General features: G+C 33.5%; 7 protein-coding genes across 8 annotated transcripts; 4 read left to right on the plus strand and 3 right to left on the minus strand.

The window, feature by feature from the left end:
* Nucleotides 1-6,348: 6,348 nt before the first annotated feature.
* LOC132699577 (dynein regulatory complex protein 1) lies at nucleotides 6,349-33,341 on the minus strand. 2 transcript variants are annotated; one of them, XM_060666372.1, is made up of 13 exons: nucleotides 33,129-33,341; nucleotides 32,972-33,072; nucleotides 32,440-32,597; nucleotides 32,171-32,374; nucleotides 31,895-32,107; nucleotides 27,306-27,608; nucleotides 25,030-25,267; nucleotides 21,843-22,066; nucleotides 18,635-18,794; nucleotides 14,233-14,422; nucleotides 14,015-14,176; nucleotides 6,579-6,754; nucleotides 6,349-6,519 (listed from the first exon to the last, which is right to left on the minus strand). In XM_060666372.1, exons 1-13 carry the CDS (start codon nucleotides 33,278-33,280, stop codon nucleotides 6,377-6,379), a joined length of 2,424 nt encoding a protein of 807 aa, XP_060522355.1. In that variant the 5' UTR covers nucleotides 33,281-33,341; the 3' UTR covers nucleotides 6,349-6,376. The 2 variants fall into 2 exon arrangements, with proteins under 2 accessions (XP_060522355.1, XP_060522354.1); XM_060666371.1 differs by having other exon boundaries at nucleotides 21,819-22,066.
* A 498-nt stretch (nucleotides 33,342-33,839) lies between these two features.
* Nucleotides 33,840-34,981, plus strand: LOC132699274 (large ribosomal subunit protein uL5). The gene is made up of 4 exons (XM_060665905.1): nucleotides 33,840-33,931; nucleotides 34,275-34,406; nucleotides 34,456-34,642; nucleotides 34,695-34,981. Exons 1-4 carry the CDS (start codon nucleotides 33,926-33,928, stop codon nucleotides 34,931-34,933), a joined length of 564 nt encoding a protein of 187 aa, XP_060521888.1. The 5' UTR covers nucleotides 33,840-33,925; the 3' UTR covers nucleotides 34,934-34,981.
* Nucleotides 34,982-35,058: 77 nt separating this feature from the next.
* LOC132699686 (androgen-induced gene 1 protein-like) lies at nucleotides 35,059-37,750 on the minus strand. Its single transcript, XM_060666535.1, has 3 exons — nucleotides 37,453-37,750; nucleotides 35,584-35,685; nucleotides 35,059-35,532 (listed from the first exon to the last, which is right to left on the minus strand). The coding sequence occupies exons 1-3, from the start codon at nucleotides 37,612-37,614 to the stop codon at nucleotides 35,104-35,106; spliced, it is 693 nt and encodes a 230-aa protein (XP_060522518.1). The 5' UTR covers nucleotides 37,615-37,750; the 3' UTR covers nucleotides 35,059-35,103.
* Nucleotides 37,751-39,547: 1,797 nt separating this feature from the next.
* On the plus strand, nucleotides 39,548-40,747 carry LOC132699501 (androgen-induced gene 1 protein-like). Its single transcript, XM_060666251.1, has 3 exons — nucleotides 39,548-39,985; nucleotides 40,039-40,146; nucleotides 40,197-40,747. Exons 1-3 carry the CDS (start codon nucleotides 39,827-39,829, stop codon nucleotides 40,629-40,631), a joined length of 702 nt encoding a protein of 233 aa, XP_060522234.1. The 5' UTR covers nucleotides 39,548-39,826; the 3' UTR covers nucleotides 40,632-40,747.
* A 962-nt stretch (nucleotides 40,748-41,709) lies between these two features.
* Nucleotides 41,710-65,235, plus strand: LOC132699389 (general vesicular transport factor p115). The gene is made up of 8 exons (XM_060666058.1): nucleotides 41,710-42,019; nucleotides 42,078-42,424; nucleotides 42,476-43,041; nucleotides 51,971-52,258; nucleotides 52,312-52,524; nucleotides 57,324-57,898; nucleotides 64,700-64,953; nucleotides 65,004-65,235. Exons 1-8 carry the CDS (start codon nucleotides 41,942-41,944, stop codon nucleotides 65,155-65,157), a joined length of 2,475 nt encoding a protein of 824 aa, XP_060522041.1. The 5' UTR covers nucleotides 41,710-41,941; the 3' UTR covers nucleotides 65,158-65,235.
* Nucleotides 43,856-44,985, minus strand: LOC132699673 (protein mono-ADP-ribosyltransferase PARP12-like). Its single transcript, XM_060666520.1, has one exon. It carries the CDS (start codon nucleotides 44,944-44,946, stop codon nucleotides 44,272-44,274), a length of 675 nt encoding a protein of 224 aa, XP_060522503.1. The 5' UTR covers nucleotides 44,947-44,985; the 3' UTR covers nucleotides 43,856-44,271.
* A 20,651-nt stretch (nucleotides 65,236-85,886) lies between the features above and the next one.
* LOC132699391 (protein bowel-like) lies at nucleotides 85,887-203,309 on the plus strand. Its single transcript, XM_060666059.1, has 6 exons — nucleotides 85,887-86,137; nucleotides 112,121-112,270; nucleotides 119,323-119,485; nucleotides 120,066-120,561; nucleotides 198,544-198,894; nucleotides 201,693-203,309. The coding sequence occupies exons 2-6, from the start codon at nucleotides 112,127-112,129 to the stop codon at nucleotides 202,432-202,434; spliced, it is 1,896 nt and encodes a 631-aa protein (XP_060522042.1). The 5' UTR covers nucleotides 85,887-86,137; nucleotides 112,121-112,126; the 3' UTR covers nucleotides 202,435-203,309.
* Nucleotides 203,310-288,358: the final 85,049 nt, after the last annotated feature.

A 288,358-nucleotide genomic window follows, 5' to 3' on the forward strand; every position in this document is an offset into this window, starting at 1 on the left:
CCTGCTTCCAATCTTTTATAGTTTATTTAATTCCACTTCATTGTAATTTGTATCGAAACATCAACTACTATTTTTTTCAAAAAGATCTTTAAAATATTATACTGGGGATAATCGTTTTTACGATATTCTTGTCTTTCTGGTGGATGCTCTGGTCGGTAGACTTTTTTTGCATGTTGACAGTGAATTTGCATGGCATTACATTCGCAAAACGCAACGCAATACTTTTGTATATTTGGAAACATGTATTGCTTTATTTTGATGTTACTGATAACTATTATGTACTTCACTTTTGTGAATTTATGACCTTTGTAGCTTGGTAATTTTTCCTGTAGTAGGTCAAATTGATGAACTATATACGATATTGGAACTGGAACTAGCATTGAGCAAAACAAAGTGCGTATGGTTTCTCCATTGTTTTTTATTGTTGCTTATACGAATGTTGTTATACCTACATGCCATTTCTATATTCTAAAGTGCATTATTGAAAATTATTTCATGTATATGGTGTAATAAAATAATATTTTTGTATTCCTCAAAAACTTTTAATTTCTGCGGAATTAATTTTATCTGTAACGACTAGAAATTTTGCGTGGTATATACAGAGTGTCCAGTATTCGTGTGTTGTCAGAGTGTTTATGTCAAACTTCACCTTTTACCTAAAAATTAAAAAAAAAATTCTGGAACTTACCGAACTTGAACAAAATGTTAAATTTTCAATTAAATGAATGCAGATAATTTAATATGCAGGTTTGGTGAATTTTCCCCATTTCATTGAAGCTTTTATTTACGACAAAAAAATAGAACACCAACGTAACTACCCACGTAATGCTCAACTTTGTCGGGTTGTAGTAGAATTATAAAGTTTCGGGAATACCATAAGGATTTTGTTCCCATTTTTATTAGAAAACCGCCTCCATCTTCTCCACATGCACTTGAAGACTGGACACTTGCTCTTAATTTTAAGTTTCCCAACTTTAATTCTCAGAAACATTTGTTACTATCGCGACTAGAAGCGACTCAAAAATGTTTGATATTCTTGGCTACTAAGTTTTTGAAATAAAAATTAAATTGAAACTACTCTTAGTATAGTAATAAATAACTGGTTGTTTTGAACTCTTGACTTAATAAGCAGGTTTTAAATTTTAACAGGCAATACATCAACTTTTCTAAGGAACTTCCACAGACTAGTGTAACACTAATTAACGGAATTATGTTCAAAGCAAATTATTACTCGTTTATTAAAAAAGAAAGTTTTTCCGTTCGCTAATAATAATAAGGTGACTATACGGCTGTCACTTCTAAGAGATTCCCTAACATTTTAAAAAGAAAAGGGATCTAGTGTCATATTATTTTTACCAGCCAATAGAATAAAGGGATTTTGTGTTATTAGGTAGTAGTAAGCAATTTTTATTTCTTCGACTAAACCAAAGAGAACATATTTTATGAGAAATGTATTATTTATTATTTTATTTATTATATATTATTTATTAAACCAATGCAACTACGTTACAAATAGGAAAACCAAACCTAAGAAAATATTAATATGACATGTGCCTGAAACTAAAAATAGGGCTTTCTACTATAAGGACAGAGTTAACAGAAAAACAAGGATTTTATTATCTGCGTCAATATAATTCGAATGGATTTGTTTTCAATTCCAATGCGGACAATATTTTTGTTTTAGTAAGAATAAGCAACAAATATTATCATTCACATGTTCATTTCAAAAAGATATTATAACGTTTTTCAATTTAACTCTATTTTTATTTCCAAATGAGCTTTAAACTATCGACACGAGAAGATTCACTAATAATGGTAAGATCATGGTTTATAAAAATTATTATCAAGTATTATTAAAATCAAAACAAGACAATTAAGTATTGTCCGCATATGCCAGAACCTTGCAGAAATTTAAGGATTTTAAAATATCGGAAGGGTAAATCAAAAACAATATCGGACAAAAAATCGAACTCTGCGGTAACCCAGAGAAAATTTGTATTACCATGAAATAACTAACGCTAAATAACGCTAACAGAAAATAATAATGTATTCTAATTTTCTCATTGATATCGTTTTCATAGCAAATTGTACATGTCGTATTGAAAATTAACAGATTTGGGTTCTACAGGTTTTTTAGGGAAATTCAAAATGCAGTGAATCAATTTATCGCTCATTAACAAAAATCCGGCGGATTGTCATAAGAGAAAAGATTAACATTAAAATCTCCAAGACAAAACTTTTCATCAACATTGAAAAATATGTATTCTAAATCACCTAGAGCAGTGTTGTAAACCACTATTTATGTTAAAATTATTACTAATAACTTCTATATTTAAATGGAGGAAAAAAGTCAAAACCAGGAATACAAAAATGTTCCGTCTATAAAGAGCCAGGTTTCAGACATTTAAGGAATTGCTTTAGTTAAAGTTAAGGTTGCGAAGGTGTCTTGTTGCTTTCGAAAAATCGATGAACATATAACGCTTAACTTCTTAACGAAACTATTGCATTTAGGGGGGCGGGGGGGATCGGGAAAGTCTGTTACTACTGTCAAACTCTTCACTGGAACCTTCGGCACTGCACTAACACACAATAACGCATTTTACCACAAACCGAAACTCAATTTTACGTACTGGACGCGCGTTTCGCCAATCAAGTTGGCATCTTCAGGAGAACTGATGCCAGAAATTCATAGACCTATTGTCTCAGCTATAGGTTCTCCAACATACAATATTTCAAAGTGGTTGGTTGCAGAACTTGGAAACTTAAAACCTCAAAAAGAAAGTTTTTCTGTAAAAAACTCGCAAGAGTTCATTGGTAGAATCAAAGACGTAAGGCTAAATGAACATAAACTTTTAGTATCTTTTGATGTTTCCTCATTATTTCCAAGCGTTCCTATACCAGAAACTTTGGAATACCTCAGGAAATTACTCGAATATAATAACTACAGTAAAGATATAATTGAAGAGCTAATCACTCTGACAAAACTTTGCATGAGTCAAAATATTTTTCTATATAATAACAACTATTATGAACAACAAAATGGCACGGCTATGGGAAATTGTTTACCTCCTTTCCTGGCTGAACTTTTCATGCATCTTTTGAACATAATGCTAAAGAAAATTTCGAGTACTTTCCTGGGATATGCTTGCATGGATTTAAATGACTTTATTTCAAACTTGAATAATTACTTCCCATTTATTAAATTCACATATGAAATAGAAAGTTGCCTTTTTTTGGAGGTTCTCGTTACCAAAAACAGTGAAAATCACATAGTTTTTGACATTTATAGTAAAGACACTAATACTTTAAGATACATAACCAATAAAATGGCAAGTTTTAATTTTCTAGTCCATAGACTTGTCATATTTCCTTTAAATCAAGAAAGGTTTAAGTTGAATGAAGCCTTATAAAAAAGGTGGCTAGAATCAATGGCTATGAAGATAGTTTTATCGATAAGTTAATTAGGAAATTTAGATTTGAAAACTAACTTCAAAAATCATCGACTTTTCAAGCTGGTAAGGAAAATTTAAAAGTAGTCTCAATTCCTTTCTCTCCCCAATATACAAGTGGACTTGATAGAGTCTTCAGGGTCGCAGGTCTTTGAAGTGTCTATCAGTCCGAATCAAAATTAAAAAAACTCTTGGGTAATCCCAAGGATAAACTAGATACCCTTGAAAAGTCGGGAATTTATGAAATATGTTGTAACGATGGCGACAAGTCATATGTAGGGCAAACCAAAAGATCAATTAATGTTAGAATTAAGGAACATTTAGCTTATTTAAAATTTGGTAGATTAGAAAAATCAAGTGTAGCCGAACATATGTTCAACAATAATCATAAGGTAGATATAAGTAATTTAAAATTAGTTAAACATGTAAATAATAGTAGAAAATTAGAGAGCTACGAAAGCTTAGAAATTGTTAAGAGAGGGAATAAGGCACTGAACAAGGACAGAGGTCCAATCCCATTTAGCCCATTATACGCGCTGATTGGTTGCATGAACAGTGCGTAATTCCCTCTCCCACTTCCTGATATATATAGAGAGCATCTGTTCTATTAAGTTTAGTTTTAATCTTCTCCTGAAGATGCCAACTTGGTTGGCGAAACGCGCGTGAAGTACGTAAAGTTGAGTTTCGGTTTGTGATAAAACGCGTTATTGTGTGTCTGTTACTACTGTGTTTAGAAGAGACTCAAGATATTATTGGCTACTTATGTTTTTGGGATAAACATTGAATTGGGACCACTGGTATAAACAAGTTTTACTGGAAAAACTAGATTTTTAAAGTTTAGAACACCAATCTTCGTAATATCGTAACATCTTCTTATCTTTCTGAGAGAAACCAAGCAGTTTTTTAGAGTAATGAGTAATGCACCGAGTCCCACTGGGCTCCATTGTGAGTTCATTATTGTTTTCCATTTGTATTAATGATCTCTTTGACCATATGGACCATGTGGCTGCGGTTAGTTTTGCAGTTATTGGGTGTGGTCTTAGATGTTAGGCTCTCTTGGAAAGTCCATATTGATTATTTACTAAGGCGCGAACATTTTTCTCCGACGACAAAAAAATTTAATTAGGAAAGATTATCTAGTCTCGAGTGAATACGCTCTTTTTCATTCAATTTTGGTATATGCAGTTATACTGTGGGGAAACTCAAAAGACTGCATAAAAAATTTTCTTATTCAGGATGTCCAAATAGTGCATCAAAGTCTCATTGATTATTGGTTTTAGAAAAAAATGTTAAATACAAAAGTTATAAATAAGACCAAAAAAGCAATTTAAAATTATTTTCGTAAACATGCTGGAAACCATATTTATATATATTTTTAATGAAAGACCCTGTATATTATTGCATTCCTCCCTTTATATTCATTATATTCCTCCCTTTTATACTCACGGCCATGGCCATTTTTCGTCAAAAATTTGACGCCATTACCGACGGCTGTAACGAGACAAAATGAAAAATATAAGTTGGCCATGCAAATGTAAGCAAATGCAAATGTAATTGTTTGAAGACTATATTAGAGCGTGTATGGAAGTCGAAGTCATTTGAAGTTATTTTTGTTTAAATCTCTAATTTCGTTTTAACATGTACCAAATACTGTTATCTGAAAGACTTATACTTAATTCGACTCTGTATACTTTTAGTGTTTAGGTAATATTTATTTTGTTCATTGGGAACGCTTCATAAAATTGAAAGATCATTAATACGAGTAAGTAATGAAAGTAATTTCACACACTATTTGGATATCCTTAGAGGACCATTGTCAACCTCTGTTTCAGAAACTAAGGGTTATGTCACCGCCATCGGTATAGATCTTTCGCGCAATTTTAGAAATTCACTACTCAAAAATCCACGCCACTTTAATAATAATCATGGGTATCCTAATAATAATAATAATAATCATGGATATCCCACCTCCTCCTCACATTGGTTTTAGTCTGTAGATAAATACAAACAAGTAAGTGAAACACTTTTGGCGGGAAATTTTAAATTTTCCTAAATGTTCGGGTTGGCGCAGGAAAATTTTGAATCGTCGGCAATGTGGCTATAGTGGAAAAAATAGCACTCTTCGTGTTACTTTGTTTGTTCCGTTCTGCAATTTTCGATTTTTTTCTCCCTCCTCTATCTATGTGAGAAAATCTATAATTATGTGGGTGTGTGTGTTAAATAGTTAATTTCTAGTTACAACAGAAGCAACAGTAATATGACGATGTCCTTCTTCCTGCAAAACATTAATGGCAACTTGTTTCTTAAAGAGTTTGTAAATTGTTAAAAAATGAAAGTTGGTGATAAAAAGAAAATACTGATTTTCAGTAAAAACATTACATTATATCTTGTTCCTTTAGGACCAGTAGGATGAACAACTAACATTCAATTTTTTGATGAATAACAACATGAAGTGCATATCTGAAAAAAATAAAATTATATTAAAACTATCTACTGAATCACCAGTTTTTGAATGTTAACAGGCAACACCTACAAAAATTAAATAGGTTTGAGACATCCATTGGAATTCCTTTTGGTAAAGTTAAGGTTGTGAAAATGCTTATTTGAAGCTTTGCTTATTGGAAAAACTATTAAATTCCGAGATCGTACCGAAAGCAGAATTAATTACTAAAATCAATTAATTTCAATAATTTTAAAATATATATTGATATATTTAGAAAATTTTTAAGGGTGGTAGTAATACGATAAATGGAAACACATGATTTCGTATATTATTGTATACTTTTACAGTAGTTTTCTTTTTATTAGATTCATAGATGTTATACAACATATCTTAAAACAGCGAAATGGAAAATTAAAAAAAAAAGAATTAAAAAAAAGATTATGGAGAATCCTTTATTATACAGCAACGTCAAAACATAATATAATTACTTCTTCGAACCGCTCCTTTTTTCATTTGCGCAAGGCGGTTCCATGTAGTCGCCGCGTCCCAAATAATTAGCCAACAACCTTTTCAATTCAGCGTTTTCTTTTCTAAGTTTAACGACATCGTCGCATACAGCTTTGCGATCTAAAAATTGGTAAACGGCATGGCGTAGTTTTGCGGCAATTTGATCGCATCATTGCTACCTTTCAGAATTTCGTGATACTTCTTCAGGCCTTCCAATAAGGCATCCCAAGTCCGAACTCTGTCATCGGTGAAGTTCATTTTAAATTTTTCCCAATAGCTTTTGATGTCCTGCTCCGACAGACATCTAGATATCGTAAGGCGCTTCTTTTGCAATTGCTCTCCGATAGTAGGCGCTCTGCAAAATTTCAAATACTTAATTAATTGATAATTAATACAAATTTATAACACAAAATTTGTTAATATAGATGTACTGTATGCCTTAAAATGGTTGCTGTTATGCACCCAATATTCTTCTTTCATATTCTTTTAGCATACATAATAGTTCAAGGCAAAATTCCGTTTGAGACACCAAGATTTGATAGCATTCCATGCATGTGCGGCAAAGAATATATTGGTCCGACAGGGCGAAAAATATCAACTTAGGCCTATGACAAATAAACTCATCAGCAGTTGCGAAACATAATAATGAAATCGGAAATCAATGACTAACGTAAAATTCTTGCCTGTAATCAATAATACTAAATGAACAAAAATAATCAAACAAGGAAAAAGCTGAAAATGCTTATAAATCTCTAAAGAACCAAACAATCCTGTTTGCTTACGTTGCGCCAATCATCCTGTTGGCTTCTTCAGAGCTTAACTGAACAGTGTCATTCAAGTTTGATTTATAAACAACCAACGCAGCAGGAATTCGGAAGATTTGTAAATAATATTACAGTAGCCTGTGGAATTTTCTTTGAAAAACCAAAAAAAGGTTTGTCTCAGGTCTCGCACCAATATTAGAATCAGTCATCCGAGACAACGTTCATGCCCTTCCCAAAGCTCCGCTCCCAGCAAAAATATATAAGCAGATACAGAGTAGCATGCGAGCCAGTTTCAGTTAAACACTGAAGAAGCCAAAAGGATAATTGGTAAAACGTCAGCAAGTTCGATTTATCAACAACTGAGGGCAGGAGGAATCCAGAAAATTATTAAATAGTATAAACTGTACATTACCGTAAGCTGTGATGCACAATCTAGTTCTACATCGATTGACTGTGCATTTCCCTGTACCTGTTTGCAACGGTTATCTTGATATCTTATATATTCAAGGATAGCCCAAATTTCTTTTTAGTCAGCATTGCTTTTGGCAAAGAATGACATGTTCTTAATTGTAGGTACTTAGAAAAAGTTAAAGAACCCTTTAACTGGCCATTCAGATCATACGATTTGTAGCTCCTGGGTTTTCCTCTGTGTGTTTATTAAGTTCGTACAAAAAAAACTGGCATATAGAAGTAATTAGTGCTATGATTTTGCTTACCTTCAATTTACATTTCTTGTTTCTTGTAGGATAAATATAGTCAATGAAGGCAGTATTATTCTACATCTTGGCATCATAAATAACACAAATTGTCTTATTTAAAAAAGAAAAAAATATGTTGTTTTGGTTAAATTGGTAGTTAGCATTATTTTGCTTCTATTTAGGATTTAAGCGTTTATCAAGATTCAAAAATGTTAAAATCCAAGGAGTCCCTTAACTCATTTGACGTAGATAAAACCAAAAACACATCTAATTTGATAAAAAAATAAGATAATCGTTGAATACGTTGGCTGGTATGTTTGCAAATTACATTGTTGGTCCCTTTTTCCTTGCTGGAAATGGAACCGGTCTTCTCAGTTGACCGTCAGTCTCAAAAACGAGCTGTTAACAAAATAAATAAGAACTAAAAGTTCAGATTTTCACGAAATTATATATTTTCACATGACAATTGTTTCGACAACACCGTGTCTTTATCAGATTTGATAAAGACATGGTGTTGTCGAAACAATTATCATGTGAAAATATACAACTTCGTTCGAACTTTTAGTTATTATTTATTTTGTTAAATGGATTTTCATCAAGTAAAAGCCACCTCAGTTCAATTTACGAGCTGTTAAACATACGTTTTACAATACTCCCATGAAAAAAAATTGAGTGGAGTGGGGTCCGGCCAAATATGGGGGCTTTTCGTGCCACCCAACTTTTTCTAATGATTGCAAGCGCTAAGTTTCCAAAGCCAAAGCAGAGTTACGAGGACCATTGCAAAAAAGGGGTCTATAAAATATGCAGCAAAAATCCCAACCTACATATTTTTTTCTGTCGATCTTTGTTTCCTCCACTTAGGTCACCATGGCGCCGCGCACTACTTGCTGGCGTCGCTGCCGGCAAGTACGTGAATCGCTTGTCAGTGAGCTTGTGTTTTTCGTAGCGACCGGAGTGCTTCAAGTGTTAGGTGAACAAAAGCGAAAGTAAGAGTGGTACCTGAAATGAACACATCTAACGAGGTAGGTTTTTTATCTTAGTAGGTAAAAAATAGAAGAATGGACAAATAAGAATAAGGTGCAGCGATCTTTTCAAATCCTGCTAGTCCATATTTCCTTTAAGTAGTAAGAATGGCATCGGAGTCAATTTCGTAAAAATTTGTCCAATCTAGAGCCGCAAATGTCTTTATTTCGGCAGTGTGGCATTTATTTAGAACCATATGCGGTCCCTTTCCCGTACGGCACTATTAGTCGGCCTTACGGCTCCATTTGCCAGCCTTGGGCCTCAGGTTTTCAGCATAATCGTTTTTAAAATGAGCCATATGGATTAAAGTTCCAGCCGTTATGTATAATAAAAACAGTTTCGCCTACAGCTAATGTTGAAATTTATGATTGTACCAGTGACTCGGGTTACCTCAATTGGGAGAACTTCATGACAGTAATATTGATGGAATTGATGATGATACAATTCTTCTTCGGCTAAAGCAGTTAGCTGTAGAGTTTCTTCCCAATGGCTGGAGGGATTGGTAGGAGTCTGTTTTGGAGAGAATTGACCAGCAAATCGATCCCCAGCTTCTGAATAAGGTTAGGTTTGCATTGCCAACTGTTGGCATTGCAAGGGCCTTCAACCCTCAAGCGCCCAAGTCTTATCGAAAAGCTCTATAGGAATATTAAAGTCAAGATGCTTCGCTGGAATTTTTATCGAGTTTTTAGTCCTCCCTCTCTCTTCATGCGAATTAGGGGATCGCATCGGCAACATCAACTAGTCTTGCAATCTATTAAAAATTTAAAGCTCCTATTACTCTCCCGAAAGGAATCATCGGTAAGTCTGGCTGGAGGAGAGTCAAATGCCGAATCAACGGTATTGTCGCCAAGGCTTCCGGTCCAGAAAAAATTCTTATCGTCCTGTATGGAAGATTTAGAGGCAAAGTTTCAGAATTCTCAAGCCTTGTTAGAAGCGAAACGTTTTTACAAACTCTGCTGTAAATACTTCAAGATGGAAAAAAGATGATAAACAATCCGATTCTTTTTCAGTTGAAAAAAAGAGGGATAATTTAGCGTTCGATTTTTCCCTTGCCACCAAAGAGCAGAAACCTGTTATTCCTGTACCAGATCCCAATTTAATGGTACAGAGCTCATGGGACAAAATTAGATATGCAAGATATGGAGGTTCACGAAAGACTCCATGCCGCTCCTGTGTTCTCTAGTTTACAAATCAACGCTGGTCTACCACCTAATAATAACTCTTATTGCGATTTATTGACTAAAATGGAACCCTATGTCATGCTTTACTTAAGCAGCATCAGTGTTTTCAACAAACCGTGTCTAATCTAATAAATAAATATCCAGAGGCAGCCGGAGATGTTAGGGCACCTCAGTCCGCGTTTCGCCTACTGTCTGATGACCTGTTGCAGTATGTGTGTGGTAGAAGGGCGGAAATTATTAAGTTGAGCAGGAAGAATCACATAGTAGCTGACCGTCCGTAGCTTCAATGCTGCAAAAGATTACCCCATCAGCAACTCATTTGTTTGAAGATGAAAGAGTTGAAGTTATGCGTCGAGAATTTGGTCTTGGAAAACTCCCGACAGAGACATTTCCCTTACCAGTCTTGTCGTTTTACTTCTAGAGAGTCTAAGCAACGAAAGGAGAATTCGAAACCGATCCCTAGAGCTGCATATAAGAGAAATCGTCAACATGACAAAAAAAAATTGCTTCGACTAGCAAAACTGTTAACTCTAGCGGCGCTAGTCGGCGTTTTTCACCTTTCGACATTTCCAGCAGGTCAGCCAGATTCGGCAATAAAAAGATGGGAAACAATGGGAGCTTCAAATACAATATTAAAGATGATTGTAGGTTATTCAATCCTATTTATTCGAAAACCTCCATTGATCCCATTTTCGCCCCTAGATTGCAAAGCATTTCAAACGAAATCATTCCGGAAGGTGGAAATAGAAATTCAAAGTTTATTGGAAATGGGCGCTTTGAGAAGAGTCGATTTCGGAACAGAAACCATGTTTCTGATTTTGAAGGAAAATGGGTCAATGCGTCCAATCTTCAATTTAAAACGCCTGAACGCTTACGTGTCTCCACCAAGGTTTCGGTTGATCAGTCAATTAGAGATTCCGTTCTTCCTACAAAGGAACGATTACTTGATAAAATTTGATATACCTCAGGCTTATTTTCACGCACCAATGAAAGAATCGCACAAAAGGTTTCTAACCCTGTCCTATAAAGGAAAAACTTATTCTATGGCGTGTCTTGCATTCGGTCTGTCGACGGGTCCGGTGGCTTTTTCAAAAATAACTAACGGGATAGCAGAAATTCTACGACTGTTTGATTGCCAATCAGCATTGCGACGTTTTACTAAGACAAGGAAAGTTAGCGGTAAACATTTTCACATTCCTTGCATAAATGAAAAAGTCAATTCAAAAGCCCTTAAGAGAAATGGAGTTTTTGGGAATAACCTGGAATACAAACAAAAACATAAAATACTTATCCCAGAAAAAACAATTTTCTGTGGTCATGGAGAAGTGCTAAATCAATTTTGGTCAGTCTAAATTTTGCAAGCTTCGTAGTCCCGTTAGGGCGTTTACGCTGCAGACGGATGCAAAGTTACAATCGCAAACTCCCATCCAGACCACCGGACAAATCATTGCCAATAAAATCCCAAATTTTGAAAGACTTTGCTGGTGGACGAAAGCACTAAATTCGAAGTTCAGCAATATTTTCCGTCAATGCAGATCCATATCTGGCAACAGACGCATCGGATCTGGGTTGGGGCACACAACTTGGAGACGAATTGATGGCCGACACTTGGACAGCTCAACAAAGTCAGTGGCATATAAACCGAAAAGAGCTTTTTGCGATTCTAATGAGCATAAAGAAAAATCTGTCAATTTTGAGAAACAAGTCGATTTTAATTCAATCGGACAACCGAAGGGTGGTATCATATCTGCCAAATCAGTAAGTAACGAAATCTGTGTCCTTACATCTATTGACGGAAAGGCTCCTAAGTTTAGCATTCCGCTTCAACATTTCTGCCGATTATCGATTCACTGTCTCGCCTATAGTCACTGGCGGATTGGCATCTGTCGAAAGAATTGACAAGAATAATTTTCAGGAAGTGGGGAGTTCCCCAAGTCGATCTTTTTGCGACAGCGGTAGTTCAATCTTACCTAAGCCACTCAATAGACAAGAAAACATTATTTGTCAACGCGTTCAGTCGGGAGTGGAGCTTCACTCTGGCCTGGATTGGACGAAAGTTTTTTGGAAACCGGACTTGGAAAACAGAGCAATAGACCATCCAATGAATCTTCCAGATCTTCATCGCAACTCCAATGTCTTGAGGACGGACAAGCCTCCACAAAACGTACATCTATTGAAATTATTGGCCTGGAAAGTTTTGGGTGGAAAATCATTTAGAAAATTAGAGTCAGGAGGAAGTCGACTTATTGTATTCTTCTTGGAGAAAGTCAACCCTGAAAATCTATAGTGCTTCCTGGAAAAAATTGATAGAATGGGCTCAGGATAACCATATTTCTGGGAAAAATCCAGCACCAGTGCAGGTGGCCCTGTATTTTAGTTATCTACATAGGGTAAAGAAGATCTCGTTTAGTAGTACTCTAGTTAGTGATTGCTACTTTTGCTAATCCTACTCGGGGTTCGATGTTGTCATCAATCCCTCCAGTTAAACAAATGCTTAAAGCGATTAGCGTAGCCAAGAAGATTAAAAATACTCCAAAATCGATTTGGGATGGGATCATATCCGCCAAGCTGTTGGCCTCGAGGCCAAGAATTCACGACTTAACTCTGTTGTCAATTGACTCTGAGCATTCTGAAGACGCTGCAGATTTCATAATTTTTTGGCCTCGGTTTCGCTCAAAGACAGACCGCTCTGACTTTCGTCAGTCTGGTTGGAAGATCTTAGATTCTCCCGATGCGGAATTTAGTATACCAATTTGGATACGAAAGTGAATACAAGTATCTAGCTTACGAAGAAAATATTTGGCTCAATACCCATTCTTCAATTTAGAGAGTATTAGCTCTTCGAAGCTCATTTACTTTTCGTTATGTTCATATTCACATAATTCGGAAGGATTCTATTTTGTTTGAATTTATTTACCACGCTGTATTGTTTGACTTTGAGTCTTGAGCTTGACCCATGATTTTAGGTCCTAGCCGGCTTATAAAACCACAGGTACTGACAAGCGATTCTCGTACTTGCCGGTAACGGCGCCACCAAGTAGCGCGCGGCGCCATGGGGACCGAAGTGGGGGAAACAATGCTCGACAAAAAGTAAGGGAAACACGCACTCAGGAAGCTAGAAAAACAGAAAGTAAACCCAATGTTGATGTCTAGATATTCGATGTACTCGAGGATAATAAATAATAAACATTTTACCAGGGTATGTTTTCATTTTTCTGACACTTCCTAGTATACAATTGGCAAAATGTTCTGAGCGCTTGGCAAATTCTAAATTTTTGTTGTCAAAAACATTATTGTAACAATTTCTCATACCAGAGTCCCTTTGTTGGTACATCATCGATGTATTTGTAGTAAAAATGCTATTTAATACACGGTGTCGTTTTTTTGACGGACCATATGAAAAAATAAAGCCAATGATGATATCGCCGATACGAAAAGTCTCTCAACCCCATCATGTAGACCTCAAAAGATACCAACGAGAAAGTGACCTTTATTTTTTTTATATGGTCTTTAAATAAGACCAGAAAAAAAACGAAATTTCGTTTTTTTTGGCGTCTCTGTAGACTTGGTTTCTAATGTTTTAGTTTTCTCAACAGCACGTTATTAATCTTAAAATTTTGCGACCTATTTTTCTGACCTAACCATCTTCTATTTATTACTACAATTCAATGCATTACATTGAACTGAATTGAATTTTGTGTTTAATTTCCTTAATCAGGACCTTCGAGCAGATAAAAACGTTAATAACATTAATACAGTCATGACCATTTATCGTGTATCGGACTATTAGTTTTACAGTTCAAAAGCGACTTAAAACTCTTTCGCATTAAGAAACAGATCATACTCATCATCAGAAAGTGTCCAGAACGCGCTTTATCAAATTCAAATTCTGTGATCGATATTTTTGCAAAAAATTGCAGAAAATTAGAAAACTAAGTTAGTCCCATACCCAGTTTTTGCGACGTAATACGATGTCACGAATTCCCTAAGAGCCCTCAAAACGTAAACGGAACTGATGATCAAAGGATGGTTGAACTGGCAGGATGCGTACTCTGATATTTTGGCCAAGGACACACGTTTGCGATCCCTGGTTTTTCTCCCGGACGACACGCTAAAATTTGTTATTTAGTTTTATTCGCAATTTTCGCTAGCTAAGAAGCGTTTTACTACTGATCGCCTATAGCCGCACCGCAAATATCCTCCGCGTCTTCGGATCTATCGAATAGATCGTCGTCGATGGTTTCGTCGGGGACAATCAGCTCGGAGAGTATATTTTCGATGACGTCATCTGTCGGACGTATCGCCTCCAACACGTCGTCCAGCTCAGGTATTTGGAGTGTTTCCGAATCTCCGAACTCTTAAATTACGAACACGAATGACATACTCACTGCGTGTCACAGAATTTGCAACATCCGGTAAAAACGACTTTGTCAAACAGTATACAAAAATATTTCGCTTAATTTTGAAAAAGGTTGTGTGGCATGCTAAAAGGATATTTATCGAAAGGGAAATTTTGTGTATTGATAATAAATCGAAAAAATCTGGGATGTAATTAATGGAGAATCCAAGAATACGAATCTTGAAAGGTCTAAATGGTTCCCAATGATTTCAATGTCAATAAATTCAGTAATTAATTTTTTAAACGTAGTTAATACAATAAATTTCGATAAAACTAATGCATTTTGATATAAAAGCAACAGTGCGAACGTTATATCTTTTCTTATGAATTGTAATAGCAAGAACGCGATAATCACCACTGATAAGGCTCTAAAATCTAAGAACTTTGCGAGATACGATGGAATTTCTTCTGAATTCCTAAAACCAACACTGGACGCTGTAGCTGAGGAATTTACTGCTTGGTTAAATAAATTTACTTTACTTTACTTTGTACTTCTAATAGAAAGTCTAAGGATAAGAAACTTGAAAGTTTAAAGGGCTTAACAACTGACCAATGAATTTAACATTAATGAAAACACAACATTCCCCAACAACAACATGGTACTAAAAATATTTTTAAATCAAACGGGTTTCAAAACCATACATTACCAAATCACACGAAATTATTGTTTGTTGATTCCGGTCCTACTGTAGATTGTTTTACGCATGAGAGAACAGATCGAAACGATTAAACTTTTGAATAAAAACACTGAATGTCCCCGGTATAAATATTTCGTTAAAATAAGTCATGTGATAATGAATCTTGTAAACGTTGCGGTTCTCTTTATATGAATCCCGTTGACGAGACAGAAGTATATAGTGCATTCCTCTCCCTTAATAAATCACCATCAACTGACATTTTGGTAGCCTGTTGATAACTCCTTTGACTTCATTGATTAATAAGAGCTTTCTCACTGGCGTGTTTCCTTCTAAATTTAAAATTGACAAAGTTCAAACGCTTTTAAAAAGGAGAGATCCCGACAATGCCGTCCTATTAGCATAGTTCGTTTATTTGGGAAGACGTAATTTGTTGAATCAGGGCCAGTTTGGTCTTAGAGTTGGATATTCTACGACAAAAGCCCTATTAAGAATCTTGGAGCGTCGAGGGGCTCGACTCCGGGCTTCACAGTGTCATAACACCATGCGAATTGTCCGAAGCCTTTGACCGCGATGATATTTTATGGAAAAAATTAGAACACTATGGAATAAGGGGCATGCCTTTGAAATTTCTCGAAAATTATCAGAAAAATTGATCTCAACTGGTTTTCTTTAACAACAAACTTTCAACCGCCCAGGAAATATGGAAGTACCGCAAGGCTCAATTTTGGGTCCGCCATTATTTATCGTATATGTGAATGACTTGAATAATTTTCTGATTTCTGTCAAAAGTGCAACGAAAGAATATCTGCTTGCTCATTACTTTTATTTAGTTCAGTTTATTTGAATATTTCTGTCACACATAACATATGTTCTATGTGTTTCTATTTAATTGTTTTACATTTATATTGTTTTAACTTGGTCTTGGCACAAACATATAGCCTGTGATAGTTAAGATTTATTAACATATATTAATATTTTATTGTGATGACGAAACCTTAAATTTGCCGATAAATAAAGTTTTTATTCTCATTCGTAAAGAATGTTTAACAATAATAGGCAGAGTCTATATCCAGCGTGGTTATACAATTCGTACTAAGCACAGAACCAAGTCATTTTCTTATTTATTAATCGCTGCCTGACTTTATTTTTCATTTTATGAAATGGTTTATCGCTAAATTCAACAGGTAAAATGTTCGATACGATATCGATTTGTTTTTTAACATTTTGTTAGTCTTGCATTTGAAATAAAACGGTTAGTATTTTGTGCGTGTCTCGTGATATTTTGTGTTATTCTATGCAATTATTTTTGATTTTCTTTTGGATCTCAGTTAAATAGTAGATATTTCATCCGATCAAGATCTCTAGTTCTTACATACATTAAAAAAGGTTCAAGAAGAAGAAGAAGATTAAGTTTATCGATGAGGGTGCATTCAACACCAGAGTTCTATCATTTCAAAATTGTAGATACTGCGCCAGAGAAAATCCCCACTTGGTTATAAATTCCAAAGATCAATATTGTCAATCTCTTGAAGAAACAGTACTTTTGAATTCTGGCATCCGAGATTTGCTCGATTTTTATTGTTAGAGAGTGATAAAAAATAAAGTTTTATAATAAACCAGGCCCCGGAAATCGAGACAATCTTTGTGCCAGAATAAGACAAGTCTGTCAAGAAATTAGGATCGCAGAACTTAGACGAGTATTCAGGCGGAATCTTAAAAGAATTGAAAAATGTATTCGATTAAATGAAGAACTAATCGAGCAGTAAGTTATCATTTGTGCTTTAATTATTTTCTTAAAGTGAACTTACTAAAAATTATTGTTTTCTTAAAGTTGTCGTTGTTGGTGTTATTATTTTAGTAAAGAGTTAAAATTACATGAATTACACTATTAAATTGACCATATTGTAGAGATTTTTCTTTCCATGGCGCAGTACTTTGTCAAACAAAAAAAATAAACTTTTAATAATTTTGAATATTGACCAAAATGACGAAAAAATTAAAAATGCTAATTTTGCAAAACTTCAAAAATATATTCATTTAAATAACCAAAACATAGGGATATCTTTATCTTAGTTGCGATACACTACAAAAAAGTTTTATAGTTTTTCTTAATTTCAACTTAAAATTATATTAAAAGAAAAAAAATCTTTTTTTTTCTATTTTTAGGAATCATGTGTTTGTCCAATTTATTTTCAAATATTTTAAAAATAAATAGACGGTATACTTAGTGTTTATTAAGTTTTTTTATTTGAAGAAAAAGAAAAAAGTTCGTACATAAAAGTTTTATAGTTTTTTCTTAACTTTAAGAAATTTTTATGAACAAAAAAAATAGTATAAAAAGAATCTCAGGCAAAGTTACATTTTTTAAAATGGTACAAACTGTCATGTGAATGCGGTAAGGTTATGTGACATTTTGAGGTTTCTCCGAGGTAAAAAAGCATGGCGTTGTTTATAAGTGCAAATTCATTGTGGTATAGTTGAAAATAGCTCGTTAAATTCTTATAATGAAAATCAAAAATTTGACATTAGACGTTTATTTAAAAAAAAAACAATACAAAACGATAATGGAATTATTTGTAATATGTTTTAAATGTTTCGTGGATACTTCCAGTCGATTAAAATGAAGAGTTACTTTTTTACTTTTATAGATATGAAAGATCTTGTTTCAAAAAAAATTCATGTTTTGTATTAATTTATAGAAAATTCTGGACTGTCCATTGAAACTGTTAGAAATTATTTTGAAAAGTCAAAAAACATCATTCAACTCTTAAGAAATATGGATACTGCCCCTAAAAAATTTTACGCTTTCAAGAATTGACTTTTTTGCGGTTTTTGCGAAGGATATATATATGATGGGATAATTTCAAGAAGATCCTAATATTATTGTGCACTGGTGAGACCACCTTTACCACTGCTGGAATATTTAATAGGCACCTTAACTCAATTTAATACCAACAAGACGGCAAGACCAATTTACCTAATTGCCGTTTTCAAACATGGATTGGACGATATGGATACATGGATACTTTTTAGAAATTTTAAGGAAAAAGTCTACGCAGAGAGAAATCGAAACATGGATGACTTACAATCAAGACACACTCGAGACCCTTAGTTTTTAATAATTGCCATTAATGAAATTCCTGCTGATAAAATTAAGTGTTTTGAGAATAATGGAGGACACATAGCATATTTATAAGATTATTTTTCTATGTATTTTAGTTTTTTTTTCTCTAAATTTGTTTTTTGAATATCTAAAAGTGCTTCTTAATGGCACTAGTTCGCCAAATTATTCCCTGTATTCTCTGTATGTACGTATTATTTTCATAAAAAAAATTATTATAATTATATAAAAATATAATAATTATAATAATATTATAATTAAACAGTTTTTTTCAATTATATAAGAACGAATTTGCACTTATAAACAATGCGATACTTTTTTATATAGTTATTTATATTTATCAGGTGTTGGAATTTCGGTGTTACACAAGTATCTTTGAAATTGGTGATCGCTATGTGGAAAGTATCTTACTCGAAAACATGGACGACAGCTGGGAACTGTGGGAATAGATTTTGCTCTCTGTTTTCGTTGTACCGCTTAGTGTAGAACTCTGGCAGACTGGACAAAACGTGTACGGCAAGAAATGGTTCACGAGAACGTTTATGTAGGATTGGTCTTCAATACCAAGCGCCTAAAAAATTTTGTCAGTCACAACGCTTGTAATCAAAGGAAAAAAAAGAGACAGTTACATTTATGTTTTGTGGATAATTTAATTTATTTATAAATAAGTAATTATAAGTAAATAAAATAAAATGAATAAGCTATTGCGCATTGCAAAGCAAATACTAATTAAACATTTTTGAAAAATTCGCATTATTCTGAGACGCAATAAAAAATCTTATAGAAGAAATAACAACGTTGTAGCCTGATACTTATTCTGAATTCTAGGCAAAATGGTATATAAGAAACATTTCATCATTTTTCTGATGCCTTGTCAAATAGAAAAAATGCAAAGGGTACCTTAAAATTCAAACTCCTCAAAATGATGCAGTACCTCAAAATTTTCCGTTTCACCAAAAAATTTTATTAGCAAATATCGCGATAACTACATATTTCTATCTTTGACGATAGGTGAGATACTTATGAAAAAAGTGCAATTTGGAAATGTTTGTCTCATGGTATAGGGTTGTTTCTCCTGGAATGGTGTTGGCTCACGTTACAAAATATCTGGTACCGTGGAACAATATATTAACACACTGGAAAATGACAACACTGCCTGGCTGCAGGATAATAATATTGATGCTTTATCGTAGCCCATACCTTAACCCAATCGAAAATCTCTGGATAATCATTCAAAAAAAAGTTAGGTTAAAGAAGTTTCTAAAATTTGGACGAACTATCCGAGGGTATGAGAGAAACCTGGACCAACATTTCACTAGAAACTAGCAAAGTTCTAATACAGTCCTTGTGTGGAAGGTGTTCTAAAGTAATTGAAGGGAACGGATAATCAAAAAAAATGCTAGAGTAAATATACGTTCCCAATCAGTTTCCCTTTTAAAAACGTAGTTTTTTTACTAAATTAGTGTCACTGTATACCAGGTTAGTAAAAAGCACCGCAACGCTTAACTATCTCCAAAACTGCCAAAACTGGAGCGATAAAATTCAATACATGCGGGTTTTTGGACATACAGAATACAAAACAAACCAAAATTAACCAGAACTAACCCAAACTAACCAAGACTAACCAAAACTAAGCAAAACAGCAGTGTTGTCAGATTTCGCGATATTTATAATTCTGGTAACCTTTTACTGATACACATTTAAAGTTTTCTATGTTTTTAGCATTTTTAGATTCCTCATGTTGTGGAGATATTTAAGCGTTCTGGTGCACTTTACTGAAAAAGCGGTGTTGCAGTAGCTCAATAATTAACAGAAACAAACTTTTGAAATTATGAGAGTAGTATAGTAGTGTCGGTTCTAAGCCACCTTTGTCGGGAAAATTTGAATTTTCGTGAATGTTCGGGTGTGTTCGGGTATGTTCGGGTGTGTTCGGGTATATTCCGGTGTGTTCGAGTGCAATCAGATATGTTCGGGTGTGTTCGGGTATGTTCGGGTGTATTCGCGTATATTCGGGTGTGTTCGGGTATGTTCGGGTATGTTCGGGTGTGTTCGGGTTAGCGTGGGAAAATTTGGAATCTTTGGGCATGGTCGGGTTGGCGCATGCATTCTCATTCGGGTTTTCGCGGAAAATCTTCGGCGTCCCCAGGCGCAGTATAAATCGTATTCGGCTATGTTCGGACTAACTCGCATATGCAGAAAAAAAGGGGAAATTTGTGGAGGGGTATGTTTAATAAATGCCGGTACGTTAACAGAAAGTTCTTAAGATTGAAGCGAAGTTGACCTGTTTAATAATAAATATGAACAACCAGGACTTTTGCATAATGGAAGACGGTAACGCGTTAAATATTTTTAATTGATTTACTTTAATACTAGCCTTATTTTAGATTTCGTTCCCTGTCTATTAATATCAGATCATCGGGTGCTTATGTCACGCTTACACCTTCATGTTCGAAAATGTCAACGTCCTTTTGCATTTCAACCTCTTCCTCTCAATTTATCCGCGTGGCTTCGACAAATCGATAACAGTTATTCGAAACCATCTGAAGATTTGATTCAGGAAGAAGAAAATGGAAAAATCGGTTAACACCACAACAATCATTCCAGTTTTCAAGGCGATTCTAAATCTACACTAATGGCGAACAATACTACTGAACGTCATCAGTTGATTCAAACAGAAAATTGATTATTCTCTACATATTCTGAATGACAAATTAAATAAATCGTTTTTAATATTTTGCCTGTTATTTAAATCCCACTGATAGAGAAAATTTTTGTCTGATATAACTAAATCTAGAAAGGTATAATGAAAATAAAAAAATATTAGGTGTCAAATTGATTTAGGAAGAGAATCATACAACCAAAGATATATAGATTGAGCGTTATTTAAGGATCACATACATTTTTCACTTAATCCTACGTTGTGATATGTACAAGATATTGGAACTGTCATACATAATTTAAACGAATCAACATTTACAATTCGAGGGCAATCAGTTTTTAAAAAGTTTCGCAGGAAAGTTTCTTTAATGTCTCCTTTAACATAAATAATATCCACTTCTTCATCAACAATATTCTTCTGTAGTATATGCTGGACTTCTTCTTGTTCACTTTTTCTATCACTATATCGCAGAGGATGATGATGCTTCTCCAAATATCGTATTTGTTTTCTGTAACACTCATCCAAATCGATGAAATGTTTAATTGTTGAATTTTTTCGCGTCAACCGAACACACCCGAACATATTCGAACACACCCGAATACACCCGGACATACCCGATTGCACCCGAACGCACCCGAATATACTCGAAGATTCAAAATTTTCACTCGCCAACCCGAACATTCACGAAAATTCAAATTTTCCCGACAAAAGTGGCTTAGAACCGACACTACTATACTACTTATGACACTTACGAGACAACAAAAGTAAATTGGGCATTCCGTTTAAAATAACATTATGACGTGCAACGTAAAAGTGAATTCTGCAAGTTCAAAAACTCCCAAAAATAGAATTTTATCGCCCCAGCTTTGGCAGTTTTGGAGATATTCAAGCGTTTCAGTACTTTTTACTAATCCTGCATATGTGAGTAAGACTCACCGAAAAAACATTGGCCAATTTTACCAAATGCTTTTGCTCCTCTTCGTAACCTTTCAGGAGATTGTTCAAACCTCTCTCAGTCAAAAACCCGGATTTGTCCGAAATACGCATTAAAATGTGTCTTATCACTCCCCGTTGAGCTTGTGCCTCTTCCTCTCTGCTACCGTCAACTTCCCGCGAGATATCTTGCGCTTTTGAGGAAACGCTCACAGTCTTTTTAATTTTTTCTGCACTGTCTTCGGCCAGTTCTAAAACATTAGAGGAAATATGAGAAAATCAAAAACTCGCTAATAACAGGTAAATACAATATTTGTTTACTCTGCGTTATTGAGCATTTGTTTATCTGAATTATATGAAATCCGTGCAAATCTGAAATCAATTCTAAGTTTTTATACGGTGGTGTCCCTTTTATTAAAGGCGCAGGAGAGAACTGCAGGTATGTATGCGTGTGAAAAACTATAGACATAAGCATATTTAGATAACGTAAAATAGGCGCGATTGCTTGTGTATACCAAGTTTTATTTTATTTGACCTTTGAATAATTTAATTTATTTAATTTATTTAATATTTAATAATTAACATTTCATATTATCGGTTCTGTCCAGTTTTGTTTTACTTTTTAAGGCATTAGGTGCAATCGAAAAATAGCGAATTATTGACTTTAGAATCTGAGGAAAAACACAAAGAGCTATAGACATTATTGGTAGATCTCAAAGTGTGGCAAAGTTTGGATTCCAAAACTATGGTAAAAAAAAACGTTCAAAGCCTCATCGTCGGTGCGCCTTCACAACAGCGCTGGTGTGTGGATATAATCTAAATTGTGATCCAAGTTTAGTCAAACAGTGGGCAGCTGAATAAAAACATTTGAAATATAAAAATTGTCTTAGTAAACACAAACATAAATTAAATCTACCTAAATTTGCAAAAATATGTAACAAAAGATGACCTTTAGCAAGATATTAAATCTTGATGCTCCCGAGAGATGTAAGTATTATTGGCATAATTTGACATTTGATTAAAAAAATAAGTGTCGAAGAATTGAAAGAGGTGGTTCAGTTATGTTGTAGGCCGGTATATGTGCCTCCTTAAAAGCCGAATCTTCTACCACTCATTACACTTAATGAAGACGAAAACATAATTTTTCAACAGGACAACGCACCCATCCATGTAGCCTGAACTTCAAAACAGCGGTTTCAAGATTTTGGTATCCGGTTATTAGAATGGCCAGCAGTTAGTCCACACCTAGATCCGATAGAGAACGTCTGAGGAGTTAATTGATATAATGCCTAAAAGACTAACAGAAGTTATAAAAAATAAATAAAAGCAGTGAGTATACAATTTTTCAGAGTTCAAATGTATAGATGGTAGGCTGTTAGAGATTTTCATCATTATTAAATATGCTATTTCTGTACCTGAACTATTTTCGAAAATATTCAATTAGTTTTAAACGAAATATTTAAATGTGCATAAGTCTATACTTTTTCATAACTTTTGAAATTTAAAATTGGAGAATACTATTTACTCATTTTGTGGATTACTTCTGCGATGAATCGAACTCCAACATATGCCACATATGCATGGAAAGCTGTAAACTACTGGTGTCTCAAACTAAATATATTTGGATAGAAGATGTTGAGAGATTTTTGGACAAGTGATGAATCTGTTTTCAACATTATATTTCTTCAGAACTGTTGATATGTGGTCGGTAATGTTTTGTAAGGAACAACTATAGTGGCAAGTGTGGGGTTGCTTTCGGACTCATTGTCTTTGAAAACTTGTGGTGAAGTGTATAGAACACTTAATATCATTAATGCTGAAATTATTAGAGAGAAGAGCAGATGTTAACTTTTAATTCTCCGTCCAGTTGATTCGGAATTGAGATGGTTTTTTAGCTTTGTAGACAAGAGGGCATTAATATATCGGTCTGTGTGCGTTAGTTTTATGTAAACTGAATGAATCATTTCAAATATCGAGTCTATCCTAAACCAAGTGCCATCTCAAACCGCAACAATCCTTAAGAAATCCAAACCTCCTAAATCTAATATTCCAAAGTAAATAATTTTAAAATCCGAGTCTCAACAAAATATTCAAAATATTCTTACAGACGGATGCTATAGTCAAGTTAAAAAAGATCCTGCGTCATCTATGGAACGCAACTTTAAATCTGGTATCGCTTATTTTCGAGCCTAAATTTGAATTGACAGACCGGTTATTGTAACAGAAGTTGGAAAACGTAACGTGTGGAGAAAAAACGCGTTTAAAAAAAAATTAAAGAGTGACAGAAGTGGCTCAAACATGAGACATGTGCACGCGTTAAGTTTATGTTTTATCAACATTTTAAACAATTGAATTAAAGAGGGTTAGATGAGTGTATCAATGCATTATAATATAATCAAACTAAAGTAAGACTGCATACAAAACTGTCTGAAATGTATTTATTGCCTATTCAATTAGGAGTGGCTTAAATGAAGGATACTTGCACAGTATCCCAAGAGGACAAACCTTTTTCAAACTCACATTTAGATCATTGTATTCCATTCATTAAATGGCGCCCATGCAAAACCACTTCAACAGAAACCAGTTTCTTGAATGTTTTTGCCTACATTTAAAGCAATAGATATGTAGTGTAGAACATAACAGGGTTTTAGGTAATTCAGGGGCCCTTTGAAGGGGTTTTCGATGCTGCGTGATATTGGAACTAAAAAATCATTACTGTCGGAAATATAATTTTGAGGAAATTGTTCATTAATTTTTATGTTGTGACTCTTATATACTCTTTGGTAAATACACATTAATATTAATTTAATTTTCATTTCTTATGTTGTATTATTAGACAATATGTACTTATGCATTTTTTATGTTTGTTTTGAACTTCAGAACTAGTTGTTATCTATTTTAGAACTTCTGATACAGTAGGGTGGCCTGAGCTGTGGTCCATACTTTAACGGTTCTATGTTGGCTCATTAATTTGAATTGATCCCTAAAATATTAAATTGTTTCCAAATGTAGATCCAGTAACGAGATTAAAAGCTTATTTTAGATAAACTCAGCTTTTAATTAAAAAAAAATTAAATGTGCAAACAATTTCGATCAGAAATTTATATCAAATACTCCACTGTGCATTCGTTGGATATTTCTCTTGTTTATGTCCGTTTTTTAAATATTTTTATATTTATACCATAAAATTTTGCGCTAAGTATGTCAGTCTTACCATAGACGAACTTTGAGTCCACCACATTAAGAGCAGTTTTGTAACTAGGCAGTGACTTCTTGTCCACAGTAAAGTCTTGAGGCGGATCCCACTCCATGCCCAATTGCTGTTCGTAGAGGATTTTGTCCGTGTCTAAAATCTGCCGCAAAATACTTTGAACGCTTTTCTTGTTCATCTCCCACACCATATGGAACTTTTCGTCGTTTACGCGTGCAAAATGATCGGCTTTGGTTTCCACCTAAAATAACAAATTGAAAAATGATTGTCAAGCAAATCTCAAGCCAGCAGCGTGACGATATTTTAACCTCTGATAAAGAAGCACTTGTTCAGAAACTCGTAGAATTAACATAAGATGATAACATGGAATACTAGGGTGCTTAAAAAATTTTAGTTTTTTTTTAGCTCTTACCATCTCAAATGTTTCTTTTTGATATAAAAAAATATCCTCACCAAAGATGAGCCCTGTAACTCAACTCTAAGGGGTCGCTTTTTTTATTTTAGTTTCCCTTTTACATGGGAAAAATTCTTTTTTCACTAAAATTTTTACAAAATACAAATTACAAAATACCAATTTATATTGTTAAACTTGAGTCTTTAAGCTTTCCAAAACCTTATAACAAAGTATGATTATCATTAAAAGAATAATAATTAGAGCTATTTAAAAATTACTAAATTGTGAAAAGGTCGTCAATGGTGTAGCATAACGAGGTGTAGCTCCGATTACTGTTTACAATCGTGTGCTTAACAAAAAATGAAGAGCAAAAACAATGTTTACTCCAATTAGTTCAAAATCACAGGCAAAAATTCGCGAATTGTACTAAAACAACACTCAGTAGTGAAAAATAAATGGTGTACCGAAAAGGCGTATTTCTCTTTCTCTAATAATATTATATTGAATTTATAATCAATAATAACCTAATCACTAAAATGGATATGTTTGATTTTTTTGTTCGATACTTTATATAAGCTAATATATAAAAAATTGTAATCGATAATTAGATGTAATAATATATATCATTCATTTTTTCAATTATCATCATGAGTTCTGCCACCCACACTACGTAGTGACAACCATTTTTGAAATTTGTAATCCATAAAAATAACACTGTCTATTCCCTGATTAAAAAAATGAATTGAAAAGTATTGAAAAAAACGACATATCAATGCTTCTAAATACTTTAAATTCCTCCTCTTATGCAGAATTGAATTTCTCAATTTTTTTTAATTTATTTTTCTAATCAGTGTTAGTTAGGATAAAAATTTTGAGAAATTATGTAGATAAAGAAGAAAAGTTCAAAATTTAGTAATTTTTAAATGGCTGTAATTGATCTTCTTATAATAATCATACTTTATTATACGATTTTGGAAAGCTTGAAAACTGAAATTTCACAATATAAATTAGTTTTTTGTAAAAAATCGCGAAAATTATACGTAAATTTAATTTTAGTGAAAAAAGATTTTTTCCCATGTTAATTAAATGGGAAACTAAAATAAAAATAACGACCCCTTAGATTTGAGCTCTAGAGCTCATCTTTGGTGAGGATTTTTTTATATAAAAAAGGAACATTTGGTAGGATAAAAAAAAAATTTTTAGAAGCACTCTAATTGAAGACGCAAACCAACACACCCAAGAAAGTATGCTACAAGCAGGAATAGAGAAATAGAAGAAAAACAAAGACCATTTGAATCCAATCTTACCTAAAAGATAACCAGAATAAATATAGAAAAAACAGAGACGTAAAAAAGATAGTAAGCAAAGAGGAGAAGGAAAATTGGAAAAATACCTGACACAACTTCGACAATAGGAAACAAAGAATAAACATAAGTGAAATAATTGTTACAAGGATTTACTCACAGGATAAAGACAAAAGTTTATAGAAGACAAGAAGTGGTCCACCACAATAACTAACATCGATATAAAAAAAGAAGATAGAAAACAGTGTAATAACTACTACGAAAAAAGGAAATAACAAACAAAGTTCAAGACCTATGTCACTGTACCCAGGAAAGAAGCACGGAAAGCGATGAAAAAACTGGTTATACCGCTAACACTTACAAATGCAATGAAGACCGTATATAAGAACAACAAAATACCCATAAAAATAAGAAACAAGATAGTGAAGAGCTTATCAATATCGAAGGGGCTATTCCAACATTATTGATGCAAACATACATTGATAACGTGGAAACGCAAATGAGAAGACATGGGGGAGTGAACATCTTTACACACTCTACATTGCAGATAACCACATGGTGATCATTGAAATTAAACTCACTTCCAATATATTTTTGTGCAACCTCTTGATGTTGTCGGAAATTTTTTTAATCGTATTCGCCGAAGCGACCTCGTACTCGTTGATCTCGTCCCGCAAACCTTTGATGATGTCCTGCAATTTGTTCATTCGCCTCTTCTGTTGCGATTTTATTATTATGTTTTCGTCCTCCCTTTTCTTCAAGATCTGGTAGTTGTACTCCAATTTTTCGCTATTTAGCAATGTCAAAGCTTTGATCCGTTCCAGCTCCCTTTGGAGAGCGTCGATGTCGTTTTCCAATTTAATTTTGATTTCTCTGAAACGTTCCTACAACAAAGAACGCGGTATAACCGCAACATTCACAAAGTAATATATCTCGTTTATTATTTGTTTTAGAGAAAACTGTTAAATACAAAAATTATGGACGACACTAAAAGTAACAATTTAAAATTATTTTCAAATTTACAGGACGATATATAAATATGTCGGAAATCAAACATATTATTTTAAATGGAACGCGCTGTCTATTATGGCATTAATAGATCTCCCTTTTATACTCATTGGCCTAATATGGGGTTCTTAGGGTCTACACTGAATGTTTTCGAAGTTATAACCATTTTTTCATATAAAATGCCCTGTGTTTACTACCTTACATTTTTTATTCATTTCCGACAGCTGTAATTTTATTATGCCAACAATTTTATAAAATGGTAAAGTCATTTTTCCAATCCTTGTCTTGAAGTTAGATCGAATCGTTTATACAGGCTAAATACCCTGCACATTATACTTGCATTAGTTACTCCTATTACTGATATTTCAATTTTATTAGGTACAGTTTGGTTTTCCCTATTTAGGAACCATCCTGTATATTTAAAAACAATTTCAAATTTTATCGTACTAAGATAATAAATGAGACAAACTATTTGTACACCTTGTATAAATAAACAATTCGGGACCATTTGCATACCTCCATAAGAGTATATTATATTGAAAAATTTTAAATGTAAAAGTATGGATGCGATGCATAGATGTGGTTTCCCCTATAGACTAAAAAACATTGTGTGCAACATGTTTGAACACTCGAATTAGTTTAAATTTGTCGATTTGCGAAATATTTTTAACCACTTCCATCGGTCATATGTTTCCTGAATCAGAATTATCAATAAAAAAACTAAAAGTAATATTAAAAAAGAAACCTGTAACGTTGGAACTAAAAAAGGAAGATTTTAAAAGCAACAGAGTGTGGTGCAAGCTAAGAATCGAGCAAAAATTACATTAATTATTGCTAACAAATGTATGTACATTGTACAGTCAGAAAAATATAAAATGACCATTAAATTAATTTAAATTCAAATTCAGTTCGTTATAAAAAAATACTTATTATTATTTCAACTTCCACTTCCACAGGCTACTGTAATACTATTTACAAAATTTCCTGCGTCGGTTGTTGTTGCTAACGTTTCGCCAATTATCCTGTTTGCTTCTTCAATGCTTAACTGAAACTCAGTTTCATTTAGGAACAGGATGATTGGCGAAAAATTAACAAGTCCGAATCAGCAACAACCGACGCAGGAATTGAAAATTCTCATCCTGTCCCTCCAATATGCATGGAAAGCTGTAAACTCCTGATATCTCAAACGGATTGTTGTCTTTGATCGAAGATGTTAAGAGTTTATGTGTTGTGTTCTTGTTATATTTTATTAAATGATAACCGATGATTTTTGGACTGGATGGTGATGCATTAAGGTATTGGAGTTAATTTAACCTTCTTCCCCAACACTTTTTAGGATTCAGAGGAATGCCACGACGTTATTCTGATTAGCCAGATTCTTTTACTGAATGACACAATGACCCAATGTTAAATCTGATTTTCTATTAGTGGGAATATCTAAGAATAGAGGATTATTATTGGTTTCTATTTCATTAGTAAAACGTATGTTAGTGTATATAGAATTTAAATGGCTAAGAAAATCTAGAAGGGATTCTTGACTATGAGGCCAAATAACAAAAGTATCATCAACGTAGCGTCTCCATAACTTTGGTTTTAGATTGAAAATGTCTAGGGCCTTCTTCTCAAAAACATCATTTACAATGACTGATGATAATGGAGAACCGATAGCTATTTCTGATATTTATTCATAAATTTGACCGTTACAAGAAAATTTGCCGATTTCTTGCAGGCGATGAGTTTAAGTACCACATTTTTAGTGCAATAAATATTTAACAAATTAAAACGAATTCAAACTGTAGGCAGACAACTAACTATAAATAGCGAAAATAAACGGAAAAAACAAAATCCAACTTTTTTTGACGCGGTTAAGTTCTCAAGGTTTTCACTGCATTGCTATTGACCATTTAATGACATAAAAAACTCATATCGTTGCATTTAATCTTTTCCCAGAAAATTATTTTATTTCCCGTAATGTCAGAAAACTCCACCTGCAAGCAAGGTAAGAAACGAACACGTATTAGCTAATTTAATAAAATCTGAACTTACAATTAAGAGTAAATTCGAGGATCTTTCAAATATGTTTATGATAAAATTAATTAAAAATAAGACTTCCCAAAATGAAACAGCATTTACAAGAGCAGATACAGGAAAGCCTGTCACAGCTAAATGAAAACTGTAATAACAGATTTATCACTTTTTAATGATAAAGGAAAATACCAACTAATAATTGTGAATCCTCAACCTCCAAAATTATATTCTTAAAAAAAATTACACTAACGGATATGCCAATTAGAGCCTGTAGTTTCTTTTGTACTAGCACCATCAGTTGAACTTTCAAGAAGATTAATGAAAATTTTAGAATATCATATTGCCTTTAAACTTAGATATGTTATCAAAAATTCGTTCGAAGTAACCAACAAGACAAAAAAGACATTAAAATTCGTCCTAAGGCGATTCTAGTTCCTTTGACGTCGAGCATTGACGTAATAAACTTAACAGACAGTACTCTCGCTCAGAGACAAATGAACCCTGTCATAAAACAAGACTTGTTAGATAGTTTAATAGTTTGTCTAGACCAAAATTATGGTGAATTTAATTATCAATTTTAATTTGCGAAATAAGGATTAATTAACTTAGTCCACTAATTGCAGAAATTTTCATCGACAATGCAGAAAATATCATAAAATATTTCTTTGGTGGGATGATGATGTTTTGCTTGTTCCCCTGAAACTACAGTCTTTTTTGAATCTTATTAACTCCATACATAACCGTATAAAATTTGCCATAGATACAGGACTAGATAACTCTTTAAACGTTTAATTTAGATTTTTACATTTACCATAAACACTCACACAAGGACAGAGTAATACATAATAACACAAATTTCCGTCACACACACTTTTATTCGCCTTTTATTCTTTTATTCACAAACTCTTTCATATAGCATTTTCCGCAGAAAAAATACCTTTTTACAATGGTTAAGACACCTCTTTGATAGATAAGATTATAACTAAAAAACAATTTCAAATAAATATCGGACAACCTAGTAAAACATTTAAGCAACGCCTTAACGAACATAAAAGAGCGTATAAACTTAAAAGTTTGGACTCTAACTATGCCATTCATTTAAATTCAGAAATGAACAAGTTTAACGATAATTTTGATATTTTACATAATGAACCAAAAAGCAAGAAATTAAATTTGTGGCATGCTATGGAGATTGACAAAATCAGACATTCGAAGAAACACCAATTGGATTTAAATAGGTCTCCGTTGTTAAATTGAAATTTATAACATCGCAACGGTAATTATTAAGATTGGATTTTGTATTAGAAACTGTCGTAGATTTTTAAATTTTAAGGTTAAACAATTACGGCCATGTCAGAAACTTGAAAATAATTTTCGGCATTTTGTCATGGCCGGTTTATCCCACTTTCTGGAATACCGGGTATATTAAACAAGCACAAAAACTATTTTTTCTACTCTCTTCTGTAAAATACCTAATTACCCATCGATCTAGCGTGCGGAAAGCGTCACTTTACACGTCAGTTGCTTTTCCCACGAATCCGAGCCACTTCGGACATTTCCGGGATTTGGGAGCAATCGGATGTTTTCGGAAATATTTCCCACGCTTTGAATTTTGACGTTTGTCAATTCTGACGGTCATGTCAGTCAATGTATTTGTGTTGTTTTGCGAAAATGTACCCAAAAACTAACGGTCGTAGAAAAAGTCACACAACACGTTCGGTACACTTTTCAACTCACTCGTTTATTAAAAACTCGCTCCGCTGCGCTCCGGTCATGTCAAATAAACTCCTGAGTCAAATGCCGTTTACCGCACTTGTTGCATCATATACTATTTTCAACGGAAATTGAGGTAATTGCACATTTGACCGTAGTTGTTAGATCTGACCAACTTTTTGGATATTGTCAAATTTAATGGTACTTTCCTCCCTGGTAAAATACATATTTTAATAAAATATATATTTTCGTATTTTATATTTTAGAACATACTTTTATGAGGAATAAGTATTATTTCTAAAATTAATAACAAAAAAGTTGCCCATATAGTTTCAACCTGCTGAGGCATATTGTCTATATAAGTCAAAGCATAAGCGTTATGCCGAAGTCAAGCGAAAACACGGAAACTTAATTATCATACTTGGAAGTCGATCCTCAATTTATCCATTCTCTGATAGTAGTCATCCAATTGTTCGAATTTTATTTCAGAATTCAAAATCTCTTGATCTTGCCTTTTTTTATACAACTCCTGCCATTTCTTGTCGGCTGCCTCGATTAAAATCTTTCTTTCTACGAGAATAACGGTTTCGATGGCTTCCAACTCCTGACGATATGCCTGGCGCATGAAGGTGATCTGCAATTGAAAAATATTTTCCTGGCGCATTCACCAGAACAACGTTTTAATCGCTTAATGTACCTGCTTTTCAACTCTCCGCGTAAGAATGTCAATATCCTCTATTTGTTTTTTCTGATCCTTGGTGAAATTATTATCCGCAGCTTTCAATTCTGCAATCAACATCGCGATGATACCGTCTTTTTGCCTGATCAACAAATCGCAGTTTTCTTTTTGTCTCATTATATCTTCATGGATGCGAAGTGGGTCGTTATATTTTTGAATTACCTTAAATCCGCAATAATTGTCTAAGATAGCTAGGAATAGTTAATATACAAAAGCGAAAAATGTACCCCCCATTTTTTCGAAATATCGTTGAACATTGTTTGCGCTTTAGCCGCCTCATCCGATAACTTTTTCAGTATTTTCTCCCGTTTCACGCTTTCGTTCTGATATCGGTTAACTTCACGGGAGTCGTTAGCTACTCTTACATTGGTAATATATTCTTCACCTATAAGAAGCGCGGAAAGATTTCACAACGATACAGGGAGGTAAACAAAAAAATAAAGTTCACTGGCAGCTACATTAAGAGCGACAATAACATTTAAAATTAACTAAAATAGTTTTGAACAACAACAAAAATGGAGTTGATTATCAGAGAGTAAATTAGAAAAGTGTAGATAAAAAATTAACAGAAAGTAACAAAGTAAATATATAACAAAGTGATGTATATATTTTACTACACAGAATATCCGGGAATTAATGACGTCAGTTGAATAGACACCATTAAGTAACAACTAAGCATTGCTATTCCCTGCTCAAAGATGTATTGCATGGTAAGTAAATGCGGAGTTCTTGACACTTAAAATTGAATTAACGTTATACCTTCAAGCATAAATTTCTCCAAAATTTCAGTGGTTTTTTGAAGTTGTGAGTAAATGGGATCGCCTTCATCGGTTGCATTTTTTTCTATTACGCTTTGTTTGCTAAAACATTACGTTTATAAATTGTCTTGGATAAATATGTTTTGAGCTATTGGAACCTCTTCTGCAAAACCTCCAACCTTCTTTCGATTCGAATCCTTCTAGCCAATTTTCTTTCGTTTGGGTCTGCTGAAGTGACTTGAGGTTCCAATTCGTCAAATTGACAAACTGTCGATGATTTGCCTAAAGCTTCTTTTTCAAGAAACTCCATATTTTAAATATACTAAGATGAATACATAAATTGTCTTCTATGTTATATTATTAAATCAATTTCTTTCTCTTAGCAACCGCACCTATCTATGGTGGTCTGTGCTGTGGTTCTTACTCAGGGCAAATGGTATTTTTTCCCTGTGTGTTCTGTGGTTGCGATATCAGTTTGAATTATACGTACAAAACATTATCATTTTATTAAAATTTAGACTGTAGCTGGAGAAAACAAGTTCTGGATATTTCTAGTTTGAATGAATGGATTAACGTGGAATGAACGCTAAAAGAAAATAGATATGTAAATGAATTTACTTGTACATTTTTTACGGATTCAAATGTTTGCTATATCTTTAATACCACGACGGATACTACTTACCATAGATAAATTCATCAATGCAAGAGATTCCGCGGCGTTGTCAAATTGGTATATTTTCGCGCAATATTTCCTAATGGTTATATTATTTTTTAATTAATTCAAATTACTCTGCAACGATTTGATAAGAAAAAAAATGTTTTATTGAAAGAGGCAGTTATAAATGTGTTTGTTGAAATAGTTTCTTCTGTTTATATAGAAAAAAGCAAAGAAAGATTTTTGTCACCAAGTCGTTAAAGCGGCAACGTTTAGTTACAATCCCTTTACGGTTCAACAATGGCTGTAAGTAGAGGAAATTTTCTCTATAAAATGATTATCCACGTACATCCAAGTAAAACTTGTCTTTTTAAGCGTACGTTATTTTTGTAGGGTGTATAAATATCACTGTCGATAAAACTTTATTAATATTTTTGCTTTTAAAAAACGATTTCTTCCCAGTTATCGGCTTTATTCAATATTTTGATTAATCTTTTGTTTATATAATATGGAAATAGCTAATTTAGAACAAGTAGGATATTTGAAGATGTAGTTCGCTTGCGTCTTGTTTTAAAAGAATATTTGTTTTCTCAAAACATCAGAAAATGTGTTTTAACCTCAATAACCTCAAATGTCCCTTTTATTTTAGCCCGTAGCGAAGAAAGAAAAGAAAGAAGTCAAGGATAAATCCAAAAATCCTATGAAAGAGCTGCACATCCGCAAGCTATGTTTGAACATTTGCGTGGGTGAAAGTGGTGATAGACTTACCCGGGCAGCAAAGGTTTGAATTTGAGTTTAATATAGACTGTGCTTCACACGCTTATATTTAGGTGTTGGAGCAATTAACTGGACAACAACCAGTGTTTTCAAAGGCCAGATATACTGTAAGATCCTTCGGCATTCGTCGTAATGAAAAAATCGCTGTTCACTGTACAGTCAGGGGAGCTAAAGCAGAAGAAATTCTAGAAAGAGGTCTTAAAGTAAGAGAATATGAGTTGAGGAGGGACAACTTTTCAGGTAAGTTTCATTGATTTTGCTGCCTCCTAGTTTGTCTGTGAATAACTTTTAGCATCGGGAAACTTTGGGTTTGGCATCCAAGAGCACATCGATTTGGGTATCAAATATGATCCCAGTATTGGTATTTATGGTTTGGACTTTTATGTTGTGTTGGGTAGGCCTGGTTTCAATGTAGCCCACAGACGTAGGAAACAAGGCAAAGTTGGTTTTCCTCATCGACTGACAAAAGAGGATGCTATGAAGTGGTTCCAACAGAAATATGATGGAATTATCCTAGCCAGCAAAAAGTAATAACATAAGTTTTATGTTTTGACATTTAATAAATTTCCTAATTTAAAAGGTGAGTTTTTGTTATTGCCTTCATCTTTGTGTGGAATAGGAAACGAAATTAGAAGAAATGTATTTGATATCAAATTTATTCAAAACAAAAATTTCATAAACAATTACCAGTTTTTTTTAGTTTAATTTTTCTTTGTAGTAGTTTGTGGCCTCCTAATATAATTTATTTTCTCTCCAATAATGTAAAGCAATGACATTGTCAGGACGTTTGTAAAAAAAAATGCAATCCTAAGAGGCCAATTTAAAACTTGCAAAATGGGATATACCCAATATCCAGTATAATATTGCAAAATACAGCTCCACAATATGTATGTCAGAGTGAAAATTTGACATATACGAATTCCTTTACTTCTCGGTGGATATTCTTGATAACTTGTTAGCAGTTCTGTCATTGAAAAAATTACTACATTTGTGTGCACCATGTGATTTAGCCAGACTGGGAAGTATGGATCTATAGCTGCTGGAAATACTAGTTCTCTATTAATGATATACAAGCCCCAAAAGGTAACTCCCACAAAGAGTGATACAGGCACAACCAAAGAAGATAGTACCTAAAAATCATCAGTAAAAATTTTGATTATGATGAGTAAATTTATGATTACCAATTCTCTAAGTTGTTTCGCCCTTGAACATTTTCCAGATGTACGAGGATCTGAACTCACATCACAGATCATGCACAGTATAAAGTATAGAGTCTGGAGTATCTGAAAAAAAGATATACTACACCATTTTTAAATTATAAAAAATTGAACTTTAAATTATTCAGTTTTTATATGTGTTGGACATATTTTTTCATTTTGGTTTGTAAAGTTGTATTGGCGTTTCCATAATACATAGTATTTTTATCACAGGTCATAATTTTTTAATTAATCTAAATCATTAATCACATTTAAATTGGTGAAAGTATACAAGTAAGTCTATGCAATAATACTTTACCTCACTGTTTAAGAAATATTTTACGGCATTGAAAGGCATTTTAATGAAGAACATTTTTGTTTTTGATTTGAAAGTGTTTAATGCTGTTTGTTTAATCTTATTTGATAACTGATCGAAGAATTTTGGAGAAAATAATTCTGCAATTTGAGAAAAACTAAACTCCCAGTTTTTGGAAATGTTTTTTGCTTCGGATTTATATTTTTAACCAACCTCTTATTTTGATTAAAGATTTTATTTGTATTAGAAAAATGCTGCTAAATTATTGTTATGTTGGTGTTTTTTTAATTTTTTTTAATAAGAAATAGTGTCTCGATATGAACTTCAAATGAATCTTTGGGATCAAAGTAAACTCCCCAAGAACCTTAGATGAGAGAGATGATTTTAAAGTAATAATAAATTTGTAATTCATTTGCAACATACCATATAACCTATAAGCCCTAGCTCATTGCTCTGTCCAAAACTTCAATGTATACAAAATATCCACTTCTATGATATCATTGACAAAGAGATTTTATTTAATTTTATTTGCCTTTTCAATATATTAGTGAAGATTAAGAACAGCAATTTGAAAGCCCCTGCGGTAGTCCATGATTGATAGCTCCACTATCAGACGGTGCATCCTCCTAAACAGTCTGCAAGACTATGCGATAAAAAAAAAGCTTTAACTGACTTAAATTAACTATTTTTATAAAGCTGCTTAAAGCTTCAAAGATTTTTGATAAAATTGAGTTTGTTGTAATCAGTCAACATTTAAGGGTAACTGATGACACTATTTCAAAAATTGTGAATATGAAGTTTAAAAATGTTGAACAATATAACAAGCAAATTCTTTGGCTCCTCATTTTTTGACGCTTAAGAACACTAATTTTGAAAAAGAGGACAGAACAGGACGAAGGCGGAAAAATTGCGCTTTAATCACTCAAATGAGGGCGTGAAAAGCTGTATTTCTCAAGCTCGTAGCAAAAACAAAAGCCGCAGCTTCCACAACACAATTAAAGCCAATTCTAAAAAAATACAATGCATCTTTTAGCAGGTTATAAAAAAAAACTTAACATAGTTGTGTTCATTTGCAACAAACCATTCACCCAAGTCTGATAAGTCCTTGCTCATTGCTTGCTTGCTCAATATCTTAGTATCTACTGTAAATATCGTCGGCAGACATTTTTTATTTTTATTTGCGTTGTCAATATCTTAATGTTTATTGAGAACAGCAATTTGAAATCCCCCTAAACAATGTGCAAGATTTTATTTCATTAAAAAAAAAACGTTATAAGCTTTAACTGACTTAGATCTCCTATTTTTATGGAGCTGATTTTTGATTAATGTTTCAAAAATTTTGGATAAAATTGCTTGTGTTGTAATGAGTCTAGTTGACACTATTTAAAAAATGGTGAATAGGAATTTTAAAAACGTTCGATATCAAAATGTTTCCTATGACAATTAAGACCACTAATTTTGAAAAGAGACCGGCGCCAAGGCGGAAAAGTGGAACTTTCCTCGTTCAAACGAGGGCATTTAAAGCTGCTGAAACTTACCACATCCCAGTTGGTCAAATACTTAAAGTTTTCGATTTTTCCCAGAATCTGTTTAGTTTTACTGAGTTCTAACGGCAGCTCTAAGTAACAGAATATGTAAAATAAGCTGAACAAATGATGCGCTAGGGCTACCACATGGAAAATGTTTTTTAGCAAACTCATTCCTGCTCTGTTTTACGAGAACTTAATACAAACTGTAAATATTTGTAACACTAAGTAATTAGATATCCGCGTTATCTGCGACTGGAGTGATAAATTGCCAGTACGTTTTTTTAGTAAATGTGAAATAATTACAAGGTTAACTGGACAATTAGACTGCAAAAACAATAATAATCGCTAACCTTTCTTTAGCTATTTCCTATTAGTTCGGATGTAATCTGGTTAAAACGATGTGTTTCCACCTCGCAAAATCATTTGCCGAGATAAAAAAAAAGCAATAATAGTCTATTATACAACAAGTTTAATAAATGCCATTTAATAATATAGCCACGAGTTTGGTTTTCAATAAAGTGTGTGGCGGTCTATTAACTTGAAGCATACCATACCGTTTCAACGGATCTTTGCAAAACCGTACGAATATTTACTAAGTGACCTGAGCATTAGAACTGACAAATGTCAAAATACCATTAGTGGTTTCGGCCCTTAAATCACGCGTTGAGCGCTATCCAAAGGTACGTTTCCATAGATATTTAAAACACTGATGACATTTTGACGTTTATCAGTTCTGATGGTCTCATTCATAAAGCTGTTAGATCATATAGTTGCCCCACTACGGTCAAAATTGGCGCGCCGGAGGCGGCATTAATAATTTCTTTGAGAGAGATAGCTATTTCCGCACACTTAAGCTCGTTTTCCCACACCTTATTCATTAAAATTACTGTGCTATGACGAATTGTCACTTCGATCATCGTAAAATAATAATATTAAATGCAGTTGACATAATTATTATATTTTTGAATTATTTTGTTTTTAAAACTAATTAAAATTTTCATTAAAATGCCACTTTCATTCATTCAAGTACCCACCTATATCTACATTATTTCACTTCCCAATAAACAAAAAATATTTTTTTCTACTCCTGTCTGTAAAATACCTAATTACGCACCGATATAGCGTGCGGGAAGCGTCGCTTTACCACGTCAGTTTCATTTCCCAAGAATTCGAGCCACTTCGAACATTTCCGGGATTTTACCGCACGGATTTGGGAGCAATCGGATGATTTCAGCGATATTTCCCACGCTTCGAATTTTGACGTTTGTCAATTCTGACGGTCATGTCAGTGAATGTATTCGTGTTTTGCGAAAATGTACGCAAAAACTAACGGTCGTAGAAAAAGTATAGTATGCAACACGTTCGGTAAACTTTTAACTCACTTGTTTATTAAACACTCGTTCCGCTCGTGTCAAATAAACTCGTGAGTCAAATGCCCTTTACCCCACTTGTTGCATAATATACTACTAAATATACAAACTTTTTCCAAGAAAATATTTTCGATTTTTTTTAATTAACCCCCTTTCAGGAATCGGTTTTCTTTCATTTTAATAAGGCTTGTATGAGGTTTTGTAAGGAAAATCCATATTCCCTACTAAACTAAGCAAAACTAAGAAAGCTGAGAGAAATATATGCTAATTTTTGTATTCTATAAAGAACTACTCATGCGTTTAGTGCTAACGTAGGTTTGCAATACAGTTTTTTTGAAATATATTTTCATTTTGCCTGCCAGATGTTTAGAGTGCTCATATTTAGAAACCCATAGTTTGCAAAAAGTGGAACCGAATAGTTTTCTTTATACACGTATTTATAATAAATATTTACGTTGGCCGCTATAACCAGTTTGTTGTAGTTTTTTCCGTAAAAAAATGCAGCAGAATTAAATTAAAAATACAAACCTGTTGAGGTTGGGTTGATGACGTCAAAGTCGCGTTAACATGAACAAATTTCGGGTGCTACTATCTAGATAGGTTGCTATTCAATTTTGTTTGAAATAGAACTCGATAAAATCGCCATTCAAATCCATTGGAGTCACATAGTAAATAATATGGCCATGAAATAAATACACATAGAAACACTGCATTGTGTCGACCGGGCTTTAGATCAGTAGGTCAGTCCTTGTATATCTCCCGGGATTCTAGTGACTGGCCCCTATAACATATTCCAACGAATAACATATTCCACACGTAACCAAACCAATATTCCAAACGTAACCAAAAAGATGTGAATTGTGATTGGTAAAGAAAATGTTTTCATTTTATTTTTTAAATTTTGTGCCTTGATGGGTACGGTTGCATAATTCGCGATCAAGGCAAAGTCCATTAATTAAGTTTCGGTTTATTAAACATAGCGGATTATATTGTAGTTGCCAATCGGCATAACCATGTCTGCTCAAAAAATAGTTCATTTAATTATAGCCCTACATTTTTGGTATAGCTGTTATTACGATTGGTATTATGTTAAAATACCGACGGAGATTCATAACATGGGTGACTCTTTCCTAAAAAGTGGTAAACTAAAGTTTTTAACTTACTGGGATGCTGTAAGTATATCCTTTTTCATGTTGCAAAAAATGTTTGAAGGTGTATTTTTTAGTTATTACAGTCAGTTTTCTTCACGCTCTGTTTCTTAGATGATATTGTATCAGGAACCAGTGAAAGTCTGCCGAAGAAAACCCCATTGGTGCGAAAAATTAAAGATATTGTATGTGAGTTGCTTATGTTATAATAATAATACAAATGTTTTTGTTTCAGATGCTACCATCTTTAGCATTTCCATTGTCAATGTTTGTCGGCCTGACCTTTTGGGGACTGTACGCTCTGGATAGGGAGCTTATTTTTCCTAAAGTGTTGGACGACTACTTTCCAAACTGGCTTAATCATGTTATGCATACCAACATTATGATATTTACTTTGTTGGAGCTGGTGACCTCTTACCGAACATATCCTTCAAGAAAAGTTGGTCTTACATTATTACTTTCATTTATGGCTAGTTATCTTGTGTGGATCCATGTTCTCAATGCATACACAAACCATTGGGTCTATCCAATATTGGATGTATTGAATTTTCCCGCCAGGATAGTATTTTTCATAAGCAACATAGTCATAGTGGTTGTTTTATATGTTATGGGTGAAAAAATAAATAGTTTGAGATGGGGAAGTCGAAAGTTGAAGATTAAAAACAAGTAATACATATTGTGTCCATGTTTTTTTACAAGACGTTAGATTAGATTGATGCTTTATGTAGTAATATAGGAAAATCGGTTTATTTTTGCAATAAGAGTTAAAAAAAGATTTCCTGTTCATACTGGCATTTTTATTTCTACAATTCCATTGATGAACTAGTTATCTACCTTTTATTTTAATTTATTTAAAAAATTTGAACTAAAAAGGTAGGTGAATTTAATAAAAGGAATATTTGGCATTTATCGCCGAAAATAAGTGATATGTAAGGGTCTGCCCCTGCAAATACGTTTTTAGGCAACCAGATAATCAGACGGTGTTCTATTTTGACGCCTACCGCGAGGTGGCACTTGAGGCAGTTTTAACGATTTGCGACAATGCTTTTCTCTGCTTCTGACATGATCTGTGTGATTCAATTTACAATGCGCTCAGTTACTTGAATTGTGTGACGCTTTCGGTTCTTGTTTTAAAACAGAAGTTTATATGTATCATTTTTGTATTTGATATAATTTCTCCTTATCAGACGTCATAAAATAGTTAAGGAATTAGTATATTATACAGCAAGTACGGTAAACGGCATTTGACTTACGCTCGTAAGTCACGAGCGGAGCGAGTTTTTAATAAACGAGTTAAAGTTTTTACCAGTTTACCGAACGTGTTGCATACTATACTTTTTCTACGGCCGTTAGTTTTTGGGTACATTTTCGCAAAACAACACTAATACATTCACTGACATTACCCTTAAAATTCAAAGCGTGAGAAAGATCTCAGAAAACATCCGATTGCTCCCAAATCCGTGCGGTAAAATCTCGGAAATGTCCGAAGTGGCTCAGAATCGTGGGAAATGAAAGTGACGCTTCTCGTACGCTAGTTCGGTGGGTAAATAGGTATTTTACAGACAGTCGTAGAAAAAGAATAGTATGCAACACGTTCGGTAAACTTTTTAACTCACTCGTTTATTCAAAAATCGTGAGTCAAATGCCGTTTACTGCACTTGTTGCATAATATACTATTATGTATGTTTTAAATACTTCTTGAACGTTGCAAATTGATATTAAATTTAACAATTTTGTATGTACCTTGTATGGATGAATATTAAGTCGTAATATATATGTCGATCAGTTACCAAAATAAAAAAAATTCTTGCCCGCTGTCCGGTGTAACTTGCTTACTTAAAACACTAATAATAAGAAGAAATGTATCTATGGAATCTTCTGATCTTTTGAATGGAATTTTGTTTTGACATGTGACGTGTCAAGGATGTCAATTTGTTTAGGAATCATATTTTAATCAATAGAAAGGCGAAATTATCGAGTATGGAGTTTTTTAAGAGCGGTTTAAAATCCGTGCTAGGGGCCCCACCTCCTGGCTCTCAGCCGACCGGAGCAGAGACTGTAAACACCATGAAATTTATAAAAACATGTTTTGTAATCGCCTAACCTTAAATTTCAGGTGGAAAGATTGGTTTCTCGAGTAAGTACTAGTACCCTTTTGGAAGATAGGCGGGATGCCTGCAGAGCTCTTAAAGCTTTATCGAAGAAGTATCGCTTGGAAGTTGGGGCACAGAGTATGGACGTTCTGCGGCAAGTTTTGGAGCTTGATCGCAGCGACCCAGAAATTATTGGCTATTGCTTAGACACTTTGTGTAACATTACGTCTGTTGACGTGTTTGAAGAGGAACAAGATTCAAGTATGGCCATGCCGAATATCAATGTGGGGGAACAGTTTGCTGAAATGTTCTTGAAGAATGCCGATAATGTAGGCATTGTTCTTGGTTTTTTAGAAGAATATGACTTTAGGTGACTACTTCTTAGAGAGATTAATATTTTAATAAGAATTAAAAATTGTAGGGTAAGATGGCCAGCAGTCAGATTGTTAACATCTTTGACAACATGCAAGCCAAAAGAAATTCAAGATATAATCCTAGTAAGCCCAATGGGGGTGTCAAAGTTAATGGATCTGTTAGCTGAAAATCGTGAAGTAATTCGGAACGATGCCCTTCTACTTCTTATAAACCTAACAAAATCCAATGCAAATATTCAAAAAATTGTTGCCTTTGAAAATGCCTTTGATAGGTTATTCACCATTATAAATGATGAAGGCCATTCTGATGGTGGTATAGTGGTGGAAGATTGTTTGCTTTTAATGTTAAATTTATTAAAAAATAACACCAGCAATATAAACTTTTTCAAAGAAGGATCTTACATCCAAAGATTGTGTCCAATGTTTGTACTGCCCGAGAATTTGGAAGAAGTGGGTTGGAGTCCACAGAAAATATCCAACTTCCATTGCGTGTTGCAGGTGGTACGAACTCTAGTTTCACCTAATAATCCCGCTCAAATTATAACAGCTTGCCAGAAAAATTTGAGGAATGCCAACTTGCTGGAATCAATTTGCAGCATATTGATGGCTAGTGGTAAGTAGACAAATGTTGCAACTTATTCTTGTTATATTTTTTTGACACCATTTGGTGATGAATTTAATTTCATTTTATTGGGTGCAGTGGCATATGACCTGCATGTTGAGGTAGATTTTTTGGTATCCTACTGATTTCGGTCATCATAGAAATCAATTATAAACTATCTTTCTGCCCAGCAAAAATTTAATTATAAATTGATTTGGTAGAAAGTAGTTATTTAAAAACAAAAAATAATTATCTCAGAGACATTTTTTCGCAAACTTTTGTATGGAAAGTAAATATACAGGGTGGGTCAAAAACGAGAACTCAAGAAGTTTCTAGTTATTTTATTGGGTGTTGAAAATCTCCACTATTAACTTACAAAATATTACTAAGCATATTTTTATTAATTTGCCTTAAATTTTGTTGGTTTTGCCTTATAACTTTTGATCTTAAATATCACCAGGGAAAAAATCCAACGAAGTGATATCTGGAGGTCTGGCAGGCCATTCTATTCACTCACTTTCCAGGAAAATGTGGAGCATTGTCCTGTTACCCCTGCCCAAACATTTTCATCGGTCAGGGATTATTTGTAGTTCATTACCTACAAATTTATTTATTCATTGTACTATTTAAATAAAACCTGGCTTCATGCAATCTTGTAGGGTCAATACTTCTTTTAATATACGCAAAGCTCTTCTTTGGCTAACATCATTATTGGAAGTACTCCAGTGGGGATTATCCTCAGATCTCATATATATGCCCTGTTTCTATAATTTTTCTCTCAATTTGACTTACTCATAAAAAGTAAGAGGTGCGCAGAATTCTAAAATGGATTTAAAAAGTGGTGTTCCAATTAAATAAAAGTAACTGGGTATGAACATTTATTCACCCACTGTTTTACCTGATTTTTAAATGAATTTGTTCCATATTCCAGCTGTTCACTGTTCATAGTGTTTATCTGTACAGGCGAATAACTCTTGTAAAAGGTAAAAAAATTAGAATTAAATTTCTGTTTTTTATGGTCCATCCTCAGAGAACTGATTTTTTTGCTTCTAAAAATGCTGAATTAAGTTTGACTCATTGGTTTAGTACGGAAATAAAATACCGCTAGTCATATATAGAAAGGTATAATCCTAATACAAAAATTATTAGATGTGTTGGCAAAGTAAATCAATCACATTGTAAAACCAGATAATACAATTAAAGGCAGTTCGAAAGTAAAATAATGATTCTAGTATAAGTGAGTTACTTATAAAAAATAACATATTTAGGGTAGCATTCAGCGTCTTCGTATTTAACAATTACGTCTCCATCAATCTTAATAGAAGTGTCGCATCCTTCGGATGGCACGATCATCCCTTGATGTCCCAAGCATTCTTTGGATACTGCAACCCGTGCCAGGAACATAATTCTCGGACAGTCCTTAGAGTTGCGTGGGTAATGTGATGCATACGTCGATCGTTTGGCAAAGGATATACCCTGCCCGAATTTGTGGCCTACCGATCGACCATTCAAACGCCAATTGAAATTGTTTTCGCAAATTGACAACAAGTTTTTGCATGCTGTTCCGTGAAATAGATCCTTGATCGAAACACGACCATAGTCTTCGACTTTCTGCGCCGTTTTCAATTTGTAATGTGCCAGCAGAAAGGCATTGAAAATTTTGTCGATTTTTATAATCACTCTCGGCACCCTCATTGACGATAAAAACTTGTCCCTGCAGGATGCGTATTCGTCCGATGTCTGCTCCAACTGGCAATGCCCAAAAACCATGCTATCTAATAAGAAGCGCTTTTTTCCAAACGACATCAAGAGCTCATCTACAAAGGTGGTCACCTTTAGCGGTTCTGGTCTTAGTCTGGTCTGTTCAGAATTTAAATGAAATTCAGCAAATAAATGTCGTAGATCTTCAACCGACATGGCGACTTTAAACCAAATATTGCACCGATCCAATATCAGAATAGTACGCCGCCGAAACTGCAAGCCTTGTATTTATTTCCTTTGGATTTAGAGTCGCGGTTGCCAGTTTTTGCAATTTTTACGCATTACTTAGACCCGATATTTTTAGATGGAAGGCAAATCACTTTTGATTTGGCAACACGAAAATTATTCATTAGTAAAAGTACAAGGCCGCGGGTTTATGAGGGATTTTAGAAAAAAAGATGTTTTCAGTGAAATCAGAGTGTACAGAATTAAAAAATACGTTGCCCCACTCTCTCTCGGATCTTTAAGGTGTTGAAATTTAAGAGGACCGAGGCCGCTTCCCCACCACGTGCAGTATTTCGTTTTTTCATAGGATTACGAGGATCTCTATATAAGCGCGGGGGTTTCCAAAAGTATGATATATTTATAAATAAATAATATGACACACTTAAGAAAGTTGGACAAAAATGTTGAATATTTAAGTTTATTTTCATATAACTTAATATATTCATGCTCCTTTAAGCTGAGGGAAAAATTGAACCATTAAAAAAGAACAATTCTTATCAGTAAATTCCATTAAATTCGTATTTTTTCCATGTTGTGCCTATAATTCCAAGTACATTTTTACAAGCGTGCTACTTGCAAACAAAGATGAGATTGAATATACTAAGAAATATAGGGGTAAGCAATGAAATCAATCGAAAAATTGGGCTACTGGACGTTACGTGGAAAGAAACAGAAAAAAGCTTTTGAAATAGTATTGCCTCGTCTAATGCACAACGAAAAAAAGATTCTCTGGTTTAATTTACTGCCACAACTTTCCACTATATAATACGTTTCTCTCTTATTTCGTCGAACTGTGGGAGGGGGACAACTTCCAACAGTCGATCGGCGGCAACTTATATTTTAATTCTGTAAACTTTGGTAAAATGTTCGTTACTTTTTATGTATTATTTCAATTTTTAATCAATTATATACAGGGTGGTCAAATAAAGTTACATTATTTTAAAATGAAACAGCCTATATTTTATTAAGTTTTTAAATACTTTAAAAGAAGAATGCAACGATTTGTATAAATATCTGTATATCCATCTATAATGCACCGTTATTAGTCAATATCTTCGGGATTCAGGTTATGTTGGAAAGATTTATGTTATGTTGACTATTAACTTTGAAAACATTTTTTTGCGTAACAGATTTTAGAAAATAATACTTTTTCTCAGACAATACGCCGTGTCGCGATGTTACTTCTCTCAATGTTTGTAAATCAAACACTCTGTATATGTTTTGAATTTTTGTACTTTCGAATAGCCTTTTCAAAGATGAATTCAACATTCCATTGGTCTGCCATGTACCGTTTCGAGTTTATTGACGAATTTTATCAATTCCGACGCAATATTAAAAAAGTTAATTAAATTTCTAGCGTTATTGAATAACATTTCAAATATCGTTAAATATTATAAAAATTTATTCGAAAATAAATAAATTATTTCCTTTAATAATTTTCATTTAATCATGAATCGATATATACAACGTAATTGAAAAAATGTGTACCACTAAAACTCTGTAAATAAACTAGGCGAATATTTTATGAAGAAAATTTGACGCCAGTGCGATTTTCGAATTTATTAACAAATAATGTTGAGCCTCTTATTCGGAATACTATCGAACTGCTGATATCAGTGCTTTTTGAAACGGAAAGTTTAGACAATGGATCGGGCAAAATGGCACCGTCTTGTAGTCACCAAGGAGGTTCGGATTAAACCCACTGGACTTATTTTTGTGGTTCACTTTAAAAGACATACTGTCCAAAAAAGGCCCATAGAAGTTTTTGTATTACAGCCACAAATTCCGGATGCAATTAACCAATTAAATGCGATTAATTATATATTAAATGCCATTAATCATTTGGATGTAACACTTGTATTATTGAAAATAGTGGACATTTGAACAATTTAATATAACACTGTTATTTTTATTTTTTAAACATTTTTTGAAATGTTTTATTTGAGCGTAATTTCCACGCCTTCACTTATAAAATTTTTTCGTCTCCTTTTAGCAAAAACGGTTTCATGATTTCTATAGATTTGATAAAGACGTACAAAAAATTCTTCAATTAATTAGCTGTAAAAAAATGTTTTAATAAGTTAATTGTTGGTATTGTTATATCAATTATTTTAATTAATTTTACTGTATCAGTTATTTAAAATGATTTTTACACAGGAAGAAAAGTTAGAAATGTTAAAATGCTATTTGCCATGCAGTAAATTGTCTCTAAGGGCAAGAGAGCGATACATAATCCTATATCCACATTGCGTTCTATCACATCCATCATCAAAATCTAAAATTCTTTTACTGGACCACAGGTGTATAAATTTTAATTTAATTTTGGAGTACGTCACCAGTATGACATTAACGAATTCAATATAACATTTGGTGCAACAAATTCAAACAAAATGCTTAACTTTGTAAATGTTTATCAATTGTATTGTATTAATTTATTAACCTTATTATTCTAGACAGACGGATTGTTTTTCTATCGCGTTCCTGCGGACCACTGTGGCACTTTCGCAAAATGATTGTCATTTTATTGATGCACCCTGTATAAAGTGTCTTTCACCGTCGCCCGACTTCAAAGTTATGGCAAATGTTGCTAAATTTAAAAAAATAACCAATAATAGCAATTTTCAATGATATTTTTCACCCTGTATGACGGACGAAAACTGGAAATACGAAAATTTTAGCCGTGGATACAGTTTTCGGTATAGGTTTAACAAAATTATTCCATCTTTCACAGTTTCTCATTTACGGCAAATATTTTACAAACAAGAACGGAATTTTTTAGGTTATTTTAGATTTATATATAATCAAAAAAAAAGCTCGAAGTGGTGGTTATAGCTTTGGATCTTGCATGTATCATGGCCCATGAATTTTCTCAACAGAGTAAATAGTAATAGTAAATGACGTCATTATTACATGATTTTTTTCACACACAATACTGAAACACCTTGTATATACTCCGTTTCCTGGATCAAGAATTTTGCCGATCGGGTAAATAAATAGCTTTCGAGAAAATATTTGATAGTGAAATATTTGAAGCATAGTCTTCTAATTATGGTCAATTATAATTATAAGGGAAGTTATCGTCGAAAAACTCCAAAAACACAGAACGGAGAACGGATAGAGAAAAAAATCTGATCATTTCTGTACAAGCGCCGGCCCCTTAGGGCTTACCGTTGCCGAGATATAAAATTATATAATTAGAATTATATTATATTATATTATAGAATTGTATAATAATGAAAATTTAAAAACTACAAATTGGTGCTTAAAGTTACGTATACTTGACGTTAAAAAATACGTCTCCATATGACCTCGTCAAAACTAAATTTCGATATCTTTATAACTTTTTTTACTTTTCCTATTAAAGTGTGGTTTAGAAATACAAATTGTAATTCGAGAATTACTTTAATTTTTTTATCTTTTTTAAAATTTTTAAACAAACCACACCTTTTAAAAAACAGGAAATTGAAAAATCAAGCGGACGGCTAAATGAAGTTTTAGATCATCTTCCGCCCTTTTTTCATTTTTCCCTGTTTATCACAAAGTTTTGACTTTTAACGGAATGAAATTGGTGGGGTATGTTGACAGATGACATACTCGTAGGCCCATAACAGGCCGGAAAAGTTTACAGATCTAAACAAAAATGTTGAGATCGCCCGCTAGATGGGTAATGCAAAGAGCCCGAGTCGTCATTCAATAAGTTAAGCCAATTTTACTTACGCTGTTTGTATCGTTCTCGTTCTCCGTGTGTTATGGTTATTAATCTCAATTTACGAGAACGAAATAATAACCAAGCGATAAAAGCAAAATAAGCGCTTTTTCAGGCTTCTCTATAGTCACGTCTGTGTGTCCCAGATAAGGATGCTAATCATGGGAATTTCGGTAAAAAGTTGTATCGTTTGAAGTTTATTTACATGCAGTTTAGAAATTTGACAATTTTTCAAGGCTTGCTCAGATCTTTGAGAAAAATGCTGATTTTATTTGAAGAGCTATAAAAAAACCTAATTACACTTTCTCTTTGGCACGTTTATGGTACGGTATTTTTAGAATTTATGATAAACTTAATTTTTTAGCTCGAGAAAAAGTACACCATTTTTTATTACAATTTCGACTATGTATCACTGAGTTTAAAATATTTCGTAAGTGCTACAAAAAAAAACGTTAAATTCATATTCTTATGAAATAAAAGAAACCCAAAATTTCATGATTTCTTAAAAAAATCAATGATTTTTGATTTTTTTAAATAAAAATCAAAGTTTGCCCAACACTGGTCATTAATAATGGCATCTTCAACTTCAACAAAATCCGCATTTTTATTTACCATTTTTTAAAATATTTTATTATTATTTTTATATTTATTCTTTTTAATATCCATTTTTATTATCCATATATTATTAGCATTATTTATCCGCAGTTTATTATGTGGTGTGGAATTTTTGGAACCAAGACACTTTACGATTTACTTTACTTTACTTACTTACTTACTTTACGATTCGTACGATACCTTCATTTCTTGCAAAATGATTTAGAAGACGGTTTAGATCATTTTCCTTCGGCACATGTCTTTCGCAGGTGGTTTCAACCAGTCGGTGTTCCTGTACGGAATTCTAGGCAAGTTCGATAGTGTTTTTCGCAGCTATTTTCTGGAAAGTGGATGGGAGCCTCTAGTGAAGTGCTTTAATCACTATGATCCCCGGACTTCACTTTTCTGGACTACTTCCACTTCATACGGAGTTTTGTTAAAAATCTGGTCTACCAATGTTCTTTTAAATCCGAGCAGCAGTTAGATGAAATCTTACGTGACATTTTAAGTTCTACCACCGTTAGAAGATGTTAATTATGTTTAGAAAATAATCGAAACCCGTTTGAACACCTGTTTTGGCTCTCATTCTACTCTACACCTGCTTATATATTGTTTGAGGGGGCGGAGCCAAAGGGGCATAGCATTGTCTTGCATGACTGATTCCCATATTGGTGAAAGGTAAAGATCTAAGTGGAGGTTAAGATTATTCGGTTGCTTTTAGATTTCTGTCGATTCTCGGATTTTTGTTTGGTAGGAAAATTGATTACATGCCAAAAGTTTAGTTTTGTCTGCTACAACCCGGAAGGAAAACACCTATCATCTGCTAATCTCTATATTTTCCACATTATAGATATTAAGCGAGAGGAAGAAAAATGTCAATTGAGCTCAAAGAGCATGAAAGAGCCTTAAGCTTTGAACATATGGAGAATGATAATTTTGTCATTTTTAGAAAGCCCAGTTTCACTATTCTGTTTTTCAACAACCAATTCAGAAACACTCAGTGACGGAAGGAAAAACTAACCAAAACTATAATTCTAATTTTAAAAACTAAGCCATAGATAGGTCAACTACTTGCTCGCAGTGGCGGGGCAAGACAGATTTCGCGAGGCCTTGTTTTATGGCGACCTGAAGATGGATTTTATAAAATAATAAAAAGAAACAAAAAAATTAACGCTGCCTAATTTTTATTCATAATGATACAAATAAGATTAATATTAATGAAAAATTACAAATCGTGAATATAAAGGTGGAAATAACAATACCACTAACTTAAATATTGGCTTTCAAAGGATGTTTCTAGTCCAAAAAACAAACAATTCAATTCCACTTTTTAAAAATTATGGCTCCATAGTACTGACGATGATTCTGCCAGTGATATTTGTGCAATCAGGATAGCAGTCAGTACATCATTTAACATTATAAATATTTTCTTCATGCTGTATAAGGTACCACCATAGGGGTCAATGATCTATGGTAAAATACCATGTTAAAATATTTTAAAATATTGACAGTTTCTGATTTCTTGATCCAGTGATTATTTTTAAAGCGATTGCGTAATTGTGCCAAAAATAATGTTCGTTTCTTAAAACCGTGTTGTTGCTTAATTTTCTGTCTGATGGCAGAATTTGTTTGTTTTGCTGATCCAGACTCCCATTTTCTTCCAATATCTCTATCTCGGCCGAACATGTCGATAACGTCGTATCTATAACCTGTAAAGAAAAGCAATAGCTAATTTTTTTTTGCAGTTTTATCTATAAAATATTGTAATTTACAATTTGTAAAACCTAAATTTGAATTAGTTTTGAAACAAAAATCTTTAAGATAACTCTTACTACCTACTAGTTTTAAAAACTTAAAAAGTCGATACGTTTTTTATTTTACCCTTACCCTTTTGGTTTCCTTCAAAAGATATTATAGAGCATATAATTTTATATACAAGTAATTACTGCGTTATTTACTTATTACCAATTAAATTTTTCTTACCTTATGTAAAATAGACGAGAATAGGTACCTTTATGTTGCACATCACAAAGAAAACAAAAACCATTTGATAAGTCACTGTTTCTAAATTTTGGGTCAGTTTACAGGAGCAATGAATATACTTACACACTATCTATTTATTCACTAAATATTATTAAAATATTGAACACACTATTCTTATCAAAATACGTACGTACATTAATAAAAATATACAGAATTGTATAACACAATTACGTTTCTATTGTTATGCGCCTAGCGACTGCGTTGTGTGCTTTGATTTGATTGGTTCGCTTCCTAGTAAAGAAAGTAAACAAATAAAACAAGGGATTACTCGCAATGGTCGGCGGCAATGTTGCCAGACTAAGAATTTATACATATTTCACAACAAAATTAATTTATATATTTTTCTATTTTATTCTCACTTTAAAGCAATGCTTAAAAAATTTTGAGGCGCGAGGCCCCTTGTACCGCGAGGACGTAGGCGGCGGCCCACGTCGCCTACACCTTACGCTGCCCCTGCTTGCCCGTCTATCTGCCATTCTGGGGACCCTTGACAATTATCATAGGTAAAATATTACGCCTATGGAATACGACTCAGAGCAATAAGTTTTATAGTCAACATTTTAATATTCATCAATCGCTGGAAAAGTAATTTACCAAATGCTGTTTGTTTAGGCGTTCCTGCTGACATCCTTACAGAAACCATAAACACAGTAGGGGAAGTGATTCGCGGCAATCTCACCAATCAGGAGTACTTTGCTAATGTGCTCGCGCCGTCCAATCCACCCCGGCCTGCGATCGTGGTCCTGATTATGTCGATGGTGAACGAGAAGCAGCCATTTGCCCTGAGGTGTGCCGTGCTCTACAGTTTCGAATGTTACTTGTACAAAAACGAAATCGGACAGGAACTGGTTGTGCAGACGCTGCTGCCCAGTTCGACGGGAACCAATGCCGTTACTACCGGTAATCCGATAGCGAATCGGCGAGTCTGTTCTTTAGTAAATGGTTCTTTTTAGGACAGCTGCTCTGCAGCGGTCTATTCAGTAACGACGCTCTAAGCAATTGGTTTTCCGCGGTCGCTCTTTCGCATTGTCTCATTGAAAATCCCGCCCAGAAGGAACAGTTGCTAAGAGTGTTATTGGCTACGAATTTGGGCGCTCAGCCGGTAAGCCTGCTAAACCAATGCGCCGTGTTTTTACAGCACACGAGTAAATTGCAGTCCAAATTAGGTAGGTGCGATTGGATACCTGTTATTTTAGGTCGTGAATGTCATTTTTGGCTTGAAGCTTAGTAAACGCCAGATCTCCAAGTTTGATTAGCGATGGTGTATCCATTTTTCTCTGTTATTGTGGGCCTAGTTTTTTGAATTACAAGGAAATTGGCGATAGAAACTAGAATAAAACGTATAGATACAATAAATAAACACACTCAGATGTGTGAATATGGTGATATTCACCATCTGATTTTTTTGGGCTAAGAATAAGCTGTCCAATCTACCGAATGACATTGACTGGTCTTTTGTGAGATCTAACTCTAGCGCTAATAAGAAACATGAGCGTTTTATGCAAATACTCGGTAATAATTCTATTTCGTGTTTTCCAATTAAAAAATATTTTGATAGAAATATCAAGGATGAGGTAACATTCGAGGCTACTAATCGATCTCCAAATTACCGCAAAAAATGAGAAACAAATATAGACAAAGCTATTTTATTTATTTTTTATTTTATTTTATAAACCCAAAGGCTAACCAACAGGCACTCAATTACACATGGTCGGGAATGCAAAAGAAAATGAACTAGATGTTTGATAAGCTAATAGAACAGTAATCAAAAAAATGTTAAAAAAAAAATTGTATATGTTTCTTCTAAACAGATGTAGACTTAAGTTAAATAAGTGCGGAGAGTTTAAGAAGTATTAGATCTGATTCTTTCTATAGAAAAAGTTAGCCTAGTGCGCACTCCATAATGACTACCATTAAAAGATAAGTACAAGAAGGCGATTCAATAAGATTGTTGACAATTTTATAAAGAAAAAATTAAGTTTGAGTAAATTCTGCGTGTCTCAAGCGACCTTCATTTATAACACTGTAGGTTATTTTCATACGAATCTGTCTATTATATATAAAATTAAGGTTTCTAAAAAGCTTTTTTGAACACTCTATCCGATCGGCATACTTGCAATAGATCGGATTCCATGTGGTGATGACTGATTTGTGGTTGCGAAACCCTTTGGTGTTACATAATAGGGAACCAAGATTTCTCAAGCCCTTCTTTACAATATTTTCTACATGTGCTTGAAATGTCCAGTATGATGCTTGAATATTAAGTTTTATATTGTCCAATTTTGAGTCAATATTAATAGGTTCTTTTTTCCTTGTAAACTGTATTATTTAGCACTTATCAAGATTTTAAAAAAGTCTATGATTTTTACAGTACATAGTAAACCTATCGAAATCATTCTGTTAAGTCATCTACGAATAAGGCAGTTACTGAATGTTGAAAACAGCTTTCAATATCAAATATAAAAATATTGAAAAGTAAGGGTCTCAGGTGTGCTATAGGCAAATTCAAAATATACAAGGAGTGCGGGTAATAAGGTAAAAGCTACATGGAAAAAATTAAGTTACCAAATAACATAAGTGCTGATGACTTGAATCCTTTTTTTGCTGAAGTTGCTAGGAAAAATCTAAGAAATTTGGGTTCCATCTTTAGGGAGGTAACGTTTGTGGAGGTCAGAGATGTAAAGTCAAAGACCGTTTTCAAAACAATCCTAGTTGACTTTGTTTTTAAGATACATGGTACAATTTGGCCATTTCAGTTACTTATGTATGTTAAACACCCTGTATATATTATATTTAAGAAATGAGCTATAGTAAAGTTTTTTTTTTTAACGAAACACACTGGATATTTTTTAATAACGCATAATTACCTTTTTTTTTTAAATAAACATATATTTTAATTTTTTTAAAAATACTCTAATATGCTAATAACAATTTTAACGATTCAATTAATCGATTATTTAATTTCTCGTGTTACAAATATTATTTTTATTATAAAAAAATACAATATAAAAAATAGCAAATGTTGGTCTGTATCTAATAACTTACTTTTACGCCACTGAATTCTCTGTGTAAATTCCTAAAGAAGGATTCGTAAATTATGCTAAAAATATCTGGTAGAAATCAATTTGTGCACTTTATTAAAGTTTGCAATTGTTGTTATTTTTTTTTACAAATAATACGACTTGAATACAAAATATTCAAAATATTAAATTCGTTTTTTTTTTTTGTAGAATATAATAATAACAATAATAACATTAACGTTATTATTATTAATATTAATAATAATATGGTAACAGGAATAGAATCGAGATAGGAAACAAGTCTACTGTAAAGTTTACAAATTATGTGGGAATTACAAAAATATATTTATACAGTTATACAAGGTGTTCGAAAAAAATGCTTACTATTTTTGTACTCTGCAGCTTGTATTTTTTCTCTGCTGAGAGAAAAAGGAGGCAGAGGAGTAATGCATGCATTTTGTCGAATATTTTGATATATTTATACATTTCCTACCTGTTACAATTACATGACTAAAATTTCATTCATGTTTCTGATACAATCAAATTTTGACTTTTATTTTTGGCTGGCCAAACGATATTTCCACTGTCCCCAACTTAAAGTCCTCTTTGTTTGACTAGATTCTTCATAGCCCCGACTGTTTGTTTAAAAAGTTTCTTGTCAATCCAAAATTAAAAAGCCCAGACCAGAAATCAATTTGGTAAAAAATTTCTTTTAGAGAAGGACACAACAATGACAATAAAAATATTTAAGCAAATGTGCAGAAGATTTCTACTTGGATCTCAATTATCAACCATAGATCAGAAGCGTTTTTCACAGTTTAATTCCGTTCATCCTCAACCTTTCCTTCTGTGACATATTACGTTGTATAGTTAATACTATTCTTAAACAGTATTTGGTTGATCCAGACGTCCGAAATTTTTGTTTATTGCAATTTGAACTGTATTTCTGGTACCATAATGAATGTATTATTATTGTTATTGTTATTAAGTTTTGTTAGTTACGTTAAGTATTTTCGCCTTGTAGGTTAGACAGAACTTGCCTTGCGCAAGAATCTGATACACAGGCGTTTATATCGTAATTTCGGAACTTGAAGCATACATATGTTTTTTGTATTTTGTTTTTGTGCGATAAATATAAAACGTTATTATTATTAAGAAGACCTTGGTAACCTCATTAGAAGCCTGAGAGGCAGATGTGGAACGGTGATTAACAATCTAGGTGAAAATACAAGTTAAGGTTTTCAAACGACGGGTCTCGTTTTTAAAAACACTTTTTATTGTTTTACAAACAGAGCTACGAGCTTTAGATTAAGCGGTTACAAGGAGAATTCTTTACAAAGTACATTGTTCACATATTTATAACGTTCTTATGCGAACGTCGCGTCGCAGATACTGGGAGTACTGAAGTTAGCATTTCCTGTTAAGTCATCAGCATATTCTGTCACATAATTTACGGGCTATAATTTTTTTTATATGTTTCATATATCTCAACAAAAATTTTGTAATTTAGTATTTTTCATATGTTTGGAGTTATAGGGACTAAACTAATAGAAAAACAATGTTTTTTTGTTTCTATAACGCAACATTTTTGAATTAATTTTTGAGATATCATTTATTGTTTTAAAAATATTAACATTACATTAGAAAAATTGTAAATATGTAGTCGAAACATTGCTGCAGGGCGTGTTGACATGTCTTGAAGAAAGCCTGTTTATCGTGTAATTGCGTTTGTTGTAGGCAGTCGTTTATTGCGGTTAGTGAGCATTGTGCAGTTAAATTTCTTTTTAAAATGCCAAGATTTTATAGAAATATCCCAAATACATTTTACTATGTGTGTGGTTCTATGGTCTAGACGTAAAATTACACCCCTGTTTATCCCTACCTTTTGGAATACCTATGATACAGAGAGAACCAATAAGTCACCATGATGACTTCTATTTCTGCATGTGCAATGTTGTAAATATAACACTAAAAAGTTTGAAAAACATTGGTGATCCGAAGCTCAATTAGGCCAGTGTCACATAGCCCAGATATCCCAATATCTGAGAATCCAGCCAATTTAGAAGAAAGTACCGCCAGTTTTTCTGAACCTGAAATAGATGAACATATTCTTCGTGATGTTGGTGATATGTGGAGTGTTTCTCAGCAACCACAGTTATTTTCAACATCAGAACTTAATGACTTGGGTTTATCTAAGGATTTTTCCGAAATTTTAGCACCTAAACTTTGAAATAAAAATGATGATGATGATGTTATAAAAGGTTTTCTAGGGAACAACAAATATACAAATTACAAAGACATTGTAGAAAACATGTTAGGGAAATGGGATGTATTATGAGTGTAAAACTACATTTTTTACACTCTCATCTGGACCACTTTTCCCAAAATCTTGATGACGTAAGTGAGGAGCAAGGTGAGAGGTTCCCCCAAGATATAAAAGAAATGGAACGTAGATACACGTGGTCATTAAAAAGGGACATTCCGGCCATGAAATATACAAGAAAATCCACTCAACGAAATTTTTTCTGCCAATTGGTAGACATCGTCTAAAAATAAATAGACTAGAGGTTTAGATTTTTTAATTCGATGTTTGTTCTTGTACTAATAATGTTTAAATTAACCCAGATTTTTATTTATTAATTCATCTAATATTGATAAAAAAAACCTTAAATGATAGGCCTAAATTATACTGAATTAAATTTCAGACTGAAATCAATTTTCAAAAATTTTAAAAATCTTGGCCTGTGCTATTTGAGCACAGTGAAATGGTAATAATTTAATATATTTAATGTGTGAACCTCCTAAATGTTAATCTGACATATTGTCCCCTATTCAGTTTTGATGTGTGCGATATTTACGTGTGGAATTAAAGAGCCCTACACTCTGGGCTTAGACTAAAGTGGAAGCTTTGACACACCAAGTCTAAAGAGTTTCACGGTTTTCAGGCATACTGATGCTGATTTCGATGTGGATGTCTCATTGTCCCGCAGCCGTGAAGGTATTTTTAAACGTGCCAGGCGCCATGGCGTTTCTGACCGCTCAAACGTCGGCCAGCGAATACGACAATAACGAAGAACTCCTCCAAGGGCTGTGCGCGTTCGTAATGGGCCTGTGCGTCGCCTTCAACGACAACTCGGTACCTAATTATTCCAAAGAAAACTTGTCCCAGTTGATCGAAAAACGGGTGGGCATCGAAACCTACTGCAACAAATTGTCGGAGGTGTTTCGTCACGAGGTCTATGCGAAGGCGGCAAAACAACCGCAAATCAGGGCGCGACAGTCCGGCGAGTTGCTGCTGGAGTTCGAGTTCTGTAAGTTGTTTAAGGCAATGGAGGGGCTGATCATACAGGCGCTGGGGGTGCAAAGGGACTTGTCGAATGGTATCTCGGAGTTGAGTTTGAGCGACCATGAGAACGCTTTGTTGCTGCAGTACAAGGACTTGATCAGGGAACAGGACAAAAAGTTGCAGGAGCTGCAGAAAAAGTTTGGACATTTGCAGAAAGATAATGACCTTTTGAAGGTAAAATTAAAACGTTGTTCATGACTCAAAGTAAGTTGTTGGTGCCTTGACAGACGTAAAACTAAAAGAGATATAGTCATTCATAAATTTGCCGTTGTTGGAAGTGTAAATATGAATGGTAGCTATGGTAACTGAGCAAAGTGTTAGTGGTTAAATAATAATATGAAAAGTTAAATGAAACAAATTTTACACACTTTCAGAGATAGAGTGTTCTTTGGAAATCTACAATAGATATAGTACTTAGCATAAATACAGAAGAAAAAGTATACCCTTGTTCGATTTGTTTACATACACCTCAAATCACAGACTGAAGTAAACTAGAAAAGTGATATCTCGTATTTGTCCCATTTATTATCTTAAAATGCCGGTAAATTAGTTAGACAGATTCCTTCTGTATCAAACGAGCGAGTTTAATGAATTTGTTTCAAAGTTAAATTAAAAAAAGAAATAGCTTTATATTGGGAAGGTTGCAATTTTACGTTGTACTTGTTTGTTATTATTACGTATCTGTAGAGAACAAAAATGTCTTTCATTTCATTATATTAAACAAAATATTTTTTTGAATTCTGCAATGAGCGTGTCCTATTTTCCTGCAAAAAACATGTACTTATTAAACCATTTATTATTTTCATAAAAAATTTACTAACAAGTATCGACCTTAAAAATAACATGACAAATATAAATTGCGCAAACGAAGAACTATGAAAGCAAAAGACTAAAAAGAAATTATTTCTTACTTTTTTACTTACTTACTGCTGACTTCTTCAGAGTTTGACTGAAACTGTTTCAGTCAAGCAGACGCAGGAGGAATTTAGAAGTTTAGTAAAAAGTATTACAGTAGCCTGTGGAAGTTTCTTTGAAAAATTATTTCTTCTTTTTCGATTTCCGTTTTTGGTACACTTTTAGAACGTGCAATTTTATTAGATTTAGCAAATCTGTATTTTTCTTTTTTGATACGAAAACGGCAAATTTACTGGTTTGTCCTTGCAATGTTTTGTTGATGCTTTTGAACCACCAATAAAGTGACAAACACCTTTTTATTATCTCACACAACTTATTTCCCAAATGATGCTGAGGACAAATAATTGTTGAAAACGAGAACTGCTTTACTAAAATATCATTTAATGTTTTGCTTATATTTGGGATTGTGCAATACCAGGTTGTGTGAGTTTACCTCTTTCATACATTTGCTGTAACTGATATTAAAAAATCACTCCCTGCAGTAATAGCATCAGCTGTATAGGAAAGAAAAAAATGAATATTAAATTTTTAAGAAAAAAAAATAAAACTAAATTAGATGCAAATGTTATTATAGCCAATCTAGACATAGCCTCGATTACTTTTATACACTTTGCAGAAGCTGGACCCAATTGCAAATCCGAATTAGTGCAAAATTCAGTCACTGGAAGTTGAAAACGTGAAAAATGTTTAGTAAATATTTATTAAAAGTGTTATGATGTCCAATATAACTGAAATAATTGAATCTTTTATCAATATAACTAACATAATGTAAGACTCACCGAGGATACGCAAACAGAGAACTGCTGTTGGTTTCATGCCTTTCCTTTCTTGCACTATGGGTTTAACTGTTTCTACCCATAAGTTGAATATGTTTCGAGGGTTTTTCGGAAAACGAGGCTTCCTGCTGGTCCGATTTCGGAATAACGCTACACGGCACGATTTATTTAGTTTTATCCGAAATATCATTACTAATATTCTCAGCCATGTCTACAACAAATAGGAATATATAACATTACTTTTTACAAATCGCAGACGAAACACTATTGGTTTTCAAGTATTTTGACTCATTTCCCAAATGGAACCACAAGCTCACAACATATAATGTTAAATCAAAAATCTCACAACTATTAAATCTCTCTATAAAAATCGCAAAAATTATAGCACAACGCAAAATGGACACCGCACAACTCAAAAACGGGTGAAAAAGTCAAGGGGACTTTTGATTCATAGTGGCTTCTCTATTGCAAAGCGATGTTCGCCAGCACCATCTCTTATTTGTCCCATTTTTAAATAGAAATGCTCGAGAAAGCTCCGGTTACCTTGCTATATTTATTAGTATACTGTGACATACACATGAAATGACACTTGGAAATTCAGACCGCCAAGTAAGTTATTTGCAAACTTTACAGTATTGCTCCTTTTTTGCTGTCAGTCTTTGTAATAACAATATTCAAAATGAATAAAATAATTACTTTTACTTTTAAGTATTTCTAGTGCATTGGCTTTATTCATTGTAATGTTGTCATATTAAAAAAAAGACATTTCTTACAAACCACATCATCATTGTGAAAAAGGGGGCTATTTGTTATTTTATAGGTTATGTTTATTTATATATTGACTAAAAGCTTTTGAATATATAAAAATATTATTCTGTTGGTAAACAACTCAGGGCAACAGTGTCAAAGCCTAAAAAACAATACCATCTCCCTTGATTATATATCTATGGGTGCTGTTTCATTAATGTGCTGTAGCATGTAGCATTTTTAGTTTTAATGTACACTAGCAGTAAATTTTTGTAAACTACAGTTAGGAGGAAGTAGTAGAACTATGTTAAAATAGTATTTTTATGTACCTCTTCTCATCGAAGGTTGGTGTTAACCACAACAAATTCTTCTTTTGTTTCTGATGTCCTGACGAGTGTTGCAACTTTCATTACAGTCCATTTTCTGATAATTTTCATCCGCTTCCCCGCTCCCCCCTCAATTGTACGTTCTGTTGGAATAGTTATTATTGATCGTGCATGCGAAATTGCCAAAGAATGCCATGCGGATTCATTCGATACATGCTCTGCCCACAATATTCTCAGTAAACGAAGAAATATCCACATTTCAAAGGATTCAATTTTCCTTATTGTTGTCACTTTCACGGTCGAGGTTTCCATTTCAGGTAAGAATATAGTATCGAGTATTTAGTGTTAAATCTCTATTAAAAAAGAATTACTTCATTTTCAGCAATGCAACATTCAAGATATCTAGAATTTAGCTACTTCATTATTTACTCTTATGTTCGTTGGCTGATGTTTCTTCTAGAAATACCCATTACTTTACTTTTACGTGCGCATTCGTTCCCGGCTTACATTGTTGAAGATATTTTTATTCTTTGTTCGCCGTGACTTAAAGCTTGGGAAAAGATCTATCGGCTCATTTTACCCCACCAAATCTTTGAGTTACTGTCACTTATAAGTTTTACGATTTCCGGATATATACGTTAGTTAATTTAACTGCGTGAGACTGCCGAATTTAAAATTTCTGCTTGCTTTCTTTCTATATAGTTCTGTAATTGTTTCTTCGAGGGTATTTAAGATTTTATTTTCGTTGTTTATCAGTCCACATAGAAGTTCGCTTTTAAACACCATAGATTTTCTTAAGACTTTGAGTATTCTAATCGTTATGCGTCTATAAATTTCCCAGCAGAGTTCTATACTCCGTTGCGCCTTTGCTTCTGTGACTTTACCTTAGATTTATCCTTATACTTGGTCTTACCTTTGTTTTTATATGTTGTCCTTTCATCCATTTCTCTTGTTATCCAGTGTTTATGCTGACTTTATTCACTCGACTTTTGACATTTCATTGCGTGAAAAAACTGGTTATTTTTCAAAGCAAGTCCACATTATTTACCCTGTTGATTTCTTCAGAGCATAACTGAAACTTGCTCTCATTTTACTCTATACCTGTTGTTTGAGGGTGGCGGATCTATGCTCCTCATTTACCTCCGCCCCCCCCTCAGACAGCACATAAGCTGGTACAGAGTAGAATGTTAGCACATTCCAATTAATCTCTGAAGAAGCGTGACGTGACAATTGTTTTGACAGTGGATGTGGATGGAAAACATCAGACCTTCGCAGCACTTGGCCATGAAGTGCCGGAAACACTCATCCTAACCAAAGGAAGCACTTATAACCTATAAAATGTAATGCTGGGTGCTTTTTTCAAAACATTGGAACCTAGAAACGCTATTTTGAAAAAGCAGATGTTTTGCAAAAGGCATACTGGTTAGTGCAAGTCACTGCGCAATATGATCTAATGCCGTTAACTACCCCACTGTAATATCATGAAATTTCTCCATGCGGTCTTTGAAGGAAGACACTGGAAAACTTCTATATTAAAAGTGTGGGTTGTCACATGCGCTCATTAAAATTTTCCTCAAAGCTTTAAAACAGGATTTGCCACATTTCAATTTAATCTTATTGTATTTTAATTCAATTTGTCGCTTCAGTGCCAAAAACGTCCATATTCTATTCTATCTATTCAGCCTCCATAATTGTCTCCATTCTTCTCGGTCCCTTGCTATGTTTATCCATCCCGGATCCGTAACTTCCTCTTTATCTTTTATTTGCCCAGTCTCCATTGTATGATCACCTCGTTCCGCATTTCATCTAATTTTGTATCCCGCAAATTTCTATTTTAGCTTATATATTTCGCTTGCGACATCTTTGATTTTAGTTTTCTCTCTAATCTATGCGTTTGTTCTTTTTATCCTTTAATAAGAGGCCTAGCATAAGTCTTTCCATCACTATTTGTGTTTTCTTTATTTTGCTTACCTTGGCTTTTGTAAATGTACATACTTGTGCCCTATGTGTGAGTAGTAGGAGTACATATAGGTTGAAAAACTCTGGTCGTCAGGCATTGTTAATATTTTTTGTTCTTTGAGACAAAACCAAGTTTTCTGCATCTCTTTTTGATTTTTTTTAGCCATTTTGATCTGTTGTTGCAGATATATGTATTTTATGACTTGTTCTATTGTATTGTATTCTATTCTATTATATGTTGCCCTATTCTGATTGTAGTGTTCTTTTGTCAAGGTTTTGGTTTTATTGTAATTCATTTTGAGTCCTTGCATATCTAGTTCTTCGATCATTTCAATCAACTGGTTGTTATAGTTTGTTATGGTCATCAGCATATCTTAAGTAGCTCAGTTTTCATCCTTTTTATCCTCAAAATTGAGATTTTTGCATATGTTTCCCAATGCCATATTGAAAAGTTTCAGCGATATTGCGTCTCTCTGCCTAACTTACCTATTTATTGGTATTTGTTTAGTTCTTTCGTATATTTTAATGGTAGTTTTTAATAGCCCAGTGTCTAAAGCTCTCTCGAAGTCAACAAATGCTGAGAAGAGTGGTATATGGCATTCGTTGGCTTTTCTGAAACCGCTATTTAGACTGGTATCCATCAAATTTCATGATTAGGCCATTTGTTAAAATTTTTGTCAGCAATTTATATATTACAGTTAGAAGGGTTATTGGTATGTAGTTTTTTATGTCTGTTTTATCTCCTTTTTTTATATAGAAGTATTGTGATAGTCATCCTAATCGTTTGGCATTCTTTGATATTTCTTCTCTATCTTTCCTGGAGATTTATTTCCCTTCATATCTTAAAGATTTCTTTATTTCTGATTTACTGATTTCAGGTTAAAACACTTAGTTCAGGTGTTTACCTTTTTTTTTTTCAAGTTGTATCTTATTTTTGTATTTATTCTTTGTGCGATATAGTTCCATGTGAATTGAATTATTTTTAAAATATCATCGTTGGACTCTCTATTCCGTCTTGGTCCTTAATTTCGCTTCTTCCTAGTTTTTTTAAATACCATTTTCTACCTTCTTTTCCCGGATTTTCCTGGTTTCTTTTATTGTCTTATTTTTTTATTTGTTTTCCAATAGTTTTATTAATCTCGGTCTATTCAATTGACTTTACACTTCCTTTTTCATTAAGATTGCTTCTTTTTTTCATCAGTCAATCAATTTGTTGTGTCTGACATGTCTGCATGTTTTTCGATGTCTTCTATACACTTGGGTTGCCACATTTTTTAATGTTAGAGTGTCGTTCATTTCGTGTTTCGGTTGTGGGGGGTCTATGTTTTGGTTTATTAGCTCATTTATTTTCTTTTGGTATATATTTTTATTTTCCCAAAGTTCTTGTATGTCCAGTTGATCTGTTTGTTGTTGTTCTTCTTTGTATTTCAACCTCATTATTTATACGTAAATGTATGCTTACTATCCTATGGTTATCTATTTAAACCTATTAAGTACAGCTGTTATTCTATTTTCTCTGGATAAAATGTAGTCCATCTCGTTTTTGATAAAAGGTATTCATTGCGTATAACTTCTTTTTTCTAGAAAATTCATCTTTCGTTTCTTACTCCATAACCGAAATTAAATGATTCCTTAATTAGTTTCGCGTTAAACCTATCACTGATGTTAAACGGGTTTTGTGTTCTTCCATAGCTTTGGATATGTTTTCGTAAAATTAACCATTATCATCGTATCGTGTTGTATGTACGACATATTTTCTTTCTTTTATTATTAAATATGCCAATTGCCAATTATTCATAGTTGAAAAATAGTATCGCCTTCATTACTGTTATGGTGTAGTAAGTTTCCCGACTGTAGGTGGATTCTATTTTCGTTTATTCTTCTTATTTCCGATAGTCCTACAAAATCCCATTTTATTCCTTTTAGTTTGCGTAATTTCTCGTTCATGGATCTGATGTTATATGTGCCTCCCCCAGATCCCGTGAGGCAGACCTTGAAGGTGTGGGATTTGGAAGATTTCCGCCTGGGGAAAGTATGCTTTTGTTTTAAAATTCGCCATATGACAAAAAATATTACTATTAATTAATTGATATATTATGATTCCTAAGATATCGCGATACAATACAATATAATAAGGAAGTTGGTTCAGTTTGTATAATCAAGTCAAAAATGGAAAAGAAAAAGTTTTGGGAACGCTTAATATAGATAGGGCTTTAGTTTCCTGTTTATACATTACAGATTGTTTGTTCCAGGTGCAAATTGAGGAACTGCAGCAAACAAATGCGCAAATTTTAGATCAAAATACATTACTAAAAGCACAGTTGTCGGCGGGTGCCTCGCACGTGATTGATCCGATAGAGCGCGAGAGAGAAAACGAGTTCAACGGAATTCCGGACTCTGGAAATCTCGACGTACTCAGCACAAAGTTAAAAAATCTGGAAGAAGAGAATGCTAGGATCCCGAAACTAGAGGAGGAACTGGCGAGAAAAACTGCACAGATGGAAGGGTACCGTAGTGTTTGGAGTAACACGCAATGAGATAATCGAATTTTTTTAGTTACCAAAAAGATCAGGACGATTTATTGGAGTTGTTGGTCGCGCAGGAAGCGAAGTTGAATAATTTGAAGGAAAGGCTTCGAGGATTGGGCGCGTTGAGAGAGGACGACGAAAGTTCGGCGGATTCGGATAATGACGCCGAAAAAAACCCATAGTATTAGATGTTAATTAAGTTATTGCATTGCTGTCTACACTGTTTGGTTAATACTTTTATTTATTACATTGTCCTTATATTTGCGGGTTTTATTTCATGGCCGAACGGAAAATTTTACAACGCTGCTTCCACCAAAATTTTTTTTATTTGATAGACATGTTTATTAGAAGACGTAGGATATATCCACCAAATATATTGCACTGAAAAGCAGTTTACATTTTGGAATCAATGGGACAAAATAGACTGTGACGTCACGATGCACAATTTTAAGTGAAATCCAAAACTCAATTTTTCAAAGAAACGTCCACAGGTTATTGTAATTCCGTTTACAGATCTTCCCTATGTTGTTCATAAATACCTATTCTGTATCTGCTTATATATTATTCGTGGTCGGAGCTAAAGGAGGGGCATTGACATTGTCTCGGATGACTGACTCAAAAATTTCTCGTCGGATTCCCTAACATTCACAAACAGGATTACCCCTTCGACATATTGGGAATTCAAATTAAGATTGCAGCGACTCAGTGGCTGAACTACTTTCTAGTGCATCAAATCTTACCCTTACTAGTATTTCGCGCATTGTTTTATGGTTTAAACTGTGTTTTTCAACCTTTTATGTTTTCGGCCTTCTTTTTGGTTAGTTAAAAACCTGTAAAGGTTTTTTTGTATATATAAATAAGGCAAAAGTAGAATTAACCCTAATAGAATGTATGAGGTACATCGGTGGAATTTTAAATTCAAGATGTGTTGTGGAAGGAGAAGAAGCATTAAATTCAGGACATATTCTGTTTGGCAAAACTGAATGTCAACTTCACTCCATGAAAGTATGAGCACTCTGTTTACAAGCAAGTGCTTTGTGATTTCAAAAATGCTCCGCATATGAAAAGTTGCTGCCGGAGGACATTGTAAATGTATTTCAGAATTGTTAATTCAACTAACGAGGTATGTAATGTCGAATTTATCAAAAGTGATCAACGTAAATATTATGCGATTTTATTATAAATTCAGTAATTTGCGTCAGTCACATTTTTTTCAGGGAAATCTTGACCGATATGGAAGAAGTCTCCCAAACGGATTTAGCTTGTGTATGGAGAATAATAAAGCGCTCAGTTAAAGGAGAATAGAAGGCTGTTCCCATAAGAGAGATGACTCGTATAAATGTGGAGGAAAACGGATGGTAGTTTTTGGGTACATTTTCGCAAAACAACACTTTAGTGTTTTTTACAGTTTTGATATTAATATCTTGCCAAGACCAATTGTAACATTTTCAAATATCCATGTCTCATCATTACAAACAAAAGAAAATTGAAGGTTAGGACCTGCTTTTTCTTGTTTATACGATCTTAAAAATTTAATCCCCTTTAATACTCTATCCTTGGATAATTTTTCTTCCAATTACAGTCATTTTCTTTAAATAAACTACTTAATGATCAATTATAAAAGTTAAGTAAACAACATAACAACATAACATAGTATATTATGCAACAAGTGCGGTAAGCGGCATTTGATTCACAAGTTGATTTGACACGAGCGGAGCGAGTGTTTAAGAAGCGAGTGACTTAAAAAGTTTACCGTACGTGTTGCATACTATACTTTTTCTACGACCGTTGATTTTGGGTACATTTTCACAAAACAACACGAATACATTCACTGACATGACCTTCAGAATTGACAATCGTCAAAATTCAAAGCGTGGGAAATATCTCCGAAAACATCCGATTGCTCCCAAACCCGTGCGGTAATATTCCGGAAATGTCCGAAGTGGCTCGGATCCGTGGGAAACGAAACTGACGCTAGATCGTTGTGTAATTGGGCATTTTACAGACGGGAGTAGAAAAAAACATATAAGCAATATATTGAAGCAACACAAGCATTTTTCGTCCGTTGTTGCCAAATATTTAATTATAATTTCATAGATTGTGTTCCTTTTTTCCATTCATTCTGCTCGCAACTTGTGCATATTTTTGGTATTTAATTTTCAAAAAATTTAAAATGGCGCGTGGATTGGTACCTATAATTAATATTGTCGATCCCAGGTCAGTTTGAATTTACATTTAAAATGCAATTTTTAATACTTCAGCTGAGGTTTTTTATTTTTAATTATGCTGTTAGGACAGCATAAAAGATTTTATGGATTTTACATAGAATTAATCAATATATTATTTATATTACATTAATAAATTATAAAAAAATTAAACTATATTTAATTGCAGTTGTTTTAAATGAAAAAAATTTTCTTGGAAAAGCAGGTTTGAATAATAAAACTGAAAGAAAAATCTGGAAAGGAAATATATGAAAGGCTCGACATACATATCGTAGCACAGTCCATGTATTAATATTGTTACGTCTGTGATTTCTATCGATCCCGCCAGTAAACGATTTTTAATATAATCAACAATTTTTCCTATATTGTCTTATTTATCTTTCTAGTTTTAATTACGTATTTTTCGTGATAGAAAAAGATACGTTTAAGATGTTTAGTAAAAAATTTTGAATATTACAAATTACAATTAAAACTTTAAATAATTCCAGACGTTTAAGCGAACGTTAACCTTTTGGCAATCTTTATATATATTAATGACAACTATAATTAATGATTGAAAAATACACTAAATTAATGATGAGAATTTCGAAAATATTTGGCTTATCTTTACTTCTTTCAAAAATATTCAGTTGAAACCCCACTGGTAACAAAATATCTCGAAACACAAAATGCATTTTGATGGTTAAATTCTATGGGACTTCACTGAAATTCTTCACAATTCCTTAGGACTCCTCAATATCCTCAACTCCTATCGCGTTGATGACACTGAGAGGCCGATCAGTAAGTTAAACGAGGTGTGTACTACCAGTTAAGTTTAACTCAACATTTCAATATACGCTCATTGTGTATGGACTTTGTGTCATTTAGGGATTTTTTACTGGATGAAATTGATGTGCTGCCACTATCTGAGACGTGGCTAAATACAAATACTACTGATTACAGTGTGATTGTTCCCGTATACGGTCTACATAGAAAGAACTGTAGTAACAAGGGAGGGGTTATTGCTTTTTGATGTTAGGGATTCATTCAAGTAATACAGCAAGGTAATAACGAACTGGAGCAGATTTGCAGAGGCGGTAAGTTGAACGGCAAAAGTATTTGTTTGTGATCCCTCTATCGCCCCCAAGCGCTAATTTGGTTGCCTGCTTGGACGATGTTAAGGATACTTTGGCCATTTTAATGCCGGAGTTTGTGTCTGTTTTGGGGTCGATTTTAATGTTGAATTTAATATAATTATATATTAAAATATTTAATAAGACGGCTAGTAATAGTTGCAAGTGTCTTAGCAGTTTTGTGGACAAATACAACCTCTGGTTAGGAGCAAACCTAAAACATTATATCGAACTTATCGCCACTAAACTAATTTTAATTATGAGCAGTTTCTCTCTTGTTTGTTGTTCCTTGAAGAATTGTTCATAGTTGTTGATAAGATCTTTTCTTACTTTCTCAAAAATGTAGATAATTTACCCAATATTCATGCAACTCCAGCACCATGGTTTACTGATAAGTTGAGGCTTATGAAATGATTGACAAATAAGGCCTATACTAAGTGCAAAAGATTAAAGACCGATTCACCAAAAAATGAATGTAAATTCTAGCTTATCTAAGTTCAAAATTTCGCAGAACTATTTGAAGATTAATACGAGGCATTGCTGCAATCCAGCCGATGTTTCTGATTCGTCCACATTTAATCAGTTTTTTAAAGAAAGTGTTCCGCCTCTTACTGGTGAACAGCATGCTAATAAAGATATGATTTAGGACCTGTATTCGGGTCGTGTTTATGGGTGTTTATGACGGAATTACTAGTTGGCTTAACGTTGCAACCGTAATAGAGGAGAGAGCAATATCCAGAATAAAATCAAACGCAAAATTTGCGAATGGTATCGATCTAAGAATACTTGCCTGCCTCCCAATCTGGGTTTAGGCTCGGGTATTAAATGTCACTGATTAACTTTTTAGGGCTCAGGATGTGTCAAGAAATACTTTTTTGATTTTGTTGGATTATAGCAATGATGATCTGCAAATATTCTTATCAATATCTGTTAAAGATCTTGGTGATATTAAATGATTCCAGGACGCAGGTTGTTCTATTTGGTAATTAAAGATAATAAAGTATCAAGCCTAATAATTTGAAATTTTCCTTGAATGGTACACCGCTTGATTTTGTCGTCATTTGTAAAAATTTATGCGTCTGTGGTAAATTGAGAGTACTTTGCATGTATAAAGACCATTACTGGGATTCGACTCAAATTGTGTGACTCTCTTATACTCTCTCTATTGGGATATACTGGCCGGCTCGAAGATGGAGAGATTAATGCAGCTTACAAAAATTGCAAAATGTCTGCCTGAGATACACCTATGGTTTGCGTAAATTTGATCATATGACGCCGGCACTCAAGGATTATTAATGGTTAAATCTATCTGACAGGTATTTTGCACATCTGTCAACGTTATTGTATAAAATTGCTATGTACGGAAAGCCCCGATATCTCTCTGACTGGTCAGAGGTACAGATATACATAACTTTTCAACTCGTTACCCTACCCAGTTCTACGTTCAAAGGCATAGTACGGCTGCATTTCAGAGCTATTTCACATACAATGCTTAAAATTTACAGCTAACTTCCACTAGATGAGTTGGCTAGATTAAGGAGAGCCTGAACCGTTGAATTTTTTTATTGTTTTTCTTTTAATCTTTTTTGAATATTACGGAGGCAAACAAAGATTTTGTGTTTTGGTATTTTTCATATTTTTGGAGTTATACTGGCTTAACTAATAGACACACAATGTTTCTTAATTTCTTTCACGCAACATTTTTTGAATTAATTTTTGGGAAGTAATATTGTCTTAAATATAGGAACGTAACATTCTAAAAATTGAAATTGCCACGCCACTGGCATACATTTTGCATAAATTAATAGAATATTAGTGGAGAATCCTGCAGAAACTCTATTTTTGCAGTAGGCAGTCGTTTTGTGAGGTTAGTGAGCATTCTGCAGTTACAAACTTTACGAAAATATGGAGAGAGGCAATGCATGTGCAATGTTCGTGGGTATAATACTAAAAATTTGAAAAAACGTTTATCCACGTCCAAGTCTGCAATTAGACCAATGGCACATGGCCCGGATGACCCAAGACCTGAGATCTAGCCTATTTGGAAGAAGATGCCACCAGTTTTTCTGAACCTGAAATAGATAAGATACTCTTAGTGATGTTGGTGTTTCTACGGAGTGTTTTTCAGCAACCACAGTTATTTTCATAATCAGAACTTAAACTTGGAGAATTATGTTTACCTACGGATATTTCCGAACTTTGAGCATGTAGACGAAATAAACATTTACTGGCACAAGATGTTAAAATCTTATGTTTCAGGAAGCGCGAGATAGAACATAGACTATTTTGAAAAAAACGTGGTGCACGCGTTTATTGCATCGATATTCCTAATCTAATGAAGGAACTTGGTACATACTACTGAAGATTGAAGTCTTTTTATTGACTCATACAAGAGAAGCTCTAAAGCTCTGCTTCTGTACCTGTTTGCTCGTTCTGCGTAAACGAAAGAATACTACTTGAATCTGAAACTACTGCTTGCGAAAAATCAAATAAAATCACTATAGTTCTATGATTTGTGGTGACTTGAAAATTGCCGGACTTCTACTAGGTCAGCAGCATGTACGCAGTACCCTTGTTTTTTTTTGATTAAGTGAGTGATTGAGAGAAAATTAATTGGAAAAAAAGCTTAATTTAACTCACCCACGAAAAATTCTCTTATCACCGTTGCATATTAAACTAGAACTGATTAAGCAGTACGTTAAAACTTTGAATAAAGATGGAGAGTGTTTTAAATACCTATGCAGCAAATTACCAGCTCTCTGAGATGCAAAATTAAAGAAAGTCTTTGTGCATACCAATGAATGAATCTGAAAAGGTTACTAATGTTATAAAAGTTTTTATTGGAAACAACATCCAAATTACACAGGCATTGTAGAACACGTGTTAGATAAATTCACACTTTTTAAACTCAGATGTGGACTATTTTCCCCAAAATCTTGGTGCCGTTAATAAGGAACGCCACAATGATGGCAAATTACTGCTGGGGACAATCCGACCATGGAATATACCAGAAAATCCACGAAATTTTTCGGCCCAGAGGGATCTTCAAAAAATGAACGGACTTAACTGTTGTTTGAGACTTTGTTATTTAATTTAGATTTTTTAATTCGGTTTTTGTTCTTGTACTATTAACAATATTGTTTCAGTCAACCCGAATTTTCATTTATTAATTCTTGATAAACAAATAAATATTATAAAATTTTTATATTCATCTCACTTTGAGGTGGATTTAAGGCCTGCTATTGATATTTGTTAGTATTTTTTATACTTCTTTGAATATTGTAGGATGTACTATATTGTATCTGTGGTTAGGTGTTCTTGCTTTTTAATAAAGGAAGCTGGCTTAGTCACGGGCCAGAACTTTTCTTAACTGTGGTGTTAGAGACCGATAATTCAGCTTGCTTCAGAAATTTGCTTGTCAATTAAGCCATTCGCGGAGATAATTATTGGTATAATTTTGACAGAGTTTAATCCGTACATGTCTTTTATTTCCAAGGCGAATTCTTGATACTTATTTAACTTATCATTTCTCGCTCTTTTGATGTTGTCATCGAGTGCTATTGTGATGTAAAAGATATTCGAATTTTTCTTTTCTCTGTTTAATTCAATTATGTCGGGTCTATTGTGGCAAGTCTCTCTATCCGTTACCCCCAATATATTTTCATATTTAAATTTTTTTTTGCAGTTTTCTTGGTGAAATATTCCTGCAACTCTGTTGTGCCGCTCCATGTAGTTCCATGGTTCCATGGTTGAGCATCCAGACGACATATACTGAATAGATTACTTTGTTGTTCCGCACATCCCACACTAGTCACTGGGTAGTTCCTTTTTCTGGATATACTTATTCCAGGTTACCTAAGCCTCTTCCATCTTTATTGCTAGCAAATAAAGCCTGATGTTTGGAAATGATTTGTGATGAGCGCGGTGTTTGACCATCTTGGTCCTTATTTTCTGATCTGAAGCCTGCAAATCTGTCCATTTTAAAATACCAAATGTGTGTTGCATCAGTGGTAGAGCCCATGAGTTAATAGCCTGAATTTAAATTGTTATTGTTATTATTATTATTAGACTTTTTATGTAAAAAATGGCTATCTATCATTATTATTATTATTGCGCACCGGCGTTTTCACTGGTTCACTAGTTTCAGTGGAAGTCAGTCTTGACGGCAAGACTTTTGTGCCTGTCTCTGTTCTAGAAATGATCTTACGATAGAATATCAATGTCCTTGAGAGAAGTGCTTTGTTTCTTTGGACCCAATCTTACATGTGACAAAACAACTGGAATGATCTTGACTTGTTCGAGATTCCACAACTCTTTTAATTCTCTCTTTAGGACAGCATATTTGTTCAGTTTTTCATTATATTTGTTTTCTATGTTAAAGTTATTTGGGTCCCCTATGTCAATTAGTAGCGCTTCCTTGGATTGTTTTTTAATGACTGTAATATCCGGCCTGTTGCGTCTGCCATGATGGCTCTATCCCAATAGATTTTAACAGCTTGATTTTCTATAACTGGAGGTGGTTTATACTTGTAGTATGGCTCGTTATTTTGAGGCTCGAGCTTATTTTTTTTTAGTCTTTCCAAGTAAACTGTTGTAGAAACTTTGTTTTGCCGATCTAGATCATACATGTTCTACAGTTTCTTGGTTTTTGTTGCACTTTCTGCACCTATCTGTTGGTATTTCTTCCTTAAGGATATACTTCTGATAGTTTCTTGTTTTAATAATATCATTTTTCATACCAATCATACACCCTTGAGATTCTGGAAAAAGCGCTTCTCTTTAGCCCTTCCACAGATTTACTCGGATATAATATACCTTTCTGTAAGCAATTAATAAATTTACCATGCAGTTCTCTTGAACGACAGTTTTGAACACTGTCGTCTTCAGTTTTTGTATCAAATGGCATAACATTTACCGCGCTGTCCTGTATCTGCTCTCACTATAGCTTCATGAAGTTGACTGTCTATATAGCCTATAATTTGGAGAATTCCTAAGTACTTGTATGGTGGTTCCGTCATAGCGTAAATAAGTTTGCGTGGTTTTAGTTCAATAGGTTCTCCTCTCTTTAGCTTTTCCTTTTTAACTGATACATTTCTTCATACCAAGTGTACCCCGTATCTGTGCTCCACAAGTGTATGCGTTTTAGGGTTGAGTGTAGATGTTTTATGCAAGCAAATAGTTTTGAATAGACCATAAAGAATAGGTGGCTTATAGTTTTTGAGTTTCAATTTGCTTTAATGGTAGCTCCATATCACAGACAGAACCATAATGCTGAAAGGGTGTCTCCTTGAAACATTCCCTCTCGTGATGTTTATTGTTCAGTTTCTAGTTCTGCATGGTTTATGTTGATTCTTCATTTAGTTTAGTCGATCATTTATATTTGCAAGGCTTTAATCAACCAACTGAAGCACTGAGTCAAAAGCTTTCTGGCAATCTATACATGCCACGTAAAAATTTCTTATTTGTTCTAATATTACATTGTCGATTGTTATTTGCGCCTTGCAGCCCATAAATTTCCTTTTGCACCCTTTCTGCTCTTCAGTGAGAGAGATTGTTGTTCGTTTCTAGATATGTTCTCACATATAGCTGACGTAAAGATCTCATATTGTTGGGAGACATGTAATTGATCGGATTGGATTTGATCGGATTTTGGGAGAAGATAAGTAAGGAGTTCTGGTAGTTTTTTTGGAGTTCACAACGCGACTTCAGATTGGTTGATTAGCTGATGGTAGACAGCCGAAAATTTTTTGAAACAAAAATTTTGAATACCATAATTCCTTGGTGCTTTCTAGTTGACCAGATATTTTTACTACGTTTTTTTAGGTCCCGTTCTGTAAATATGCTGTTGTTCTGTATTTCTGTCTTGATGTCTGGCTTCGTCGGATCATATACCTTCCAAGAATATTAGTAATTTTTTTAGAGGTAACAGCAAGCTTTTATTTTAAAGTATCTAATTTAGGATCTAATTTAGTTTCAGCTATTGATTTTCCTTCTAGCTTCGGTTTGATTCTGTCTGCCCCGAGCTAGAAACCCATATGAAGTTAGTATTGGTGACCAACAAGACTAGAGCTGTTTTTAATTGAACACTTGAACAAATCACTCATTCTTATGATGTCAGGACTTGCTTACTTCGATTGTTTTATTCCCACTTAGCATACGCTATTGTCTTGTGGGGTTGTTCCGTACGTGCCCTCAAGGCTTTTCTTATTGCAAAAAAGAGCGATATGTGTGATTACAAATGTAAAACCTCGTGAACACTGTCGTTGACTCACTATTTATTTCCCATGCAGCAACTTGCATACATGAGCTAAAGAATGATATGCCTAATCACTGTGATCGCCACAATCACTAGGGGATCTGAGTTAATTCTTCAGAGCCATTTTAGGCTGCGAGTTAAATAAATTGTACATTAATTATTGCAATGTTCTACCAACTAAAATAATAAAACAATTTCTATTGAAGGCATTCTATATTGGAGATGAGTACATCCGTGTTGCGTCTCTATTATTCTAATTGAAATTTTGTAGCTAAATCTTGTTTCAATGTTTACATGCTAATTATGCTGCTCTCTATGAAAGTTTTTAGAATGTGTTTGAAATTGCTTTAATTCATTTTTATTCAGAGATGTGATTTGCCATTTGTTGATCTTGTAATGTATTTAATAGCAAATAAATTCTAAGGTCTATTATTATTATTATCATTGTTATTGATATTATTATTATTATTATTATTATTATTATTATTATCATTATTATAACCGCTAGTATACGAGGCCTACTAGCTACCTAGTGCTCTCCTCACGTGTTTGCCTCGAAACCTTAGTTAAAGTGCAATTTAAAAACTGTAAAGTGACTTGCTAGTTACGTGAGTGTGGTGTGAACTACGGCACGTATTAGCTACCACGAACACTTCGTGTGTAACGCACATAAGACAGTGGTTTTATCAGCTTAGCAACGCCTACCATTTTTTGCTGCTCGGAGAGCACGTGATAAGTTGTTTCCGCCTACGGTCGGAATTAAATAAAACTATTAATTAAAACTATTCTATTTGGATACCGATTTTTCTCACTGTATAACAGCTGTATTCTCGTATAGTGCAAAAGGTATAGGTGCAAAAAGTCTGCAAACGCTGTGACGGTGTTGCGGGCACAGGTCTGAGGTGCATCGTTTGTGGTATACTAATGCACAAGTCTTGCGCTAAAATATGCAAATTTGTCAAAATACTTCAAGATAACAAAATAGACTGTTGTACGTATGACCGACGCCGACAAGCTTGCTGGGTCAACCACTGAACCGACCCCAGCGGAGACAATGAGACTGCCCAACCATCGACCACCTTACTGAGATCCGGTATCTGAAGGAACTATTTAAGCAAAAAGACGAAACCATACGCTACGAAGCAATGGTTATTGATTCTTTTCATGATCACATGGCAATGTTGAAGAATGGGTCGGCAGCTCATTTCGGCCCGGCTCCTTCCGTTACGCTTAATAAGCCAATCATGCCTACCATAATACCTTGTAATGCAACCAATGCGAGAGGCATCACACTCCCACAAAAAAGTCTAACTGGACCGACTGTTGCTGAAGCCAGAAAAAAAAGCGAATTCATCAATCTGACGCGCCCCAACTGCGACCAGTTCTGCCAGTGATGCCGGGCCGCCGCAAAAAAAAGAACTCGTTTCAATTTCATCCTCCGACTCCAATCGATTGTGGGCAATCTTAGCGACCCTTCGTCGTGCAAGCTGCAGGTGGCCATCAGAAGGGCTCCATTTCACATCTCGAAGATGCATTGAAACACAAAACCCGCTGACATTGAAGAATACTTGAGGCCTATGTTTACGGAGGTCATTTAAGTGCAAGGTGTTGGATGCTGAATCGAAGAAGATTCTAAAGCCTTCTCAACCCTTCCATTTGGCCGACTGGAATGCTCGTGAATCGTTTTTTCGGTAGGCGGGCTTCAGGACCACAGTTCAATTGATAAAGGTAGTCCAATTAATACAATTAGTTTAACTATTCTTAGCCTTAATCTTCACGTCCTTTCTGGGAATATTGACTTACATAATTGTTCTTTGTTCGAAATCATTGAGCATGAAGTTTTCGATGCCGTCGGACTGCAGTCAGAGGGGGGCGTATCAGTTTACAGTACAAAAAATGTTAACTGCAAATCTCTAGACTTAGACAAATACTCGTTAGATATTCACGCGGAATAGAGTTAATCCACAAAAACACTGTAATCATAAACGTATACAGATCTAAAAAAAAAACTCATCATCACGGGTGATTTTAATACCAAATTCAACTTGACTACTAACGTTTTAACGGTGGATTTTGTCAACCTACTAGCTACCTTTGGTACCACTCCTACAATCAGTGACCACACCCGAGCAACTGAAATCACGTCAAACTGAATTGACAATTCCCTTGTCAATATATCTCCAACTTTGTTTACTGAGGGTAGTGTGGATCCAGCAACCATTCAGCAGTGTTTTTTGAACTACATTCAATCTTGTCCCGCGGTTGAAAATCCCACTCGATTTAGACCAATTACACGTTCCGGTTTAAATGATCTATCCCCGAGCTTTGAAGCTACCAATTGGGAACCTTTCTTGGACATGAACGAAGACCTATTAATCTCAACAAACGATTTGCTCATTGTCTACACCGCGAGTATTGAAGAGCATTTGAAAGTTATCAAGCGAAACAATTCCTTTCACTTCCGGTATCCTGGTTCGACCGTAACCTCAGAAATATAAGGGATCATGTGCTGTCCCTAAAAGCTAAATGTCGAATATACTCCACACTCGACGCATGGTCAAAGTGCAGACAGGCGAATTCCAACTACAAAAACAAATTAAAGAAACTAAATCAAAGGCCTATTTCAGCTTTATATCCAAATCTATATCCAACATGAGCATAAGCTTTTGGGCCTTAATCAAGCATGAAACCAATCGATCATCCAGATTCACGCCCAATGAGTTCAACCTCTTCTTCTCCATATTCTCTACCAGTAAATCTTTCTTTTTGAGTCTGACTACTTTGGCATAAATTCAAAAATACTGCAACACACCGTAGAGCACATTGTGTTACAGTGTTATCAAGTGGCGAATTAAATTTATTTATTTAAATAATTCCTGTTTTTTTTAAAAAATGAGACATTCCGAATAACTTTAGGCCCATTGCAATCATCCGTATATTTGGTTGAGTGATCGATAAAGCTTTAAAAACCCGCCTTTCACGATTTTTCGAAAACCACAAACTTCGCAGATGGCACTGCCTTTCTCTCAACGGCTAGGAATCATAGAATTCTTACTGAAAACGTTGATGAGACTGTGAGGGTCCTTCAGCAGTGGTTCTTTGCAAACAACCTAGTCCTTAACCAACAAAAAACTCAAGAACTTACATTCTTTTGTAGCAAAGTGGACCTTTTTACTCTACTGGGATTTGTTATTGACCGAACTCTACCATGGACAGGCCAGATCGACAAAGTCTGCGCTACTCTGTCCCTGCGCTTGTTCCTGTTAAGACATCTCAGCCACTGCCTAACAATTTGGCCCTAAGAACGGCCTACTTCGGTCTGCAGCACAGTGTGTTGTCTTACGGTGTTGCGTTGTAGGGTGGGGTAAGATACTGGTCCGCGTGAATACTGCAGATTCATCTTCACAGGTATTGGAGATTATGATGCTGCCCTCTACCTACATTTACAGATCTGCTTTATACGTTCATGGTAATGCTTTTGATTCTTATTGCACACTAACTAGTAGACATGAGTATAACAGCAGGCAAGCTGATTCGATCGCCCTACCGTACTCCAGACTGACGTCCTCGCAAACTAATAAGATTAATGTTAAATTATACAATGTTCTCCCAAGCAACCTTAAAAAACTATCAAACAGACAATTTAAGCAGAAAATAAAAATTTTCTTTATAGAGAATCCCTTTTATGGCACCGATGAATATTTTGAGCTGCTTATGCAGACGAGTATTTTGTAATTTGTGACTTTGTTATCTATATGTTTACTTTCCACTTTATGTATTATTTACATCTTACCTATTATCTAGAACTATTTTGTATAATTTACTGCAATTTGTTTGTACTTTATTAATGTTTATTTTATATATTTTTCCACTGCGATAACCATTGTAATTGCCACACTCTTGACGTACCATTTGTTGTTTTTGTAACTTATCTGAATGGTTTAATAAACTTTCTATTCTATTCTATTATTATTATTAATATCCTGTCTCTGATAGAGTTAAACTATAGAGGTGAATATACTTTTGATGCTATGTGGCTCCAGGGGTGACAGCTAGATAACCCCTATTCACTGTGCTGCTATGGCTCCCTGTACCGACCGGAAGTGACCGATCTTGCCGAGTGCGATCTCGACGATTTCCCCAAACGCCCACCCGAACCAAGCACAACCCGGACTATGACCGTGGTCGGAGGTGCGGCGCGGAACGCGGCGTTCACTCGTCCGCTTTTACGAGAAGAACGACAGAGCGAGGAGAAGGACCGCCGCAGCATCGAGAAGGCCTCGGCGATCGCTGCGCGGCGGGGCAAAGCCGTACATCGGCGGCGGTCGAACATAGAACAGTTGAATAACGCTCCCGCTGCCGTAGTAGACCCAGCCGACTACTACTGTGTGCGCCGTGCCGAAGACCCCTTCCAAGCCTTCTTCGACGCTCAGGTGGCTCGGCCGTCTGGCTTACTAAGTCGAGGACTGACCGGAAACCGTGGCGGGATGTGTAGCAAGAGATGGTAGCAAATGAACGAATGTTAATAAATTTTAATTATGTTAACGTAGAAATGCCGAAGGTGCCTTACTTCCTTCAATTCAGTATGTATCTCTATGCAGAGGTGGAGGCAATCGAATGTACCTGTAGAACTGAAAGACTTGACTAGAATTCTGGGAGCAAGCGAGTGGCCTAGATATTAGTTTAGTTATACAGTTTAGCACAAAAGCTCGCCATGAGCCATTTTTGTCCATATTAACCAATTTGTTGGACTTACCCTTCATCAAATATGGGCATAAATTTAGATTTTTTTCTAGGATTAGCATATAACATTTAGATATAATATACATAATAGATTCCAGTTGGCGCAGTTGGTCGCAACGTCCAGCGTGTCTCAGGGTTCTAATCTTGGACCCTTATTGTTTCCGATCCTTAACAACGACCAGTCTGATAAAATTAAATGTGACGTTCTACTATTTGCAGATGATTTAATAAAATATTGTTTCTACTTGTTCCTACCAAGCAAAGAAATTTTACCCCCAACATCTCAGAGTGCAAAGTCTATTCATACACCCGAAATCGTCAAACTTTCTTATTTTTTTTACAATTGAAATAACACTATTTTACACAGATGTAACTCTATTAGACATTGGGGCGTGATGTTCGATTCACAGCTTTCGTTTGTTCAACACTATTGGGCACTAATCTAATTATATTCGGTCTCTTGAGTATATTCAAAGAAGTTTTGTAAATTTTCTTGCTTTTAGGGTGGATGGTATCTACCCAAAGATGGATGTTTCATAGTCAAGCCTTGGATCATAGGCGATTTGCTGCTGTTTTACTATTTCTATATAGATTGTTGCATGATCGTGTTGATTCGATGAACTTACTTGCCCAGATTAATTTTCGATTTCGATAGCATATGCAGGATACCTCCTATATAGTTAACGATCCTAGATTAATATTAACCTTGATCAAACATTACAGAAGTCTTGCTTAACATTTATCTAACTATATTATGGTGTTACTGTATTTTTCTTTCTCTTTTTTTTAATTAAGAGGATATCTGGTCTGTTGTGAGCGACCGTTGTATCTGTTGGTACCGCACGACCCCAATATAGCAGATGTGACCTATTTTCGAGAATTAATTTTGGTTCATATTTTTAACATGCAGGCGTATCTTTCCGCAAAAGTTCCCATTTCAAGCCAAAACCTATGATGATGTGTTCTATTGATTCTCCAGTATTTCTACATTTCCTACAATTATCAATGGTGTTGATTTTCAATATATGTTTTTCCTAATTTCTAGTTCTAATTCCTTGTCTTGTATTGCGAGCATAAAGCCGTCAGTTTCAGGATAAAGATAGTCCTTATGAAGCCACTTTAGTGAAGATGTGTTGTCGAATGTTAGAGGGTATTTACCATGAAGTGCTTTTCCTTCCAAGTTTGTATTTCCTGATGTTTCATGATCATTCTATTCACACAGAGCAAACGATACAGTAAGAAATTTCCAACTGAGCATCCTTCGACATGTTGTGGACCAAACTTTAATGTATAAATAAGTTTAAAAGTAGTTTTTTAAATTCGTGTCCATAATTTTTAATGATATATATCAGGCCGTTATTACAATACGGTTATAAGAATTTAAAAAATCGGTACAACATTATAATTAAACAATGACATGTTGAATTGTTACAATCTACGAAAGTAGATCGCGGAAATCAAGGAGATACATCTATTTTTGGATTTATTTCACCGATACAACGACGTAAAGAATTTTCCAAATTTTCGTCAGTTAACTTTATACGATGCGTTGATTTATTAACCTTCATCATTGAAAAGAACCAATCTTCTTGAGAATTTTCTAAGCTGAGGAAAATGGTCTTCTGCGAGGTATATTTTGTAGAAATCGCACAACTCCACGTCTTCAAATTTGGATTTTAGGAGTGAGTTTTCTTGAATCTCGATCAACTCCATTTGCAAGTATATTGTCTGTTCGAAAATTGTTTCGACTGAACCTTAAGTCCTTTAGCATATTGAGCATAGGCAATATTTTCATTTTTTTTTGTCACTTAATAATAATAGTGGTTTATTTTTTATTTGCATAAAAATTACGATTTCATTTAAAAGCTCTTAATCCTAAAATCCTAATTATTTTTAAGCTGTTTATTTAAAATAGTTGACGAAACAGCTAGTCAAATGTTTTAGCCAAACTCTATCGAATGGCAAAGAACTGAGAAGTTAAGCAATTATTTTTGCCGGAACCTCTATTCGATTATGATTATTCGACACGCCAAAAGTCAAAAATTGCGAGTAACAAGGTGCGAAAAGACTACAAATCGAAGGGGCTTTTTTTTACTTAGCAACGAAAATTACAGTGGTGTTATCTGAACTGATTCAAAATTGTAGATCCTAAAACGAATATAGAAAAATATAACAGGGTTATTCAGCAGCAGAGATTTAATATCCATCAAGTAGACTTCAAAGATTCTGTTACTACAACTCGTTAGTTTGTGTTACGTATTTTGTTTTGAAATCACAAACAAACATTCATGTGCTAATAGTTCGCCACCTTTTTACTTGTTTATTTACTGTTTAAGTATCTCTACTTATTTAATGCTTTTTGACTATGCTATTATTATTACTATTTCTGATGTCTGATGTCCGTGGCGCATGGACTTTGAAAAATGTCTAAAACTGTTGTGTTTTGTAGTGGTCTTTGATGATTGCAAAAATTTAGTCCTTTATCTTTATAATGATTATGGCTGTGCTATTATTGTAGTATAGCAAGTATAGGATTGCGCCTAAGACACTGGCGAGATTGGTTGAAAAATAATAATACTAATTTATTATTTATTATTACGAAATACAAACAGGAGATACACAGGAATAAGAAATTGGGAGATTAGGAAGATACTAGAAGTGTTAAGAAGAAAGAGAAGAAAAATATATGAAAGAGCGGAAGTCACCTGCCGACGAGGAAATACTTACCAAGAAAACAGTAGTATATTATCCAACAAGTGAAGTAAACGGCATTTGAATTTACCAAACGTGTTGCATACTATACTTCTTCTACGACCGTCACGAAAAAAATTACAAATTAAAAATAACAACAGATTATCGGGTTACTAAATTTCGTACCATTCAAACAAAATATTTACTAGTGGCCATTAAACCTATCGTTTTATCGTTCCGAACGGTTCTGCTATTGTTGTCTCTTTTTAACTGTGTACATTAGACAGAGAGAGAATGTATTATTGAATATGTGATATAAACCACAGAATAAACAATTTTCTCTACTCCCGTCTGTAAAATACCTAATTACACACCCATCCAGCGTGCGGGAAGCGTCACTTTACCACGTCAGTTTCGTTTCCCACGGATCCGAGCCACTTCGAACATTTCCGGGATTTTACCGTACAGGTTTGGGAGCAATCGGATGTTTTCGGAGATATTTCCTACGCTTTGAATTTTGACCATTGTCAATTCTGAAGGTCATGTCAGTGAATGTATTCGTGTTGTTTTGCGAAAATGTACCCAAAATCAACGGTCGTAGAAAAAGTATAGTATGTAACACGTTCGGTAAACTTTTTAAGTCACTCGTTTTTTAAACACTTGCTCCGCTCATGTCAAATAAACTTGTGAGTCAAATGCTGTTTACCGCATTTGTTGCGTAATATACTATTAAAAGGTTATGGTGTTTATTTAACTTTTATAATTGATCATTAAGTAGTTTATTTAAAGAAAAAGACTGTAATTGGAAGAAAAATCTTCCAAGGATAGAGCATTTAAGAGGATTAAATTTTTAAGATGGATATTTGAAAGACATGGATATTTGAAAATGTTACAATTGGTCTTGGCAAGATATTAATATAAAAACTGTAAAAAACACTAAAGTTCATGCGAACGGTATGTAAAATTTCTGTGGGAAACAAATTATAAATGTCACTGTACTTACCGAATAGTCCACTAGATTTTAATTGTAGCTTATAGTAAATAGTATTTAACTTGTCTGATATATTGTATAAAATTTTTCTTTATATTAGTTTTTGGGTACATTTTTGCAAAACAACATGAATACATTAATTGACATGACCGTCCGAATTGACAAACGTCAAAATGCAAACCGTGCGGTAAAATCTCCGAAAACATCCGATTGCTCCCAAACCCGTGCGGTAAAATCCCGAAAATGTCCGAAGTGACTCGGATCCGTGGGAAAGGAAACTGTCATGGTAAAGTGATGCTTCCCGCACCCTCGTTCGGTGTGTAATTAGGTATTTTACAGACGGGAGTAGAAAAAAAATACTAATAATACATTACAGGTATATTAGAGGTAAACATCAGAAGCACATTTAGTTTTCCTTGTAACTGCAGTAAAAAATGTTCAGTCTGTTACAATTAGAGCACAAAAAATGCAATCCTGGAGATTTCAGGAACCTCACGATAAGACGAGCTTTCGACAATTTATAGGGTATACGTAGCGTTCAACAAGTTTTGAAAAAATATTAACTACTGCATTTTTCTACGATTTGCCAAACTTAAAACTAAGAAAGAAGAGAGTATTGAGAAGAATGTCGTCCTCGTCCTCAAAATTAAGAATTTTTAAAACTTTCTCTTTATTTTCTCTAAACTTTCGGCGTGTTGATTGTAGCTAGGTTGCCAAATAAGAGACTCACATTCCAATTTAGACTTGACAAAGGCATAAGCGTGAATATTACAAATTAAAAAATCTAGCTGCCGATAGACATTAGACTTAGATTTTAAATCAAACACAACTCCCAGATCTAACGGAATCTGTCCTACTCAAGACAATGCTATCAATTAAATAATCGAAGAGGATGTATGCTTAGAGGAAGGATATTAGATTCACACTATTTCTTGAGTTTGTTCTGTGAGATAATACAATCAGCCGGACATGCGATGGTACATGAGGTAGCGCAGGTCAAGTGTGTCTCGAACATCGTTAATAAAAATAACAAACAGCAAGGGACCAAGAATAATACTGGGGTCTGTTTAAAAGATAAGACTGCATTCCGCAATAGAATGTTGTGGTCAAGCCTATCGAAAGATTTTGAAAAGTCCTTGAGTATTTGTCTCGAGACTACTAGCGACATAATAAATAAGGCAGAATGAACTTGTACTCAATGCAAAGATATTAAGATGGTCCTGGTCCGATGTCACAAAACTCAGTTCAGAATTAGGGTTGGCATAAGCTTCGCCTCATCAAAACTGTTCGCAATATGAGCTTATTTGGAAACATGATTGTATCCGGTATAGAATCCGAATTTTTTTTCTACCAAAAATTTTTCGGGTTAGGGTAGGTTAGAGTAGGGGAGCACCAGAACTTAATACTGTTGCCACAAAGAATATTTCTTTTTAAGACTTTTTAATTGCGGAGAAAACCACAAATTTAATATTTTTTGGGGATATACCTTGGAACGTGCACCTGAAACTATCTTATTTTGACTCTCAAATTTTACAAAAAAACATAATTAATAAATAAGTAAATGAGCTAATATTAAGAATAAGAATAGATTAAAAGATCAAAAGATAACTTTGAATATAATTTTTATTAACAGTTTCTTGTTAAAATTTTGTTTAAAAGATGCTCTACATGCGTTTGCGAGTTGGCTTATCTCAAGGTATCGCTTTAGCAACTTGGCAGATCCATAAGAAAATTCTGAGACATACCATTTTCCATTTTTGGTATGTCGTGAAAATTGTTAAAACGTGTACAATCATTATGAACAGTACCCCGGGTTTTGAGCATCTTATGTAAAAAGGAGGCTAGGTGAAGTTGTGTGGCGATTTTAAGCCAGCCTAATTTTTTCAGCTCTTCACTAACATGATCTTTGAGTTTTAGATTAAATATGAAACGAATACATGAGTTTTGCACTTTTTGTAGTTTGGCTTTAGTGATCAAATCCAAACAGGGACTGTTAGGAATAAGTTTGTTTCTATACAAGTTTTTGCATTCGGAAACAACCGATATTTTAACATTATTATGCAAAAACGTTCATTTTTCAAAGAAACTTTCACAGGATTCTGGATTTTTCCGGCGTCAGTTGTTAACTTAAGCTCTGAAGAAGCCAACAATATGATTGGCGAAACGTCAGCAAATTTGCTTTATAAACAACTGACGCAGCAACAATCCAGAAGATTTGTAAATAGTAACAACAAGGTTTTTCCATTGTAAAAATGTTAGACGTGTATTAATTGGTCAAAAATATGACGGTGAAACATTGCAGAAATCAAGCAATACGGAAATGAGCCTCACTATTTAACAATTTTTTAAAACTCATGTGAGGGAATTAAGTTATAAATACAATAAATTTTTCTTATGAAAAGAATTCGGATGTTTAATGCCTTGGTAATCAAAGTACTAATATAGTCTCAAGAAAACTGTTGGGTTTTAACTTTAACGTTTTCCTTATCATTTCGATGTTATTTTTTAGTTTATAATTTTAAGTCATCCTGGAATGTCACACTTCAAATAATGAAAATTTATTTCTAAAATGTCACTACATCCTTCAACATTTAAAAACTTGAATCTATCAGCTCTTGCTGCTATTTCCATTGATATCCATCTTATGCACTAATGCATATACTGTACATATGTTTACTACAATCCAATCCGATAAATCAAATCACAAAATACATCCTATTTATGTATTTCTATAAAATTTACGGCGCTCAGCTTATTTTTATAATACTTCATAAAACAATCGACAAAAGTACTTTAATTCCGGACTATAAACCCAAAGCCAGATAGTAGGCCGTGGCGCGGCAGGCGAACCACAAGGTTCCTCTCCACTCCTCAGTTCTGGTTCAGTGTTAGACCTGGCAAGTGCATTCGTACCCGTATTGGTCGGTACTACCTGTACTTCTCCTTGTCAACCGAATTTACACTGTCGCGCGTCTCGCACTATCGGGCGTCTATTTTAGTTCATTCGTTTGCCGTTAAAATGGATATTACGCGAAAAAAGTGATTGAGTGCTTATGAACAGTGACTTCGTTTTGCACTTTAAACACTGGGGTGATGTACGGTTTGTTTTGAAATAAATTTTGGACACTGCTGCCTAAAAGATTGGTAAGTTTCTATAGAGCGCTCTTCGCTGAAATCAATGGTCTGTGGCGGTTTTCTCAGTCACCCTGTATATTATGTAAATGTTAATACCGCTAGGAGAGCTGGGTAGTTTACAATTGTGTTGGCTTGGAATGAATGACACATAAAATATGTGTTTGCTCGAACATAAAGTTTAAAACTTATTGTTTTTCACTTCGATAAGGCTCAGCGTGGGCATCAGCCCTAGTTTTCATACGCAAAAGTGCAATCTTCTCCTAACGTCCCACTAAAGGACCGATTTTTGTTGTGTCAATTATTTCGTGTTCCCTCGTATAATTGTTTTGAACCTACACAGAATGTAGGAAATTAAAAGTTTTGTGCTTTAGTTCGCATTATTTTCCAAAATTTTGGGTCACCAATTAAAATTGGCTCTTAAACGGGTAATTTCTTAAAACTCTCCGAACAAGTGTTTTTTCCGAAATCTAATCATAATTTCCAATATCTTCCTCTTCGTTTGCGAAAATGGATCGAAGAAAGACGCAAGTTTATAAGTAATTTCAAATTTGGCTGTTTTAAAGGTCCCCAGTAATTGTTTGAATTTTAAGACTTCTATATCTATATATATAATTTTCGTTCAGAATTTGCAGCCTTGAGTTTGCTACCTGCTGCCTTACAGTGGCACCCGTTTTCTTTGTCCCTTTTATAGCGGATTGGATTGTTGTGGGGCGATAAAGCCAATAGCACCCTTGCGGTGGCCTTGCCTAATACCCATTGTTGCTAAGAATTCATTTTATTGCCGGGTTGGTCAATCTGTGACTTTGTTGTGCACAAACATTGGATTTTGTTTTGAAACATGATGATACGGTCATTTAGATATGATCTTGAAGCAATCTTCTCAAAGTCAGAGCAGTGAATGTCAGTTTTTGTATTTTCAGTTGTTTATTCTAAGATATGATTTTTCGTTATCAAAAATCCAAGACTAGAGGAATCATAATAATGTTAGGTTAGGGTTTACCTAGGAGTTTATTAATTGACGTGGAGATTTTGCATTGTTAGATCAATTAGTAAAAGTGGAATAACTTTTAGGTAGCTATTTCATGGTGACCTTAGTGCAACTGGTATAACACTTAGCATTCTTCTGCAAAATTAAAAATTAGGCATTTTCAAACATGATATACAGCCGCAATGGCTAATAATTAATAGAACAGAATAGAAATTCTTTATTGTCATATAATCCTACACACAGGATATTAACATTGTCAAGAGGCACATTAAATGACATTTGTATAAAGCATAATGTATAAGTACAAAATTTACTTCAAGACAAAAAAAACAATAAAAAATAATATAAATCCTTAGAATGCTATTATTCTTTATTAAGATATTCTTCTATGTTATCAAGAAAATTATTTATTCTTTTGATTTTTTAAAAGTTTCTTTGATAATTCGTATATGTTTGATAATATCGGGGAGTGCATTATAAGTCCTAAGAGCATAATATTTTGGAGTTTTTTTATATTAATTTAATTTTAAAATATTTTGAAAAATATAGCGTTACAAGGTAAGCGAAACCAATGGCAAAATTGAATTTTCTTACGTAGGATCCAGTGGCGTAGTCAGTTTTCTATTGAAATTTGCAAGTTTTGATATACACAGTTAACTTTTGTTTCTTATGAGCTTTCAAAGAATATGTGTTTCAAACATAAAGCATATTTTTTTATTTTATTTTATTTTTTATGAATACGTATTGAAAAAAGTGTCCATTTAACTAATATACTTTAGTTTGCGTAATTATTATTTTCATTTTCCCTCCTCTTGCTCATGTTAACTCAAAGCATACAAATTAAAAGGAATTCTATATAAAAAGCCTGTATTATCTATTCAATATTCCTCACGCACTCTTTTTTTTTGACAGGTATAAAAAAACCGATTTTTGATTTCCTGCTCATAAACAAAAATAAAATTAAAGATTTGTAGAAGTATTTGTAAGATTGTATTTGAATTAGCTCTTATGTGTTATCTATTTTTGAATAAAATGATTAAAATGTGTATAGGGTGTTCCTTTACCATAAACGCAAATTTAACTTATATATCACAGTGTGTGTGGTACTGCAGAAAGTCGACTTATGCGCTTGATCCTACGTAAAAAATACTTATCCACACTATCTTTTACCGTTTCTATATTTTTACGCATAATCACCTACCACTAAAGCTATGTGTCTAAAAAGCAAAATTTTCAAAATTACCCTGTACCTAAAAACCCAAAATAGTTATGATATTTATATTTATCTCACTTAAAATTTCATAGAAAATCAGTTTTGAGCACAGGCCAGATTAGCTGTTATTTTCAAAAATACTATTTGAAAATGTTTAGGCATGTTAATTCGAAGTTGTAATTGTCATTATTTTGTCACCATCATAAACTGGGCAACCGGAATCGATACAGAGTGACTGAAATTTGCACAAGTATTAAAAGCATTAATATTGCATTTTTTTAATGGAATCTCCTGTGTATTATTTTATATGGATTCTTCGGCCTGAAGTTTTTCAAATAATTTGAATTCTGTGAAAGTTTAATCTAATTTCAAATACATAAAAACACAATGTTTGTTAACTTTTCAAAGAGTGAGTTCTACCTATTGAATTGCCTTTTAATTACCTATTATTATTATCGACATTTTTGTTTAAAGTAATAAATAACCTTAATTCACTAGTTTTTTCGTAACCCTGTCCACAATATTAATATTAGAAGTAATCCCAAACTTACAATGCCTCATGCGGTCATTTTCATACATTGCCGTAAAGTATTTCATCTAAATTCGAAACCAGTTTCTTGATATGTCACTACATAATTTCAAAATAAAATACAAAAAATATCTTCTAACTCTTCATTAAAGTGGTTAAACTAAAATTAGTAATTTAATAATATAATATAATAATATAAAACCTTTTAATTCTCCTCCAATGTTATAACCTAAACGTTAGGTACTTAAATGTATTATTACATGTATTATGTATTATTACATGTCTTCTTAACGTTTACTTAAAAATCACTTTAAAATTTTTTTGAAATATTTGTTTGTCTAATATTTGGGTTTGCGGTAAAAATATTTTCTTCATCAGCGACACATTTTCTTGTATTCCTTTGTATAACTAACACTTCCACTTTCCTTAGACTTAACCTTTGATTATAACCAATGGCATTCTCCAGTGATAAAGCTCGGATGAAAATTACGCTCATATTTTAGGTAAATCTCCATTTGGACCAAACAACATCCGCACAATCCACAATACAACAAATAGTAAATAATAAAATAATAAAACAGCCTAAATAAATTATTGGATATTTCCAAACCCCATAGCCAACAACGAATAATAAAACTTTTATTTAGAACACACCACAATAAATTCTATAGTTACAGCTTCGACAGCTAATTGACAAGTACATTCCATGGTAAGTTAAAAAATATGGTATTCCGTTTAAATTAGTCATCACTCTGTATAAGATGTAAAGCTTTTTAAAATTTCTTCAATTCAATCTATTGTAAATTTCGCTGTATTTGAGAAATTAAAATTAGACTCAAAAATCAAATTATTTAAGACACCTTAATGCTCAGTTTTCTAAAATTTTGTTGAAACACTCACACTTATGTTAATCGTAAAATCCAAAAATGTGATGCCATTTAAAAAATATAATAATTAAAGTTAACTTAGTTATAATAATAATAAGTCTTTATTCGTTGACACACGTTACAGAATGTAATAAATTATCCAAAATCGATTATATTACGCAACCCCTTAAAGCGACTAACTAGCCCCAGATTTGATACACATATTACAACGAATGGAAAACCTTATATACAATGTAGAAATATAATGTAACACAAAGCTTTTGCAACGGATATACAAAGAAAAATTCTAAATATGTGCCTAAGTTCTCGTTGAAAAGTAACTAACGATGTTAGCGATCTAAATTGGAGAGGGAGTTTATTGTAAGGTTTGATGACGTTATAGCTAAAGCAGCGTTTAAATTGGGCCGAATTATGCTTGGGAAGAGCAAGCAGTTCCTTATAGCGTGTGCTAACGTAACGTAACTAACTACTAGCTATTAGACAATTTTTTCAAGTAATTTCGATATAGTGAGTGAGATTATGAGGCTGAGTGGTCTTAGGGACATTAATGATGTTAGCAGTTAGCAGACCTAGTTAATAAACACTTAATGATAATATAGATAGGAGGTAAGAGTTGAGGAATTAGATACATTACATCCTCCTTTCGAGCCCATGACTGCATTCGTCCTAAATTGATATATTATTTTTTCAACTAGGTTATGATCCACAGTGGAAAATGTAAATTTATCTGATTAAAAACTTTTGCGATAGTAGTTCATTAATAATGAGGGATGTTATTATAAAACTAGTCGTTAAATACCCTGGCATTCTTAACGTTTGAAAGGCTACTAGACCGAGCCTCCTGACAACTCAGTTTTGTAAATTTTATATTTAGACCTCGTTTTTCCGTTGTCTGTTAACCAAGGAGAAGGCGGTTTAGTGATTCGCAAATTAAAACTAGCGTTGTTCCATTTTAATTTTACAATTTTACAATTTATACTTCATGTTTTGCTCGCTGCTGATAACCATTACCGATTTTATACTTTCAGATGCAGATACAAAGTCTTATTTTGTATGCGTCGACGTAAATGAATTGGAATTGAATATTGATTATGCGCGTGAGACGCGAATAAAAAAAATGGACCGGTCTGGCATTCACGTACATGATGTTAGCATCCGCCGACTCATAGTAATCCACCGTGCGTTTAATAAATTACCGTCCTGCGGCGCAACCGTTATTGACAGTCCCATAAACGAACCAAAGGACTCTTCGGGCTTCGGCGCTTGATGGCTGGAATTCTTAATGTTCGTCTATTAATATTCAGCGAACGGGTGCGACAAAGTCAGCTGCGTGTTTCAAGTTATTTTTTGTATTATGCTTAATAGTTACTTGGGTAAACTTCGTCGATGCATAAAACATAGGATTTAACTATGACTCGAGCCTGAACTTGGCTGGCAGCGACCATTTGCATTGCCTTTATTAATATTAATACCGCTGTATTTGAATTTTTATTTATTTCACTTATTTATTTATAATGAAACATAAGATTGTGAAAGTGGCAAGTTCCCTTAAGCGTTTAAAAGATGTTATTGATCAAGCATTCCTCACAACCTCCTCCAGAATATAACCTTCAGCGTGATAAATTGCAAGATGATTACATTAGATTAGATATTAGATAAATAGACCACATTCAGACGTCCCTTTGTTTTTTTCAATTATTTTAATTGTTGCACCTATTTATTTATTAAGAAATTAAAGTGGGCAGTGTCGTTAAGACTCTTAAGAGATGTTGGGTGCGTGGACCATATTGTCTTCCTCAATCCACTTTAAAGTTTGTTCCATGTACGTCAACATAAAACACTTTGTTTATTTATTACATTTATTTTATTTATACCACCAATTTATTTAAATGGAAACATGAGCTTGTGCAAGTCCCCTTACGAGTCTCAAGAGATCCTGTGGATATGATTTAGATATTGCCTTTCTTAATAAAGTTCATTAGTCCAGCTTCGTTAAACAGTTGGTATTTTCATTTATTTCGTCTATTGCACTTATTTATTGATAAGGAAAAAAAATATGAAAGTGGCCAGTTTCTGGAATGTAAACTATAGCAAGATGAGTGTAACCATATTGTGTATTTCTCCATAAGGTTCATTAATCCAGTTGAATAAATCATTTTTTTACTTATTTCATTTATAGCACTAATTTATTTATAAGAAAACATAAGAATATGAGGGTGGCCAGTTTCCTTAAGACTCTTAAGAGATATTCGGGTCAATAATTCATATTAGTATCCTGGAAGGCTATGGGGCACGTTCTGGCCCATAGCCTGATAAATTGAGGGATGAGTGGAACCATATTGTGTTTGACTTGGATATTATCTTTCTCAATAAAGTCCATTAATCCACTGTAAAATGATCACTTGAAGACGTCAGCCATATCAAACACTTTGTTTATTGTTATTGCATAATTTTATTTAACTCGAAACATAAGATTATGGAAGAGGCAAGTTTCTTTAATTGTCTTAGGAGATGTGATGTATGACTTAGGTATTGTCTTTCTCAATAAAGTTCATGAATACACTGTAAATAGAACACTTTAAGACGCCAGCTTCGCCAAACTCTTATTTTCATTTATTTCGTTTGTTGCACTTATTTATTTATTAGGCAAGGTCAATTATTCCTCCCAACCCCCCTTAGAATGTGGCCCTTATTGCAAGTTGGAAGGAACCACATTGTTTTTCTCAATAAAGTTGTAGTAAATTGTAAAGTTGTAGGAAGACGTCAGCTTCGTCAAACACTTGCTTTTCATTTATTTTATGTATTTACATAAACATTGAAAGTGGCAACTTTTGTTAAGCGGCTTAGGAGATGGTGCTTTGTTGATTTTTTGGCCTTAAACCATGTTTTTTAGGAGTGAGATATTTTTTTCCTTAATGAAGTTCATTAACCTATTGTAAATAGTTTTTTCCGCCATCTTAGGAAAGGAAGAAAATATGGTGGCTACCATATAATTTTTTATTAGTTGGGTATACGCTTTTTGAAAAGCTAGCACAACTTTTCTCTCTTTGAGAGCCGTCTCGATAACAATTTTACTCATTGGGATATTTATACCAGGTGCTATTCTTTGCAGCAAGAATACAGGTATCTCGCTTCGACCTCCCCATTGTTTGTTGGTCGAAAAGCAATAAAGCAATGTACTAGTGTGGACTGTAATCACAATGAAATTTTATTGTTTGAATTGAAATATTAGTATTATGTAGGTATACTAACAATAACGGATTTAGAACTATAGCTATGTAAATATGTGTAAATTATACAATTATTGTATAATATTGAAGAAGTAATCTACCACTGGAAGTCTCTAAGAGTGAAGATAATATTAAGGGTGTGCTTATAAAAGCTTTCTTTAACTGGAACTGGTACAAAATCATTTCCTCGCTTCCACGATCGAAACAAGTATTTTGAGAATTGAGAATCTGCGTCGCTATTTATATAATATATTATGCAGGATACACTTAATTTGTCATTTGCATCCCTTTGCATCTAAGCGACTCATTTACATTCAGACTTAGCAAATTGTATTGCTGTGGGTAAAACCTGCACTGCATGTGGACTGTTTGCTTATTGCTTATTGTTTGCATGTATATTATATAAATTTTTGTTTTTAGTTGCTTAAATGCCCGCTCTTATTATGCTCTATTGGCTGAGTTAAGGGTAATGCTGGAACCAAATGAGTTTAATGTGTTGTTAGTATCTTTTGACAAAAAAATCTGGTTAGTCGTGGTGGAGGAGTGTCTGCATATGTTAAACAAAGCCTTAATGTTCAAGTAATAAACATATGTTTTCATGTTAATCCCCAGTTGGAATTTTTAATTTTTTAAACTATAATAATGCTAATGCCTTTTGCGTATTCTGCAAACCGCCTGCATTAAATTTTAATCTCTTAATATCAGATTTTGACAATATTGTTTTGTTTCTGTTTCCTACAGTAGACGATATTTTCTGTTTAGGGGATTTTAGGCTCATTAAAGCTGCTAACAGCACTATTAGGAAATTACAATATGACACATGTTGTGAAGGAATTTGGCAGAATATCTGCAAACATAATTAATCTTATCCACGTAATATTTGTTACTAACCATGAAAAGCATGGCGTTATGTGCTCTAAGAATATTTCAGACCATACATTGGTGAACTTAGCTTCAATAAAACGCCCAATGTTCCCACGGTTATTAAGCATCCTTCTTTAAAAAATTTAATTTAGGGATGTTAAAAAATGACCTCTAAAGTCACGAATTACAAAACCTATAGCTTCGTAGCTTACTGATAATTTAAATAATTTAAATCTTTATGGAACAAGGAGACGGTAAAAGAACAAGATACATTAATGATTGGAACAATTATAAACTATTTCTTCAGAAAATAATTCTAAAAAGTTTTGGTCGATATTCAAGGGCTTCAACATGTGCTCAAGCAAAAATAGTTCTATTTCAAATTACTAATCCCACTACAACCAAATAAATTATTTTTTTTTCTTCGTTCTTACAAGATGTTACAGACTGCAGCGAACGTAGGTGTCTTTTATGAAAATAATGGAAAATTTTAATTGGGAATTCACTTCCGAAAAATTCAAAATGTTTGATAGATTTTTATATAACAATTGTACTATATTTTATTGGTAATTTAATTATATCAAAAACTCGAGCTATTTTCAAAAGAATTTATGAATGTGACTGACAACATTTTGGGTACGTTTAATTAGAACATGCATACTAACCTTATTCTGTTATTCAATTCATTCAATACGATTAATTATTCACTTCTGGAATCTAAATTAAAATATGATGGTTTTGATAATACAGCTTTCCTTTTTTTAAACGATGTTTGACTCTATACAGTACAATAATAATTTATCTGACCAGGTACATGTTACATCTGGGGTTCTACAAGGTTCCATCTTAGGACCGTTATAAGTTTATCAGTCGAATATTCTTAAGTCACTGCAATACTGTACAATACAGGCATTCGCCGATGATACTGATAAATGATATGGTAAATTAATTTTTCTTTTGACAAGGAAAATTTCTTGAAGAGAATTGCGGTTATTAATACTGAGAAAACTCATTTTATAATATTTGGGAGCAAGAATAGAGTGGATTTTCTTAAAAGGAACGTTGAAATTTCTATATGCAACACTAACATTGATTAATTTTTTTGTCTCTAAAAATGCTTTACAGGAACCGACGTATTTTAAATTTTGAAGTATGGAAAACTTTGCTTGAAACCTTAGTAATGTCACATTTTAATTAAAATGATTATATTTACGGTTTATGTCTCGATGGGACACCAAAAATGGAATATAAAGAGTTCAACATTTGTGTATGTGATTTATATATTAAGAAAGTATGATTCCATCTCTACGACTTGCAAGATTGCTATTTCGCCATAATATTCATAACCTTCGAATGAAATGTAGGGATAAATTGCATATTCCACCCCACCATAATGCCATGTTTCAGTGTTGTGTGTTAAGTGTTGGAAATTTTAAATCTAAATTTAAAAAATATTTACTTTAAGTACAACAAACTACACAACACTTGAAGGTAACCTAAAATTTATGAGTTAGCTTATAGTGCAAATTAGTGACTAAAGAGTTGTCTCGTTGTATAATTATATTTTAAAAGTATATGCATGCCATTCTTAGTTTAAAATTTAGTACCTAATCTCCAGAGTGTAGAGTAGCTCGAAGCTATACCAAATTTTTTTTGGTTAATTATAAATTATTTTTACTTGTGATTAATAAAATCATCATATTAAAGAAATTAAAAATAAAATAAAATAATTTATTGCCCAAAATATGTATGAACAATCCATTTAGAGTTGTCAGTATAAGTTTTCAAAGTTTGCGCTGATACAAACAATCTAAAATTCAGGTCAGTATTCAAAGTATTCAGGAAAGCATTCAAAAAGATCTGTACCGATATAAAAAAAGCATTCTTCTGTTAAAATGTGTTTATTTTTTTTTAATCCATATTTTCGGTAAATTCGGTATTTTGTTATAGAGTTTAATACCATTGAAGTTAATGGGTGACTGAGTTTTGTTTACACGATGATAGGGAACACACAGATCATTTCTATGTCTGGTATCATACATGTGAAAGTCGGAATTCTTTATTTTTTTTATTTAAGAGTTAGTATTTTCATTTTTTTAAATAGTGGTTTACAGTGATCCTTATTTTGTGCATAACACAAAGTTCAAACAATATTTTTTGAATTTTAATAAGCTTTTAAAAAACTTTATTTTTATCAAAATGGGAACGACCCTTGCACACTTTAGCGCTTCGGAAAATACATTGGGTTCCAAACATCTATTACAAATGAGAGTCAATACAGGGAATTATTAACATAATGTTCATTTTTTTTTATGTGTCAATGATTTCTCATTATTTCATTTCTTCACTCCTGTTTGTGGTTGTTTAATTTATTTCGAAACGGTTTTTGATCTGGTGTTCGTATTAAGAAGCGTATATGGATACAAATATCGACACCTTCAAATACTCTGTAATCTAAATTGCTGTAACTAGTTTAAATAAAACATCATTTATTTATTTATAGAAAATCGCAAAACCTTCCATTCCATTCGACAAGCTCGCAGTTTAAATCCACTTTTTCCAAACCGATATGAGAACGCCAACCGGGGACAATAAATTATTAAAATATTCCACGATAGACAAATGGGAACCTATTAATTCATACACCCAGTAGGCAATGGTAGCCACCTAAATATGCTAATCTGTCCATTAACAATACGCTCAAAACGTATCGACGAACGCTGCGACATGTTTAACACCTCCGGTTACGAAACAAAAGTTTTTCGACCTCGATTATAACCAAAATAAACCAAATCGTATTTTCTCGGAGCGTAGGACGTAGAACTTCTACGATCAACATGGCGGACGCGGTACCGCAGCAGTCTCACTGCCGCGGCCTACTTGACTTTTATATGACAGATATTCAGATAAGTGGAATGGCTTGCTTGCGTTTTGTTATTGCGGCTGGTCTATAAAATTTGTGCCGGTAGAGCACCTTCACGTTATCTTACAACAGCTAATTTGGCTATTGACTTACCCACAGTATTTGTACAGGGTGGTCGTAATTGGAGTGACTTACATGTCAAGGACTCGATTTCTGAGACACATTTAATGTGTGTTTTTGAATTTCGACTCTTTGAAAAATTCCAGCAGTGGCGTACTTTTTTCCACATAATAATAATTAAAAATACGTTTTCTTTTGAGAAAATGTAACACTTTATCATAATTTTGGTGCATTTTAAACGACTAAATGAACTAAACGGTTAACTAAACTTATGTGTGACAAAACAAAATTCTACAAAGGATAAAAGTTATGTCCTTAACTGACATTAACAGCTATATGTACAGCCTAAAGAAAAAGTGTCCTATATTTCCGCCTTTTTTCATCACATATACCAACCGATCTAAATGACTGAAATTGGCTCGACACGGGCATTTTTCATGGCCATAGCCAACTATGATTGCCATATAAAATAAGAAAGTTGTATTCTTTCATTTCCCTTTAAAAAATGTTCAATATAATGTTTTTCTCGGGGTTTCGCGACACTGTACTACTTTTTTGCGAAACTAACCAAAAATATAACTGACTCTTATATAGCTTTTCCCGTAAAACTCAATTCTGATTTCGGAATTAGTATAATGGGCCAAGAAGTTATCGGGCACTACTTTTTTTTTTTTTTTTTGATGGAACACCTTTATTTATCGACCATAGAATTTATCTTTTTTTACCTTTTGCAAGCAAATAGTAACAATTTTCAAAAATTAAATGCATAATTTAATAGTAGGCAAAAACAAATGTCATATATTCTCGATTTGCTGATCGACATAAAGTAGTTTATTTTCGTTCGTTTGGTATTTAATTTAATTATTTATTAAAATTATGATACGATATGCTGGTGTGTTTCATACAGGCCAATGACATTTCTGAAGCAGCTTTGGAATTATATATTCAAGATTTGATGTGGTAGGGGCAAAAACAGTACCTGACAAGAATTTGTTACTTTGACTCAACACCTCAAATTGTCTCCAAAGGAATTTTTTGATTTGATTAATTGACAAATTAAAAACTTAAAGTTCTTAAAATAATTAACATGATATAAAATACATAGTCACTAAAAATTTTGATTTTTTTAAAAGTTAACAATTTATGTAAATCAAATCAAATCTCATAAAAATTAGGTAAAAGTATCCAACTTGTTTGAGGCCTTTGAAACGTATGGCCATGGTCGTTTTCTTCCAATTCCGCAATTAATGCACAGATATTTATAGCATACTATAAGCCCTAATATCCGCCCCAGATGAGGGCGGTTGAGATTCTAAGAAAAAAACTATCCGAAATTTCAAACCATTTCATATATGTATTCATTGATATTTTGCACACTGCTTTCAACTAGGAAAGGATATTCTTTGACGCGAAATGTTTTTAAAAAAATAATCAGTGACGTTCGTACCAATTTTAATGTTAATATTTATGATAATTTTGGCGATTTCGCTATGCTTTAAAATAGTTTTTTTTTATTATTTTATTTAAAAACGATGCATCAATTGAAAACAAGGCAAGACATTAAATTGGTTCATAACTGAACGGGGATTTCGGAAATAATGTTTATTTTAGGAAAAGCAGTGGCGCACCGTCGAAATCGGTAGGCAAATATAAATTATCCTCAATCCTCAGCATAATCAATGATGCAACGTGTTATTTCACGCGATCCCTTACCGAGAAAAATTGAAAAAAATTATATGCAAATTCAGTTCGCGTTACATGTAAAGCGCGTCTATTTTCGCTCCCGAATTCGACGAATAATTTCCATTGTTTAGCTCATCTAACCGCGAATTTCAAAGAACCCGGCCAAGTATTAATTAAAAATCAGCTGGCGTCTGCGGAAAACCACAAGAAGACGTCATGAAATGCTATTGCGAATATGTGAATTACCTTGGTTAAATTATTAAATAAATCCGCTTAATCGACTTAGTTGCAGATCCTGCTTCTGTCGCCCGGGTGAAAATATAATGACACACCCTGCTTCCAAATAAGAGGAATTACATTACAAATAACAATAATAAGAGAGAATTAAGTGTGATGTCTAACTCTGACCAAGTCACTTACTCAAAATTAACCCAACTGGATAAAATCTACTTATTTTTTTACTACATTATACGTACATTTTACTCTAATCAGATTAATAACATATGTTTAATATTATAAGAGAACCTATACTAAAAAACAAAAAAAAAACAAAAAGAATAGAAATTATTAAAGTAATTACAGAAATAATTATATTATTTAAGAGTTAAACACACTTTATTTATGCAACAACATGTTCTTTCGAAACAAACTTAATGAAGATAAAGCAAAGAAATATGTCTAGGTTTATTAAAAATGTTTTTGTTAAGGGATAAAGATTAAAGATTTTCAGACCTTATATAATTAACGCAGAGAACAGGTATTCGAATAAATTCTCTATTCTCAGCCGGTTTGTTTAATTTTTGGGGACACGTGGTCCCAATCCTATAAGGCTTCTTTCATGCGAGGCGTTGACGATTAGGCATGGGTAAAACAATACGAGACAATGTGGCGATGCGGATATAATATACGATTCACGGAGCTTCTTTCTAACTTTAAAATTCAACACATGATTATTTGCATACAGGATCTTATGTATAAAGTATGTTCCCTTGCTTAAATTTGATCTCAAGATGTTTTCAACAACTCTGTCAGGTTTCTGAGATAGAAGTGTATTCGATATTGTCTTATAAAATCATTGCACATTGCCGATGAGCATACAAAGCAATAACAACGGGAAGAATTATCCTTACATGTACTTAAATGTGGGCCGTCGTCCAGTCCTAAGTATTGGAAGTTAACCTTCCTTGAGGCATGGATTTACCGTGTGGTTAAGCAGTATAGGCAAACTTAATTGTAAGATTAACAGTGAAATCCCAATTTCAATTTCAATTTCAATTCCCAATTTTCAATTTCAAAAGCATTCGAAGACTATTGATAGCTGAGTTTAGTTTATCAGATGTAGCGACCCTGAAACTCGGAAGCGTTATATAGCTATTTGTTCAGTTTATGCTTTTGAAATGCTTTATTCGGCTCTATAAATACTTCCTTAACAGTATATGTAAGCCACGGAGCATGAGCTTTACTCAGTATCACGGAACACAGAGGGGCATGGCCATCGAATTTTTGAACCAACACAACTAAAATGAAGACTCGTTCTTGATTTAAAACTAATTTAACATACGATACCTAATTTGAACCGATTTGGAGATAAAAGAAAAAGACTAGAATAATGCAGTTTTTAGTAGTAATCCATGAAGGCATAGTTTGACAGTTCAATTTGAGAATATTTATGAATTTTTTTTTTATTCATTCAGTTATATTATTTGGGTGTGGGTATATCCTATTTAAACATTTTATTTACATTATATTCCCTATTCAAATTCAAGTTTAAGTTTAATTTAAGTTTAGAACAATAACGGCATATCTTCATGCATCAATAAACAGAGTCAATAGAGCCAGTTTTAACGGCAAATAAAAGTAATAATTATAGGTTAATTACACTATAATTTCTTCAACCCAATGATGACACAGCGTTTCATAAAATATCAATAAAATCCAAACTATTTGGACTCACAAGAATGTTCATCAGAAGATGTTCACATTTTTGTGTTACATAATTTTGTAAACATCCTGCCATAGCAGATTCCTATCTAGAACCTTTGAGAGAAAATTTTCTGCAAAATAATTTTTATTTCCAAAATAGCTCACCAGAACTCTAATCTATGTTACATACAAAATTTTAGTTTTAGAGACAACCATTAGGGAGATATCGCGCTACAAATATGGAGGAGAAATAAAGTAGTTATTTTTTATTCTAATAAAGAAAATAAATAGAACAATAAAATATTACGAAAATGTTTTTCTTCTTCTATTCTGCAGTCTTTCAACATCAACGTTTGGAAGGTCTACCGATGTTTTGTCCATCGTGTCCGATCTGGTCTGACAATGTGTTCTGCCCAGAATCAGTTCAACGATGCAATTCGTTCTATTACGTATATTTCGTCTGTGTTATTCTGGTTTTCAGTCTGTAGTGGATTCTTGGAAGAGCGCAGGTGTTAAATACTCAGAACGATGTTGAGCTTGACAGTAGCAGCTAGTTTTTTTTGTTACCCAAATAAATGTTTTCTTTCATCCTTTAAATTATTTGATTTCTGGTGCGACTATATGGATTTCTTTTAGGTTTCTTGTCAAGCTTACCTTCTGCGAGGCTGTTTCGCAAAGCGTGTGTTAAATAGCAACCGTCAATATCTATACCCTTATACTCCCCGTTAAATTGTTTGAAAACGTCTTTTAACGTTATTGTGAAGAGTTTTGCGAGTCAGTGTATCCTTCTCTCCACGAGTATCGGTCGAAAGTATCATTATTTTAAAAACACACTTTCTGTATATTTTTTATTTTTTTTTATAATGGATGGAAGGGTTTGAATTAAACTATCATTCTGCTTATCTAAACTAAAAACTATTGAAGTAACGTTTGTATAACAAACTACCATTAAATTTTTCGCTTTTTTTTTGAAAAACCCTGTACGGGGGATTTCATTAAAAGAAGAAGTTGACATGGTCCCAACCCAATCTTTATATTCTTCTAATGTTCATCGGAATTTGAAGCATTCTGTATATGAGCGACTACATAATTCTATGGCAATGCGTATCACAAAACAAAGCCGTGTGGGTTTATTGTACCTGAAGTACTTGTGCAAGGCACGCTGTTTAAATAAAAACCAGAAACCTTATAAAGTTAAATAAATATTTGAATGCGTAATTCACCGCGATAACAACTATTAAGTCGTTCTCGATGAGTTTGTTACTATCTTTAGTAGTCTTTATTGGAGCTCATTATACAGGGCGTGTCAACGGATTGTCTAAAGTGGATTTTCACCCAACGATACGCCAAAAACAAATTGGGAAAGGTTATTTGTATCAAACCCGCGTTATCGTACCGATCAAGATATACACAATAATATCGTTTCTCAAATGTAATCTAGAACCCCCTATTATATATTTTATTTAAAATAAATCGCAAATTTTTTGGCGGCTCGTTTGATGTTCGATCCTGTTATCAAACGATATCATTTTTAAGCATCATGTAAGTCGTAAATTGTTTTATTGCAACCGACAAAAGCATGCCTATATTCCGACGCGTTATTCTAACGAAACAATTTTTTCTGACTCTTTTTGAGAAGGAAAAGTTATAGTGTACGAGTAGGTAGAGGACACTTCTTTGAATTATACAGGATTTTTCATTCTTTAATTTTCATTAAATGGAAAAACGCGAAATGTTTTACAAACGCTATTTTAGTCATGAGTCTGAAGAAGTTTATCAACTTGTTGCATGCTATATTTTTAGTGCTGCCAAATTATGAATACTATAGACATGTTATCTGATCTTCAGAACTGACAAACTTTAAAATTGTGGCTCGTAACGTAGTCTGCTATCTGTTTTTTATAAGCTGTTAACCTAAATCATCACAAACCGCCTGAGCCAAAAATTTGATTTCTACCAACCAGTAGAGCCAGCCGGTTTCAGAAAAGGTTACAACACCATCAACCATATCCAGACAGTACGCACGCTGATAAAGAAATGTACGGAATATAATGTCCCACTCCACATGGCCCTTATAGACTACCAGAAGGCGTTTGATTCAATCGAAATCTGGGCAGTGATGAATGCAATGAACAATGCCTGCGTAGACTGGAGATATACTCGCTTACTTTAATACATCTACGAGACTGCCACCCTACATGTAAGAATCAATGAAGACTGGATCACCGGAAAGATTCCAGTGAGAAGAGGGGTTAGGCAAGGTGACACAATCTTTACCCTAGCTATGGAAGATATATTCAAACGTTTATCATGGGAAGAGAAGAGTATCGATATAGACGGACATCGTTCTCTTCAGCAGCAACACAAATGAGTTGACAACAATGATTCAAGAACTGAAAGATGCTTCCCAAGCTGTAGGCCTCAAAATTAACCTCCAAAAAACTAAACATCTGAGCCCTGACAATATAAAGGTCTCCACTGAAAATCACGAGCTAGAAAATGTCAAGGGATATATATATATATATATATATATATATATATATATATATATATATATATATATATATATATATATATATATATATATAACGCTTGTTAGTTCGGACGGTCACATCACAAGTCACTCAGTGAATGCATTCTAGCTTCTTTGCCAAATTAATTGATTAATTGCTAGTTCTTTATAGTTCTCTCTATAAGATGAAGGAATAGTAAATACCAATTCTTCATGCACTTTTTTTTGAATACTCTACTATCTTTAAACTGAAGACGTGTAAAAATTTGCCTCGCGTAGAGAAAGTACAGAGTCGAATCTTCCAGAAAATGGTAAGTCATTTAGGAACTTGAGACGAATATTCTGCCGCATGGGTTGAAATGGGTCTAGCGAATTTAGTTGCTGATCATTTGAAAGTTTGCAAAAACACAGTCACACCTTAAACTTGAATGCATCGCTGCATTTGGGCAGGCTTTCAGACTGCTAGAAAATGTGTTCGACTGTGCCTATTTATAAAATAAAATGTAAAATATAGACATGGATGTATATTCAGAGCCATACTTAAGTTGTTCGATAATTTAACGACAATTTTTGACATCCTTTTTGAAAAGTAGAATTATTGGTTATCAATACGGCTTTCAGTCTACTGAAATTAGCTCGTATTCTGCTCTGTACCTGCATATATATATATATATATATATATATATATATATATATATATATATATATATATATATATATATATATATATATATATATATATATATATATATATATATATATATATATATATATATATATATATATATATATATATATATATATATTTATATTTAAGGGGGGAGGAGCTAAAATAGGAACATGAACATTACATATTGGTGAAAGGTAACGACCTGAGTCGCGTTTAAGATTGTTAGGTTGCTGATAGATTTCTATAGACTCTCGGATTTTTCGTTGATAGAAGAATTGATCGCATGCAAGAATTTTTAGTTTTATCGAATAAGATTTGATGTCCGGTTTGGTGATTATGTGCGGCAACTGCTGATGAGTTTATTTATTTTATTTTTCTAAGGTCCTTTCATGTTCTTTGAACTTAGTGGATATTTATCGTCCGGCCTCTCCAATGTATTCTTTGCCGCATACCGCCTCCTGTAAACTCCTAGTATATCAAACGAAATTCTGTCTTTGACGGATCGAACAATTTGACAGACTTTCAGACAAACGGTAAATCTCGGTTTGAAGTTATATTTCTTTTGATATGTGGTCAGTAATGTTTTTAATGTAAGGAATAACAACAGTGGAAATCATGGAGTGCTTTCTTATTCATTGTCTTTGGAAAGTTGTGGTGAAGTGTACTTGAATGTTTAATATTTCTAATGTGGAAAATATTAGAGAGGAGAGCAAATATGGTGTTTTAATTCTAGGTTCAGTGACTCGGGTTGAGAAACTATTACGACTCTGTAAACAAGAGACAACAATGGATTAAGGTCTGTGTCTCTGTGCATATGCTTTCTGTGAACAGAATAACCCATTGTTAGGTCTGATTTTCAATTGATAATTATATCTGAGAATGTGGATTATTATTAGTTTTTAATTCAATGATAAAACGTATGTATATAGAGTTTAAATTACAAAAAATAATTGAAGTATTCTTGATCGTGAGGCCAAATAACAAACGGATCATCAACGTAGCGTTTCCATAATTTTGGTCTTAGATGGCAGGTTTCGAGGGTCTTCTCAAAGGCTTGTTACGGCGTTGTTACAGATGCCAACGCATTCTCCTATACTTTGGAGGCGTCATGTCAGGTTGATGCTGTTAACACAGATTTCAGAAAAACCTTTATGGGGGTGGACCATGCTTACTCGGTAAGCTACGTGGTGAAGCTATCTCAGGTAGGCTTCTACAATGGATCAAGTCGTTGTTGTCAAGTGGTTAGAATTTACTATTCGAGTTACTTGGGGGAGGGGTTACTTTGTCATATTTATTTATCTGCTCTTTGGGTCACAAAAATGTTAAAACATAACAGGGCCCTCTTAAATATTACAATTACAATAGAAGTACATAGTAATATGCAAAGCAATATAAAAAAGAGAAAGGGATGAAAAATTCGATGAATTGAGTCCAGCATTGAAATTTCAAATTTAAAAACCCAACAAATCCACTAATTTTATATATAGAGAAGGCAAAGAAATTTTTTTTAAAATTTTTTATTTTTACTCTATTTATTTATTAATAAATAGAATGTGGAATTATTATGTTCATTTATTTTATTTCGTGGTATAGTTCAAGTAAGTAAAAGCAAGAAAAGATTACCAATTAGATAACGAGTGGTGATTCAAAAGCCCAATGGTGAGTATTCTTCTTTAAAGAGTCATGTGAAACTGTGAACAAGTTCAGGTCTAAGCAGTGAAGATTTGCAGCTCTCAGCATACGAATTTTAGGAGTTCTTGGTGTTTCTATGGGCAATGACAAATATCTCAGAGGAAGACACAAAGTTTTATGCAAGAAAAGAATATATATTTTCATCAATGATAATTGTAATTACCTTCTTTTTGCCGATGACCTATAAGCTTGCTCGATTATTCGATCTCGTGTAGGTCAACGTTCAAAAGCTTATAAAATGTTGACTTTTATTAGGCGGTTACTATTACATTTTCAAAACATGAATCCTATAGAAGTAGTGCCATTGTTCTACCTCTCTTCGAACATGCTGGAATCCTTATTATCAATGTCAACTTGGTCAACTTCTATTAGGTTATTAGGTTTCTTGGAATTTGACTGAAGGATTTCTAACTTCTTCCATAGCTTTTTGACGTGATATTCTAGTCTTTTTCAGTGCGCCATAATGTTAATAATTCTATGCGGTCCTATAGCAACTGATGGATCTCGTTGCTTAGTTTCAGGTGGAGTCTGAAAAGTTGTCGCTCAGTCTCAGCGATTGATGTAATTCGTTCATCGCATGAGCTGGCAAATGAAAACGGACATTTAGACATTTTCACTGCCGAGTTGAAGTTTAGGAATCAGCTCCAAGCAAGCATAACGGGATCTAACACCTATTGAGGTGGAATTCTGGTTGATTCTATTTTTTTATTGTTGTGGGTTATTTATTGCCGCAGTTGAGTACATTCTCAACCGTCTTGTAAATTTAGCTAAAACTGTCAAACAGTTTTGAGATTTTACAGATTAATGGGATTTTACGATATAAGAAATGTCTAGAAATCCTTTTATTTATACAATGTGTTAGCGAATGGAGCGTAGCAGAGTAAAAAATTATTTTTTCTACTTGCTTCTACTTGTTGAGAAAATGACTACTATATAGTACTTCTCTGTTGAGGCTTTTTCTATTTTTTCTGCACATGTAATCGGAAATTTTTACATTGTTAATTTTTTTTATTAAACTGAAATTTTAATAAAGTATAACAAAAACATAAAATATCAGGCAGTATAATAAAATTATCTATAATATAATGTTTTGAACAATTTTGAAACCTGCAAGAAAATTTGAATTATTGCCAAACAAATTTGTTACAGAAAGAAGAATGAAAAAATAAATAAATAAAAGAAGAGACAACAAAGAAACATTTTTAAAAGAAATAACAAACATAATCCTAACTTATTAATATTTGTATAATAATGACATTAGTGTGTATGAATGAATGAACATTTAATTTTAACATTTTTATAGTTCTATTTTTGTTAAATTGTTAATCATGTTAATTACTTTTAATTTAGATGAATTAAATTTTTTGGACTCAGTATCAGCATTAGAATGATATTTAATAAAATAAGGTTTCATCATTTCCATAGTTGTAGAAACGCTGTTCTTTTACATTAAGTTAAAATAAAATTAATACACATTATTAATTTCGGCAATAAAATCATATTCGTTTTATGCAAAACAAATATGTTCATGCTGTACATCATCTTTAGGCTAAAATACCCAAGCAACAATTTATTATGTAAGTATAAATAAATATGTATTAAATTTGATATTTTAAGGTATCATCCTTAGCATTACTTTGCAAATCAATAGGTTTTTCATGTTAATGACGCCCAAAAAAATAATTTTTAATATAGGAAAAGTTTTGAATTTACCACTATATCTACAACTTATTTTTTAAAGGGCAGGTTAATTGTTCATCGTTTTGAATATGTCTATGAAAATACGAACATTTTCATTTCTCAACAAAGTTTAGCGAAGATTACAGGAAAATTCAGATTCATCTATTTTAATATTTTTGGTTTGTTTATTTTTATGTAATCTATGAATCTTCAAAAAAACTCCTGCATAAATCCGTCAAAATGCACCCGTAATGTTTGTATATAAACAACATATCGTAAAAGGAGAGTGGAACATTTTAGAAAATATATTAAGCTACCGCTCACACAAATACTTCGTACACAGTGATAACAATGGCTTTATAATAATAGTTAATTAGTATGCTGGTAGTAAACACTAACTTGTAATTTGTTTTGTGAAAATGACAAAAATGTTATAAATTATTAATTTAAAAACATGAATTTTGTACTTTTACATTGTGAAATTATACTTCACACGACACCGAAAAAGCAGGTTCGGCTTGCGAAATGATAGAAAATTTTAAAATACATTTTTTTAATTTTCACACATTCTGCTGAAAATACAAAAACATTTGTTGATTTCTGTATACCTAATAAACACAAACTTATAAAGCTATAATCACTTTTAAGCCATAATAGCTACGTATGTTTGGAAATATTACGATGCTTCTTCCGAGTTTTTATTAATCTTTATAAAGCTTACCAGCATATCATATTTTTCATAATTAATTAATACATTTTGTTATGAGATTGATTGTGATTGATTTGTATTTTTTGTGAAATCTAACACAATTTTCCCGGCGTAACGCCTTCCAACTTTTGAAGACATTTTTACACATTTTCCTATTTGTTCTGTTCCCATTTTACAAGCTAAGGCCATTGTAAAAACGTAGAGGCGATAAAAATAATAAATCGAGGCTTGTATGCTTCCTCCGCATCCAATGAATAAATTTAGTTTTTTGTAAGTACACATTAATTCCGCAGCGGCCGCATAATTTTTAATCTCGATTAAACAAGTAATGAGAGCGCATAATGATTATATATCCTCATGGGCGAGTTTATCGTCGTTTTGCCGGCGATATTCTGTCGAAAAAGCCGAACTGTTATTACACATTTTTCAAGTTTCTCCGCAATTACGCCACACTCAACGTAACATTTATTTTCATTAAAATTCATACGATGCATAAAGTCTAATTACGTTTATCCGATATTATAGTTAATGCGGTACAGCTACAACGTTATGGTTCGCATTATGGCTTATAAAAATCGACGGGGCTGCGTTAATCAGATATTGAACCGCCTAGTTACGAACCGTTCTAATAAATTCAATGAATTTTGAATATTTTTTGAACGACTTCGGGCTATATAAATTTCTCATAAAATTAAGCATTTATGTAGGGTGAATGGCAGCTCAGAATTTTATGGTTTCCGTTTCCATTAGTGGTGGCGACATCTACGTTTTTCCGAAACGGCTCTATATGAGCTCGACCATGTTTTTCGTCACTAGTCTAGCAGTGGATTCTCTTCCTCTCGCAGTTCCATCCTTTGCAAACATCAACATTTTAGACCCTCTCTGTCGGCGATATCTTCACAGTTCTTCTGTAACAACACAGCTCAAACGCGTACAGTTTATTGATTTGCATCTGGTGGTGACATCTACCTTTTTCAGAAACGTCTCTATACAAGCTCGATCATGCTTTTCGTCACTAGTCTAGCAGTTGATCCTCTTCTTCTCACAGTTCCATCCTCAGAAAACCTCAACATTTAAGACCCTATCTGTGCGCGATATCTTCACAGTCCTGTAAAACCACAGCTGAAACGCGTACAGTTAATTGATTCAAACCTGCTCTAGCGTCCGTCCATGTCTCCATAAACAAGGATGGAAAACACATTCCATTCTCAGAAGCAGTATAAAACTCAAGTCTCTTTTACTAGAAAATTTTTTAAGAGTAGGATAGTAGCAGTTGATAGAAAGCGTTTATTACGAAAAATGTGCATAAAACTATGACCCTCAGTAAGGAAAGAAGTAGTCTGGTAAGCAGGCGGTTCAAATACTGAAGAATAAGTTGGAATAAATGACCTAGCACTAATGGATTTTTTTTTATTTCAGCTGGCAAGCTAACAACAGCAACTCGTTTTCTACTTTTTCTTTCCAACATGGATTGGCTGATTAGTAGGGTACTAAATGTTAGTAGGATTTTAATTGTGTAGGTGGTATTTTTCCTACTGAGTTATTCATTTTTGTGTTTTTAACTAGTCTACGGCCTTCCAGCCTCTTGTTATGTTTGTTGCAGAATATTCGTCTCTACTTCACCGACCTTCTTATACGTCTCGATTCTTTTATTTAGACTGTTCTCATCATTTGTAGTGTTTTGTTTGTATCTGTTCTTGTCTTAACATCGTACATGTTGGCTTTTAAAATGCCTGTATTAAATGTCTAAAAACATAAATTTTAAAAAATTAGGATAAAATCCTGAAATTGGGACCTGGAGGATGCCATATATCTTAAAATTGCATTTTGACCATTTTTCAGCTTCCATCTTATTGGTTATTGGATGTTGTGCATATTTACTTTTTTTTGCAAAAGAATTAAAAAATGCAGTACTTTTTGGTTACTCTCTAATAAGGACATAATAAAGACGGTTCTGGGAAGAGTTTCTATTATTCTACTCGCTATTGTATTAAACATAACGAGATTGAGTGAATCGCCCTGTCTAATTCCCGTGTTTATATTTATACCTTTTGCGGTGACATATTCTACCCTTAATTTTCTTCTGTACTTTGTGTCAATGTCGTTTGTTACGATAATTAGGTTTATCTCTTTTGCTCTCAATATTTTTACTCATCATTACTTTTGAGCGAGACAGAGAGAGTGCTGTCTCTCTGTCAGTTGTTTTTCTAGTAACATTACCGTCAATAACATTATTGGAAAAAAACCTATGTCAAGACTTCAAAATTTACTTCTTCTAACCTGACCTGCTGATTGTTTGGAAAATATAAATTATTTTAGAAATTCCTATTCAATTTGTCTTGACCTGAATCTGTTGTTTTTGTGGCACGATGCACAGTTTTCTAGTAAAATAATTAAAGAGGTGGAGGTAAAGGTGTTTTCTTATTTATGAAACTACTCTTGCAGTCAATATTATCGCCATATACTAAAAAAATTGGTTTTTAGAAAAAATTGATAATTTTGGTATATTGGCATTGGCATTCAAATGTCAATATTAACGGCTCATCATTGGAAATAAAATTAACGATTTCGGTGACATAGAATTCTGTAAAATTTGAAGAACACTCTTTATATCTTATCTTAAAACTGTGGCTAAGGATGCTGCGTTTGCGTTTGTATGTAAATTATTTTATTTTCGCTTAACTTCACTGAGATTCACAGCGATATTATGCAGCACAGACAAATATACTCAGTGACGTGCGATGATAAGAACTGGCAAACGTCAAAATACCGCCAGTATTAACTATTAACGTCTTAAAGTAGAGAGGTGGAAAAGGTATTATTCTTAGGTAACATTTGATAGAACCATTTAAAAATTAAAACTAAAATACAGAGTCTGCCATAAACCGTCACATATCAGTGTAAGTAATTAAACAGAAAATTAAAAATGTATTTATTGAAATTCTAATTATTTAATGAAGGAAATAACGGACATATTTGGAGTTAGTTTTAAGTTCATTTTAATATTTTGACTTCCATTTTGTGCCTACCGTTTCCGAAATTTCAATGTGAGACTCAAATTTAAAAAACAAAGTTTTAAAGATAATGAAAAACAGTTCCTTACAAAATGGTAATTTGATGCAGGCCTATTGGTTTTTCTTGTAGATAGAAAACAATCTTTTCTTGTATGTTTTTTACGTTGAAACTACGTTAAAAGCCAACAACAAACGACAACAAACAAAGAAAAAACCTCAAATGACATATAAATTGAGCAATGACATATAAGGTGCTTGTACTTCATGTTTGCATACCCTATATTAATTTACTTTCAAAATATACACTCAATAGATGACAATAGGAATCCATCCAAAATTAAATAATTAAGACTGCCTTATAGAAAAAATGCATTTTTTTTAGGAGCCGCAAATTTGTCGAAGAAGGTTAGACTTGGACTTACAAATTCCCGGAGAATCCAAAAATCGAATATTTGGTGTTTGTTCTATTTAAAATAGGCAAGCTGGTATTTACCAAAGATGAGTGGAACACCCTGTATTTATGGAAAATTAAAATTTGACAAATCTAGATAAAACTAGGCAACTTTTATATTCAACTTTTTTTTCTATAGTCCTTAGTTTCTGAGCCAAGAGGGTATATTCTGTATACATTAAAAGCATTGCTTCTAATCGCTACATTAAGATTAACGTTAAACCGTTTCCCAAACGTTCAAAACCAACAGAATGTAAGGAAAACGTTTGTTTACGGTTACACCGAAGAAATTCTTGGCGAATAACTCTTATTATCTGTAGACTTCGATACGAGATCAGACAACGAACCTCAAGCTCGTTTGTTGACCTTTATGAAACAAATGACCAGCAAAATAGATTTACGCTTGTTATAATATCTTACAATTATTACCGGGTTTATTTCTCGCCAAGCAACAACGTTGCTCGATAGTTCTTTTAGTGTTGATTTTTTCTCTAAATTTAATATTCGACGTGAGTTTGCGACTCATAGGCAGTTTGACCTAGATATGTTCGCGTCGTTTTGCCTTGCAATATTCATCCAATTGGAAAAATTTTCTATGGGCTCAGGTACCGAAAAGCAAAGCATTTAACCGAAAATTTTTGTGCCTTAAAGTTAAGTAACTGTTTAAACTTGAAAAATGGACACAGTCGCGTTCATATACGTTTTATGGTAAAAATAAGTCTTTGGGTAAATATTCGGATGGGTATTTCAAAGATTCCGAGAAAGCCAAACATGGTCCCTGTAATAGACAAGCAAACACGAGTAACAAAGCAAATAAATTGGGTAAAATCGTTTTTCTTTTACCTGACCCGCTTATTTGCTCGTTGTATAACTCACTTAACATCGTAAATATTTTCTTGTCGGACGCTTTCGAAGTGAACGAAGCTCGTCACGCATTTTGTAAATCATATGACTTTTCTTTCAGGGCGCGATGCCCGAAACAGCCACCAGCACTGCTTCAGATGAGCGCCCTCTGGCGCTCTCACGCCGCGATTTCCCTTTGCCATCTCCGGGAAGTTCCAATAGATCTTCCTCTGGGAGCCGATTCGAAGGTCAGATCCCCTACCATCATCAAGTAAGTTAGCCATTCTTGAATTATGTTTTCATAACTAAAAATAATATTAATAATTATTATAATCATTATTATATTTTTACATTGTTAGATCATGGTTAAATATCAATATTGTTGAGACTTAAAACGACAGCATTATAAATAAATAACGGAATAAATAAATAATTTCTTTATTTAATTCATATTTATTTATTTTTAGATAAAAGCAAGTAGGTGGTATATATGTTAGATCCGAGCAAAATATGTAACAGCACAATATAGTTAAGTGATAACAAAAAATGATATGCAATGCATAAGTATGTAGCAAAAACTTAAACGATTACAGCATTGTAGGTAAATTTTTATTGCAAAAATGCAGTTTTTTGCTACTCTAATTAGCAGTCTATATATGTTTTACAGTTAAGTGAGAACAAAAAATGACTACACAGCTCACAAGTACGTAACAAAAACTTAAGCCATTTATACTGTAGCTTTAATCTGAAGAGTAGTTTTAACCGAGGGAGAGAGTTATAAATTGTTACACAATTGTAGGTAAATGAACACTGAAAAAGTGCACTTAATGCCTAGGAATTGAATTCATGTCTAGCATTTTTGTGTGAAAGTTTAATCAGTTTCCAAAACAAATATTAACGATTAATTTTATGCGTTAAGCAGGAAATATGTATTACATATCTTTTGCCGAATGCAGTACGGAGTGTTATTGAGCTTATAAATAAAAATCTTAAGGATTTAGCAAGTTAACTCTATCAAAGCGCACGATTTACTAAAATCCTATTTAAAAAAGGAGTACAACAGGTAAAAATAAATAGTGAATTGAGTAAAGTGGGTGTAGTGGACACCTGAATGACCCAATGGACGAATTACCTCCTAATGACTGTGTTTATGCTCTGCTGATGAGAGTGTTATATTAACCAAAGTAAAATACTCATGAAAAGAACTTCATGAGCTGTCGGAACTATATTTATCCATTGTTAGGTTTTAACATTAAATGATATTTTCTCTTAAAAACTTTGATAGAAGCTCAGCTTAAAATTTTATACATATGATTGCCTGACTAGAAAAATTTACCAACCAAACAAGAACAAATTTAAAATATGACTTTGTTAATTTCAATACTGGCACGATTTAAAAGATTAGGAAAACGATTTACAAATACTCTTATTTATTAATTAACAACATTGAAATCTTGCAGAAGTGTATGATAATTTTTTTTTATAAAAAACCGAAACGGAAATCGACTGAATTATTATTTATAGAATCGAAATTTCTAACGGTTCAGAAAATTTATGTAAGTAGTATTATTAGGTATATGAAACAATCCAATAAATACAAGGAGAACATTAAGCATATTACAACTTTGCGCTATTACTTCTGAGAGTGTAATAACCAGGGATCAAGTCTCTCAGCCCCGTATTGTTAGCTTTGTAGGTCAACGCATTTACAATTTACTGCCAATGGAACTCAAAAAGAAAAAAATATATTTGGAAAACGTTTATGGATGCATAACAAGATATGTTTTCTATAGATAAATCGCTTATATTGTTTCCTGTCTTAATCCACATTGCGTAATCATTTTACTTGTATATTTGCTTCACGAGGGTTTTCACTATTTTTAAGCATAAAAAATAATAGCAAGTTTAACAAATTAAGATTTTAAATCTGTATGTTGCTAAGAATACTTATGAACGTTTATGTTACATTTTAGTATATTTTAAATTACAGCTACAGCCAGCTACCTCATAGCTTAGATAGTTGTTAAATTTAATTAATTTGTACATTGTGTAGCCTAAATGTGATTTAGCGTTGAGCAGTAATTTGTACTCGGTGATTGCAAGATCTAAAGATGATTTTAGTTCCTTATGCAAAATATATCTGTTTGTATTAAGCACAGTTCGATACAGTTCTCAAAGTTCAAGTTCATCCATGGAACGCCGCTACTAACCCTTAAACCTTTACGTGTTCAGATTGTTATCAATATGAATCTGAAAAACATTGAAATGCAAGAGAGATGTGATCTCATCTTGGACAATTACCTAAGTCCGCAGTATGTGCCGTAAAAAAAGTGTGAGCTATATTGCTGAAAAATCCAATTTATTATTTATTATTTATTAATATTATTAATAGGCCGAAAGTGTTGCGAGCTTAGAGGGGTTATTATTTTTGGAAACCGGTACCACATAAGCATTTTTCCACACAGAGCGAAATTACCTCAGTAGTCGTGAGCAGTTAGATGCGGAACAACATAAGTTATCATCTTGAGTGAGATGTGATCCGGACCGATAGCATTAGATTATATTTCTTTCTATTTCTCCCCCTCCTCTTTGGTGACTGACAGTTTGGATATTACATCGCAAATTTTGTTGAAACTATAACACTGATTGGCCTGTTCAACCGCTTTTGAGAGGCACACTGTTGGCAAAAGTGTCACTAATACCTAGAAGGCGCCTTTTTTTCGTCACAAATAAGAGACACAATAGAATACTGTTTGTAGAAGGTCAAATTTTGTTCGGTTTTTGCGTGCTGACATTTAGTTAAACCTTTGTGACGAACGCGCATTATGAATTTGATATTATTTGTGACGCAAAGTGTGTGTTCCCAGTAAACTTAGCATAAAAATTAACCATTTGGTCGACAGATTCCATGGAGGAAATATGCCAGGGATTGCTATACGAATAATTAATAAAATTGTCATACTTAAAATTACTATAATCGCAGTAGGTCTAAGTATTATTGGAGGTTGGATTTTTTGTACTTTAATATCACCTTTTCATACAAAATCAAAATCGCTTAATTAATTAACCGAGTTAGATTATACTTATGAAACAACCCTTGCACTCTCTTGTGACGATCAGAATCTGTATGGATATGTAAAATCTTATTCTTTTCACTAGAACGAATTGAAAATAATGCAACTTCCGATGCCATAGATAACCCACATCCTAGCAGCGGCACAGGCGCAAAAGGAGTTTAAGAGAAAAATAATATCATTTGAATTGCATTGCAAACATTTACTTCTTTGATAATTCTGCTTGCTGCAGGTTGACTAATTGCTAAATTTAAATGTTCGCCTGCTGAAGACCTAGAAAGTTATTAAATAGTGTCATGATTGTATTTTCGCCTTTTTTTATTTACCTTCTTGCATAAATGGCTGTATTTAAGCTATTTACTTTCTGGTGACCCCTATTAATAAATTCCTCGTTAGTAATTTCAAAAGGATTGCTATGAATGTTATATGTCGATACTCTAATCTTCTCCTTTCTCCAAAGATTCTTCAAGTATTGGGTTAATAGGAATGTCAATTAGATTTATTTACCGATTTTCCGCATTTTCCAGAGCAGCTAAAAAGTTTGCATAAAAATTTGCGACTGTTGACTATTCAAAAAAATATCAAAACTGTCAACTAGACTATGATTTAGCGGTTAATTGATATTTGAGAGGGTTAAATTTGAAGATGCAGATGAGATTGCAGAATGGGTACGAATGTGTAAAAGAAAGTTGGCGCGTTCGTATTAACAAATGTTGAGTTAAAATTGTTAGGTGCACCTTGGAAATATAATTAACGCACAGAGAAGAGAAAAAAGGTGAAACAAACAGTTACGAGCGAGTAAAAAAATCAGTGTTGCTGAGCAAAAATCTTCAAAGTTATATAGTAAAATTCAGATAAATTGAGATGATTGCTTTACGTATTTCTGTTTTTAAGATCTACACACCTCGAATGGTTCCTAAATTAGGGTCACACTAATTTGCATACAATAGAAAGACGAGTTTGGCAAATGAAAGTAATGTGACAGGGGCGTTACTGCAGGTGGTGGCTTTTTACTCTGCAACCTTGAAATATATATATGAGTTCTTGAGTTGAGGTTGTTCAGTAATAGCAATAATTGTTTACATTTAAAAAAATATGTTATTATAGAGAAGTGAATTTGACTTTTAATTTTGAGTAGGATATTGACTTAAGTAACTAATATCCTTGCGATCACTTATAGTATGTATTTGTTTTTTAATACGAATCATTTCTTTTGTTGCAAATTTTTGATGATTATTATCTTAGCCTAAAATTTTAGTTTCTTTAAAATTAAATTCATGGTTTGTTAAATTTTCATGTTTATGTACAGCAATTGATGCCTGTTTAGTATATTTATGTCCATTAATACGATTTTACAGTTGGCTTGTTATTGTAATCTAAATTTTATGGGGCAATTTAAACAGGGTATTGGATATCTGACTTCTTTTTAACTCTAATTTTACTTTTTAATGAATTATAATTCAGATATCTTCCGTACCATGTATCTATGTATACCATTTTGTTTTTATGTTTAGAGCTTAATTGGAACCGTTTCAGTTAAGCTCTGAAACTTTAGCAATTTCGGTTCATCAAAAACTGAGCCAGGAGGAATCCAGATGATTTGTAAATAGTATTACAGTAGCCTGTAGAAATTTCTTTGAAAAATAAATTTTGCTTTTTCGATAACGCACTGAAATTTATAATTAGTTTTCTTCTTACTAATGTGACCTAAAACTCTAGACGTTTACACCTGATATTTTCCACCCTACTTCCAGTATCGTCCATAAAAATGGTAGAAAATAAAATATCGAGACGAAAGTTGAATATTGTTTATGTCTACTAAAAATGTCAAAACATATATATTATAGAAATTTTAACAGGATAACTTTAATTTTTTTCACATTATTCTTTTGAAATACTTTTCTGTTTATTATTTTATCACCAAACTAGTTTAAACTGCATCATTTTTAATTAATAACGCTTCTTTATTCATTACAACTTATTAGCCATTTTATATGGCGATATAGAGAAACCATATAATTAATAAGGACGTGGCGGAATAAAAACTAAAATAAATGTACCCATTAAATTCGTAAAGAAGTTCGATGCGATGTCGCGTTAATTTACAGTATAAACAAACTGTTTTAATGGTAATAAAATCTTGGGAATGGTAATAAATGTACAGTTAGCGGCACAGAAGAAACCTGCACGTAACTCTGCGTGACGTTTTTGGATCTGCATGGAATGATAATAAAATACGCTGCCTCAAACGAATCGAAATGGGTTTTCAACCGAAAACCTGAAGGTTGAAGTCGACCTTAAACGTTCACGACTTAATAAGTTGCACTTTTTGCCGACAATGATGCCGCAATGAGTACAGTGAAGGTTAGTTCACGGAAATAATTTTGCCAATTTTCCGATAAATCTCTGGTATTTGATAAACAAAATATAAAATTCGTTTTGTGATAGTATTTATATTTATGTATCCTACAGAAAAATTTTTAGGATTTAATGTTTCGACCCGCATTATAAGACTAATTTTATAACTTCTCATGTCTTTAGATAAAGGTTTTTCTTTTTTACTCCGGTACCACGACTGTTCAACGATCTTTGGTTATCATGTTGGCTACCATTTTGACGATAATTGTCTTGTTGATAGCGGGAAGGTTTAACTGTAGAGTTGACATACCATTCTCCAGTATTGTCTCTCTATAAAAATGCTTAGCAATTCATATTTTTCCTGGTGATAATAATAACAATAATAAATAATAGTTTAATTTTCTCTGATGGACCGTTTAAACTATTTCTAGCTCTTTTATTATGCGATCGGAATCTCTATTGTTGTTGTGTGACTGTCCCCCCACTGATCTTTAGCAATCGAGGTTTTTAAGCATTACTTCTGCGAGTCTCCAATACTCGATGCTATTCAAAAGGACTGAAAACGCATAGCCGCATTTTCATTCTCAATTTTAAAGTTAGGTCGTGACTGGTTAGCACTTTTCTCATTTTGATAAAGACGACACCGGCTTTTTTTTTTATTCTGATACAAAGTTGCACCGTTTTCAGATGTGTGCCACCATGATACCAATTTCTAGAATATTAGTTGTTGTCGATAACCATATGTTTTATTTTGTCGAATTGAATTTTAACCCAAATTGAATTTAGTTGCAATTGATCTTATTCATTAGATTTTGTAGATCTGCTTCATTGTTCGTGCCAGTTATTGTATGGTATTGTCTGCATTTATATTGTTTCCTTCATCATTCTATCATGGCGCATGTTGTCAAACGCTTTTCAAGGTCTATTGAGACATCATTGGATGAGTACATTAAAACGAAATAATTCCTACCTAGTTTCTAAAACAGTTCCAAAAGCGCGTTTCGCCAACCAAATTGGCATCTTCAGGAGAAGATTAAAACAGTTCAAATCTTCTCCTGAAGATGCCAACTTGGTTGGCGAAACGCGCGTCGTGTACGTAAAATTGAGTTTCGGTTTGTGGTAAAACGCGTTATTGTGTGTTGTAACTGGTGGTCGATAGCGTGTGGCTTCTAGTTGCTGGTGCGTGACGTCTTGGTTGGTGGTCCTTATTTCCTGTAACTAGTGGTATCTAGTCTGCTTAACTGAACTGATTCACTGCTGAAGGTGTCTTTATTTCCCGAACTATTGTTGCCTTTGACCAGATGATTCGGTCCTTCGTCCGTGTTTTATACATTATTCCTGTACTTCTTAAGTTTTTGATGTTTTTCTGCTTAGAGAGAATGCGCAGTGGATCTGAGTTCTTCTTTTAACGGGTCTTACGTTGGAGATTTTCCAATAATCCTCTAGCATATGGTATTCCTAGCACTTTTTTTTCTTTAGTTGATTCCTCTTCTCCATAGCTTCTTTTGAATGAGGTGCTGGGTACGATCATTCTTGATGTATTTGAGTTTCTCCTGATAACCCTTTCCAAAAGTTACTTAAAATTACTCACCGTTTGGCTCTTTAGGAATAGTTGCAAGTGATATTAAGTTATTGTCTAGTCTGTGTCGTCACATACAGCGTGTCTCATATAGGCTAAAATACCTATGCTCGATCGTTCAAACTAGTGTGGGAAACTGACATAACAATGAAGGATTAATAATTTCGTAATAATTACACTTATATACAACGCCATGTGTTTGCATCGTAGATTATGCCGAGTATCATCTAAAGAATAATCGAACTTTGAGATACTAGACTATTAGATTAGATACTAGACGACTTATTTAGTTAAGAAATTTTATCATTACAGGTACCTTTAACTCCGGCAATGAGCCATCACCGGGAAAGTTCAGCGTTCGTTCCCGTGGTCCCCTCTAGAAACATGCATCCCATGCTGTACCCCGGAGAAATTCATCCACTTCTAGGGATGGAGAATCGTGAAAGAAGCGGAGAGAATGCTAAAAATAGTGAAGGTAAATCTAAAATTTTGTCATGAAAGTGTAGTGCAATATCGGAAAGCTAAATCATCCTGTTGCCCTCTTCAGATCTTAACTGAAACTGAAGAAGTCAACAGGATAATTGGCGAAACAATAACCGATGCCGGAGGAATCCAGAAGATTTGTAAACAGTGTTAAGGTAGCCTGTGGAAGACTTTTGTATCCTTTTTTATACCACTACTGAATATGCACCAATGGTGACCAATGATAATGCCGCTGTTACTGTAACTAGAGGAAGTTCTAGGGATTTCATGCATTTTGTTATTGTGCAAAGGATTAATGACCGTCATAGTTTGGCAGTTATTGCTACAGTTTCTTTAGTCCAATTTTGCGGATGTGTCTTCACCTTGAATTTCATAGCCACCTGTGCCTATCTTCAATACTACTAAGCACATCCCAGTGAAGCAACAATTCTTTCTAGCCAATGTTAAAAAACGGCTTCAAACTAAAATTGCCATTAAGCATAAATAAAGTAAATCAAGGGTGTTTTTTTATTATTTTAATCTTTGGTATAGTGGATTAAATATTATGATGTTTGCGTTGACCGAATTTTCAGCATCTCCGATGCGCAAGTCTTCGTCATCGTTCGACTTGATGGCAATGATGGCTGACAAACGCAAAGAGCTCCATCTTCGCGAGGAAGCGGCATGCGTTGCCGCAGCGGCAGCTCACGCGGCAGCCCTCATGCTTCCTCATCGGCCCGGTCCTCCAGGTGCGATGCTGGAGTCCCCCAATGGAAGTCAGCCTCATTCCTATCCCGGATTCCTGCCGACCAGTCCTGCGAATTCGGCCAGCTTTACTTTCCCCGGATCGGGAGCTTTGTTTCCTCCGGGGCCGCCACAAATGCACGCCCATCTCGATAGACGATTGTTGCGGGCTCCCGGCAGAGCGTCTAGACCGAAAAAGCAGTTTATTTGCAAGTTTTGCAACCGGCAGTTCACCAAGAGTTACAATTTGTTGATCCACGAGAGGACCCACACGGACGAGAGACCGTATTCCTGTGATATCTGCGGGAAGGCGTTCAGACGGCAGGATCACTTGAGAGATCATCGGTAAGTCTGACATTATTTATGATCTGATAGATAAGTGGTAACAAAATGCGTTGGAGAAATTTGTTATATTGATGAAGTATATTATTCAATTTTTGAACAAGGATGGAAGGGTGTCGTTTATGTCAAACTGTCTTGGAGATATTAGGAGTCTCCAATTTCTCAAAGATAAAATATATAATAAATATTATTATTAAATTAGCTTTCAATGTTATTTACTAATTTTAAAACTATATGTGACAAAATATCGGAATTTAATGGTCTGCTTTAAAGAGAGACCTTGTACACACCATAGTCGAAATAAAAATAAAATAAGTTAATCCTTATTGCATGAAAAATAAAATTATTACAACAAAATATTACACGCAAAGGTGGAGAGCATTTATAAACCACCTTTCAATAGCATAACTATATATAAAAATTTATACAATCCCAACCACAAATAGTATAGCACCAAATTAGGCAATCCAACGACCTGTCAAGTGAAATTCAATATGACGTCCCCTGGACAAACACAGAAAGTAAATAACGTTTCTTTAGAGTCAGCGGCTTGTGCAGCAAAGCGAAACTGTGTTCTTTTATCCAATGATCTTATTTTGGGTATTTTGAAGGGGTTTACGTGTTTTCTAAACTAGAAAAGGTTATTAATTTCTGGTATTAAAGCTTTTCTTGCTTCTTGGTAGGAAGTGTGTTAAAGCATTGGTTTTCGTTAGTGCAGCTATCAATTTTATATTACTTTTAACAACAGTCACAAAACACTGTCTGAAGATTCATCTAGTTGAGGCCACTTCTCACTTGTTCACTTGTTAAGAGACCGACTTTATTTATCTCTATTTATCCATATATCTGTGATATGGTTGCTTTTGTTCAGAATAGCATTTTTGTTAGCAAATTGTATTTATTAAAAGACAGCGATTTAAAATTCGATGCTGTTATTTTTTCCGATCGTTCGCCATATGCTGAAATTTTTTCTCAGGTAACAGAGAAATCTATTTTGGAATTTGAATTAATTCGGAATATGATTTTCCTACATACAACTCATTAAAAACAAGGAACACACCAAAAAACTTTAATATCCATATTATTGACTGATGGAACCCCATTAATTGAATTGTCTAGTCTAAAAGCCCATATTTATTTGATCAAGTGGTTTTAATGGCCTAATAAGTACAAAAAAAGTTAACAAATTGCATATATCACTAGCACTAGAGAGTCAGTGGTCTACTTTTCAGGCGATTCTGAATTATTTGTATACTACAATCTTTACAGTTATAAATTAAGGCAGATATTTATAAAAAAGCATTGTTAAAGAACTCTGTTGGTTGGCCGTTGACAGACCGTCTATTGTTTTGAATTTTTACGGCAATATTTTGAAAAATATGTTCAGGGTTGTTTTTAATATATTGCTATAGGGGTTAACGAAAGAGTATCCCATTTGACAGACGAATGGCTGTATTATCTTCGATAATTTGAATCTAGATAAACAACTGTAATTCGTTTAAATCATTCGAATTATACCCAATAAAAAAATGCTCGTCAATGACATCTGTATAAAACCTTTAAAGCTCAGAAAAAAGTGCCTTTGTCGTTATCGTAGACAAAAGCCTGCGTTATTTACGTTTTTTGTATGCGATTTAGCTCAATGGTTTAATAAACTAAGTGCGCAACTATGAATGTTCAGTGTGTCCTAGCTTAATGAGATATTGGAAACGAAATCTTTTAGGAAAGGTTATTTTAAAACGAACACTCTATATATAGGTATATTTTTTATTATTTTGCGCTTTTTAATTTTGTTTTTAAAATTACATTGTTATCTAGATACATTTATGAAATATACATTATAACAAATATATTTATTTTTTATGCAAATTTAACACATTATTATAATGATTATTGGTATTATGATTATTGTTTTATTACAGAAGATATTAATTTAATATAAAAAATAGTCAACTTAAAAAAAATTGCTAAAACTGATTGCTACCAGCTACCATTTTGAATTTGGTTGAATGTGTAATTAATAATAATTAATTATGAGAATAAAAATAACAATAATGATACTAATATGCTAAATGAAATAAAATTAGGATTGAATTCTAAAATATTAAAAGATATGCCGATTTAAAAAATACTTGTGATAATAATATATTTTTTTGGAAAATTTATAAACGACGTAATTGTAATTTAAAAATAAAAGAAAAAAATTTGATTCTACCCAAAAAGATCTATAAGATTCCATTTCGATCATTACCTCACGATACAGGGTGTTTTTTATACTTAATAAAGCTTAGCTGTTCCGTAAATAGCATAATTATTTGAAGATACTTCAGAAGATGTGCGATGGGGATTATCCTCAACTTCTAATAAAATGTTTAACCTTGTGATCTCATTAGTTCTTGGAAAGAATTTTTCTCTCAATTTTACTCACTATGTCTCTTGTACTGTGTGTTTCTCTGTGGAAATTTTGCGTTAAACAAATTACATATTTCAATAGTTTTATTTTTGACTTCTTGTTTTTTCTCCCATAAAAATTAAAATTTAAATTTTCTAGCTCCTTAATTCCTCATTGCAAAATTTAATTTCTGTTTTTGGATTTAAAAAGTAGCGCTCTATTTAAAAAAAAGGAACTTGGTATCGATATCTACTTTTTAACTCATCCTGTATATTTTTTATTGAAATCCAATACCTGATTTTCAAATTAATTTCTTATAATTTTTTACCGATATTTATAATCTACACTTCAATGTAGTTATGTTTTTAAACTTTATTTTGTTGTAATTTCATTTATCATGCAACTGTATCGCTTTATAATAAATTTATTCGTTTGACGTAAGCGAATACAAATTCAAAATTTTAAAACAAGGCATGCTAATTGCGATTGCTATACACCGTATAGGTCATTAATAACGCACTGTAGTGATTCGACCCGGCAACGCTCAGAATACTCGTTCTTAATCCATATAAATTGTCTAATAAAATACAAGATAAACCGGGGACCACATTTTTTATCAGATTAAGAATTCCACCGTCATCATCAATTTAATACACTAGGCTTTTTTTCCTCCAACTAATGATACAATTCAGTGCGATTACACTTAAAAAGTTTCAAAATTATTAATCAAATGGAACACAATGGGACAGACCTGTCTGAGGGCCCCGTGACAGGTCTACACTCTGGCTTCGTTGGGCCAGGTAATAAGAAGATTTTAGGTAGACAGTAACCACCACTCCCACCTGAGAAAATATAAGACCGTCCGTCCTTTCTCTCCCGGTGGAAGTGTTTGTCGAACGAAGATTCTAATCTCCTCAGCTCCTCTAATCAATTACGAATATTAAAACAATTTGTTTCAAAATATGTACATCGATCTTTATTAAGTAGGAAGAGAAGGCGCTTTAAAAAGTTATTTTTAAATACTGCTGAAAATGGCGTAAGAATTTTGACATGCTATAACTAAAGTTTAAACGCGACAATCAGTTTTCCAAAATGGAGTTTGGAGAATACACATTAGTGTAAAATGATTGTTTACTCAATGAAACTGTTCAAACAGACACAAGACGGGATTATACTGATTATACTACTAAAACAACTTGGATGTTGGAGGATTCTTGTCAGAATAAGATTGATAGAATTTACTACATTCAAAATGCAGGCAGTTCAAACAAATATATTGTATCAAAAACTGATTTTAATTTGAGCAGTTCCAAAAATTTCACATCAACTATTAACTTTGAAATACCTTACTTACAAATAAATAAATAAATAAATAAATAAATAAATATATATATATATATATATATATATATATATATATATATATATATATATATATATATATATATATATATATATATATATATATATATATATATATATATATATATATATATATATATATATGATGACACTATATTCCGGGATATCATCCGTTCACTCGTTGAACTCCGACTGGAATCCTGCATCCGACTGGAATCCTGCAAATCTTGCATCCGACTGGAATCCTGCAGACGTTTCGCCAAAATCTCACTTGGCATCTTCAATGCTCGCTATATATATATATATATATATATATATATATATATATATATATATATATATATATATATATATATATATATATATAATTAATCTATAGCACTACTACTACTAATTAAAATATACTATTTTTCCCCATTTTACCATCTGTTACATCTGGTCCCAAATTTTGTTGATAAACATTTTCAACAGTATTTTTTGTAGTAGGTTTAGAAAATTTCGTTGTTGACTACTTCAAGTAATCTGTTCGTTGCCATACTTATATATATATATATATATATATATATATATATATATATATATATATATATATATATATATATATATATATATATAATTAATCTATAGCACTACTACTACTAATTAAAATATACTATTTTTCCCCATTTTACCATCTGTAACATCTGGTCCCAAATTTTGTTGATAAACATTTTCAACAGTACTTTTTGTGGTAGGTTTAGAAAATTTCGTTGTTGACTACTTCAAGTAATCTGTTCGTTGCCATACTTATATAAAATCACCCAGTAATTTCGAGAAATAGATATCAATTAAAAAAATATATATATTAGAACAATTAAATTATTTTTTCAGAAAATAAGAACCAACCAACCAACCAAAACTAACCAAAGCCTCCTCCAAAGTCTGATTACAGGTGGCAAAATAAAATCATACCTACCTGTTAGGATTTGTCGAAATTTAATTACACCAATTATAATTGATTCTTGGTGAGCCAGTTATGGTTTCATCTGAAAATAATACATTTTATCAATCTTAAATAGTCGAATCTTCATGCTCCATACACCAACTTAAATGGTCAGCTACCTTAACAGAACTGGAGCCTGATAGTTTCGATACAAACACCTGTACCTTGAAAAGTTGCCTTTGAGGCTCTGCCTTCTTCTCGGTCTATTCTTTAGAGTTCCCCCCTTGTGTAACACTCAGAGTTTTCGCAATTTGCCTTTGTGACATGCCTCCTTCTGCCAGAGCAACAATGTAATGTTAATGCGACTTGCAAGCTAAACAGCAGCATCGAGATTGTCAAGCCAAATCTTATCTATTTATTTTGTTTATATATCTGTTCTTGTTAGTAAAGACATTCTTTTTCACTCCTCCACAGTGTTTTAGGACCAAGGCTTTTATAATTCTTGATTTACGGTTAGTAAGCTATCACAGTTTACAGAGTATATAACAAGAGTACTAGGTAATCAAAGGCCGGTAGATATATAGCAATTTTAGTAAGGCTTTTAACAAAAAAAAAATGCGCACAAAATTTTTGAAATACCTAGTGTTCAAAGATGATGGCGCATATCCACCGAGAGCTTTAGATTTTTAATTTTATTTAAAGATTTAATATGTTCAGTTATCTTCAGTTATAGATTGTTATATGACCTTATAAATTGTCCCACAATTAAATTCTCGCACTAAAGACATTTTTTACAGTGTTACGGCCAGAACAAACCTATTAAAATGTTCTCCCACAAGTGTAGCGTATGTGACATATTTAACTGCATACTAAATGTATTGAGAAACATATGTTTGAGGCCGGGGTCGGCTTAGCTTTGTAAAACCTCAATGTCGATTGCGAACTCGATCTTACTTTTGTATATATTATATGTTTAGTATTTCTCTATCTTGCTCTGGATTGTTTTTTGTCGAGCAACAAAGCTATAATAATAATTATTATTTTTATTAGTATCTTCAAAAGCCCACTATTCGTGGCATGTGTTGAAAAATGCTTCTGCGATACTCCATTAAACTGCATCTTTTATAATTTTTCTACAATTGTGAAACTATAGGATATGCCATCGATGTTACCATTAAGCATTCAACTCAAACTGCCAAATAAAAGGTGCCCGTAAGCCCATATTCATTTTGCCCACAACTGCATATTTGAAAAAATATAAGCTTTCATCTTGGAAGTTTTTTAGTGCATGCTGCTACAAATGAGACTGCCTTAACGCGACCAACCAATCTCACGTGCAATTTAAATTCAGAAAATGTTCAAGGCCGCGTCCCGTCTGGATATTAAAGATGGATTGGTATTAATCGAAGACGAGTTTCATAAGTAATCACCAATCGGCAACCCAAATATGATTACTTTTAAGACCATAATTACGGGTTACGAGAGTCGATAATCTCATGCAAATCGTTCGGAAATTTATAGCAAAACTGCGGCTCGTTAAAATTCACACACCGATTATTGTTATTTATTTTTACCTTCGACAGAATCGCATCGATTTCATTAATATTTATGACAGCGGAATAATGAAGCATTTGATTTTTAACCCGTCCCACAACAAAATCCATCTAGTATTCTAACTCCAGATCCTTATTTTTTAAATTTTATTCTATTATTATTATTATTATTCTGTTTTATAAACGGGTGTTTGCAGTAGTTTATGAACATGTTGCATATTATACTTTTTTCAAAATTGGCAAACGTCAAAATAAAAATCCAGAAGTGTTCCATAATGGTAAGTAAAACATAAAAATTCAAGGTCATGCTCAATGACATTGAATTGCTCCTGCTGTGCTGCCAACGTGATTAGAGTATGAACTAAATTTTACCGCCTAAATATGAATTTGCGAGAGAACTTCGATGACGCGAGTATAATTGAAAATTATCAACCCATCAATTCTTTGCAATTTTTCTAAACTCTGCGAAATTACAGTTTGTGACGAATTTATTCCAGTCTTAAGAATAATATTAGTGTTGAGCAACACGGTTTTGTCTCAAATAGGTCGTGTACTGGCAATCTGGCAATGTTGACTCAATATTTATGTGAATCAATTGATGATTTACGTCCGGCGGATGTATTATATAAGGATTTTCAATCATCATCACTATGTTGGCATATCGTTGCCGTTAGAAAACTTGCTGAAATCCTACATATTAGATCGTAGACATCTTGTTCAGCTTGGTCTAGCTCCGTAGTATTTCATCCCGCGTCGGGGTTACCACAAGAGTCAAATATACGTCCTTTTCTTTTTGTCATCTTTATTGATGATCTTGTTGGTAAGTTAAATTGTAATAAATTAGTATATGCTGATAGATGATTTAAAAATATATCGCACTATGAATTCTTCGTAATTCTGCTTCAAGATAACATTGATGTGATCTCAGAATGGTGTCTGGTTAATCGATTAGGTTTTAATGTTTCTCAGTGTAATGTGCCTACTTCGTCTAAAAAGCTGAACATAAATATATTCCTTAAAACCAACTCAATAGGAGTCCAGAAGTTTTGTAAAAAGTATAAATTTGCTTATAATAATTATTATTATTATGCAATAGATTTAATAAAATTACTAACTTTTTCAACAGTTACATGAATTAAGCAGTTTCACATTATGATGTGGTGATTTTATGCGGTATAAGGGCCAACGGAAAAAGTTATTGTTTAGATTCGTTTATTTAAAAATATAAGTAATATAAATAACAAACTCTGTAAAGCATTAAAACATATTCAAATAAAAAATAATAATTAGTATTAATTGCATTTCAAAATGAAAACTCTCAAACCGTTAGCACCAACGCTTCCACTCACTCATTGGTAATAAGTTCAAGCATACTTGAAGGATCTGCTTGAACTAGCAACTTACTGCTATGTCCTTTAATTTGCTGCACGAAGCGAATGAACTAGACAAAGTTGGCTATAAGTTTTCTTGGACTCGTAATGGGTTAATCTTTGCAAGATCAAGAGAAGCTATCCCGCCTATAAAGGTCAGTAGCATTTCATTATGAACTCATAAAAAATAGGAGCGGTCATTCCAATTTTCAATAAGGGTACTAAAATGCTAACTATTTTGATAACTCTGAATTGGACTTTAAATATTCACTATGATATTATAGGGCTATTGGAAACGAACATAGTCATTAATTTAAAAAAAATTAACATTCCTGAGTTTGGAGGGGAGTCCTGTAGATTTTGAAAATAAGTTTATTAACTCTTTAAGTAGGTATGCCAGATTATCAACAGAACAAAAATATATAAAATGTAATTAGTAATATAATATTACATCCATAAGACAAAGAGACTATCTAAAGAAATTCTCTATTTTAAATACCAATGATATAGAAGCTAAATAAAAATTGATATTCTACCGTAAACTTTGTTAATCCGGCAAGAGCATTGTATTTTGAGGAACAATTTGACTAGCATTAATCTAATAAAACACGCCACCAATGAGATCACCGATAATGCGGAAATTTACAATCTTTTAGACAATGACAATATTTCCTATACATCGCCCAAGGACATAGCAGAGGAGTTTAGTAGGTATTTTAGTAATATGAAGGACACGCTTGCAGACGACCAAAAAATATAAGTTCTAATAAGGAAAGGCGTAATTTGAGTATATTTTTTGCTAATACTAGCAAAAAATATTAATACAAATAATAAAATGGCTGGAAAATTCAAATCTTGGTTATGGTATATCTAATGCTCTTATTTCGAGGGCCTATAAATATTTCAATTATGTTTATGTAACCTGGTTTCCTTCGGGGAAATCTTGCCGGATATTCTTAAGGAATTCATTATTATCCCTCCAATCAGGTTCGAGAGACCCAATTCCGAATTACAGGAAAATCGCACAAATATATAGTGACCGCAATGTCTTTCAAAAGTGTATTGAAATTAGAAGAAAAAATACCTTATCCAAAACCAATCGATTTGGTTTTAGCCATGTTGACTTGTACTTTTTGCATAAAATACTTTATTAAGTTAATAGAAAATGGCCCAGAAGTTAAACGTACTTTGTGAAAATAGCAAATAAAATACAAAAAATCCATACAGGGTTACCAATTTAGTGGTCCTGTGGATTTTAAAAATCATAGCAACCTGTAATAGCCTGCGTTAACCAATTATTCGTTAATTGCGAAAACCAAAAATTAGCTTTTGCTTAATATTTTAATATTCACGAAATAGCTTTTTTCGAATGGGATTCGGTGAATATTATTCGTAAGCCCGAAACCAATCCTAGTGGATTTTTAATTTTAAATTAGGTACTTGTTTATTTACATTAAGCCCACTGACTACGTTCAGCATCAACAATAAAACGTGGGAAAATGGACACTTCCACCATTAATTCAGTCGGTGAAATAGGTCTACCACGCGCTAAGTACTCCGGGATCACGTTTCCTAGATTTGCGAATATTCATCTGGTGGAGTTAGCGGAATAATTGACAGAATAGATTTAGTGCTGTGCTGATTCTTTGTATATTAGTTTTTTACTGTTGAAGTTTGTGCGAGAAGACACACTTTCTGATCTCTAATATTCTCAGGTAGTTTATGAGCAAATGAAAAGTCAGGGTAGTGTAAAGATGTCAAATCCGTCAAATGTTTCGATAAATACGACAGAACGATGAAACGCAATTAAGTTGTAACTCTTAGCCCTTGAAGGAAACTATATTGAATCGCCTTTCCGCATTGTAGAGCTTATGAATGTGGGATTCAACTAAGTGGTTAGTGAAATGAATTACCACGATGACTGTTTCGTGAAATAAAGGAATAATAATAAATAAAGGAATAATAATAAATAAAGGAATGAACATAACTTCTTCATAATCGGCATTCAAATCGATTGAGTTCCAAACGCTTCGGGGTTTTCTTTATTAAGAAAATTGAGGAAATCTGACTTGACTGTCATGGAGATAAAATGGCTAGAGTTTTTTTAACTCAACTCAGAATATTAGTCGATGTGATAAACTTTTGTGGTTAGTCACAGATTGTTTTTGTAAACAGCAGATAAGCTTAAGGCCACCGCTTATTGTCCCATGGTATCGCTGGTATATGCAATAGTCGACAACCACTTTGATATATATTCTGAACTTTGTGCGGTTTGGTGTGATTCTGATATATCTGATATCCGCATTCTTATTTAAATTGATGTTTTTGCTAGCACTGATATAGCACAAACATTTTCTTGGAAAAAAGTTACTTTCAGAATCTACTAATCTAATTTAATAATTTTATTGGAGATTACTAACGCTGGGCTTGAATCTACAGTCGCTCTTATGTCTCTTATGATATTCTCTTTGAAAGTTTGGTTAGTTTGGTGAGCCAACAGTCACAACCAAAATCCTGACCCACATTAGACTGCTGATTAGAAGTAGTTATATCTTTTAATTGGGAGTGGAAAGGACGAAGTGTTTTAAGAGTTATCTCTATATGAAAAGATATAAATAGCTTTGAATTGTTTAACGTATTTCTGCTGTTATGGATTTGAAACTCAGCTCTTTGTCAAAAATAACCCCTAGGTTTTTTGCCTCGTGGACGAAGGGAATATTTTCATCCTGGAATTTTGTGTTCATTTGATTTTTTAGAGCGAATTCAGCCAAACGTTGTGTAAAAAAATTAACAATGAAAGTTCGACCTCTTAGTATTTATAATTTTTCACTTTACTTATTTCAAGCGCCGATGCTATTAGCGTTTTAAACAATAATTAGAAATTGCTCAAAATATTAAGCGTTAAAAATCATTCGTGACGGCTCGAGGCGATCCGTACGCGCAATCTTGCGTTTAATTATAAAAACGTATCGTGGGAACACTGAATAAAACATTGTATTATACCGAAAAGGCGAATCGGATTAAATATGCGTTCGGCACGGTGTCTAATGACCCGGCGCGACTTAATTTGCGGTTAAATGCGGCTGATCGGAGGCGTAATTGAGTGGCATTGAAACTATGTAAGCATCGACCGGCGGTTAGCACAAGATATGAGCGAGACAGATCGTTTTTAATTTGAGAAGTTTACGAAATGTTTCGACTTCTTTGAGCTCATTCACGGAGCAGTCTTGCGGGTTTGTTTTAGTGTTTAGTCACATTGTTTGCAGGATATGGTAATAATACACAAGCCACAACTTAAAAAGTTTTGAACCGAAGATATTTTTTTTGGTAGAACATTATTTATGATAAGGATACGATCTCCTGTAAGTGAAAAAACCAATTCTAAATGTGCGGCTTTTTTGTTTAGAACAAGAATAAACCGTTAACAACGAAATAATAATAATAATAACGATTTTTATTTGCCACAAAAATTTATAAAAAATAACATAAAAACATTAAAACCATAATAAGCAAAAAAGTGTTAAAAACAATTCAGAAAAGGTATAAATTAGGTCCTAACACAAACGCTAGGAAGATATAGAATCCACATAAGCAAAGATAGGAAAAAATAACTAGTCACCTTTATATAACTATAAATATATAAATGGAGACTAATAAGATATTATTACATATATGCTAATACTACAAAACCGCAATAAGTAAAGATCAAATGTTTAGAACTTTAGAACATTACACGTAAATGAAAGTTCAAAAAATTTAGTGTATGAAATCAAAGAGAAGATAAATTTAATTTTATTAATGTCAGTGAATAAAAATGTAATGGAAAGAAATGAGTAAATGTTATTTCCTTAGATTTTCCATGATTAACCATTTCTTCTTAATTCTTCTTCTTCTAAATTAACTAGCTGTTGCAGCTAATTATATACTAAATTAAAATTACAAAATTAATCTTGAAAACAGTAGCGTGTTTATCGAGGGAATGTCCCAGATATTTTTTTAAAAGGCTAACCATACACCCTGTCTAATTAGATCAAGGCGCTTGGTATAATATAAAATAACGTATATAATCTTAAGACCACTCTGAAATGATTTTTTTATTTATTATCATTAGCATACATGCTATTACGCACAAACATTACTAAAACTACTCATGTAATTGTAGTAAATTGCATTTGCATAAAAGCAAAAGCTAATTCACACTAATATTAATATTAATATAAGAATATTTTTCAAATTTCATTGTTTTCAAGTATGATTCCTTCAAGGAAGACTCGAGCAAAACATCAAAAGTGCGTGATCATTCTGGAAAAATTGTTTTAATTTCTTTCCAGTAATTTAAAAATATACGGGGCGTCTCATAAAAAATATTTGTATTATATGTTAAGCACTTAACTTAAGCACTGTACTTAAATGAAAGAAATGTTTTCAAGGAAACACAAAAAAGCAGAAAAGTGACAGCGATTTTCTAAACAAATGCACATTTTTAGAAAAATTTAAATAATTCTGAGACGGTGACATATATCGTTGTTATGTTGTTTTTATGAAAATTGATCTTAGGCACCGCATCATCGGTTTTCATCTGTCTCGTTAAAATAAAACAAATTGTGTTGGATGGCTCGGCCCACTTCACTTTAAACGGTGCTCATAATACTTATCGCGAAAAAAAAGATTCCTAAATTACAAATATCAAACAATATCGTTTTATGGAAAATATGTCAGTAATACACAAAACATAATTTACAGAGTTTCTTTCCCGCAATTTGTACAAATTTTTAAAAAAATATGATCTTCATAGTTATGTTCCTAATAAATCCAAAAATGCGCTTATCATATTTCAATTGTAAAGGGGTTTCAGCCTTGGTTTTTGGGGAGAATTTTGTCTTAACGGCGTTCTCACATTTCTGAGCAGTTTTTGTACTTGATGTGGTTAAGACATTTGTTCAGAATGCCTTTAGCACATGGAATTTTATTTAATTTTTGAGTAGTATTACTGGTTCAATTTTTTTTTTCTTTCGACGAAAACTGGAGCCAAATATCAAAAATGGGCCGTAACATTGGAAAAACTATTTTAATTTATTTCAAATTATTCAAACGTAAATAGGGGATCCCATACCCAACAAAAAATTCTGGTCAACAATGTAATACTTCAATCATTAAGTTCTACATAAAAAAAGGTGCCTTGGAAATATTTTCATAGAAACACACAAAATCAGAAAAGTTACAGCGATTTTTAAAATAAAATCACATTTTTCGAAAAAACAAACCTATTTTTCTGAAATGCTGATGGACATCTATATTCTTTTTTTACTTTGTTTTTTTATGAAAATTGATCTGAAACACGACATTCAAAAAAGATAAGTTCCTCCCCGAATGTCCTAATTTCATATCTTGGCTAATCTTATTGAGACGGTGCTCGTAATATTTATCTAAAAATATTTGACACCAACCAAAATACAACACCAAAAATAAAAATATAAAACAATAATTAATTAATTATTAATTAAATAATTAATGTTATGAATGATATCAGTATAACAGATAAAAGTACTTTGTAGATATTCTCCCCGTAATTTATACAAACTTAAAAAAAAACATAATCTTCAAAAATACGCTGATTACATTACGATAAACAACATTCAAATGCTTGTAACACGAGGTTGCAAATCCCTATAATTCCAAAGAATTAGACAGGTTTTAGTTTTGGTTTTTGGAGAGTTTTTGTTTTTGCAAACAGTTTCGGGCAATTTTTGTAGTTGATGTGGTTACTTGCTCAGAATGGCGTTTAACATTTGGAATTTTATTATATTTTAGGTCAGTAATACTACGTCCAGCAGTTGTTATTTGCGTTGTTTTATTGACTAAACCTTTTCTAAATAATTCTGGCCTCTAAAGTATAATTATGTCAAAAATAATAGTAATTTTTTTTTATTTATTTATTTTTTAAGTTTTACTCTTTAGAAAACGGCTGAAGTAAAATACCAAAACGTGCTGTATTTTTGTAAAGATAATTTTAATTTCTTTCAAATGATTCCAAAATATACGGGGCGTTTTCTGTTTATTGCTATTAAAGAATATTGTACTGAAATCATTCAGTTCTACATGAACAGATGTTTTGGAAATTCTTCTTCCATAGGAACACATTTTTCGAAAAAACTCCATAATTTTGAAACGGTGAGAGATATATTTAAAAATTGAATGTTCCCCTTAAAAAGTGCATAATAAAAATTGAGTGTAGCCGAAAAGCTTCCACAAATTACTTTACGACAAATAAAATCTTCATACGACTTAACGTTCTGGACCGAAAGATATCAAAAATACGCGAATTACGTTATATTACGAGAAACAGCATTCAAACGCTTGTAAACATTTGCAACACGGTCTTGCAAAACGCAACAATTACAATTCCAATGGATTTTTCAATTAACGCATCGAAACGTCTGACCCAGTTGTACGCTGCCGAAATCCGTTCAAAACTACACGAATTTCGGCCAACAATATCGATTACACTCCTACGCGATACTCTTTTAAATGTCCGGCCAGCAAAACGCAAATTGTTTTAATTTACGAGCCACGGGTGGTTTAGAAATGTGAACCGCACAAATTTTAAATATTAATGTTTTTCCACGATGGGTTTCGCAAAATAGACTGCAACGATTACTGGCGCAATCGAATCGATTTCGATTAGTTTGTGGTCACGTGGCGGTTACTAAAGACTAAGTTATGCGATTTAAAACAATAGTCTGCAAATCTTGTAAAACTGCAAGAGGCTAAAAACTTGCGAAGAACTGACTAACTAATTGTCATTTGATAAAGTTTTCGCACAGAAGCGTAGGGATAAACCAAAAGAAAAGTCTCCGGACAAGCAGATAAATACAAAACGGTTTAACTAAATTTAAAGTCACCAGTGCAGCAAGGCCAACTGTTTTAGAAGTTAAAAGCAAAATAAATAAAATGCATACGTTCGTAAAAGCCACTACTGGCATCATTTACGCATAAAGTTCAAGTTCACATTGCAGAATTGGAAAAATTAACAATAACTTTACAAAAAGCACACAAACACTTCAACTTAGCCAAGGTGTATTTTATGATAACATGAATAAAATGTACCAAAACACCATAGCATTGTATAATTGAATATGAAAAGTCAAGCAAGTGAGATTACGGTGTGTCGCTGCAAAGCGTACATGATATTACAATTATTAAAATTAAAATTAAGCCTAGTTTAAAGTTTAAGTTTAAATTGTAAGATTTATGCCAATATATATTAAAACCAAAGTGTGAGAAGTAAATTATCAAAAATTTTGAAATTACAGGTTTCAATAATAAGCAATTTTTTTAAATATGCTAAATCATTTACTTGCGAAGGGCTTCGAAGGAGGGATAAACTTTGAAATAACCAACCTAAAACAGAAGCGAGTTGAATAAGCTAAGATGGTCGAAGTTCACATATGAATTATTGGAATTTAATACTGCTCTGTTAATCTCGGAAATCTCTAAGAGGTTCAACAAAAAATATGAGATTTGAACATCATTATGTGCTTTAAAGAAGTGTATCTCGTTTATGTCTGGTAAATATATATCTGGTGTTGACTGGATCTGACTTTTCTCTATAGCTGTAATCCGTAATATTTTCCGTCTCGTGTGGCCAATATAACAGTATAGGTGGCTGTTGAGTAGTTAAAACGATAACACTAGATCTATCCCAAGGAGAGGCTCTGTCCTTCGAATGGCAGTGGAACTTTCCAAGATCAGTAACAGTTCTGACTGAAACCTGTGAATGAATAAAAAAAAAATTTTTACCAAGAGACCAAATTTCCATTCAAAAGTCTGTTTAAATGTTTAATGTAAAATTTTGATTATCGAGTGCATTGCCAAACCAGAGTTAACGTTCGATAATATCAACTTTAATGGAAGTTCGGTGGACAAATCTATTGAATGCCGGGGATCGTGTAGAAGAAAAGTGCAAGTGCTTTTACGGTATACAGAAATACCAATATCAATACCCTCGAATAATATTAAAATATCATCCACATAACGATGAGAAAAAATTATTCGACCAGCAGGACTTCTAAGAATTCCATCGCTTTACGACTTCTCTAGAAAATGTCTTTCATCGTGCGTCCATTGTTGATAAGTCCAATTTGCTGACGTCGACCTGTAGCGAGGAATAATAACTACTTAATGAGCGATTTTTCGAAGAAGCTACAAACAAGGTCCATTTACGACATCTCAGTTTTTTTTGGGGTTAATAGTAAACCATGATATCTAAAAATTCTGTCAACTCGTTCCAGGTTACTTTGGCATCTAAGCACCAACAGAAAGAGGGATAAAAAACATGATGAGGCTGCTTCTTATCAATATATAATTGTATTTAAAATACTCCAGAAGAATTTTGTTGTGAAAATAATGTTCAGAACAAGAGTCAAAGATAAGATTTGAAGAACTCCACTTGTAGGGAATCAGACTCCACTCCGTTTAACACCACCCTCTGCTTCTTCCTTAATATTTTTGGTTACTTAGGAAACCTAATAAACGCAATACAATGAATATTAGAATGCAAAATATTAAAATTTAACCTTTTACATTAATTATATTGAAATATTTTAAGGAAAATGTACACTGAACACACCTTTTCGTATTGAATGGTAACTATTCAGTAAGTTTATAGGATTGATGGAAGCAAACGTTTCGCGAGTGACTTCCTCTAACTTGGCTTTGGTTTTGAAAATTATATCTTTAAATAATACCTTTTAAAAAATACCTTTCAATAACTTCCATAAAAAATCGCAGATGTGTTAGATCACACGATCTCGCAGGCCATAGATCCAATCTCCAACATTGTCCAAACTCTTCATTTAAAAGCACACTTACCATCCGAGCATTGCTGATAATAAATACTCGTTCCAACAATTAAAGGCAAGTCTTCCCAAAATGGAACAACAAACTTTCAAAAAATATTATTTACAAATCTACCTCCGAGAAATTATATGCATATATTGAATTCAAACCGACCTTTCCGATTTTAGTACAGTACAGTACAGTAGGGTTTTTCTGTGCTCCAGGGATAAGAATTGTGTCTGTTAAATATTCCGGAAGCGTCAATTCCAAACAATAGGCAATGGGAAATTAATTTTCTCATCGCATTTTCCTATTAATCAGTTGCAAAATCGAATTCTTCTACCGGTATACCGTACATGTAATTGGTGGACTTTTCTGGTACAATACAGACTGAATTTATGCTTTTTTAAAGTAGTCAAAAGTTTAGTTTTTCTAACATTCGTTGCGTCAACTTGCGCCAGTAAGGACATGCTTCGATTTTCAATTCCCGGATTTCCTGTTCTTCGTTTAAGTCGTTTTTATTTTGCCGTGGATTTTTGAAATTTCCTTAATTGGTTATATTATTTTTTAACTTCCGAAATATTCACTTATTTGGTTGGGGCCGCTCTGCATGTGTATTGAAATAAAGTGCCATATAACAGAAGTTACTTTTAAAAAAATCTGAGTACGTCTCTGCATGTGCCGTAAAAAATTTCCATAAATACAAAAGTTATGGGCAATTGTCAAAAGGGGCAAAAATTGAAACACGCTGTATATCTCGCTTGGTAAGGAAGATATCGCTATGCGGTTTTAACCATTAAATGTTTCACAAAAATTGAGCCATTGACATGTAAGTGGATTTTGCTCTACCTAGTACAGTAATTGGTTTTTCATGTGAAAACACTGCAAATACGACGTCATTTTGAACATACTATGCAAGGCCTAATAATACTTAAACCAGAAATACCCTATATATCTTTTATCACAGATACTAACCAATCTATATGATTGCCAAATGTTTCTGAAAAGATTTTGCTCTGTCTAGTTCAGAAATAGATGTTTCCTGTTAGAACACTCCAATTACGACTGTACACTGCAATGGTCCTACTCGACCACATTAAGGCAATTAGTCACAAAATTCTTTTCACCGTTTTTAAATACTTGGGTTTTGAAGAGAAATCTGGTAAATTTAATACTAAAATACATAACAGGAAGGAATCAGGGGGTGGTCTTGAACGGCGTCGAGTCTGTTTCCCTGCAAGTTCTTCAAACCTCAACTTTGACTCCTATTCTGTATTGTAAATCTCCTCCTTGAAAACGAAGCAAAAAATCTGTGGTTATTTCTCAAAACAAAGGTTTACTCGCCATTATAGGTTAAGGACTGTTCTAATTTCACATAAAAAAAAACGATATGCGATGACCTCTTCGTATTTAAACCATGCGATGTCGCGTATGAGCCTTGTTTGATAGCTGATGCTTCACAACACCGCTGCCGTCTCTATTTCAAAATCATTAGAATTAGAACTAGAATAACCTCAAAAAACAACTTTTAGCTAAGTTTTAAAAGGATCATTATCCCGCTTCCCAAGAAAATTTGAAAGATGCATCAGTTACGACCAGGCTAAACTGTATATTCCCCTTTTCTATTCCCTTCTGAAAGTGGTATTAAATTCTTTTCAAAATAAACTACCTTCTTCCCGACGACACTGTACATAGCTCCATCAGTTTCTTCATACTTAATATTTAAAGGTAGTAAGACACAATTTTATAGGAGTATTACAATTTTTATGCCATGAGTAAATTTAAAAGGGCCTTTCACTTATTTGTCGCCCTTTACAAAAACCATTATTCAAAACATTTGCAGCCAACTTAAGCAGATTTTCATTTTCAAATGTGATCTCTTTTACAGTCCCAAGGAAAACGATGAAATTGCCGCAACATAGACTAAAGACTAAAGAAATAATTTCGTTTGTTATAGAGAGGTTGTTTTTAGAAAACGTTTTATTTTTAAAGGAACCCGGTAAATTTTCGAAAGGTTTCGCTAAAAATCGCCTTCATTACGGCCAGATATCTCAAACCGACCCGTCCTGCCCGACAGATAGATTTATCTCACGCGAGCGATCTATTAAAAGCTATATCGATCACTTAAATCTAAAGAAACGGCGATAAATCCGGCAACGTGGCACGCGATCTCTCGAAGTCAACATACCCGAAGACGACCGCATCCGCGGCTCCAAACAGGTTCTTGATATTACTGGAGCATTCTCCACGGGGCGGCCAAGGAATAGCTCCGACATCCGCTTATAGCAAGATGAAAAAAAAAAAACCGTCCGATCTTAACTTGCGTGGATTATTATTTAAGTTGTTGCCGTTGCAGCTGAGCGGGTTTTTTCCCGTTTCGGGTTGTAATTAAAGCGTCTGGTCTAGGCTTTGTGCGCGTTGGATTTCTAGCGAGCTCGGCCGACTGCGAAAGCTGAAAACCGCTCGGCGAATAGTCCGCTGTAATTTACTTGTTCGGCGGTTTTTATTTGCACAACGCTCGGTATTTCGGTCGATTTTACCGCCACGTTCCTTCTTACGTTGCGTTGGATCAACCTTCAGTCATTTTCCAATGCGTCTTTCGATATTGGAACTACTCATGAGTGTTGCCGTGGCCAATGCGCCATTGAATAACACATACGATGGTGTATTAAATATAAATTCAGTTTTCAGAGGTTAACACAGACAAAATTAAAAAAATTTTGTACTTGCCCGTAAAGATATTCTTCTAATGACTCCTTAATTATAGTACCTTCTCCTGTAAGTTTGGCAGTGAATGAAAGTTGGCCAGCGTCACTAGTGAGCTTTCTCACTTTAAATCTATAAGTCGCCTACCGGTTCTTTCTAAGATCCTGAAGAAAGTTATGACCGAATAATTGAGCGACTGTTCTTTGCCGAATGCTATAATTCCCTCCACGCAATCCGATTTTGAGCTCAACATAGCACAACGATCGCTCTCTTAAAAGTTGTTGTCTAGTTCTTCTGGATTTAAGCTCTCTTGATTATAATATTTTGTGTACCAAACTTAAATTTTTTGGGTTGAATTTTTCCGCAGTATCCGCAGACTTGTGTTTTCGAACCATTGCTGGTCTCGCTTTACTTCCATTACTTCTTAATTTGCCTTCTAGATGATGAGTTACTATAAGTTTTTGGTCAACCAATAATTTAAATTAAATTTTGTCGCACAAAGGTTTTTAACGATTTTTTTATTAATTTTTAGTGGAATTTTTCCTTTGATTGAGTTGTTAGATATCTCGGAAGACTATCCACACCCTCGTTAAAAAGCGTAGGCGACAGACAAGATTCTTGCGTGTATATTATTTAGTAGACCTGTGAATGTTATGTACGGTTCATTCTAATGTCATTATTATAAAGGATATAGACCAACTGCTTCAAAAACTAGCGACATGTCAAAAAATAGGCCGAAAATGTGTTGCTTATTATTGCGTTGCATATATTGCAGTTTCTGATGACCTACCTCCATTTTGTTTTCAACATATTAGGTTATATTTGTAGGACTATTTAGTAAGCATTAAAACAATGCTCGCAATGTTCTTTTGTTATATGTATGGAATATTTCTGATATTTGTAATGCTGAGAGATATACTGGTTATAACTTCTATTCATGAGTTTAGGTAACCTAGCCAACCAAATTCTGTGCCTCCTCCCTAATTAATAAATCCTTTTGTGGGTACTCTTGTCCTAACCTAGCTAGTTAGTTTTGTATACACTAGAACTGGACAAGAGAAGAAATGGACAAAGGTTTACAGCTTCTTATGAAAACAAAACTATCTTGGAGCAACAGCGAAAATATGTGGGAAGTCCTTGAGAAAAAGTATAAAAAATATGTAGGAAGCTCTAAATCATCTGGCAGAGGAAGGAAGACGTTTGAATATGCTGAAGTTATGTATACCATATCAGGACAGATCAGAAATGTTTTTCTACTCCTTCTAGCTTGTGGAAAGTTTCATTTTACCACTTCAGTTTCGTTTCTTTCGGCTGCGAACCATTTTGGACATTTCCGGGATATTTCCCACGGCTTGACCTAAAAATTAAATTTATTTTTAAAAAAAGGTCGATGTTGCTCTAAGCTAGGAGTGGGTCCGGTGTTGCTAAAATAAAAATCGATTATGCTTTCAAGGTATCCGAAAGTCCCAAATTATACAATGTTAATATTATACACACGCGATAAAAAATACGGACAGTAGTATCCATTGCTCTAAGAACATTCCCAAGGTGCAACAAACGCGACCTGGAATTTCGTGCGGATTTTCATTAGAGCCCGGAGTTAATTGCTTTTAACTGACTCGAGTCTGAGTAGTAGTAGACGGACGATGGAAAAGCGATAAATTCAGGTATCGGCCTGAGCCGTTCGACCAGTTATTTTGACGCACGAATGATCTCGGCCGATAAAATACTCCGTCAGAGCGCATAGAAAGGTTAGTTTAATACAGGGCCGGATTCAAGCATTCCATTCGATATCAGCTGGATCCGGCAATTTGGGTGTTACGTTTTAGTTACGTTTTGAAAAAATAAATTTTTGAGAGGTTCCCAAAATGTATTTATTTCAAACACTATATGACAAGGTTGTAGACATTATTAAAACATAATAATATTTTAAGTGTGCAGTCTTTTTTTTTCTGTATGAAACATGTTGCTTTGTTTTTACAAATCGTGAAGATTCCTTTTAACCTACGTATATTTGCAAATCTAAATTGGTTAATTAGTCATTTTAAAAGCTGTTGTGTTGTATTATTGTATTATTCTTACAAAACAAACAATATTTTTCTTCAATACTTACCATTCTTTCTTAAGACATCAAAACTCACTGAACATATATCCAGATTAGATATTGCAGTGTTTGGTAAATTTAAATTAAGTTCTCATGAGTTGTGTGTTCTTCCCCAAATTTATTCGGCTTAAAGAAATGCTCAAAAACTCAGAAGTAGTCAGTTCTTAACAGGGCCATTCTAATACATGCATTGCCAATGAAATGGAGGAACAATAGAAGGGTTAAGATGTTCTGAATGTACTGAAACAAAATGCGACTGAATGGTGGTAAAGAATACTATATCACTAATCTTATTAAATTAAAGAAGGAATGTGTTGCATTTTTTCTGATATAAATTACTTTTTAAAATTGCAACAGAAATGACCCTGACTTTATTTGTGTTTAGCTGATGTCAGGAATATTGTTTCTGAACAAGTTGTTTTTCCTTCTCACTCCAATCTAGCTTCGAGCCAACTAACATCAAACTATTTCCATCCTTAATTTATACTTTTCTTACGGTTTCTGAAGACAAATCGGGTTTCATTGGTTGGAATTGCTTCCCAACGACTGACTAGCCCGAGTGGCAAGCTTCTTCAGAGGTTCTTTTTCCATATCTGATGTTGGATGTAGACTATGTGCAACGCTTACTGTCTAATGCCTACGAGGGACATCTGAAGAAGTTTGCTACTTGAGCTAACTAAACGTTAGGAATTCCAACCTTCAGTTCCGATTTAGGACAACAAACTTCTGAAGAATTACTGTTTTTGAAGAAATATGTTTCCGCGCTGCGACTAATCAAAATTCTCAGTGGATTTCCTAGTATAAAAAAGTAAAACAAGAAATACATGTTTATTCGAAATAAACTAATGTAATCAAGTACCTTCATTACTGTAAACTTTTCATGTGTTTTGGGTCGGGGACAAAATAAGTGAATCCGGCCCTGTCTTAACAGGAGTCTGCATAATGGTGTGTAAGTAATTGGACGAATATTCGTATTAACCGATGCGATAGCTCGTGAAAATCCACTATGTAATTACTACTAATTAATGCCCCTTGATCCAATAAAAAGCCATGTGCGGTCTTGTAGCTTTATCAACTTGCACATTAATAATATTTTTTAAAAAAGGAACTGCCGATTAAATTGTCGGTGTAATAATTTGCATGCTGGTTGCCCAAAATAAAGGTAATGAAAGACGTACGTTTCGCTGCGAAGTTTTTCTGGGTTTTTTCAAAATTGGTTTTCACACAGCAAAACTTGGAGAAGATAGAATTGTTACTGCTGCCAACCTAGTGGTATGCGTGATATACATGGTTTTAAGCAGGATAAATTCCCCGATGCACTAAAAAAGTTATAGTTATATTTACAGCTAGAATTGATAAGACAGGAGAGACAGGGAATTGAATTTCTAATTGCAGGCGTATTCTCAATTTGGATTTAAACATGTTTTATTATGTTTCCTTTCTTTGGATCCTTCATTCGATAAATGTTAATGTCTTGTCTCACACGTAAAGAGCAGAGCAACAATAAATAACGATATTTTGGTTAGTTCCTATATGCCCTTTTCTATTTACTTTTTTTTTACAGTGTTATGCAACATAGGCGTTTGCTTTTATTGATTTTTAACTATATTGGTTTGAGTGTATTTACTCGAAATTAAAAATTACCTGCACCAACCGTCGGCAATCTGTGGTTTTTGGCAACAAATTATCAAGTTCTCTAGAACTCCCCTGGAGTATCTCTGGGACTTCTGTTACTCTCTATTCTAGTGCCTGCATCACTTTTAACAATCTATTTCTGTGTACTGCCTTTATAAGTTCACAACAATTTATAAAAATCATTGTCTCAAGCTCATTGCTGACAAAACTACAGCAATAGTTTTGGTAGAAAAACAGACAGACTAAAGTTTTCGAAAATATAAGGTATTAAATAAAGAAGGTAAACCAATACCCATAAAGAACAAATAAGACGTACGCCACATATTAATAACTGTCTGAAAAAGCGTACATGAATTTAAAATTAATTTTTCAACATAGACATATTTTGTGCAGACCCCTCAAATCGTTACTTTTGGATTAATTAATCTCATTACAAATTACGTATTGTGATGTTGTCTATGGTCGCTGGTAAGTACAAATTATAAAAGCTACAAAATTTTTGTCTACTCTTGATATATGGCATTCACAAATTTCAACGTGTTAGTCACACTGAATTCGTTAAATATGCAAAATAGACGTCTTTTACAATCCGCAACTATCAAGTATTTAATTATCTACCAAATACTCCACGAGGTAAATTTCTGTTATCAAAATGACAGTTCCCTTATTTGAGCTATTGGTGTTCAACTTAATGGGTAATATCTGTCCATAGGCTCATATCTGTTGTATCAAATATGGTTTATTTTCGATTTTTCTTTTTTAATTTTTTTATTAGCAAATTCTGTGAATGCTTTAAAATGCAGTATGAATGTCGGATACCAGGTTTAGTGTACAAAGAGTCAGCATTCCAGCAATGCTGAACTGAACTACAGCTGCATGTCTAAATTGCTTATAAAATTTGTGGCGGGGAATTCTTATTGACGTGCAATTAACGTGGACCAATCTGGTAGCTGGAGTACTTAAAATACTGTCAATTTATGCGTATGCGCTTTGGAAATTGAGGACTAAAATTCATATTCCGCTTTGGCTGCATGGGCAAAACGGAATAGTAAGAGCTATTCTGTTTTAACCATATAGATATTCTTGCAGATCATTATTTCCTAAATTAAATTTATTAATACGCTTACCACTATTTATTTTAACTCCAATCAAATTCAAAAACGGCAGAGAAAATTTAAATTGCACAGGTTGGCTAATGTAGCGAATAGCACTACAGTGCTATTAAGGTGGAAAAACTACGATAAATATTCCTTTTGTACTATAAATACCCTTTTTTTTGCCAGCATTAATATGTTTGTTTTATATTTTTTATGTACTTAGATTTTGTAATTGGAAACTGACATTATCCTACACTTACTAATAAATCGGTGGAAATAAAGATTTGTCCATTGTCTATGATCAATATATAGTAAAAATAATTTAAATCGATTTAAATTAACTAATTAAATTACAATTAAGTTTGAATAAAATAAGCTGGGTTACTTTGAAATTATTAATTTATTTTTTTCCCTTCTCCAACATACCTAATTACACTATTTAGCTTGCAGAAAGTGCCATTTTATTATGCCAGTTTTTTTTCCATGGATCCGAGTCTCTTCTGACATTTCCGGGCTATTACCTCACTGGTTTGGGAGCAATCGTATGTTTTCGGATATATTATTTCAAGGCTTGAATTTTAACGTTTGTCAATTTTGACAGTCATGTCAGTAATTGTATTCGTGTTTGTTTTGCAAAAATTTTCCCAAAAACTTACCGTTGTAGAAAAAAGGATAGTACGCAACACGTGTGGTAATAATATGTTATACATCAAGTAATGGTAAATGGCATTTGAGCCACGAGTTTATTTGGCACTAGCGGAGCGAGTGTTTAATACACGATCGACTTAAAAAGTTAAGCAAAGAAAAAATAAAAGTTATTATTGTAAATATGCAATGGATAGTAATAGAATAAGGAATGAAAATGTTTATTCTGGTATACGTTGGAACATAAAAGGATTTTTGTCGAAAGTGTTCTCAAAAGGCGCTCCGCTTGTGTCATATAAATGCGTGACACAAATGCCGTTTACCACACGTGTTACATGATATACTGTAGTAATTTTAAAACAAAATGTATGGGGCCTGCAAAAGTTAGTTGACATTGCCATTGCGGGCTTTCCGACAGTATTAATATCTTAAAGACTAGTAGAGAAATCCAATATAACCCGAATCTGTGTTATAAACATCATTAAATAGTACTCTTATATACATGCTTGACCAGATTAGAAAAATATATAACTAAATTTGTAAATTGTTGCTAACCTTGTCGATTGTTAAGTAATGAGTGTTCGAAATTTTTTAAGATAAGTGACTATACTTGAAAATGAAATAGGGAAGAATAGAAACATTAATGAGGAACGCAGTAACCTCAGCTGAGAGATTAGATAGGCCAACCGATTTAATTGTTGTCTACATGCGCATTAAGAATTAATAATTAGTGTCCGCCCAGAAGCTCTTCAGTGACTGGTTAATAAAATTGTATACAACGGAGCTCAATTTGGCACGAAAAACAACACAGCAAAGACAACAATTTTGGATGTGATAAGAACACCACAATCGGTAACTCTATAGCTGATAAAGTGATGGTTGTAGATGTTGAAGTTAGAACGCGGACTAAGCAAGGAGGAACAATATTCGTAGAAATCCGGGGTTTCATATGTAATTCATCGTTAGACCTATTTATGTAAGATGCATACCATCATGGTACCATCAACAGACTGGAGGCAAGAATGCTTAAAAATGTTATTTTTAGACAAATGAAAAGAGGCAGGGAATTTCTATGAATCTGCGAATCATAATCCTAAGTACGATATAATATTATTATTAATAGAAGATCTGGATAAGCAGAACCACATTGCTCCGAGGTATTTATAAATATTCCAATATTAGTTTTATCGCCGGAGTCAATTCTGAACCAATTCCGGGACTATTCTCAGGCCGTGAATTTGTTATAACTGATTTGAAATTGGTCCTAGCGTTTTCAAGATTTTTTTAGGATTGAGAGGAGAGAGAGAGATCGTCAGCTGTTTATGTTTTGAAATTAATTTTTATGTGTATCTGTGCTGTGTTTAACCCAATTTTACCGAACTTATTCACTGTTTGAACAGTAGAGATTTTTCGTTTCAATTGAGAAATGTCGGAGGAAGATTTGGCTGATCTAATATTATAAGTGGCAAAAAGGGTATTCAGAGAAGGTTACCCCGCAAAAGAGGCAATTTCATTTAGAAATGAAATTTTAATTAATTTAATTTAACCAAAAGCATCTTAGCCAAAATTATAAGAAGAGTACTTTTTGATCAATTTTGCTTTAGCAGTAATAATATAGTCGGGTGATTTGGAGAAAATCGAAATTGATGGTACACACTCTTATTTAAACCTTTCTTTTATTTATTACATAATAGACAAATACAATTTAGAAGGCCCAAGTGGTGTGTAACCACAAACCAAGGATTCGTGACATCTTTGTGGGATATCCTGGGCCGGCACATAGTAGCTTGAAAAATGTAAAAATCTATAGATATATAATTGGGCATTGCTTCGGGATCATGAAACAGAAATTCCTTTCCTCCATTTTTACCACTTAAAATTAAAAAATGTGGAATATATTGTTCATTTCTTAAGAGCACGTGCAGTTTTAGATAACTAATTGCAAGATATTCTTTGCAATGCAGATGAACGGGCTACATGCTAGGCCAGATAGGAATGAAAGAAGTAGAATTATAGTTCGAGAAGACGTTATGAATAATTTGTAATTTGTATCGTTTTTGGACATTGCACATTCTGTTCTGGGTGGCATTTCATATCTTCGATATCTTGTGGGAGTGTTTCTGGTTTATGTATAACTTCTGACGATAAAACTAAGAGACAATAAATATTTTTCTTCAGCATATTCAGACGTCTTTCTTCCTCTGCCAGTTGATTTACAGTTTTTATAAATATTTTCTATTTCTCTCGAGACACTTTCCGTTTATTTTCGCAATCGGTCCCAGATATTTTTGTTTTCATAAGAAACTTTTTTGTGATTTGTTCGTACATTTCGGTTTCACTCATTCTCGACGATAGCTATTAATATCTTATCGTCCTATTGTTTACAAAATAAATCTAAATAGCTAGGTTTGAACGTGCGTTCTGTATCGACTAGGTATGCGTTCTACAACAATTCCGAAGAAGCCCGGAAGACAACCCGCGAACAAAGCTCTTATTACCAGGCTTCACTAATGAACATGGCACTTGAGGAAGAAGAAGTGCTAACAATAAACCAATAAAATGTAGAAATCGGTTTTTTGTATATTTGTTATCTGAAGTGATAGAGTGGCAGGGTCCATAAATTTGGAAAATAGTGTTTGTCTTGAGCTGATGTAATCGGATTTGTAATATGTTATTCCATTATGTATATGTTAACACGGTTCCCGGATGTCTTATATTCACGCTGGTAACCAGGCCAGATGGAATCGGATCTCCTATATGAGATAATTTCAGGAGGCGTTAGAAGAATCGGACTACATCAATATCTTAACAAACCTGGAGGATGATAGATTAGTCCGGACCCTTTCATTACGAACGCATGCATGCTTTGGGAATTTTTGTCTATGGCTACTTGTTTTTGCAAGCTGTCCGAATACACCGAAGCATTTTGCAAAAACAATTACGCGAAACCCCTCGGAAATTGGCAACAAAGTTGCGGACCCAATGCCGAGAAAGTACATCGCGCGCTAATTTAACAATTTAAAATGTTTAAACTTTTACGAAATTTACAACATTCAATCTGCGCGCCGCTCAACTGCGTTTTAATAAGTTCGGTAGCTTTGGACTGAAATATACTTGATCGTAAACGTCAGAGTGCCGCCATTTTTAAGCCGTGTTTACGAGCGAAACGCTAAAACGCATCGGAACGTGTTTCCGATCTCTCTTTACTACGTTTTTAATAGTCTTCGGGCTGACGCGAAAGCGTTTTCAGTTTATCGCCACTTCGGGCGATTGTTATTTTGCTTTTAATACCATTAAATCGGTGTACAGAGTGTTGCATAGGGAATATGATAAAGGAAAACAAAAAGCAAACAATTAATGTTTTAAATATCTTGCAAATTATTTCTGTTTTCAATTCCACATAATTCGTGAATAAACTCATTTGCTTTTAAGTATATCTTCGAAAAACACCGCAGAAAATCTTCAAATTTATTTGGTACGTAATCTATAACCATGTTTCTTTGATTATTATTATTTGCAAAGTTCAATTACAAGGCAGTATAGCTAGCAAAGTGAGGAGCAAAGATTAATAAATCATACAAAGTTATGTTTAATTTTAATATATTGATTAATTTTATTGATTTATTGGAAACCGCTAGAGGACAGTCAGTACCTATTCTAGATAGAATTTAGGCTTTAATAATACCTTACGCATTCATTGATTTGTTTCATTCTTTGTTTTGTTCTTACAAACGTTATTAAAAACTCAAATTGAATGACAATAATTAAGATGGCGATATTTGGTTTCATTTTAAGAAGAAAATTTCATATGAACATATCCGAGATACAGGGTAGAAAAGTTTTCAAAAATAAAATATATTTTTCAATATCTGTAATACCAAATACCAAATTTCACTTGTCAATTTTGGTAGACTTTGATGGTACGCCTTTCTTAAAAATAAAAACTACTCTTACAATCTCCAGTCATTTCTAAGGAAATTTAATTTCTTCATCTACTGTACGGTTTTCACTTAGAAAAATAAAAACCTCTTCTCTGGTCATAACAATATCGCCTGCAGCCTGCAGAAAAATTAGTTCTTATTTTTACAGGGTTTGGTAAACTTTTTGAGTCACACTCGCTCCACTCCTGCCAAATAAACTCGTGACTCTAATGCCGTTTACCGCAAATATGCTATTTTGTTTTCGTTTTAGGATACAATTTTTTTGATTTATTCATGTTTATTTTCATCAGTAAAATCACATCAGAGCTGCTTTTTAATGAATTTTTGGAAGGAATATCGATTTATTAAAAAACACTTCTTATCTGCCTGAACAAAACCGACAACTTTAGCAATATACTCAAAAATCCGAAAGCCTTTTTTAAATAAATGCTTCGTCTTATTTGCCACCCTGTGTAACAAAAACCGAAGAGTTTAGACAATGAAAGCCTGGTCCAAATATGTTTTTTAGTATTGGGGATAATATAGAGTTCTGACAACAGTTCACAATTTGTATTTACCAACTTCGAGTGTTTTGGGTGCATCAAGTTAACTTTTTCAAAGATTTAAGCTTTCTGATGTTATAAGTAAATAAAGAAGAAAAAAGAAAGGAAAGACGAAAAAAGTCCTTACAAACTCATTAGTTTTTACATGCCCAAAGTACACTGGTCCGTTTATACTGTCACGGATGTGAAAATTCACTCTTTTTGTCAAATGCAAGGGGTTTGAGATTTCATTATTTTTTTATAGATAATGTAAAACAACATAAAAACGGTATACAAAATGTATTAAATTCTTCTTCTGGCCATCCCATGATGTAGAGGTTATGGTATTAAAAAAGTTTGTTTTCTTTTGTTTGTATATTAATACTACTATTATAAAAAAGAAAATTTCGCGAACTGTTCTGTTACAGTCTTATTAGGATGAACGTCAATGATTAAAACTAATTTGAAGCAGTTTATGGTGTTGCATACTCTATTATACTATAATACCGAAAACACCCGGTAGCTCGGGATAGTGAATAATTGAGCGATAGTGAATATTTTAGAGTAGAGGGTAAAAAAAGAAATGATTTCATTTACCTTAGTCCTAAGTTTTCAGTCCTAAGAAACCAGAATAGTGTACAGCCATATAAATAAAACATTTCATATAACCTCTACTGCTTTCAAAAACTACGTCCGAGTTAACCCAATGATAATTTAATCTTTAATACGTTTAAGTGAACACTTTATAACTCTTTAATTCCCAAGCGCTACAGGAAAACAAAAAAAGTATATTTCATATCAATTCCGATTTAATAATTTCAGCAATCCCCGGATCATCATAACCATTAAAAAATCGTAAATGTTAGTCCCTATGTATTCACTTAATATTCGGAATCCAGCGGAGTTTTTTATGGCTGTGGTATAACGTAAATAACAAATATGTTCTCTATTCTGCGGACCTATTGTGTGGCACATCGAAAGCGAGATCTCAAAATCTGATCCCCGAGAAACAATCGCTTGGTTCCTTTTCGTTTCGCCAGCACGGAGGAAACAACAAAAACGAAAGTCGGGTTGGGAAATTAATGAACTTAAATCATACAAGTACGCGTAGATAGTCCGGTAGATTATTTCGAAATAGCAATAATTCTATATGACGTTTTTAGTGTCTCGAGATCGTACGTGAATTGAAAGAATACCGGGTTATTCATAACCGGCCTATCAGATAATGCATTTATTTTGCATACCATCACGCGACGACGTGGAAGGGTATGCGAATGACGAAGTGAAATTTGGCATGTTTATTTAGCACTGAATTTATTCTCGTTTTATTGGCTATATTTGTATTCACTAGATTTATAACTGTGTTGTCAAAGGCTAACATCTTGAACAAATAAATTGCAAATAGCAATTAAGTTATACCTTGTTTTCATAGGTGGTTGCAATGTTTCTATTTAGTACCATTTGGTAAGGTAAATATCTTCTTTTCAAATGTGTATATACCTAACGGGATTGCATTTGTTTAAATTAAAGAATATATTATTTAACTCCTGTGGCACTCCGGATTAAGCTGTAAAATATCAAGATAAGATGTTAGGAGTAAGCACTAATCTTTGGTTAATTAGAAGTTTAGAAATCAAAGGACTTGGCAAAATGAATAAAAAAAACTAGAGCTATAGAGGCCAATCGCACAGATTAACAGAGAGTTAGAAATATCTCTTCCAGCAATTCCAGCAAATTCCAGCAAATTTTGTGGGCGGGACTATAGAATATTTAACCAGAAGAAATGAGAAACGGTAGAGCCAAGACCCTTTTGAGCATAAATACCATTGGGTCCAAACACAACGCACTTCAGAATTGCCTTTGGATTGACTTAATTGATTATTACAGTTAAAAGTTGAAGGTTCTAGAGACGCTAGCCAGTAACTGATCAATATGAGGAATAAACCTGAACCTCTCATCAAGATCCCTTACTGTAGTAGATCTGCTTAAAGTGGAGAAATGAAGTGAATTTTTTGAACTCGAAGAAGAAATAATATTACGGTTATTATTGATGAGATTCTGTCTATTACCTAGACACCACTGATTAAGATCATCAATCAGCTATCTTGGAGCAATAGAGGGTTATGTAGTACCTGATACTTGATCGAATAAAATGAGGCACTTTTGAAGCAACTCCCAAAAAAGATGATTGAAAGATGATGATGATGAGGCCGACTTCTAATTGGCGCGAAAGTTTTTTGCATTTACGTAGAAAAGAAAGAGCGGACCGCCTGGTTAATGACGATAGTGACTCTAAATCACGGTGCACACTCAAGGGCAACCTAGTGAAGATATGTTCACCGTCCTCTCAAATCACAATGTACTTAAGAATTGCCTTTGGACGAACTTAACCGATTGATTATGGTAGTCAAAAGTAGGAGACCATATAATTGACACAAAATCAAACTTAGACCTCACATAGGAGTAGTACCACAGTTCAAAGGTGGATGATATATTAAGACTCTAGCCACCAACTTACCATTATTAGGGATAAACGTGAACCTCTCATCAAGTACAATACTATTGGAGTTATACACCTAATACATGACACTCGTTCATGAAGCCAATCTAAGAGAAAGATTAATTAAGCTTGCCTTTTTCATTTTTAATACACAAATTACTTGTTGGATAAGTTTCTTCCATTATTTCTCAATAATTTGGACTTGAATTTCAATTGCTTTCTGCTCAATGTGAATTAATTGGTTTATATCTACTTCAGTCCAAGAACATGAACACATTTTTAGAGCATAGTCGGTAGTGTTACCTGTAGTGGATCATGAAGACTTTTCATTAGTAGTAACAAAAAATACTGTAGTTATTGTGAAAAATGGATAAAAATTTAATTCTTGTGTTTCTGGTATTTAATATTGCAATTCTACTTTGAAAATAAGTAGATGTAAATGAAAAAACTCTTGTGGTCCAACCCAACGTGATTCCTGAGGTTCCTTACTCATTTGGAAAATAATTTACATATTTACATAAGAATATACATATATAGGTGCTACAATCAACTCACAATTAGACCAAGGGTTGAAATTGCTAATGGAAGTGTGAACATGTCAATTAGAAGAAATAAGAATATTTTTAGAATGCTAAGTCTGTTCATTATTGGTGTATGGGGTAGAGAGTTAGACACTTACAGCTCAACTTAAGATCCCTTGGACAGGAGGAATTAACAATGCAGAAGTATTAATAACTTACACCAAAAATACGCTTTACTACATACCTTTATGCAAGAAAGAATCGACGGATGTAAAGGGGTTGGTAGGAAAAAGAAATCACGGATGAGACATGGTCGAGACTGGACCAGTAAAATAATTAATGCATCTTGTAAGGGACAGAGAAGTATTTAAATGTGTGGTCGGCAACTTTCATTGTAAGACGCCATGTAAAGAAGTGAAAAAAAAACAATTGATCAGTAGGGTATAATAGTCAAGAAATCAGGAAATTGTCAGGTTGGAATTTCTGATTTTTGGCAAGGACTTCTCCGAACTTCGCATTTGTACTGAGTATGCCTTTTTATATTACCGTGACCACATTTATTAATAACTATATAACATAATTAATCTAATGGGTACTTGGAAAAGCGAATTTCTGTTTAAGCATTTGGTAAAGTAACATTGCGCGAAAAATCAATTTGCCTATGTAAATTCCCAAGTATTCATTAAATAAACGTACAAGTTTAAGTACTTTGACAATTGTAATTTAAAGTATGCGCCTAATAACTTGAATTGTAAACATTCAGCGAGAGTCTCGTGGTACGAAATCGGTTGGAGCGGCGGCATCTCGAGCCCAGTTTTAACCTTGAATCGCGTTCAAAGACCGCTGCGGAGACCAAAAGAAGAAGAAATTCTCTCCCTAGAGGAACGCACCTGTTTCGGAGCGAGCGAGACGAAGACTTACGCGTACGGGTCGGGTTCAAACAAAGACAGAAACAGATCAGAATATGCCACGTTGCCGTTACTAATTTTCAGACTGCTTTCTGGCTTATTTGAATCCGAGACATTTATTTCGGTACTGCTTTACTTTATAAAAAAAAAGTTGGCAATGAAATAAATTGTTCTTAAACTGCCACCTCTTAAATAATTTTATTTGATTATCCAACATCTAATTTTGTTATCCCCAAGAAGTCGTTTTTATAGTCCTTACACATTTGAGCCACTGGTTTGAAGGTAAATTTTTGTGACAGAGACGTTTATAGTTTCCTTTTCGATTTCCGGATGTGGTTTCGCAATAATGACTAGTTTGTGCTGCTGTCAGAGTCAAACCTAATGTGTGGGATAAAATTCAGGAACGTTAATGATAAATTATGGGTGGTTGATCACCAACAATATTGAAAAACTCCCAGTGCTCTTCAAATTTTATCAAACATCTTTTCCATTGCGATAAACACTTTTTTTTTGAATAACGAAAGAAACCCATCCCAGGTCAACCTTTTAAGTTCACTTTCACAAAAAAGAACGCGCAAAATCTAAAAATGTTGAATTTATAATAAAGCCAGAAAAATTAGGTCATAACCAGTTATTGACGGCGGTCCGTATTAGCTTGGTTTGTCGACTCCCTACTCTTTTGCCAATAGTATTGGCAGTAGGCTATGACTACCAGTATCGTTCGACCATTCCATACTCTAAAATGCACTTATTAGCATCGTTAAACATTGTCGCTAGCGTTTCCGGTATTTTAGTCGGAAATTTTGAAAGCCAATAGTATTGTCTTGTGGATAAGATATTTATGAACGTGTTTTGTGAGATTTTGGCGAAACGTCTGCAGGATTCCAGTCGGAGTTCAACAAGCGAACGGATGATATCCCGGAATATAGTGTCATCATATATATATATATATATATATATATATATATATATATATATATATATATATATATATATATATATATATATATATATATATATATATATATATATATATATATATATATATATATATATATATATATATGATGACACTATATTCCGGGATATCATCCGTTCGCTCGTTGAACTCCGACTGGAATCCTGCAAATCTTGCATCCGACTGGAATCCTGCAGACGTTTCGCCAAAATCTCACTTGGCATCTTCAATGCTCGCGCTCCGAAAACACTTCGATATATATATATATATATATATATATATATATATATATATATATATATATATATATATATATATATATATATATATATATATATATATATATATATATATATATATATCTCAGCCTGTTGGGTATAATATGCAAAAATATTTTTTACACAGAAATGAATTTTGTGTTTTAGCAAACACGCGAAATCAAATATTAAGTTGCCTGAACACTTTTTCCATTTATATTTATAGTGAATATATATATTTCACTTTAAACAGTTATGAAACAAACGCCAACGAATATGTTTTATAATATATAATATATTTTATTGTTTCTGTGCACGGGAAAATCATGTACAAAGAAAATTCTTAAATTTAAATTAAATAGTAAATTTAAACTTAAATCGTTTAAAAATAGAAATGTCAATTTAAATAAAATGTTTAAATTTAAATTAAATAGTAAATTTAAATATAAATCGTTTAAAAATAGAAATATCACTAGTTTTATTATAGCTGTTAACTACGAAAGGTCAGCAAAAATGAAATATAGGTTTTTGTTTAATTTTAACAATTTTTTGAGGAATTTCTGACTTAAATCAAAATTTCTGAGAAAAAAGTCAGAAATTTTCAGAAATAAGTCATAGTATCTGAGAACCTTTTGAATTATGCCAGAATTTCTGACAAATAATTCAGAATTTTTGGAGATTATGTCGAATTTCTGACACAAGTTTTTCGTAACTAACATTGCGAATCGGAACGTCAGATATACCTTGTTATTCATAAGGAATGGGTAATATCTAAACTGGAGGTAATAGACACGAAAATATTTTGAAGTTTTTGATTTGAATTTTTTTTTATTACTTTTAACAAAATTGATATTGTTAAATATTGGTTTCTATTGATCCCCGCTTTTAAGTGTTTGAGAATAAGAAAATCAGAAAAAATGTAATTAAATCAAAAACAGGCAGAGTCAAAATAAATTTGAATATTCGTTCATATGAAAACAGTGATATTTGCATGAGACGTGTAGAGCTACATCCTAATATTCTTTATATATATCTGATGCTTCATTTTGCAACGTGCCTTACGAGAGACTGACTTGAGAAATTCTGACATATTTCTCTCGTTTTACTTATGACTTTTATCGTAAATACTGGTGAATTTTTAAGAAATTCTTATTTTTGCAAGCTTTCAGAGCTTTCGTAGTCAAGCCAAGGAAATTTCCAGTAAAAACTTTTTGGTTTGCTTCTGTTGTTGCGATGGAAAATTATACTAGCTTAAGTACAATGTCGTCACCAGGGACAATTTTCTTTAAATGTCTGGATCCCATGAGGAGAATTGCTTGTTTTTCTAGAGGTTTGTTAAATATACGTGTCCGAGTAACTTTTATGTACGATGGAGCTCCTCATTTTAGTATAACAGGATAACACCTTTGGTAAAAATTGTATTTGAAAAGGTGGCTACATTTCTCCCTCTGACCCAAATCCATTGGATTTTACTTACGCATAATTTTTATTGTTGAAATAAAATTTTGTTCTTTTCACAAGTATTTGTTGGCTCACTCTGTAGTCGCTTATGGAAACCCAATGATGTTTTATGACTCTTAGCTTTCTAAGGTAGACTTCAGTATTCGTTAAAGATGTTTCGATTTTCCAGTCTGTCCGAGGAGCATTGATCGAAGAGAGGAGCAAAATGGACAAATGAAAATTACAAAAATGTTTTTCGATAATGCGTTTTGTCTTTGACAAATAGTTTTTGGCATGGATAAAAAAAATTACTTAGTCACTGCGGCAGATATCGATTTTTAGTAATAAATGAAATCTATACTGGGCGTACCAGTAAGGACAATTAGGTAAAAAGGTAGTCCTAGAAATTTGAAAAAAAAGTCAACAAACACCACTGCCGCAAAATGTTTCTCGAAATTCCTTGCAATTTCGCGAAAAAATACATGCAGAAATACATGTAAAATTGCATCACGCCTATCTAGCGCAAGTTTAAAAAATACGTAATCTTGCAAATTACGATGCACCGCTTGAGCTAAAATCCGGCAACACCGGCATTCTAACCGACCGAGAAACATTCATCGAGGGTCATAGACGGGAGACGAAGATGGGGAACGGTAACGCTATGTTATATTTTTTTAATTAGCGCCAATAGATAAGTCATGATTGGCTGCGAGCCGATGGCCGACCGTAGATTACCATTTTCTTTTTTGTAATTCCGAGTTCAGATCAAAAAAGAATAAAGCGATTTTGATATTAATTGTATCTGGTAATGGGAAGCGCGGTATCGACGCGAAGCTGAAACGCAGTCGGTTCGGTTTTATAATATTATAAGAAGTGCCGGCGTAGATAATCAATTTTGCACTTCGGGTTATTCTGTTGCGCGGGGTATGCTACGGGTTGAGCGATGTTGCAAGCATACTTAGTCGGTTTTGGACTTTGATGGACTTCTTTTGCAATTTTAACTGCCGCTTTGTTTTTTATCGCGAATGATTTAAAATGGTTGCCGGAAGCGAAGCGGTTATTTCAACAAAATCTTCACAATGCTCCCGGGATGTGCCAAAATGGATCCTTTTCAAAGGAAAATGTCCTTTCATTTTTCAAAGGAAAACTTCCTACTACTATGTTACTGCGTGCGTTGTTGCTAAATTGCTAACTTTTCGCTAAGCATCCTGTTGACTTTTTCAGAGTTTGATAGGGGCGGAGCTAAAGGAGAAGTATGAACATTATCTTGGATGATTCATTCCCATATTGTTCGATTGCCTATAGATTTCTATAGATTCTCGAATTTTTAGTTGGTAGAAGAATGAATTACATAGAAAAATTTCTAGTTTTATGGAATAAAATTTGATGTCCGGTTTCATGAGTGTGTTTGGCAACAGCTGATGAGTTTATTTGCCTTAGTCGTAAGGCTCTTTCATGTTCTTTGAGTCTAGTTAATATTTTTCGTCCGGTCTTTCCTACATATTATTTGCCGTATATGCATGGAATGCTGTAAACTCCTGGTATCTTAAACGGAATTTTGTCTTTGACAGATTGGTTTTGACGTTAGTGATGTTTTGAATGTAAGGAAGGACAATAGTGGCAAATGTGAGGTTGCTTTCGGACTCACTGACTTTAGAAGGTTGTAGTGAGGTGTAAGTGTAAAACTGTTTCAAATTCTCAACAGGAAAAAAATTGATAGTCGAAATATTAAAATAATAACTATAATATATTGGAATCAGATATCAGGAGTCAAGGTTGTTTTTTTGTGTCCTCTTCTATTTAATTCGTATAGCGAAGCCATATGTCAGGAAGCTTTGATAGGACAGGGTGCTGGAATAACGGTTAACTGAGAAATTAACATTAACATTAACAACATTAAAGATATGCTGACGACACGTTGTTATTGGCAGTTGTTATACAAAAATTAAAGGTAATAGTAAAAAAAACACTGTTACTGCTGTCCTAACAGAAAAATTGAAAGAGTCAAATCATACAAATATCAGGGGGCCTTGATTATTGAAAATAACGAAGAAACTGAAGAAATCAAAGGTAGAATAGAAATAGCAAGATAGACTTTTGTTAAAAAGTTGTCGAAACATCAACTTAAATTTGAGAGTTAGAATGCTGCGTTATGTTTGCTCTGTGTTGCTGCATTGTATGTAGGTATGGACTCTGAAACAAAATAATATCAAAAACATTGAGTCATTTGAAATGTGGTGCTATAGGAAATAACGTGAACTAATAAAAATTTTAAAAAGAAGAAAATTGGGATATCTCGGTCATATAATGAGGGGCAAAAGATACGAGCTGTTGAGGCTTATCATCCAAGGAAAAATCAAGGAAAAGAGTAGTGTAGGACGTAGGAGAACTTCCTGGTTAATAAGTTTGAGATACTGGTATCGATTCGATGATGATTTCCAACCTCCGATAGAAGTAGGAACAGTAAGAAGAAAAAAAAAAGATGAAGTGTATTTTGCGATGGAACACTTAATACCTCTAAGTGGAGAGAAGATCAGCTGTAAGATATTTTAATTCTAGGTTTAATAAAGAAGAGAGTGGATAACCGATGATTTTTGGTATCGGTTTGTGTGCGTGGGTTTTTTGTAATCAGAATTAACCAATGTTAGGTCTGATTTCCAATTCAATGGTAATACGTATGGGCGTATTGATTTTAAATGACTACAAAAATCTCGGAGGGACTCGTGACTATGAGGCAAGATGACAAATTATCATCAATCATAATATTGATTTGAGATGGAAGATGTCGCGAGCTTTCTTCTTTTAGGCTTGTCTATGACTCCGCAATAACTGGTGATAATGGAGAACCCGCTGTTCCGGACGTTTATGCCTAAATTTGACTGTTTCAAGAGAAATATGTTCCAAACAAGCATTTTCCAATTGAGATAAGAAGACGAAGTTCCAAATTCTTGGATTTTAATATATCTGAAATAATGTTGTGAGTTTCGGGAGTAGGGACTTTAGTTAAGGGGGATTCCAAGTCAAAACTAACCAAAATATCGTTTGAATCTACTGTAGTGGTTTTTAATTGTGCAATGAATTCAACCTTCTATTTTTTCCAAAAGAAACTAATTTAAAGTTTAAAGTTCTTTTCAATGATCCAAAAGTATATTCTGCGTCCCATGTAAAAAAAAATCTATTGATAACTAATTACTGGTATTAAAAATATGGTGTTTAATGGATTAAATTCTGCATAGAAAATGCGTTCGTTTTTAATAGAGACACAAAACTTTCTACAACAAAAAAGTTACACCGATTTTGTAAAAATGTACATTTTCGAAAACTATCCTATAACTCTGGAACGAAAACAGATATCCTAAAACTGTTTTCATCTATTTTAGAAAGGAGAGATTTCTGTAAAAAGTGTCCAATACGCGAGGATATTCAATTCGCAACTCATGGAAATCTCATAATCTATAGTGACTTTTAAGGTGAAATTCCTAATAAGGTTTTAGTTAAATAAATAAACAATTTAGCAGAATATTTTAAATACAAGCGACGTAAGAAAAATTTATCACAGATTGAGGGGGTATATATGTATTCTTTGAATATTTTAATTGGTCATTGGACTTGATGTTTTTGGTAAATAATTTGTTGAATAATTTGAATTCAGATATTCCGCTTATTAGCTCTACTAATTTGCAGAGGACATATCAAGCAATATAATGGCCATACACAACAACTCTGCCACTGGTATGACTACATTTTACACATTTTAAAAGGTTTTATTTGTTTTCTCTAGCAAAAAGCGAAAACAGTTCCTTGTTTCGTTAGCATGTTTGTGAACTATCCTGGATTATGTTGGAGAAATATTGGTAATTTGATGTTGATGGGACCAGCAAGTTTCAACTAGTAGTAGTAGTAGTAGTAGTAGCGGACAAGCAAACAATGTCAGTTGTCATTGGTCGCATTTAACGGACGGAGCAAACCGCTTTCCGTTTTTGACATATGTAGAGGTTATGGTTTCTTAATTTTGTTTCGGTGTTGTTGATTTTGAGAGAGAGAAATGACGGAAGATAATATAATTGTAAATGTGGTTGGTCAAATGGCTTTGGAATAAGCAGAACCAATTCGAATATTTGAGGACAATGAAGGTGGTAGTTACCAAAAAATCAGGAGTATTACAAAAATACTGTAAGGAGTTATGAAGGGAACTTATTCCTAGAATATTTGCGATGCCTATATTTGCAAACTTATTATAATGGATCTATTTTAGAATTTACCACAAAAGCTAGCACGTTTCGGAGCAATGAGACATTTGATATGTTTAGACGAGGTACTAGAGAAATCAAGGAACAAATATGCTTTTACAACAAATAAAATATTTTTTGAATTATTGTACATTCTTTTTTGTAATGCACATAATTAGTGCAAAATTTTATTTGGATTTTCTTGCTTCTTTCAATGGCGTTTCTTGTATTCAAGCTTCCTCGATATTTCTCAGCCTTCTTCGTAGATTAAACATTCCATTCTTTGACTCTAGTCTTGGTACTTTAAAATGAACACATTGTTGTTAGCCTTCAATTTTTTTTATTATACCAATACAAAAAAATTTGGTCTGATCGGAGTGGTTTTCATATGCGGAGTCACTAGGATAGCGGGTGGATCTTTCTTATTTTCGGCAAGGGGCTTTTTTTCCTTATAACGTTATGTCCACGTTAGATTAGGGAGGTTAACTGGTGATAATATTCCCAGTAAATTCTATCCCCTCCAGTTTTCCGTATATTGTCTTTGATGCCTGTGTAGGTTTTGTTCAGGTTTCTCCATTTCCTATTCAATATTTCTTCCGTTCAGTAAAAATACATTCTGTACATAACTTAAAATTGCATATCTATTTCATGTATACCGTTTGTTTTAAAAAGACATACCTCAAAAAAACGAGAGGTTCTCGAGAAAACTTTCCCGTTCGGACCCTGAAATAACTTTTTTTCTGTAAATGCTAATAATAATATAAACAATAACAAATAAAATATATTTATTATACTGCAAATTCATACTCACCATCACTGTCCCATACACCTTGATCAAATTCACCACTTTCAAAACCAAATTCTGTCAATACAGATCGCTTCGCTAGCTAGCACAAAATAAACCCGCTACTAAAAATGACCTCCACCCCACAAAGTGTTGGGTTTGTAGCGCATGTGCCGCTACGGTTTTATAAGCTCAAATGTCTTTACTGCGTCCGCTGAATGCAACCATTGTTAACGAAAAAATAACGACCGGTCCTCGTATTTTATTTGCTTAGCAGACCTTTTCTAAAAACCAAGCAAGCATAATAGCGTTTCACACGAGACCCCGGTCGCTTAAATCGATGGTTAATTACAGGAGCGCGGCACATGTGTTAGGTGTGTGTAAAATTGTACACTGACCGTAGCAAACAAATTATCTACACGGCTTATTATCATATAATCGCATTCCGTAAAAAATCACGGAAGCATGATGTTAATTTAGCTCGGTTCTATCATGTTCCGGATGCTCATTTCCTGCCACCGTTAAACGATATATTATTTAAGAGGGTTTCGAAAAAAATTGCATATAATCATTAATTTTGCTTGTTATCGAGTTAATTGCGGTGAAAAACAATTCCAAATTAGATTCCATGCTATATAATTCTATTCGCTTGTTGTTGCTTGTTTATAAATCCTTTAAACTGTACTTCTAGATCTGGATCTAGATTTAGTTTTAACAGTATTTGGTTTTTTACACGTCTATTGTTCAAAAACTTCTTTCCTTCAAAGTCCTATTCAAAATTTTAATTATTATCAAATTACATTCCTTTACAACTAAAAAAGATCGTATGTTATGGTTATAATTGTTGTTATGGTTATAATCAAGTTCATTCGATATCTAATTTGAACAAAAGAAGTACGAATGCAAACGGCTCTCCTTAACAAACACATTTTTTAAGTCTACCGCATAAAATGAAGGACGTATTTGATGAACCCCTACATTGCCCACATTTATTTAACACAGATGTTGATTTAATAGCGTGCTGTATAATTATATTCGCTTGTTGTTGCTTGTTTATAAATCCTTTAGCTGTACTTCTAGATCTGGATCTAGATTTAGTTTTAATAGTTTTTGGTTTTTGCTACGTCTATTATTTACAAACTTCTTTTCTTCAAAGTCCTATGGAAAATTTTATTTATTATCAAATTATATTCCTTAACAACTAAAAAAGAACGTATGTTATGGTGATAATTGTTGCTATGGTTATAATCAAGTTCATTCGATATCTAATTTGAACAAAAGAAGTACGAATGCAAGCGCCCCTCCTTGAATTGGAATTTTTGTATGAAAATTCTATTTATTATTTGATGATAATTCTATGCAAATAAAAAAGGCCGTAAGTTTTGTTTGGAGCTGTTTTAGGGATTTTTAGAAACCAATGTGTCCAAATTTCACAGTCAGCTTGCTATTTTGCGAATGTGGATATCTAATTTGAAAAAAAAAAGTCACGAATGCATACGTTTTCCATTGGCAAATACAATTATAGCGTCTAATGCATAAAACTATAGACTTTTGTTTCAATAATCTACATCTCCGACATTTTTATAAATTGAAAAAAGAATCTAAGTTATGTTGGCGGTTTCTGTTTTTTCGATTTTTGAAACCAAATTGTCCAAATTTCATACTAAGCATGCCGTTTTGCGAATGTGAATATCTAATTTCAAAGAAAGAAGTCACGAATGTATAGGTTTGTCCTTAGAAAACACAATTATTATGTTTATTGCATAAAATTGCATGCTTTTGTGGCAATAATATACATCGCATATAACCTCAACCTCATAGTAATAAGCCTGCTCCACTAAGGTCAAGGACAGTTCCTTCTTTCTTCTTCTAACATATTTATTACAATATACTGTCTTGTATAACAAATGTAGCTTTTTCGTAATTATAAATCTGTTACTGAAAAACCAATATTTTATAATTATTTGATCAGCGATGGGTGAGAATTAGTACCTGATGTTTTGTAAGATCAAGGGATGTTTTTGTGTAAAACCACATTGCTATTCTGACAAAATATTATTTTATTAAATATTGTTATTATTAATTTTTTATTTCATAATTAATACTTAAGTGAAATTATTCCATAATTGTCAACATTTATTTCTAACCATCTTACCCCGGTATTTTTTTTGGTATTAGTGAGTTTACTGCTTGTAGTACTTCAGTTGTATTTGTAAGATTAAACTTAGTTTTGTTTGTCGGTGATAGTTTCTTCTAATTTTGATTCGGTGTCCATTTTAATATTTCAGACAGGTTTTTACTGATATTAAGAAAGTAATCATTAAAACAGTCATAATTAAATTGTACTATTATCTTTTTTTTAATTTATTTTTAAGTATTTCTTGATTTTTATTGATAGGGATTCTAAAGCAATTGCCTACTTTGTTTGAGCAATTAATGCTAGTATTTAGTTGTTGTTTCTAGTAGTTTATTTTTCCCGGTCTTAACAAATCTGTTGATTTATTTTGGTACAGTTTAAGTTTATCCATTCATAATGTTTCTTGGCGAGTGTTCTTAATTCTTTTGTAATTAGGTTTTTCTTTAATGTTCATATGTTACTTCATACTATTTAATCAAAAGATCGACGGTATTTTAAAAAGCTTCACGAGGATAATCTGGGCACAGGTAATATCTAACCACCGCAGATTACAATGTATTAGTAATAGAAAAAAGCGATGAATCACAGAAAAATATTAAGGAGCGGGATATTTAATTACAATAAAACAAAAGCCATGACCATGCTAATAATTGCAGCAGCACAACAAATTTGGACATTTATAAAGAAAAGAAAATTAAAAAATACGAAGAGAAAAAGAACAATTGGAAAATAGCAGACAAGTAGAGGGACAGTAAAATAAAATTCCGAGATGTCCCAACAAAAGCAGGAAACTTAAATGAAAATGAGACAGTTGACTTACAAACACATGCTGGGCCAATTTGGATACAAATCATCTATAATTCGGAGACATGGAAGTAAGAAGAGGCCTGCATCCAGAGGTGGATGTTTAGGGCTGATTAGATGGATAAGATTGGTTGGGGTAATTTTCAGTCGTCGACATAAGCACTGCTATTACCTCCATGTATTACCCTTGATTCTGATGTCAGAGCTTCCTGCTTTGATACAACAATTAAATAGAAGCAGGAGCAAAACACATTCCTGAAAACCTTATTTCTTTATTCTATATACGATTTTGTCCTTTTTTTAAGGTAAACAAAACAGTTTCGAGTTTTTCAAAACGCCGTTTTTAATGTAAAACAGAGATTATATTGTCAGTTATCGAGTTCCACTCCCGTTTCAATTACTCGGATTTAATACCATTTCATATTTCACTCGACAAACTATATATAAATGTTAGTTAACAAAATACATTAATCTGCCGAGCGACATTTGCTCACTTAATAAAATTCACTTGATTAACATACGCTTCGAGTTAGTGTTTGTCATCTTTTTACGTTTTCTTAATTGGTCGTGTGTCATTAAAAGCGTAATAATTTATTTCGAGTAGATCTATTAAAGAAACGAGCGTGAAACGGGTTTGGTACAGGTCATTTCTCTTAATTAGTGGAATAGTGACAGTGTCATCCGTACATCTTACTATACGTATTTTACGTCTCGCAGTTCTTGCATACATTATCGGTATATTAACGATCGGACGTTTGAATGGCTAATACATTTAATATATTTTCGTAAACAAAAATTTAAAACCGCGTGGAATAATAAAATATTCCGGCCAGTTACATTTTATACTGTTTTTGTATGTTGCGTGGTGGTTTTTGGGATGCCACAATGTTGCCAAATTTTGTCATTGGTTGCTTAATTTAATTTTGAGTTTCATAACGGGTGCAGTATTTTTTCAGTAATGATAATAATAATAATAATAATAATAATAATAATAATAATAATAATAATAATAATAATAACAACAACAATAATAATAATAATAATAAAAATAAAATAAAGGTAATAATAATAAAAATAAAATACACTCGGTTAGCACTTGACTACTTAAATCTAGTTTATTTTTTTAAATAAATATATATACCGAGAGGTCATGAAGAGTTTAAACGGCCAAGAGAAAATGCCGGAAATTATTTTGAAATTGCTAGAATTGCAGCCAGGAGGCATAATCGCATTTTAAAATTTTAAATCCTGTTTTTTGAGGGATAAGCTAATATTATAAACTTTTCAAAGCTGGGAGACGTTCTATTCTTTTCGTTGAATAGCTTTTGCTGTCTCTTAAAAGAAAGTGGTGGGGGTATCAGTATATTTTCGGAATTAAATAGTAATAACTGTCAAAGTCGTCGAAAAAAGCTCTTCTTAGGACGTTAACGCTGGCTTCAGCGGATTGAATTGGATTTAATATGTTGGTAAAAATCGCAATTCGATATTTTTTTCTTACTTTAGACTTACTGTTAAAACCCCAACAGTAAAGTCAGCAGTTGTTGTCAAATTGTTAAAATTGTGTTTTTGATCGTGCCCTTTAGAATTTACTCCTTGATGGAGTTTTTGTTTATTAATTTTTGTAGTAAAATGTTTTTATTTATTTAAAATGACATAGAAGTCTAATAGAAGTCGTAATTCTCACAACATTGTAAAGAACGTTTTTTAAAGTCACGTATTTTTCATGAGTTAGAACCTTTTATTGGCCTCTCTTTCCGGGAAATTAGTTACTATAGTCTGGCCCACCGATGAGCTTGGCTCCCGAAGTGAAATAATTAATCAGTTATCACCGATATGTGTCTTTAGCACCGAAATGAACCTGCATTAACAAAAAAAAAGAGAATATAAATTTTAAATCACTTACGAAGGTACAGCTTGTAAAAATTTGGCAGCCAAGTTCACCGAAAGGACAGACGTTTCTCATTTAGTTTTCTAAGACGCTGTGTGAAGAATACAAATTAGCATAAAATGAAGGTTTAGGCAACGAAATTGTTCCATCCGCAACTAAAAATATCTATATAGGCAAATATTTTAAATAATTTATAATAATATCGAAAAAAACAATTGGAAACCGAAAGTAGAAGATAAATTGGTTAATTTATTATCAGAGGCAGAAGCACTTTTTTATGATATAATTGACGACTTAACAGACAAACCATGCTGTTGCTTAATGTTCCAAATATCAAAACAAATAATAACAATAAGAAACTAAATATATATAGAACGCTCGGTCGTCTCTCTTTATACGTTACAATAAAAGAAAATGTAATCAAGAAGCCGTATATATACGTGCAGTAGTTAAAACTCCTTTCTGATCTGATTAAGATTGATATAACTGATAAAATTCAAAAGGCAAACACGCTATAAAATTTAAGCAGTTCCAAAAATCTCACATTAACAAATAATTTTGAAATATCGTGCCTAAAAATAAATAATGCTAATAGTTATTCATTATTATTACAGGACTTAATATCTATTAAAATTTTTCTACAAAAATATAATTTTTTCGCCATCTTACACTCAGGCTCCATAAGACCAGAAGGGATTTACAGAAACAAATTGCTGTTCAAATTCACCAACTTCTTAGGTGCCGTTCTTGATTTTCAGTTAATTTTAATTGCTTAAGCTCTTTCCAAAATAGGCAAAACTAGACAATGATTTAGTAGAAATACTAAAGAAGCCAACGGTTGCCAGCTTCGAATTTGTGGACCATTGAATATTTCTACAAGACGTGATATTTCATATTTTCATATGTGTCTTTAATATTGCAAGAAAGTAAAAGAAAATCTATGTCAGTTAGAGGTAGCAGTATCCAAAAAAAAAGTAAGAGACGAAAGACCTCAAATGTGAATGAGTTTTACGCAAACATAAACATGACAAAAGTCGGGGAATATTTTGAATTAGAAAAACATTGATAAACCTGCAGTGTAATCACCACTGAACCCGCTAGTGTTTTCTCATTGACGTTGACAAAATGACGTTTTAGTAGGTACATCTATCTTATTTAATTCTTTGTGAGCTTTTAAAGCATTTCAATTCACATTTTATTTGTCCTCCCCCGAATCATATTACGCAATTGACCTTTCTAATCAAAACTTTTTCCCTGGATTTAAGATTTATTACAATTTTATTGTCAGATATGCCCAATTCGCCAAAAATGTTATGTATTTTATCTATTCATTTATTTAATTTGGCCACGACATCAAAAATTACAATTTGGGACATAAATGTAATCCACAACCCAAATAAAATTCCTGTGTCAATTTGCGACATCCGGTAATGAATTAGGAAAATATGTCACTTTACAATCTATGTGTGCACACATTTGTTACAGTTATATATTATTATATATATTATAATTTTTTATTTTTCTATGGTGCTTCAGTCTAAAACGTATATTAGTTACCGGATAATTATTTTCCCGCTGCAAACTTTCCTCATTTCCGTAGCTACATTACTTTGTTCCTTTTATTATTATTCTAGTTAGATTAAAATTTTGCAATTTTTGCTCACATTTCGCCGTACAATTACAACCGACGCTCCTCCAACAGAGAGCTCGATGCCAGAGTCGGGCAGAGCAAATTATAATAATGCAGCCTCTCCGGCGAGTTCAGAGAGAGAGATAATCACAAGATTTGCTGCATTCCTCTGCGTATTAAACCGGAGCAATCCGTAATATACGACGTACGGGCTTAACTCTAGAGATTAAATCGAAACCGGACTTTTGTCGTTTTTATTTAAATCCCGCAGTTTATTATACCTGCCAGTTACGAACACACGGGCATCCGACTTAAAACCTTTTGATAAATTGGCGGGAATAAGTTGCGCTTCTAATAAAATCACTTGGCGAAAAGCACCTGGCAAGCTTATTCTTATACATCGGCAAAAGAGAACGGTTTATTAGGAATTTTTGAAGAATTTCGGAGAAGCGTGTTAAAATCTGACTCAGACTTTTTAACGAACCGCGCGATTGGCAGTAATGGTTCTAGTTCAGTAGCTAACGGGGTATCATTAGAAAGATAAATTGCTGTAAAAACGGTGATCGGGTCTGTCCAATTATAAGGAGCAAAAAGGCTCCTAATTATTTTAAATTATTTGTGATATTTCAATTGCGTTGTTCAAACAAACGACATTTTATTATTACTGATATCACAATATAAAAAGCAAGATATCAAGCAAAGATATGCAAATAGGTCATTTCAAATCAATCAATCAGTTTTTGGTGGTTGAAAACTTACTTGGTTTTTCTCACTCTTAACTTAAATTTATTTTTAATATAAAATATTTTCAGTCGGATATCAGTGATAAGAGAAAGCTTTTAGAAAATATTTTAGAACACCTTTAAAATTTTTGAAGGGGGAGAGTGAGTTACTTATGTATTAGTATTCCATTTATTTGCTCGCATTAACAATTTGTTAAGTAAAATTTTCAAAGAGAAAACGATAATTCGCAAATGCCGAAAAATACAATCTCGCATTCTTTGGTTAAATTTAGGTGTGTTATTTCACATAAAAAATATTTAGGACTCTTCAGCAAAAAGATAAAAGCAGCGCGTTAAAACAGGAAACTTATTTTTGATTTGGTTCAAATGAGTCAATGAAAACAGTTTAAGATTTTGAAATGTCCAAAGTTTGAGGCATTTTTTCCAGAATGTCAAATGATCTGTATAGATTAGCTTTATTGGAAAAACAGGTAGATAATGTCCGAATTGTTATCGTAGGCGTACTACAACATTTTAAAACATCGGAAGTTTTTAAAAGAAATAAAACTTGAATTTGAAAAAAAATGGAAGAAGAAACCAAATTTATCATGTGAGTTACAGATAATTAGTTACGTTACAATTAATTTAGAAGAAATACATCTGGCTTCAATTTATCTACAATATTTGCGTCACTCGTTTTTGAACCATACAGGGTGTTTCAGACAATGCCCCGCTAATTTCCAGTGTCAATAGAATATTAAAAATTAACATTGGTAATGAACTTGTGCCCGGGCCTTAAGAAGGGCCTTAATTTTTTTTCATTCTGAAACTGTTTAAATACAAAACATTTTTTTAATCAATTTTTCATAAAAAGGGTATATTATTGTGTATATTATTTTAAGGTCAAAAAGGATTTATATGGGAGAATAATAATCGTTTCAGAAACAAGTAATGAAAGAAAATATTCTAAATTATTTTCAAATATTGTTGTATAAATTTCGTAATCTACATTATAATTTAAATTTAAATATTAATTAAAAAAAAGATCTTTACCAAGATTCTAAAATACATACAAATATATCATAAATTAAATATTTTATATAAAATAGTTTCCATTATTTTTAATCATTATTGTGATACAAGAATAAGTTTGTTTCTCCCAAATCTTACAAATTAATAATAGGATAACAATAGGATGTAAATATTTCTACAAAAAATAGTTCATCTCTGCAATATTTGTTTGTATTTTAGTTTCTTGATAAACAACCACATTCTGATTCTGAAACGTTGAATGAAATATAAACCCTTAAAGAATTATTTTTTATTTTTTTAATTTTTTATTTACCGCTTAAATTAGTTGAGTTTGAAACACCCTGTATAGTAAAATTGATATATAACATGACCATTTGTCATTGACATTGCAGACGTTTGATAAAACTATAAACGTTCTTGAGAAGATTACTTTATTGCCCTTACTAATTTGTATTTAACTACCTTTAAAGTTTTCCTATTGGTATTACCGTCTTCCGCGAGGTAAAAAAAATACAATACGGCTTGCTTCAAGTAAATTTAACAGCTAGGCGTTTTGTAACGTCGTAAAATAATTCACGGAAAACCTAACATGAAATTTCTATAGGCAAATCATACTTCGCCGCTAAAGGTACTCTCTCTCTCTCTCTCTCTCTCTCTCTCTCTCTCTCTCTCTCTCTCTCTCTCTCTCTCTCTCTCTCTCTCTCTCTCTCTCTCTCTCTCTCTCTCTCTCTCTCTCTCTCTCTGTAATATATTAAATAAATCTGCGATAAATTTAATGTCTACCGCGCGGGACTCAATTTGCTTTGGTTGCTCAACTAACAACTAATGGCTATTAACCTCGGTATCGTAAATGCCCAGTTTTCTTCGAGCAAATCAATCTCGGTAGTCCATACACGACCAATAAAGGTTTTTTTTTCGCCGAGCAGTCGACACTAATAAATCGTGCGCGTTTGACCTAAAACGACCAACTCGTGATTTATAACCTAACTAAAAAGTAACACGTAGATTTTATAAAGCAGTTTAAGTTATTTTTTCGCTAACCCAACCGTAGTAGACGTAATAAATATACACTTTTCTTGAGGTTAAGTTATGGCGGGTAAATTGTATCCCATGCGACGTGCTAAAATCTTTGCCAATGCGCAACGAATGCTTTCTTTCGTAAGCAGGCGCCATGATTCAAGGGGTTATCTGACATAGTTTGAGACTGGGAGCCACAATTTATAATTTTTTCATCGTTCGTATATTATTGACAATGTTTAGCAAATTATCAATTTGCAACAAGTTAATCTTAATTAATATTGTAAAATAAAGAAAAATATAAACCTCAAAAACTAATTACACCTTCATATCTTAATTAGTATAATTTTCTTTGCATACGTAGGAGGGAGATTATAAAATTTTGGCCCTAAATAAATTATGGTCTGCTGGTTCATATCTCTATTACTTTTACAGTCGCTAACATTTCTGTGAATATTAACTCCAGTTTCATTATTGCGATTGATTAGTCCTTGTCTGGAAGAACGTTTAAAATATAAATATGCTGTAAAGTAAAAACTAAATAATCTTAAACCATTGAACTATGGCATTTTGTATTACCCTTAGCCAATGGAACACTGTGCATACCCCATCATATTGGAATCCCATAGTAGTTCAACTAACGCTTTATAAATAAGCTTTTTTTTGGAAAATATAAAATTTATGCAATAATCTGATTTTTTTTCTTAAATACAGAACGTGATTATTGCATTTAAAGACTTTAGTAACCATCACTCCCCAGCATTTCATATCATTACTTGGTTCTACTTAAGTGTCTATAAGTATTTCTAAAAAGTTGTGGTCGATTTTTCCCAGTTATAGAAAAAGTGATATATTTAGTCCTATTTACAAATTATATCGGCGAACAAGGTTATGGCTATAGTTTTTGAGATGCGAGAGGAATTGAATACAGTGATTGTCTTGAAAATGGTAAGACTATCACTGGTCAATACTACGCAGAGTTATTGGAACGTTTAAAGCACGAGGTGCAAATTAAACGATCTCATTTGGCAAAGAAAAAATTTTGTTTCATCACGATAACGCACCAGCTCATTCGTTGATTGTTGCCATGTCCAAAATCCACGAATTGAAGTTTGAATTAATGCCGCAACCTCCCTACACCTTACAGAATGGCGCAATATAGGCTTATACTATTTAACAAAATCGGGAAAGTGAGCAATAAATTTCTTATCTCTACAATGAAAGCAAAGGTTGGATTTAAGTAAATTATAACTGCGAGCTAAATAATTTTATATACGTTTGTTTTAAATAAACTAAGGCTTAAACTAAACATATCTATATATATTCCGTTTAGAAAAACACAATTATTAAAACTCCGAGCAGATCTTATTACAGGAGAGTTAAAAATTAATTCGACCTGAATCGCTTAATAGAAAACTTCAGTTTCTTGCCCACCTGAAAAAAGAAGAATCCACAAGGTTATTTACAATTTTGTAAAGAAAAACAATATCAAAACAGTTTCTTCGAGTTTAAAGCGACTTCAAATTGTAAAATTTTAAGTTTTCTTCATACGAGCAAAAGTTGTGTCTAAATTTTAAGTTGTTAAAAAGTTTTTTTTTATATGCTTTCGATTCTGATGATATATTTACGAGAAATAAGATTCCAAACTGTGGATGAGTACTCTAATACAGATCTTATCACACTATTATACACGATTATTACTGACTGATGCTTGTTGAATCCTTTGGAAATTCTCAAAATGAAGCACAGATTTATTAACAATAGTTTCAACATGAACCTCAACATTTAACTGTGAGTCAAGAAAAATTGCCAAGTCTTTTACTTGCTTAACTCTTTTCAGCTGTTTATTATCAAGTATTAAGTTAATATCTATAAAATCCGTTTTCCTTGTAAATAGAATATATCGACATTTTTCAAGATTTAAGAATAATCTCTGGTTTCTTCAATAACCAGCAAATATGTCAAGATTGCTCTGAAGCTCTAATGCATCTAATTGTGCACGAATCTCTTTTTTTACTTTTTGAAATCATCGGCAAGTGAATCATAAACGGAAACCGGGAAACAAAGGCCAAAATCGAAAAAAAAAATTAAGAGTAAAGGACCCAGATGAGATCCCTGGCGGACACCCGAGGTAACACTTGCACAACGAGATTTTTTACCATTGACAACAACAAACTGAGTTCTTTCTGTAATATAGCTTTGCAATAGTTGGAAGAGGTCGCCATTTACACCGAGATTTCCGTGTTTTATTATTAGAGTTGGATGATGTACTTTATCAAAAGCCTCGGAAAAATCGGTATACCCAGCGCTCGTCTCAAAACCATTATGCATGGAAAAAATGATGTCATGCATGAACGGTACCAAGTTTGTAAGAATAGAAGGTTTTTTCTGAAAACCATGTTGATTTGGATCTATGTCATTCTTTCCCAAAAAAAAAAACAACTGTGAATAAATTGCAGCCTCAAAAATCTTGTCAAAGTGACATAAGAGAGAGAGAGAGAGATAGCACGATAATTAGCGGGGTCTGTAGAATCACCAGACTTTAAAATAGGGACTATCTGGACCACTTTTCAGCTTTTTGGAAACGTCCCTTGACCTAGACATTTATTAAAAAAATATTAAAAGGTTTCGACAAATGTGCGCAATTTTTGAGGAATTGTATACCGTCCGGCCCTGGGCCCTTTTTAGCATCCAAGTTGAGCAATATTTTCAAAAAGTCACAAAAATTTGAGACATATTTTGAGAATCATTTGCTGTAGCACCGTTGTAAGTTATTTTATCAGGCAGGTATTTTATATTTTTTTATTAATAAGAAATGACCAGAAATGTTTTGTATCTGTTTTCAGATTTTCTTCGGTTTTTACAATATATTTTTTATAGTCTGTTATTTTACTTGTCTTAAAATCTTTTCTTAGTTTCGAAAATAATGAATAATCCTCAGCTTTCTTATACCTTTTCCACTTTTTCTTGCTTTCTCTTTTTTCCGCAGCAACTCCTTTGTGTTGTGTGTGTGAACCAAATAGGAAACTCACTCCTGTTACCATAAAATACAGTCACATCCTACTCGATTAAATCCGATTTCAATACACTTTCCCATTGAACATTGCCGAGTTTTTCATTTATTAAGCTGTAGTTCGCTTGCGTTTCTTAGAATAGGAAGTACATTTAAGATATTTAGTGACTTAAGACTAATGTTTATTTCAAGACCAGGATGATGTGTGTCCTTCAGTACTCTGTAGACTATTACCTGTTTCATAACCTCAAAAAATTCAAAACTTGTATAACCCAATTAGAACACCGTTATGAGAAATGTAACAGTGTTGATGGAGATTGCGTTGAAAAATAAAGCAAAAAAAAAGTTAAAACCCCACCCTTATATATAGGGGCATAGTTTAAGTGTCCAAAATCATCTTAGATCATTTTCCGCCTTTACCTCCCTAACTATTGTTTCCTAATTCATTTATGTATAAATTAAATAATAGAGGTCATACACAGCTCCAAGTGGTATGTCGCTCTTGACAAGCTTTGTTCACTCAAAAAGCTTAATAATTTCGTATCGGTTAGATAATTGTCGGAAGTCAGAAAAGAGAGGGTACGTAATGAAGAGTTGCTATGGGATAGAAGACATCGCACGATAATAACTAATATGTTATGGTCATGTCCAACGAATGACGAATGGATGATTCCAGCTTAGAAGACTGAGAAAAACTGAGAAGGAGGGAATTTCAAAGGCAATAAACTCAAGAGACTTGAAAGAAGGTAATTGGCATAATAAAGGATTATGGAAGTTAGGCATCGGAGAGTTCACAGGATATATGTTAATAATTTTGTAAAATATTCAATTCTTTTTTAGGGGCTTGAAATTTTCACCCTTATTTACCGATGCTTTCCCTGCATGAATCACCCAACCAAGATCAAATTTTTCACATTGTCTATCTATGAGAAACGCTTAACTTCAATTTGCAGGCCCTTTCACCGTTCAACGTACGTTAGTTACACCACTGATGCATAACGTACAAAGTGCTATATAAGTAATAACAATTTATTTATATTGTGTACCGTCAGATTTGATAAATGTGCCTCTAAAAGGATATATGACTTTAGGATAAGCGGGCAAAACTGTTTATGAATTGCTATGTTTATTTAGTCTGCGCCTACTCAGTTTTGCAATTGCAGCATTTCATCGTGAATTAGCGGAGAAAGCAGCTTTAGCTTCGAGAGTATGATTTTCGAGTACAGAAAATGTAAATTTCAACAAACCTTTTACTGGTAGTTCATAAAATTTTAAACAAATTAGGTAGGTACAACACAATACAGGATTGCGGTTAACCTCGTTTTGTATATATAAAACAAGTTTGATAAACGTCATTTTAGGCATTAAGCCGCCATATAAAATTATGCACATTTGATTATTGAATCTTAATTATCCCGGTGGAATTTTCCGCTGGTGATTTTGGACATTTGCTGCTGCCAGTCAAAAACGATCATCGACAGCTTTTAATTTTGAAGCCAATGCTTTCGAAGGCCAAGTACATCCAAACCAAAACTAATTCATTGTTCGAAAATACTTAGAAGCACATCTATCCAGCAAGAATTAGAAGAAAACCTAAAGATAAGGAAGAGAAGAAAACAGTGAAAAAGAAAACTGTAAGATATTTGATGAAAAAACACAAGGCAGTAAAAAAACGAAAATCAAACAAAAAATGAAGAGAGGGACAATACCTGAGACACTTGCCTAATACCAATAATACAAAAAAAAATTAGAAGGTGAATGTTCTCGTAAAATGTGTGTGGAAATCGCTGCTTATAATAAAAATGGGGCAAAGTGCAGGTTAGTGGGAGAAATGGAGAGGCATGCCCGGAAAATCAATTACCTTCTCTACGAAAATATCAATGCCACCTGTGCCACATCAAATTTTACTGTAGTAGGGCCGCTGTCCTCTTAAACTTTATACCGTCACCTCCAAAAACACCCATGCAGACCGTACAGGGACGGACAGTGGAAAACTAAACAAATACTTTTTGTAACAAAAATCTAAATAGTGTAGTATGGCCGGTTCTATGCCACTTTTGGCGGAAAAATTTGAATTATGAATGTTCGGGTTGTTTGTGCTGAAAAACTGGTTCTCGGCTGCTTCTCTTATGCTTTAAGTTTTAAGGTTAAGGTTTAACAGGAGCCTATACCTTATCTCGCTATCTGTGAGCGTTATAAGAAAAAAGTTGTATACGAAAGTTGTTTCTAGTAGATCTTTTTTGTGTTATTTCAATTGTCACTGAATTACATACAGTGTGGTCAAATAAAGTTGCATTTTTAAATTCCCATTTCAAAGACGAATCCAATTAATATCTATATGTCGGCCTTTAAACCACTATTATATATTTTTTAATGAAATTTCTGCTTATTTCAAATATCGTTAAATATTATAGAAATTATTTATTAGAAAATAACTGAACTAATAAATATTATTTAATTTAATCATTTTAGTTTAATTTTCAGTCGGTTAAATTGTGGTGCGGTATTTGAAGAGATAAAATTTTAGGACCAATATTTTATGAAGAAAATTTGACAGCAGTACGATTGTTTGATATAATAAGAAATAATATTTCGGCTGTTATTCGGAATACTATTCCCGAGATAGAATATCCAAATTTAATTTGGCATCAAGATCGCGCTCAAAGTGGTGCCATTAGTGAATTTTTAAATCGAAATATTAAACAATTTATTTGACAGCATCTGGTCAGCAAGAAGACCGGATTTAAATCCATTGGACTTCTTTTTCTGAGGCACTTTAAAAATACAAAAATAATCCCATAGAAGATTTTTAATTACAACAACAAAATCTTGACGCAACTAACCAATTAAATGCGTTTAAATTATATATTCAATTCACAAAATCATTTGGAGGTAATACATACCAATTGCATGATTCAAAACGGCGGACATACGGAAAATTTAATGTATTTTTTTTTAAAAGATTTATGATATGTTACTTTTTTATAAAATAATAATAATATAATAATAATACTAATTTTCACAGTATGTTAAATACGTAATTATCGATGCAGCATCGGTGTATCGCACAAATGTTCATATATATCGTTGGATTGGACTTTTAAAGGGTCATCCAAAACTGTAAAAAGATACAGGGTGTTTCTTTAAAAAAAATTGGAAAATAATATTTTGCGAAACAATACAACACCGTGTAATTGACAAAACTAATTCAATTTTGGATATTTCCTGAGAAAAAGTATTATTTTCTAAAAGAATTAATATGCAACGTCATAAAACAACCATTTCAATCAATTGTTGAAATCAGCGAAACATTTTCTTCAAACTGGAAGTCGCTATTTTAATATGTTTTCAATTGAAACAAAGCATCAGATATTACTTAAAAATAATGTTTGAATAATAAAACAAAATTTTCGTAAATAAAAAATGTTACGCAATCCCTTTCAGCTACGTTTCAACTCGGGTTGGTACCCTCATATGCGATTTTTACCACTTTTATTGTGTCTTTGTCGAACATAATTTTCAGGACTTCCTTGTACTCTAGTGTAGTATTTGCAGTAAGCTTGCACAACAGATAAAAGCGTTTCTACATTTTCAATTATTATTACAGGGTATTGAGTAGACGCGGAAAAATGAAGCTACTTCGGCAATTATAGCGATACTCGAATGTAATAACGAGTTGTTAAATTTAACGCGTCGCAGATCTACCACGACGTCCATTCTCAGAATGCTTCGTTCCAATCCACTTGAGCGAAACTTTTTGAAAGCCGTAAACAATTCACGACGGGCAGTTATGCAAATACGAGGGCTAAAAATGTTTATTTAAATTGATTTAATTAGGCAAACTTTCAGAATGCCTTCGTTTTGTCGGTGCTCAAAGCACGCGAATTTGCATTTCAAATTGTTTTACGTTTTTAGCTTACTTCAAAGGCAGGTAGCTTCTTCGTTACCGGACGAATAAGGCACGGATTAAGTTTTAGTTTATAAATAATGCATTAACAAATAAGTGAATCGACTAGTAATTTACGCGAGAATGGTAGTGGCAAATTTCAATTTCGCTCCGTTGTTTTTTATTGTGGTCGTTTTCGTCAAATTGCTTTTTCGTTTAAAAAAAAATATGTTGGCAAGTAAGATGGAAAATTGTAATGGTTCAATAATAATTGGTATATGGAAAACAGGTAATTAAGTATGGAACAACACCTCAAGGAATGAGATCTATAATAACACAGGTCTGCAGTGATTTTGAAGTTTGAAAGCTGTTTACTTATATTTTTGGAGGCTCTTTCTCCAAAAACCAGCCATATTGTTGCTCTATCAGGTCTTTTTTTATAGTGCTCTATATCTTAAAAATGGTAATTTATTAATATGACATGAATATGTTTGTTCCATCTTAGGAACGATTTTTATGAAATTAGATATGATTCGGCAACACTGGATAATATTAGATTTCTCGGCAAAACAACAGAGTTGGCGCAGAAGCGTCAATACAGCGTTGTAACCTGCTTATGCGCAGTTAGGTTTTATTGGTCGTCGTGTTACTGTTTTCGTTGTTGCTTATTTCTAGTTTTCTAGAACGTATAAATATGGAAAAATGATATTGTGTGAACAATCCAAATAACTTTTGTTCTATATGTGGTAGTTATGTCGTAGTAAAGCAAAGGCAAACTATAACTTCTTTTGTGAAAAATGTATACCACTCTTATTTTGGTGAAAGAATTAGCGACAAAGACAGGTCCTGGGCTGACAAAAAGGTAGGAAGAAGTGATCACAGTGGTGATTCTTATTTTTGTTCGTTTAATGTTGAAGAATTCAACAGAAAAAATAAGAAACAAATTGTGTATCCCAACCTTGACTTTGCTATTCGGCCAGTTCTTCACGGACCAGATGTACCAATACCTACCGCCCCAAGAGAACTAGAACCAGAGGAATCTAATTCGGACCCACATCACTCAGATTTCACACTAGATTTCAGAGAGCCCGAAGTGTTTAACCAGAGTGGATTAAATCATTTATTTGGACATTTGCACCTTCCAAAGAATGCATTTGAATTGTTAGTTTTGGGTTAGTTTTGGTTAGTTAGTTAGTTAGTTAGGTTGGTTAGACTTTGTGACAAGCATTTACTGGCACCTGGCGTGACATCAAATTTTTACCGGGATCGTGAAAAAGAATTATATTTTACTCGGGTAGGATCGCTAGTGTGTTGCAGCAATATACCTGTTATAGTTTAACTAGGATTCCACTTTTTTTTTACTGAAATAAAAAATAAATTAATTTAGAAATATCTTTTTTTTCTTTAATATTGGCAAAAAAACCTTCGTGATATGAAATGTGCATAGAATTTTTGAAATCAGCTTGCCAATATTATAAAAAAATCAGTTTTCAAAATGAAAACATCTTTCAAAAAGTTTAATTTTATATACCTACGTAATTGGTGTAATGTTTGGATCCTAACTTTTCGTATTTCTAGTGTCGAATCACACAAGAATGAAACACAACAAACAAAATTTCAAATTTCAATTGTTCAAATTTTCCCACTTTATATTTTATATTTTCTTTAGGTAAAAATGATAATACATAATGAAATTATATTAATAATAATGAGAAACTTGTACAAATATATTGAAAAGATTTATGACTATTTAACTCAATAACAAGTAACAACTTGAACCAATTTCTGCTACTGTTCGGGAAACATTTTGAGTAGATGAATGCAATTGCCGAGAAAACGTTTACCATTCTTTACATATTTTTATCTATTCTCTTACATTTATGCATGTATTTATATCCAAATACCCCAACACAATAATAATTGACTGCAGCAAAAAAATCGAACAATTTATTGTATGTATGGGAATATATATGTAAGTCTATTGCATTTAGGTTACTTGAGTACCACCCTTAAAACTCTATCACTCCGTAAATATTGGAAATACCTTCCAATATTGGACTTTTAAAGGAATTAGTTAGGTGTACCAAATTTTACAGTATTTTCAAAAGTTGTAAAAATGAAATGAAAAAACGGGAAACTTAAATCCCCTGAATATCTATATCAAAGCGGACACACGTTTATATGAATTCGTTTTCTAATTTTTGAGGACCACAGCCCTAAGTTATATTATAATAGTAGTATAGTAGTATAATGGGAAAAATATATTTCTTAACTTTAGAGGCAATTAGAAGTATCCTTTGCGAAATGTTTTTTCTTGTATAAATTTTTAGCTGAAGCAAACATATTTGTTTTTAAGTAGTATTTTCAGACTTTTTTAACAGAATCGCTGATATGGCACGATTATCTTAATGGAGGAGAAAAGCAATAAACAATAACTTTTAATACATCATCGACTTTCTCTTGCTTATTCGTTAACGTCGGTCTTGAGAAATTACATTGTAAAAATTAAAATTTTGTCGTTTATACATACATAATCGAAATATACCACAAAAAACTAAATTTATAGAATTCAATTTCGCTTCTGGTTCCCACGCCAAGTCGTCCCATAATACTTATAAATCACAGACGAGAGTGCAACTCACCAAATTAAAGGCAATGTAAAAAAAATATTTAGCAACAGTTAGGAATTTCGCTATTGTCCCAGCAACGTGAGGCTGCATTGACTTGGGAATTAATTGACCGAAGATTGACTTTATAGATTCACAATAAAATTAGATACAATTTTCTCTGGTTGTTTTGTTATGTTGTTTCGGGCAACAAGCTTTGGTGTCAAATATTGACAGACGGTGCTTCCTTTATAGCAAAAAAAGATAAGGCAGGCGGAAGCATCAACAGTGGATTAGACGGCGAACCCTTTAGGTTTACTAGATTTTATTATATACTTCGCTTAGTAAACACTTATACAGTTTCGTATAATTTTCAATTAACAACTAATTTCCACCACTGTTCAGTTTTGGTTATTTATTTTGTATATTGACACTAAATATTAATTCATTACCTGGGTTTTCTATATATTGATTTCTTTATGATTCGGGGTTAATCGAATACATTTATCAATTTTTATTTTAATTTAATTTTTTATATACTTTATGGTAAAAAACGCGTGTCATTTCACCGCGATAATATGAGCCCTCGGGTTTTGTTTGGCCGAATTACCGCGCATAGTTTTCGCGTGTTTGCGATTGGTAACCCCCACTACATTGCTGCAATGGACAATGGTGTGGAGAAAGAAAATCCGAGAGGCCTCGGGGGTCTTACACTAGAGTGCACATAAGGTAGGCCGTTTATTTTATAATTCGAGGGTTTATCCGTAGTTTTGTTTTGTTTGTGATCAAATTTTAAATTAAGAATTTATTTCGATGAACTTGTATACTATTATTCCACACGCGGCTTCTAAAAGGAAGTCTAGGAAACATTGAGTCTCTTACATATGGTCCTTCGAGCCGGATTTTTAAAGAATCAGTAATTCAAAAATAAAATTATTTTGTCTTTTCTAAATTCATTTTCTAATACTAAATTGGTAAAAATAATTTTGATTTCATTCACTATAAAGGCGTTTAAATAAGACGACCTTGAATAAATTTGACGAAGTATCGGAAAACAGGTAAAGAATTTAAATCGTTTAGAGTTTTTTGCGGTCTTGATTTTGTGTACGATATTTTGATTCTTTTTTGTTATCAATTGTGGTTTTGGTGGATTTTACGAGGTTGTTCGCATATTTTAATATAATTGAATTTAATTTCTTCTTTCTTGCCATTTTTTTTATGATATAGAAAATTTCTAAAAATATTTTTAAACCATGGCAGATTCAAAAGTAAATAGAAGAAGCGTTTTTATACAAAGATTGAAAGAAATCTACGATTTAGCTACTGCTGCTACACAGAACCCAGCTAAAATTAATGATTTTAAAATACCATATTCGGCGTTAGAATCAACATATAATGAGTTTGATAGGTTGCATTTGGACATAATTTCTGATAAAAGAGTAACGGATGTAATGCTTGAGCAGCAGGAGCTAATTCGAGCGGAAGTTGATGATCAATACTTTTAAAAAAGCATTTATAGTGAACTTTGTATAAAATCTGAAATATCCATGATGGTACCACCTTCGCCACCAGGCCAGAGCCATAATTTGCCGCCTTACCTAAATTTTAATCTTCCCCGTTTAGATATACCTGTTTTCTCAGGCAATTTAAAACAGTGGCCGACATTTTTTGATTTATACAGGAGTTCGGTGCATAATATGAACTTTTCCGCTTCACAAAAATTTCAATTACTGCTTACTCTCGTAACCGGAGAACCGCTCAGTTTATTGAGAAATATTCCTATAACTGATGACAATTACGCAGTAGCCTACGATACTTTAATAAAAAGATACGACAATAAACGGCTTTTATCGACTCATTACTTCAATGAAATAATGAACATTTCCAAAATTTCAAATCCATCGAATCAAGCACTGCGTAATGTTGTTGATAAGTTTTGTGAAAATGTGGAGGCATTAAAATTATTGAACTTTCCTACTGCGGAATGGGATTTTTTGCTTTTTAATTTACTCTTAATGAAAATCGATTCTGATACCTTACAGCGATTTGAAATGGAGCACGCAAAATTTGATATACCCACTTTTGCGCAGTTGAAATTATTTCTGAATAACAGGTGTAAGGTTTTAGATACGTTGACCTATACTCAGGAAGAAAATAAATCAAAAAATGCCGGAACCATTTATAATAGTAAGTCTTTTGCCAGTAACCGTCAACATAAGTCAGGTTCTAGGAATAATCGTGATCACTCCAAAGCATTTTTTACTAATACTCCTTCTAATAACGTTCCTACATTGAATTGTGGTATCTGTAGGACCCAGCATTCCATTATAAACTGCTCCGTCTTTTTAAGTAAGACTCCTCATGAGCGCTATTTACTAGTTAAACGCAACCGTTTGTGTGTGAATTGTTTGAGTTCGTTTCACAAATTTTCGAAATGCAGTTCTAATAAGACCTGTTCTTCTTGTACGAAACGCCATCATTCTTTACTACATTTCGAGTCGGCACATGGTAATGAACGTAGTCCACCTAATGACGATGTTTTGCCCAGTGCTAATGACTCTTCCGTAGATCAACCACATTGTGGCACCACTTCCATAAATTCTAATAGTGCATTTACGCTCCTTGCGACTGCAAAAGTGGATTTTCTGGACAGCCAAGGTTATTCCCACACAGTTAGAGTACTACTGGACAGTGGAAGCCAAGGCAATTTTATATCCGAAAGATGCTTTAAGAAATTAGGACTTTCCCGCTCTCGTTTGAACATTCCAATTAATGGGTTAGGTAATATGACATCTGTATCGTCGAATGGTGTTACTTGTTGTACGGTCCGCCCGGTGGGTAAGAACACACCTTCTTTTCCCATAGAATGTATCGTTTTACCGCAGATTTGCTCTTACATGCCTTCTGTATCTTTCAGTCGCGAGAACTGGTCACATTTGGAGAATTTAGTCGTTTCTGATGACACCTACAATACTCCTGGACCTATAGATGCTCTCATCGGGTGCGAGTTATTCCCTTTAATTTTGTTGCCTGAGAAGGTGTGCGGTAAAGAGTTGGAACCTGTCGCATTCAATACATTATTTGGCTGGGTAGTGATGGGTAAAATTGATCGTATAAAAAGCAAGTCCTCATATTCCTGTTGCACACTATTGGAAGAAAACCGGGATATTAATAAAACTCTTCAAATGTTTTGGGAAATGGAGGAAGTTCCAAGTAGCAAGTCTTCATTAACCCTTGACGATCCCGCTGAAATTTCTTTTAACGAGACTCATTCTCGAACTCCTGAAGGACGTTTTATCGTTACTCTACCGTTTTCCAGTGGTGAGCCATTATTTTCTGACTCACGCTCCATAGCCCTAAAAAGGTTTTATAGCTTAGAGCGCCGTCTTCTTAAGGATCCTCCATTATTTGAGATATATTCCAAATTTATGAAGGAATACTTAGAGCTGGATCATATGGAACCCGTGTCTGCTCCTGTCTCTGACGTTGCCCAGCGCCACTTCTACATCCCTCACCATGGGGTTACTAATTCGAATAGTACGACTACTGCATTGCGCGTAGTGTTTGACGCATCTTGCAGTCCGCGGGATCGATCGTTGAATGACACTTTGTTGATTGGTCCCAAACTACAAAATGAAATTGTAAGTATTCTGTTAAGTTTTCGAAGGTTTCCTGTAGCATTTACTGCCGATATCAAAATGATGTATCGACAAATACTTGTTAATGACAGCCACCAAGACTACCAACGTATTTTATGGAGATTCTCCCCTCGAGAACCTGTTCAAGATTTTCGCCTAAAAACCGTAACCTACGGATTAAATTCAGCTCCTTTCCTTGCTCTGAGATGTCTTTTACAATTAGCCACCGAGGGTAGAGATAGATTTCCTAGGGCCGCAGCAATTTTAGCGTCCCAAGTGTATGTTGATGATATATGTGTATCTTGTAAATCTTTAGAGGATGCTGTGGATATCAAACAACAACTTATTGCTCTATTGGATGAGGGTTGTTTTTTCCTTAGAAAATGGTCTAGCAATTGTGTTGACTTCTTAGCTACTATACCTTCAGATATTCTACAGAAACCTCTCGCACTTGACACTAAATCCGATCCTTACTTGAAGGTTTTGGGTCTCAGATGGTCTCCAGAGAAGGATATCTTCTCATACGACATACAATTTCTCAACTCGACATGTACTAAGAGATCTATACTTTCTGAAATCTCCAGAATTTTTGATCCAATTGGATTACTTTGTCCCATAACTCTATTAGTTAAGCAGCTAATGCAATCTTTATGGGCGAGAGGTATCGACTGGGACAGTGAAGTGCCCGCAGATATTGCCCAAAGGTGGACCGACTACAAAAATGAATTGCCAAGTCTGTCAGCATTAGAAATACCCCGTTATTGTTTTATTTCAAAGTATGTTAGTTTAGAATTCCATGCTTTTGGGGATGCTTCAGAGCTAGGTTATGGAAGTTGTATCTATTCTCGCCTCGTGTCTCCAGATGGCCAAATTTCTACTTATCTCCTCTATGCTAAGAGTAAAGTATCTCCATTGAAGAGATTGAGTCTTCCTAAATTGGAATTAAGTGCTGCATTAATGGCTTCCAAATTGCTTAAATATGCCTTAAATGTCTACAACATTCCCGACGTACAAAATATTTATGCTTGGTCTGACTCGACTATAGTCCTAGGTTGGATAAGGTCACCGCCCTGTCGTTGGCGCACTTTCGTCTCAAACAGGGTGAGTCAGATTCAAGACAATGTAGCACCTGAACGTTGGTTTCACATCAAATCAGAAGACAATCCAGCTGACCTTGCGAGTCGCCCTGTCCTTCCGTCTGATTTAGTTGACTGTCCCTTATGGTGGGCGGGACCAGCTTGGTTGTCGCGTCCCTCCGAAGAGTGGCCCAAACACGAACTTGGTGAATTGGACGAACCACTACCAGAAGAAAGAGCGACCATTCTCACGGTAATAAAAGGCTATAATCCTGTTGGTGATATTTTGAATAGGTATTCATGCTTACAGAAAATACTTCGCCTTATTACTTATTGGCGTCGTTTTCTTGGCATTCGTTTTAAAGTGGTTTCAGTGGTTAAAAAGGGTCCTTTCACGGAGTACGAGTTATTTCAGAGTCTTCTCCGCATTGTGAAGCAAGTACAAGCAGAAGCCTTTTATGAAGACATTTCCAATCTTTCGAACAAGAGTGTTTGTTCCAAGCCAAGCCAAGCCAACAAGGACTTCTCAGGGTAGGCGGACGCCTTACTCACTCTCAACTTGATTACGATCAGAAGCATCCCGTTTTGCTTCCCAACAAACATAGGTTGACTGATCTTATAATAGAGGATTTTCATAAAAGATACCTTCACTGTGGACAGCAGGCCTTGCGCTATTTTATATCTCAACGGTTTTGGATTTTGGGTGCTAAAGGAGCTATAAAACGTATTGTCCATAAGTGTTTCCGCTGCTTTCGAACACATCCTCAGGTAATAGAACCAAAAATGGGCGATTTGCCTAGTTTCCGCATTACCCAAGCCAAGCCCTTTCAATGTACTTCTTTGAATTTCGGTGGCCCTTTTCAGATACTGATGTCAAGACATAGAGGTTGCCGTACTCAAAAGGCTTATCTATCTCTCTTTGTGTGTTGTTCTACAAAGTGCCTGCATTTGGAACTGGTATCAGACCTATCCACTTCTGCCTTTCTTGCGTCATTGCGTCGCTTCATCAGTCGACGTGGTAGATGCTCCAAACTGCACAGTGATAACGGTACCAACTACGTTGGTGCAGCTCGATACTTAGCAGATTGCATGGCTAAAGCAGCCGCTGAGGAATTAATCGAGTGGCAATTTTTCCCTCCTTCAGCGCCTCACTTTGGTGGGTTACACGAAGCTGGCATTAAAAGCGTCAAAACCCACATTACTAAAATCATAGGGGAACAATTACTTACCTATGAAGAATTTTACACAGTTCTCACTCAAGTTGAGGCCGTACTAAACTCTAGACCACTTTGCGCTATGAGTAGTGATCCCAACGATCTATCCAGTTTAACACCAGGTCATTTTCTCTCCTTAGCTCCTTTATCAGCTATTCCCGATCACGACCTCACTTGTGTTCCTATGAATAGACTTGATAGGTGGCAGTTACTGACCAAAATGCATCAATCATTTTGGAAAAGATGGCATATGGAATATCTTCATTCTTTACAACAGAGAGCTAAATGGGATAAAGATACCACTCTTATCACGCCGGGTACTCTAGTTGTACTGAAGGAGGATAATTTACCTCCCCTCCAGTGGAGACTGGGACGGATTGATTCCATTCACCCTGGTGCTGACGGTGTTCCACGAGTAGTCACTGTCAGAACCCAAAACGGTTTAATCAAACGACCGGTTATTAAGGTATGTCCTCTGCCGGCCAATTAATCACAATTGATAAACTTTAATATTAGCATATTTTGTTTATTTTCTTTTTTTTTTTTGTTGTTTTTTGAAATACCGTTGTATTTGGTGGGCGGTATGTTCAGTTTTGGTTATTTATTTTGTATATTGACACTAAATATTAATTCATTACCTGGGTTTTCTATATATTGATTTCTTTATGATTCGGGGTTAATCGAATACATTTATCAATTTTTATTTTAATTTAATTTTTTATATACTTTATGGTAAAAAACGCGTGTCATTTCACGATAATATGAGCCCTCGGGTTTTGTTTGGCCGAATTACCGCGCATAGTTTTCGCGTGTTTGCGATTGGTAACCCCCACTACATTGCTGCAATGGACATGGTGTGGAGAAAGAAAATCCGAGAGGCCTCGGGGGTCTTACACTAGAGTGCACATAAGGTAGGCCGTTTATTTTATAATTCGAGGGTTTATCCGTAGTTTTGTTTTGTTTGTGATCAAATTTTAAATTAAGAATTTATTTCGATGAACTTGTATACTATTATTCCACACGCGGCTTCTAAAAGGAAGTCTAGGAAACATTGAGTCTCTTACAACCACGATATTTCTTGTTCTGTAAAAAGCAACCATTCTGATTTGCTTTACTATTTGATAAAGATGTAGATTTTAAAAAACATATTTCAGTTCTCATAAAAGAGTAGTTTTTAGTATAGCCATTCCTAGTTAGCCTTAACTCTAATTACTTTCGCCTGGGATAACTCTATCGGAATGACATGAAAGCTAGATGATGTGTTATGTTTGAAGCAGGCTAAAAAATTTATTAACTAAATGGCCTTCTAAGAAAGACATTTTTTGACCATATTTAGAAAATTGGTTCACATGACCATGCTATTTAAGTTTTAAAACAAATTATATTAACAAAAACGCTCCCTTTGAATAGAGTTCTATAGAGTTTAAATAGTGTTCTGTGTGAAAAGTAAATATTTTGCGTTTTATGACAATCAAAAAACAAATTTTTACTATAAAATTAATGACCCGCATTTCCATCATAAGGCAGACAGAAACATCAACAGTCGATCAAACAGCGAACTCGTCAGGTTTCTAATGTTATTTCGAAAAGGTGTTAAATGAAAATTTGTTTACGTTGGCAATAAATAGAAATGCAGTAATTTGAAGTGTGCAAGTTTCAGCGCACCGCTAAAAGATTTTATTTTAAACTTCCAACTAGTTTAGCATATGAAAATGCGTTTGCATCTAATGTTGCGTGATATGTTATGTTATAAATAGGTGGGAGACTTGTTTTGCTAGAGTGACCTTATAAGGAGACAAACGCACATATTGAATAGAGTTCTCTAGAATTCAGATAATGTTCTCTCTAAAAAGTAAACATTTGACAACGATCACTAAGGTGTAAGTGACCATTTTCGAGTTTTAACGGAACCTTTATAAATAAAATGAGTCATATAATAATATTTTAAGTTTGCAAAGTACAAAGTGACGGCAGCTTAGCAAATTAGAGACAAGGTTAAAAAAGTGTACAATTTTAAGTTCTTCGTACGAGCATAAATGTCGATGTCTGTTGTATCTAAAGTTTAAGGTGTTAAAGAGTTTTTTGTGTGCTTTCTATTCTGGTGGCATATTTACTATAAATATAATTCCAAACTGTGGATGAGTACTCTGGTATAGACCTTATCATGCTATTATACACGATGATTACTGATGCTAGTTGAACCCTTTGGTAGTTCTCAAAATGAAGCCCAGATTTATTGACATTTTTTGACAATAGTTTAGATTTGAGCCTCAAAGTTATAAACAAGAACAATTCCCAAGTCTTTTTCTTTCTTAACTCTTTTCGGCTGTTTATTATAATGTTAAAGAATAATCTGTAATAATAATATTTAAGAATAATCTGTGGTGTCTGCAATGATCAGTAAGTCTGTCAAGATCGCTCTGAAACCCCATACATGTAAACGAATCTCTTTTTTTAGTTTTGAATCATCGGCAAAAGAAGCATGAATAGAAACGTGAAAATAAAAAATATTAAAGAGTAGAGTACAGTGATTAAAAGCTATTGAACGCGACATTGACTAATTAATGGCCCAAATAAGAACAAGCGATAAGTTTTAGTTTTACTTGACCTATAGACATTAAACCTTTAAATCCTCCTTACTGAAAACCCAAAAAAGCTAAGAAAATCGAAACGACTGTTGCAACATCCTTCAGCTTAGAGCCTTTTTGCGAAATGAGTGATGTAAGTAAGAGAGCCAGAGAGTTAACCTCGTTTTTTTTGTTGATTATTCCTGTCTTTCATTTCTAACAAGTTTGGTAGCAATTCTACAAGCGCGACACACGCGCGGTCGAACGGAAACAAAAACAATTCGCGATTAAGATGTCTCCGCAAAAACGCTACAAATTCGCATTAATAATACGTCATTAATTCAGGCGGACCGCGTTATACGGGCGAAGAAGATTCGCACGATAACATCTCGCATGCGAAGTCGTCGGATTGGAAGGGAATTTAATTTGTTAGTATAATTAGCGGAATAAGGCTACGCGGACAATTATTTAGAATGTTTCGTTCGGATAAAAAACCGCTTTTCGGAACAGTTTTTCATGCTGTTCGACATGAAACGAGCCGCGAGAAGAGAGAAAAAAATGGCCAGGTAGCGACCGTCTCGTTTGCCGAATGTTGGTCCGCATCCAGTCGAGTCGCTTATACTGTTGTGAAATGCGGTTTAAAACACGGGACAAAAATTTACAAGTTTCCCATTTTTAAAATAAGGATAACTATTATTAACAAATAATAAGAATCACTATCGCTATCTTTGTTCGATTATGGTTAAAACCTGTTTCTTAGTTATTATTATTATTTTTTTAGATTTTTTTTTGTTTTCTTGTTTCATGATCTTCCTTAGCAAATAGAATATGTCTTCGTTTCTTTAATTTAATTTTCACTCTATTAGCAGTCCGCATCGGTTTTGTGTCGTATTACTGCTTTTCGTTATTCTTAATCCAATGAATGATACGGTTAACGGATTAGAGGTGAAGATAATCAAATTGCGCGTTGCACAAAAAACAAATTTTGAAAAAAAAAGTGTCTCAAAATTAACATCACGTACCGGCTTTAGAGAGTAAAACAAATTTGTTTTTGAAGCAATAATTGGAATAATAAAAAACGTGAAATACAGTCCGCTAGGCAATCCAAAAAATGCGCTATCCAGATGAAATAAGCACTCTCCACATTTTTTTGTCCAGTTCTTGAAGGGGATACGTAGTAGCCACAATTTGAAATCTGCCATTTTGAGACGTAGCTAACCATTTTATAAATTTCGATCACATTCTCAAATCTTAATTTTTGATTAATTGACAAAATGGCATATTCTCTAACTACATTGGTTTCTGCAAAAACTATTCAAAGCGTATCATAAAATTCCTCAAACGCTCCGAGTTCGAAGGTTATTTTTATAATATTTTCTTCTCTACAAGAACAAGACGTAAAACGTCAAACTAATCTTCCCCGTCATAGGATTGACTTACGGTCGTAAAATCCTTTTAAACGTGAATAAAACACAGATTTGTCTACGGGTGGGTTGTCCATCTTGATTCGCGCTTTGGCCAATAGCCTCACTTTTAGTTTCTGTAAAAACATTTGGAAAATATATAACAATAAGATAGTCCTACTTTTTAAGTTGAATAATAATTTCACAACTAATAGTTCGATGGCGAGTTTAGTATTTAGTTATCAACAGAAAAATCATATTTTTATATGGGATAGCGCGAGACGTTGAAAAGAACTTAAAATCCCATTAAAAATACAAGCAAGGTTTGTTATTTACTCACATTAGTGCATAATTCAAAACATAGAGATCATAAGATACTGTCATTGTTACACTGACAAATATTTTGTTCAAGATTTGTAGTGAAAATCGACGAAATATCCTTCATTTCCTTCACAACAGACAGCAACAACAACAGTCGATTAGACGGCGAACCCTTTGACTTTCCTAATGTTATTCCAAATCCCATTCAAAATACATAGCTTTACACTATGCCAACTTCTGGTTTTCGTTATTAATTCAAATTGTGATTTTGACTGGTAATTCGTTGATTTTTATTTAGAATTTCAAATAAGCTTGCAGTTTGGGCGCACGACCAACATCCTGAGAGAAAACAACATCTTCAAGATATTTTACAATTTATAACTGCCAGATTGAGTTATCCAAAAAATGGAGTCGTGCAAAATAAGTGCATAGTGCCAGTCAGTGCTCGTTTACTTGTTTATTTGTTGGCAACAAATTAAGAAATTAATTAAACTAGATTTAATAACTCAATATTGTATAAGCATAAAAACCCTATGTAACAACAAAACAACACAATAAAATTTCAGATAATACATAATATTTAATTTTTAAATGCATTTAAATTATTGCGTTCCTTAATAATTTTCTGTTCTGATTTTGGTAAGGTAATTTTAAGTTCAGTTGAAAGTGAAGTGAAATGTTGAAATTAATTAATTAATTTACAAGATTGGATTATTAGCTACAATGGAAATGTAGGGTGGTTAAATCACATAACTTTTTTATTTTATTGTTTATAAATTGTTATTTTAGATGGATTTTTACTATTTTATTTACTTTAGTATTCGTGAGCAAATTCTCTAAAGTAAATATTTACTGAAATGCAGCTAGCGCTCAACACACGGGAATAAGCAAACAAAATAAAATATAATTACAGTACCATGACTTCAAGTGTTTTCTCTTAGTTACACAGAAAGTTTTTTCATGTACATATTTTGTTTGCCTTTTCTAATTACATGTTGGAAAAATCTGTTCGATTTAAGTCGCTAAGAACAATAACATTAAGAACAATCTTAATAAATAATATCCTAATCTGCAATTATAATAACAAATAAAAATTGCAGCGCACCGTTTAAAAAAAATTAACGTAGATTTGCGAGATTTTTTTATGACATGAATAATAATGACATCTCATTATTAATGTCATATAATGTTTATTAATAAGAATCCACAGAATAAACAGCACTGCAGGATTGTAGCATTTGTAGAAAAAAAATAATCTGGGCCATTATTATTGTGCTTTAGCACGATCATTTGACTATAAATTTATTGAAGCTGAGATACTACAGCGCAATTTGAGAAGAGCCATCGTGACTAATTTGGTTGCAGTTATTGATACATTTTTAATACATCTAATTATATTCTCACTGCAATAATAACTTCAAAATAATGTTTTTTTTTTGTGTCCTATGATAGAGTTAAACTTGTTTTAATAAAAAAAACCGTTATCCAATTTCCTCTAATTGATATAATTGGTAGTTAGATACCTGCAAAATATTAGATGCTGCAAAGCGCTTTAGACTGCGCAGGACGGCTTTGAATCTCATCACTAGGATGTCGCGGGAATTGTGAAAAATTACTTCTAGAAATATGACGAAACAAGTAAAGCGTTTTCAATATCAAAAATAACCAAAATTGCTTATGACGTTTCAATTTCATTTGATATTGAATTCCTTGAATACGGGGTTTCCAAAAAAGACGTTTAGAATATTCATAAAGTGTGATTAAAAACAAATACGAAAAGCCTAAAAGGATGATATCTTGTTAAAAATAAAGAATACTTTCTTGGTTGGGTTCAACTACTGCCATTACAAAGATATCGGGTTACAAGTAGGACGTAAAAATGTCTTTTTTTTATATCAAAAACGAACATATATAACTACTCTTATGATTCTAAATTTAAGAAAAAACTTTTGCAATGACAAAAAATATATTTTTTTAATTTTATGTTTTATTTAAAAACTCTTTGTTTTCTGTTTTTTTTTATAATACTTATCCTTTTCAAACAAAAAAATAAAATATAACAATATAATAACGAGATAAAAAAATATTAGATAAAAAAACTGCTGTCACTTCTGAAGGCGTTTTTTATTATTGTGATCTTTGACCATGCTCAGTTGAATACAAAATACGACAAAGAGTTTTCATTCAATAATGCTGAAATGGCAGATATGCATTTTATGTATGGAAACTCCTATAAAAGTTGAATTTTTGTTTTGGGTAGTTTGGTTAGTTTGCTTTTGATTTTAATTAATATTGTTCAAGTATAATGATTAGTAATGTAGTTTGTTTATGAATGCATAGATTAACAAGTTTCAGTTGATTGGTATAAAACACATTTTTTTGACAGGACCGAACTGAATAATTTTTCCAAAATATTTTTTTTAACATGCCTTACTTTTTTTTTTATTCCGAAACTGTCACATAAAAAGTTTATAAATTTGACACAAAACCAAAAATATATACTTTTTATGTTGCTGCGCAATTTAATCATTTAAAAAAATATGCCCCAAGTATGACTTCATAATGGTAATACGTAGTTATTTCTGTTTTACAGATAAAAAATTAAAACCACTTATTTTAAATAATGAATCACCCCTTTTTGTTTTGAAACATCCTGTATAAAATGCTGGTGTTGGGAGTAATCTGTTAGTACTTTGCTGTTGTAGCTTTAAAGATTATATACAGGGAATCATATCTTCGTAAGAAAAGTATATTTCCACAACAGACTTAACAAACTTAATAATAATTATCCTATTTTAAAGTTGATAAAGTCCCAAAAAGCTTGATCTATGAGTTAGAACAAGACATGCTATATAAAAAGTGTGAGTTTCTTGTGATACAATTTTTATTTAATTGTTTGCTAGAGAAAAAGGATCATCGTTATATCAGTTCATTTTATCGAGTTCTCAATGGCATTTCTACTCAAATATTAGCATCGAAATTATGAAACGAGAAATATAACAACTGGAAAATAAAATAGTTGCATTATTAAAAAGTTTTCCATCTTTTCTTTCCCAATGCAAACCAAACTTCACTTTCGGTACTTATTACGTAAAACGCTATTACGTAAATGAGATTGTAATTTAATTGGAAAAACCGTTTGGCGCCGTACTTATTATTTATCATGCCTAGTACCTTCGGAATGCGTATTAAAAACCATATAAAATCCGTACGCTGGAAAAAAAAATAACCCCTGCCACGTCATTTTTCAATAGTCACGGTCGGCCGTATTATTATATTGATCCGGTAACTGGATCTCCTTTAATTGACTTTATAGGTTTCTTTTATCTGAACACGTTTTAGTTTAATGCGTCCCGTATACCTATTCCAGTCCATTATCTCGATCGAAATTTTAAGCCGAATTAATGCCGTTAATGGTGTTTGGATATAACCCGACACCTATTTAATGTCTCACAGATTTTAAAATATCGGACGGTTGACGCTTGAACGCCGGAACACGTTTCGTCGGCTAATAAAATTTTTATTACCGAAGAACGACTCATGCACGTACAAATAACGTTTTCTTTCGCTAAACAACTTCGGACTCTTCGCTGGCAGGTAAGTCACCGGAAAAAAGTTTAATGACAAGTTATTTGCCGTAGCAAATAACGAAAAACGCTTCCACTGTTCACGTGCAGCGGATTAGATTCTACCTTCTATTTCGAAGGAATGTTTACTTATAATTATTTTTCAATTCAAATATATACTGCTATCTGATAATAATTGTCCCAGAGTTTTAACTACATTAATTACATGGGCGGATATTTTTCGGTTTATATTATTCCATTTAACTTGGGATTTTAATGTCATTTCTATCGTATTCAAATCGCAGTGACAAGATGGAAATTTAAAGAGTATATTTTTTTATGACCTCGTCTATGAAATAAATATTATCATGCGATTTAGTTCTTAATACTTCAACAAGTTTTTTTGTATAAGCATCTTTAAATTAAAGGTCACGATTACCAAGCAATTCTTGCAATACCTCTTTTCCCCTGCTGGAAGAACAGAATTTTTTACCAAATTTTCAAAAAGTTGACTTGTCATGTCCTTTTGCTGAAAGTAGCAAATTGTTTCACACCAAACTTCCCCTCCAGCTACAGTGTAGCACAGTACAGTATCTTTTTCCTCTAGAGGCAGGTAGATTCAAATTGCAGGTCGATAAAGAACTTCGTCTCCCTTTCGTTATAGTATCTTGGCTATTGGCGTGCTTAATACAACTGAGCTTGTAAATATTTTAAAATTTAAATCCGATTTTATGCAGAAACACTTTCATTGTGCCTTAGTCTCAGCGTTCCTTTACTTCTAATAATAATAATAATAATAATAATAATAAATATGCGACTATAGTAAACATAGATAAGAATTTATCTCCACTTAACCTAAGAAAGATCAGATAATGGCGACTCGGAACTACCAAAAGTACATAATGAAATTAAGAATAGAATCCGACAAATGCCGTATGTGTGGGAATGAAACGGAGTCAATATATCACATAATTGGTGGATGCAAAACACTGGCGGTCAAGGAGTACACGAAAAGATAATGTAGGAAAAGTGGTATACCAAGAGCTACAAAAAAATTTTTGACTCAGAGACAAAACAAGAACCATACTACAAATTTAAACCTGAGTCGGTTGTAGATAACGATCAATAAAAACTGTACTGGAACAGAGAAATCATCACGGATGTGCACATACAAAACAATAGACCCGATATGGTATTCGTAGACAAAAAAGACAAAAGTTAACAAATACTTACCATTAGCCAACGAAATCAAGGAAATGTGGGATCAAGACAGTGTAATCATAATTCCAATCATTCTCGGAGCCACTGGTGAAGTCCCGCGCGCCACATTGAGAAGCCTAGTAGAATTTAAAATAAGAAAAAGTACACTCCTACATCATGCAAAAAATCGTTCTGGTAGAAACTACGGGAATAGTACGTAAAGTAATGAAGATTTGACTACAGACTAACTCAAAGTCTAACCAGCTTTTTGTTCTTGTGCGAGAGCACCCGAAAAAACTTGAAATCCAGGAAAGTCCTGTGGAAAACATAATAATTATTATTATTATAATAGGCTATATTGTCTAACGGATATAATATCCAATAACAAGACAATTATTTCATTAAGTATAGTAGGCCAAGCCAAAAAAAATGAAAAGACAGTATCTATAATAATCACTTGAACGTAAAAATTTTTAAATGCCAAAGTAAAATGGGCCGGTGTTAAATCATTAACAATTACAATTAAAAATGTTCATTGCTTTGCAAGGGTGGACTTTTAACTAAAGAATTTGTGGAGGAAAGTGCTGGGTGGAATATTGGAAATTGAATTTTGTACCATTAAGTAAATAAATTAAATGTAAACAATTGTATTTCGAATCGCCTTAAGAGAACATTAGAAGAAAAGCATCTCTGTGGAAATATACCATCACCCTTAAAAGCTAGAAATTTTAAAAATTTCCTTTGACCTTTTTCAAACTGAAGAATATATATATTATACTTTTAGTGAATCCTTGCTAAAGAATCGACACAAGATTGATTTTTGAAATGATTCCAAAGTTAGCTGCAATAGCCTCTGATGTTTTGGAAAAACCTGAAGACAAATTTTGCATTAAAAAATATGTATTATTAGTGGATTTTTTATTTGCTATGGTAAAGTTTCCGGACGTTGACTGATGTCTTTTTCAGTAGATTTTTAGAATTTAAGTGCGTAGAAACAATATGTGCAAATGCCCTATAATAAAGACAAAAATATAAGTATCATATAAATTGTAGCTTCATATACTCATAAAACGTGATATGGATATGGATAACCCAGCAAGTCGAATTGGCAACTATTGGAAAGAATTACTTGGCAACGCCGCATTCTGTTTCAAATGTACCAAATGGCAATGTAAAGAATGAAAACGATGATGTTTTCCGTATGGAGGATTTAGAAAATTAATTTTTTTTATTTAATAAATAAATATTTTATTGCAAATTGTGATATAATGAAGCACGAAATAAAATTACGTCAAAAAGAGTTTAATAATTGGGAAAAAAGCCGCTTAGAGTGTATGGTTCTCAATCCATTAGCAACTCTCTTAGTGGACATTTAAATTGTGTCCCCTCTCCCAAACTTATTGGGAGAGAATTGAATATACTCTTTTTGTTACAAAGAAACATTATAAGCTGCTTGGGCCGTTATTATACCTAAACTTTCAATATCAGATCTGCAACTCTCAAAAAATTTTCATAATTATCCTATTTATCCTAATATTAGTCTTATTTTTTGAATTAATTTATTCTTTGTGAACCCATCTGAAAGCATTTTACTACCTATAATTAAATTAGTGTGGTCTGCATACTTAATAACGCGTTTGTTTTGACCATTATGGAGCAACAGGTTTAAATTGTTCATAAAAAACAAAAAAGGGGTTGGCCCTAGTATGCTCCCTTGTGCAATACCTAGATTACTTTGTAACATCATTGAGTTAACTCTTCTATTATCGTTTATTACTGTTACAATTGTTTTGCATTTCATTTAATACCGTTTTAGTATAATAAGTTGCCTATATAAACATTCTACACCTTGGATAAGTCCAGAAGCATTCCAAGAGTTAAAAAAAATTTTTCAACGTGTTTGAAGACGTTGTCAATGAAATAAAAAGTTGCTGTCTGCTTTGACTTTCCTTTTAAAAGCCTATGCTGCTCCTTAGTGAAAAGATTGCAGTCACTTAGAAGGTCCACCAATCTGTTGCTCAATACTAACTCAAATGTCAACTCAAATAGGTGTGTAATTTTCTAACAGCTCGGGCTCATCTCTTGATATATCGTAAAGTAAATGAATTATATAGGAGAAAATTATCATTTCATTGATTGTTTTTCACGTTCACTTAATATTTTTTAATATGTGGCGACTAAATTATTTTTTTGTGCATAAAATTATTAGATTATTAGATTATTTTCTCTTAACATTATACTGGTACAGGGTGCAGCGATGTATAAGAGGATGTTGCCGACACCAAACAAGCAGGGTCACTTTGAAATCAGTTGTTTTCCTGCACTACCAAGTATCGAAAACCTATAAAAAAATTGATAATGGTGTTGAATAATTCATCTTGGTGTCTTTATGCTGAGTTTTTTTGCCTTGCCTTATCGCTTAGTATATTTACAAAACCTCACTGAAAAACGTTTCTGTTAAAATTTTTAGTTAACCGAATTACTAGATATGGTGGGATTCACCCACTATCGGTTACACGGAGTTAAAATCGGTAAGGTTTCTTATCTGATACATGCAAAGGGACTGAAATAATGGATCTGACAACCCGGAGCTAATTTATCAAACGCTTTATCTCGAACCAAACCCGTAGGTAGGCAACATCCAAGTAAACTAGACCAGTCATATACAAATAGCAGTTCCGATCCTATCTCCGTTCTTCGAAAATTATTTATATAACCGTCTTAGTCATCTCGCGGTAAAGCAATATTATTTGGAACGAATTTTTTTTGCATATCTGTGGTTGTAGGATAAATATTTAGAAGTGTTGTACTAAAAAAATATACCTCATTATGAGAAACAAAGACCAGTTCAGCTTGAAGCAGATCTCAAATTTGCACGGGCAGATTTTTAGTCATACATATCAAATTATTTAGTAGAACCAGCTAGACTACAAAAACTACCACGGAGGGCTAAAATTTAATTTAATATCACTTAATGTAATGAATATCATTAAATTATCAGTCATATAAACTAGCTGTTTGGGAGGAAACCGCATTTATCTACAATATCTGGTGGCATTCCTAAAGCTTATTTAACGCTAAAACGATTTTAAGACAACAGAAACAATGTGACGATAGAGGACAATAAAAACTTGCTAACAAATATGGTATATAGAAATTTTCTTCACATAGCAAACTAACCAAAGTAAAACATAAAAATACTTGTCCTGAAAACTAATGTAAACAATACCAATTCTGGTGAAAGTAAGTTTGTAGCCTGCAGGATCATTTCTATGCTTGGGCAAAAATTTCGTGACATATTTTATTTGAATTTCCACTGCATTCCTGAGGCTTCCTGCTATACTCGCTTTTTTTAAAAAATAGGAAATTTCAAGAACTAGTTGATCATTATTTAACCACGTCGTTAAGAGATGAAAGTAAAAAATTGAAAAAGTGATAAGCTCTGCTAAGGGGCTGTTTCCGGGCTGTAACAACCGATTGTTCCAGTACTAGTACATTAATCTAGATACATCAAGTAAAGTGTTTTAAAACTTGAATAGTATATATCAAAAAAACAAAACCCAACTGTTGTTATTATTTCAGATACATCCATTCGAAGGAGAAGCCTTTCAAATGCAACGAGTGCGGAAAAGGATTCTGTCAGTCGCGAACGTTGGCGGTTCACAAGATCCTCCACATGGAGGAGTCCCCTCACAAGTGCCAAGTATGCTCGAGATCGTTCAACCAACGGTCCAATTTGAAAACCCATCTGCTCACCCACACGGACCACAAACCTTACGAGTGCAACAGCTGCGGCAAGGTGTTTAGACGGAATTGCGATTTGAGGAGACACGCTTTGACTCACGCTGTGGGAGATGTTCCTGCTGATGGGCTTGGCGATGGTTTTATTCCTGGCGGAGATGAGGATGGAGAAAGGATGTCTCCCAGACCAAGGTAGGCTTAGGATAGGTTTAGAAAAGTCTTCGGGAACCTGAAGGTCAGCTGAAAAATTTGTTTACACTTTTTATCGTTAGCTTACATATCTGATATTGAAATTTGACGTTATTTTCCTATTCTTGTAGGAATATCTAATGAACTAAAAAATCAAATAGAGTAGTAGTGAAGATGAGATGAAAAGTATAAGTTAGCTAGAATCAAACCACTGCACCCAAAAAGGAGTGCCTGGGGCTCAAATAACTATAGACCCATTGACTTATTGTCAAGTTTTTCATTTTTTTTTTAAATAATTAGTTGATCACAATAATTAGTTGTTGTTCGTGGCAATTTTGGACCATCTTGTTGGATGTAGGTAAAGCATACGATAGCAGGTTGTTTAATGGAAATGAACTTTTACTAAATAAAAAGAAAACTGACGTGATTATTTTTCGAAAATAAACAGAATAAACTAACTTCATCAAATTACTTAAACTTTCGCGAAACTACTTTAAATAGAGAAACAGAAACAATGTTTAAAGCTTGTAACTGTGAGTTATGGATAGTCAAACTCACGAGGTATGATGTAATCATCTGGGGCAGTAACTTCGTGATACAAAAAGTGTTTAGAGCCAAGAAAAGAAAATTAAAAAGTTTAAATTATTTACAATCATGTAGAGGAGTTTTCAGGAAACTAGGTAACATTTCATAACATTGTATAGCACTAGAACTTTTTTTTATATCCACACCATCGATTAACTGTAACTGAAAGCAGCCCTTATTATATGCGTATTAAGTTATATAATAAATCGCAAGAAATTCTATTAGTAAAGTAATAATCCTATAAAACGGTTTTGTGACGTTATGTTAATTTTACGTATTGCTTGTTTTTGAGGGTATTTGTGCATTGCAATAAAAATCCATTATTAATATTAATATTAAATCTTGTGTTGCTTTGTTGATTTTTATTCGCCACTTAGAGAAGTAATGGGTATCATTATATTTTTACATGGAAATATTCAGACGTGAGTGAAAATTATCAGAAATTCTATAGTCCGAATTAAAGTTGCTTTTCAAACGGTATTTTTATAAAAATGAATCATATTCTGAACAAGCATGAAAACTGTTACATCAGTCAAACCACATATTGATTTGTTCTAATTTTGACATTCGTATAAACGCTTTTAATTTTTTGTGGTGGAGGTAAGTTGTGTATTTCTCTTCATATATATTTTCTACGCCTTGTCACTTCCAGTTCAACCGGAACTTGCTATCAACGTGCTTATTTCAAATGGCACAACCATATTTTATTACATTTTGAGATTCTGCGTGAAATTCTAAAGATATTTAATGTATAATGTCCCATCCTTATTTCTAAATGTTTTTGAAATATTTGAACTTACATTGCTAGCTCCGGCTTCGAAGATACATATTTTTGTAACCTTTGTTATTCTTATTGTCTACTTTTATACATTTTCAAAGTCGCTGTTCATATGGGACTATAACTTTAAGTGTTATCTTGTCCGGGACTTATTTCTCTATCATACTGAATTAGAATTACGTATACATACCTATTCCGAACCATATTCCAAATAATTAGGTTTTTTGATCGTATGGTATTTGTTCGGTTAAAGATTTTCCCTTCACGTACTTGGCTATGGAAAGACAATTGTTATTCTACTAATTATTTGTTTGACAACAACACAATTATTGTTTTTCCATGGCGAAGTACTTGAAGTGAAAATTTGCAGGCAAACAATTAAGATACTATAATTAAACCTAATTATTTAGAATAGGTTTCGAAATAACCCTAATGTAGTGTGATAGACAAGTAAATCCTGAAGTTAATAATACTTAATGTTTCAATAAAAAAACTCGTTTAGCGACTTTGAAAATGTGAATTTTTGAGGACTAAATTGGACTGCTTTAATGTGGACAATGAAAATGAGGAAAATGTCAAATTACGACCCATTTTTTAACATTTTTCCTAATATGAGGATTAAATTTTCAAAAACTACAAAAATATGCATTTTCAAAGTTGGTTAAATTGTAGGCACAATTTTTATATTTCAAAAACAAAATATTCATAACATATGTTTCGAATTTAACACAGAATCTCCAAATATAATAATTAATGTTGTGTTCCATTTGAAATAAGCAACTTGATAGTGACTTCCGGTTGAACCGCAAGTGACAGGACGTTGAAAATATTTTTGTATGGCGATTCTAAATTACTTCTCATTAAACTTTTAGTGAACAGACGATAGACTCTGTATATACACTCCAATATTTGTGTGATGATCATGAAAAATCTCGAGGGCCAGTGCAAATTGTCCCACTCGATGTAAACGGATTATAATTTATCTCACAGAACTGAATCAAATAGTCGTTTGACTTCTTCGCCAAAATTATGCGACCCAGAAGGGTCGAAAGCTGCCGCTACGCAACGGTGTATCCTCGATTTTGAATACCCAGTTTCCCAGACGCAAAACCAAAAGGCATAGCGAAATGCAAAACACAAATGCAGAAGATGTCAAATCAAATGAAAGACGTTTACGACTGGAAAACCAGTCAAGTACGTGCAATAAGTCAAAGAGCTATTTATCTATGTAGTAAATTAAGTTGCAATCTCGAATACTGAGAACTAATTTTTTGATGATGTAACTATTTAAGGATACCAGATTACAGCTGAACAAGTCTAACGTTTGGACCTGATAGGTTTGCAAAAAATGTCATTTGTTTATGCATCCTAATCCGGCTGACTCATTTTACCATCAGCTGCTGAAAGATATTTTGGTTGAAATTTGTTTTCTTTATAGATCACCTTCACAAGAATCAAGAGACGATGGTAGTATCCGAGTCTGCTCGCCAACTCCGGAACGAACCCATTGCCACGAACCTCGTAGTACCTCGAGCCCATACACTATGCGTCCATCAGTGATAGACAAACTGGATTACAGACATGAAATAGAGGACGACGAAGACGACGATGAAGATCCCGAGATAGATCCAGGTCAAGAAGACTGTCCGGATGTGATAAACGACCCGCCAGAACCCGTCAACATCCGACCCGCCCCATCGCCCATGCCGCAACTCCAAATCAGAAGAGACTTACTAGCAAAGCCGAGCACCGTAACCAGCAAAACTATGGAGCACAACTTCCTCGGAGCGTTTAGAAAGCGCGGGTTCGACCAAGATCGGCCCGGGTGTTCCACCAACCCATTCCTTGGTTCCGCGAGGCCTAGGACGCCATCCTATTCGCACCAGCGACCGATAACGCCGCCAATGAATCTCAGGATGAATATTCATCATCAGTACCCAGCCCCCCAGAACCTTTCCATGGTTCAAACTATCGGAATTCCTCCTACCAACGTGCTTAAACCACCCGACGGCTCACCGATGATGGGCGTACCGGGCCCGTCAAAGCCTAGTATGGGCAACGTGTCACCCAGCAACATTCCAAGTGATTTGAGCATGAAAAAGGAAGAAGTCCCCGCGGTAGCTCCGAGGCCTCCTCCGAAGAAGACTGGTTTTACTATTGCAGACATAATGAGCAGATAATGTGACATCCCACATGGGTGAGTGCGAGAATCAATTCTAGGAGTTATTTTTTCTGCGGAAAGTGGACAATGAGAACTGGAGTGACATTGACATCAGTATTTTAATTGATTGTAAAGTGATAGTGTCCTATAAGCTTTATTGTTTTGAAACGTAGAGTAAGAATTATGATTGTTTATGTTCCTTTTTTACAATTCCGTTTTCTTGTAGATACATTCTTTGTAGATATTTGAAAGGGACCGTTACTCGCAATGTAAATGAAATATTTCCAAAAAAAGTTGTTGGGGAAAATGTATTAAACGAGAGTGGCTGTTTTAAATCATATGATATTGTATTTGGTGTATATAGTATATTTACGTCGGGGTTTTCAACTTATCGGTTTCCCTCGATATACATAGGTACAAAAGCTCGTAATTTATTAATTCTAAATAGGGTTATCAGCGTTGAGAATGCACTTATTCCACCTCGCATGTTCGAGATACAGTTACTTAATGCTTGACCACGAAGCACATGTTGCATAGTGTGTAATTTAAATAATGAGTGTTTTCCACGTGATATACGGAGTGAACAAAGTACTGCGGATGTGTTTGATCTGTTTATATTTGCGGACTCCGACTTGTTTTTGCGTTACTGTGTTAAATTAAAATTGCCTTACTTTCCTTACACCAAAATGCAGTTTTAATTTTCATTTCATTCCAATAATAGTGTAGTAGGTTCATGAGCTTGTTTATTACGTACTGTACACAATGTTAATACAAATAGTGAAGAATGTATTGTACTTCTAGGTGTAAATATTTTTTCATTGTTGTAATTAGGTTAGCAGTTATGAAATAATAGTTTTTGTCCATTGATTTTAAGAGTTTTTATAATGGAATGTACTAAATCGAATAAAGTAAATTTGAAAATAACCTTTTTTATTAAAAGTAAACAAAGTTGTCTTGTGGTGCCACAGGGCTGAAAAATATTATTCAGATTATACAGATATACAGACAAGCAAAGTTGTCCACACGAAAGTTTGTCGTTTGGTTTAATTTTACCTTTAGTCTAGTCCATTTTTGAACTTGTAACCCACATTTCAATTTTGTAATTTGAATCGTTAAGATTTTTTTTTGAATTTCTATAATTTCTAATCAAAAATAGTGAAAATTGAAATCAGATAACCAAAAGAAAAAAATAGACTAATAAAAAAAGCTAAGTTAGGTTTAATAGTATATTATGCAACAAGTGTGGTAAACGCCATTGGACTCACGAGTTTATTTGAGAAGAGTGGAGCGAGTGTTTAATAAACGAGTGAGTGAAAAAGTTTACCGAACGTGTTGCATACTATACTTTTTCTACGACCGTTAAGTTTTTGGGTACATTTTCGCAAAACACGAATACATTCACTGACATGACTGTCAGAATTGACAAACGTCAAAATTCAAAGCGTGGGAAAAATCTCCGAAAACATCCGATTGCTCCCAAACTCGTGCGGTAAAATCCTGGAAATGTCCGAAGTGGCTCGGATCCGTGGGAAGGAAACTGACGTGGTAAAGTGACGCTTCCCGCACGCTAGATAGTTGTGTAATTAGGTATTTTATAGATAGGATTAGAAAAAGTATAGTATGCAACACGCTCGGTAAACTTTTTAAAAAGAAAATTAGAATAAGAATTTTAAAGAAATTTTAAAAAGAAATTTAGAACATATTAGTTCTTTTAAACAAAACAAAACATGAAAAATAGGTAACAGATTCTCAAAAAGCTGTAGTGGGAGTAGTGTGGTACCCGAAATTGTAGAAAGGAATAAAAAATGAAATAATAAAAAAAATTGACCTAGACAAAACCTGTTAACCAAATGCATTTTTAATGCTACAACAAAAACGTTTTATTGAGCAAACAAAGAAATAAGTGCCTTCCACAAATTTATTTTCTCATTTTATGCTTTCTTTTAGACAAAAATACATGATGTTGAAGATTGTAAATTCTCATCCACGTCATAGTGTATTTATTCGCCCTATAAACTTTTTTCGACGCCAATTATGAACGAAATCAAACTCGTGACTAAAGTAGCTTTTTTCGAACTTGTTGCATACTTGCAGTTTCGGATTGCCAAATATCACAACAAATCCTTAAATAAAAGTTTTAATTATATTAATTTGAACGAGATATTGTAATAATTTGAAAACAAAAACTTCAATGCGTGTGTTTGTTGGCACCACTGGAAATATCGCAAACAGGAATATTAACCTCGAAAATATTTGTGACATCGCAACTATTTCAGACGCCAGCTTTTTTATAGCTAATTTGGGAAAAAATAATAATTTATTATTGTTTTACATAGCTAAAAAATTTCCACCTTTTAGCCAAATAACGCGAAAATTTTTTACGGTGTGTCAATGGAATTTTGGTTGATATTATGGTATGAGATTTAAGTTAAGTTACAAACAAAATTATGCACATTTGGCAAAATATAAAATTGTTTTGACTTAAACCTCTTGTATTTTGCTTTTTAAATTAAAGAGCGATTCGTCCATGATTTTATGGTATTTGACTTAAAATAATTAGGAGTTAACTTAAATTAAAAAGGAGTTATGTTAAATGTTGCAAATTTCATATTTAAAAATAACGTAAACAAATACCAATATCAGTATTGCGAATGACAGGGCTATATATCAACATTATAAATTGGTTCAATAGATAGAAAAATTAGCTTAGTTATCACACAACAAAATGAAACTCTCGACACAGAGCCTTAATAACTAAATTGAACTGTTAATGCTGTCGCGTGGTTATTTTTTAAATTCCTTTATTCTCAATTTATGCTTTTAACTCTAAAGAGGATCAAAATACAACTAATTTCGTTGAATATTGAATCTCTCATTTTATCACAGTAAAATACTGAAGTTCCACTTGAAATTCGCACACCACATATTGTGCGCAAATACTGCGTCAAAATAGTATATATTGTTTATTATTTGCTTTAGAAAAAAATGTTAAATACAAAAGTTGTGGACTGATAAACATGTGTGAAATCAAACTTACGTTATGTCATTAACGGATACTTTTTACACTCAATCACTTAATGTAGGGTTGCTATGGTCTCTAGTGAGCGTTTTTGGATTTGTGTTTTGGATTTTTTCGTCAAAAATGAAATGTGCTTAATACCGCTGTATTTTCGTCGCCATTTCCGATAACTGGAATTTTATTGTGCCAACAATTTTATAAGGTGGTACAGTCATTTATCACATACTTTTCTCGAAGTTAGTTCGAATTGTTTATACAGGGTGAGTCAAAATGAAAATGATTAATTTTCGTTTAAAAAATTAAATACTACTCCTATTAATGTTATTTGAACTTTATAAAGCATTCCCCTCCCTTAAGAATTTAACAAATATAAAATATAAATAATTATGGTTCCAGCAAAACACCTGAAAACTAAGAACAAAACTGCAAAACAAAAACAATATGTTTAATTGGGTTTCACTTTATTTTATTTGATGACACTTTCAAAGGCCTCTCGTATCCTCTATTTCATTTCCTTTTTTGTTGTGGATCAGTTTTATACACCTGGTGCTTAACATGTCCCCACAGAAAATAGTCCATTTTTTTTAGATAAGGTGGCCATCTAATCGGACCACCTCTTTCTATTCAATCATTGAGGAAATAAATTATTTAAGTAGTTTGTAACTTGATGAGCATGTAGCGTAGGAGCTCCATCATGAATAGTTCTTAACGCATTTTGCAGTCTCTGTTCTTAAAACTCTGAGTAAACTTGCTCATTCACTGTATTTGCACAAAAAAGAGGCCCTAGAAATTTATTTGCTATTATGCCACTCCAAACATTTAAAGGCCTTTTTCCTGCCCGTGTGTCTTCACAAAATGGGGTCTATTGTTAGCAGAGTTATGCTTATTAACAACCTTTTTTATGTCGATCCATCTGTAAATAACACTTATTCGAGAAAATTATCTTGCTCAAAAATTCTTTCTTGTGTGTTGTATATGATAAGGATACATCTTATTTTTTTATAAAATATTATTCACAGAATTCTTAGTCTTGGAATATTTGATGTGGGTTTTCTGTGGCACAAACTAATACTAGAAATTCATTTTCCTCGTTCATAACAGTCTTGAGGTTTTCGTTCTTTCCATAAACAAAACTTCTAGTTCTAGTAAAACGATTCATCAAATTCTGAAGAGTTCCTCCCTTCTATCGGGATACTATTGCTTGCAAATTCTCATAGCTAATAATGCATTCTTCTCGCTATATCCTTGTACGAAAATCATGTCGACTACTACTTCCATCGGAAAATTCATCGTTTAGTTACAAGTTAGGCAACTAATAATAAATTAGTTGAGAAAATTAATACAAAAGAGGCGATTTGAAAACATTGTTTATAGTTCCATAATACTGTGCCCCTTCAGAAAGGTAGAATTTTTAAATTAATGGACAGAAGACAAACATTTTTTTCAAAAAATTAAAAATTTCCAATTTGTTTTTATTTTTCTTGACTTATGTGTATGCCCATGAAATACTAAGCTTAGGTATAGGGAATGCCCAATAATATTGAAAGACCATTAATAAGAGTAATGCATGGAAGTATAAACGATTCCAACCAACTTCAAGGCAAGTATTGTTTAAATATCTGTATTTCTCTATAAAATCGGTACGGTAATAAAATTATAGCTGTTGGAAATGACGTCAAAATACAGCTTCTAAAACACGAAAAAATAGTCATAAATCGAAAAAAAAAACTCGATATATTGGGTTGTTCGGAAAGTCATTTCGTTTTTTTTGGGGAACATGAAAGACAGTTTTCGTATAATGAATAAATATTTTATTAAATTATATATTGGCCATTCTGGTCCAACACCTTTTGCCATCTTTCTGGCAGTAACATAATTCCCCTCTCATAAAAGTTTTGGTCCTTGCTGGCAAAAAACTAGTTCAGGTGGTTTTTGACATCTTCATTTGAGGTAAAGGTTTTGCCATCCAAAAAATTTTGCGGGGACCGGAACAAATAGTAGTCGGAAGGCGCCAGATCTGGAGAATATGGTGGATGTTGCAGTACGTCCCATTCAAGCTGTAAAAGTTTTTGGCGAGTGACCAAACTTGTGTGAGGTCTCGCATTATCCTGGTGGAACACTACACCCTTCCTGTTGATTAATTCGGGCCTCTTCTCTTTAAGTGAATCATTCAATTTGTCCAGTTGATGACAATAGACTTCTGAATTAATCGTTGTATTGTCCGGCAAAAGCTCAAAAAAAACGATTCCTTTGACATCCCACCAAACGGAGAGCATCACTTTTTTTTGGTGAATGTTGGCTTTTGACACGCTTTGAGCCGGTTCATCTTTTCCGCTCCATGACCTCTTGCGTTTAACATTGTTGTATACAACCCATTTTTCGTCCCCAGTAATAATCCGCTTCAAATATGGATCATTTTCTTGACGTTTGAGGAGCGAATCACACACGTCAACGCGACGACACAAATTTCGCTCCATAAGGACATGGGGTACCCACACATCGAGCTTCGAGAATAAGCCCATGCCTTTCAAATGGCCATAAACAGTCGAATTCGACAAATTTAATCTCTCACCGATCTCTCGTGTGGTTATTCGCCGATTTGCATCAACTAATGCCTTTATCGCATCTTTGTCAGCTTCGACCGGCCTTCCAGACCGTGGTGCATCTTCGACATCAAAATTGCCGGATCGAAATTTTGCAAACCAGTTCTGGCACTGGCGTACTGTTAACACGCCTTCTCCATACACATCCGTCAATTTTTTTCTCGCTTGGACAGCATTTTTACCTTTTCTGAAGTAAAAAAGTAAAATATGACGAAAATGCTGCTTATTGCTCTCCATATTTAAAAGGGCACCAACCAAAAACTACTGCGTAGAATTAATAGAACTTTTTCACGCACAAGCCTTGCAATATCAGCTCTCGAGACATATAATGGTTATGCGGCTTAAGTGTGAAGTTGGTTTCGAAAAAACGTAATTAAGTCCTCTGACGGGAGAAAACGAAATGACTTTCCGAACAACCTTATAGATCATGCAGGGTGTCCCACATACTTATAAATCACTATGTATATTTTAAAATAATTTTAAATTGTTTCTTTTAGTCTTGTCTAGAACATTTGTATTTAACATACAACAAACAATAAACGAGATATATTACATTGGCACAGTCTTTGCACACCCTGCATTTGGTCAAATGTGCATGATTTTGTCAGCGCGATGTATTTCCATTTTCATAGAAATTGGTAAGCCGTGACTGAAATTTCACATCTTGATTTTCAAGTAGAGGGTTTTTCTTAATCTTCTTAAAACGTGTTTTCTTTTTTTAATTCGTTTACAAGATTAAGGAACACATACAGAACGAGCCCACAATAGTGTTCACAGGAAGATTAGTAAACATTATGCGTACAGTACAGCCATACAAAATATTATTTGTTTGCCCTGACAAAATGAAATAAGCTTTTTCATTTTTAAAATTGTGTTGCACAAAAATTTGAAGTAGGATATAAAAATGTAATAATGTGAAAAGCGTCTTAGTTAAAAACAATGACTTTGATATCTAATTAGAATAAGTGCGTGTGACAACGCTTTAATGCCCATCAGTATTTCAATAATAATAATAAAATTAATAATAATAATTGATTTTATTGCCCAACAGTTCACACCAATTACAGGACAATGTGTAATTAAACAAAATATACATATAAATTTGGCAGTTAGAGGAATGTTAAGACTTCTGTAATGTTTGTTATATATTAATATTAACCTTGGTAATGTCAAAAATATCATTGTACTGACTAAGCGAATTATAATCGAAGCATAACCGATACAGGGCAATTCTTAAGCTGAACGTCAGAGTATGTTTTCCATTTGTTCTCGGAACCCGAAAGTAGTATTTGTGGAAAAATAATAAAATTTGAAGGTTTCGAGTGTATGAACAGGCCTTGCACTTGTAGATGTTGAGGGTAAGATTATTCTGCTCACACCACTTATTGAACCGTGATAGCATCTTCGTATTAACAAATAGATCTACAAATTTTTAAATCGTCTGCAAATAGTAGAAAGTCACATTTAAAAATGAAGACCATTACAATTGTATCGCAGGAACACAATTTTTAAATGTCTATTTTTCTTCACTCTCCAAATGTTTCCAATAGTTTCGATGACCCTGTATATTAGCTAACTGCAGTATATTACTATACAATTACTCATCTTTTGAGAACGAAGTAATCCAACGAACGTTCAAATAAATAGAAACTATTGCTGCCATTTTATTTATACAAACGAAGCGCGTATAGTGGTTTCCACTTTAATGGGTTGCGTACATGCATCAAGAACCGCGAGCAGTTCAATAACATTGCGGTCAATTTCGCAAACGCTAACCAGATTAAATCGAAGCGATTAGTCATTAATGAGAATTTGCATTAAGCCTTTTTCTTTCTCATGCCACACATCGAGTCGCCTTTATAAATATGCATTCGAAGCGTTGCCAACCGAAAGCTACCGAGCGAAAGGAGTGTCGCACACCTGAACTTCAACGGGTGACAACGTAATTGTGGAACAATGCCGGCGAAACACCTTCCTAGACGGGTTTCAGTCAGCATTTTTCTCTACAGGGTCTCTACGTCACCCTGCAATATTACAAAATCATGTCATGAAGCGAATATTGGTGGTTTTGTTTCAATTTATATAGAATAAAATAGATGTTTATTTATGAATGTGAGGACTAAACATAACTATAGTACAGTCCCGATTATCTGAAATAATGTGCACGAAAGTGATTTCGAATAAACGAAATTGTTAGATCGATTTAAAGACATTTATGAAATATTTTACTTGAATTTGTGAATTTATTGTTATTACTCAAAATTTTTTTGATCATAATATTACCTATGTGCATACCGGGGGAACATTTATAATGACCCCCCCACTCCACCACCCGCTCCTGAAACTTTTTTATTTAACGTTAACAGCATGCTATTTGCAAGATATATTTTAATATACACAGGGTGCTGCAGAAATCACCGACAGATAAAAGACATATATTTTAATTACTTTAATAAAATTCCCTAAAAATTATATTTCTTGTGTAATATGTCCTATACCCAAATCCAATATTTTTTGAGATATATGCGCTTTTAACATAAAAGCAACATTTAAAAATGCTCTAGAATTTGATTTAGGTTGGTATAATATAATATGTATATATATTATGCAACAAGTGCGGTAAATGGTCCACCAGTTTATCCTGGTACAGCGACTGTTTAATAAACAAGTAAGCGTATTGCATACTATATTTTTTCTACTCCTATCTATAAAATACCTAATTACACAACTATCTAGCATGCGCGAAGCGTCACTTTACGACGACAGTTTCGTTTCCACGGATCGGAGCCACTTCGGATATTTCCGGGATTGTACCGCACGGGTTTGGGAGCAATCGGATGTTTTCGGAGATTTTACTGCACGGTTTGAGTTTTGAGGTTTGTCAATTCTGACGGTCATGTCAGTGAATGTATTCGTGTGGTTTTTGCAGAAATGTACCCAAAAACTAATACACAGAAAAATGTTATGCAATATATCTAACAATTTAAATACTACGTACTATAAGCCACAATTAAAATCTGGTGGACTAGTTGGTAAGTCAAGTGACATTAATAATTTAATTTCCCCACAGAAATTTTACATACCGTTCGCATGAACTTTAGTGGTTTTTACAGTTTTTGTACTAATATCTTGCCAAGACCCATTTGTAATATTTTCAAATATCCATGTCTCATCAGTACAAACAAAACAAAATTGAAGGTTAAGACCTGTCTTTTCTTGTTTATATGATCCCAAAAATTTAATCCTCTTAAAAGCTCTATCCTTGGATGATGTTTCTTCCAATTACAGTCTTTTTCTTTAAATAAAGTTAAATAAACAACATGACATTTTAAAATTGTGTATATTCCGTTGTTTACATGACATATCCAATGTCTGTCTGTCTAACGTACAAAGTTAAAAAGAGACAACAATAGCAGATCCGATCGGAACAATAAACTAATAGGTTTAATGGCAACTAGTAAATATTTTGTTTCAATGTAACAAAATTTAGTAATCCGATAATGTTTTTATTTTTAATTTGTTAAATCGTGATTTTTTCGTGACTCGTACGGAAATATTCCGGAAATGTCCAAAGTGGCTCGGATCTGTGGGACTAGAAACTCACCTCGTAAAGTGACGCTTCCCGTACGCTAGATCGGTGTATGATTATGTATTTTAGGGAAGGGAGTAGAAAATGGGTTGTTTACAAATGGAATTGTTTAAATGGTCCGCCATTTTCTTCAATACATCAATATGATATATGTTCTCCATAATCTTTCTAAAGCGGAAGGGACAGAATTGGGAATTGATAATATCCTTCATTTAGAATTTGTTCTAATCAGGTTTATTAGAAAAATGCATCCTTTGGAGTCAGATCAGGACTATTGGGTGGCCATTCTATTGTTCTATTATTTCCAATCCATTCTTTAAACCTTTGATTTAAATAGTCTTTAACAAGTACTACTCAATGAGGAGAAACGGCATCTTGTTGAAAAACAAGGTTTCTTGGCTGTCCGAATGGGAGCTTGTTCATATAGTTTTCTAATTCGTCCTGAATAATTTCAAAATTAATGGTTTTCTCTTTCATATATATATATATATATATATATATATATATATATATATATATATATATATATATATATATATATATATATATATATATATATATATATATATATATATATATATATATATATATATATATATATACACAAAACGGTAGTCGTGACCGGTTAGTTGAACAACAAATTTTAGTTAATTGGGGTATCGGTCCTGATGAGGGCTCAAATAAAAGGCTTTTGTGCTACACCAAGCTTTCGAAAATGTTTATTTTCTTCTTCAGGGCCACAATATGAAAGCGGCTCTTAGTTATTTAATACTAAAGTCTTATAGTTAAAGTACTTACTGCTACAGTGCCATTATAGGCCAACACCAAACTCATCCGGATAACAGAAAGAATCAAATACGACCGTTAATTATTATAACCGAGGGCAGCCATCTAGACGAAATTGTTATTACATTTTATTTAAACGAATTTTACTTCAAACGCAAAACGCAAATGATGGAAAGGTTTTATTAGTATGACCACCGCCAGCCGTCCAGTTTTTTTCCCCTTTCTTTTTTTTCCCCTTTTTTTGTTACCTCCTTTTTGCTTACAAGGCACCTAATGTATAGAGGCTTGGGACTATTTTTCTAAATTATAATTACATTGTGACGACACTATTATCAGCAAACGCAATTCGATTGACGGTTGGTTGTAAAGTTAAGACATTAGAGTAGATCACACTGAGGCCATCAATGTCAGATCTTTTATTGACCGATTTCGGTTCCAAGAAAATCTCCACCATTTCCAAAGTTGCTCTTTTGTTGTAGTTGCTTTCTTTATGGAGAATTTTTGTTTCAACAAAGTTAACATCGTGATCCATTTGGTTAGAGTGTGTTGCTAATGAACAGGTGTTCTTATTGAGTCTGCAATCACTCTTGTGTGACGTAATTCTATCTTTAAGTACTCGCGATGTCTGTCCTATGTATACCTGATCACACTGATTACAGGGGATGCTATAAATTACTTCTGAATTCTTTTGTACCTCATCCTTATCTTTTAGTTTGCTAAAAACACTCCCCAATGTTTTTGTTTGTTTATATGCTATCTTAATATTTGTTTGTGCTCTCAGAATTTTTGTGAGTGTGGTCGTTAATTCTTTAATGTATGGCAATGAAAAATAAAAACATCTCTGATCGTCCATTCCTGGGCTATCTGAGTGGACGACCGTGCTCCGTGGGTTTGGAGCTCTTAGTGGGGTCGTGCTATATAACAATTTTTTAGTTAACCTACTTGGGTATGAGTTGTTAATCAGCATGTCGTAAAGCTTATTAAGATTTTTTTGTCTTAGTGATGGGTGAGAGATCCTCTCGATTCGTGTCTTTAATGCTATGACCAAATTTATTTTTGTTTTCGTTGTATGGTAAGAGTGGAAATTCATATATCTCCCCGAACTGGTCGGTTTTATGTACCAATCTAATATAATTTTGTTATCGTTGTTCCGGATCACTTTAGTGTCCAGAAATGGTACGCTTTTATCAATTTCCTCCTCTACTGTAAATTGTATGTGTGCATCATAGCTGTTAAACACTGTGAGAGTTTCCCTCACGAGTATTTTTTAGGAATAGACATTCTTACGAACAAAATACTGCAACTTTTAAAATAAATATTACCTGAATCTGAAAAGTCTACGGAGACGAGTTAAGTTTAATTCTCTCAGATAATTGCATTCGTGACATGTTAACACAAAATGAAATGATGAAATAACTGCAAAACAAAAAAAAACTGTTTAATTAAGTTTCGCTTTATTTAATTCTCCCACCGAGTTCGATAGAGGGTGTAACATTTTTTAAGAAAATTTTCCCAGCATTTCATGACTAACACTTTGAAAGGCTTCTTTTATCCTCTGTTTTATGTCCTCTTTTGTTATTGGAGCAGTTTTATACACCTGGTCTATAACATATCCCCAAAGAAAATGGCCCATCTTTGTTAGATCAAGAGCCATTTAAAGGGACCATCTCTAACTATCCACCGTTGAGGAAACAAATTATTTAAGTAGTTCGTAACTTGATGAGTGTGGCGTGTAGGAGCTCCAATATGAAAGTATCTCATTCTCTTAATATATTGTGCTACTCTAAAAAGACTCGGTAAACTTGTCCACTCACTGTATTTTCAAAAAAAGCAGGCCACACAATTTTATTTACTAATATACCCCCATACAACCGGCTGTCAGGCTAGAGGGCTGCGGGCTCTGGAGAGAAGGATTCTTCAAGCGGGGCCCGTATGACATTTTAGAGGGCTGGCCCGGGGATCGCGGAGTCATGGGCATACCGAGTGACGTCATGATCCCCCCATCAACGGAAGATTGGAGAGAGGGCAGAGTTGGCTCCTGGGATGGACTTTTCTGGCTTTTCTGGTACACGGACGGGTCCAGAATGGGAGATTTGGCAGGAGCTGGAGCATACTGCGAGACAACGGGATCGAGCTTGTCGGTCCCTCTAGGTCAGTAGTGCATCGCGTTTCAGGCTGGAAGCAGGAGAATATTCTTCTGCTCTGATAGTAGAGCTGTATTTATGGCACTGAAGTCAGTGCTCACGCGCTCCTTGTTGATAAAGGAGTGCAAAGGGGTACTGAGGAAAGTGACCGAGACGAGGAATGTCACTTTGGTCAATACCAATTACATTTAAGGACATTTAAAGACTAGTTTTCCCCACTGTGTCTCATCATAGAATGAAGTCTATTGTTAGCAGAATAGTGAAAATTATGCCTAATTATGTCGATTCATCCGTAAATAACACTTTTTTGAAATAATCATCTTGTTTAAACATTCTTTCTTGTGTCCATTAACAAAATATTTATCTAATTTTATAATAAATAACACATCCAGTTCAAGTATACCGATTCATCAAATTCTCAAGAGTTCTTTTAGAGGGCTGTTTTCTATCGGAATACTGTTGCTTGTAAATTCTCGTAGCTAATAATGCATTCTTCTCGCTAATTAATTGAGGAAACTAATACAAAATTGACATGTTTCAAATAATTATTTATTTAAATTTAAAAAATATATAATTTTGGTTTCTCACATATTTACAAAGCACTCTGTCTATTTGAAAATAAGTTTAAATTGTTTTTTTTCGTCTTAGCAATAACTTTTGATTGAGATATATTACATTGACCAACTGTTTTACGTCCTGTACAGATACATTTCTTCTTGAGAAATGGTAGCATATAACAATCAAAAACAAATAATTAAAGATGCTTTCATGTTCTCAAGCGTCTTAAATGTATACTTCGCCTAATATCCTTTTTAAATACAAAGATTTTGCTCGAAATTAATACCCCACGATGATGGATGTTTTGGTTAATTAGTGAAACCCAATTTCGCATGTCTTCTTTATAACGAGGGTTGAAATAAAATGTTTAAAGGTGTTGATTCTTTTTAGAATAAGTGAATAATTTTAAACCCAGAGCACGGGCGGAAAATTTTCACCATTTCACTTTTACAACAATATTTACGCTGTTATGGATGTCGATTATTTTTGCAAAGTAGTTGTTGATAAGAAGCAAGTTTTCATTGCTGAAATGATGTAGAAATTGGCTAATTACGATCGTTGTCGGTATTATATCCGTAAGAATTCCAAGACCTTCGATCATTCAAGGTTTTCGCGTAAGAGTAATCCCCACAAAAACGATTAAAGGTTAAGGTTTTAATTATTGCTTCGCGAAAAGACGTAATTTAAATAGTCTCGGTTTATTTTAAGATTGTCTAAAGCCATTCGAAAATGCAAACGAATATTTTTTTTACTCTTTAAAAAACCATACAGCGTACTAAATATAGCTGCTTTAGTTAAATGCATAGATCAAGTTTATACAGGGCGAATTTGATACATTAGATACCAAAACATTACAATTCGGCGTCCTCGTTAATTAAGTTTATATATTATAATTACAAAAATTTTCAGTTTTAGATATTCTGACGCCACAATTAGCGAGTTTGAAACGTATTTGCTTGTTGCTAATCCAAGTTTCAACGTATTATTTAAACAAATGACAAATTATTGCTGAAACATGATGAAAATATAAAAAAAATCAACTATATCCGTTTTTAATCATAACCATAATAATAGAACTAATGAATATTGAAATGAAGAACGGTGTGTACCAGGGTGATTTCACCCTCCACTTAGGTCACTTAGCTCACAACTCAATAGATCACTGACTATTATCAATGGAAAAACAAAGGTCACTAATCTTATACACATTAATGAGTCGAAACTTATAGCTAAGAATGATGGTGAGAGTCGAGACATACGTCACAGAAGACCGTGACCGAAAAAGAGGGTTACGTAATATAGGCCATCACAACTCTATCAGTGCTGTTAGAATAGAGCTATGAAATAATAACAAAAGAAACAAAAAATAAGTGCAGCAGTGATGAAGTCAAAATCGCTATTCTATAAGATAGACAAATCCAAAAGAGCCTAACAATGAACAATAAACCAGAGCTAGCCTTGAAAGCATTCCCAATAGACTAGAACATCACTCCAAAAAAGCAGAAAACCCACCGAAATACACAGATCTCCAAATTGAGATTGAAAGAATTTGAAGTATGAAAACCAAAATAATCCCAATAGGATTTACAATTTACAGTACAAAGCAATGAATGGCGTTACTGGAAAGCACTGCACTACTAAGCTTGCAGAAGTCATCTGGAATATGACCATCCAGACAGATCGCAAAGTCTCGAATAAGAAACTTGATATTTTGGTACTAGACCATCGTTTAAGTGAATCGGGATCGAAAGAAACTAGTGGTGCTCCAAAAACTATCGCTGTCGATGAGGAGGACGAGGAATGCATGGTGGCATGGGACTAATTGGTGTCTTTAGAACTTCCACTACGTAACAGAAATAACTACAGTTTTAAGTATTTGGATCTGTTTAAACATGTCAGCATCTTTATCAGATTCTATTTTTTAAGTTTCCCAATATTGATTATAATTTAAATGGAAAATTATTTGCAACATCGTAGTTATATTATATAAGTTATATTTATTTATTTATTTTTGTTGCTATAATGGTTATAATTTGGAAGTATATAGTGTCATCGTATTATCTTTTTATTAATCTAGTGTTATAATACCTAAATAAAAATTATACAATAATTCATCTCTGACACATAATATTGTCAAGCGTTTTATTATCGAGACAAACTATACCCAGAAATAAGAAACTGTAGAATCCAGCACAGAAACGGAATTTTGCTTAGTCTAGGAACTATATAGATTCTTAGATATCTATCAATAGAAAATCAGACCTATTACTGGGTCATTCAGTTTACAGAAAACCTACGCATAAAGACCGACACCTCAATACAGCGTCACATCACTATCTGAGGCAAAAATCATCGGATATCAGCTCTCGTTTTCACAGAGCCGTAAAACTATCTCAACCCGAGTCATTGGCAATATTAATGTACACTTAACCTCTACCTTCCAGGGACAATAAGTTCGAAGGCAATCCCACACTTGCCACTTTTGTCCTTCTTAACATTCAAAACATCACCGACCACATTTCAGACATTTTGAAGAAATATAACGTCGAAACCAGATTTACCAGTTGTTCAAAAATGTTTCAACATCTTGCATTTGTCAAAACCAAAATTTTGTTTGAGAGACCAGCAGTCCACTATGCTCAAAGGACATGAAGGAGCCTTAAGACTACGAACACATTCACGAAACCGAACATCAAATTTTTCTTGATAAAACTGCTTCTCGCATGTAATCAGTTCTTCTACCGACGAAAAATCCGAGAATCAATAGAAATCTATAAAACAACCAAACACTCTTAAACGTGAGTCAGGTCTTTACCTTTCACCAATATGGTAATCAGTCATCCGAGACAAAGTTCATGCCCCTTCTTTAACTCCGCCCCTCTCAAATAATCTATAAGCAGGTACCCAGTAGAATGTGACCCAGTTTCAATTATGCTCTGAAGAAGCTAGCAGTTTTTACCACAGAACATGTGGTTTTTTATCAGACAATGCTCCTACTCACCCAAGTGCGGACCAACTTCAAAGTAGGAAAATAAAAGTAATATTCTCTCCGCCTGTTGCAATTTATCTTATTGAGCCCAGGGTAAAGTAAATAAACTTGGAAAATGTTGTATATTGGATAGCTTGGAATCAAGTAAAAGGTAGTATGTTACGGAAACAGAAGTTTACGAATAGTTAAACAGTGGTAGTATAGAAGATGAAGTGACTGGCATAGAAATAATTAAAAGCGTTTGCAAAAAAATGTCACATTCAGACGGAATAGCGACCTTTTAGAAAGCGTTAACTTATTTAACACAACAAGAAAATTCAACTGCCACGGATATTATATTTATCAAATATTGGGCAGATATTGTGCCAAAAACAGAAGTAGTACCAAACGAGTGCAGTTAAAAATTACCTAATTTTTAAAGCAGTAAATTAAAAAATAGGATATATATTTTAGATATTACTTTGCGTTACCCCTTGAACCTTTTTATTTAACATTTGGGAAAAAACGTCAAATACAAAAGTTGTTGAAAAAATATTTGCAAGATACATAGTAGGTAAAAGTAAAAGTAAAATAATCTAAAAACTCAGCAAATTTCTTGTATAATTTGGCCGATTCCCAAATCCAATAATTTTTGAGATATATACGGTTTTAACATTAAAGCAACATTCGAAAATAAAATGATATTCTAGAATTTATAATTTACATCTTTTGTGGTCGTGCAGTATTTCGTCACCAAGACACACAAGGTTTGTTTGATAGTGACAGTTACCAGCTACATATTTAACAAAACTTACGTTCTTTTTATTATATTCTGAAAGAGAAAAAATGATAACGAATTTTGGTACATGGAATGTCCAAGGAATCTCCAACAAAACAAACGAAGTAATTTATGAACTCCAGAGACTAGAAATACAGGTGGCAGTGGTAACGGAAACTAAGAAGAAAGGACAAGGCTCCGAAAATCTGGGACACTACTATCATTTCTATAGTGGCGTGGCCAAAGACAAGAGAGCATAACAAGGCGTGTCTATTCTGGTTGCGAAAATTTGCGAAGATTTATAACATCAAGGGAAGCCATTAGTGAACGCATTATCAAAATGAACTTGACACTGTTTGGACTTAGGCTAACGATGGTTGGGGTGTAAGCAGTCAACGACGATGCCCCAGTGAACAAAAGAGACGAGTTCTTCGAACAGCTGCATCAAGAAATATCAAACATTGGGACCTCAAGAGAGGTCATAATCTTTGGCGACCTAAACGGAAGAACCCGATCCAAACTAGGCGACAAAGTGGTGGGTAGATTCAGCGAGAATGTAACAAACGACAACGGCCGCACATTACTTCAACTGTGCGAACAAAACGAACTTAGAATAACGTATGGATTCTTCCAGCACCCAATGATCCATAAATATACATGGGAACAATAGTCTAGAAATCTACGATCAATCATAGATTATACGATTGTCCGACAAACTACATCGATGAGGACGTATGACGTTAGAGTGCTTAGAAGTGCAACATGTGGCAGCGACCATAATTTACTCAAGGCCAAAATCCTCTCACTACCAAAATCAAATAGAAAACAAAGACAAGAGACCCAACTAAAAGAAGACCAGGATACTCAAATGAGACAACCCCGATATAATCTTGAGAGCTTTGAGCAGGAAAAAAAAAGACTTGACCGGAAACTCCAGCCACAACACATTAATAACAATACTGAACATTACGAATATATTAAACAATGCATGAAAGAAGCAGCCCAAGAAGCGATAGGATACTGCGATGACCGAAAATCTAACAAACCCTAGCGGGGGGACGAGGAAATTAAACACGATATTGAAGATAAAAGACAAAAGTACCAACACTACCTATCCCGCAAATCAAGCTACCATAAGATAGTCTTCCAAGAAGCACAAACCCAAGGAAGAAGAAAAACAACCCAGAAGAAAAACGAATCATGAAAAAAAAATGCCACAAAATAAATACCCACCTGGGAGGAACAAAAAGTAGTGAAAGCTGGACGCTTCTGAAATCTCCACGCCAAAACACAAAGAGAGAGGTAGTAACTCCCGTCACAACAGAAGACCGAGAACAGTTCCTTGAAGACGACAGCCCTAGCGTAATACAGGTTTCGGATTCACCGACCAGAATCAGCATTAATGAGGTAGAAGATATTTGCACAAACTTAAAAAATAAAAAAACTACCAGGGCCAGGTAATGTTCCCGCAGAATTAATCAAACATGGAACACACAAACTGTATGAACATCTAGCAAAGCTCTTTCAAAACTGTATTAACGGTGGAGATATCCCAGAAGAATGGAAATTATCTTTCCTTACCCCTATCCACAAAAAGGGCAACAAGGAAAACTGCGACAACAATCGAGGTATCGCAGTGACGAGCTCAATCAGTCGGATTTACGGTAAAATATTAAAGGCCAAAATAGAACGCGAATACACAAACAGTGAAGCAGAAGAACAAGCGGGCTTTCGCGCGGGAAGATCCGTCGTTGACCATCTGTTTTGCGTCACCCAGCTTATCGAGAAAATGTTAGCCTTCTATAAGGAGATACATCTCCTGTTCGTGGATCTGAAGAAGATAGCATACCGCTAACAAAACTTTGGGAGGCATTAGACAAGACAAACCTAAGCGTCAACATAATAAGATCAGTGAAATAACTATATAGAAACTGCCACATTAAAGTCAAGGTCGGCCAAAAAATGTCCAATGGATTTACACCCGACATGGAACTCAAACAAGGGTGTTCTGTATCCCCCACCCTGTTCAAGATATATCTTGAACAAGCGTTAAGGATATGGAAGCAAAAATGCAGAAATATGGGCATTCCCCTTAACAATGCAAACATATACACCCTAATCTTCGCAGATGACCAAGTCATAATGGCACAAGACTACGATGATGTAGAATACATGATGCGAAAACTGATCGAAGAATACAAGAAATGGGGGTTGGAAGTAAACTTACCAAAGACAAAGTATATGTGTGTCGGTGGAGCACAACGCGACATCCTCTTAGAGGATGGTCAGGCTATCAAAACCTGCGAAACCTACAAATACCTGGGAATGTACATATCCGGCAGTGGGACGTTAGACTACGCCACCAAAGAACGAAATAATCAAGGAAGAAAGTTCATTACTATGCTGAACACCTTCTTGTGGGACCAAAAAATCACGAGACGAAACAAACACCTAATATACAATACGATCATTAGAAGCATAGTCACATACAGCAGTGAAGTCTGGCCACGAAAAGAAAAAACCATATATATTGTAATACTATAATATATATATATATATATATATATATATATATATATATATATATATATATATATATATATATATATATATATATATATATATATATAGATATATATATATATATATATATATATATATATATATATATATATATATATATATATATATATATATATGTATATATACATTGATTTTTGCATTATTATTTTTCACCGTGTATAAAAGATTCGAACTTCCACACAAGTAAATGCCCACTATATGAAATTTTTGTCATAATAAAATTGCAGCTGTTGGAGACGGTGTCAAAAATAAAAAAAAACGCTGTTCGAAGTGTTTTCGGAGCGCGAACATTGAAGATGCCAAGTGAGATCTTGGTTCAACGAACGAATGGATGATATCCCGGAATTTATTGTCATTATAGTATTACAATATATATATAGTATTTTTGACAAAAAAATGGTCATGAATCCGAAAACACTTAGTATAAACCATAATAAACCTTCAGTGAGTGACTGACTATAAAAGGGAGTATCTATTAATGCCATATTATAAAGAGTGTTAAAAATAAAAATTTGATTTCCCACATATTTATGAATCACTCTGAATCGTTTTTGACATGTTTTTCTAAAACAAATAATAAACGAGATATATTACCTTGCCACATTATTCGGACACTCTGTTGATGGACTTCATTGACCTCTACTTTAGTAAATATTTTAACATTCTTAGAGCAACGTAGCTATTTAAAAAAAATAAAACTTAAATTTAAAAAAAAACAGCTCAAAATTCGGTAATCAAATTTTGAATATATATATTTTGATTATTCACATTAGTGGAGGCTCAATTTAACAAGGCATACACTTTTTTCCCTCTTCTATCGCCCTGTATTGAAAAGTCGATAATATAGTTGCAATATACAATTTTTGTGACAGGATTAAAAAAATTAAAAAATATTGTAGCTAACCAAAGGGGGGTAGGGGGGGCTTTGAGGTCGGTATTTAAAAATTTTAAAATTTGAATTTCGTGTAAAAACAGCTCAGAATTTAATAGTCAATTTTTATATTTCGCTTATTTGCTTATAGGAGACTGAATCTTTTAGGGTATATACTTTGATACATTCTTTATTGATCAGTGCTAAGATTTATGTGAGAGGCTAATAAAGTTTAAATAAAAAATAATTAAAGCTAAACAGAAGGGGGCAGGAGAGACTTTCATGTATTTGTGGATAGAACTCATTGACCTCTACCTTCGATAAATATTTTAATTTTCTGAGTGCAACGTAACTATTAAAAAAAAAACGGAATTATAAAAAAAAACTCAAAACGCATAAAGGAAATTTTGAATTTTTTTGTTGCGCTTGTTTACAATAGCGAAAAATATATTTTTTTACGGCATTTACGTTGGTACTTTCTCTTTTGGGGATATCGATTATAGGTGGTAGTATTCGCTGTCAGGAACGATTTTTATCAACAATAAAAAAAATAATTAATTGGAGCTCAACGGAGCGCAGTTGGAGGTACTTTGGAGTATTTGTAAATTGACATTAAGCTCTATATTTAACACACATTTTAACACATTTAAATAAAGGTAGGTATTTAAAAATAGAATAATACATGTAAATTAAAAAAAAATAATAGTCAATTTTGGAATTTTTATTATTCATTTATTTACGATCGTCAGCCACTGAAATTTTGAAGGTTAAAAAGTTGAGAAGTCAAATATAGCTTGTATAGCAGCAACGACTGTTCTAAAACGGTCATGAAATTTTACTATAATTAAATGGGATTAAACGGAGGGAGGCAGGAAGGACTTTGAGGTATATGTAGATAGACCTCATTGACCCTAATAAATATTTTAACATTCCTAGACGATTCTTTCGGTCCTTCTTCTACCGGTCTGTATGGTTCGTAATTTGATGAATATATTTTACCGCTTATGAGAAACTAACTACTTACTATTCTCTGTTTACAAATTCTTTCTCACATTCTCGAGAAGACTTCAGTTTCCTTTTAAGTAGGCTGGCGCTATTTGCTGGAGATACGTTCGCGTTAACCGCCTTGACCTTATCGCGAACTTATAACATGTATTAGTAACTCGAAAAATGGTACCTGTAGCGGTCGGTCGACATCACCGCTTTTAATGAAAAATAATGGTGCTATTTCGCGAGACATCAGTCGCGTTAACGAACTGTTTCTAGCTGCAGTGGTGCAGAATACGGTTTTAAGTAACCACGACAAAATCTTACTATTGATTGAGGAAGAAAATAGCAATTTGGTCAGAAATATTTCTCCTGTGTTTGGAAAATTAGCGTTTAGCTCGAAACAAATGGTAGGAACTCAGCACCAACCATTTGGTATATACTTGTATGAAAATGTTAGAATAAGCACTGAGGAATAGCTAACTATCTATCCTATATCGGCTCAAATGGGGATAATTGAGTGTGTGCCGGGCACCAAAAGCATTTTAATCGAATTTCTTCAGTCTTTATCTTATCTGATCTTACCGTACGTCGTACTCATCTTATCCGATTAAATTTTATGTTCCTGACTATATTTTTACTGTCTTTTAGGGATCCAAATATCCTTATAAGCATCTTTCTTTCAAATACAAGAAGTTTTAATATTTCCCGTTGAATTTAATAAACGAAGATGATTGCGATTGTGTACCCTGCCACTAGATGGCGTTTTCTGACATAAAGTGGATGGACACAGATCCAATTCCTGTGCTCGATGGCGGATGGAGTCATTCGGGTCTTTCTCAATGCTACGCTCTACAGCAGCAATAGCTTCTGTACGCACCGTACGGCGTCTTTGGGGATGCGAGTTATCAATAAGAGTAAACGTGGTGCGAAAACGTTCCATGGTTAATCGAATTAACTGCTCTGATGGACGATTTTGTCGGCGATAAAATTGACGTAGTGCGCGATACGTATTCCGCACAGAACCATTATTTTCGAAATAAAATTGCAGTATTTGCAAGCGTTGTTCAGGAGTGAGTCTATTCGTGATGAATTGCCAAACCAAACTGAGAATAAATCACTTGACAGCTGTTAAATCGGTCGCTATCTTGAACAGTAATGCCAATTTAAAGTTCTATACATAAAAAAAAACACCCACTATATATACTTTCCTATTTTAAATAGTCAGAGTTTAAATTTATCTAACCTTTGAATTTTCTTACTGTGATGGTGTTTATTGCATTAATTAATTAGACTGCTGAAGCATTCAATGCGTTGATTGTGTTTTCCCAATGCCATCAAGACGCATGTGTGACAGAGCGAGTATACGCAACAAGTTATCCCAATCGAAGATATTTTAGTAGAAAGGTATTTTGTAAATTAGGTAAATGTTTAAGCGAAACAGGACTTCTTCATTCTAATCCAGTGTCTAAAAGAATTCGGCGCTTTAAGAAAGACGGAAACGTCATTAATGTTCTTGCCTATGTCCATATTAATCGCCATTTAAGCAATTTGCATAATATGCATTATTGGTGAATCCTTAGATGCGTGAAGTGAATTATCAAAATCGATAGTGTGTGAACCTCTGGTGTGGTATTTTGGATGATCGAATTATAGGACCATCTTTCCTTAATGGTCAAGTTAATGCCTAAATTTATTGGAACATTTTAAGAAACCCTTTGCCGATTTTATTAGAAAACGTTCCTATACCAACGTGACCTGCCATATCTCGAGACCTTACTGTCCTGGACTTTTACCTTTGGGGGGAAGAATAAAAGATTTATTTACCCCTGAAAAAATGATTGATCGTATTAAATACTCACGAAATTCCTGCATAGAAAATAGCGGGAGGCACTTTGAACATTTGAGGACCGTCTAAGCAAAATTAAGTAGTTTTTTAGAGTATGTCCATTCCAAAAATGAAACATTTTCTTTCAAGAGCTGAAATTAGTACAACCGTTTTAAGAAGCGACGACCTTTGATTGTTGTGTTTTAACGTTATTAATATAGAAGCGTTCCTTTAGGTTATGATAAAGATATTGAGATGAGGTTTTCTCTATGTTTTACTATCTAATGACCTAAAAATCCTATCTTTGCATTTATTTTATTTGAGAAAATAATTATTTTCGTCATCAAGTCAGAAAGTTTTTACAACTTCAAATTTATTAAATTCTATTAACACACTTTGAACTGGCTGAGACAGCCCTTACCACATATAAGAACATTTTGCAGAAAACCGGTTTCAAAATTAAAGATGGCAATTGCTCCCTCTGGTGGCTACTTCAGAACCGCAAAAATATTTTCCGGCATTTTCTCTTGGCCGATTTATTTGATAATTTTTCTTTGCAATATCATGGCCCTTAATGTATGTTACATTTAGAAAAAGAGTGTTATTAGCTTTCAATTGGATTTCTTTTCTTCTATTTGGTTGGAATATTTAAACGAGGCGATAGGCGTAAATTACCCAGGCGTTTTCATTAAATTTCACTTACTACGTCCACCTGTCCTATTCGTAACGCTCGAGGATTCGAGGGTATTGCGGAAGCATGTCGGGTTGCGAGCCGTGCGGTTTTTTTGCAGCTGCTTTGCATAATTTTTTAATTTTTCGCTGAATTTTTCGGGATCGAGCGGAATAGTGTGCCCCCATGACATAAAATGAGTCGTAATTATTCGAAACCTGCAACCTGGAAGGTTTAATTGATTTATTTTTTATTGGTTGCAGTTGTTGGGAAAATAATGCTCCCACTTGCAACGAAACCGTACGGGCTAAATTGAGTTATTACGCGGTACAGCGTGGTATCATTAAATATGCGCTTCAGCACAATAAAATGGAATACTTTTCCGGTGACAACCTTTATTTATTACAATTTATTTAGTTTACAATTCTTAAACCACGTTGGTATAGGTAAAATTAAGCAATAACAAAAAAAAAACTATTCTTTACCGCCTTTCAATACCAGTAACCAAAATTTTCTAAAATGAAAAATTACTTACCAAGATAAGGTAACTCTTAAACTGACGATGTAACATCAAATATGTCTATGTCTAATTCATTAATCAGTGACATGCATCTATCTAAAGGAGGGTTCGCACCATATATTAATAATAATAATAATAAGTTTATTTATCAATCAATACAAACCACAATATCATGACTGCAATATAATTCAATTCATACTAATTCCCGTAAATACATAACCAAAAAAAATAAAAGTCAAAAAAAATAAAATGAAACCAAAGATTATTTAGTACAAGTGGGAGTAAAATAATTATGATTATCTGATAAATGGACTAAAATAACACCAAAGAAATACTTCTTGTCGGTGAGAATTAAACTTATAGGTCTTATATAATTATGGAAAGTAAAAAGTGTTAAATTATACATGTAATTAAATATGGAAAAATCAATACAAATTGGAAAAGTCAAGAGGGTAATGAAAAATCGAACAGTAACAAATTGAATGAAAACTGAAATGAAAATGAAACAGAAGACGTAGTTTAATAAGATAAAATTATGTTGTAATAACAAGCTTGTTTTGGAATGTAATTGGATTAAAATTTATTAGCCATTGGTTTGTCATGATCAGGTACAGTTTAGTTTAGTTCTGGATACGTTTTCTTGGTATGTGTTTTTATCCTTGTTGGGGATACTTTGACACATTCGAGAATTTATTTTTTTTGTCGTACTTTTTAAGCTAGCCATATTTTTTCATTAACATTGAATGAATTCTCGATCTCCCTTGACTTAGCAGCCATTTGTTTAGTGGAGATTTAAACAAAGTTAAGGAATTTATATTTTTGATTTCAATCGGTAGCTCACTGTGGATATTTGGGCTTAGGTACAAAAAGAATCTTTGCCCCAGTGAGGTCTTGGTTTGAGGAAGGTAACCTATTACTACTTTGTGCCTGGTGTTATGATTATGCTTTACGGGTTGTAACGTGTCTTTTTTCTTATATTGTCGCATTGCTATACTTTGCACAAAAAATTAACGAATATCTAAAATTTCACTCTCTCTGAATAACTTATTACTTGAATATAATTTATTCTTGGCATAAATTATTTTTAATATCCACTTTTGAGTGATTTCTAGCATTCTAAGATGAGCATCCAGCACCCCCCCCCCAAACTATTATTCCATAAGTTAAATGTGGTTGAACAAGTGCGAAATATAAGGTTCTCAAGTACGACATTTCAAAATATGTTTTCAATTCTTTCAATTTTTTGATTAAAGATCTTAAGCGGTTATTTGTATGTGTCTTGTGATATTTAACTATAAAAGCATATTAGTATCTAAGAGCTGGGTAAGGAACTTGAGAACTTGACCTGTCCACCCAATGAGAGTTTTGATCAACCATTCTACTATTTGGGAATTTAATCAAAACGCAACAATTTCTTTAATAAAATGCCACCTGATCAAATGCTTTGGTGAAGTCGGTATAAATTGAGTCTCTTTGCTTATTATCTTCAAGGCTGTTTAAAATGTGTGCTTGGTAACACACCAAATTTGTGGCAGTTGGCCTATTTTGAAAAACCTATGCTGATTATTTGATACTAGGCATCTGCACTGCTAGCTTAATTGTTTGTAAATAAGACAGCCAAAGAAATTGAGAATTGCAGATATTATACGTACACTAGGAAAACGTATCTTTTTTCCACAAGTCTGGATAGCTAGAAGACTGCAGAGACTCATTAAACAAAAGATATAATGACACGGTCTGGAAAAACTCATCAAATAATCTGTCTATTGTTATTAATGATATACTTCCAATAAGATTTGGGATACACCCTCAACTGCATATCAATCCCTGCTCTGTAATTAGAGTAGCATACTTCAGAAAGCTATTTACATTCAGCACGCAACTGAAAAAAACTTAAAATTACTAGCACCTAATGGATCTTTCCTATATACAGAGTAATCATGCTTTATCTGATGTGTCAGCCTCATCAGCTAGGCAGAGAGCCATTTTGGAAATGTGGAAGACCTGAATTTCTTCAGAAGTACAAAACATGCTAGTTAAAACTTTTTAGTCAAGCTCTGAAGAAGCCACCAGGATGATTGGCGAAATGTCAGCAGTTTCGACTAAGCAAAAACCGACGCAGGGGGAATCCATAAGTTTTGTAAAAAGTCTTACAAACTTTTTGTCACAAATATCTCCCAAAGAAAAAATATAATGGAGTGGTATCTGTTGAACAGGAAGATCACCGTTGATTCGTATTTCGTCTTAACTATTTGTTACCAAATCCTCTATTTAGCCATACTGCAACAATTCTAGAAGAATACGCACGCCACCCACCTTGTGCGAACAAAATTTTTTAATTATTCGTTTTCCAAAGTAGGTGTCACGTTTGTTTTGGTTATTTTTGGTTAGTTTTGAAGAGACAATACCATTATTAGTTGTGGATGAATTTTCAAAAACAAAGTCTTTATGGAAATCACGCTGATCTATTTGTATTTCAATCCACATGCATGCATAGTCTCGTTCTGAAAACTTGCAATTAAAATTTGTTTTTCTTAAAAGGGCTTTTTTCACAATCACATAATCTGAAATTTCCTTTGTGGATCTTCTCGGTTTTTTTTTCTTCATTATATACAGTTTGTTGACGTTCATTCCTATTTTATTTACGCTGTAAAGATTCCATCTGTTTGTAAATGAGTTAAAATGCTACTAGTTATCTGCATGTCGTCCATTGCTTGACTGACTATATTAAAACTGACTCTGCTTTCTCAGATAATGTTATTCGCCTAATGTTATCTTAGTAGGCCCTGTTTTGATATTATTTTGCAAATATTTTAAGTGCACCGAATATGATTATGGACTATGCACCAACCTTAGGAAATATTAATATTTTAATTACTTGAAAAAATACTATATGCTGCACGCTAAAACTACCACACTGTATATACCATGGCTTTAACGATATTGGGACTTTCAATGAATTCTGTTTTTATCGATGAAACGTTAAAGTGTGAGAGTACTAGAGATCCATCTAACAATTTTCTAATTTTTCATCAAAAAATTTATCTCATATTCTAATATGCATTTTGAATTAAATACTTCAAAATTTTTCAGCATCAAAGTTTTGACTCCCCTGGGTGCTCAAAAGAAAGTTGCTTAATTATAACAAGCTCATGATTAATATGCACACCTCAGTGATAATATATGTTCACTGTAGTTCGGGATAATAATTTAGAGAGTTTAAAATTTTAGATGTACAAATAATGAAAAACAGAGAATCATTTAATTGTATTTCAGACAAAATTTCAACAATTGAAGATGTAACAACCGAAACTTTCTCTTTGAAATCCAAACTGGCTCTCGAATCTGGAAACCTTGTCAAAGCAATACGATCTAAAAGAAAACATTATCAACGAGTGCATTAATCAGAAACGTTTTTCTCTTTAATACGCATTCGCAATTACCCGGAGTTTTTTGTAACCGAACGAAGGTACCCGGTACCACCCACAAATAAAGCGAAACGTAAGTCGAACGCGGCATGCCCTGCGTATACATGTATATTTATGAGCCGTCTGAGCAGGTGATTGCCATTAAAAAGTCGCCTGACAATGATGTATAATTACCCACTCGACATTCAGATAATATCCACCCACAAATTTAAAGACCTTCATTTATATTTTTTATTTCGTAGGAGATGACATATAAATTGGAACGTTATTAATGATGCAGTTGTAGTCGTCGATGGATGATTTGGCACCAACGTTATCTTTTTGTCTAAAGAATCAGTGTGTATATATAAGATGCGGTAGTGACAAAAACAAAACACAGAAATACAAAAATTGGGTAAATGTCCACAATGCTAACATTTGAGATATTAAACATACTAAATCCCTAAAGTTTCTTCTTCTTCTTCGGCATTTTCCTTTACGAGTTCACTTAGTGCCGGCCGTCCTCTTCTTCTTCTCTCTGAAATTTCCCATTCCAGTACTCGTTTTGTCCATCTGTGTCCTGGCATTCTTTGTATATGACCATTCCATTGTAATGCTCTGTTTCCTAATTTCCTTGTTATCGAGCATTCTATTCCCATTCGGTGTCAAATTTGATTTTGTCAGTTCTTATGACTTGTAGACATCTTCTCATAAAGGCGAATTTGACCTTTCTTATTTTGTTTCCTATCATTGTTGTCATTGGCCATTCTCCTACATTGGAAGATTATTTTTTTGTTTTTTTTTGGTATGAGTATTATTTCATATCAGTCCATGAAGTGCTCTTGTGGCTCGTGCTATTTCTCTATATCCCTAAAACAGTACCATCTCAATGAATTGTCGATTTTATCCATATTTATTTTCATTTTATATGTTTCCTATAGCTGAATTATATTAAACAGAGACTTGATGTATCGCTAATGTAGGGTATAGTCACTGGACAATTCAATAAAACTAAAGAACAAATATAGTAGCAACAATTTCGAGCTACTAATTAATTCCATGTCTTTATTAAGTGCATAAATATTGGTGTATTAAAAGTTAAATCTGAACGATTTAGAAAGCTATCGACCAATTAGTCGTTTGTCCAGCCTCTTTAAGCTATTTCAAATGGTAATATGTTTTAGATTATTTGATTTTTGAAGAAAGCTCAATTATTTTCCAACTTCCACCAAGCTTTTGAAAAATAAGTCAATTTTTTGCTTATAAACTTTACGGATGACACAAACATAACAGAGATCATAAATAAAACCAAAAAGACATTTGAAGAAATAAATTTGTCCTTAGCAGTAAAGCGAAAAAGATTTCATTTTGAAAAAAACAAAAATCAACTCACTCTTATTCACCCTTAACCGTGAAGATGTAAAATATTATACAGGGTGTTCCAAAAGTGTCCTCCCCATCAACTTTGTTATTTTAAATAGATGTATATTTCGTCAATTTTCGAATCCTTGGTTGTGTTGAACTGATCCAGATATTGCAACGAAAATTTAACCACAGACTAAGGAAATGACGCACTACTCAAACAGTTTGACAGATGCGCCTCAGCTTATACAGGGTGTCCCAAATAAGTGGCGCCGTTTTGGCGAATTGAAACAAAACAAACAAAATCTTAAGATTTGCAAATATATATTTTAGGACAAAAAATAAGTTAAGTTGGTAATTGACGTTATATTTAAATTTTACTTACTTTTTGAGATATTCGAGGTTTAAGATAACACCCGTATAAATTCTTGTTGCCAATATTAGGTACTTTTTAAATAACAAAGACATAATAAATATATTATGATTAAATATATAATATACATGATTAAATATGTAATATACGTATAAATACATAATACCACAAGTATACGAATAAAACCTACTGCTAACACTACAGGTGTCCATTAATATGTGGAAATTTTGAAAAAAAAATGACTCTCTGCTACACACTTTAACAGATTTAATAAAACTTCAGAATTGATATTTAAAGGAACATTTAATAGTTAATTGTCTATCAATTAATGTTGAAAGCTAAACAAACTAAACAAGGTAACAAATTTGAATAAATAAATCTATAAAGCAAAAGGTTAACTAAAAAGTGTTCGTTAATTAGGTCCATAAAGTTATCAAAACCACACCGCGTGGCCACCGCGAGTCCCGATTTTACACCCATGGAATTTTTTTGTGGGGTACTTTATAGGATCGTGCGTATAAATCGCGAAATAACTATATGGTTGATTACCTTGAGGAAAAAATTAGACAAGAGATTCTTGCATTAAATAATAGTGATGCGATTAGAAACGAGATCTCCATCATTATGATGCGCTATACAATGTATATTGCAGAGGATGGACAATATATTGAAAATATATTATAGCATTTCCATATCTCAATTTTTTTTAAGTTATTTGTTTCTTTTTTCTTGTTTTATATATTTATTTGTTCAAATTTGTTATCTTGTTTAGTTAGCCTATAAACTTTAATTATTTATTTTTGTTATTAGATATTTTCAATCAAGCAATTTAATTAACTATTAAATGTCTCTCTAAATATGAATTCTGAAATTTTATTAAATCTGTTAAAGTGTGTAGTATAGAGTCGTTTTTTTTCAAATTTTCCACGTACTAATGGACACCCTGTATTTTTAGCAATAGATTTTATTCGTATATCTGGAGTATTATATATTTAAAAGAAGTAGTATCATGTTTTTGCTATTTAAAAAATACCTAATATTACCAACAAGTGACCTAATGTCTTTAAATTTAACAAGAATTTATACGGGTGATATCTTATACCTCAAAATCCTTCAAAATTGTGAAATGTAAAATCTTATAACATTGCTGCTGGCATTTTCTGGTAAGGCAAAAAAAACTAGACTTTTCCGACAGAGAAAGTTTCTTGAAAAATTTTTTATTATTTCAACCATGTACATGGATCGTGCTTAGATAAAGAAGATACCAACAGAATTCAGAAAATTCAAACAGCATGCCTTAAATTTGCCTAAAATGTTCGAAAGTATGAACCCATTAGTTATAAACTGAATGATCCTAAGTGACAATCTATGGAAAAAAGAAGTCAGCTTCATGCACATGCACAAAATAAGTGAGAATAAGTGCCCACCTTACCTGTTTGAAAGAATTTATTATAGAATCGATGTGCATAATTTGAACTTAAGGAGATCTCACATCCCCTCCTCTCCACAAGACGGAAATATTTGAACATTAAGTGTTTATGATGCTCATGTTTAGAGTAGAATTAGGTACACTATAATTTTGCGGGGATGGTCGATTCGTTTCCTGGTTTAGAAAAAGGCAATAAAATGCATGGTAGGTATTTCCAAATCTGCTTTCGGTAAAACTTATTTTTTTAAAATTAATATTTTAAAATTGTTTTATATTGAACATTAATTTTCACACACTAAATACAAGAACTAAAGACGATTCTCTAAAGGCAGATAGTATTGATTCTGGTCAATACTGGCGATTCGAACTTCTAAAAACATTTTCAAAACTCTATTCAAAATGTTTTAAGACAATGGAAGTTCGAAACGCCAGTATTGGTCAACTAAAGGCGACTTTATAGTTATTAATGCAAAATATAATAGTTCTTACAGAATCCCAAGTGTAAATTGTGGAGGCGATTTTTTAACCTTTTATCGGAAGAAATAAAAATGTGTGATAATTTATATTCGTTCAAAAAAATGTTGAAGGAATATCTTGTGATTAAATGCCTGTACGATGTAGATTTTGACAATTTCCGATGCGATTGGGAAACCAAAGATTATTATTATTATTATAAATGAAACATACTGTAAATATTTCCGTAAAGTTTCCGAAACGGGTACCAAAATTATTTCTAAACAAAATGTTTCTAGGTGTGTACCGGGCATAACGTGCCCTTGTGAAACTAGAGCGAAAAACATACGGTGCCGTTTTTCTAAAGCTCACTGTTAACGTCCGGGCTTTCAATCAGCTATACAAACATAATAAATCTTATAGTTCGTCTTAATGGAGCCGGTCCCGCAAAATTAAGGGTCTATTTCAGGGATATACATAAAACCGGGACTTTAATCAAAACTTCCTGGCAATAAGTAGACTTATTGGCAGTCCGCGGAAGTTACGATGTTTGTCGAACATGATGGACAAAATAGAGGACGGGATGTAGCCGTTTATTTCGTCGATCACTACAACTGCGTTTAATTTCAAGAAATTCGTCATAGAAATTTTGGTTATTATATAAGAAGATTAAGGATTTAAAAGAAAGAACAATATTGCAGTAAATAAGAAGTGGAAAAACGTCCTAAAGATATTTACTGGTCTAAGTAATTTGCTACATTGGTTTGTCGAAGAAAATTTATAGATGCTGCAACTCTTTGTGATACGATAAGTGGTCTTAGCACATCACGCATCAGCGCATCATCATGTTTTTTTCAAAAAAGAAGATTGGTACACTTCCACGTAATATTATTATATATCAAAATATTTGTATTCTCAACAATTCTAAAGTCTTGTAGTCCAACTGTCGTAGATATAAGTTTCCATGTCTGACCACCGCTAGTTATTGAAAACCCTAAATTTGGCAAATTCAGATATACAAATAAAGCGTATACGCAAGGTCTGCTTGATCTTGAGGGAAAGGTCCACCATGATGACGACGAATTAGGAGGTGCCGTGGGGAGCTACCGGTAGCTCGCGGAGGCAATTCTGGTAGCTAGCAGAGAAGGTTCAAAATTCCACAAAAAAATCTATTTGTCATAGGTAGGTCTTAGGGGTAGCTCACTGTTTATTCCAAATTAACAAAGTCTGGACGCATTGGAATTCCTTGATGATGTCAGGAACTCATCTTAAGCAGATCGGCAAGAAAACTTTCAACAACAAAGCAAAAGTCTCAAAACTTGCAGAGGATTGGCGAACTGGCCATAAAATAATGAAAACCATGGAAGTTAATGTTGGTGATATCAGGAAATGCTATCAGCTTACTAATAAAATTCGATGACTTTAATGTTAAGCAAGAAATGTTAAGCATAGCAAAGCGAATGAAGCATATCACAGCAAAGAAATGAAGATTAAAAGAAAATAATAGAAAAATTAAGATCTACCAACAAATAGACGTGTCTTATTCAAGAAGACACCTGAAGCTAAAAAGAATAAAGATTATAAAGCTGTGACTGGTTAAATGGGAAACTATATAGAATATATTCATAGATTCTAATAATATCCTAGATGAATATAAGGCTCGTGAAACTATTGAATGTGATGATCCTATTGAGGCTCACTGCTTTAATAGTCTCGAAGAAGCTTGTATAAAACTTTGATAACTTTCTTATCTCTTATCTCATTTTGATGTGATACTGGAACCACAGCACTTTTAACAGTTCTGATGGTTGTTTACTCTACGTTAAAGAAAAAATATTGCTAGGAGCATTCTCGCGAAGAAAACAGCAAATATGAAATTTATAAAAGTTACTCCATATAAAAACGAGAAAACGGTCGATATTTGTGCAACCTATCGTACACGTGCGATTGATGCAAACTTATTCGTTGGGAACTTAAGTGGAGTACTAGATGCAATAGTGCAAGTTGAAAATCGTGTGCGCATCATGGTGGGACATATGAATATTGATTTGCTTCACTCTAAAGCTTCAATTAGGAATGCCTACTTAACAATTATGCAGAGTTATGTATTTGCAGCATGATAAATAAGGTAACAAGAAAAAAAAACGAAGCTTCACTTATATAGCTATATTGATTAAATCGTGAGGCAAAAACAAAGAGGGGCATTGGGAACTTAATGGGGGAAACAACTAGGGGGAACTACTGGGTTACAAAAGGCTTTTAGAGTTCAGATCAATTCCGCGAGGACGGGATCTTTCTAAGAGACCATCACGAAAGCAAAGGGTATATTACTCATGAATACAAATTTCCTTGACTCCACCACTATCTTCTTAGCAGAGGATACGGAGAAGGAAAGGTACAAAGCTTCCCTTGCATATTGGCAAGCAAACAACCATTCGGATAATAGACAAGGCAAAAATCAAATGGCCACTATCCGGCTTGCCTCTTTTTAAATCCCTGAACTTGACGGCATATGTCCAGCCCTTCTCTACCTAGTGGGCACTTGAAGGTTGGCTTTGACGTATATTCCAAAAGTTTGGAGAGAAGTAAAGATGGCTACCAAAACCAGGGAAGCTAGATTACTGACAAAACTTAGCGCCCTATAAGTCTCACATCGTTTTCTTTGAAAACTTTGGGCGAATATGTGAACGGTGTATTAGAGGTGAGGTCCTTACGAATAAACTACTTCGCTCAAAGCAATATGCTTACATTCAAGTCAAATTAACTAATACGGCCCTGAACGTGATGGTGGCTTGTGTGGAGCAATAGCTAGACAACCAGGAGTCGAAACTCGGAGTGATCACTTCCTTAAAATTCTAGATTCACTCACTGAAAGAGACACACTGGACTGGAGTGACTGAACGGATATTTAATATTCTTTCCAGGAGTCATTAAAATTCATGTAGGAAGTGATTTAATTTTATTGACTAATTCAATAAAAAAAAAACTGCTTCGGTCAATCTGCAATCGGACAAATGGAACTACAAGGTCAGGAAGGCCTTGGTCGCACCAGAGCTCGTAAATACTAAACTAAGCTTCACTAAGTAAGTAAAATACATTGAAGCAGACGTGATGTGGTCATCCTTGGATTAAGGGACAGGAGAACCGGGAGAATGAACTCTATAGGTTCGCAATTTTCTGTAGCTCTGACCATGGAAAACCCCCAGAAACAATTTCTAAACCAAAGGAATGAAGCTAGGAAGCCATTCAAATATTTATCGGTTTTTATTGCGGTTTTGTTTGTTTCCAAAATAAATTTTGGTTTGTTTCGGTTAGGGTTTTAACAAAAATAACTAATGAATTTGGTGTAAAGAAAGGAAATTCAGACCCATGGTCTCAGGAAAGGTTTTTGCTGATAGTGAAATCTTGGTGTAATATCCGTTCTTAATTCGTTATGTAGATAGAAGACGGCATATTGGTGACGCTAGTTTTGGTTAGTTTGGTTGTGGGGACATTAAAATATTCTTGCAAAATTCGAAGGTGTTTTAATAAATATTTACCTTCAATCACTTCGAAGGGTTATAATAATAAACCTTTCCATAAGCTTATCTCCAATAATGATTTATGTTGTAAATGGAAAAGCATATTGAAAAACAAATAGACGTTCAAAATGCTCATAAATTTTATATTTGTGGAGATTATTTTTCATCCAAATCCTATTTTTATTTTGGTCGATGTAGATTGGGAGATGGTGCAATTCCTGTTAGCAATTTTAAAGAAACTAACACTGAGGTAGTAGTTCCAACATATTCAAAAGATTCTAAAATTCCTTCAACATCAACTTACTTATAGAAAATAATTATAATGATAATAGTGAATCCAAGGGGGTATTGTCAAAGTGTCACTTTGAGCGGTAAAATTTAATACAATCCGAAGAGAAAATGTATGTCATGAGAAATATTCCCAGTTTTCTAAATTAATATTTTTATTGAATTAGGAAAGACAGAAATTAAAAACTTTGAAAATATTGTTTGGTCTAGAAGAATTCTAGTTTGTTGAAGAAAATCTTAATGAAATTGTAGTTAATTTTATATGCTCCCAACTGAGGAATGCTAATTGAAAATCGACGGTTAACCTAGATCATATTCAAATGACTAGTGAATCTCCCTCACGATTGGTTAGTAGAAGTCAAATGTCCAGATAATGGCATAATATGTATATTTTATAATTTAAATTGCTGCACTTCCTTGGGCAATTGCTTTTGTTTACGCTTGTCCAACAACATTGTGGGTAAGTTAAAATTCATTGCACCATCTGGTATGTATTTTGCAAGAAATTTAATTTTTGTTATATGTTTTTTTTTATTTTAATTATAATATATATACCGCGTGTCTCAAATTTGCAAAAATTAATAGCCAAAAAATACCTGACTATGACTAGGAAAAAGCTACGTATGGCCGGTATTCTTGCGGCTGATTGCTTACTTAACAAATACCAATTCAGATTCGGTGTGAGTAGCCCCCTACGTTCAGTAGTAGTAGAACACATGTCCTATCCTCTAGTTTATTAATTAACTCATGCTTTGTGAATCATATTCATCCCCTACAGCGATCTTGCAGCTGTTATCGGCTACGTAGAGTTACTAGATTTGATGTAAAGCTGATGCTTTGACCAGGAGGAAGTACATTGGACCCGCTGAGGCTTAAATGCTCTACTCACAGATGCAACTATTGTAAAGGAATCTTATAATATGTGACTGCAAGTAGTATCTTGTCATCTTTTAACACAGTAATTGTATTAGTCTCAAATACTTTTGAATTAATTAAAAAATAATGGGAAACATAATCTGCATTGGCAACAGGAAAAATAAAAGTTATGTTGCGTGTTTGGTATAGTCGACCTGAAGCTACAAAGAAGAGAAAAGAACAGAGAATATGAACTAAAAGGAAAAAACTTTGGATCAAAAATAGTATGAAAAACTAAACAATAAAAAACGAAGGGTTGAAAACAAACGAGGATATTTCAGATGAGTTAGTTGCTGATGTGAGACGAGAAGACAGCAGCACCAAATGCTAAAAGTAATGAAAGTAGTTTACAACATGTGACCTGTGTAATAAAATATTTGAAAAAATATATATATATTTTCTCAACTATTGCTTTTTTGTCGAAATATGATTTATTTAAGCTGGGTTATCTCTTCTGTAATTGTTCTAACTACAAGAAGGTTTGAATTGGCAAAACTTTGTTCGTAATATGCAGAATTAAATGAAAATATTACTCTGCTTCGCCTTCAGGGCTTGGGTAGCGATCGGATGTTTTCGGCAAATTTTGGAGACGGATCTTGATTTTAACAATTGTGATGGTCAAGTCACATATCACTAAGTAGTGTATTTTCTTGCTGATTTCCAAAATTTTACCAAAATACTAATGGATATAGAAATAATATATTATTCACCACTTTGGCAAAATTGTTATAAACAAACTTGCTGCCAAATATACTATTTTGACTTCTATTCCCAAAACTTTCATTTAAAGATGTTACCATTCCCGCAACAGCACCACACTGAACTCTTATATTTGCAGCACCCAATTCTCACGCTAAAATATTAAATATACTGGCTACGGCTACGCCTCTAGACATTTTAAGATGCTGTAAGAAAAGCACTTTATGCAAAACGGGTTATGTGCCTAAGTATGTTGGTAAGCGTTTTATAAATCTGAACGATTGCTCTAAATGGCGATAATCCTAAAAATTATTTAAACATGCGAATAACTTGGGTTAGCCAATGCGAACGGTACCTACATGACGTCGGCCATGGTGGAATATGCAATGAATTAACATTATTGTACAGGGTGGTCCAAATTCGAGAGTCCTCTATGGCTTTAAGCATTGGCAGCATAGTTGGTCCAAAACTAATATATATGTTACGGGCTCGATTTTCGGGGGAAGTCAAAAACCGAAAACCGCATCGTGATATGTCAAGGCGTTTTTGAGCTGCATGGTGATTCTCAAAAATGTACTATTTTAATGGCCCTCTATAACTTTTTTAATTGTTAAGAATAGAGTTTTTGGAAAAAGCATTTTTTAAAGCGACAATCTCGGTATTTTACCCGTTTTGTCTTAGAGCCTTTAGTTTCTGAGATATCCCACAAAGTTATATTTCTTTAAATGAGATAAAGTCTGTTCATAGATTTAAGAAAGTGACTATCTGATACGAATTAAGGAAAGACCCGAGCAAGCTGTAAGAATGAAATATGGCCGAACAGGTCCGTACTTTGCTTAGAATTATCACAGATGTATCATTTTGCAGGTTCCAGCTTTGTAGAACCTCAATTAATTGCTTTTTGGTAAATAAATGTGAAAATAAATGTCGTTAATATACATGTAGTTTTGGATTGTTGCTTTTGTGTCACATGATGAACAGGTTTTAGTCAACTGTCTACTGTGATAACTTGCATTGTCCATTACAATTACGCTATTAGGAGGAACGTTTGGAACTAGTTTGCTTTTAAACCAACTTTCAAATAAATCAGCGGTGGTGTCTTCATGGTAATACAGAGAAGAATCTTAAATAGTTTTCGCAGACAGAGAAAGTCTATTTGGAATCTATTCTTTTACCTCTTTTTGATGGCGCGTTTGTTTTACACTTATCAGTTGAGTCAACCCAACCCTTTTCCGAGGTATCATAAGTGTCGAACCAGATTTCATCCAAGTAAATAATTGGCCTTTGTTGATCTCTGTAAATCCCAATTTTTTCTAGACATTCCAGTAGCCATTTCCGAATTCTAAAAGATTCCATTAAAACTTGCCTTTCGTCAATTTTTTTAAATCTAAAACCCATGTGTTGAATACACTTCCATAAGGTAGTTCTGCCACATTTTACACCGGTTTCATCATTTTCAAGCCTCCTAATTAAGATATTTAATGTAGGCACGCTTTGTTCCTCGTATAACTGGTAAATATTACGCCGTATTATATCTTGATCACTTTCATCTACACTCGCGAAAATGTCAGCATGGCTTCTTTTTTTCCTCGCTGAAATGGGATTATTCACAATTTTCCATACAGTTGATGTTGGAATTTTCGTCAATGTGGCCGTTTCTTCTAAAAATGCTTGCTTGCTGGCACTACGTTCAATGAGAGTCAAATAAACATTGTTTATAACTTCCTTAGTCTCAATAGAATAGTGTTTTCTACATTTGGGCGGGAGCATCTCCTGAGATACACTAGACCCGCACATATTTCGCATAATTCGCACACGATTCAACACACGCTGTATTACACACGAAATAAGAATGATTACTAATAAACTTAAACTAAGTAGTATTCCAAACCAAAGAGTATTAAACACCGGTAGGCATAAAATTATTTTCTATTACGGACCACAATTTTACCTGAATTTAAATTCTGAAACTTTAGGTAATAATTTCGTTGCATTGTATGTTAATGACCACCCTTGGATAATCCCATTCAAAAGCAATTGGTCACTTTGTTATATCTATGAACAGAATTTTCCCTAAATTTTTCTAAAAAATCAGTTTTTTAATAAAATTTCCTGTCGAACGATGTGCCATACACCTATCTTTATAAAATAGTTTAAAAGATATTTGCAATTTTTGATAGTAGGCGCTGTCTGCTCCCTAAATGTGTAGATTAAAGTTTATTGTTTTTTTTTCATACAAAATCAAGTTGGCTACGAACCGAGGGGACACAGCAACCTCGCACTTTAACTTCTAGTTTACAATAATTACCAACCCTAAAATAATACACCGAAACAAAATTCTCAAATTGACGGCCGTTTTCTTGTAAACATATCCTACATCTTCTTTTGACGCTATTTTCTGCACGAAGAAGTTCTACCGCACGAAGCTGCTTAAAAGCAGTATGAAGTGCCTCTTCCAATTCCCTTCTAGTAGTTCGACGATTTCGAAATTCAAAGTCTCTAATTCTCCCCCACAAAAAGAAGTCCCAGGGGGTCAGATCTGCAGACCTGGGGGGCCATTATTATTTCCGATCCAGTTTTCGGCAAACACATTATTTAGCAAATTAATAATGTCTCGTGTATTGAGAGGACGTGCACCGGCATGTTGAAAGTATAGTTCATTAGTTTGCTGAAATGGCAAATTGTCGATAAACGGAATTACCAGCTTTTCTACAGTTTGTTGGCATCTTTCGGCATTTAAATTTCCATCAAAAATATATAGCTCAATAATTTGTCCTCTGTAGATGCCTACCCATACCGTCAAACTGAACCTTCCCTGATTCGCTTGTTGCACCAAATAATTTTGCTGTTTCCAGTAACAGCAGTTATACCTGGTGAATATTCTATCGTTGCCTCATTCGTCCAACAACTTTCCTCGCAAAATCGGTGTCTTCTTGGCATTTATTTAGGCACCACTTGCAAAGTGCACGTCTTGGAGCAAAATCTCGTTGCCGTAATTGATGCGGGGTCAGTAGGGCCTAAACTTGTGTTTTTTAAGCGCCCACACGGCATTGCTGCGTGGAATTCCAGCGTTCCTCTCCATAGCCCTGGTGGAAGTATTCCCATTAATTTCTATTTCTCCCAGAACCGTTAGTTCTTCCAACTCTCTATCTCTGTCTAGGCTTCTACGAGTGGCTCTGGCTAGGCTGAGGTTTTGTAAAAGACCCATATTCTTGTAGATGACGTTTTAACTTCAAAAACATTTTTGAACTAGGCTGCCTTCTTTCCGGATATATCTGGAAATATAGATTTAACGCCGTCTGTCGATTTTCGTTACTTTCGATATAACATTTTATCATGTCGTACTTTTCAAAGTTTTCAAACATTTTTATAGCTTGACGAAAACGGTACTTTTGACACTTGGGCACGTGTATCATGGCAATTGCTTTTATCTGATCATAGCTACCTAGATAGGTACTGCAAAACTGCATAGGTCAGAGTTAAACACAGCCTACTATGGTAATTCTTAAAAATTGCAGATATCTTTTTAACTACTTAATAAAAATTGGTGTGGTACATCATTTGACAGGAAATTTTATTAGAAAGCTAATTAATAAAAATGTTACTTTGTGTTATATCTCGCGAACTAAAGGCTTTAAGACAGAATCGGTGCAACAGGTAGATTCGCCCTTCAAAAAATATTTGTAATAAAATAAAAAAGTTATAGAAGGTTTTTAGAAACGCATATTTTTAAGAATCACCCTGTAGCTCAGAAACGCTTTGAAATATCATGATGCGGTTTTTAGTTTTCGATTTCTATCGAAAATCGAGCCAGCGACATGCATATTAGTTTTGGGCTAACTGTGCTGCAAATGCTTAAAGCCATAGAGGCCCCTCGTATTTGGACCAACCTGATACATACAACAGATACATTTCCAGATGTTTGGAAAGAGGTACAATTATGCCCAATTTTCGAAAAGAGCGCTTAAGCAGATATGAAAAAATATAAACCTGTCGCCATATTGTCTTTGCGAAGACTTTTGAATGTATAATTTTTAAAAAAATATGCAACTCGGTCTCACAAAAGCAACATTGTTTCATCAAAATAGGTTAACTGTTTCTTTTGATTAAGTTTAAAGCACATTATTATTAGAAAATGTATTTAATGAATTTGAATTTCACCCTAGATTGGTTAAGTTTTTATCAATCATATCTGCATAATAGTAAAACAAACAAATAAGGTTAAGCTTCCGAATCATTTATAGGTCCTTCTGGGATTCCTTAGACCTCTAATCTGGGACCACTACTGTTTATCCTCTTCAAGAATGACTTGTCAGAAGTGATTAAAGATATCAATGTTTTATTATTTGCGTAGGACTTGAAATTGTAGCGTCTAGTCAGACAAGAGTTACTTTATAAGGCTTTAAGAAAATTTGAATAGAATTCTGGAATTTAATATTTACTATTCTAGCTTTAGCAGGAAAAAGAATTTAAATATAAAATGGAAGGTGGCAGGTATGAAATGCAAGAATATGGAGTAATTTTTGATCAACGATTATCGTTTAAAACACATGTAGATGTGTAACGAATAAATCATATGTACGGGTTTGTTGAAAGACACTGTGGGGGCTTTAGGAATTTAATATGTAGCAAGCAACTATATATTGCCAATGTCAGAACCATTTTGTAGTATTCCAACGTTATATGGAGTCCATGTTATCTAATATAGGCCTGATAATAGTCCACCACTTTGTTGTCATGCAAATTTCATTGTTTTCTGTCAAATAAAAAAAAGTTACCTTTGGTACAAATACAGTTTACCTAATATAATATATTACATATATTCGGAAAAACTTTTTAAGCCACTCGTTTATTAAATATATACATAAACTCCTAAGTCAAATGCCGTTTACCGCACTTGTTGCATAATATACTATTTAGTTACTAAAAACTATTGCGTTAATCAGCCTGTACTGTTTGTTTAAACACGAAAATATTGTAAGCAATAAGAGATTTTGTAAATTATATTATATAGATATAAGGTTATTCAGTATTTTGTCCAATTTTATTGTTTATCTTTGGTTGTTCTCCTAAATTTTATTTATTAAAAAGCGTCTAAACTAAACAAATTCAACTTTTATACTGAAATAGCCTGAAGCTCTGTACCTGTCGACACGGTTGAAACACTGATTGTCTGGTCTGTAAACTTTGATTTTACACTTTTTGGAAGACTGGAAGATCTTTTCATCGTGGTCATCGCCGACTATCCGAATGAACGCTTGATCTTCTTGCACTGAACATTTGTCTGCCAGATTCCGGTTTCCTTTGAAACGTTTTTTTTTTGGTGTCTACCTTTTATTAATGAAAAAAACGGTTGTCCTACATGTTGTGGTACGAACAACTGATTGTTCTATAAAAAATGAACGAGAAACCGCATATAAATAACGATTAAGTTTTGATTCTTTATAAAATGATGAGTACCGCTTGTTGAAATCTGTATTAAGGCAGGAAGCTCATGAACTGCCAATTAATCTACATTTATTTTTTTTATAATTATCTAGGTTATACCGCTAAATAGACTCCATTTTTGGGTCAGCAAACGCCTGCGTTATTCCCGTTGGCGTTTGCCTAAAAGCGATTCGAAAAAATAATGAGTAGGCGGTGAAATGGAAAGTGTTACAATAATCGTAGGCCGCCCTGTAATTTAGATTTATTACGGTTTAATTCGCGCATTTGGACGAATATGGGTGGGCAACACACAAAGGGTTGCCAGTCGAATTTGACTTTGTTCGTCGGTAATTAAGTTTTTATTTGATTTGCTTCAACGATTTAACATTTGCTGGGCGTGCGATCCCACCGAACGCCTATTCTTATTCGCATATTGAATGAAAGTGCAGTTAAGTTAATCAATGGAGATTTTTGAGTTACAAAAATATGGATATCGGTTATGCCATCGCAAAAGAGCTTTTTTTCTACTTAAACTAAAACTTTTTAAGTTTCCGGTACAGGTTTTGACGCTTGTCAATTCAAGTTACGGAATAAGTTCGAAAAAACAAAGGTTGGCATTCATGCGATAGATAAAGATAGACCTAAATTTAGAGAATTTCACCATTTACACACAAATCTGACAAAATGTCGGGACAGATTCTTCTAGAACGATGATTCGGTTTGTACTTTCAATACGTAATTTTTTCAGTACCGCAATGTTAAATACAAAAGTTATAGAAGAGACTAAAAGAAAAAAATTAAAATTATTTTCAAACATACATGGGAACAAATATGTGGGAAATCAAACTTATATATTTTTTAACCTTGTATATATTTTTTACTCAATCGTCAAATGTGGCCTGTATTTAATACCCCATATTTTTGACGCCATTTCCGAATAATTTTATAAGGTGTTATAGTCATTTATCTTATACTTGTCTTGAAGTTAGTTTGAATAGTTTATACAGGGTGAGTCAAATGAAAACTATTAATTTTTGTGGAAAAAAAAAGTGTACACTCGATATAGTATAGTATATAGGTATAGTATACTAATGCAAATATATACCGGGTGTTCTATTTGAACATAAAAGTTGGGTTTTCCACATATTTATGAACCATCCTGTATTTTTCACAATAATTTTAAATTGTTTCTCTTATTCGTATTCACTTTTGTATTTAACATTTTTTTCTAAAACAAATAATTTTATTAATGGCATATATTACTTTGACACATTATTTGGACACCATATATATGTAACATTCTGGAACCTATGCAAATGGTTAGTAACTACACATCGACCAAAGATTTATTCTAATAAAAGCGATTAACAGTGCGGCAACACACGATTGATGTAAATTATAGGAATTAATATGGTGGTGTACGATTGTCGTGGGAAAATAGCAGTTATTATAAAATGACAAGCCGGTTGGTGCTATAAAAAGGATTAGAAAAATGTTCGCCATTTAACTGAACGAACACAAAGAATGAAAATACTCCGCGACTGAAAGGTTTTTTTTAGGTTTTGTGATTAAAATAGATTATTTGCACTTTGTTGACTTCGGGCAATTTACGTTTGCAGTAATTAAATGTAGATCATTACAGATTATACAAGATGTCTCAAATTAATCTATTGGGATCCCGGAAACACAAAGAAATATATGAAGTCGGTCACTTGAGTGGATGTTGTATTCATATTCAAATTCTCCGAATTTGTAGTTCATTTGGAAAGTGTCTGATTGATCCTCGAGGTGTATATTCCCCTTCATTATCAATTTGGCGACTATACTCATTCTCAGACACTACTACCGCATTTCATTTTGGTCAAATGTGCCTTTATTGTCAATTCTCGGGCGTAATTATTTAGTAAATGATTAAATGTGATACATGTATATTTTCAGAATGACGAGCTCTTTCAAAATATTAAGTAACAGTTGATGATGGACACACGAAACCGAAACGTCGATTAAAACTTGATAATGCCAACTTGTACGTGAGAAAATGTGACAATGACATTTTTCTTTAATTTAAACTAGGAAAAATTTCAAAGAAATTGCCGAATGTGTCCGTAACTAATCGGAATTTTCTTGATTTCATTTCACGTACTTCGTGTCTCTTATGGTTTTCGAAATGCCAATAGTCCCTCTCGAATTTGGGCATCTTGTACAGTATGTGCGAGAGATAAACTGACAAATAATCAAACATAGCAAACCATATGGACCGAGAAGAAATTACTACGAAATTAAAAAATAATTTAAAAATTTTACACATAAATAATAGAACATCCCTAAACTAGAAATATTAGACACCAGAACTTTATGATTGAAGTCAATATTCATTATTGAAATGTATGTGAAGATACAGGGCATTCGAAATTTAATTTTTATTCAGAATTTTCTTATTAGTTGGGAAAGTTGTTATAACATACAAACATTTACTGTTTTAGGTTTTTTGACATGTCAATTAAGAATTTGACTTTCAGCTGAGTTTGAGTTATGGTCAAAACATGATGAAAATCTCAAATAATAGTTTTGTTTCGGGCGTCTTACTCTGTCGGCTTTTGACTTACGTGCGCTTAGACAGTTGAAGGTAATTTTGTGTAATTTTATTTATAAATACTTGACGGCTGAAAAGGTGCGGAAAGAACTAAAAGCAAATAGTAATCAAAAAGCTTTAAATTAAATGACGGAATTGTCCAATGCATTTATGCATTATGCAATATTCTCATAATGAGATAACGATAATACCAATGTTATTTATACCTTATAAGAATAATACAAAAAAACACAATCAAATCTATTTAACTCTCACCAGTTATCTTAAGTTTTCCAAAAAAAAACCAATATCATCCGGAAGCATTTTATATGGCCTCGGTGAAAAATAACTACTTGTACGCTGGCCAATTATCCCTAAATATGTAGTGATATAAATCGATCTTCCCCTAGACTCCTGTAACCAGTAAAGCAGTACGTCTAGTAGTCTGCTCTTCCGAAACAAAGAATAACCGAAATCTTCTCTATGTATTATTTTAATAATCATTTTTTTTATTATCTCTAGGTTGTTTAAGGGACACTCAGCAACTTTACTCCAAGTAACTCAGCTGGCCAGGATTCGGAAAATTGTTGCTCTCTGACGTAAATGGTCAGTATCGAGTTTTATGAAAATTCAATGTTAAATAATTGCATCGCAACTACAACACAAACATCAAGAAATTGCTCTCTATGCATTTAAATTTGGCTTATAGACTATATCATCATCATTTATATAGATAGAGAATAGCAGCTGCCCAAGTACAGTGTCCGGCGGTATAACTCAGCTAACCTCTGCACCCGCACTACCATTATCCCCCCTTTTTAGCTTTTTACTAGATAGTAAATACACCTTCAAAATCCATATCTCATTTTATACACAGGTATAATGTGAGAGACCGCATCAAGCAGTCCAGTTTTGTAAATAACATCACCGCCTGTGGAAGTTTGTTTAAAAAATTAAAAAAGTTGAGAAAAAAATTCGTTGTATCATTTGCTCACATCAATATTAGTAGATTTGCGGTGTCTCTGAGATATCCACAACTATGCCCAATACGAAGGCAAGTTAATCTTAAACTTTTTTAGAAATCTTTCCAACCATTTGGATAAAGGATCAGTAAAGATCAGTTCACCAAAAACCATCGATGAAGAAGGCGAATTTTAAAATAAGAATTGCCTCAAAAAGACTATCAAGGGAATCGTGAAAGGGATGGGGCCTCATGCCATAACCAAAACTATCACAAAATGGATGGGAGATCATAAAATTAAGGTTTTGTGTCTTTCCTCTAGCAGCCCTTATCTTCATCCATTAGACACACTGGCACAAAATAAAATAAAGCCTAATAAAATCTTCTTCTAAAATCCAATTGAATTCGCATGCATTCAATTCATTATACCCCGCTTCAGTGGTGATTGCCTCAAGATTTACCAGCTCCCTACAATTTGTACTTGCTATAAATTTCCTTAATAAGATTCTTTTTACCGACGAAAATGCAAGACTATAAATCTGACCATCCAATAGAACTTGTATTCTAAGTGCATTCGACTCCAGATGTTATGGATGTGGTAGTAAATACCATAACATAGATGACATATCAGCCGAATATGACGACGTAACATATTATTTTGAAGTCAGATGACAAAGCAAAAGGAAAAAGCTGACACGGTTTTACGAGCTTTGAAATGAGATAGCGGATTTTCTGAAAATAGCATAGTGTTTTATTGAATTATCCACTCACTTGTGTTCATTCAACTCCAGAATGTTATGAATATGGTACGAAAATTCAGAAACCACTATCTGCAATGAGTAAGCGTAGTAACAGTTACCGTTTCACCAAGTATTGTTCATGCTCAATATGCTGCAAAACTCAAGTTGCTGGCGGAACAATTTTCCAAGAGATTTATAGATTTCAAAAACATCTAAAACTGTTTTAATTTATTTGGTACAACAGCAAAAACTAAAGTACAAATGTTCTAAATGAATTTCATGGAGACTCAAGAGAGCTCAATCCTACAATCTAAATTTGAAGACGTGCAATTATGGGGCAAAATGTTCTAAATGAATTTCATGGAGACTCAAGAAAGCTCAATCCTAAAATCTAAATTTGAAGACGTGCAATTATGGGGCACTTGATGTAGATGGTTGACCATTCAAAGATTTCATTTGAAATTATCTTGCTATCACCATTGCTATTGTTAAATATTAGTATTGCATTGCTTCCAGTGCCTTTTAGTTTTCTAAGACTTTATGAACAAAATTTTTAAAAAATAGCTTGAAGGAACCACAAGATTAATCTTGTTGTCATTGTCATATCAATTAGCCTAAAATTTCCAATTAGGATTATACTTTAAAAACATCCTTAATTAATAAGAAAATTCATAATCAATAAAATTAAATATTCTTAGCATGTGATGACAATCATTTCTACTTAGATAATTCTATAAAATTTTAAGATTAAATAATTGCACGTCTCAGTTGTAATTTAAATCTAAATGTAAGTTACCGAGGAATTCTATTCTGCTGACTTAGGCAGAGTTAAATGGCTGACATTTTTACCTAATCCTTTCATGTAAAAATAGTCTGCTAGCCGTAATTAAGCCACATTTAGCTTTTATGTTTTAAGTCTTTCGTTTTATTAATTACGTACGAGTTGCGTCCAATAGGTACAAATTTTCGAGATGTATCACCGCAATTAAAATTAACCTTTCCTATAATGTGACGTGATGATACATAGGTAAAGGTGTAATAAATAGAATTACTGGTAGAGAATCAATATTTATTACTCTTTTTGCAAGGTGACTGTGCAAATGCAAATAGGGTAAATAGATCATCAATTATTAATATATATGGTTTTTTATGTTTGAAATCGAATGGAGGTATTGTAATCGTTTCAAGAAAAAAAGATGGGGCATACGCGCGGGGATGTTGCCACTTTTGTTTTGCAATTGCAGTTATGTAAACTCCAAGTGTGGAAGCGACGCTCTTCGACACATTTGTCTCCCTTTTTTTGGTAAACCCGGCTGATCCACTTGAGTATTAATGTTGAATATTAATTAGTAATAGCAAAAAAAATATTTGTTAATTATTTGACAAATATATAACCCTCTCTAAGAACTAGTTGCAGAGATAGCCGAACAGATATTATATTTATATGTTATTCCCTTTGGAGTCCATTTTAATATATATGTTTTGGCAGTCTGACATTCTGCGTTCTCTGAACATGTCCAAACCATTTCAGTTGCTTTTTCTCTATGCCATCTATTCCTGTTATTTGTCTTTTTTGGTTATTTGTTTTTTGTTCTAGTCTTGATATCCTGGCAGGTCTTATTATAGCATTAATTTCTGTTGAAAAGATTTTTCTTTTATCATTTTCGGTCATTGTCCAAATTTCCGAGCCAATAGTAAGAACACTTTTTATCACGAAGTTTTATACACGAATCTTTTGTTTCATCTTTTGACCACAAAATCCTTTTTAATGCTCCTATAATTTTTCGACTTTGTGCATCTCTGTTTTGTTCTGCGCTGTCCTTAATCTATAATTGATACTTCCTGATATTTGTGTTCTTTCACTTTCTTGATAGTTACGTTGTCATGAAGTTTCGGATGTCTTATTGTCCTATCATTACTTAGTCATCAGCGAATTGTAAGGTGAACGGCGTTGTATAATTGATGTAATATCCTATTGACTTACATTTATTTTTCCGGGTTTTTAATCCATATTCTTTGTATATTTTAAAGAATGTAGGTGAGATGCAGTAGCCTTATCATAATCCTTTGTCAACTATGAATTCTTTGCCTACTTTGACTTTTGCTGTACAGTCCATATACAGCTCTTGTACATTCTTAAAAGAGCATAGTTGTTTTGTGTATATTTTAGGGCCATAATTTTACGACTAGTACTGTATCGCAAGCCTTAGACAGATCCACAAAGAGTAGATGAACAACCTTTCCATGGGCTATTTCTTTCAGAATTATTTGTTTAACACACAAGTCACTTTGTTCTTCTGCTTCTTTGTCGTGGTAACCTTAAATTAGGTCTCTTATAACTTGTCAATAAAACCGCCAGGATCTGGGGATTTGGGTTGTTTGATTGTTTGACTATGTTCTGGGAAAGTTTCGCTGTTTTAAAGGTTAAACCTTCGATTTTGATCGTGATGGTCGGGATTCCAGGGGTAGATACCAAGCTCGTCGGTCTTCTTTGTACAGTTCATAAAAATACTGGTTCCAAGTTTGAGAGGCGATTTCTTATTCTGGCCTTCTATTTACTTGTGACTTAACATTCCAAATAAATTTCCGTGTACAAGGTGGTCCAAATTCGAGAGAAAGGAATCGAAAACTAAAAACCGCAAATGTGCGTTTCTCTATAACTTTTTTATTTTTTGAAGATAGAGATTTTTATTAAAAACATTTTTTGAAGATTTTTTAAAGGAAAATCTACCTGTTTCACCGACTTGGTCGTAAAGCATTTAGTTCATGAGATATAACACAAAGTTACTTTTTTTTAATGTAATACTATTTTTTTTTAATTTGTTTTCTAATAAAATTTTCTGTCAAACGATGTGGCTTACAGCAATTTCTATTAAGTAGTTAAAAAGATATCTGCAATTTTTAATAATTACCATAGTAGGCTGTGCTCAACTCTGACCTATGCAGTTTTACGGTATCTATGATCAAATAAAAACAGTTGCTGTGATACACAAGTCCAAGTGTCAAAGTGGCGTCTTCATCAAGCTATAAAAATGATTGAAAACTTTGAAAAGTACGACATTATAAAATGTTATATTGAATGTAACGAAATTTGACAGACGTTAAATCTATATTTCCAGGGATATTCCGAAAAAAGGCAACCTAGTTCAAAAATGCTTTTGAAGTTAAAACGTCATCTATAAGAATACGGAAGGTTCAGTTTTAAGGTATGGGCCGGTATGTACAGAGCACAAATTATTGGGCTATATATTTTTGATGGAAAATTAAATGCCGAACGATAGCAACAAATCCTAGAAGAACGGGTAATTCCGTTTATCGACAATGTGCCACTTCAGCAAAATAATGAGCTGTGCTTTCAACATGACAGTGTACCTCTTCACAATGCACGAGACATTACTAATTTGCTAAATAATGGGTTTGCCGAAAACTGGATCGGAAATAAAGGTCCCCCCAGGTCTCCAGACCTGACCCCTGGCGACTTCTTTTTGTGGGGTAGAATCAAAGACCTCTAGACTACTAGAAGGGAATTGGCATAGGCACTTTGTACTGCATTCAGGCTGCTTCGTGCGGTAGAAAAATTTAAAGCAGAAAATAGCGCCAAGAGAAGATGCAGGATATGTTTACAAGAAAACAGATGTCAATATGAGCATTTGTTTTAGAAATAAAGAAACTTGTTAGATGTTGATTTTACGTCTTACATAGTATAATAAATGAAAATTTTAAATAAAGAAATTGTTTTAATAATTTTATTTCCGGTTATTATTTTAGGGTTGCTAATTATTGTAAAGTAGAAGTTAAAGTTGCTGTATCTCCTCGTGTCGTAGCCAACTTGATTTTGTATGAAAAAGAAAACAATAAAATTTTATCTACACATTTAGGGCGCGCACAGAGCCTAGTTGTTAAACATCAAAAATTGCAAATATCTTTTAAACTATTTAGTAAAAATAGGTGTATGGTACATCGTTCGACAGGAAATTTTATTAAAAAACTAATTTAAAAAAAAAAAATAGGGGATCCCATTTAAAGAAATATAACTTTGCGTGGAATCTCGGGAACCAAAGGCGCTAACACAAAATGGGTAAAATACCGAGATTCCGGCTTAAAAAACCTTAGAAAAATATTTTTTCCCAAAACACTATTTTTACAATTAAAAAAGTTATAAAGGGCCATTAAAATCGCACATTTTTGAGAATCACCCTGTATCTCAACAACGCCTTGACATATCACGATGCGGTTTTCAGTTTTTGACTTCTCTCGAAAATGGAGCCAGTAACATGCATATTAGTTTTGGGCCAACTGTGCTGCCAATTCTTAAAGCCATAGAGGCCCCTCGAATTTGGACCACCCTGTACTGCGTTTACCAACTATCTCAGGGCATTTTTCCCCACATTTCTTCTCTTTCTTCCTCTATTTTTGTTTGTCACTGTCACTTTTTGATCAATTACTCGTGTTCTTATTCCTGGAATATATTTAAAAATATTAAAATGCAGGCGGTCGCCACCTATCGGGCGAAGTCTTGACTTTCTGCTGGACAGGTACTACCGTACTTAATACTCCACCGACCTCTGTCGTTGCATAGTCGAACCGCGCAACTCACTTTGGTCACTCCCCGGAACAGTAACCATTCTACCGTAAATGGTACCGTTTACTTTGTACAACCCAGCAATAGATGGCGATCCATTGAAGGTACGTAATAAACTGTCAAACAATTGTAATAGTAATGTAAATTTCAAAAATAAGGATCATTAAACGGGGCGGACTACTTAAAGTTTATATCGTGTAGTTCAAGTTATTTGCAATGATAGTTTTTAAAAATTTCGTAAATGAAACGGCGTTCTTCTTTTTCTGTTTTTGCCTTGTCATGTCCTCGGGACCTTCGCAATCACGATGGCGATCCCTGTTCCTGTTTTCAGCCACACTCTAAACAATGTTCGCTGTTTGTGTCTCTGTCCATTCCAGTCCATTCAATTAAGATATTTGCTTTCTTTCTACGCTCCGTCTATCCCTTATTTTGCCTTTCATTATAAGAATCCGGTAACGATTCGCGGGAAAACCACTAATGCGATAATGTGCCTTTGCCAATCACCCGAGGCACCGACGATGAACACCCGAAAGCGGCCGAAACATTTGTCCAAATAATGAGAGAGGTTAACATTCAAGTATAAACACGGCTCAGATAGCAAATTAATTTATAAAATGCGGTTAAATTATTTCACTTTGATTAATTATCTATATAGGTAGTTGCCATTATATAGTGTACTTACAAACAAAATCAAATTAACAGTTTACAAAATAAAGTAGAGGTTATTGGACATGATATAAAGAACAACAGTTTACGCTATTGTTTAAGGTAAAAAAACCTGCAACTTCTATTAAACATACTACAATGAAGGTGTAGGTAGGAATTTCATTTTCACTTAAGGGATTTTTATTTTACAATTTGACATTTTAATGTAAGTTATGGGCGCTGTTCTTTTCTAAAATTTTAATGCAATTTCAATTTTTTCATACTTGTTATCCTGATAACTACTTAGGTAACTTTTACTTTTTGGTTCTCGGTGTATGCTAGGTAGCTGGCTAATTTTTTGCATAATCTAAAGTGTTCTAATTGACAACCATATCCTCAAAATAGCCGCAGCTGAAGTATTGGATAAAGATATTGTGGCCTTTTTTTGGCAAACGATATTATTTCAAATTGGGAAAAACGACTGTTTATTCCATAAAAAAGAGCAAAACAACTAAAAATCAATAACGCATTACCACCAATAATATACGGACTACCGAAATTGCACAAACCCAATATACCACTAAGCCAATCGTGTCCTGTATACAATCGCCAACCGAAAAACTGTCTAAATTTCTAAAAGATATATTAAAAAATGCAATGAACCAAAATGAATACTATATAAAAAATTCCATGGATTTTAAAGAAAAAATCAAAATCAAAATAATACCGGAAGATCACGTTTTAATATCCCTAGATGTAGTGTCGCTATATACAAATGTACTCTTTGACCTCGTCAAGGAAATCTTAACAAAAAAGTGGGACATTATAAGGTTACATACTAACATCCCTTTAGATGAATTTATAAACGCGGTGGACTTTACATTAAAATCAACTTTCTTTCAATAAGAAGACACATTTTATAAACAAATAGAAGGCTGCGCGATTGGAATGGCAATCTCAAGTGTAGTTGGTCAATTAATTATGGAATTTTTAGAAGAAACAATTATCAAAAATCTGAATTTTATTATGTCGATGATATGACTACTGCGGTCCCAAAAAACAAAATCAATTCATTACAAAACCCCTTCAATAAATTTAACCATAAATTACAATTTAAAGTCGAAATAGAAGAACAAAACAAAATAAATTTCTTAGATTTGACCTCGCACCTCAGTAAAAATAGTATAAAAACGAGTTGGTATACTAAAGAAAGCAAATCTACTGGGTATCTACATTTTGAATCGAACCACCCCTTCGCCCGAAAAAAATCTGTTGTAATAGGTCTGACAGATAGGGCAATTATGCTGTCCGAGTCTGAATTTAGAAAGGAAGCGTTAGAAAAAGTCGGGCACGCACTTAAACAAAACTGTTACCCGCAAAATCTAGTGGTAGCAGACAAAATAAAAAAAAAAAGAATTCATAAATTCTACAACGGTCTTCAATATAACCACAAATTTCAAAACAATAAAACAAAATATATACCGTTACCATACATTGCAGGCCTGTCGGAAAGCATCCAAGGAATATGACGTGAAAATAGGTCATAACGGTCACAATTTGCAAAGGCAATTTTTCTCCAAAATTAAAGCAAAAATACCAGATGGAAAACGAAGTAACATAGTATTTGAAATTCCATGTTCGGTTTGCGATGGTGTGTACATTGGATAAACGAGTCAGTATCTTAAAAATAGAATGAATGGGCACAAATTTGACAAAACCAACAAAACAGCTATTCATACACACTGTAGTGAAACTAAACATACATTCGATTTTCAAAATGTAAAGATACTGAGAACAGAGCCTAATACTAAAAAAGAGAACTCTACGAATCGATAGAAATTCAAAAAACAAAATATCCATAAACTTTACTACCGACACAAAAGGACATAGTAAAATTTACCATACAATTCTGATTTAAATATAAAATATAATCTAAAAACTAAATAAATAAGGGTAGCTGTTACAAAATTAAATCTAAAGTAAAAAATGAAGTAAATAAATAACATCGCCGGGAAAAAAACATACTTTCGTAGTTCTGCTTCGCATGCCAATTGATATCTCAGTCCGCACGGTAGATTCGCAGACACGCACATACAAATTGTTATTGTCAAAATTTACACCGTTTATATTTCTGTTTTACAATTTTATATCTACAGTTTCATTTCTACAATTTTAAATCGTGCCATCGTGTGTCGTATCTAAATGTTTTTATTTCTACATCGACTTCAAAATTAGGGTAAGTTTTATTATTCTGGTTCTCGTTGACCGAATACACCGGTTTTTACCGTTTAAAATAGTCAGAATTAAAATTTATCTAACCTTTAACTTTTCTTACTGTGATTGTGTTTATTGCACTGAAAATGTCTTGTTGAGAAGACTGGTTGTCAAGCAAGAGTAATACGTTGTTATTAACTAATGCATTAATATATTTTTGATCGTGTCTTAGAAAAATTACGGATTTTTCAACTTCTCTACGGGCTTATGTCTGATAAAATGATCCTGGAATCGAATGTTAGGAAAATTTGCTGGAGTTGAATTGCCGATAGCATTAATTGCCACTGTTATGGTAACTAAAGTTCCACGTTCCATTCCTGTTCGAGTTACAATTCTGTCTGGTTTTTGAACAGTTGTAACGCCTGTCTCATCAACATTGTGTACATCTTTAGCTTCAAAATGTATCTGTCGCATACTTTCGATAAATTATCGAAAAACAAATTTACATTTGAATAATTTAAACTTATTGCCCCAGAAAGGGTTGTGCACACCTTATTGATAATTGAAGATTTCTTTATTGAATTAGGAAAACAACATCTCTGGAGCATTTATGATGTATTCTACCATTATTTGTTCTTATTGCGGCGTGAAAATACTATTACAGCTGTCGTAAATCAAATTATTTGCCAGGTGCACGAATGGATAACTTGTGATTTACGATTTCTTCATATGCTTCTTAGTATAAAGCCACCAGTGAAACCTCACTGGATGAGTGAAGTGATTTATTAAAATCGTTTTAGTATGGACGTCTGGTGAGGTATTTTGTGTGATAGAATTATAAGACTTTTCTTTAATAGTGGAGTTAATGGCGAAATTTATTGGAACTTTTTAAAAAACTTTTGGCCGATTTTATTAGAAAAGGTTCCTTTACCAATGAGAAGAGATATGTGGCTACAATGCGATGGATATCTAGCATGTTTTTCTAACGACTATAGCGGTTTTTTAGATTTATCCGAAATGCTGTAGCCGACCTTTCTAGAGCTGAAATTAGTATAGCCATATTAAATATACGACGCAATTTTGTTGTGTTATATGCTTATCGATGTTTAGTTTCCATAATTTTTGGAGAGAGTTATTAATTTATAAGTGTTTCATTAGCTTAGGATAAAAATTTTGGGATGCGGTTTTGCCTTGCTGGATTTTTTTTTTCACTATCTAATGACGTAAAAAAATTCAAATTCCATTCAAGTGCTTTAGATAGCTAAGGAACGCCTATTTTAATAACTTCAAGTTTAGTAACATCTATTTAGCAATTTTGGAGCTATCGCACCCCGCTACTTTCCTTTTAGAGGTACAGCTTTAAACCAGTGTTCACAAGTATCATAAATTTAAGTAAATTTTACAGACAGGAGGTTTTAAATTTAAAGATCACAATTAGGAGGCAATGTTAGAACCTCAAGAATAATTTGTAGCTTTGTCTCTTGGCCGAATTACTTAAATAGTTTTATTTTCTAATTTTAGGAACCTCGATGCCCTTACTGGCACACCGGGTACTACAATTGTTTTTGAGGCGTCGGGTGTTGACTATCGAAATTAGAGGACAAAGGGGACCAATTTTAATCTCCTGCCCGGCAATAAAACACACGTCGTTTTCATCGTTTTCTCTCCATATCCAATAAAGTTTTATGATTTTTTTTTACGCTCAAGGTTATTCTTTGTTAAATGTCCCACCTGAATTTAGTTCGGTACTTAAAAATGTCGTTTCTTGGTAGCAAAAGCCCCTTTAAATTCCTTTAAGTAGCTATAAATCCCGTTTTACGGATATGTGAAATTATTCAGACTCATTTGTTGCGTGGCAAAGTTGGCATTATTATCTTGGCTTTAAACGACTTTAATGCGTTCGAGGCACATAAACGAACCGAATGATATGGTAGGCCCCTTTTTGACGTTCAAGGTTGCCCTTTTCTCAAACGTTTCTTCGAAAATAAATTCCCGTTTTTGTGGAGACGGCTAATTACGATATATAAATACACCTCCACCTCAGTCATTGCTTATTCTTCCCCTTGTTGTGATCTTCCTCGAGATCTCTTACCCTCCCCTCCCTTCCTATGGCTATATGTCCATATTAATTCTGACCAGTAGATGTAGTAGGTAATGTAGAGTCCTGTTATATTGAGATATTTCTGCAGTATTTCGTCCAGGGAATGGAAATCATTCTGCCATAAACCCAAAAGCCCTTATATGTTGTGAGACTTTTTAGTGGTCCACATTTCGGAAGCGTTAGTGGCAATAGGACAGGCGCCCGCATATATACGCTTCGTAGCGTATATTGTATATGGTTAATTTTCGTTAGTTGATTTCACTTTCACACACTTTTTTATTCTTTGACCTCAGTTGTTTCTTGGTCGTTCCCTCTTCTTTCTTGCCTGTGAAGTCCATTGTAATATCTGTTGGGTCACTCTGTCATCTTGAATTCTCTGAACATATCCAAGCCATTTCAGTTGTGTATGCTCTATGTACTCTATTCCATTCCTGTTATTGAAGTAGTCATTTGTTTTTTGTTCTAGTCTTGATGTCTTAGCAGATCTTCTTATAGCATCCATTTCTGTCGTCAACATTCTCCTTTTGTCCTTTCCTGTTAATTTGCTAAAGCTGCGAAAATGTTCTCTTGTGGGTCCTTCAAGGACAAAATAGAACTAATCTTGAAGAATGTGTGGTAAAAGTATTCAGTTTTATCTTTCGTTGAGGACTTTGCTCGCGTGAGAAATCAGATCTATTGTCCGGTAGGTATTATAGTCTGTCGGTAACCTTTTTTGTAAATATTGACCATTTTTAATTAGGGTAACAAGCTTGACTAGATACTTCAGATTTTCACTTCAATTATTTCATCTTCTTCTGCTCGAGACTTAAAAGTTGCCAAATTGCATCAGATTTGAGAGTTTTCACACCTTCAGTTTGAGGTGAGATAAACCCCGAAGACTCATTGGTGTTTTAAAAGTCTGTTTTACGCATTGTGTCTTGATCAGCGACCACGTTTTCATTAGTTTCACCAACAAAATCATCTTCAGATCCTTTCAGATACTTTCCCGAGTCTCTTTTGGATTGGGCGTCCGCATCCTTCTCCAAAATGCTGCTCTGTAATTTTCTACCTATAAACTGACATTTTGATTCCACAACCTTCCTCCTAACCAGGACGTTTTTTTCTGTAGTTAGTTCAGCTTTTTACGAAAGATATCTTTCAAACCACGCCACTAGCTTTTTACGACTATTAATGTCTTTTTATCAGATCACAGCGGTCAGTTTCTAATAGTTGATAAGCAGCTAGAAAAAAAGGACTCGAAGGTTTTACTTAGAAAAGCAGTGCTGCATCACGATTGGCGAGAATTTGCCAAATTTGCCAAATTTCTACACTAATATTCTTCAAAGTGTTTTTGTGAAACAAGATTCGGACACTACAGTAGATTGGTTCAAGGATGACTTAAAACGCATAAGAGAACAGATCGAAACGACTAAATTTTGTAATAAAAACACTGAATGTCGCCGGTATAAACTCTTATCTAACAAAAATAAGTCATGTGATATTGAATCATTGCAGAGCATCTTTATTTTTTGTAAACATTGCGGATGAAGTGAATAAAAAATTGCTTGCAATTAGGGACACTTCTTTTTCAGCGATATCATTTCCAACTTTCTCTGTTTTTTTTTAATATGAATCCCGTTGACGAGGCATATGTATGCAGTATATTCCTTTCCTTTAATAATTCACCATCAACTGATATTTTTAATATAAATTTCAAAATCTGGTGCTTGTTCTTAAAAACCGTAATTTATTGAAACATGATCAGTGTGATTTTAGGGCTAGACATTCTACGATGAAAGCCCTATTAAGGCTCTTGGAAGGTGCACAGTGCCATAAAACTATGGGATATGTCCAAGGCTGCCTGCGTGTCCCAGGATATTTTATTAAAAAATTAGGATACTGTGGAATAAGCCTTTGGAACCTCTCCAAAGTTATCTGACAAATAGATCTCAACTGTTTTTTTTTTTTAACAACGAACTTTGAAACGCTGAGGAACTGAAATATGGAGTACTTTCAGTGACAGCATTGAAACTTTGTCTGAAACTTCAAATGCCGCTTTAGATCTAGCCGAAAGATGGTTCGATATTACATAAATTTTGACACCCTTAAAAAATGTTATTTTACACTGTTTCATACAAAAATGTTTTACGCGGTTTCATTGTGAGGGCACAGTACTGCAGCACAGACCATTTACAAACGAGAGCGATTAGTGATGCGCATTATCGTGCTCATTGCAGACCCCTTTTTTTGAGCCACAGGTTTATGCCTTTACTTTGCATCTTCATTAATATTATAATTTTAAGAATGATTTAATCACTATTCCGCTGCATAGGATGTTAATGTCTGTTTCTAATTCTTTTAAACGCGCACTGTACAATAGACTGCCGACATCTGCTATCTCTAACAAAAAATTTAAAATGACGATGAAAGCATATCTGCGTGCTCATTGCTTTTACTCGCTTCAGGAATACCTTGAGAGTAATTTTATTTTCAACAAAAATAATTAAGCCGTAGTCATGTTTTTCTTCTTTTTATGCTAATATATATTTTCATAATTCTGTATTCATATGTGTATATGTTTCTATTTAATGATTTTACAAACAAACAAAGCGATACAGAAATATTTTCTCTCTCCAATGTCTGCCAATGTTTAGAGACCGAAGCATTTAATATGCCAACTCCTGAATATATACCGTCAACGGAAAAGAAAACCCATTTTATTAACATTGGGTGATGAAGCCTAACCATCAAAATCATTTTTACTTAACCAATATTCTAGAGAAAATAATTGAAATGAGGTGTGGATTTTGAACTAGAGCTCGACGTTGCATTGAATGCGCACTAGTTGCTAAGTGGATATTTTTACAAGCAAAATTGTAAGTGAATCTCAAGAACGTTGACCTTTTTGTCCAATCTGCATGCTTATTGCACAATATACCTATTGGCATTGGAGGAATTTCAACACACCCCAAAGAAATCATACACAATGATGAAATATCTGTTTCAAGGCCGTATAACCGTTATAAAACAACAGCTATAATAATACTTTTGCAGCACAAAGGGTGAAATACAATTTCAGAATAACATTTTTACTTAGAAACTTTCTTTCATAATAATAATAATAATAATAATAATAATAATAATAATAATAATAATAATAATTAATCTGAGATTAGAAAATAATAATAATAATAATAATAGTAATTATTATTATTATTATGATAATATTTATTCCCGAAAATCCCATTTACTTAAAACATCTTTTTGCAGTAAAGGAGAGCAGATACTGCCAACCTAGATACCCACCTGAAGATACTTAAAAAGACTGAGAAGACAGTAAATCTCGATCGAACAAAAATACAGAGGAGATAAACATGCAACGCAAACTGAAAGAGGTGGCGGGAACAACAAACTGATATTCGAAGAAGAGCAAAAACAATCAGCCTGAGAAAACTACATGGAAGAATTGTTAAATGCTGAAAGACCTGATGAACTCGCAATATTCAATTCACAAGACATCGGGCACCTTATAAAGAAAAATGAAGTTGCGCATGCTATCAAAATCGGAAAAAACAAAGTAATCGGACCTGACAACGTACCAATTGAACTAATAAATCTACCTTAATACCAATCCCAAAAAACAACATTACATTAAGATTATAGATTAATTAGTATCGTGAGCCACCTGCTGAAGACTTTCATTAGAGTGATACATGCCAAGACAAGAGCTAAAAGTGAGCTCGACTTTGACAGACGCAGTTTGGTTTCAGGCACGGATTTGGGACTAGGGAAGCCCTGTTCTCCTTGAAAGTATTGCTGTAAAAAGCGCAAGGACGTACTTGCCTTCTTCATTGATTATGAAAAGGCCTACGATCGCGTACAGCATACGAAAGTTATTGAAGCGCTACAAGGAGCGAGAGTCCGCCAGAAAGACCTCCAAATCATAAGAAACATATTGGAACCAGACCAAATAGCACTAAGGACGGATGTAGGCATTAAGGTGCCAATAAATAACTTGAGATACGCAGACGACACTGTTATCATGGCAGAAAGCATAGAAGACCTCCAACAACTTCTAGATAGTGTGAGCACCATCAGCAAAGAAATGGGACTGAATATAAATATGTCCTGGCTTTGTATCATACGCCACTAGACTGGATACTGAGCCGCAGGAGAACTTTTTAAACTGGCACTAGACCGAGATGCTGTATCCCAAGTGGTTGGCAACGTCAGATAACTAATAGGGCACTGAAAGAAGAAGAACAAAAAGAGTTGTAAATATTTTGAATTTTATTTTTACATTTTATTTATTATTTATTTTACATATTATTTAATTAACAATTTTTTAAGCACTTTGTGCCTACATTTTACTGCATAATATACATAGCTTCTTTGTCCAACAGCTAATTGGTTTTGATTTGATTTTGTATAAATTCATTTTTACTTCGCTACATTGATACACTATAGAATTTATTACAAACGCTCAGTTAATACTCAGTGGTCTATCTGCGTCTTGTTCCTTTACTCCGAGAGTTTTAAGAATACGCTTCTGAAACCGATTCAACCGGCCAAACGATGAACCGTAGAGACTCCCCCAGCATACACAGCAACATTATCGAAAAGACCACAATAAATTTGTAATAACTACTTTCTTGTCAGTATTTTCCTGAGTCTGTTAAAAACCTATTCCAAATATTTGGCTTACTAAATAATAATCATTAATTAATTAAAGATTACTATTTATTTCAAAACCCAGTAGAAGAGAGTCTCTATAGTTTCCAAAAGAGACAAAAACAGACTTGTCTGTGTTGAGTACCAGTTTGTTTTGATAGAGCTAGGAGCATATAATATTCAGAGTTAATGACACGGCTGATATCTTGCAAAACCAATAAATCACTTATATATAATAAGAACAATATTGTTCCAAATATTGAGCAATGAGGCACTCCAACATTTGTTTTGTTTGTTTTGCTGACTCTTAATACCATTTACCCTTACAATTTTGCGTCTATCTTTCAGATAACTTGCTCTCAAGGTCACTACCCACTAGTCTAACATGCCCAACTGTATCAAAAGCTTTTGTGTAGTCCAAAAAAGTCAAAAGCAGGCTAAGACTTAAGTGTTCATAGATAAATTTACTAACTTAAGCTATAGCATCATGTGTGTCTTTCTTCTCGAGGAAACCAGATTGTCTTGAACTTAATGTTTTATGTTTATTAAGGAAGTTGAATAACCTGACAAAAAAATTTTTTTCAAAAATCTTAGCGTTAAAAATAGGTATATGTACGTACTCAATAAAACTTGTAGATTTTTGTAAGATCTTTTAGAAAAAATAATTATATATACATGGTTTGCAATTTAAGGAAATCGAAATTTTTCAATTTAAAATGATTCTAGTATATTCGCTTATTTTGAACAGCCTGTGGCATCTAATTCAAATAACCGCACGAATTGAAAATCTGTTTAACAAAAACTCTTTACTTAGATACAGTACGGAGAACCTCATTAAGAGCTGGATTAAAATCATTCACCTCTAAAAAAACCGCTAGTTAGTGACATTAATAGAAGAAAAAGACTTAATTTTGCAAAACAATACAGAAATCACGAAATGGATTTATGGAATAAGGTAATATTCACCGATGAAAGCAGACAGAAAAGTGAAGAGAAAAATAGGAGGGGCATTAAATTGTAAAAATACAATTGCGACTATTAAGCATGGAGGTAGAGGCATAATGCGGAAGTATGACGGTTGGTATAATTTACTAATAATGAGAAAGTGCACAGAAACTTAGTTTAGATGGTGGCTTTTGTTTTCAGCAACGCAACGACCCGAAGCACTCTTGTTGTTCGTGAATGTACAATACTCTCCACAAGCTTAAAACTACTCCTCAAAATCTGTCTCTCAGTGCAATTGGGCAGGTACGGGATATATTGGAGAAAAGAATTCGATGTGATGAAATAACCAGTAAAAATAAATCAACAGAAATTTTATTAGAAAAATGAATCAAACAACAAAAACTAGTGAGTGCAGTCTATACCAACAAGTCTGCAAGCTGTCAGAAATTTATAAGGTCGCCCAACCAAATATTAGTCGAATAGTTTTCAGAAAATTATTTTCTGTTTTTGGAATATTTAATTTCCTAGACTTTTGTCGGCTATTGTGTAAAAGACTACTCTCAACTCAGCATTTGTTATCAAATGTAAGTGGAGCTTACCCCTTTTTCCGAAATATCAAATTATAATATTACCTGTAAATACCGGCTTGCAATTACGGCAATAATTCAAATCGGGTTATTTTAATTAAGCAACGCCGAACAAACAATGGCATTTAATGCGGATTGGTGTTGTTGACAGATAGTTTATTGCCCGCAATAACGAGGGAATAGAAAGAAATGCAGCAGAATGCAGCTTTCGCGTGTAATTAATCAACAGAATTATTTATGAAAGAGTAAAATATTTTCCGCAAATTGTCAAGTGGCATCTAAAAACTTCTAAATTGTAGTGTATTTTTTCAAGGAAGTTTCGATTTTAAACACACACATAAGCATCTGCTACCATTTCACTTTGCAGATTATGAAATTTGATAAACCTCACTTTAGTCACTAGTTTGGTAGAAGCTTATTCTAATAGGCACACAATTTAAAACATCAAATAATAAATTTGGACAAAAACAAAAAAATGGACATTTAGTTTTAGCGTTATGGACATGAGGTGAAAACATTAATATTCTCTGGTTAATACTGATCGCAACTTTGTTCCTAAGTCTTAAATAATAGTGAAACTATTATATTATCATTATTGTGCTCTGTGGCCCAAACTGGATTGATATATTCGCCATCTATAAGATGAATACACTACACTACAGAGAATAGTAAAATGCTTTAACAGATGTTGAAACCACGTCTTGTCACTTCATATATTGTGTGAAATCATCTCTCCCTCATAACTTTGTAATAAAAATGAAACTAATAAAATATTAACAATAATGTTGCGGTCTAAAATAGTGAAAGTAGAAGAAAAAAAGAATATGATTGAAAGCCTTATGTCAAGAAACTACGAATTCAAGTTTCATATCCGATACCTCAAAACCAGTTTGAGTCATACAAATAATCTAGAAATAACCGAACCTGCCAACTTTCAAATGAGGCATATTTGTTCACAAAACTTCTGGATTCCTCCTGCGTCGATTTTTCTGGTATCAGTTAAGCTCTGAAGAAGCCAACAGGATGATTGGCGATACGTCAGCAAGTTTGATTCAACAAAAACCGACGCAGGAGGAATCCAGAAGTTTTGTGAAAAGTATTACAGTAGCCTGAGGATGTTTCTTTGAAAAAAAGGGGCATATTTGGCTAGAGCAAAAATTGGAAAACGTCAAAGTACCATTAACTAAAGTACCGGACACCATAAAAAATTGTTGTATTATAAGTTTTAGTTCTTTTATTAAAAATGTTTCGATTCTTCTACCAAAACTACTAATTTGATATTAAGTAAAGTCAAGTCAATAATTTTAAAGAAATTAAAATTTTAATTTCTTCTATTAAAAAAAAATCTAAAACAATTGGAAGAAAACAACTTATTTTTTCAAGGATTGGGCTATACACCAGGTTAGTAAAAAGTAGTGTGACCCTTAAATATATTCAATATCGCTAAAGCTGTAACGATAAAAATGAATATTTGCGCGTTTTTGAACATGGAATGCCCCAACAGTGCCCAGAAGTGTATCAGTAGAAGGTTAAAAGAATTATAAATATGATCGGGAAGTCTGACAACACCTCTGTTGGCATTTTTGAATTTTACATCCTCAAAAACCTCTAGGTATGGAATTTGGAGTTTTGAAGATTTTTTTTTCAAGAAAATTTCCACAGGCTGCTGCAATACTATTTACAAATCTTCTGGTTTCCTCCTCCTTTGGTTGTCTATAACTCGAACATGCTTAACTGAAACTGAACTGAACATTCTTGCAAGAAAACAATTCTTCTACCAACGAGAATCTGTAGAAATCTATAAGCAACCTAATAATCTAAACCACAACTCAGGTCTTTACCTTTCACCAATATGGGAATCAGGCATCATCAATGTTCATATAAGCAGCTACAGAGTAGAATGAGAGCCGCAGCCAACAGGAATCCTGAATATATGACAAAAATGTCATAAAACATGAGAAATATGATTTATTACTGATGTTCCGAAATACATTTTGGAGACAACTTCATTTTGTCGGATGTTCTGAATTTATTATTTTCCAAATTGTTTTAGTCGTGTTTTGAGTTGTGGCTGTCATAAGCCTTTTTCTTCTCTCCTTTTATTTTGTGTCCATAACGATTTCTGCAAATCTTGTAGTTAACCCACTTGATTTCGGTTTTAAATATATTGCAGATATTTCTCAATGCAGTGCGCTCCAACTGCTAAAGAGTTTCGGTAAACCATTTTGGTCCAGTCCCGCCCTGTTTTATTGATTTTTCTGGAACGCTCCAACAGAATGTCGAAAAACAATGTAAATTTCCATCTAGGTTATTGAGACACTCCCAAGATGTTTGACTTAAATTTTCTTTCAATCGATTTAAGTTGTTCTCGTTTATCTCACTTTTTTTAATACTTTGGTAAAACTATATCGTCCGAAATATCAGGGTTAAAAGACGTTGTAACGATGATGTAATATTGGAAATATCTTGAAAAAACGTTCTTAGTACCAACAATTAAAATTATCTTAGATTGCCGTAACTGAATATAAAGAGAGCAAACTTATTATCTCATTGGTTTCAAAAGTTATGAGGAAATGGTAAATGCAGAAGTAAGCATTGTTAGGATGCACAATTTAAAATTATTCACAAGGTTGTTCAAAAAAGAGTGACGAATAAAACATTTTTTAAAATTCTGTGCAATTTATTTTAACTTTTCCATTATCTACCTATCTTCCTGTCTAAGAATATTGATATAACATTAGTTGGCCATGACAATTATGAAATTTTTACAACTTTAGTAAATAAATTAATTGTGGTGTCAGTAAATTAAAAAAAAATAGTATACCGGGTGTTGACAGTAAGACTTTACAAGGCGAAATACCCTAATAGAGGTATACCAACTAAACAATCTCTACAGTGCTAATTAGAACGGTTTTATGTTAGTGGTAGTATTGAAAATAAACAACGGAAGAAGGTAAACCGAGATACTACCAATGAGGAAAAAGAATTATAAATTTTACTTTAAGTTTAAGGTTATCCCCAGGTCAGTAGCCATCAAGTACCTAGATTATGTGTTACATCGCATCGCAAAAGGAACTTCTAGATGGTGATTTTGAACAAAGGGTAAACTTCTGTACAGTTATAAATAGAGGCCCATCCAAATTTTTCTTTTAAAATACTGCTTTCCTATGAAGCTACTTTTCGTTGTAATGGGCCAGTTAAACGTCAACATTAAAATTCAACAATTGTGATCTCAGCGAGATGGTGTTTCTCTGCATTACCTACAAAAGTGAATCAGGAGAGACTAGATTTATTTTTGTGGGGGTATGTTAAAGATCGGGAATCCCCCTACAACACCAGAAGATATAAAAAATAAGATTCGGAAGGCGTGAAGGAGCATCTCAATGAAATACAGTTTTGAACGTTTATTTGGCAATAATAATGATTAAAAATAACATAAGTTATTTTTATTTATTTTTTTTATAATTTTTTATAATTTGGCCATTATTTTCACCAAAATTCGAAGAAAGTTCTTCTTCCTCTTCATTTTTTAATCTTAACAGAGCTTTGTTGCTTAATAGTCGTGTCATGGTGGACTAATATTATAGCAATAGTGTTGAACAGAAAAAAGTGTAAATCTGTTCATTTTGACAACCATTTGTCATTTTATTCAAATTCCATTCCGTATGTCTTTTACATCATCTTCAAATAACGCTAATTTCTGATATGAGTGATATAATAATAGGTAAGTATTATTATTAACAAAAAAGTTGAAATTGAATACTTTAAAATAATTGTGCATCCTAACAACCTTTACAATCTTTGTATTTATCATTTACCATTAAAACAATTGAGATAATGGACATTATCGTGGACACACCCGGTATATGAGAAATTAGAGGGTGGTTAAGTTGGGTTAAAATTTAGATATGATCAACACTATAGAATCTCCTTTTTAGATTAAAAAAAAAAATTATACTTTGAACACGATTCGGACAATCTGTATAGTGTAAAGCGTGAAACATTTTTTAAATCCTCGTATTAGGGCCACAATATTTCGTGCTGTATAGAGAGAAGACAAGAAGGGTCATTCAGTGTCACTCTTTCTGCGGCTAAAATAAACAGTTTCCAAAGACACTTAAGATTGTATTCTCGATCGGTGATAAAAAGTATTAATTTATTATACACTGAAAAAATTTATCGTTCGACTAGTGCGAGCCGCAGTAAAACAAAACAGGCAACGCTTGGATTTTTTTGTCACGTCGTGTAAACATTATCGTATCGCGTGCGGCACAAATATTGACAAATAAGGCCGCACAGATCCACGGCCAGTCTGCGGAACTTAGCATTGATCGCCTCAATCCGATCACCATAATACAAAAAAGACAAATGATATAATTATCTGCCCCACAAATCCGCGTAAGGCAATTGATACAAGTTTAATCCCCGGGAATTGGTAAGCCCTTTATCTGGGTCTGCCATATGCCCCGGACACAGTTATGCAATTTGTTTATAGTTACACATGGTTTAGGACGATCGCTTTTAATTAACCTGTAATCTTTTCGCGTATCCTGTTCAGATATTCCATCTGCATGTTATGTTCGATGGTTTTCTGGTGCAAAATTGCTTAACCATCTACGACAGACTGGTCTACAACGAAATAATCTTGCGATAGACTTGAATACAGGGTGTTTTCTAATTGAATGTCAATAATTAAGGAGATTTTTGAGTTCATTTTAAAAAGAAAATTTCATGCGAACATATGACCTAACTTCTGAGATACAGGCTTGTAAAGCTTTAAAAATATATATATATATATATATATATATATATATATATATATATATATATATATATATATATATATATATATATATATATATATATATATATATATATATATATATATATATATATATATATATATATATATATATATATATATATATATATATATATATATATATATATATATATATATATATATATATATATATATATATATATATATATATATATATATATATATATATATATATATATATATATATATATATATATATATATATATATATATATATATATATATATATATATATATATATATATATATATATATATATATATATATATATATATATATATATATATACATACACATATATATATACACTTTAGATATTTTAATAAAATTTGGTAGGCATGCATCAAGAGGCATTATTTAGTGTACAGCTGTGTGTATTCTTCAAGGTGGAGGACACTTCAACAACTTATCTAGATTCTCAACCGAAATATTATTTGTTCATAGACAGTCAGTGGCACGAAACTAATTTCCTTAAAGAAATAACGACCTTTTCATTCATTTATGAGCAGATTTGGTCTTTTCGTTTTTTGTAATCTTTTCTCCTAAAAATAAAAACTAATTTCTCTGCATGCTGTCGTATTAACCATATTATGACCATACAGAGAAGAGGTTTTTATTTTTTTAAGCAAGTGGCGTACACTGTATTTAAAAAAATCAAGAAATTAAATATCTTCAAAAATAATTGGATATTGTAAGAATAATTTTTATTTTAAGAGGAATCAGTGGCGTGCCATCATTGTCTTTCAAAATAGGCAGGTGAAATTCCGTACTCTACTGCTGTATTTTAAAACCTTGAAATTTGCAGTTCATTTTGAAAATGTTTGAATGGTTTCATGGTCATGGTTTCATGGTCCTAATTGTTAACATCAGCTTATTAACAAAATTAAAAAATATCAATTTGGCAAACGAATTTGGATGCGGTTGCACTGGCTGCGGATCTTGCTTTAGACACCGTTCACTAGCAATTCTGGAGTCTATGAGTAAATTGTAATAAATAAGTAATATAGCGCTACAAAGTCTATGATTATATACAGCATTAAAAAGTAACTGCCTGACACAAATTGTCAATTTTAGAGTTGTTTTTTGTAAATCATTTTTTGAAAATGACGAGTTCTTTCGAAATGTTAAATAAAAAATGCAGGTCTGTATTTAAAGAAATTAAATTAATTAAACGTTTTTACTTAAAACTTAATAATGCAAACTGATAGAGGTCAGGATGCTGTTGCACAGACTTCTTAGGCTGGCAAATACCGCAGTTGCGAGTAGAAAAGACTCCAGAGAACAGATTATGGATGTCCCACAAATTGTAGGGAAAACAAGAGAACATGGCAAAAGTTAATACTTATACCTCATGGATGGATTACACCAAGTCATTTCATTGTGTCAATTGGTGGTTTGAGATGTTCTGTCACAGATATGAATTGTTCGACATTTCATTCTCCTATCAAAATACTCATATAACAATAATATGACACTAATCAACGTGGACGACATAATAGAAAACTTTTAAATTGAAATTATTGTAGTAATTGTTACGACAGTTTCCTCTAACTTACAAATATATTACTTGTAATATATTTGTAATTTGTACCAAGCAAAAAACAAGTAATACCAAAGCAAGCGAAGCTAGTGTTAGATCATTGACATCTATATACCTACAAATACTATATGTAGTAACAGTCTAAAAAAATATGTATTTAAAAATTGAACTGATGCATAGTTCCTACGATTAGTTAAAGCTGGTATTTCGAGTCCCCTTAAAAGAATATTATGAACCATTTCTGTGGAACTACATCATCACACTAACTAACCAAAACTAACAGGAAAACATTTGTCAATGGCAATGGCATTTGTCAATTCCAATCTGTTGAGTTTAGACGAAGAGTCAACAATTTGAAGAGTTCTCTGAAGAAGATCATGGTCATGTTGATTACGGATAACTCTCAATATTTTCATATCATCTGCAAATACTAACAATTTATTCCATATACCAGTAATTTTGTGATTAAAAATTAAAAATGGAACATATGAGGTGAACCCCACATGTGGCAACTTGCCGTACTGAACCTTGTCTGTCAAGTCCGAATTAAAGAACAATACTAGATTTGCATTCATGTGGAGAAAAATGTCATGGTCAACCCAATCGAAGGCTTTCGAAAAGGCAGCGTATAGTGTATCTACTTGAAGTCGATTATGTAATGCTTAACAGGTAAATTGAGCCAAGCAGACCAAATTACTAAGGGTACTACGATTGTTAAAAACAACCTTCCGCTATCACATTTTTAACCTAATTAAAAATACCGTTTCGAAAACCCTGAAAAGAATGTGATAATATAGACACCGGCCTGTAATTCGAGATTTGATTGTCATTTCTCTTTTTAAAGATAGGGATTATTCTAGCCTCCTTCCAGCTATTAGGAAAAGAATGGGTCTTAAATGCAAGGCAAAAAAGATAAGATAAACGTTTTAACAATATCTGCACAACAACTGCACAATCTAGAAGCTAAGTAATCAATCAGGACCAGTGGAAGTTTTATTCTTTGATGCTTCAATACTTGCAGTACCGATTCATCAGAAAGGCTGCTCACGGTAATGTATGTACTAACCTGTCCAGAAGTTACATGGTGACTTACCCGAGATAGTGCAGCGGAAGCACCACTAAAATAATCGGCAATAGCGTTAGCTATTTCTCCAGGACCGGAAGACGGACGGTCGCCATATTCAAGCGTAGCGGGTAGTGATATAGAGGTTTTTTTTTTAAATTAATAAAAGACCTTTTTTTTTCAAAGAAACTTCCACAGGCTACTGTATTACTTTTTATATAACTTCTGGATTCCTCCGGCGTCGGTTTTTGTTGAGTCGAACTGGCTAAGGTTTCGCCAATAATCCTGATGGCTTCTTCAGAGCTTCACTGAAACTGGCTCTCATTTTACTCTATACACGCTTTTATATTGTTTGAGGGGGTCGGAGCTAAATGAGGGGCATAAGCACCGTCTCGGGTGACTGATCCCACATTAGTGACGGGTAGAGACAAGAGTCGTAGTTAAGATTGTTATGTTGCTTATACATACAATTTTATTAGATAAAACTAAAATTCTTGCATTTAATCAATTCTTCTACCAACGAAAAATCCGAAAGTCTATAGGAATCTATAAGCAACCTAACAATCTTAAGCCCGAATCAGTCATCCGAGACGGTGTTTATGCGCCTCATATAGCTCCGCCTTCCTCAAACAATAGAAAAGCAGGTACAGAGTAAAATGCGAGTCAGTTTCAATTAAGCTCTGAAGGACCCATCAGGATGATTGGCGTAACGTTAGCTAGTTCGAATCAACAAAAACCGACGCAGGAAGAATCCAGCAGTTATATAAAACGTATTACTGTTATTATTATTTTTTTTATTGCTTTACACTCCGTGGGAGGAATTTACACTTAGCCCCGGGCGGTCGCCCATGTGGTAAGTATTTGCTGCTTTAATGGCAGTATGTCAAGGCATTCATGCAATTTCTTAGGGATTTTTCCAGTCGCTCCTACGACTATCGGTACTATTACTGTGTCCAATTTCCGCATTGATTTGAGCAAATTAGCCAACAGCATGAATTTGTTGATTTTTTCGGCAATGTTCTGCGCCAGCGGGATGGTCACATCTACGATAAATGCCTTCTTATCTTCCTTGAGCATCAGTACAATATCTGGGATGTCATTTGGAATGAGCTTATCAGTAATGATTTTCCTATTGCAGTACACTTTGCATCGATCATCTTCGTGCACTGGCGAGAGATCGTATGCGTAATATGGTGGCATGATCCGTTCTCCCCATATACTTTGCCAGGATCTCTTGTGTATGATTTTTGTTATTCTGTTGTGTCTTTTCAGGAATTGTTTTGGGCTTAACACAGAGCATACTGAATTTCTTCTTTTTCCTTGCACTAACGGCATTTTATACTGGGCAGATTTTCTTTTATTTATTATTATTACAATGTTTATTATTATTATTAAAATGGGAAAGTCCTTATAAAAACCCGTTTCTCTGGAGCTTTAGGCGAAGCAAATTTGGGTCGAACGAAACCGTCACCTTTTTTCGACGTACAGCCTGTGTTTACTAAAGGCATTTCATTTACTAATCTGTGTCAAAAGCGTTTATAATCTTGTTTACGCCCGGGCAACAATGCTAAATAAATAAAAGTGACAGGTAGTGTCTATGTCTGCAGCTCGGTACAATGTTGCACGCTATGGTTATTATAGGAGGCGCGTGGAAGGCTGGTCGTAAAAATTCATTTTTGGAGAAAAGTAAAAGTTATAAAACCATAAAGCCATAAAAATTGTATAGACGACAAGATTGGGGCCAAGGCTGCAATGGAGCGCACCAGTCAGAAACAACCGTATTAAAATTGAAATACTTTATCGACAAACGCAGAAATATTCTAGGTATGGTGTAGCTCAAAGTATATCTTCTGACTGGAACTCCGCCAAACATTATGTATTCATGAATAAGAGACAATATCCTTCATATTTTTAGCAATGATAATAGCGAACCAGAAGGAAAATACAGTCCCTCCATCAAAACCAGATTATTCCTAAAAAAAGTAAAAAGGAAACTTGAAGAAATTACAAAGCTTACGATATTCGTACAAAGACCTAATCAAAAATGATTCGTATGTCTTAGCTATATTGCTACCACTTTTAGATGCTAATTCATTCATTAGTTTATAGTAGGTCATTTGCAAAAAATGCTATGCACTTAGGTACATATTATTATTTTGTTATAATGAGATTATGACAACTCGGTTCACCGCACGCACCAAATATATGGGAGAAAAAAAAATCAATTAGATAAATTTATTTTTGAAAAACTCAACAACAACAAAAAGAACGAAAACCAATAGCGCAAAGAGCAAAGAAAGGGGAACAAAATTAATCATCATTGGAAAAAATATCTTCCTCCGGTTCATGCATATCGATAACAACTAGGAGAATATTCATTTATTGGGTGGTCTGTGTGCCTACATTACAAGTAGAAATAGAAATAGAAATTCTTTATTGTTATATAATTCTACACAAAGAATATTAACATTGTCAAGACACACACATATTTCACATAATTTAAAATATAAAAGGACAAAATTTACTACCTTAGTTGGTTGGGTCCAAACAAAAATCATTGACAATAAAAAATTAATATAAATAATTAAAATCTTATTATTCTTAATTAAGAAAATAGCCTTTGATTTTTTGTTAATTCTTTGATGGTTGATTGGATATTTTTAGTATTATGTGATAGTGTTTTGATAGCATACTATTTTGGTGTTTTTTCATATAAGGTGGAGACATGACTGGGAATGTCAAGATTATTCCGTCCGCTGGTAGACATCGTATAATTATTAGCTTGGCAGTTATCAAGAAAGATATAACACAAAGTTACATTTCTTTAAATGATATATCCCAATTTTTTTTTTAAAGTTTCCTAATAAAATTTCCTGCCAAGCGATGTGCCATACACCTATTTTTATGAAGTAGTTAAAAAAATATCAATTTTTTTACGGTATCTATCTAGGTGGCTATGATCAGATAAAAACAATTGCCATGATACACAAGCCCAAGTGTCAAAAAAGTGGCATTTTCGTCAAGCTATAAAAATGTTTGAAAACGGAAAAATACGACATGATAAAATGTTATATTGAAAGTACCGATAACCTAGCTCAAAAATATTTTTGAAGTTATAACGTCATCTACGGATCCTTTACAAAACCGCGGCATATGACGTATAATGAGTGTTTTTTTTCCATATATAGAACTTTAAGTTGGCATTACTGTTCAAGATGGCGACCGATTTAACAGCTGTCAAGTGATTTATTTTCAGTTTGGTTGAATAGACTCACGCCGGAACAACGTTTGCAAATGGACCCAAAACGAGATTGCCGTTGTTCCCGATTTTCATATGCGAATTTTGTTTAGCGATGAAGCGCACTTCTGATTGAATGGTTACAAACAACAAACTGTTGCATTTGGAGCAAAGTTAATCCTCAAGTGTATGTCGAAACACCGTTACATCCAGAAAAACTGACTGTTTGGTGCGCTTTATTGGCTGGTGCAATCATCGATCCGTACTTCTTCAAAAACGATGATGGCCAGAACGTTACCGTCAATGGTGATCGGTATAGAGCTATGATTACTAACTCTTTCATTCCTGAATTGAATAACCATGATATAAAGGAGATATGGTTTCAACTAGAAAGACACGTTTGGAGCGCCTAATTTCAAGTTTTGGACCTGTGAATTGGCCTCCAAGATCTTGTGATTTAACACCGCTAGACTACTTTCTGTGGGGCTATGTAAATTCATTGGTCTATGCGGATAAGCCACAAACGCTTGACCAATTGGAACACAACATTTGCCGTGTTATTGCCGATATAAGGCCACAAAAGTCATCGAAAATTAGACGTCCAGATTGGACTACATCCGCGCCAGCCGTGGCGGTCATATGCCAGAAATCATATTTAAAATGTAATGCCACAAGATTATCTTTCGGATAAATAAAATTAATGTCAATCGAATAATCCATCGTTGTTTTATTGCAACTTAAAGTTCTATACATCGAAAAAAAACACCTCTTAGAAGTCTAGCCAGAGATAGAGAGTTGAAGGAACTAACGGTTCTGGGAGAAATAGAAATTGGTCCGAATACTTCCACCACGGCTATGGAGAGAACCACTGGAATTCCTGGCAGCAATGCCGTGCGGGTGCTTAAAAAGCACAAGTTTAGGCTCTATCAATGGGTGCGTCAATTACGGCAACGAGATTTTGCTCCAAGACGAGCACTTTGCAGGTGGTACCTAAATAAATGCTAAGAAGACCCCGATTTTGACAGGAAAGTTATTTGGAAGGACGAGGCAACGATTTCTAGTGATGGAATATTACCAGGTATAACTGCTATTACTGGAAACAGCAAAATCCCCATATTATGGTGGAACAAGCGAATCAGGGAAGGTTCAGTTTTAAGGTATGGGTAGGCATCTTACAGAAGACAAATTAAGGGGCCATCTATTTTTTTATATAAATTTAAATACCGAAAGATACCAACAAATTGTAGAAAATCTGGTAATTCCCAGGACTCCAGACCCTTGCGACTTCTTTTTGTGGGGGAGAATCAAAGACCTTGTATTTCGAGATCGCCTAACTACTAGAAGGGAATTGGAATAGGTACTTCGTACTGCATTCAGGCAGCTTCGTGCGGTAGGACTTCTTAATGCAGAAAATAGGGTCAAGAGAAGATGTAGGATATGTTTACAAGAAAATGGCAGTCAATTTGAGCATTTGTTTTAGAATTAAAGAAACTTGTTAGATGTATATTTTAATTGTTACATATTTTAAGTAATAAAAATTTTAAACAAAAAAATTGCTTTTAAAAATTTTATTTCTGTTTATTATTTTAGGGATGGTAATTATTGTAAACTAGAGGTTGCTGTGTCCCCTCGTGTCGTAGCCAACTTGATTTTGAATGAAAAAAAAAACAATAAAATTTTATCTGCACATTTAGGACGCGCACAGCGCCTACTATGGTAAATATAAAAAATTGCAAATATCTTTTAAACTATTTAATAAAAATAGCTGTATGGCACATCGTTAGACAGGAAATTTTATTACAAAACTTATTTTTTAGAAAAATTGGGGGCATCCCATTTAAAGAACTATTATACTTTATGTGATATCTCGGGAACTAAAGGATCTAAGACAAAACGGGTAAAATAGATTCCCACTTAAAAAAACTTAAAAAATGTTTTTTCCCAAAACTCTATTCTTACAATTAAAAAAAGTTATAGAGGGCCTTTAAAATCGCACATTTTTGAGAATTACCCTGTAGCTCAAAAACTTTGACATATCACGATGCGGTTTTCAATTTTTGACTTCTCTCGAAAATCGAGCCCGTAACATGCATATTACTTTTGGGCCAACTATGCAAATGCTTAAAGCCATAGAGGCCCCTCGAATTTGAACCACCTTGTACATTCAAAGTTTGGTAAAGATTTATTATATAATCTTATCAAAAGGGACTCACTTAGATTTATACACTTATTAAATACAATCATGCCCGTTTTTTCGCATTTCGTGTGAGATTGTTTTCTTTCTACACTCCTGTTACATGTACTTTATATTTCGTCAACTGTTGTAGAACTGAGAAATATGTGTTCGTTCTGACAGAAAAGATTCCAGAGAGTGTTCGGAGCTGGCTCTGCGGCACACTTGTTGAAATCTATCGATACTGCTAACTCCGTAGATGAGTTTGGAATAAAACCATACTGGGAAAGTCTTAGCATAGGTTTAATTCTTGTATTTTTCGAGTGAAACCTGAAACAATGTGTTATGAATACTTCATTAGAAGCATTGTTACTATTATTATACTTGAACGAGTGTCCATAAACACAGTACTGCATTGATAGAACCTATTTTGACATCACAATAGCGTTTACAATCTGACCCAACCATCTTTTTCAGGTGAAACCTGAAACGATGTGTTATGAATACTTCATTAGAAGTATTGTTACTATTATCATACTTGAGCAAGTGTCCATAAACGCAGTACTGCATCGGATCTCACGGGATTGATGGAACCTATATTGATATTACATTACCGTTTATAATCTGACGAAACCACCTCTATCGCATTAAATTGACAATGGCAAAGGGTAAGCCGTAATACGCGACGACCATTTTCGAATGCTAACTATATTTTGAAATAATTTCATATTCAAAGAAGAATACTTAGGAACCACCTACGTAGCTTTTCTGGCAAGTGCTGCTTCACTAACATCTAGAGCTGGTGTTTCATTAAACTTGGCTGAATGTGTAGCGAACTCCTTAAATTTAATTAATAATTTGGATAATGGAGACAGTAAATACTTACATTGTGTACAGCTTTTAAGGATAAAAGCAGTTTCCCCGCATTTTTTTCTCGAATGTACTAGTAACATAGAATTGTAGAAGCGAATTACGTTGAATGCAAAGGATCTTTGAAACAGGGCATCCTGATGATGTAGTTTGTTTTCGTACTTTACGTTTACAGAATGGGTAGAAATAAGACGGTCTCTAAACAAAGTCGATGAATGTAGATTATGCAAGATTTTGATGACGAATATGTTGAATTGTAGAGCAATTTTTTGTTCCATTTTAGGCCAATTGACGATATTGCATAATAAAACGTACATAAGCATTCTGCAACCTCTGCATACGGCGTCTAGAGTCACCATCGATAAAAAAAAGACATAAATCACGTCACAGTGGGATCCAAGATACAAAGATTGGGATGATTTCGGCCAAATAGAAGCCCTTTTAAATTAGAGAAAACGCATCACCATAATTAACGCTGTATCACAAGAGTGATTTGATATAAACGGCTTGCAGTTGTCTGCGAAGAATATTGAGAAATATTTTTTACCCTATTGTTTTCTTCTGGTGCATATTAGTTCCGAATATTGGCGATCATTCTAGCTATAATCACTTTGTTTACGGCTGGTCTAAATAATTGCGTTGTTGTTTTTGAGAACCATGTTCTTAAGTTTTTGAGCCATGATATTTTCCTTCTTTCTGATTCTCTTAACCACAGATTTTCCCTTGAAGAACAGATTTGGTCGAACGAAAGTACGGTAACAAATAATGGAATCAACATCAACATCGTTTTGGGTTTAATATGCGGGGCGGGTTGGGATTTTTGTAACATATTTAATAGGCCTTTTTATAAAGGTTCCATTAACTCTGAGAGTTACCGCAACTTCCTAGAGCACAACACTGACGAAGCTTTGGAGAACTTACCGCTTGTAGAAGTTAGAAACCGTTGGACAGATTTCCGGAAAAATGGATATGTTCCCACTTAGCAGTTTCACGGCTCTCTCGTTCGCCGGACCTCACTCCACTCGATTTTTATCTGGGGATATTGCAAAAATTATATTTACCAGTTTTTGACACTGAAGGCCAACTGAGAAAACTTCTTAAAGTCTTACCAATTGATGTTAAGAAATGTTTTCTGCAAGTCCGAGTGCAATAAATTTAATTATTAATTAGTAATGTAATTAGATGAGAACTGCAAAAATACAGCGTGGCACATTTTAAAAATTGAAGATTCTTACAATTGTATAAAAAATTAAATGGTGAAACAGAATTAAATTTGGGATGCACTGAAGATGATATATATATTCATCGAAGATGCCAAGTGACATCTTGGCGAAACTTGTGTAGGATTCCAGTCGGAGTTACACAAACGAACGGTTGATATAACGGGATATATTGTCAACATAACTATATTTATAGTACCAAAAGTGATGGTCCTTCGAGCCGGATAGAGAACACCTTCATCATTGACATCATTGAAGTCGTATAGAAGAAATCGAAGTCAGTCAGAAGTCATTTTCAGTTAGAGCTCAGTGTTTTATTTCCTTCGTCAACACTTATATACATTTTTTTGTACTTATAATTGTGTGAAGTGACGAAACCGTTTAATTAAAGTTGTTTAAATGCAATGGTATTTTAAACTTTATGGATCTATGCTCCATAAATTAATATTTATCTTTAAATGTTGAACTTGTTGCGAACAAGTCCAGTGATACCGAAATACTTGTGTGCAACAATTTGTAATAACAAATAGTCCCTACAAGTCTACATAGCCCCATTAAGGTTGTAATGATTTAACGATTTTATTATTTTCGGACTCTGTTGGTACATCCACGGCCGCAGATAATATAATTGAAAAAAATCTGTTAGACTCCGCGTGCACTAAATAAAAAGCCATAAAAGAAAAGAAATAAAACGTAATTTATGGCTCTATATACATAAATTAGGCCTCTCGCTGTGAATATGAAATGTTGTACGAAATGTTTCGCGGGTCGAACCGATGTTTAGCTCATTTTGTTGTGTTTTATACGATGCCTCCGATACAAAATTTATTAAAAAATATCGTGCAGAAGCATTCGGTTCGGATGGTGGTGCGTGACGACCGACACTTTGCTGTTATGCCGGCAAATAATGAAACCAAAATAAAATCATTGTCTAACGATGCGGGTAACTGCCGTGCGAGGAGGGAAATTTGTTTTCTTTTCGCTCTTTACGACTTTATGCTGGTGTGACGTTTGTAAAAGTATATACGACGGACGAAATAAATCTAGCAGGAAATTGTTAATAGGAGAGGTGGTTTTGATGACTATACTTCCCTGCTGGTTCGAAGTATAAAAAAGGATCTCTCAAACTTAACATTGTGATGGTTATAGGTAAGATGGGTGTTGTGTTCGCTGGCATTATTGTAGCCGCAAAAGCAGTTACCAGGTGCAAAGTTACTGGTAAACCTGTATGCGTCTATACAGACAGCAGATACTGGTACTCCGAAGAGCATGTTTTACATTAGAACTGGCACCATTCCCTCGTTGAAGCGTCAGTTGCCTCAGTTGGATATGCCACGCACATTGCAGAGAAAATCATTCTGCCGACTTCCTGGTTAGTGGAACTGCCGATTAAAATTTATAGGATCGAACGCTTCTGTTGGTCTGGCGACATCAGTTATTAATTAATTAATTTCTAAAACAATCGAGCGAACCAATAGCCATACAATACCTGACTCCGTCAATGCATGGTCACAGGTATTCTTAGTCGACAAACTAACCTCTGCGGAAACTATGCGTGACGAACCATATCCACAGATAATTAAGGAGACGAGTCTTGGATCCCCTATGAGCAGTTACTAGGCTTGATATAAAGCTGAATGCTCAGTCATAATGGGCCTGTCTAAGCGCTGTGGGGTAGAATTACAGATACACAAATTGAAAATCAGTTGTGGGGAGGAATTGAAAAACCATGCTAGAAGATGAGCGAGTCAAGAGATTTTCCTGCATCTTGGCGCTCTTGTTACTACAAATTTTTTCAGAAACTTACACAGCATTGTATCATATTTTCCCTTCTTCCTTGTGATGTGACCCAAGTATTTGCCAATACGGGTTTTGACGAAGATAACAATTTCCGTCAAAGTTATCATTTTCCTTTATTAACAATCTTCTGGATCAATGGTGTCTTCAAAATTCTCAAATTCAGCCAGAGGTCAAAAGCTTGGAGTTTTCTTAAGGTCCATATCACGACGTCGTATGGAAAAACTGTGTATAACTAACACTTGAAGAGTCTTCTTTATCTTTAATGAGAGGCTGTGGCTTTTGCATACTTGACTCATAGATAGGACGATTATTTTGGCCTTTCCAATTCTGCATCGAATCTCAGGATTCATTAATTTTTCCGAGGTAAAATTCTATGTGGAACACTTTCGACTGTTGTGTAGTTGATGCCTTTCTCAATTATTATTATTAATGTGGATTTACAAGTACATAAAATAAGCCCTATTGTTTGCTTGCTCCTGCATATTTACCTATTAGTTATTGCAGTTCTTTTATTTTATCAGCAAGTACGTGATCATTAAAGATATGCCTAACACCCCCTTTTTCCTGAAATATTTCGTTTTAATAGCGAGCGTAATATTTTATCAAAATATTGCAAAAAACGCAGCTAATTAAAAATATTGGAAAAATACTAAATGTTACTGCAAATTAAATTTTCTGTGAAGTTTTATTAGTTTAAGGAATTCATCGTATTTTAAAATATTGACCAAAAATGTTCATTTGTCAACGAAGAAAGAAAAAAGATTTAAAAACACAATTTTTCCAATAGAGGCAAGATTATGATCTTTTATAAAAATTTTGGTAGCTCTTCTTCCATTATACCTTTTAAGTTTTAAGAATACTTAAGGTCGAGTTCAATGAAAAGTATAATTAGTTTTTTTATATCCGGCATGGTGCCCACCACCAAAACAACCAAAAAACTGCGCAAGTCGTATAACACTTTTCGCAGTACCTTATCGTTACTATCCCTTAAAATGTAACGTTACATTTTTGTATCACGTGGCTATTAAAACTTTGACAATTTTTTCAAGTTATCTGCCCTTCTAGAGCGTTGGCGATCAAAAGCATAATTTGAACTTTATGGCCGGCCTTTCTGAACGGAGACAGTGCTCTGTCGATACGACGGGCGGAGGTTTTTCAGTCACGAGGACGTCCTAATGATAATCACGTGTAATAGTGATCAAAGTACTCAAGTTTCCGATATTTTATGATGGTTAAAACTTCTCTTTCTTTGTGTTTTCGGTTATACGATACGCCCACATTTTGAAAGTTTCCAACTTCTTGCATATTCTGTTTGTGAATGTCCACACTATAGAACTGAACACTAAATATATAACAATATATCAGTTGGATCCAAAGAGGAATATTTAAGTGTCATCGGGCCCAGTTCGTTTGCATATTTATAAAGGTTTGCTCAATTCTACTCCTAACTTCGGAGGTTAGATCCTATTTGTCATTCAAGAAACTTGTATAATGACAAACGCTCCAGAGTGCTCCATTTTTAGTGGATTGCCTGAGCTTTACTGGTGGCGATCTATTTTGTTCTTTTAGTATTGAGTCTAAGACCCATTGGACTCGCTGTGTTCCGTAACTGCGGTTAAGAGTTCTTGCAGATCGGTTATGTTGGTGTCAAGTAAAACTCTACGTCTAGGGTTATTGATTTTTAACCCGCCGATCCTTACCCCTGCTTATTTGTAGTCCAGAGCTTCACTGTATATATACTAAGTACAAGTACAGTAATAATGGGGAAAGAACGCAGCCCTGAGACACCTCTCTCTTAATCATAATTTCCTCCGAAAGCTCCAGTTTGACAGCAGCTGCTTGACCCAATACAGATCTGCTATAATGCGAATGTCACTCCCATCGAGCCCCATTTCTTTGAGGATGTTCATTAATCTATCGTGCCTTACGGTATCGAAGACTTTTTCGTAGTCCACGAAACACGCAAACACATCCCTACAGTGCGGGACACGACTGCATACAGAATAGTGCCTCTTTTGTTCCAAATCCATTTCGGAAACCAAATTGAGAATCACTAACGACCTCTTCCCTTTTTCGAAATGTACGCTTGTGAATGATTTTAGAGAAAAAAACATGACTCATTAGATTAATAACCATGTTTTCCATAGTAAGGTACCATCGACTCGTCTATTGAAATATTTGACTGCAAGAATGCATATTGTATATTTTTTTTGTGTCACTAATTGAGCGCAACTTAGCCATTTTGTCCCCTTGAGGTAAGGCGTTGTTATCGGCAGCTTGAAAGAATATACATATTTCCTCAAATCGATTGCGTCTCATTGACTGAGCTACCAAAACATTCTTCGGCGAGGTAGAGAAACGTAACCCCTAACTAGAAGAATTCCAATAAATACATATAAATTCATTGCTTGAAAGCTCAAATCCAGGAACATTTTTTTGAGTGGCATACCTTACCGTATATTTCACAAGTTTTTCGACATGTGACGGACTCATAAAAAGTTGAGAAAATTCGACAGGATGACTATCTTTAGATAATGTTAATGGTGGTACCAGAGTACCACTCCAAGAGACATGTGCCCTATTCGAATCACTCTTCTGCCATTGAAATTTTATTTCAGGTTTACTCTTTTTTTTAGGAGGTTGCATGCTTTTAGTAACTGACCGCAATTGACTGTCAACATTACCACCTTCTTGCTGTTCTTGTATATTGTCCTCCATATTTAATAAAGTGTGCCTATTCTCTTTGCTACACACAAGCTCGCCTTCTGCCATGAGTTGCGACGTATTAAGATGGTTTGGATCGTTATCTTCCTCATCCCCTGAATCGCAGTTAGTATTTTAGCCATGATGTTCTGGGGGGGTATTCTGGCAATATTCGAACCTCATCCTCGTCCAACTTTTCAGCTTCTTCTAGTAGTTTAGAAACGGAAAGTAGCTTTTTCCTAAAAAATACCATAATTATAAAATGGTCTCATTAGTGCCCAAGGAGTGGTTAACGAGCCAGCAACAAAAAATGGCTTGTCAGTTTTATATATTACTAAAAACACATTTAAAACTACAATAGATATTTACAAGAATCTCTAAAAAATATTTAAAAATAATTATAAAAACAAAATATTTAAATTTAAGCTACTTACCAATAATAATTCGAAGACATTGTTTTGCCTTTTTCTTGCACTCGTAAATCTCAGCACTTACAAACAAGAGTATAAGGGTCACGTGTTGCGCAGGAATGAAAATAGGTCGGCGGGTGCCTGCTAATTACAGAGGACAAATTTCCTAGTGCCACATTGCAACACACAATAGAATAATTTTAACTTGGTGGGTCATTAACGACCCCTTGAGCATTAGTGGGTTAGTGTGTTACGTAGCACGAAAAAAGGTACTTTTGATGAAAAATATACAGTGTTATCTACCCATTCTATACAATTTTACACATATCTATCTGAAAATCATCACAAATCGAAACACGATTTCTTCAAGTGTTTGGAACAAGAGCTTGTTGAGAAACTATTTTCCTCAATAGTTTGGCAATAATGCGCTGAAGAAGAGAGTTAGGCACTTAAAATGTTCCCTTTCAGCAGACAGAAAAAGGGAGATTTTATGCATATATTGTTATGCGATTAACAATTTGTAAAGATTGAGTGCTATAAAAATTGTAGATTTAAAAAAAAGCAGTGTTTTTTTATTTTTATAAATTATTGTTTAATAATTTCTTTTTACTGTTTTGTTTTTTTTTATAAAAGCTTTGTTACGGGCTATACCAAAATTTTCAATTTTTTTGTTTGTATTAATTTTTGAGTATTGTTTTTTTTTATGAGTTCGTTATAATAGAATATAATGTGTTGCTAAAGTTATGAGAAAATAAATTTCAACCAGTTAATAAAGTCGATTTTTCAATTACAATAAAAATGGGTAGTTAATTTTGAAAAAAAAAAGGATGAGTGTGATACCACGTCGGCAAGTATGTAACAAAAGTTGGACCTTACTGGTTAATAACAGCCTATAACATTGAAAAATTCACTGTGGCGATATCAGGTCACGGGCAATAGGCAGCTTGTAGCAGCTCCATCATTTTCAGTCCATTTTTTTAGATATTTATTTCCAGTGCCAATCGACCAAAGCGGAAATGGTTGTAGAGGGAAAAATAAACAACGCCAACGTTTTAATTTAGAGTACGTGTGTTTACAATAAATATGGCAACCTTTGGTCAGTGCCGCGTATATAAAAACGTCCTCGAGGAAATTAGGGCCGCGTAAGTTATTGCCGTTTAAAGTTTTACGATTCCCAGAGATTGTTTCTTACAACTTCTGGTTATAAAATATGAAACCTAACCGTTGAATCGGGCTTTTTGTTCGGTTTTAATGTTTGCTTTATTGGGCGAGCCTTAAATTTGATTCGTTGAATGACGTGGAAATAATTTTCGACCATAAAATGTAACAAATTGGTTCATTCGAAATACGAATATTTTCAGAACTTAATTCATGGCTTAACTATGTTTGTTTGAACACTCTATGCTGTCATAATAGAAAAATATTTTCATATATATTTTTTCTACTCCCTAGTCAGCTTTCTTAGCCACGGGTTGGGATGTTTTGGGAAGATTTTAGCAATCAATGGTATATTGTCATTAGTTACTTCTGATCATCGACTTCCATCGACCGCATACGTCATTCATTAAACTCTGCCTAATTGACTTAATAATGTAGATGCTATTTAGAATTTGTTTATACGTTCTACTGCCTTCAACAACTTGCTCAAAGCAGAACTTCTTAATTTTTTTTAAAATTTTTATTTGATTATTTATTTTCATTTTTATTAGTATAAGATCAAAAGAAAAATAAATTAAATAAACACATCCTAAACAACGATTGAGTACTTTTATTTATGAAAGATCTCTCCCTACTTGCTGAAAAAACTCATTTAGTGGATTTGCTCGTATATTTTGATTATCCCTTTTTAATCCCCAGCAGTAATTTGCCATCATTGCAAAGTTACTTTTTACGTTTTTACTCAGAAGGTCTTTTATAATACTAATGAAAACTTTGTCATAATATGTTATAATGAACATTCGTATTTTGTATACCCTCATTATTAGATTTGTCTGTAATAAAATGGTTATTAGTTACGTCTCTGTAATATTGTATCAATGTTTTGTTATTTTGGACGTACCATTTGTTGTAGTACTTGTCTGAATAGTTGATAATGTTCTATTCTATATTCTAGATATATATATATATATATATATATATATATATATATATATATATATATATATATATATATATATATATATATATATATATATATATATAACGTTAGAGTCCCAACAAATCATCGAACTACAGTCTTTGCATTTGATTTTCTCAGGCAATAGTTCCAGATTTTCCTAGCCTTTTTTCATTTGCACTGAGTAAGCAACAGGTACAGAAACAAAATAACAGCTTTATTAATTCTCTTGAACGAATCAATAAAAAGTCTCCAGAATTGTAGTGGGTATCAAGTTTCCTTATTAGATTAGGAATATCGGTGCAATAAATAATGGAACCACTTTGTCCAAAATAGCCTATAAATTCTATTTTGCGTTTCCTGAAATATGAGATTTTAAAGTCTTGTGCTAGTAAATTTTTATTTTTAAGTCTAGATAAGCCCAAGACTCTCACTAAGTCATTAAATTCTGATGGTGAAAAGAACTGTGGTTGTTAAGAAACATCACTTAGGGTTTCTTGATCTGTTTCAGGTTCAGAAAAACTGGTGGTATCTTCTTCTAAATTGGTATTGGGATATCTGGACCATGTAGGATGGGCTTAGTTACAGACTTGACGTTCGTATAAACAATGTTTTTCAAATTTTTGATTAGTTAGTGTTCGAAAAGTTAGGGATCACCTGGTTCCATTATTCCAATGTCTTAAACCTTCTTCGCATAAATTACAAACAATATGTGGCGCCCAAGGTTTGTTTTGATCGCCAATGTTTCCTTTAAAATAAGCTTAGTATTGTTTTTTAAACAGGGGTGTAATAAAAAACAACCGAGTTTTAGATCTGGTTATAACAATAATAATCTTTATTTTCGAAATCGACAAATACAATGTTTGTATAGGAAATTGTCAAAAAATTAAAATGAAATAAAATTAAATGCCGCATAATCCAAGTCTAGTAATCTATAATCAAGGAAGAAAAAAGACACTCTAACTACTACTGAGTACAGGCATTTAATCATAATATATGTCTTCAACATTTTTTTAAATGCACATCAATTATCATATGTTTTTATTTTTTTCCGTAAAAGGCTAAAAAATCGCACACAACTTACTTACTATAAGGAATATTATATTTTGCATAAGGAACTCTAAAGTCGTCTTTAGTTCTGGTATTCACAGAGTGAAAATTACTGTTCAACACAAAGCCAGACTTATGATAACAAAATTTTACGATACGGTACTTTTATACTGCCACAGTTGTAAGAGCGTATTCATGCCTTGTCTCGATAATATAGAAGAGTGAAGTATTCAAAAAGTTCAAAACTAATACATCGAGTTGGACGTAGAACCATATCTACTTAGGTCAGGCTGGTTGAATATGTTCAATCGATATGCAAAATCATTCATTATGCGACACCGCCTCATCTGTACAACAAAATTAGATTTCGGACGGATGTCCACAATTTCAATTTCCGTAGACGGGGTCTCGTTACTGTGCCACATCATCGAAAAGAGCATTTAAAAAATTCTTGTCATAGCAAACTGCAAATAAGATTAATCAATATGCCTCCTTAATGAACTTTTCTCTGCCGCTATTGACCCTGAATATAAACATCTTTTTGTTTATACCTAACTAAACCTTTGCTTAGGTAATTCCTTGTCCTTAATTCCCTTCAACCCCACCCCAAGCGTTTGTCTAAATTTTGGGCTGAAACAGTATCTGGCCGTGCCTTGTTGTATCAAACAACTGACTCATGTGGGAGATATATTATACACGCATTGAATGGAATCTTAGGGGAAACCAATGAATCACATGATGGAACATGGAAAATGTATATAGTCATGGCAATAAAATATAACATTAAATAACAATTTTACAACATATTGAAAACATACAATATACATACACATAGAGCGCTGTTCAGGAATCTGGAAAAATCACAAAGCTGAACGAATATTATCACAGAAAGTTATCACTGAAAGGAGGAAGTCGAAGAAGGGCAATCTGACTAGATATAGTTATTGATATCTGTAAAAAAGATAAACTCCTCCAAGCTATAAAAGGATTACTTTATTAAAAAGTCTTTGACTAAGTTTTTGACTATATTTATTGGTAGTTTTTTTTGTCTCGGGCTTAAGTTAAGTTAAAAAAAAGTAACCTTAAACTAGATACTTCGCTAAGGAATATAAGCTCCTAAAATTTAGATCTCACATCCTCCC

Source organism: Cylas formicarius, unplaced genomic scaffold (genome assembly GCF_029955315.1).
Source record: "Cylas formicarius isolate icCylForm1 unplaced genomic scaffold, icCylForm1.1 PGA_scaffold_3__17_contigs__length_32017465, whole genome shotgun sequence".
Taxonomy (NCBI): domain Eukaryota; kingdom Metazoa; phylum Arthropoda; class Insecta; order Coleoptera; family Brentidae; genus Cylas; species Cylas formicarius.

Excerpts from the sequence above, each read along its gene's own strand:
- LOC132699577 (XM_060666371.1), bottom strand. The coding sequence starts at position 33,280 with ATGGAGTTTCTTGAAAAAGAAGCTTTAGGCAAATCATCGACAGTTTGT. Across the intron at positions 14,177-14,232 it reads GCGGCTATAGGCGATCAGTA|CGTGTCGTCCGGGAGAAAAA; the intron begins GTAAAACGCTTC and ends AACAAATTTTAG. Across the intron at positions 6,520-6,578 it reads GTATCACGAAATTCTGAAAG|ATCGCAAAGCTGTATGCGAC; the intron begins GTAGCAATGATG and ends ACCAATTTTTAG.
- LOC132699274 (XM_060665905.1), top strand. Across the intron at positions 34,407-34,455 it reads GACTTACCCGGGCAGCAAAG|GTGTTGGAGCAATTAACTGG; the intron begins GTTTGAATTTGA and ends GCTTATATTTAG. Across the intron at positions 34,643-34,694 it reads GAGGAGGGACAACTTTTCAG|CATCGGGAAACTTTGGGTTT; the intron begins GTAAGTTTCATT and ends AATAACTTTTAG.
- LOC132699686 (XM_060666535.1), bottom strand. The coding sequence starts at position 37,614 with ATGAGTTTGCTAAAAAACATTTTCCATGTGGTAGCCCTAGCGCATCAT. Across the intron at positions 35,686-37,452 it reads ATTTGACCAACTGGGATGTG|ATACTCCAGACTCTATACTT; the intron begins GTAAGTTTCAGC and ends TCTTTTTTTCAG. Across the intron at positions 35,533-35,583 it reads CGAAACAACTTAGAGAATTG|GTACTATCTTCTTTGGTTGT; the intron begins GTAATCATAAAT and ends GATGATTTTTAG.
- LOC132699501 (XM_060666251.1), top strand. The coding sequence starts at position 39,827 with ATGTCTGCTCAAAAAATAGTTCATTTAATTATAGCCCTACATTTTTGG. Across the intron at positions 39,986-40,038 it reads TTTTAACTTACTGGGATGCT|TTATTACAGTCAGTTTTCTT; the intron begins GTAAGTATATCC and ends TGTATTTTTTAG. Across the intron at positions 40,147-40,196 it reads TGCGAAAAATTAAAGATATT|ATGCTACCATCTTTAGCATT; the intron begins GTATGTGAGTTG and ends TTTTTGTTTCAG.
- LOC132699389 (XM_060666058.1), top strand. The coding sequence starts at position 41,942 with ATGGAGTTTTTTAAGAGCGGTTTAAAATCCGTGCTAGGGGCCCCACCT. Across the intron at positions 42,020-42,077 it reads AGCCGACCGGAGCAGAGACT|GTGGAAAGATTGGTTTCTCG; the intron begins GTAAACACCATG and ends CTTAAATTTCAG. Across the intron at positions 43,042-51,970 it reads CAGCATATTGATGGCTAGTG|GCGTTCCTGCTGACATCCTT; the intron begins GTAAGTAGACAA and ends CTGTTTGTTTAG.
- LOC132699673 (XM_060666520.1), bottom strand. The coding sequence starts at position 44,946 with ATGTCGGTTGAAGATCTACGACATTTATTTGCTGAATTTCATTTAAAT.
- LOC132699391 (XM_060666059.1), top strand. The coding sequence starts at position 112,127 with ATGCCCGAAACAGCCACCAGCACTGCTTCAGATGAGCGCCCTCTGGCG. Across the intron at positions 120,562-198,543 it reads GATCACTTGAGAGATCATCG|ATACATCCATTCGAAGGAGA; the intron begins GTAAGTCTGACA and ends TTATTATTTCAG. Across the intron at positions 198,895-201,692 it reads AGGATGTCTCCCAGACCAAG|ATCACCTTCACAAGAATCAA; the intron begins GTAGGCTTAGGA and ends TTTTCTTTATAG.